We start from the raw sequence: 288,358 nt of genomic DNA on the forward strand, positions 1-288,358 counted from the left end.
AGCAACTGGAACAAACAATTCTTCCACATGCCTAATAGGGACATTCATGCTTCTCTTCCGCTTCCCGCTTGTACCTAATTGAGAGCAATTCAAACCCTAATCCAGAGCTGCCCACTCTCCGACTCAGTTTAATGAAAATGATGCCAAATGCCTGCAGAAGTGATGCACAAAAATTGTTCCAGTTTCTCCACTTTGTATTTGAATATTCATATTCATAGAAAGTGATACTATTGCTGCCTGTCCGAGTATATATGACAAACTTACTATTTTAAAATAGCTTCATGGCTGCACATTCTTTGGATCCCTTCCAATTAGTTGAAGCTTTTGTCAACGCATGCCAATTATTTGTCATAAATCAGGTTTTTACCTCATTTTAGGTGAACAAGGAGGTCTGCTCTAGCAGGTGAGAACAAAGTTTTCAAGGACATGCCAAAGAACTGCTTCTGGTTTATAAAAGGAAGGAAGGCTTTATGAAAATTAACTTTGAGATATGCTTGATAATGTATAAACCAAACCAGTTTTAATTCATGTCAGCAATTTTTGACTGATACTTCAGAACTGTTATTTTGACATTTTTGTGACATGTTAACTAGGCATATTCCGATGCATACTGAAAAAAATAACATTTTTGTTTGGCTTGTCTAGAAAGCCTAAGCAAGAATAACAACAAAAAAAGTGAACGTGATTTTTTTTAGTTGCTGAATGGAAAATGTTATGTAAATTAAAACTCTCCATAGACATTCTTTGAAATGTTTACCCTTGAGTGTTCTCAATAACTGAAAAGCTGACAGTTTAGTTAAACTTCATACACAGATAAACTCTAAATATTATCTCTAAAAAAGTTTGAATTTGGGATTAGATAGGCAAATTGCTCTTAAATCAGTGATTACATACACACCATGTCTTAAATTTGGAAAAGCAAGTAAAATCTGGTTGGCTTGTTGCAGGCCAATATTATATATTTCCAGAGATATTTCACAAACTTCTTGGGCTGAACGGGTTTTTAAACTGTTACTTTAAACACCACTAATTTTCATTCAGCAGGATTTTTTTCATATCTGAGGGCTTTATACTATCCTAACCATAAAGATGCAGCTTAAATGAATAAAAATGAATATTAACAGAAGTTTTTTTTATGCCTAAATCAACATCTAGGCTTACCTGATCATTCTGTTGAATAAATGGTACTATGAATGAAGCTGCTAAAACTGTGGTGCTTGATTTGATTTTCTTGAAGTCTAGAAGTGGGTATTTCTGGTCTGTATAAAAACTGCTATCTGTCCTGTAATAAAAAAGAACTGTGCTACGGGCTTGGGGAGGTGTGGCTGGAAAGCTGCCTGGCAGAAAGAGACCTGGGGGTTCTAATTGACAAGCGGCTGAATATGAGCCGGCAGTGTGCCCAGGTGGCCAAGAGAGCCAACGGCATCCTGGCTTGTATTAGAAATAGCGTGGCCAGCAGAAGTAGGGAGGTGATTGTGCCCCTGTACTCAGCACTGGTGAGGCCCCACCTCGAGTATTGTGTCCAGTTTTGGGCACCTCAATACAAGAGAGATCGAGGTGCTGGAGCGAGTGCAGAGGAGGGCAACGAAGCTGGTGACGGGCCTAGCAGACAAATCATATGAAGAGCGGTTGAAGGAGCTGGGACTGTTTAGTTTGAGGAGGAGGAGGCTGAGGGGAGACCTCATCACTCTCTACAACTATTTGAAAGGACACTGTAGAGAGGTTGGTGCTGGTCTCTTCTCACAGGTAATTAATGACAGAACAAGAGGGAACGGCTTCAAGCTCCAACAGGGTAGGTTTAGACTGAACTTTAGGAAAGAATTTTTCACAGAAAGAGTGGTCGGACATTGGAATAGACTGCCCAGGGAGGTGGTTGAGTCACCATCCCTGGATGTGTTTAAGAGACGTTTAGATGTGGTGTTGGGGGATATGGTGTAGGGGAGAACTTTGTAGAGTAGGGTAGATGGTTGGACTCGATGATCCCAAGGGTCTCTTCCAACCTAGACGATTCTATGATTCTATAAGGAGTGGTATAGACCTTTGATGTCTTATCACACTGAGCACAAAACTATGGTAGCATCAGAAACAGTTCAGGGGAAGGAAGAGAATAGATACCAGTATTCTGCAAGAAAAAGAAATGTATTAACATATTTTCACCCCTTAGACCAAAGACAACTACTGTCTGCATGCTACTTTTGAAGAATCTCACCTATATGCTGTGACACACAGAGCCTATCTGTGCCAGAGTAGTTGTGTCAAGGCAAAAAAAAAAAAAAAGAGCAGGAATTAAACCCAGAAATTAAAATATGAAGGGACCCTTGAACTTATAATTAAGATGGTGACACTACAGAAACAAAAAATTGACTGAGCAAAGAAAAGACTAGTTCTAAACACAACACTACCTTTCTAAAATCCAGAAAAATCTCAGTCTTAATATCGTAAGAGTTGTTTATGGAGGGAGATAGCTAGCTGACAAATCCGATAATGAAAGAAATTAGCTGCCATAGCAACAAGACTAAAATTAAATACAAATTTATTTTAATAATGGAAATTCTTTAACAATCCATCAGCGATGATTAATCTATGCTCGATTTTCCTGATATTCATTAATAAAAAAAGATTTCCTTTTTAGTCTGCCAATACTCATGTACACTGTGCTCTTTAACTTGCTGAATAAAATACCTTGTAATAAAAATAAAGTTGATTTAGCAATAAAAATAAAGTTTATCTATGTCACTTTGAAAGGTTTTGATTTGACAGTATAGCGAGACTGTCATCTCAGTGAGATAGGTTATATCAACCTTTTTTCAAATTCATTTTTACAGTTCTTTTTCTTTCTGAAAACACTGGGATGTCGTTACAGAAAACAATTTTCACTCCAGTTATCGATGACCCTTCTGCTTACCTTAAGAATCACACACAAACTTTATATCTTTTCCTGCACAGGCACTCCAGAGGCAGCCAGGGTCTGTCCAATTTTTTGAGACATCAGATCAGAAGCCTACACGTGCCTGTTCAAATCTCTGTTGAATTGGTGATAACTTTCAGGACCATGATACCATGGTGCAGAAGTGCAATTCAATGCCTGACGTTGGACAGCACATGAATCATGATGTGAGAGGGGTTAGGCACAGAATATTAAACATGAGAATTGGAAATACTGTCTTAAAATTAGATCCCTACTGAGAGAATTCAGAGGTCTTTAAATTAACACCAACCAAACCCAGCTAGTATCAACCATGCAGCACAGCAGGAATGCAGAGGTACCCACATAGGTTGCAAAACATGGCTTCTTTCAAGAAAGGTGATGCAAAAACTAAAAATTGGTGCTTTTCAGCAAAGATAATTAGCTTGAAAGCAGTAACACAACTATGTATCATCTTGATCATTTTTAGTCATCTTCAACCTGGAGATTTCTGCCCAGCTTTCTCTTGTGAAGAGTGCCCGTGAATACACAGTACACAGATTCAACATGGAGCCCATGGAGTCAGGGTGTCAGGGGAGGGGGGAAGAAAAAAAAAAAAAAGCAGTAGCTAAAGCTAATATTGAACTGTTCTGATGTCCACCTCATTACGGCTGTCTCACAACTGCAATGTCATTTAGACAGTTCAAAAGCCGGGGCCATATTTGCCTGTACAAACAGGTTATAGTGCCACTCCAAACATCTGCGCTGTGGTAAGGCAAAAGCTGCACTTTTAGCATGTCCCTCCAGCCTTCATCCTTGGCTCCACGCTCCGTTGGTGTGCTGGAGTCTAGAAGGGGTTCTCCGGGGAACAGTCTGCAGCTGTCTTGCAGAGCTCCTATGCCAAGGCAATTTTCTCTCAACGGAAGCAGGCTTTGAGAATACCTTATGCATCTTCAACCTTCTGCTTGGTAGAAAGACACTGGAGCAGAGTTGGGGATATTACTCAACCACTCTAACAGCACTGTTTCCCTTAGTGCTATAGTGAAGTGTAATATTTTAGCATTGAATTGGAAAGGTGATTGATATATATTGAACTGCCAATGCTATTTCCTCTGCAGTTTTCTCTCTAAATGTCTTTTCCAGGCATTGGCTCTTGCTATAGGTTGACAGATTGGAAGGGATTGTAGCGTTGAGTTTAGAGACCAAAGGATATCCTAGATGAATGACATCCCATATGCAGTATCCCTATATATAACAAATTACTGAAAATTGGATGTTTTTTCTTTATTTCTCCTACATCAATGGTTATATACAGAGTAATAGTTGAGAAATGACATAGTATAAATCACAGATTACTTGAACAGCTTCCCTAATATTTTTCTATTTTCTCTTCCATGTTAAGACAAAATATGGTAAATTAATTATCAAGAGGCTTAAAAGCTATCAACGATATGAATAGACCAGAGCGCAAAGCAATGGGTGTGCCCATACCACACAACAGAATATCATACAGAGACCCCTGAGTAGGGACAGCCAAGCTAGTGTGACATTTCATTACTTCATTAAAATATTAATGATCTTGCATCATAGAATATCTTTACAGGGACATATTTCTTTTAAAAAATAGACTGATTATCGTTGTTGGTTTTATCGAAAAAGCGTGAAGTGATTGGCTTGGCCTTTCCCTCTCCTTCACAACTTCAGTTCCTGTGTTTTTCCTGTGGTAGGGCCCAAGACCGTTCCCTAGTTTCTTAAGCCGCTATAGCTGCCAAATTAAAGAAAGCTTGCATCATTTGCACATACTTAACTGGGTATGTTTTATGTTATTTAGGGAGCAACAAAAGCACGGGCACATTTTTATAAAGCAAATAAACAAACAAATAAAAAAATCAAAGTACTTTTTTTTTCTAAAGCGACTGACACTGACTTACCCATTATGAATTCCTGTGAAAGAAGCATTGGAGATTGGACTTCAGCACATTTTGCCACAGTTATATTCCTCTCTTTTTATTGTGTCTCTCAAAGACTCATGTTCTGGTGTATTTTTACTGAAAACAGAATAAAATATTTCCTCCAAGTTCCAGACTGCCCAAGTATGTTTCTCCAAGGCCTTAAACTTCCTTTAGGAGATAAGGCATCTGCATACTTCCCGCAAGCAGCAGTAGCAGGGCACAGAAGAAATGTCCATATTTCATCACAGCAGCAAGTCAGCTGAATATCCCCCCACCCCTAAAGCCAGGTGTTTTCACTGATATATGAGGCATTTGATATAAAATCCAATAATTAATCTGATTACATAATAATGTTCTTGCTCCCTTTTAGTTTAATGCTTGTAAAACCCCCTATCTTGTTCTAGTTTAATATTAGTATTAGTTTCAATGAAAGATAGTTTACTAGCTATTCATGGTCTTCAAATAATAAAATTAGGAGAGATTCCGCTGCATATCCCACGGATGAGGGCTAAAAGTAACAGAAGCATTTCAATGTATATACTTTTGAAAGTAGTTTTCCACAGTTTTCGTGCTGATAATCCAAGCCAAATATCACACGGCTTTTAGGACTGATTTATTTTTTTCCCTCTGTGCCACCATTGTAGGTATTACTCAGGAAAGTAGAAGCAAAATTCTGCAGTGCGGTTCATCTTGCACCTGTCCCTGCTCTGTAGCATTTCCTTCCAAGAGGGGAAGCATTACGAGTGTCTGACTTTTGCTTTGAGTCCAGGATGAAATGTTATGATGCAGCTTTTCTGGAAATCATATTCAGGGCAGACAAGCTGGGCTAAAAAATGTTAGGAAATATGTTTTTCCTGTCTGAGGAAAAGGAACGAAACAGCATCCTCCCAAATATTACATTTGGAGGCTGGAACTAGAAGTATTGTTGAAGGGGATGCGCTGTGAGGAGCAATATTTAGGCCTTCAATTTATTTTTGGATATTGGTCACTGATAACAATAGACTGAGAGCTCAAACTCGATGCTGCAGGTTGCCAAGTAGTACTCTGCAATGCCACTAGGCTGTGATGGTTTTTGCGTTACTCTTAAAAGCACCGCTGGGAGAGATGCTGCACTGCTGGCTAGTACTGTGATTTCTGGAAACACAGGTTCAGAAATGGAGCGAGTTGCAAAATGCCTCCAAGCATGCCAGCACTATAAAGTTTTTGATTTCCCTGCCTCTTTGGCTCCCCCATTCCCCCCTGAAATCCTATTTCAACTCTAATAAGAGGAGCATACGCACTTCGCATAGGTAGCTGGATTAATTTCCTAGCGTGTGCCTTCTGTGCAACAGTCCCAGACGCCAAGACAATCTGGGGGCAGGGACATACCTACCCTTTCCCAGATCTCTTCCCTTTTCCCCATCTTCCTCCCCACAAACAAAGAAATCGCCACCCATTTTCAGGGAAGATGGCCCCTGTAGCTTTTGCGGAAAGGACTAAAGATAAAAAAAAATGCTTTGGCCACAGCAGAGAGAGATGAGTGCAGGAGCACCACGGGGTGCTGTGGCTACCCAGATTTCTCCCTGTGCTATCTTACCTCCTCTTACTCAGAACTTGTACTGGAATATCTCTGATTAGCGCAGTGCTCTCAGCACAGTCTGGGGAGAATAAATGACTCCCTCATTTTGACATGAGCCTACAGCTAGCAGGGCTTCTCACCATCTTACCCAGATAAGAAAACTATTGATTATCCCCAGCATCCCAAGCTGTTTCTTGTGGGTTTATTCTGCATGAATCCTCTGACAGATCAGCCTCTTTAAGTTCTGTGGAGATGCTGTGCAGCCTCAGAACTGGGCAGGTGTTTCCAGACTTCCAGGGCAGCTCCAGTTTTTGGTGGAAGAGCCTGGGAAAACTGTAGGGTGGCAGCGCTGCCGGCACTGGTGCTTCCCATCCAGTCCAGATGCTGGATGAAAGGCAGCAGCCTCCACGCATGGGAGCAGCTTCCCATTCTGCAGGGGTCATCATGAGGCAGCATGTCATTTTAAGACACCAGATGCTGATTTTTTGAGATGACTTATCTGACCATCATTCTCATCTACTGGTGGTTTGCTTTTTTTCTCCTTCATCTGTTTTGACCACATAATGACTCTGTTTACACAGATTTAAAACCAAGGTCAGTTGTTCTCAGTTATTCAGGCAATGAAATGATGAGATCAATTCACCAGAAAAAAAGAAGATCCCGTTCACCTCCTGCAGGCTGTGAGCAACCCTCACGCCAGGCAACAACAGCAATGGAGCTCAAATTTAGACAGTTCATTAACAAAACAACAGCATGAAGATGGCACTCACAAGCTTGGGAGGTCTTGCCTCCTTCAAAGAGCAGTGATGCACACCCAAGAGGGCAGCTCACTGGTGGCAGGGACAATGCTGTGTCCAGCTGGAGCTGCTGCTAGTGCCCCGTGCCCTGGGTCCCCTGCAGCCAGCCCCCAGCAGAGCCCTCTGCAGTAATTCCTACCAAAATCCCTGAAGTTTCAGGCTTTACCTGGTTGTAGAGGACACGCCGGTGCAGGCGGTGGCATTTGGTTTCCAAGAACAGAAAACAACTTCGAAAGTGCTGGGAACATCCCATGTAAAAGTCGGGTAAACAGCTGTAGGTTTGGGACTTATTTTATGACATGCCATAAAAGAAAATAACATCAGGGAGAGATGCTGCAATTTTATATCATGCAACGGAGAGCAATTTATGACTTTGTGAAACATAACACTGCCTTTTTATCTGACAGTGTGTTCGTTGCATCAATGGTAGGTCACTTTATAGAGCATTTAATGATGACTTGTAGAGCTCGTGCTGCTTAGGACAGACACCATTCCTGCTCTGTTCCTGCCTTTCCAGTTTTTCCAACCCTTTTATGGAGGAAATAAAGGTACAGCGAAGAGGAGAAAGACCACTTCTACCCATCCTGTCAATTCAAGCCATGTCATTTTCAAAATCTCAATCTTTCCACTGTGTTAAAACTGCTTTTCCATTTTCCTTTTTTCCCATTAGAGTTTTATCTTCGTAAATTCAGAGATATATTTTTAATCTCTGTAATTAACTTTGCATGATTTCCACCCCTGCAATTCTGCAGAGCTGAAATGCATAAATGCTTCAAGCCATAGCTTGTGTGAAAATTATTCCTCACCTGCATCTTAATTTCTGAGGAATCTGGGATTCCTCCTCCAACAGGAAGGAACCCCATCATCAAATGAGGGAGGGGAGGCACTAAGAATGGGAAAAATATTTGTCTTCCAGGAAACACTCAGCATCTCAGGTCAACACAGAAGTCCAAAAGAGGTTCTGCAAATACTGGCACCAAAGCAGAAGTGTGGAGGAATGCCACGATAAAGAATTAATTCCTCTGGGCCTCCACAATGTATGCTTGTGTAAAGCAGCAATTTTGTGTGGTGACAAGAGAGATGTAAAGAAACAGGGCAGAGATAAACATAAGACAATATTTTTATGATGAAAGAAGAGTACAAAAAAAGTTCTGTTGACTGAACCTAGGGCTCAAACTACCAGCATTTCTCCTTTCAGGAATGTATCTACCGTCATGGGAAGAAATAGAGGAGGGAGAGGGAGCAGTGTTGAAAATGACCACCAAAGCCTGGCTCGAAGACCACTGCAGTAAACAGAAAGATGAAGTGCCACGGCCTCAGCAGGTGTCTACTTAAAACAGGATCTGAAAACCCTCATTGCTTTGGGTCAGATCCATGAGGTATAAACCCAAACAGTAAATACAACTTGAAACAACCCCATCCAAACAATCACAAGGGCCTAGATATGTTACAAATTGTAGAGAAAATAAAAATGATCCAAACAAAAGGAGTGTTAGCCTCAATAATTTCTCCGTTTTAGCCTGATTTGTGGGAACTGCATACAGTCCAAACCCAAACAAAATCTTTCATTTATTTTCTATCCCAGGCTTAATATGCTTTCTTCAAAAACAAGACAAAGTAAATTATTTTAATCGCTGATCTTACAGACAACAGAAGGGTATACGTTCATTAATAAAGTCTGTCATAATTATAACCCCGTTTAAAAATTTTAATCGGAGAATAAAGCTTATAACAGGTTTTCTTGCTGGAAATCTGAGTGCTCCTGGTTATAGTGAGATCACTCACTATAGTGGTGGTATGTGGCGCACATTCCTTATAGTAAGCTCAGCGTTGTGAAAGGCTGCCAGCCCATTTTGGAAATGGTCTGGCAAACCTATTCTGCTCTTCTGGATTTAGAACAGTTTACTCCACTTTTGCTTTTTTTTTTTTTTTTTAATCGTTGTTCTGCATTGTATGAATGCCAGATATGAATGTTGTCTGAAAGGTTAATCTAACTTTACTTGATCCATGTTTTTCTTAAAATTGCCTTCCTTTCTGCCTGTTTTGGACAGCTAGCAGACATGAGTAAGCAAATGCTTCTGCTTGTGGAAAAGTTACTTTTATGGCTACTTATAACTTACAGTCTCCGATACCGTGAATCAATTATTCAAGACCTGGTAGTGCAATATAACCGATCTGGTGCATGCTGCTCTGGGATGAACTTCCCTCATTTTCCCCTGTCTGTTCTGTCTCCCATAGCAAAGAAGACATTAGGATGGACTGATAATGACTGAATGCAGCAGTGGGCTACCTTCTGCATTTAGGAATGGAGTCCCATTGAATTTTTGTCCTTTCTGTTATGAAATCTTTATTTATAAACATAAGTACAGCATCAGAAGAAAGAAGAAAGAATTTCCCAAACCACTCCCAAAACTCAAGGCCTGACATTAAGCCCCCCTACTGGGTAGTAGGAAGTGTCATTTTAAATCCCCATATTGGACAAGAATTTATGAATAGCTTAATAAGATAGCTTCAAGATGAGAGAAAACCTTTTAGTTATTTAAACCAGATGAAATTCAAAAAATTTGCTCAACTGTAGCTGCATACTTTTATGCCGGTTTTTCTTACCCACACTGACTAGGAAGGAGAAAATAATTACCAGTTGTTATTCATCATATGCCTTGAATAGCTTAGTACTTGTTTACTTGTAAGTTGTCATGGTTTAGGCCCAGCTAAGAAGCGAAGTTACTGAACAAAATTGGTTCTGTTTTACCTCAAAGCAGGACATAAGTTCAGAGCTGATCAGGATGCACGTTTGCTCTGACAGGCACGCTGCTTGCTCCTTTTGTCAGCAGAGCTACTAGAAATACCTTTTTAATTTTCCCACCTGTGCAAACCTTACCAGAGATGTAAAACAAAACTTACACAAGGACATTTCTAGTGCTTTATTAGGCCCACTGAGCCAAAAGGCTGTTCTTGGTGCGAAACAGGGGAAAGTTCAACAAGAGAGCCCCCTTGGAGCTCAGAAACATGAATAAAGAGAACAGAGAACCAATGTATGAGATCAGGGCCCAAGTCTGCAGTGGCACACTGTATTTCCTTTCAGTAATTGCTGAAAGTGGGACAACATGGACTGAGTGAATATCTACAGGTCAAATTGGTTCACTTTTGAACTCTATGAAAAACCTTAACTTGACTTGCATCCATTTACTTGCTTAATTTTGGAATATTGGGCCAGATCCAGCTGAGATCTTGGCACATCACATCATGCTGCCGGGATGTAATAAATAACGAGGATGCAAGTCCTAAGGAAAAACATTTCTCATCACGCTCTGTATATGCAAAAAAGCAGAGCTGGGGGCCAATCTTATGGAAAAAATACATCTATCTTTTTCTTCCAATCTTCTGCTTCCTTCTGCTACCCTTAGTAATGGTTGAAACTTTCAACCTCAGATAACTCTGCTAATCTGTGAAACCTTTCTGTTAGGTTTTTCCTATTTTCTAGGTATTCTTGAAGTTTTCTTTCCACATTTGCTCAGATTTGCTTCAAACAATGCCGTGGGGGAAAGGGATGTTCAAAACAAAGCTCAAGAAAGAAGAGACCATTTTATGAGAAGTGCTGGTTTTCAAAGAACTGCATCGCTTAAAATAGGTGGAAAGATTCTGAGCAGGACATGATCCCAGTACAAGTGCAAGAAATGGGATCATTTGACGTTGATAACCTGTGACTTTGCAAGTTCTATGCATAGATCAGGCCATCAAATGGTGCCATAAAATGGTTAAATGCAAAAGATTGCTGTGAGTAATACAGCATTACAGAGTATAGAATAAAAAAAAAAAGAAAAGTTTTCCAGACCAAAAAAGGAATAGCATGAAAAGTGGTGGGTTGTAGTCAGTTGGCCATAAACCTCTCAGAATTAGTTGCATGAAGCAAATAGGAATGCAAAGAGAGTGAAAGAGGAAATATTCTTCCTTTGTCAGGGAAACAGTGTTAGCTAGCCACATACATTTTAATACTGAACACTTTAATCAGCTCCAAAATACTATCCTCACTATGAAATAACAAGCTGAGATGGGCGTCTGAAAAGCAGCATGGGAAATTTAGCATGTTAGAAAATATGCTTAGGAACTTTGTGACACAAACTTGCTGGCAGATCCTTAAAAATGTTATCCGCTTTAAAAAAAAAAAAAAAAAGGTGTAAAATCTCCTCGATGACTTGCAGCATTGGGCCTGATAACAAAGCATTGCATTCATAAAGATATATGAGTCTTTAAAGAGATGTCTCAGAAGTGGTTCCAAACCATGCAGCTAACTAACCTCCCTTAATTTTAGGGCAAATAGGCATTTACTATTACTAGATTTCTTTATGGGATTTTGATTGTCTCCACAGCCCATAGCCATATTAATTCCTTCCAAACCAGAATAATTTCATTTGCCTTTCCCTCAAGGCCCTTGGGTCTTTTCTAAAGGAAACATAATTTTCTGTTTTGGCTCATCTATGGATATGTATTTATTATTTTAGGGCAGAGGTTTTATCGGAGGCATTGGAGATGGAAAGGACTTACTTAATCATTTAGGAGTGACTTAGTCACAGGCATGGTCTTGCAGTCCAGCCCATTATCAAGTGACCTCCTTGCTATATTTCCTCGTGTTGCTGTCTTGTGGTGCTCATAGTAGGGAAGTTCCCCTGAGATTTACAATGGAGTCTCCGTTTTCATCTTTTTCCTTCTGTCCTTTGACATTGACCATTTGTCCCTTACTCTCTTCTGCATGGTTTCTTTAAAAAAAAATTATTTTACATGTTCAGCTTCACTTCGGCTTTTCCTGATACATGTGCCAACGGTGTACCACTTTCTCTCTAAGGACAGATCGCTGTTTGGGAAGAAACAGAAAGTGGTTTTACAGTTGTCGTGTAGCTGCCAGAGCCTATATTATGCACTGAGAATACCTACGTCCCACAGGGAATAGGGAGGACTGAGGCCTTTGGTATTGTGTATGACAAGTTTCTCTTTACATAAACAGGCAAATTCAGAGGGCACCATTCTGAGATCTCAATGGTTTTATCTCTTTATTTCTCTTTAAGGAATGCAAAATGCCATCAAGTCCTTAAAATTTGGGTATTACAGCCTTACAACTATATAAGTCTGGAATCAGCATTGTAGAAAGAGGCTCATTAACAGGTGGTTCGCAAGAGAAGCAAGTTCCTGCTGACTGGTGTACATTTTCCAAAATGTGGGCTACAACTGGAGCTTGACCCCGACTGAGTCATCAGGATAGCATAGAAACACTCGTGCTAAAAAAGCATTATAATGTGTCAGTGAGCAGCAATACAAAACCTCTCACTGATGATGGTTAAAGACGTAAGAAGTTTTAAAGATAACTACTTACTGTGAGCAGCGCGAGGGCCTTTCAGTCTGTCTCTTTTGCCTTTTGGTTGCATGTTTTGGCAACTCCCAAAGTCTTTATTGAGAGGTCTGAGAATGAAAGTTCAAAATTAATTCGTTGAAAATTGAAATCACAGTGAACAGTAATCTATTGCCCCAGTCGCGCAAACTGTTTGCCTTTTATCGTCTATTGTTTTAGAAAAAGGCTACGGCTTTTTCAAGTGCAATTTGATTTTATCATGGCAAGCTTTGCTGATTTTAAAACATATTTCAGATACTGCATAAATGATACTGAATAAATAGCTTAATTGATTAGCTGACGTTCTCTTCAATGCTCTTCTCTTTTAACTAATTCCTAGTTTGTAACACATTTGTCAATACAAACCACCTTATTCCTTGAGCAGAAGTTAAAAATGGTATCCAAAGTAAAGACAGCAGTTCCTACCTTTCATCTTGTTAGTGACCCTACGTAGAGTATAATTTAGATTTCAGATTGAAGCGAGGGTAAGATAATGGAACTGTTTTAGTTTTCTGTTTATCAATTAATCCTTTTCCATTAGTGTGGTATGAGTTCAATTTGTTCTTCCTTTTGCACATATGTTTTAAAAATCCCTGCCATATTTTCCTTCCAAACGATATAATTACTTCAGGATGTCTTTACTTCTCTCTTGTTATTTTTTCTGGAAACAGTGAAAATATACTTAAACAGCTCCTTGGCAGCCATGTATATCACACTGACCCAATTTATAGCATCTGCCTTGCAACAGTGTCTACCATCATTTGCCAAACATTCTGTAACTGCAAAATAATAAGAAAATAATAGTGAAGTGTTCCTACCCTTTCATGCTCTCTATTCTGTATCCCACATGTCCCACAGAGCCTACATAATGAAATGTTTTATTTGATAGGTTGTTGAGTCAGCACGGAGAAACAGAGTCAAACCCATGCTGGAAGTATTCCTTGAGCAATGCTCATGGCTTCTTAGGCCAAGGTCCCTGCATCAGCTGTTCAACATACAGTGCTGTATCTGTTATTAAAGAAAGCTGTTGAAGAGTAGTGATTAACTAGCAAAATTTAATGACAGAACAGAATATCCTTCTGCAGACATGAAAACCAAAAGAGCAATAGAAAACAAATGTATAAGATGGTACTTAAGTTCTCTGAATTATGTTTTCCTTTGAGATAGGTATATGTTGCTTTCCTCTGACTTTTAGTACACTGCAATTAACACAGGGTTGGTTTTGGACTTCTAAACCTGTATTTGTGAACAGCAAGGATTCAATTCAATTTGGTATACTCAGATTACTATGTAGATGACACTTATACAACTGTCCTCTAAAGCCTTACTGTGCATTTTGGAACATTAAAATAGTCTCTTCTTAGCTCCAACTCTGGAAGATTAATGTAAAACGAATTAGTACATTTCTTTCTGACAGCTGTAGATAGAACACTTCCTTTTCTTCCTCCCCTGTTCCTCTTATACCTTCCCAGAGAGAGGTTGACAAGATTTTATTCTGAGATCTGCAGGACAGAATTGAAGAATTACACCCTATTGGTTTCTGAAAGCTGACTCCTTCATCTTCTCAGCTGTTAGATTTGTTTTGTGCCTTTTTTTTCTAGTATAGCTTCCTACTCAATGAGTTTCTGTGATTTTTCCAATACAAAATGTGTTAGCCAGATTCTCAAGATTTTCTTCATTTCCCTAGACATTCTGCAGCATGGCTATTTTTGCTGGGGCATGTTAAAAATAATGTTCTATATGGCCTCAAACAGGAATGATCTAGTTGAAGTTTCAAATTAATCCTTTGGAGGATATCACTTGTCCTTATTTTGAGTCATACTCTCGTTGCATAATTTATGAGAACCAGCTATCTGGAAGAAATAGTGAGATGTAAAAACTGTAATAAATAGGAAAACTTCAATAGCAAGAAAAGTCTTTTCAAATGGGCAAGCTACGAGGTAGGCAAGCCTAACGATACCTTAGCTTTCTTATTCAATATATATCTATTTTTTAGAGAGAGATGAGTTGCAAGAGGCAAAGCAAAGCATGACGGAAGCCCTGTAATGAGTCTACCAGTAGGAAAATTCTTCAGTTCCAGTGCCAATCTCTTGCACATGTCCCACTAATAGCCAAATCATTGAAGAAGGTGCAGAAAACATCCTTGAGGCTGAAGTAAGCCCAAGGTTGTCCCTCTTCACCATGATGGTGCGTGCTATCACTTGTGGGCTGTAGAAGCGTGGTTAGCCAAACTTTCTCATTGCTCCCCCAGATTTTGCATTCCCTCTTGAAGTGGTGCCACTGTGAAACAAGAGAGGTAAAAAAGCTTTACTGTCTCTGGCTTAGGAGGGTGTTCAACTGGTGTCTCCTTCATCCTACATCTGATTCCTCGGGCACCATGCTAAAGGCACATTGATCTCTCACCACCTCTGACCAAGCTGCTCATACCAGAAGGAATGGCTTCAGGCACAGTGCTCGATTTCCCAGATGACTTGTGTCTGGCTGCCATTTGCATATGCCTTATATAAGATCCGGGTTTTTTTTCAAGGGGGCATAGATACACCATAGCTTATACAACCATATAAGCATGAAGGTTAGACCTACAATTTTCAAATGCGTATATCAGATTCCTTACTATTTTGTTTAATAGAAAATATTTTGCCATCCAAACTGTCTCAAAGTTTCACAGCATATGTTTAGCAACTTAAACGGTCAAATAGGTCATAAAATGCTTATATAATCCTAATGGTCTTGATATCCTAAGTTAGCTGAGTCATAACAGGTGTGGAGAGGTCAGACCGGCAGGGCTATTAAGTCAACGTTAAATCATCAGGTTTCCCTGAATACACAGAAAACAACATAACATTTTAAGTCATGGACCTGGGCCTAAATAAATGTACTTTTCTTTTTTGCATGAGTTGGATCTGCAGCTGACTAGCTTGCCACAGAAGCCAAGATAGGGTGGGAGAAGTTGGCGTCTCATAGCTCTCCCACCCACACTGCATCTCATCTCTGCCCTAAAATTGTCCTCTCAGAATAGTCTGGCAACTCACACAATCAGGGATTGTGAAGCAAAGAGGGACATATATAATTCATTTTATTATCAGCGTATTTTTCCCTGTTCTTCAGGTTTTGTTTCCATGCACAGCTATGTCTTAGAAGTCCTGGCACTGCATCAGACCAACTGCTTCCATGGGTGTTGCTTTGTGTCTCCTCGGTCTTTGGAGGAATGTAAGCAGATCAGTCAAGAGTAGCTGAAAGGAGGTAAATAATTAGAGTATTCCGCACACAAATACCTGGTCGTGTCCATTCAAAGATGCAGCATCTGATAACTGCTGAGGAAATGGATTTGTCATTTTGTGACAATCAGAACAGGGAAACTAATTTCTGCAGTGCTAAGATCCTGAAGTATGTTGAAATCAGTTTTATTCCATTAAAGCAATTAAGTATTTGAAGCTGTAACAGATGACTGAAACCACCCCTTAAAATCATGGCTCTAAAATCACTGCTTACTAAGTGGAACATCATATAACTGCTTGGTGAGGATGGATAAAATATGCAGAATGCATTACATGTGTTCTCAAAAATAAAAAGAGTTAAAAAAACCCACTTTCAGTTAAGTAGAAAAATACTGGTTTAGTACTCAAGTTGAAAAACTTTCTCATTAGTTAACCCATGGAAATTTTCTGCACTGAGACTACAGAAATAATATAACATTTCTGAAAATGAACAGAACACACAAATTGCCATGAATATATCCTACAGCATACAGTAAGTATTACAAAAATCTAGTGAAAACTGCTATAAACACTGAACCATGATCTGCTATAGTTTTGCTTTGGAAGTAATGAGCATCCATAGCTATTAGTCCCTTTGCCTTTAAAGCTGCAGACTCACTACTTTCACATCACAGTTACTTCTGCTGTATACCTGTGAGGTTTGGGAAACTGCAAGAAACCCTTGGTTAACATATATGCTTTCATTCTATGGCGCACTTCAGTTGCATTTAGAGTCGGTATCAGTTGTCAAGCATTTTGACACTATACAAACAAAAAGCACATTTTTTTGATGTATTTCTGTGAATACCTCACTGAGCTGCGAGAGTTTGTTTACAGAGTTGCTCAGCAGCTTCAGTTTCCATTGACTTCAGTTGCTGGCTCTATGGGTCCTTAGTTTACAACAGGAGGAGTGATGGAAAACAGAGTATGTACACTATTTCAAGAGCTATACTGCTAGATTTTTGTAATATTTAGATCCATTCAGAACAGGTGTTTCAGTTCATTTAGAAAGGTTTCACTTAAAAAGACGCCTATATTTACTTAGTAAAAGCAAAGAAAATTATAGGCCTTTTAGGATTTTCAAAGCAGCTGAGCCAGTTCTGTGTCCAGCATCCACTGAAATTTATTGGGATTTGGCTGTCTAATTCTCCTAAACTTTACTGAAAGCACCAGTTTCATGTGCACCTATGGAAAAACTGGAGTCATTACTATTAGCCATGCCATCATCTTAACACACAATTAAAATAAAAAAGGCAGGCCAAATGCCACAAAATTGCTCAGAAAAGACGGTACCTGCGTGTGCAGGGAGCTTACATGTTTGGGAATAAAGTAAGTAAAAAAAGAAGTCAGGTCCTAAGGAAGATGAAAGTATTTTAACATCATCTGAACCACTTGCAACAGAATGAAATACAGAAAATTTTAAACAGTTTGATTTTTCAGGACTTAGCCTGTAATAGGACCTATTTTGTCATGACCGTCTATATGAACTTTTGCAACATTACCATTAATTATCTGCCACACTGATACTTTATGACCAAAATCTTATACACATGAACAGTTCCACTATTGTCAACAGGAGCATTATTCATGTATGTATCTAAAAATCTTATAATTTACTTTTGCATTTCTCTCTCAACAATTTTCATTTTTACCATAATGTCATCAAAATGATAAAAGATTTCATCCCAAATTAAACAGAAAAAAAAAAATAATAGTTACAGTAAAAAGTATTTTTTCCAATCCTTCACATTTTTCTAAACTCTGAGGTTACAGATACTGGACATCCTTGGGGTTAGAAACTTCATTTTAGAAGTGAATCTTAGACAGTTATGTGTTATTTTGAGTGCATCCTCAGCAAGTTCGCTGACAACACCAACCTGTATGGACCGGTCGACACACTAGAGGGGAGGGATGTCATCCAGAGGGACCTGGATGGGCTGGAGAGGTGGGCCTATGTCAACCTCATGAAGTTCAACCAGGCCAAGTGCAAGGTCCTGCACATGGGTCATGGAAATCCCAAGCACAAATACAGGATGGGTGGAGAAGGGATTGAGAGCAGCCCTGAGAAGGACTTGGGGGTGTTGGTGGATGTGAAGCTCAACATGAGCTGGCAATGTGCATTTGCAGCCTAGAAGGTCAACCACATCTGGGGCTGCATCAAAGGAAGTGTGGCCAGCAGATTGAGGGAGGTGATTCTGCCCCTCTACTCTGCTCCAGTGAGACCCCACCTGGAGTACTGCATCCAGCTTTGGAGTCCTCAGCACAAGAAAGACATGGACTTGTTGGAACGAGTCCGGAGGAGGTCCATGAAAATGATCAGAGGGTTAGAGCACTTCTCCTATAAAGATAGCCTGAGAGAGTCGGGGCTGTTCAGCTTGGAGAAGAGAAGGCTCTGGGAAGGCCTTATTGCAGACTTCCAGTACTTAAAGGGGGCCTACAGGAAAGAGAGGGACTAACTTTTTAGTAGGACCTGTTACGATGGGTAAGGGGTTTAATCTAAAAGAGGGTAGATTTAGCCTAGATATAAGGAAGAAATATTTTACAATGAGGATAGTGAGACACTGGCACAGGTTGCCCAGAGAGGTGGTAGAGGCACCATCCCTGGAAATATTCAAGGTCAAGTTGGATGGGGTTCTAAGCAACCTGATCTAGTTGATGATGTCCCTGCTCATTGCAGGGGGGTTGGCCTAGATGACTTTTAAAGGTCCCCTTCCAACCCAAACTATTCTATGATTATCCACCCCACCCCCAGCACTAGAACTGTCAGGAACATGTTCTACATGAGTGAGAAAGAGGCCCCAAATTATGTTGCTACTAATTTAAAGACATCCTTGTGTTCTTTTAAGCTGGCTGTCATAGTAGGGAATCTTTTGCTGCTGTTGAAACTAAGTGTATGCTAATGCAATATTTTACTGTCAGATGAGAAGATTAAATAAAATGGATACAGTAAGGTAATGGAGAGAAGCTTGGCAATATTTATGATAACCAAGCTGTACAGCCCTGATCTTTTAGACCTTACTCAGCAGAAATTCTGAACTTGTGCTTTTCGTGTGCTTCATCAGAATAATAGGTTTTGCACTTGAAGTCACTTAGAGATTTGTTTACGAACAAGAAAGCCTCCTGCTTCCCAGACTCATGCTGAATCACCTAGAATCTAAACAATCTCCAGAATTACTCCTCATTTGGTACTTAAAGCCAAGGCAGAGCAAATTATAGGTTAGGGGTTTCCCAGGGTCCATAAGCACAGGGAGGCAATTGTCTAACCCTGCCATAAAAGACTTACAGGACCTGTTACAAATATCTGCCAGGGTAGTTTGGATGAACTGTTGCTCTCTGAAGTCCCTTGAGGCCATTCAATCCAGAACATGAATGATTTTGAGTCTTAAATGCCTACTATTTCTGTATATATCTGTTCATAATATATGGTTTAAGAAATAACAAAGACAGAAAAAAAATGAGTCATTTATATACAAAACACTAATGAATTCGCTTTCACCCCTTTTTGACAATTCAACTTTTAACCTTAATGGCTATAAAATGTCCTTTTCCAAAGTGGGAAATTATAATAATTATCTAAGAGTACCTTCATCTAAATTTGACCACTCTTCATAGGGCCATTTGCAGAATTACATAAAAATTTTCTGTGGTATAAGAGAATTATTATGATTTATAGTTTCGTTCATTTGGGATAAGGACAAAATTTACATCTGAGAATTGGAAACATGTCATAGAAGAAAAGAACATCGTTTTGATGGAGTATCATAAAGATTGCTTTTGATTTGCCATCTCCTGCTTGCATTCACTTTTATCAAACCATGCAAACTTTGTGTTTGTCTGCAATTCGGTAACAAAAGTGAGGCTCTCTGTAAGGATGGGACACTCGGGTACCTTTTTTGAAAGTTCCAATTCAAAGTTTGTTCTTAGCTCCAAACGTGACGCAGAATAAATGAAACACTGTAGCTGTGATTCAACCAGGATCCATAAGATAACAACATAACAGAAAGCAGGCACTTATTAAGAAATAGAGTTCATGTGCTGGTTACCGAATCATTAATTTAAAGTAAGCACAGGCTGGTGTTGGCAGCAACCAGAAAAGCAGATCTTTTTTGGGCTAATGTCATCCCATCCATTTAAAAAAAGATAGAAAATATTCTGCATGCTAAGGCAGATTTCAAGACAGATTGCAAATTGGATCTCTTTTCACTAGTGGATTTGAAAGACTTAATGCATATGTAGTTTCAATGCAGCCTACCATCAACACTTCAGTTAACACACTTCAAAAAAAGCTGGCATGAAAGAAACCTCCCTCTCCTGACAGGTCTTGTACTGATTAGAATGGAGCAGTGTCTGTACTACTCTACTCCTGGATGCCTAAATGCCTGAGTCGCTTTTGATAAAGGCAATTTGGGCATACCATGGTATTTTTCCAAAAGCAACGTAGGCTGCGGGACAAGTACAAAGAGCTCAGAGGTCACTACTGTAGGTCTGATAATTCCTGTACTCTGGGCATTTTTCAGATAATTTTTGGATGATTTTTAGACTGTGGAGGACTGCCTTGGGCATATTCTTGTGGGAACTCATAGTCTGTTTATTGGTGCAAATTTAACTCATGAAACAAGATAACTCTGTTTATTGTGAGAAGGGATTATGGTGAGAACTCTTCTGCTGCTGCTTTTTTAAATTATGTTGTTTTTCTCTATTCCAGGAATGGGAAGAGGGTATACATCCAAACTTCTTTCTCAAAATTGCTTCCTGAGCCCATGATGCTTCTCGTATGGAAGTAAAGAGAGTACTCCATCACCCATCCGGCACAGTAATTCTAACACATCCACATAGAGAAACACAGTACCCTCACAGAGAATCTAGAAAAAAAGAAGAAAAATTTGTCCCGGGTTAACACTAGACAGTGGAAACTTGCCCCTAACACCCTGTGTTAATAGATAGCATCTACTCTTATAACATGATTTAACTCTGTAAAAGCTGTAATACTAAAGGCATAAATAATTATTTAATACCACATACATTTTTCACATAATTCTGCAACTGACCCTGGGAAGACTGGCTGTGTTTAGATAAAAACTAAAATCGCTGCTTTGTGAAAGGAAAATCGTGTACCCAAACCAGCAATATTTCTAGTGAAAACAGTAGTCACTTTCTTCTAGATTCACTGAAGAAATGATAAAAATTGGTTATGGGCATAAAATGGCAACTTTTCTAACCCAGCCCGACACGAATATGCTTTGGTCTCTCTGCACTACTCCTAAATCTCCATTTTCACTAGGACAATGTTAGCCCATTGCCTACATTAGCCCCCATCATCCCCTTTACACCAGTTGTTAGATAGATTCTGGATATCTGAGGCCAGTGTGAATCACAGAAACTCCTTCCTGCATGAACTCCCCAGTGCTAGCTCCAACATTGATTCATAAGCCCTTCTAGGCTACATGCCAGCACTACCTCTAGCCTTGAGCTTAAGATCTCTGGTCAGCCAGAAAGGACCAAAAAGAAAAGCCAAGGAGCTATGACTAAGCCTGTGTTAGGAACATCTTTTCCACCCATGCCTAACCCCATAGCATCAGCCCTTACTGACACTGCGTGTCGACCCGCATTCACTATCACTATAAAACTCATCAGCTACAACACAACGTTGCTAATTCAAAACTTAATTCTTAGTTCCCCTAGCAAGTGAAATTCTGACCCATAGCTGTTATCCCGTATTTATCCACAAAACGGTTACTCAGTTACTCTGTCATGAGTACTGGCTCAAATCCACCTCCAGTGGCTCCCCGAGTCTTTCGCAATACTTGTCAGGTCGTTGCTCTCCTGAGTCCTTAACCGTCACATTAAACACAAGCTAGAGACTGGATCCAGTCAAGAGGTCCTTGCCTGATTTATCTATGTGGAAAGCTTTTCTCTTGCATGGAGCTATAGTTCTGCAGCACTCGACATGTCTGAACCCTAATTTCAAGCCAGCAATAAACTGATTTTCCTCTAATCTGAAATTCTTGGCAACTAAAAGAACCTAATTAGGGTGTTTCTGTTGGCACTAGTCCTTTTTCTGCGAGGGTGAAACATATTTCAATTGTATGTAGTTTGAGCTCTTTAAACACCACCAGCTAAAACACAAATTTGAACCTAACCGAGCATCCTCCCCGGGCAATGCAAGTAATTTTAAGTCCAACATTTTGACACTGTTAAAACTAGGCAAGCAGCTTCATATGGAGGTGCTTATTGTCTCTTTCATGCATTAAACTTAACCCTAATGCTAATCTTAGCTTTAACCTTAATCACAGGCCAGCAACTGCTACGACTACAGACAGAATAAACTCATTGGGTCCTGAATGAAAGCTGTAATCCCATTCTGGAAAAAAAAAAATAATCTATCTTGAGGCCCCTGTCAGCCCAAGCACTGACCCCGATTTGATCAGTAGACCTAACCTGAAGCTTTTTCTTTACCAGTCCTCTACAGGACATAAGCTAGAACCGGCCCTACAGTTGTCTATTTCTAAACCTATACAATAACTTTAGTTTATAATCTCCTGTCATCTGAATCCAATACCTCCGCAAAATCTCACCTGCATTCATTGAACAATGTATGTTAAACATCTTTACTCCTGACTCCTCATTAAAGCAGCTGAATAAATTGACTCAAATCAAAAGAATTTGTTTTGAAGAATCTGCCTTTCAGACCCCAAATCATAAACAACCGAAGTAGAGGAAGCGAAAGGAAATTTGCATTTATCTTACTAGTTCCCCTTACCCTAGCAAGTTTCCACCTCTGACTGAAAGACAGGGGGTTGTCCAGCTGGAATAAAGCTCTGCACTCAGCCTGCTGATATTTTGCCATCAGTCAGCTGACAACACGCTCACCGCTTCTGCTGGCTAAGCCAGCACTGGGAAATGTTCAGATTTGCCTTTGAGCCTTCGGCAGTGCAGCCTTACAAAGAAGGAACGATACCAGTCGGTCAGGGTCAAATAGGTAACTGCTTGGCAATTTTGCTTGCTATGGTGACTTTCTGACTATAGGTGATTTCTTTCTGGATTTTTTTCTCCCACTCCTGACAATTTGGCTAGTGCCAAACAGACCAGCTGAGAGAGACGTAGCTGTATTATTATTTTTTTTTAATATAAAAACAACTTCTTCGTTCTTTATACAAAGTAAAAATCCAGGTTAAAAAAAGGTCATGTGAATCATTAAACAGGAGAACCACAAAATGTAACTATTACTGCTAAAAGTACACATCCTAGCATATGCAGTGCCATTTTGCGTGTTTAACAGCAAGCTTTCATGTATAAGTTCTTCCAGACAGTTGCGCTCACTGAAGTAGAATCAACTTCAGGCAAGTGTACAAGCACTTCGAAGCATAAGAGCACCCGACTTCAAGAAAGAAAAAATAATTTAAATAGTAACAATCAAGCCAAGTCAATTTTAAACATGGTGACTGAGGGAAGCAAAGCTGCATGGACTGGACTACTCTATTTGCCAGGGAGGGATAATGCAAGGCCTGGCAGAAACTACAACAATGTTTAGGTGTCCTTAACTACTGCTCAGCTCCCCATAATCCTAAGCGTTCCTTTGGACATATCAAGGTACAGATACATTTTGCTCTTTCTTTATTACTCTAAGAACATTTCTGGTTAGTGACCACCTCCCGGATAGTTGCGTTGTCACGGGAAGCCCTAGAACTGATGGCATTACAAGCTTCAGGGATGCCAGAACAGAAACGTCTAGAGAGGAAGGTATCAGTACCCTATTTGGTCAATACATGAGACCTCTGTATGACCTTTTCACAGGTGGGATCGTTGCTCTCTGCAGCTGATGCTCAGCTGGTTTTTTGAGGTTTGTCATGGTTTCATTTGTGGTAAGGTGAGAACTGAGTATTCGTGCCGTATTTCCTTTGCTGTAGTTTCTTTTCCTTCGCTGTAGTTTCTTTTCCTTCGTTTGTAACAACTCCAGCCACTAACCCAAAAAATAAGAATCATGTGCAAACACAGTTTTACACACACTGGATTCAGGCTGTTCTAATAAAACACGGTGAAACGGTTTATTATGAGAGCAATGCTAAGTTTACTTTGACCTAGTATCATTATTGCAAAATGCATAAAGACACATTTCTGTACTATTTCTGTCCATCCAACAGAAAGGTGGTAAACTTTCACAAACCTGAAAGTTAAGTAAGATTTGGTAGAACTTTAGGTCATTATGGACAGCCAATCTATTTAATGGGGAGTGTCTACTTTGGTACCTCTTTCATCTTGGAAGTGGAAGCAATTCCCATTGGAATTGAAGGGGCAATGTTATTGGCATTCACTGTATGTACCTAACACCAGCAGAACTTCAGGGTTTAATTAGACGAAGAATTTTGTCCGCGTGAAAAGCCAGTAGTCATCCAAACTATGGTGTGTGTCATAACTGTTTGAACTCTCTCAACGGTTTCCCGGACATTGCTGAGATCAGTAGCCAAAGCCAAATGCTCAGATAAATACCAGATGCCAGGTGCTTGGTGTCTCTGGACTTACACAGTCCAACAATATTCACTCATACAGGGCTACTTGTCAGTTTGTGGTTTCTACTCAAGAAGGTCATATTTTAGCTTGCATTAGGCAATACACGTGAGCTACTCTTAATAAATAACTCCCATTTGGAAAACTGCCATCATAAAGCTCAGTTACCTCAGTTTCTCCTTTCTATTGAAAACAAAACTTATAGGATAGGACAATCTCTATAGGTTGCCTATTAAGCCAAACCCCAAACAACGTTTTCTTTCGTGCAATAGTCAGTTCACAACAATTGTTATGACAGACTGTTACGGTTTGAGAAACCCACAACAATTTATTGTCATTGAGACAATTATTCTATCACCTGATGACCCCTCCCCACCAGGGAAGGGGAATCGAGAAGAAACAAGGAAAATCAAGGGTTGAAATATAAACAGATTTAATAGAATAAGACTAGGTAATTAACATTAATAACACTAAAGAACCAATATTGATCACAATACCAATATAAAATATACAAGGATTAGACTCAACCAATTCTATCAGCAGGAAGCTGTGCACTCCCAGCAGTGGACAGCAAATGTCAGACACTGAGAGCGCTATGGCTTCGGGAGGAAGGGAAGACCTCAAGGGTCTGGCACCGGGGGCAAGATGTTTTCAGGATTGCAGCCATCATAGAAGAATGAAAACTCCTCAGCAAACTTTCTAATTTATATTGAATGTGATGTTCACAGTATGAAATAACCCTGTTGGCCAGCTTGGGTCAAGTGCCTGGGTCTCACTCTTCCTCATCCATGCACCCTGCTAGCTCAAAAACACCGAGACCTTGAAACCCGCATACCATAGCTGGCTATAAAGTAAATATTTTCACAAATTCAGACACCAGAGTCTTCTAAAAATGCAGTTTTCCCAAGCATTAGGAGAGAAATTAGTTCTGTGTCGCTCAAACCAGGACACAGACCCCTTGGACAAAGGAAAGATCATCTCTGTATTGCATTGGAGAAAGCTATCTATCATGAATGCCACGCTCCAGTTTTAAGAGGCAAGAGATATGCTACGTCATATTATATGCCCAAGAACACATTCATAACATTGTTCCTTCTCAAAACTCACAGAGTCACTTTTGACTTATTCCAACATGTTATTAGTCACTGTTCTATTAGTGAAGATCTCAAAAGAGATTTTGCGTATAATGAATTTTTTATAAGAGAGATTATACAAAAGCACTTATGAACTAAATAGAGAACAACAGAGTGTGAGTGAGAGGGAAGAGGTAACATGGAAGACGGTAGAACAAATGATTTACAAAATATTAGAACATATTGCTTGAAATGTCTTTCGTTCCTTTTACTTCTGAGAAAACTGGATAAAGAGCTCTGTGAGGAAGAGCAGACATGACAGTCCCAGATTAGAAGGAAGATGGGGAAGGAGTTATGGAAGAGCAGTCAAGAAGGGAGGAAATCGTTCTCCTGGGAGAAGAAACAGAGAGTTACCATTAATAGAAGTAATGAAAGACACGAAGGAGAGAAAACAGTGAAAGGCAGGAATCAGCAACCCTGATATATCCTGAAAATAAGACATGGCAAATTGGCAAAAAGCTGTCCAAAGTCAAAAAAAAAAGGACTGAATACAACTCTGCTGGGAAGACCCCGAAAGACCTTTGCACTGTTAATACCACTATTGGCCCCGGAGTTTCTGACTCCTGCTAGCACCAAGTGAAGAAGTGGGAGGAAAAGGCATCTGACTGCCCCTTGGCCTGGAAGCCACCCAGCAGCACTGCGGAACCTCTACTCTTTGTTTTAAAGTTTTGCTACGGATTAAAAACCTTTCTCGCTCTGGCTTTTCTAGGAGGAAGCCTGGCGTGAACAACCTACTCTTTTTGTTCTGTAAATTCTTCCTCTTACATGGATTATGTTTTGACTTTTGCACTATCAGAAATGCTTTTGCCAATTGCGTCAACCTCTGAGGCATAAATTATTCCATCTTACTCCACTGGATTTTAGTTAGGAATTTTGTATATAGCAAACATTATAAATTACTCGTGTACAGTTTAAATCACCATCTTATACCTCCATTTTCCTTCATTATATCAAAGACTAGATTCTTTGCTGAGTCCTGAGGATGTTTTTTTCTTGTTTGTATATGACATAAATTTGTAAGTGACAAGTCTGTTCCTTCAACTATTTTTTAATAGGAGTAAAAGATGTCCTAAATCAATTCACTATCAGAGAATGTTTTCCTTCTTCCTGAGGTTTTCCAATAACTTTGCCAATCTCCAAAATTCTGCTAAAAACCTTATGTGATTTTCATGCTTTCCAGCACTCTGTAAACCACCATTTTGAGGTCCAATGCGTGGCCAGAGTAAGGATTTTCTTCTTCAAACACATCTTGGTCTGAAACTTCAGGATAATTGTAGTTTTTCCTATTACTCATTTGCAACAACAAAGCAGCTCAGCAGGTCTGTGGGAAACTGAAATAAACTGTGACAGAGGTTGAGATGGGAATATTTCAACTGAAAATCTGCTCTCAAAAAATGAAGGATCGGCTGTAACCAAGTTAGAGATATATCCGTTTGTTAGTTCTGTATGATACCTGATATTTTAAAAATCACAAATGAGATGTTCCTTAACTGAGAGACTAGGGTGTTGTTGTTTTGTTTTTTGTTTTTTTTTCCAAAATATCCTTCCCTTCCATGACAGCACAAGGTCCAGGGAAGTATCAGTTTCTACTGGTTCTTATAGTAGTCCCTCTGCCTATACCTCCTCCAGTAAACAAACTCTGCCCTGAAGTCAAGTGGGCTGGGATGGCCTCTGTAGATGTTAGACGATGGCTTTCAGTCTCCAAAAGGAGAGGTTCCAGGAGGTCTGCCTACAGGGAACGGACACCACAATCATTTAACTGCCAAACCACCAAAATGTGCCCAGGAATTGTTTGGGTACGGCATTGTTTAGAAAAGGATGAATTCACGCCAGGTAAAGTTCTGTGTACTAGTGCAGACATTCACAGCCCAGCACCTGGAAATGTTCCCAGGCATGCTTGGATTTACTCATATAGAAACAGCCCGTAGGTATAGCAGCATTTCAAGGGGGCCCATGCATTAAAGATGTGTTTTATGATCCATATTTAATGTTGATCTTCCCTTACTGGTGTCCTGGAACCTCCGTGGGAGTAATTAAAAATGTAATGGCGCTGTTCTGTCTTTGTGTAACATGGAAAGGAGGGAACAAATGTCGGGTGTTTAGGCTTTTTAATAAATCACTAGTTTGCATGAAGCATGTTCTAGCTAAGCCATACAATAGGCACATTAGAGATTTGCAAAGAAGAAACCATGATTGATAGCGGATATTAAACAGCTCTTTCCAATCATTCGAGTAATAAGATTGTTCCTGCTCACCTTCAAAGCATTCTTAAAATTTATCATCTTATACATACAAAAGTTTCCTTTTCTGGGTCGAGACAATATTGCTAAGCCACTCATGCCGCACATACGCTGACAGACACACACTCCATAAATTTTGGGAAAGCGCAAGTTCAGATCCATTCTAACTGCCAGAAAAACACACCAAAAGAAGAGCAGCAAATATAAAACAGAACAAAAATCTAAATAAAATACTTCAGAAGGTTCCCTTATCCTGTTGTATTCCAGTAAATTATGCATGCTTTCCTGTGTTTTTTTGGCACTAGAGAAAAATACAAAGCTGCCTCTTACTTCTGCAAACATGAGGGATATGCATGTCCTTTACAACAAGTTACTTCAGCTCTGCTATGAAACTTTTTTAAGCAATTCATGTCATTCTGACATCCCGTCACGTCAAGGCACGAATGTAACATTTCATCACAGGAAAACTGGTTTGTTGAATTAGGCTTTACAAGGTATAACACAAGCAAAGTGCTGCACAGCACCTTTCAGGGTTCATCCTGATTTCTGTTCAAAAGTAGAAACACTTCAGAGAAATGCTTTGGCAAATATGTCCTTTGTGCAATTCTCAGTATCTTCAAAAAGTCACGGAAATTTTCTAGTATGAATAAAGCTGTGCGTATGTATATGGTTTGCCCCTGAGTGTGGGACTTAAAGGAAATGGCTGAGGAAGAAACAGAATTTGCTTCAGATTGAAACAGATTTGCAGATCATCATATTTAAGCTCATTAACAACAAAAAAGAAATTATTTTCTACCTGCAGCCCGGTCGATTGGAATGCTCTACTAAATGCAATCATCAGAACGATTGTCTGATTTTTTAAAAACACAGGCTGTAATCAGTCTGGCTGCCATGCAAATGCATATAATTGTTTCAGAATGAGCAAAGAGCACGATGAGGCCATGTGAGGCCAGCAAGAGGAGAGAAGGGAAAGTTTGGATTAGAGGCATCCTGTATGGAAAACATCTGCACTGGAGCCGGAGACACTGCACTTTCACTGTAGTGTGGCTTAGATATTTACAGAATTACATGGCCGATGCAGCACCCGTTTCTCACCCGGCCTGCCCAGGTGTGCTCCTTTGGGTGATCCAGGGGTGCAAGACCACGTTCAGAAACATGTCCCCTTTTCCAAAGGAAGTTACCCTACTTAGCAGTGGTTACTCAAAACAAACTTTTAAAACAACTGTATTTAGTCATCAGTCTGAATGTCAGCTTCCCCCTGAAAATAAAATTTTGTAAATTATCCACTTTATATTTCATTCAGAATGGTTGGATGCTTGAGCCATGATGGTCTTTGTTTTCACAGAATGTATTTATAAGTTGAAAAGGAATTTTTTTTTTTTTTTTGGCTATAAATTGTATTCTGTCAGTTCTAGTGAACTTCTGGGGAGAATGCTGTAATTAAGTTAATGTTTTTAAGAACTTGTTGCATATACGTCTCACACCTGAAGTGGTTCAGCAAAAGTCAACTCACCTAACTTAAATGAAACAACAGCAATAGAGGCCAAAGAACAGGAGAGAGAGACACACAAATCCAGCAATCTTCCAAATTTCTCTTACAAAAATGTTAACTTATTTTAAAAGATGATAGTCCTTATGTTTTCCATTTCATAGATAACAGATTCCTTTAGTTGTATAAATATTATTTAGTGAGCATGCTTGAGAAGGACATCTTGAAAACCAAAGTGATTATACATTATACCTCATCCTGCTGACATCCTGCAGGAATCTCTCCTCCTAAAGGACCATTTTAATGTTTATCTCTCTATAAAAGCATATTTCACTCATTCGCTCACCCCCTTTCACCCCAGCACCTCCTCCCCCCTCCACTCTATACACAGGCTACCAAAGTAACATGAACAGAAGGCAACTTGTTCAAAGTTACACAGCACATAATTTCCAGAAGACTATCCTCCAATTACATAATTAAGTATCAACAGGATAGGCAAGACACTCCTATGGCTTAGGAATTACACGAGGAAAAACATGACTCAGAAAAGCTTATGGTAATAAAGTTAACAGGAACAAAGGCATAGAAGGAAATACAGAATATCAGGAGAAGCTCATTCTGTCGCTGGATATGATAGCTTCCCACTGTGATGTTACCACTCTGCATACAGTTCTGGTGTTTGTTCTACCAAAAACATCCATAAGAGAATTACAACAATGTTTCAAGGACTGGAAAACTTACCTTACAGGGTACTAATGGAGATCCCGCGAGTTGACCTATCAAAAATATGCTTAGTGGGAGATCGATCACAGTCTGTAAGACAGAAAGCAGCAAAACGTTCTTAACTTCTCAGATAAATACAAAATAAGATCAAACAAGTGACCGTTAAAGCATAAAAAATGAAAATAGAAGAAAAATTGGTAATAAGAATTAGCGATTAGAACTGTTACTCACTTCTGACCTTAGTCTATGCATAGACACTGAATCCCACATAAACAGCATGATGCAGTCTGTCCAACAGATGGACCATATGAACTGGAAGGAACCCTACACACATATGAAAGAATAAGGTCACACCATAAAGAACAGCATTAAGAGGGAGCAGGACAGGTATCGGCCATTCCTGCCTTTCTGTCTTCCCGAGGTAGTAAGAGATGTGGTATAGAATGGATGACTATTGCCGGGGGGGATAACCAAATGGTGAGAGGAAGCTAAAGAAAAGATGTAAACAAGACATTTCTCCCAAAGCCACAAGGTCACAGTGGAAGGATAGCTGGCTTCTCCTATGCAAGCAAGGTACCCGAGGGCCTCTCCACTCCTTTTTTCCCACTGCAGTCAAGTGAGGCAGAAGCCCGTTCTGAGCCAGCTTCTTCTGGCCTCATATGACCCTAGTAGGAGAAAACGATGAGAAGAAGCCTAGCGAGACATAGCTTGCCAGTGGGTGCAGTCACTGAGAAATTCCGTGTCAGACTCAGTACCTTGACTGTCTGCCAATGATCCAGCATGCCTGAACGTTGTTTTAGACACGTATATTGCTGAGTGACTTCAGTGTGTTAGGAAATAAGATTGATGCAGCAAGAGATGCTATAGTTCTCTGTATCTAATTTAATTTGCATAGAACAAATACTCTTCTGAGAACACCCCTGAATTCTTTCTAGCTGAGACAAACTATTTATATAAGTTGTGTTGTTCTGGCATAATGCAGCTACTAAAAGCTATTATATTCTATTTTATTTTATTATGTTTGACATTTACATACTATACAATTTCTGATTTCTACTATACGTCTTTACTTCCATTTGCAGTTTTGGGATCATCATTCTACAAAACTGATACACATGCTCTCAAACTGGAAGCAATTTTGTTTATATGGCTTGAAGCGTTGTTCTGAATCATAAAATCCTAGGAGGAAACCTCAATTTCTGCTATAATTGTTTCCACTTTAAAAAACAGGTCATTTCCAATATATAAATATCCACTCTGACATTGGTGTTGCTTGTAGGATGAAATAATACCTTGTGTGTTTGGTAAGAAAAACACTTCAATTTTAAATAAAGGACAGATAATCTTCCTCAAAGAATGGGTTACTGGAGACCAAACCAAAATCCCCACTAGAATTATCTTTGTATTTGAATTCAAATTTATTCTCCTTAGGAAGACACAGTAACAAAGAATGGAAACACAACATTGCATCCAATTTTTACTTTATTAAGAATCAATACGTATTAGCTTGTGTCTGGGATCTTAAGTCTTTTCTTTACAAGCCTTGGCACATTACTTCTACAAATCTAGGGACTTTTGATTGCTCTCCTTGTGCATAAATTATAACTCTTGTCTTGGATATATAACAGGAACAGACGTAACAGCATTAGAGAACTGGTTGCTGATTCGGTAAAACTTATTTGCTCTACAGCTCCTCCACTTGCAGGAAGTGTCACTGTATGATTAGATCTCTTCTGGCAGTGTCACAAATTGCAACCAAAAAGGAGCAGAAAGTTCTTTGCTACCTGCAGTCTGCAACATGTCATATGCACTGCACAGATTTGTTTTGCTCTGCCTCCCCTTGATCACATCTGTCCATCTTCTCTGGGATGAAAAACATGATCCTGGAGAAAATAGATTGGTAAAACTGGAATAAGGTATATAACTGTTTCTGAGTTTAATCATGGGGGATGACAGCTGAAACTTCTGGACACTAAGAAAGGACATTATTGCCTTGATCAGAAAGAGAAAGACTAAAGAAATAAGACTGGATAAGTTTTTATAAAAGCATATTCTTTAATTTAACTTAGCTACAGAGATGCAAATATTCTTTGGGTTTTTCTCTGATAAAAGAAGATACCCAGCTTCTTTTCTGAAGCTTTTTTATTCACCAAAGTCTCTTGTTTTCCATGACAGATGTTTCCCTGTCTATTTCTCATGGAAACACTTATGTTCTGCAGCTTGCTCTGTTTTGAATGGAAGACTGAAGTGGAATTGTCAGTGACCAGCAGACAGCAGCAGGAGGAAAACCTCTGCTTTTTCATTATGCATCTGTAAATCAGACCTGTTTATTACAGTTGCAGCCTGGGAGGGGGGGATAACGGGACTGAAGAAAATATGGATTTAGAGTTAAAACAAAATATTGTGCAATCTGGTCTCAGCTCTTAAAGAGGCAAAGTCCTTAAAAACTGGCAATTGCGATGATAAAATTCTTGCAGAGATTCTTTCTTAGGATTTGTCCTACCAAATCAATCATTAAAATGCATTGTTATCTTGGTGAACCTTTGCTACCTGAAAAAAATGCAATTTGTTAAATAAGGCATACAGAGTAATGAATAGCTGGGTAAATGCAAAAGGTTTTGTAGTAGAAGTGTTCTAACCATACTGACAAAGAGTGTATAAATCATTAGGAAGAGGCTATAGGGCCTCATATAGCAATTAGTCTATATGTGACTACATCACTTAAATAAAAACAGAGAATGAATACTGGGACACAAAACATGCAGCAAATACTTCCCACTTAATCCAGCTTGGGAAAGCAGTCTCAGCCTTCTTATAGCAAATGTTTTCATGAAGCAAAGCAATGGGCTCTCCCTGTGCTAAGAAGAGCAGACATAATCATGGAATCATAGAATACCAGGTTGGAAGGGACCTCAAAAATCCTCTTGTCCAATCTTTCCTGGCAAAGGCACGGTCTGGACAAGATGGCCCAGCACCCTGTCCACCACTTCCCTGGGGACCTTATTCCAATGGCTGATTGTTCTCATTGTGAAAAATTTTCCTTTTGTGTCCAATCAGAATCTGCCCTGGAGTAACCTGTACCCATTACCCCTCGTCTTTTCCATGTGACTCCTTGTAAAAAGGGGGTGTCCATCTTCTTTGTAGCCACCCTTTAAATACTGGAACATGGTGATAAGGTCTCCCCTAAGCCTTCCTTTCTCAAGGCTGAACAAACCCAGTTCTCTCATCCTTTCCTCCTGTGGCAGGCTTCCCAGGCTTTGATCACCTTTGTGGCCCTTCTCTGGAGCCTCTGCAGCCTGTCCACATCTTTTTTGTATAGCAGGGACCAAAACTGAACACAGTATCCCAGGCGTGGCCTGACAAGTGTTGAGTAGAGTGAGATAATGATTTCTTTATCTCTGCTGGTGATGTCCTTGTTGATGGAACCCAGCATCCTGTTGGCTTTTGTTGCCGCTGCAGCACATGGTTCACTCACACTGAGCTTGCTGTCCACCAGGATCCCCAGGTTCCTTTCTGCAGAGCTGCTCCCCAGCCAGATAGATCCCAGCCTGTGCCGCATTCCTGGATTATGTTTTCCCAGGTGCAAGACCTTACAGTTGCCCTTGTTGAACTTCATAATGAGTAAGAAGAAGCAAATGCAACAAATCAGCAAGATGTCGAAATAACCTTTTCAATGAGGAAAGAATGTGGCATAGAACAAGTTAATGTGAGTGAAGATACCTGTTGTATTTTCATTCTTGGCAGTTCAAGCTAAAAGGCTAGAAGCATCCTTGACTCAACAGTAAGTCCGATCAGCAGCAAACCCCTGGTGCATAAAAGTTGCCGAGTCCAGACAAAGCCACGCCACATGTCCCATCTGAAGCCCAGCATGAGGCAGGAGGCTCACAGCTTCTTTGGATTTAAGCTAGCACATCCAACACTACTGCACGATAAGTGTCCCAGCTCAGATCAGAAGCAGTGCAGCTTAATTCATGCAGTGTTGTGCCCAAACTCTGCCTTTTGGCTGCCTGAGAACAAAGCTGTGCTGTGTCCTTGTGCACTTCATTTACTTGTCTGGAACAACCACACAGGTCTCTGCATTCTTGCTGAAGCTTCATTCTGTCACTGAAGACCTCTGAAAAACCCGTTCATTGCAAACATGCTGGAAATACAAGCACCTGGGTAGATCTGTGTTACGTGGTGATTATTATGCTCAGAGCACTTAGAAATGTTCTTCAGCATTCATTTGGGTTGAGGTGGAAGCTTTTAAGTCCTACTACCACACAAAGGCTTGGGTGGCAGACTTCTGCATGCCATTGCCTTACTTTCCTATTTTACAGGCAGAGCATGCCTTACATACCAACATCTTTTTTCTCCCCCTGCCCCCTGAAAAAAATAAAGAAATAAGAGTGTATCCATTACAATGTCTCCATTTCATTGTAGTGTGGCTCTGCCTGGGCAGCACAGTCCCAGACTGAAAGCAGGACATTTACATTAACTGTGTGTTTCACTTTTTTCAGAAAACAAGGGCCATCAGAGTTCACATCCTCCGTAGGCTGTAGCACGGAAGGATACCATTAAGTCCAAACCAAGGTCCTATTCACAGTACAAAGAGTTATTTTGCTGGTGTTCAGCACTTTTGTGTTGATACGGATGGTTGGATCATATTAGTTACTTAATAAGATAAAGATGAGTTGGAATTTAAAGTGTCTGTAGGGATTTCTGGTTTCCAGGAAGCATCAACTCTATTCACTCTTCAAAACTGAAAAAAGAATAATGACATTCATGATCCTATTAGGATCTGCCTTATTCAACACAAACCAGTATTTTTCTAATGGCACTCCGCCTCTTTAGCTTTAATTAGTTTATTCTCTGCAGTGGTGCTTCATGCTCACTTGTCATTTTGAAGATTCTAAGTAATGTTTTAAGGTTGGAGAGAATAGAGGTGTATTGCTCAGGTTTGGGAGATACTCCAGGCTGCAGAAGGTAACCAAGCATGCTGACAGGGCAGTTGCTTGATCTGTTGAACATCATAATGTGATCTCTCTCCACTGGAAAGCACATTATGACTGTCCATGCACGAGGGTGTAATCCATCCAGACACCCCTACTGTGTGGGTTGATGGAGGCAAGACATCTTTCCTAGGCCCCAGTCATCTTACAGCTGTAACCTCTGCAGCAACACTGTGGAGAAGATGCTGTCCATACTCTGTGGCCATCCTCCACTGATTTGCTACTGTTAAGAAAAGATGAGCTGCACATAGTATAGGAAAAAAAAAAAGAGCCCACCTTCATGAGTTCGCAAGTAAATGTGTCATTAGAACAGTGGAAACAGGAAGGCACAGTAAATATCCAAATGGCTGGAAACTTAATTTAGCAAACTAGCAATGACTATCAGCCCCATGATTATCACTGGTGGTTTCCAACAAACGCATGCATTTTTTTTTCCTCAGTGAGGTACTGCGATTAATATACAAGGATTAATAAAACTGGTAACATGACTGAAGATCTTTCAAAATGGCATGTGATTTTTAAGTCACGCGTTTCAATAAATACAAAAAATTAGTTAATAAAATTTATATTCTGTAAATTACATTAGATTAATGCTGTCTTAAAGACCTATGGTATTTACATAAACTAATCTACAAATCATTGTATGTATGTGTAGGTTGTGCTGTTTTTTCATTCATAGTCCATATGAAATAGTATTAGAGAAAATAGGATAACTGTAAAATTTAAAAAGTATATTCCTAGAACATGACCCTGTTCCTTTTTACCCTAATTCCACCTCAACCAGTTGTCTCTACTCAGTCTGTCTTTTTCATGAAAATCATGGTAATAGGTAGAAAGGACTTACGTTTTCCAAAATTTAGACATATGATAGAGGATATTCTAGAGAGGAGGTGTTCCATAATTTTCTGTATTACTGCCTGAAAAATATACAGGAGCTGTATGTATACATCCAGATTTCTGACATCACCATACATTACATTTTTTTCTCATTTAAAAGAGATTTCCACAAACAAGTTAACATCTTAGATAAGTATTTAGTGCCATCTTGTATAGCTGAGACCACCAAATAAGTGATAAAAGTAGAAAGCTAACACAAAACAGTACTTTTTTTTATCTAAAGATCACACATGTCTTTCTGAAATAAAGCAAATTTCGTGCAGCTATATTTTCTCTTTGAGAAAATTGCAGCACAAGAGTGCTTATGAATTCTGAATGTTGAAAACAGAGACGTAGACATGGATTGGTTCCTACTTAATCTTCTGTTTTGCACATCTAATGGCTATACCTAATTTCCCCTGACAGTTTTCTTTCTTCTGCTCTCAGAAATGAAGACGGTGCTGCTGTCTTTTTGATAAAGGAGCTGGGAGGAACCAGCTATCATCATTTTTATCAATAAGTTTTGTAAATGTCAAGATACATTATCCAGTCCTTGTGCTGTATCTGCCTACAAATGGCAAAATATGTTCAATGTGTGATTTCATGGAAAAGTGAAAAGAGAAAAATATTTCTTCCTTGTCTGCATGCGTTTTGGGTCAAATATGCAGTGACATTTTTAATGTGCTCTCACAACTTTTATAAATAGATTTAATGGCATGATAATATTATCATCTAGGTATGGAATTTCTTCATTATCACGAGCAGTTATTTGATTCTGTAAAGGTGTTATGGAAAGGTGCTGCAAACTTCATGACCTATCATTCAACCAGGAAAATAAAACCTAGTTCTACAGTACAATAGGTAATTAATGTTACTCTTTTTTGCCCAGGTGTTCAATATCTACTCTTGCTTCCATTTGGCCATCTATTGTACGCAGTATACTCATGCCATCCACATTAATGGATTAACTTTTCATACTAACAGCTCGTTCTGTATATCTGTAACAATGGCAAGATTGTTTGGTTTTATTTTTTAAGTTTCTCTGCATGCACAAGGGTTAACATTAATAGGTGAATATCTTTGTTCTATATCTCAGACATGGTTGTACTCAATACATCGTATAAAACAAGTCAGAATTAGCGAGGGGCATTTTTACATGAGACTGCTGAGAGCATTTTCTCTTTTAAAAGGTATAGGATTGCTAGGCAATTAAAGATACTACTGCAGTGTTTTGCATACAGAATCATAGAATTGTTCCATGAACCACAGAATGGTTAGAGTTGGAAGAGACCTTAAAGATCATCTAGTTCCAACCCCCCAGCCCTGGGCAGGGACACCTCCCACTAGACCCACAAAGCCCCATCCAACCTGGCCTTGAACACCTCCAGGGATGGGACATCCACTACTTCTTTGGGCAATCTGTTCCAGTGTCTCACAACACACACAATAAACAATTTCTTCCAAATATCTAAGCTAAATCTACCCTCTCTCAGTTTAAAACCATTACCCTTCATCCTATCACTACGCTCCCTGATAAAGAGTCCCTCCCCATCTTTCCTGTAGGCCCCCTTTACAGAATCACAGAATCAGAGAATGGTAGGGGTTGGAAGGAACCTTTGGAGATCATCTAGTCCAACCATCCTGCCAAAGCAGGTTCATCTAGAGCAGGTTGGACAGGAGTGCATCCAGGCGGGTTTTTAATATCTCCAGAGAATATTTAGGGCCTATTGTAAAACATACCTGAAATAGTTGAATAGTGCTGACACCAGTTGCATATTCTCCACATTTCTTTTGCATTTTTATTTTGTTAGCTTGATGCTTTGTTCCCTGGGAAAGCCTGTTTTATCATATCGATCAGGGAACGGTTGCCTCGGTCAAATAGAGATACATGCAACGAGTCTCTCGTATTTCTCTTTTTGTAGGGCGGGAAGAAGCCAAGTAGACACAAGCATGAAGTGTGTTTTAATTTTTTCTGCCACTCTTTTTGCTAGTTAAGTTTTGTTTGCATGTATGCATAAGGCAACAGATAAGAGAATTACAGTCCTGGACCTTGCAGCACTTGACTACAGAGGGTTGGTGGAAAATATATTAAAGAAAAAAAAAAAGCTTGGAGTTGCAGGATAACTCAAATTCTTTATAAGAAATTTTAGGATGGGGAAAATAAATGAAGGACTAGTGAAAAAAATAAGACATACTTGATTTCTACAATAATAAACCACAAATATTTGAATTTATGATCTTTCAATGCATTATTCAAAAACTCTATACCAGGAATGACAAAATCTGTGCCCCATCATTCCGGGAATGCCCACAGCTATTAATTAATTCATCTGAAAAAGAAGCACTCTTTGACTTTACTTTTAAAGAATGCTGGGAAATGCATTTCATCCTTGGACCACTTTGCTGGATTAAATGAATTTAAAATGTCTGTCCTTCAAGGATTTTTTCTTAATTCAGAAGTATGAAGTATTTATACATTTTTATGTAATTAACTGAGGCAATTCTCACTGAAAGGTTCGTGCAAGGATTCCTTGTGGATATGGAATGTTGCCTGATTGTGCTTTAATGGAGGCAGCCTGGTAAAAATGCAGAAAGAGACATTCTCAGTAAAGCTGAGACACAAGGCGAGCAGTACGTGTTCAGACCTGAAATAAATTTTATGTACCATATATATTGCACTTAAAATTCTAACTTCTTAACTTGGCAATTACTTTTCAGTTGTTTAAGCATGTACTTCTCTTCTGGATTAGTGTGAAAAGCCTGGTCTACCCTTATTGCTTGCTTTTTACACTATAACCTTTTACTTTTTTATTCTGTCTTAAAATGTAGAGCTTAGGATACCCTTCCAAGCTTTTTCTTCACCACTTACTTATATTAGGATTTACCCTTCTCAAAAGCATATACACTGAGATCTCACTTATCAGCACCTCAGAATATGGCTCCTATGCCCCTACAGCAGCCCCTTTATGTGACTTATACCCGTTACCTCTGTTGGACCCATATGAATGTAGGTTCCCACCTCTACCAGTCAAAGCTGACAGATCTCACATTGTTGGGGCTTAAGTAGTTGTGTCTTTCGGGAGTAATTTGCTTGCTAAAAGCAATCCAGATTGAAAAGTATTTTTTCCCTTGTTTGCATGACTAAAACTTCCTTGTGAGTTGGAAGCTCCTGTGCTATATATAGTCTGTGAAGGTACTTAAACTATGTGCATGGTCTTGCTTCAAAAAAACAACTCAAAAAAAACCCAACCCCCAAAAACACAGATCATATCTATCTTGCCTATTTATATCCTCTTGGATGGTTTTGACAGATTGTGTCTCGACTGCCAGGCTGTGTTCATACTACTAAGACACATGTGATAAATGTTTATGGGAAGTCACGCAGGTACATAGGGAAAAGATTCATGTCCTTTAGCATTTATATTCACATCACGTTTTTCTAATTCAAAATACAGATACATCTCAACATATGAGGCAGAGTTAAGTGTTTCTTTGCCAAATCCCTGCTCCTGTGAAGCTTGCCAAAAAATCAAGTAAATGAGAACAGTCACATTGAAACAAATTAAATTTTGCTTTTCCTGTGTGGAGGGCTATCATACCGTCAGAAGCTCTGCTCAGTGCAAGCCCAGAGGTGCTTGTCCTAGCCAGAAAGATCCCCAGGGGTTGGAAGCACATGTAAGGATGTTAAGGTTAAAGGGAAGCTTATCTGATGAACTGTTCTGATTGTCCAAGAATTATTATTCATCTCACAAAATTGTGAGATAAATAAAATTGTCCATAAAAGGTAAAAATTAAGACTAACTTTAACTCAGATGACAGAAAAGAAGGAGAAAAAGTGATGTAAGCCAAGTGCCATGAATTCTGTCTTGGTACCAAACAATAGAACAACATGATTAAAAGAAACTCCTAAGATTTTTTTTTTTTTTATAGATATAGTTGATCTCTGAGAATAATCTTTGTTCTCTAAGATCTCTGTTCATTTTGAGAGGAAGTTATAGACTGGAGAACCCAATTATCTACCGCTAAAAAGCTTTGTGAAAGAATTTTCTACTGTGGTGGTAGAACAAAGGACAGAGCAAGTGTTCCCCTAACTGTGAAATGTTCACAGGGGACAAATAGATCTTGTAATCTACAGCCCATAGACTGAAACTGTTTATTCTTTAATGAGTACACATTTCATGGGATTAACAGTAGTATAGAACTGTCAACAAGGGATCCCTGGCACTGTTAGATGATGGATTTGACTGTCTCACTCTTATTCAGAAAGAATCGTATTTTAATTAAATTAGTGCTTAGTAGCAACTGGAAGTTGTCTGGAGAAACTAAAATTGCAATGAAACATTTTTTAGATGGGAAACTGCGAGAGTGATCTAACCAATTGCACTGAAAATGTAACATTTAGGCCTTTCAAATTCTCTGAAATAGGCAGATATGTTCTGTGCTGATTAGTGTTACAGATTACAGCATGATACTGATAAAACTGTCACAGATTTACCCCAGGGTGCCGAATGAAGCAATTTCGCTCATCTGATTAGATAAGCGAATAGCAAAATGTACTCGGGAAAATGACTGTCAGTGGTTGTGATGGGTGTTCCCACAGAGCGTGATCATATTCCCGGGAGAAGGAGTTCACCAACAGAAGCCGCCGTGCATTTTACCTCTAGCACTGCTGAGAGGATGCTGTGTTAGAGGTACGGGGCAGTAGGCAGCACCTTTCTGTCCCAAATAGAAAATCCAAGAACAATCAGCAACCGGTACAACCCCTACTATCTATCATGTCTAATCAGTGCTCTGCAGATGAACGGAGAAGACTCTCATCCTGAGCACTTCTCTGCTGTCTGTCCGTGGCTCCGGCCCCTATACCCAGCGGATAACTTAGCCATTGCTCACAGCTGTCTGGCACAGACCTGTTTGCCAGATGCTTTCACACCTACCTGCATGAGGCTATGTTGGCTGATTTAAACCAAGAAATTCAGGATTATGGAACTGCCTTCCAGGCGATTGTCTTGTTTTAGGGAAAGCAAGCAACTCCCAGCTTCAGGACTTGTTCAGTCATATAACAAGGCAACAGCATGTGTTGATCCATGGTCGTCTTCTCAGCCATGAGACACCTGATAGAAACACAACTGCCGTGAAAAATTCAAGGACTGTGCAGAATTTAGTCGTCCCATGCGCATCTTTGAGCAAAATATCACTCAAATGAATAATGGATTACCTTTTCAACTAGCAGCCTTGTTGTGCAAGATGTTAAAGACCTCAAATGAAAGACCGCTTTACCAACAAGGCTCTGGAATGGGATTTGTAACCATTTAATTGTTGTTAAAAGTTGATGACAGCAATTCAGTATGCAGTGGCCATTATGGAAAAGTAGCACACAGAACAAACTCAGGATCAATGCTGTAATCAGTCCATTCCATGGCACCTCAGAGGTGGCAGGGATGATACATGAGGCTAAATGGCCTTTTAAAGAATCAGTTCAAACAGAAAAACATGCACAAGTTAGTTTCATAGGTGAAAGTATGCCATCTAACTGCTAAACAAACACGAAGAACTTAAACGCGTCCTCACACTCTGCTGCAATCCAGAAAATTCTAGTATGCCATTGAATGACTAAGTGAATAAAACCAAACCATCTCTGTTGGGACCAGGAGCAGACATCTAGCACTGGGGCAGCGACAGCTCTGCTAGTCCATGCTCTCTCTCTCATGCTGGCCAAAGCCAACATCTGCACGGGGCTCCCAATTAGCACCTTTAAGGGAATGACACTTTTAAGCCTTATTTTTGTAGCCCAAACCCCCAAAATCTCCGTCACACATGACAGAGAGCTAGAAGTAGCAAAAAGCCAAATTTCCTATAAATATGCCTACTATTGTTCTTTTCTTATACTCTTATTCATTTGGGTTGGTACAGATTATCTGGGGAAGCGGATGACTTTATCATACTTTCTTTGTTACAGAGTCAGCCCTCAGCAATCTGCTCAGCGTTGCAGTCAGTCAATCGCACGTTCACCAATTCCAGGAAAGAACACTCCCTTGGGACAGCTTGGATTTCTGGCTATAAAAACTATGCCTTTCCAGATCCCCTTCTCTCCTAAAAGCTTTGGGCTAGATATAAGCTATGGAAGATTTCCTGAAAAGCAGGCCACAGATGAGTCCACAGATCCATCTTTCATAATATCTCATTCTCTCTTAAAGCTTTTTGGATTTTGCTGCTGTGTGTCACCGACCTGTGACGGGATTCGGTCTGAGACAGGGGAAGAAACATTGACCTGTTCTCTCACTGTAGTACTTGAGCAGGTCTAACAAGTGCCCTTGATGATCCGGTTAGCATTTGCTGTCTATAATACTTCTTAATCTCTTCTCTGAGTGGAAAAGTATGTGTGGCTGCTAAGTGTATTTTGTATGCATCAGTGTTTTGCAGTGCGATTTAATCACAAGCCATGCACAGGATTAACAAAATGTTATTTTTCATGACCAAAAGCAAATAAATCCTGATGTCCTGCTCTACCACAGGACTGAAGCAGTGGCTGGATTATCCATTTTACATCGTTACAGTTTGTCATTCACAGTTCCTTCCACTTTTGACAAAACAACAAACAGGAGATGAATATGTGGATTTTGTCACAAACAGAACATGAACATGTAGATTTTTTCATCACTACTGAAATCCCCTATACGTAAGTGCAGCTAACTGAAGGAGATTCTTATTTAGAGGTTTTAGCGTGTAGCCAAGACTTCTCTTAACTCTAGAACAGGATTTAAACAAAAGAAGAATCGAATTGGCTCTTACTGAACTAAAATACTTAGGTTGTATAAACAATAATAATCATGTCCCAGATGGCAGGTTTGTTTTTTGTTTTTTAAGTTAAAGAATAAAGCTGAAGTATTCAGTTAAAGAGTATTTTTATAGCTGTTGAATTCAATGCATTCACTTAAAACGTGAATTAAGTAAAGCATAAAAATGAGCATAGACGGAAAAGAAATAGATGGGATTCACTGCTTCAGGATGTTTTGTTAAAGGGGATCTGTATATATCCTAAGCTTTCAGTAGGAGTGTTTTCTAGAAGGCTGTCTGCAGTGAATTGTGACCCTTAAAGTGGTAGCTGGCATATATGTAGGGTTCTGGTGACGAGGAGGATTTTCTGCTTATCGGGAGATGTTGTATTTGGTGCCAGGAACCCCAGTTGGCACCAAGTAGCTTGTCTTTCCTGTCGCCAGGTCTGGCTTCCTACGCATTGAGAATTACAGGGTTTGTTGATTCAAATTCTTGCACATTTTCCATAGGACCTGACTGTCTTCCACGAGGCTGGAATGTTAAGGGAGGAGCTCCATCAAGAGAAACTTCTTGGATGTTTATGCATATCTACTTATAACAAAGTTTGGTTGCCAGAAAAGTGTTTTATATTTATTCCATTTGCCAGTTTTCTATAAAAAAAAAAAAAAAAAACAACAAAAGGATGTGGAATTAAATGATATGCATTCAGTACAAGGCATTAATGTATCCAAGCACTGTTGGATGTTGAAGCAGAAAATAATAGCTTTGATAATGATGTCTTTCACAAAATAGACACCATATTTTACTTAGCTGTGGTTGACAGAAATAATTGCTATTGTGAATATATTCAACCTCTCATAAAAACATCTCCTTTTATATACCTTTTTGTTTTTATCAAACTTTGAGGAAAAGATTTTCCTGACCAACAATGCTTTCTACCTCAAAGTCCTCATGTAGCTTAATAAAGTTAATTAAAGGTCTTAATAAAGTTTAATTAAAGGTCTTAATAAAGTTTAATTAAAGCTACAGACTTAAGACCATGGAATCACTATGTTCAGCACAAGGATAAAATCCACCGTTCCTTTTTGGTCACAAAATTCTGATTTACAAAAGAGAACTAGACCTTTAAAATCCTTTACTCACGCAAGTAGCATGCATGCAAGTGAACAGCCCTTTGCTTGTTCTAGTTTTCAATAGAAAACCCTCAAAACTTCGAGAATGTTTTTCCAAACTGACCCCTAAGCCAAAAATATTTGCCTCGATGCTCCAAATGGTGTTGATGTGAGTCATGCCAGTAATAAAGGCTTGGACTAAGCAGGAGACAAAGCTGTAAATTGCTACAGTTCACAACATGGAATACTCTAACCAAAGACAATAAACACTAGCCTATTTTACAAATAGGAACATATATATGCGAAAACTTTTCTGTTCCATTAACAAAGAAAGGAAATAAATCGGGCTGAAGAACTACTTTGGCTTGTGAAATGAGAAAAACATAACATAGGAAAGGAAATCAGTCTTCAAACAAAACAAAATTAAAGAATAAGACACCAAGCCAGGCTGTCAGTAAAGCTGCAGAGCTCAAAAAGCTTTTTGCATTAGAGGCTGGAAATGATACATGTGTCTTTCAAAGCGTGTGCACCGGGTCTATAAACTTGCAACTCTGCATGTGTGCTCGAGATGGCCATATCAGCTAAGGTTAAACAAAAGCATTCAAAACATATGTCTCACGAGTATTTTCCAGAAAGAGGTATAGTCGAGGGGGAAATAAAATGAATAAATAAGTAAATAAATAACCGGAACACAACTTGACTGAGAAATAAAATGGAAGAGGCTCATTACAGATTCTTCTCGATTTTTTCCTTAAATAATATCTAGATATAGGGCCACAGATTATAAACCCACAATTTCTAACACTCTTATCTGTCTACTTTTGGTAAACAATAGACTAAATATCAATGAAATAACTGAATGTATTTGTGGCTAGCATTCTTTGGACACATTACAAATTGTCTACAAACAATTTCTATATCTGCACGTGTGTCCCGAGCAGAGCCAAGATCCTATTTAGGCTTTCCATCAGCAAACAGAGACGTACTGCAACAGTCAACCTGCAGTACAAATACTCAGATTATTTGAATATTATGAATTTGAAAATGTTTTTTTTTTTTTGCTATTTCATTTTTGCCAAACTAGAGCTGTTGACCTTCCCCTCAAAACTGGCTGCTCCCCATTTGAAACGTAAGCAGGAACAGAAGCAGGTGGAATGTAATTTTGTCAGTTGAAGATAGGGGTGCTTTATTTCTGGTATTGAAGTGTAAAAATAAGACAAAGACTGACTTACCAAAAAATATGGCAAGTTTCTAAGTGATTTACTCCTCGTGCCTTCTCTCTGAACCCAGGACAACCGCAAACCTCACCCCACCTGCTGAGACATTTACCCCCTTGGGCACCAGGTGTAGCAAGGCTCGATCCCCATTTACACACTAGGGAGTATGGCACAGGCTGTGTTTAGTGAATGCTCCAGTTCACCGGGCTCCGTGATTTTCTCTACTGAATATTTCTTGGTTGGTACCTTTTGTTGGTTTCCAAATGGTACACGTCAGAACCAGAATAATTCAGGCTGGGAGCTGGGAGGTCCCCTGGAGGCCATAAGGCCCCATGAGGTGCTCAAGGTCGAATTTAGGTCAGAATGCTCAGGATTTTGTCTAATGCAGTACCAAATGCCTACAAGGATGGAGAGCCCACAAACTCTCTGGGCTACCTGCTACAGTGCTTAATCCCTTCAGCTGTGGATTCGTATCCAGCAGGGCTTCCCTAGCTACAGTTTGTGACATTTATGTCTCATCCTTTTGCTTTGCACCTCTGAGGAGAGTCTGGTTCTGTCCTCTCTGTAACATTCACCTCCCAAGGGAGCTTAAGGCAGCAATGAGATGTTCTCTGTCTTCTGCTCTCCATGCTGAACAAACCCAATTCCCTCAGCCCCTCCATACGTGACACAGTCCAATCCTAACCATCTTGGTGGACCTCTGATGTGCACCTCACCGTTTGTCATCCCTCTTGTCCTGGAATGCCCAAAACGAGACACGCTATTCCAGATGTGACTCCACAAGTGCCACACAGAAAGGAATAATCACTTCCCTCATCCTGCTGGCTATGTCTATGCTCCAAAAGTTGCCTGTTTATTTTAGGGCCCCTTGAGGATTTGAGAGTCAGCCTGGGCCACTGTCCAGCTTCTGTGCTCTCAGTCTTTCTTTCAGACTGTCTTTCAGTGTTTTGAAAACAAAAAACAGCTTAACTCTCTCTGCCTCCTGCCTTGGGGTTCCTGCAGGCTTCTTTTTTCCTCCAGCCTGACTGCTGGACCTCTCCTTTCTGGAGTCACTCCCCAACTACACTCATTTTTAGCTTTCATCTATCTGACAGGGTCCCAACCCCATCACATACTGTGTAGTCATGCTGTGTAGCCCAGAAACGATAAACTACTGATGTGCTCGCTTTCGGCCACACAGCGCATCTTTGTACTAAAGCATGGAAGAACTTGGTTCAAAATCCAGACATAATACAGAGGTTTCCAGTACAAAGAGACTGTTCGTCAACAGCTAGCACGGTCTCCCCGCATTAGGAACAGGAAACGCTGTGGTTAATCAAATATTGCCATACGAAAAACTTTTGTAAGCTCTTAAATTTTAAGACTCTTGGACAGCCACCAAGTTGCTATATTCATCCTGGCAGCAAACCACAGAAATTCCCTTAGTCTGGTACATCTGTTTTCTTGTCAATATGGAGGACCTTACAACAGACTGACAGAAAATATGTACTGTGCTCATACGTCGTGATGTTGCTTCAGAAAAGTCTTGCAACAGAAACAGATTAAATGTATTCATATATTACTATGCAAAAGTATATCTCAGTTGTCTAGTAACTGCAGAAAAATACGATCTTCTTGTTATGCATCCTTGCTATTGATACTGAGATCTGAACAAAAACCTTCCCTGCTCCACCACAAAGGTACGTTTCTCTATTAGCTAACACGTGCTGCTTCTAAATGCAGAAGCACAGCTGTGCAAGGTAATTGTAGTTTTCTTGTTAACATTAATGTAACAAAAGCAATACCTATATCTTCACCCCTGGGCTGTGGACAGAAAGGCTAGCCCAGTACCTGGTGAAGCTTCATTTTGTCCTGCATGGGATGTCCTGGGGTGCATTAAAAAGAGTGTTGCCAGCAGGTTGAGGGAGGTCATCCTCCCCCTCTACTCTGCCCTGATGAGGCCACATCTGCAGTACTGTGTTCAGCTCTGGGCTCCCCAGTTCAAGAAAGACGAGGAACTACTGGAAAGAGTCCAGCAGAGGGCTACAAAGATGATCAAGGGAATGGAGCACCTCTGTTATGAGGGCTGAGAAACCTGGGTCTGTGTAGCCTGGAGAAGAGAAGACTGAGAGGGGATCTCACCAATGAGAGGGGATCTCACCAATGCTTATAAATATCTAAAGGGTGGGTGTCAAAAGGATGGGGCCAGACTCTTCAGTGTTGCCCAGTGACAGAACAAGGGCAACGGGCACAAATTGGAACACAGGAATTTCCATCTCAACATGAGGAAAAACTTTACTTTGAGGGTGACAGAGTACTGGAACAGGCTGCCCAGAGAGGCTGCAGAGTCTCCTTCTCCGGAGATATTTCTCTCCAACCTTCTGTAGGTGAAACTGCTTTGGCAGGGGGGGTTGGACTAGATGATCCCCGAAGGTTCCTTCCAACACCTACCATTCTATGATTCTGTGGATGGACATTTTAATCATGGTTATATGGCTTTCCTTTACCAAGTTCTACAGTTATTTTGATACAATGCTGGCGTTGTAAAGTGCTGCTGACGGTATCTTAAGCTACCAGAGTTTTGTTTTATTTAGAAAACAGGCATGCTTATTTATAACTATGCTGTCGGGGTAAATTCTTGTGCAGACAATCATGCTGGCTTTCTCTAAATGATTTGATATATTAAAACTACTTTTGTCTATCAACTATGTCCTATACCTGTGCTCTAGTTTGTAAACTGAATATTCTCCTTTGTACTACCTGCTTTCATGCTGTGTAGAAACGCAGATGTTCACATTTTTTTTAAAATGCTCTTTGCTCACAGACATATGTGTGCCATCATATGGGTCCACACAAATTAGAGACGCACACACTTGAAGCAGAAGTGTTCATATTCGGGTATTTGAGATCTCTCTCCTTTGTTCACGTCTTGCCTGTTGTTTTCTAAAAGCAGCTAGTGAGTGAGAGGGACCCGGGCAATTTACTTCTTAGTAATTAAGCCCCACAAGGTCACACGACTCACGCCCTCTGCTTTCCTGCAGATGATTTCCATCAGCGGTCGGCAGGGATCTGCCTTTAGGAAGGCTCCCAAACAGATGCTCCGCAAAGACTGTTTCTGCTTCTCCGTCACGTCTTTGCCTGGAAGGGTGCTTTGGGCTACACAAGCCCAAAAGGAAAAAAGGGGGCAGGGGAGAGAGCAAGGAGAATATATCAAAGCCCCAGTAAACTACTTCTTTAAATTAACGATTAGCAGATTTTACACGGAAGGGAGAGGAAATCACAGCTTGGCTTGGAGGGACTATCAGGCTGCTGGTTAGAATCAAAACTCCAGGGATATGAAGACTCTCATGAGAAAACTTGGGAATAATGAAAGATTTCTTCATTGCATTAGTCAGAGTCAGAATGCCTGTGCTGCAAATTTTACTGTCGTTAATGCCAGGTTTGGTTTTGGCTCAGTTAGAAACAATCTCTGTTCATTACATATTTGAGGCAAGATTATATACATATAATCTTATTTTTTTAAATGTTTTTAAATTATTTTTTTTTGTTTGACCTTTGTATAAAATGAAATGATAAAATGTCAGAACTGTGCCTCAAGCTGCACGCTTTGCAACAAGCTAAACAATACAAAAGCATGGACTAGTGCAAGCTGAAGTTGCTCCTAGAAAAGCTTATATTTCTATTTTTTTTAAAGTTGGACTTCTTGCTTTTTTTGAACTTGCAACATTTACAAAGGAAGCATTTTTTCACTGTTTTATAATGAGAATAGGATGCTTCACCAATGGAATAAATAAATCTAATGCTGAAATGACCTATAATGTGAATTACTTTGCAATTCTGTATTTTAACACTTAACTATAGGCTAAGATTGCTAATTAAGTTCTGGTAGTAATAACACTTTTAATAAATATGTTACATAATATAAACACACCTATTAAAAGTAAATAATAACGTCAATGTGGCATTGGCTTTTATGTTTCCATCTCCTATTTTTTCCCCTATTTTAAGTAAGATTTGCAACTTAAATGGCACAATAGTGGATATTGCCAACACAAGTTTTTATATTAAGCAAGACGATTTCACTCAGTTTTTTCCCTCTGCTGATTTTTACTAGATTATGTTTCTATGCTACAATTGATTGGTTTAGCTTTAATCATCAGAAAACCATCACAAAGAGAAAACTGCTGCATCTAAATATAAGGCCATAAAGTCAATGGGAAAAGTGTCATTGATATGGAATGATTTAGGGTCAGCTCCATTCATACCTTCTTGCAGACATTTGACAGTTACATTTCACTGATGTTGAGTAAGAATACTTACAAATTTTGTTACCTATATGCTTTTTTTTCTTCTTTCCAGAGAGTCCAAAACTGATTCTAGCCTGAATTATTTGAAGGCACTTACTTGCTGCATTTGATTTTGACTGCAGTTCCCCTATCTGCCTCACAAAGTAAATTAGAAACTTTCTCATGTCTAATGACCTTATGTAAGGCCAGTTTACAGTGAGTTGCAATCTGCATGACACCACTGTCATAATTCAGTTTATTTGGCGATGCTGGTTTGGACAAGCCCCAGATGAACTCGTCCTTTTTATGTAAAGCAACTACTTTCTTGTAAGAGTTAAAGTTGAAATACAGGCCATTATGGTCCAGACAATCTCTGTGGTATCACGCATGTCATTAATTATGCTTCATCCTTATCTCATATGTGATACATTCATTAGTACAAAGCATGTATTGCCTAATGAGACATTTTACTTTATTATTGTTTCCCAACTGTTCAGGGAAATTTATATTTGTAAGTTTAAAGCACAGCCAAATTGACAGTGATAGACAGTTTGGCATTAGCCGCTTTTTTCCAAGATTTAGTCCAACAGTGTCTTATTGAATACAGCTGTGAAATTCAGATCTTACAGATGGTCACCACAATTCTCGGAGACTAAAAAGCCAAGACATTGGTGCCAGCTTATGTAATGACCCTTAAAGTACTGACATGTACAAGAAAATCCACGTGTCTTTACTGTGTCTTTCTTCATAAGTAGGCATGGTTGGAAAGGGAACTTTAACTGTATGACGGTCACCAAGAGGTTGGTGTTACCAGAGATGAACGTGAGGGCATATGCTTTGGTTCCCTGATTGGAAAGTAACAAAACCAAATTGTTACCGGTGCCTTTCCCGGGGTAGTGGGAAAGAAGGACAGCAGGCAATCTTTGCTAGCTTAGTTTCTCTCCAAGGCATACTGACTTTCTCACGGCAAATAATGATAATTTTTTTTTTTGCATCTGAACAGATAAACACTTCTTTTATTTTGTGTGGGCTGCTCTGCAGGGAAAGTTAAAAAAAAAAGTAGTCAAGCTGCAGTCAGTAAACCAGGATTTCCCCACCACCACCCTTTTCTGCACGCCTAGCTCCTATGGCTATGAAATGTGCTCATTTTTCATGGAAGACATAACTTAACCTATAATGGTTTGTAACAACAAGTAATAGGGGAGGTTGCTCCAAGGGTTCTCATTTTTGTTCACTACAGTTTGGAATCCATCTTCTCAGTTTTAAAGAATTGTCTAAAGCTCATAACGAGCCCTAAAAACATTACATAAAGAGAGCTCTGTCCCTGTTATTTAAATACTTGCCTTCCAGTCCTGATGGTCCCACTTCTTACTCATCAACTGATATCTTAACATCCAGCTGATTGTGGATTTTGAAGTCACAAAGGGACAGTTATGGACTGAAATAGAAAATAAGAGTTGAAAATGTATAAACTTCAGTTACAAAAAGCAGATCCTACTCTTATACAAAAATAAGAGTTGCTGAGCCTTTGAAAGGGGCAGAACTGCCTCCTGAAAAAATATAATGATATCATTTTGTTTGATACTTCTTTGAGGCATTAGCACCTCCCTGAGAAGGAGGAGGAAACTGCATGATATTTTGAAGTTTAGATGATCCAGCAGGCAGTTGCACTGGTGGCACAACCCTCTCCTACAACCCCGTATAACACTTTGTCTAGATTTTGGCTAAGCAAATTGTATGAGTGTACGATTTATTTCAACATGATAAAATTATATTCCTTTTTTTGCCCAGTTGCAGACATCACTTGTTACAAAATTCTGAGGATTGAATTTCTTGGTGTTTTGCATTAATTAATTATATGTGTTTTAAATAGGATTATTAAACAAGAGTTGAACTATTCTTAAAATGTTATATTCTATTTTAATAATTAAGAATAAAAATAAACAAAAATGACAGAATTAAAAATGAGGTGGTCTCTTTCATCTTAATCTTATTTGGTCTATCAAGTGGAAAATATACAATTACATATATGTATTTTTACAGATTAATGTTTTGATAGCAGGAAAATGGATGTAGAGGTACTAAGATCTAGACACATAGCTAGACCCTGTTCAAAACTCAGTCGAATAAAGTAAAACCATACCAATTTAAATCAGCTGCAAATCTGGCCGGTGACTATGTTGTTTTTCATTTGGACAGAGGGATGTGCAATGTATCAACTGGTCATATCCAAAAAAATGATCCAAGAATTATTCAGCCAGAGAAATCATTAAGCTGTTTGATTTTGCACTGTGTCCATGAACTTTACACACCATTGTGGGTGTACATACAATTTTTCTTCCCAGAAAGAAAAGAAGAAAATTGGCCTAAATGCTATATCCTTCTCCTCTGCCCTATTTAAAAGTGGTTAATAGCGTTAAAAAGTCACCATTGAACTAAAAGTCACTACTATGGTGCAAAGCTGAAGGCTTTGAGGAAATGATGAGTGCCTGAAGAAATGGAGATAGTTTGGGAGAGGAGAGGGAAGGTAGGTGGGAATGAGACCATTTGGGACAAAGGTTACCCAGGCAAGGGGAGAGGGACCTGAAAGCACTAAAAGACAAGAAGGGAGGGAAGGAGGTTAGATGCAGAAGCAACACACTTTGTAGATAACAAAATTAGGCCTTACGGGGACGTGCATTCAAGAAACGTTATACACATTCACATACTGACTATATTTCTTTTTTCTTTTTTCCCCGGATGAAGTTTTCCAGAAGTTTTCCAGAACCTTGAACGCTTTCTGTTGCCATTGCTCCTCCACTATCCTCCCCATTCATCACCTCTGTCTAAACCGTCTGGTTCCACCAGCAGCCACCTGCCTGGGGAAGCCTGCAACACTTTGCCACGCTCTCCCTGCACCACTTCACTGAAGATACTGAAAACAGGACGTGCTTCCACCTCGTTCTTTCCAGTGCCATTCAAAAGGCCTAGATCCCACATGCCTTCCTCCTTGTCAAACATCACCATAAATATTTGGGTTACCAGTGTACCATAGTTACCTCAGTAAACAACCTAACTGATCATACACAGACTATTAATTATGAATACTCCACAGCATGAAGTACTATCAGATGCATTTCCCACAAGACCTCCAAGCATCTTTGTTGCCAGACAGTGAGGAGCCCCTTAGCTCCGTGAGAGCCATGTGCTGTGGTCCCACCACCCCACAGCTCCCCATGCCTCAGGCTCGGCTCCAGGCAGCTCTGCAGGGCGCCTTTCCCTGCCAGCCCCAAGAGCCCTTCAGATGCGTCACCACCTCAGGGGTCCACTCCCAGTGGCAGCCCCCCAGCTGGCAGGCTAGTCCACTGGGACAAGGCACAACCACTTCCCACCGGGCTAATGCTAGCTACAACGTTCATAACACAGAAGGAGCTTCTGGATCTCAGTCTCTCGTGTTTTCTTCTGCCTGATCTGCCTCTCGCTGCTGCACTCCCTGAGGACTGTACAGAATTTTTTAATAGTGCTGGCACCGTCACTCCATACTAACCAAAATATCCACATTACCCTGCCATCATTTTTTAGGTAAGAACTTGATTATTTCAACACCTTTTTCTTATCAGCCGGTTAGACTGAAGACAAAAATACTTAGAACTTACCCCATAAAACACAGAAAACTCTTGAGGTGTTCACTGAATTATTGCCACCTGCCAGACACTCATTTAAAATAAATCTCGCAAAAGTGGATTTGATTAAATGAGATCTCACAAAAGTATTCTTACTGTCTGAGATTAAGCCAAATATTTTTTTGGGGGGTGTTTTTCCTTCCCCTAGCCTAAGCTTATCTGTAATTATTCCAAGGAGCTGATTTTTCTATTTTACTGACATGGTCTCCTTTGAGACATTTTTATAATCTTTGGCACAAGCAAAAGCCTTAACAATTTCCTTGATGTTTGCTGTTTATTTAGGGCCAATGTAAACCATCTATTATATATCCCAATCCTTAAATGACCCTCAAATGTGAATTTAAACACATTTTTCTCAGAACGAATACCGTTGATGGCAAAAAATCCATCCAGTATTGCTAAGGACTAATAATGTGCTGTAATGACCATGCTACTCAAATAAATTCAATCCATTTTACTGGGTTTTCTCCCTTACAGGAGTTCCAAAAATTGCAGATCGTACTCTTTTGGAGTCTAGATGGGTTTATATTTTTTGTATAACGTTGAAATACATAGTTTCTCACTCTTCACATCAGTGCATTTTTGCTGTACGCCTGGAACAGTGTTTCTCCAGGCATCAGACATCTCATGTGTTTGTATTCAACTTGAAATGTTCACAATTGTCACTAAAAAGCAATCTTTTCAAAAGTCATATGCCAGACTCCCATTGCTCATCATGTCCTGCCTACAGCCCCTCATCATTCTGTTCCACTGATGCGAAACCCCCCTGTATCTGATTATTTACTAATTGTTGTCCTCTTGCTTTTCACTGTTGCCTGCATGATGGACACCACTTTGGGTTGCAAGTCTCTGTTCAGTTTAAAATTAAGAAACTTTCGATTTTCTTCTGGAATGACATTCCACCACACTCTGGTGCTCTTGTGTCCGTTGATCCCTGCAGATACTCCTGTTCCAGTGATCCTGGTCCCCCCAGAGGTGAGGAGGTGGGTGCAGCCCGCTTGCCGCTTTCACTGGCCACGGGAAACCCCTGGAGCCGTGGGGAAGCATCTGAGCTGGACAGAGAGGGAGCCGCAGCTGGGGCAAGTCAGGAGACACATGGCAAAAAGCGGGATGCTGATCCATGGTGAGGCCTCAGTGGGGATAAAAAGAAGCTTTTCCCCATTGGGGACTGTGTAAAATTTCCTGCAAAGTAGAAAGCAATAGAAAATTTCGTGACTGAGAGTGAGAAAAGAGAAGACATCGTCTCTTTCAAAGACAAAGAGGGATGGCAAAGGTTATGTTCAGAACCTTTTATTTACATCTGTTTTCTTTTCACTTTTCTCTGCTTCATCAGTTACCTTCTTCCAGATATTATGCAAACAAATCTGATATTTTTAAACTTTTTTTTTTTTTTTTGGTATGTTTGCTTTGAACAAGGGTGCAGACAGACCTCAAAATCTTGGCTGACTTGAGATCCTGTCATCTTTCCTAAACTAACAGTGCTCTTGTCACCCTGTCTGCCAATGCACTGATCACTCTTCTGGCACTTTCAAACCAGTGCATGCTTCCTACAGAGGCGGACCACTGTTCTGGTTTGTATATGCTGTGACAAACATGACAGCACAATATGCTTTCTGTTGTGTACTCAAGTTTCTTCCACTGAACTTATTTTGGATTGTCTATCATCTCCTGGATGCGAGAAGATAACCTGCTTTCTACACCTTCCATCTGTATTGCACCAACTGGCCAACCTCTAATTATTTTATCAGGGTTTTGTTTTGGCCCTGCAGTAGTCTCCAATAAAATTTTGTCCTGGATCCAGTCAAACCAGGACACTGTCTTTTATTAGATTTTCAGCACCCTCTTTTCACGTGGTGTTCAGAAAGCTCTGACTCTATTTCATAACTTTCCTCTTCTTCTTTCCATTCCCTGATCAACATCGCTTAATTCTTGCACAACACACAAACCCCCAATATCAACATACTTAGGAGACAGTCTCTAAAAGTACAGGTATTTAAAAAGAAAAATGGGCCGGATTCATTCGTTAAGTAAAGAAGTCCCACTTCTGGAAGACCATTGCTTTCAGAAGGAATTAGCTTGATGATTTTCATGAACATAATTTTTAAGAGACAAGAGAAAACTGGAAGTTACTTAAATTGAATTGAACCATGAGAACCAGAAAAGAGAAACCATGACCCAGAAACTGCTGATTTTCTTTACAGCTGTGTAAAACTTGGTTCCAAGTATTTAATCTCTAAATGGAGATCTGGATGATGACAAAAGGTTATACGGGATGGCTATTATTATCTGTGGGTATATACAGTAATCTATACAGGGCTATGGAGCTTTTCTAGAATTGATCCCCTATGGGAATTTTCTGCATTTTTATTAAAAAAAAACCAATATGATTCAACAGAAAAGTTTTAAGACACTACAGAATTTAATTTAGACAGTCCTACAGGATTTCATTCTTGTATATTTTAACTGACATATTTGAAGACACAATTATGCAGAGTCCCTGTTTTAGTTAAAGGATATTACCCCGTAAAATAGATATAGCGTAACAAGAAGAGCTTTCTAGAAACACAGAAGTGTAAAGGTCCTTAGAATAACAATATGATCTCTAATTTGTGATTTTATTTACTTACTATATTTATTTACAGCACTTACAGTTGTACCTGCTTTCAACTTAAGATCACAATCATTATATTTACTTACCTACTTTTACATCACCTCTTTCTTGTTACTTTCTAGATACTGCTCATTATTGAGCATATTTTCTGTTGACGTTTCTCCCAATGTGTGTACTCTGGCCATCACAGAGTCACTCACACACGATATTGCAGTCGCAGGAACTTTAAAGTGAATTAAGTCACATCACTTATGGTTTTCAGTAGTTTTCAGACTGTAAAGGAAAACATGGTCGTGCAGCAGAGAGTTTTTAAACATTAAGGTTCATAAGAATGGACTGTATTAGCCAAGTGACTGCTAGATGGAAATGGATGAATCCACACACAACCTGATTCTTATTATTCTTTAAAAAGAAACATCAGCTGCACTGCATCAGCCTCTGCCTCATCTGTACCGTTATTCTTGCAATGGCTTCTTATGTCGGTACTTCCTCACAATTAATGAAGAAAGCTTTACATTTGAACCCAGCCAGGCTTACAGTGCAGAGTAAGCCTCGAGAGGGGAGTGAGCCCAGCGTTACATCTGACCAGTACCGCTTGGCATGATGCCTAAGAGGCTGGGAAGCAAAAAGGATGTTAATGATAGAGTCAAATGAGGTACAGGGGAAAAATTAAGATGAAGAGCTGGACGCTTCAGGTGATGTATACAGATTCAAGCCATATAGGAAACAAAATATATGGTAAATAACAAGAGAAACGGAATTTTAGTACCTGAGCAAAATTAATATTTAATGGATATGTCAGGTACTGAGAGAATAATGCATATGATTTATATATTGATATAAAATGGTATAACAAATTCATTAAGACAATACTTTACGCTGTGAGATTCACAATATATAGGGAAGACAGAATTGCTTGAAGTCTCTGAATAATAATTAATTGAGGTTAATTGAGGAAAGAAACTGGGAATTATTGTGATGTATTTTTCTTCTACAGATCTCCAAATCAAGAAATCCCTGGTTAAGGCTCTCTCAGCATAACATAAATTATTATTATTATATTGTTATATTATTATATTATATTATTATTATTAAATATTTTTACACTTTTTCCCCTTTTTTTTTTAACCCCATGAGCTGTTGTCTTTAAAAAAGATTTTAAAATACCTTGTTTATTAGCAAGGTGGTTAAATTATCTTGTTTACAGTTCTAGTGAGAGATACAGATGAGCGGGAATGCTAGTTTTTCAATTACACTTCAGTGATTTGATTTGTGGCATAATATTCCATTTCTGCCTCATGTCAGAGGGAAAATAGACTATTTTCCACAATAGATGGAAAAGGACCCTTTCCTTAGAATGAATAAAAAGCAAATACATAAATAAATAAATAATCCCTCTTTTGGTACAATCGGAAAAACTCAACACCTGGCACCATGGCACCCAGTGAGGCTGACCCACAAATATATCTCAGAAGACTCTTTATTGCAGAAGCCCGTGTTTTCTGAAGTTTTCACTCAGATTCAAAAATCTAAATGTCCAGTTTTATCTACTCTCATTTGTATTCTTTACATAGGAATTAATTTATTACTCCATTGGGAAAGCGTGCATCAGATACAGGAGGGTTTCCATCACCTCCAGCAGTTTTAGGAGAACCTATAGATCCTGAATCTTATAAAGCGACCCTCAAAGCTTTTGTACAAACCAAAGGACCATTCCCTCTGTTCAGGCATGGAGCAAGATGGCCAAATAACCTAACTGCAAGCGTTTTATCAGAAAGCCTGGCATGGGGTGTGGGCTTGCAGTCAGCACTGGAGACGAGGATGGAGGTTAAATCCACAGTGCAGAGCACTAAGGGGAAAAGCCAGAGCACAATGGAAAGCTGCTCAAGGAGGTCCTTGAGTTGGTCAGTTTAAATCCAGGGGTCAGGCGAGGGCTATTAGGGTTCAAATAGCTCAAAGTACCCAGAAGTACTCGGGTCCTTCTTGGCCGATGTTGCGTTAAAAGGAATGTAGTTTCGATATTTGTCAGTCAGAGTCCCAGGACTTTCACTGATTTGTCTATCACAGTCCCAGCAAAGGACTTTCACTGAGTCAGATTCACAAAAAATGAAATTAGTTGTCTTATTGAGAGTGACAGAACAGATTCCAGATTGCCATTGATAAATTCACTGACTACAATAGCGCTAATAATATTAATTAATTGATTAATTAATTAATATTGCTAGCAAAAACAATAATCATACTACAGCCTGGGGGTAACATTCACTTGAGGGTAAAAGATGTCCCTTACCAGAACACTTACCCAGAAAGGTGTCCCTGTCTGGGCTGGAGGAAGAGAATGCAGCCCATTGACCAGTCCAACAGGCATCGAGATTCTTCTCTCCCAATTTAACAGTCATTTTCTACGTCCTTTTATCCCCCAAATTACGAGGTTTCCCTTCCCAGGTGACGCGTAGTATGACTTGGGTAGCCATATAGGTTTAGCATGATCTCTATAATCTTCATTAGCATACTCAGGGGTGTCAACTTAAATATTCATTTCACAAGTAACGAGGCAGAGGTCAGCCATCGGGCACGGCAGCCTTGCGAAGAAACGAAGAACTACACAGGTTCCTGTTATCTTGTCTTCGCTGGAGACAAGCGGGGCTGTCCTGCCGTGACAGCCAGGTGAGTCTCTTCTCCCCTGGGCTGCACAAGAGATAGCAAGGCCAGTCCTAATTGTTCTTTGAGCACAGAGACTTCACCTCGTTATCCAAATTCCGCAGCAGAGCTCTGAATTGCACGTCTGTCTCTTCACTGCCTCTATCTAAACTTACCGTGAGTTGCTTCAGCTGGTGTTTTTGTAGAATTTGGGTACTGAATTCCCCCTAGGTCCTGAGAAAAATTGTTTAAAAATGTTGGAAAATCAATCTGCGCGTAAGTGAGGATATCTAAGAGAGGTTAGACCTACGTGGGTTATCTTTTAATGCAGTTCTGATGATGCTCAATTTTCAAATACCTCAGGTTTGTAATGCAAGGACTCTTACAAACAGAAAATTTTCAAAGTAAACCACATAATGTCAATCAGCAAGAAGAAAAGCATGTAGTTGCACTTTCTATTAACAGATGGAAACAGCAGATGAGCCCAGATAATTTAATAATCTCTGGCAACATTAATTTTATCTCTGAAACATTTTGAGAAAAAAACACGTTGGATTTTCCCCAAGGACATCAATAAAATCAAAATCAACTAATTCCCAAATAAAACAGTCTAATAAGCACATCACTAAGTTTCTTGCTAATTCTTGCTGTAATTGGGTACAGTGTCACCTTGACACAGAATGCTGTTACAGCAAAGTGAACCACACAAAGAGAGCCATCTGCATGTAATAGAAACGAAATCGACTGCACTGTGGTCAGCATTTCACCAGGCAATCATTTAGAAAGGCCGTTATGAAACATTGCAGGCTCCTGCTGGGATTCGGTTTCTAGAAATATGCGGCCTGTCTAATTGTTTAAAATCATAGCTGTGTGACATGCTTTATTGAAGAGAAGTACAGCAACGGAATTAAATGGGCGATACATCCAAAGTAATAAACAGAAACAACTGAAATGAAGATCCTTGTTCAGTTCAGGATTTGGAAAGCAATAGTGCCAACAGTCTCGTAACTACCCCTCTTTCCCTGCTGTCATTCACAACTGTACAGCCCGTTACTGAGCCTGCAATAGAGTCTCTGGGTGCAAACAAGCTGCACTCAGCTCACGTATTACACGGATTTTATACCCAGAGTTTGAAGTGGTAGGACAAAGGGGCCTATATATATATTTCAGTGTCCTCAAAGGACCGCAAAAATATACTGGACTCTTCTTATATGAGATATCTCTTACCAATTCCTATTCAATCTGTAGTAAGACAATGACAGGAAGCACAAGTGTTTTAAAACAGCATAAAATATAATACAGTGTTCTGTTAGTACAATTTTTCTCTTTTTTCTCCTTTCTTTTTATTTTTTTTTATCCATGAGCTATTGTTTTTAAAAGGATTTAAAGTCTCTTGTTTAATAGCACGGTGGTTTAAATTATCTTGTTTACAGTTCTAGTGAGAGGTATAGAGAAGTGGCAATGCTGTTTTTTCCAGAGCACTCTCCTAGCTGTCTTCTCCAACTCTCATCTTTCAACATGTCTGTCCTTCCTCCCTGTAAAGGAAACATTCCTTCCCAACCAGCCTCCCTCCAGACCGCTTCCCTTCTAATCCTATGGCAAGTACTTCTTCCTCATCTGTTAAAACAGCCAAATAAAAAAAAAAAAAAAAAGAAACAAAAAAACCCCAACCCAAACCAACCAAGCAAATGAAAAAACCCCGCAGCATTAGCAAACCTCAATGACACACAGCATCGTCACTTCCTGAGATACCACGAGGCACTCACAACAGCCGTACTGAACCATGGGACATGAAAGCCACTTCCCGGGTGACACACTCGATACTAGCGGGCAAAGGTTGGAAGTCACTAAAGCTAACATCTTTGCTCATCCCCTTTGCTTCCCCTAAATTCCCTTGGTGTTTTGACCACTATTGCCGTGCTCTTGACTAACACGAAGCTGCATGGGTACTACGTACTTGTCACGGTCAGGTCCTGGGAGGTCTTCTACGCTGGCTGAGCCTGGGAACGCCACATGGAGGTGAGATGGAACCTTTTGTGCTCGGCTTAGGCGAGGTTATTTCTGCCTCGCAGGCATTTGAAGGCACAGACGCTGTGGCACCTATGTGGTTTGGAAGGGTTTCTGTGGGCTGCTCTCTCAGATGTAGGTATCTCAGCTCTCTCTACCCTCTTGCCATCTTCATAGATAGGGTGGGACATTCTGAATGGGAACGAATCACTGCTGTTATGGTATGGCTGTAGAGTAAATGATTGCCAATTCAATACGAGCTTCTCCCTCTACCAAGCTGCTAAAAGAGGACAAATTGGGGCAGGCCTGATTTGACACCCCTGTTGTGCCAGTGACTGAAATCAATCTAAAATTTTGGTAAGTAAAATGAAGCAGATGGTTGTCAAGGTTTTCCTAGCAAAGCGGCCTGAGATTTGCAAACTGCATGTTCAGACTTAGATCAAAACCACAGAGGGTGTTGGAGTTCAGCTTGGATTTGAGCTTTTCCAGAAACAACGGAAACTTGATATCACTTCAGATCAGGGACAAAACAGAAGAAGTAAAATCTTCATTGCAGAGTTCAGCTTGTGGTCACGTCATGTGAAAGAAGGTCAGGTTACCAGTGACCGCGCTAAAAGCGTTACTCAGAAATGAGTTAAGATATGATGAGAAGTAAAATCAGCTTACTAATATTTGACCTAAAAACATTAGTATTAATGAAATTAACTTTAGTCAAAGTTTGCTAAATGGATAGCTAAAGACAGCTTAAAATTGTTAAAACATCAACTCAGAGCACAGAGTAATTCAGCTCAATGGAAAAAGCACCAAGAAACTCTTCCATTGCTTTTAATGGTTTGGGCTTTTTTGTGCCTTGGAAATGCTGGCTGTACATTCATCTACATAATTTCATCACATTTTTCTAAGTGTGATATTTTTTGGCTTAAGAAACACAATATTTCTGAAGAATAACTATGTAATTTAGACTTTTTTTTTTTATGAAATAAACAGGACTTTCTATTTCCACTTTAATGTATGCTACTATGCCATTTGTTAAACACTTAAAAACTTTCTTTATAATCTGTTCAATTTTGACGATAAACCGAAGAGCAGAAAATTGGCGAAAGGCTGCATCAAGCATTACGGAATATCCATCCTTGGAAATGTAACACATCTCTTCAAAAGCCTGCAGCCATTCCTGTGAAATGTGATTGAAGATCTAAGATAAAACCTGACTGAGTCATCATGGTGCAGCCTCTCAGCTAGCGACAGTTTTATCTAGTACAGAATGGACAACTATAGGCCGATTCAAAACTTTAGATATTAGAAAAGTTGTAATATCAGAATGTCTCTTACTATACATTGTCCTTCTTTCTTTTCTTGGGAGGAGCAACGCTCTGGGCTTTGTGGATAGACCAAAAGTATTGGTAAGCACAAAAAGGGTAAAACAGAAATTAATGTCCTTAGCTAAAAAAAAATATACATGAATCTTCTGAACAATTTTTAACCCTTTATATGGTGGCTTTGGATGACGTTGGTTTGTATATGCTTGAAGAAAGACTAACATATTAATGACGTTATTTCCCAGTTTTCGTTCCATTTCCCAGAAACACCCCTTCCTCCCCTTCCCACAACAAAGTTTGCTCTATAAGCCTGCCCTTTCAGTGGCAGCCCTGTGTGAAGGAGAAAGAAGAACCTTAGTTAAGGAGGTCTACCGCTTATAACATGGTACCTTTAGAAGCTGGTTCTGGCAGATTTAAAAGTCATTCATTGAAAGCTATTCTGGGTAAAAGTCTTCCACAGAGAAGGAGGTCTTGAACTACGGCGGATCAGCAGATGCGGGGAAGGAATAAGACTGGAGTCCTGAGGAGCCTACTCACTTCTCTCTTGCACCCCATTGTTTTACCTCGATATAGGGCTGTTGGAACATCCAACCCACAGAATTATTTGGGTGGAAGAGAAAATTAACTACGTAACTTTTTACAATGCTAACAATTTGTTTAAAAACCCCAAGTACTAGGATGTACGCATCTGAAAACACAGACCTAAAGAAGAGAGAACACATCCTACAAATAATTATAGCTATCTTGGCTTAACTTTTGAAATGAGCTAATTTTTGTTCTAACAAAACCTCTTCAAAAAGTACACTGTTTATTTTGAGGAAACTGCCCTTCCACTTTAACTCTCTGACATATTGTAATATATTTTTGTTTCTCCATAAGACTGCCTTACACATTTTAGAATAACAGCATGTCACACATATCCAGTATCACAAGAACTGTCAAATTGTAGCAAAGCAACATCTTTTTAGTTTATCAAGAACTTTCCATTCTTGATCAGTTTCTTTGAAATTCCCCTGTATTCTTCACTGAAAATGCTAGAGTAAATAAAAATATTCCTATTTTCTCCTAGTTTATATTCTTTTTTTTTAGATCTGTGAAGCAAATTTGGCATAAACTATATGTCATATAAATTGTGATTCATGAATGTAAGTTTGTAGATTGCAGTAAAAGTCTGGGTGGACAATAGCATTTCACAAGATTCATAGCAGCATTAATCTGGCAGTGATGAAGACCACAGCTCTTACATCTAATTCATCTGGTTACTTACTGTGCGATTGTATGTTCTCCCAGAAGATATTGGGGTTTATTTTTGTTTGAAGTTATGTATGTATTTATATATATATATATATGTTTGCATTTAGACACACACATATATAAGTATTTGCATGATTGAAGCCGAAAACTGGAATTTAATGTGTTTGCTGATATCCCGCTCTCGCCATATTCTTAAGCAGCAAACGGTTTGTATTCGTTTTTCCAAACTGCAGGTTGACTTTATATAAATGTAGGTAATTATATTATTACCAACTTTAATTAAACATTTTTCCTTATTCCAGAGGAGAACAAGAATTAACTAGATTCCCTAGAGACAGGATTAGAAATAAGTTATGCTAATTCTTATAGGGGAAGAACAGTGTCTGCCAGCCCTCGGGGAGATAAGTGGCTGTGTTACCTGGCAAGTATCTAAGGATGCCTATGGGACAATCACAGGGAGAACCACTATCACCTTGAAAAAATTTATTACACTTTGTCAATAATGGTTATTATGAAACAACACCAATTAAATCAAATGCATAATAAGCCATGAAAGGACCACATAAGATTGTACTCCCATGAACCAACCCTCCAAGGACCAAGGAATTCCTTGCTGTTAACAGTTAATAAGTCCCACGACTTTGAAACACACATTGAGCACAGAAGGACTGCGCTCTCCATGCGTTATCACGGGTTCCACACCCATCAGCCGTTGGGTATGAAGTCAGACAGCAAGTACTTGGGAAGCTAAAGAGGGTGCCCTAAGTGCCACAGAAGGTCTACCATAAACACTCTGTGCACATACACACTAACACAAAATGTGGTTCGTTGCTCCTCTGGCAGCTGCTAGAAAAACACTGACACAAGATGGAAAGAGTGATTGAGCAACAGAATTACACCGCTTTCTCTCTTGCCTTTCCCTGCACTGTCCTCAATGGCAAATCTTTCCTGTGCCTCTCCCTTCTAATTACAATAACGGGCTGCTAATGTGAAAGCTCGTCATTTTTGTCCCCAACCCAAACCTCTCCCACCAACCCTTGCGCTTATGCTTGTTTGTCCAGCCAGGCTGCCCAGACACCAGCTCCAGCCGCAGCTTCCAAAGGAAACTGATAAAGCTCTCAGAACCTGACCTGGCCCAGCCAGAGGCTTGGCAGTCCACAGATGGACAGACTGCATCCTACCGTTCCCACAGGCCAGGCTGCAGCACACACCGCTCTTCTCTCCACCAGAACCACCTCTGACGGAAGAGTATTCTACCTGCAGCAGAAGTCAGGAAAGCCTCTGGCGACACTGGCAAAGACCCAGAAGAAAAGCTACTTATATCTAATGAATTTGAAAAGGAAAGCAGTTTGTGGGAGGACTTCGACCACAAGAACCTTCTCAGAGCCTGTCTTTTCATTGCTGCCTGACCTGTTTCCTCCAACCGTCAAGGAAATCCTTCGCACAGGATCCTGACTGTGCCCTGGAGTTCCCAGGACGTGATATGGCCAAAGGCATTAGGGAATTAATCCATCATTCAGTGGTGGACCTGAAGCTGGAAGCTTTACAGTCTGCTTGGATGTGTGGTCTTATCCTGAGTTAATGCACAAATTTAGAGGATGCACTGCCTTTGGTCTCTTTTTTGGATTTCCTAGCAAATAGCAGACGGGCCTGCAGCAATACACAGGAGCATGAAAATATTAACAGGAATATTGGTCACGGAGAATTGCGTGGGTGGCAGAGGTTGGATAGTCAAGGCAGCCAAGCCTGTGGGGCAGCAATTCACTTCTCCATGTGCATTTAATCTGCCATAGCCACAGACGGGTCCTGAGAGAGCACTGTGGAGATCAAGAGTACATTTGGCTTGGCCTCAACCAGCATCTCCTCACCAAATGAACTGCTGAGCACCATGATGGCAGCCACACAAAGAAAGTAGTTCCAGACAGACTTTAAAGGGAAGCTGGGACTGATTCATAAGAAGTATCTAGTCTGCCTTTCATGAGGTTTAAATACTTAGGCTTCAAACAGGTTCTATAGCAGTGGTGCTTGGCAGCCTGGTGTCTCTCTCGGCAGAGACAGACGCTCCACAGGAATCAATTAAAGCTTGTGGAGAAAAAACAATTAAGGCCTATCAAGTGAGGTTCAATACAGGATTTCTTTTCAAGAGCAGGAAGGAAAGTCCTGTATAAACTAGTCAAGAGACCAGACTAATGGATGTGGCTGTAATTATGCAAGCACGATTCTGGTGCTGGCACAGGGACTGCTGGGGTGAGGAAGAGGGGAACTGGAAGAGAAAGGAGGAATCCAGAGCTGAAACATCAAAGGCTTATTTAAGTTCAGAGCATGGCACAGACACCCCATCTGTGTGTGCAAGCCATCCTGGCACATCAGGTGTTTCACAGTCAACGAGGCCAGCCAGGGCTGGCATTCCTGGGCTGCCTCGTCCTCCTGTTCCTACTCTGACAGGAATGGCTCCTCGCTGTCTTCAACGGCTCCAACTACACCAGTCACCATCTCCAGGGAGCTAGTGCAAGATGGGCCTGCTGGGGCACATGACCCCTCCTGCATATTTGGGTCTGATGAACGTCTACAGCAACAGTGAACTCTACCACGTGCCACCTTGCAGGAGGTGACCTTATCCACCTGTCTGACTTGGTCAAGGTACAGCAGGGGACAAATGGCCTTGCGAAACAGCACAGAGTTGATGGCTGTGACAGACTTGTTTGTCCCACTGCATACACGCACATCTCCGAATCGCGGGACTGGAAGCAAGAGAATTTTGCTACACGGGTGGCTGTAAAGGCTCACGCAAATAGGCTTGCCCACTGCTGGACACTGATGTGCTGAGCATCAATCAGAGGGTCACCTGAACAGGCAAGTCCAGAGGTCATACCCCACAGCTGCCTTCAAGGTGTACAGAGACAGTCGTGGTGCCAGAAGCCCAGGGTGAATCTCCTTGGCAGTGTGGCCTCCTAGAATGTGGCTCCACTGCAGAGAGTCTTTAATGCCCTTATCCTGAACTTCTGACCTTCTTTTAGTTTAAAGGAATAAGGATCACAGCAGATAAAAAGATACAGTATATACATATGATCTTCCTTATGTCTACATCTCAATATGCAGATATATATGAAGATAAAGGAATGGTCTGCCACCCAATGACACTAGGAGGTATAAAAAGAGGCAGGAGCTTTTTCCTAACTTTATCCCACCATAGTAACAATGGTAAAGAAACTGGGAATCAGCCAATACAGCAGCGCAACTGGAAGGTAAATGCACACTCGCCCTAACAAATCAGCTTTGAAAGGCTGATACATAGAAGGCAATCCCAGAGCAGCACATGAGAATCTTGGTCAGAAATTATTTTTATAAAACAAAGGTATGGCACTGTTCTCTTTTCCTGCTTTATAAACTTGGCAACGTTCTTCTACCATATATTCATTATGTGTTGTTAGGACATAAACTATAACACTAGAATAAAACTAACAGTCAACAGCTGGCTGGATAAAAACCAGACAGACTACAAGGTGCGAGCAACATCGCCCTAAGAAGCTGCCCTAAAAAGAGAATTAAGGAGACTTTAGTTGGACTACAGAAAAGGTGGGGGAACAAAAAAAAAAAAAAAAAAAAGAGAGGACTTAGCATATTCTGCAGAATTTAAAACAGTATTCAAATAGTTTCAGAGGTGCCTGCATCAAGTTGTGGGTTCGCAGTGACACCATCTGCCAGTTTTTACGGTCCTGTCCCAGTTTCCCAACTGGAAACACAGCTGTAGTCAACCTGCACAGCTGGTTTCGGCACCGGAAGTTATTGCTTCTGGTATCTTAGGTCAGAAAAAAGTGGAGCAAGGCTCTTCAAGCAGTTTGCAAGACTTCAAAACCCCTTGAATTGCCCCTGCCTCTCTGTATGCTTGCACCTAAAGAGGCACAAACTCCCCATTAGCTCCTGCTTAAAACAGTGTTCTTGGGGAAAGCAGCCACAAATACCACTTTCCAAGCGTGTAACGCTGGATCGTTTTCAAGCAACGCTCAAGCCGTGTGATGCTGTTGCATAAGGTGCGGGGAAAAGCAGCACAACCATAAGGAGACACGGATCCGTAGATTACAAACTAATCCAGCATTCCTGGCAGACAGTGTGCTTCTCGAGGCCAACCACAGTATTTTTTCCAACTTTCCTCGGTAGGCTTGCTTACCCTACGAAACATCAGCACGCAATTTGTGAATCCTAGGAAGAAGACTGGATTTTAGGTTTTAAGGAAGAAAGGTGTCTCGCCACTATTTCTAGGCAGAAACATCTGAATATTGAAATATACATAGCCCACATCACGCTTTTCCAGAAGGTTCGCTAGGAAAAATAGTGAAAAAATAGAAATTAATTCATAAAATCTAAGCAATTATAAGAAAAATAAGTAGCATTCAAACAAACAGAAGCTAGAATGCTCTATGTACAAATAACCACTCCATGTTTCAAAAGCTTGCATTTATAAAACATAGAGGTAATGCATTTTATATATATAGCATTGAACTCTCTCTTGCTTACTGTCTTTTTGCTTTTTAATTAAATATGGAGAGTCAGAACGTGTCCCTATTTAATCTGAATTCTGCTGGAATGTATCTGAAGGTACTTTTCCCCATGGGTTTACTCTCAGGCTGAGAAAAAAAGTTTTACAGTGTTCTCTGCTTTATAACACCTGAGAGAGGGGCGAGTGCCTGGAATGCCTTTGACATCTGTCTGCGCTTATTTGCATTGTGCTTGAAATCCTGACGGAGATCGACTTGACATTTCCACAACCTCTGTCAGCCCTGGCAATCTGCATTCTCATCCCGAAGTTGCGGCGGTGTACGAAGCACCTCCCCGTTTAACCACCTCAAACTCCCCTCCTGACTCCAGAGGCACATTTGGAAGCATCAGTCTCTGTAGGAGAAGCATTCAGCATACTCGTTTGCACGATACTGCCTGCATATCACAGGATGCCACGCGTACAGCTATAGAGATCAGCTTTCCCGTTCTAATGTGAATAGATCAATAAGCAAATATCACTTTAGATATTGTAAACAGTTTGCCCACATTTTTTTCTGAAAAATGAAACCTATCAGCGATACAGTAGTATTTAGGCACCTGGTAGATACCGCTCTGTAGCATTTTCTGAATCAGTTAAAAGTTCACAGATGCTTAAAAAATTATCTCTTCAGAGCAGTTAAACGTCATGTGAGGGTCTTCTGTTGTCTGTGTTGTCATGCAAATTCAGGTTTTCCTGTTGATAATCTCACTTCGATTAGCTTTCTCATTTTCACACCGCCTTTCTCATTGCTTCCCAGTCCGCTTTGCAACCGAACAGTTTATGTATGAACACACCAAGAACCAGGATCCTTCCGTGCATATCTTAAAATAAGACTGCTACAGTCATAAGAAGTCTCTTACACTTTTTCAGTGGCAAATGCCTTTTTGAAGTCATGCTATTATTTCTAAATGGTTGAACCCTCACAATACACAGTCTGCACTACTGCTTGTGACAATCATGTTTCTACTCCAACCTTGATGTAAACTTATCTACAGCAACACATTGGATCAGAGTCAAATATTGCTAAGAGTATTGTGAGAGATTCTTTTTTTCCCTTCAGCATTGAACTGTTTAACTGGGGAGGTCCGTGAGAGACTGAATCTGTGGTCCTGAGAAAACAAATCCCTGTTTGCCTCAGTTTCATGTAAATTCTTTATGGCTGTATGACTCCTGCGGCTTTAGTGGCCTTACTGGTTTATTTATTAGAGTGCCAAGAGGCAGTTTATCTTGTTTACTTAGGTCTCTAGTCACACATTTCTGCCTTTTAAATAACACTCGGTTCTTTTAAAATACCTACAATTTTAAAGGACTTTTAAATAATGGAAACTTCTACGATATTATATTGCTTCAGTTTCATACATCAATCCATTGCGATGTTATGACAGCATCCAATTGTGATGACACAGCTCACAGCCTTCTCCAGTCTTTCTACAATGTACGTTAAACATTATGGCAATATACAGGTGCTACCAAAACACACAGAGTGAACGCTAACAATCCTTAAACTCCCGGAAGGGCGGATTTTAGTGTAGACTCACAACCTTAAAGATGAGAAGACAGACACGCAACCTGTAACGCCAAGATTAAAACTTTTGATCATTAGACACTTCCGTCGATAAACTGGAAACAGCGCCAAGTATTTTTTTTTTTGTAATTTTTGTTTTTGCTTCTCAGAAGCAGTATGTCAGATCATCCGTTCAAACTACATAAATATTGCCTCGATCGGGAAGAGAGCATGGCTAAGCCCTCTCAGACAAGCAATCCTGCGCAGCATTTTCATTCTTGTGTAAAATTTCTTACTAACTCTCACTTATTTTGGAAACTCACTTACCTTTCCTTCCAAATGAAGTTGCTTGGTTTGCACCCCAGGTTCATCTGTCACAAATTACATGTGATCACGTCATTATTTTACAGGGTTGAAGTGTCTCAGAAATTCAGATCTATTCTGGCTTCTTCATCGTATTCTAATACATATAAGGCTGCAAAGAAATGGGAAACCCATTCCTGCATTGTTTAAACTGTAGGTAACTTTAATCTGCCATTATAGTAGCTCTCTTCCATTACAAAAAAAATAGCAAAGTATGTATGTTAATGATAATATTGTTCTAAAATACCCTAAAAATTTATGAAGGGAATGAAATAAACAGATTTTTACAGTCTAACAAGGCCCCTCAAATAGGTTTTGTTGGTTGGTTGGTTCTTCCCCCTCGAACTGTATCTTCTTTAGAATTTTATCCCAACACAGTACACAGGCCAAGTGTTTTCTCAGTCTTTCCACAGCATCAAGGATCACTTTACTTGAAAACAACAAAGTTCCTTTAAAAAAAAAAATAATCAAGAACACCACAGAATATATAAAATGCACAATACTTTTCTAAAGTGAACCAGATTTTCTGAGTTGCTTTTTAGTCAGAAAAGTTTGTGTGTAGGATGAAGCTGCAAAGAAAATGGAACTGATGAAAATTCTTATATATTCCAAAACTCCCACTTTGGGAAAGCGCTTATCATAAGGAGATTAGTTTATATAAACAATTTATTAATAGGCATTTAGAAAAATTAGCTATGGCACTTTTGTAAAGGTTTAGTTACAGAAGACTCTCCTTCTGGAAGCCTTCATCAGATAAACACTTAGATAGGTCTTTAATACAGTGCAAACTACTAGAAATTAGGATAAATGGATGGAAACTGGAGCTTGCAGCAAGCAGGCACCTTAGAAGAGGCTCACTGTGAGTTACGTACTCTACGTAACAAGGCTACAAGTGATAGGAAAAACATTTCTTGTTTCTAGCTAGCTGAAATAGCTCCAATAGCAGGTCTTGTGGCCTGCAAATATGGCAAATCTGCTTCTTGGCTGCCCTTGTGCAATCCTGAAGTAAGCATAAAGAGTGATGGGGTAGTTAAGTTTCACAAAAAAATGCAATGGTACTAAATTGCATGATGTAGGCACAAGATGGCATTTCCCCCCCTCTTTAATTTTCTTCTGTACTTCCTTCCTAATCTATTTCTATTCCTTCTTATTCTTTACTGCAAGGCATAAGCACTGCTGAAAAAAATAGTGGAAAATGTGGGGAAAAAGAAAAAAAAAGTAAAAAAGCTCAAATATACTGGGTTTGGTTGCTGTCATTCATATAAGCCTTGAAATAGGTCCAATCCGTTCCAGAATTCCCTGTAGGAGATTAAACTTGCAGTTTGTTGGGTTTTTTTTTTAATCCTAAACTATATATAAATTAGATTCTCGGGAAATTTCTTGAAGACAAAAGGTAAATCGCATATGAATATGTTCAGAAACCTTTACCCCATCACACACAAATATTACCATATGCAGCCCATGAAATCCACTGAGAGAGTCGTGTAGTTCCAGGAAGTGTTTTGGTCTGATGAATAAATCAATCTGCAGTTTCTTTATCTATGCACCAACACTCACTAAATATATTGCAAATGTCAGACTTTCATTTCGACAAAATGTTACCTACCATTCTGAAATAACTGACCAAAATTATATATTCGAAATCCTGTTCTCTATTTTGTTGATGAGAACTGCTATGTACTTTTCACCATCTGACAAAGCAATGTATGTTTCAGTCTCTCATTAAGAATACGTCTTAACATGGTGGAAAAACGCAGGCTGATTATGTACCAAAGCTTACTTGCTGTCTTTTAGCTGAAGCTTACAGAACACCTACTAGCAGCCATTTCGGGCTGAATTTTAAAATGTATGGCCCGTTACTCAGATTTTTTTTTCAAAGCGTGCCTTCTACATCCTCTGATGAATCCTCACCCATCCTGAGCAACAACAAAACCTCAGTGTCAAATTAAGAAAGCTGAGAGCTTGCCTGCAATTATTAACATATTTATTTGCCTTAAGAGGGTGTCCAAAGGGTGATGATGATCTCTAGTGACTGACAGGATGTAATGAAAACAGGAGCTCTGGACGTTTGACTAGAGATTTCTCAGGCAGTGGCACTCTTTTCCTTTGCAGAAGAGACTTTTTTTGTGAAGCAGAATTGCTCGGTGAGAATGAGACCGCGCTTAGTTCCACAAATTGAAAAATAATCATCATAATGAAGTCTTGGAGCCAGTCCATTCCTCGGCACATTCAGTCACCTCTGGGATTACACAACCACGCTTACTTCTGCAAGTGTAAGAATTTTTCTTTTTCCTTTCTTTCTTTCCACAAGTAAAGCCAAAATGAAATGTAATTCCTTTTACTGCATGAAGGATTTGATCCTTGCCAATTTGACCAATTTGATCAATTACAAGTCTAGCGCAAATCACATCGGTCACGTGGAAGGCCAAAATACAGCCACTCAGAAATCAATCTGAAGTCAAGACAGGGGGTTAACCTTATGAGCATCCTGCAGCGATGCTCAGTAATTTATCAAAGGTTAAAAAAACCCACACAAACTCACCATGCAGCAGCTTATTTGACTTAAGAATTCTAAGCTGAGCACCTCAACTACTCGGGCATGGTGTGATAGGCAGGTACGAAGAGGAAAAATAGCCCATATCCTACACAAAAAAGGAACAGAAAGTGAAGAATCTCGCTTCTAGGCGTTAATATAGCTTGGTATGACACGCCAGTGCAGTGGCTGAGCAGCTGACAAATAGAACTGAAATCGTGTATAACACAGCCACAAAGCAACAGTCAGAGTTAGCACGATCAGCAGTGTGTTCACAGTTTAAAGAACTTAATGAAAAAAAAAAAAAAAAAAAAAAAGAGAGAAGGAAATTAAATCCAAAAGGAAGAAAAAGGTGAGGACAAATCTGTTAGCACCCAATCGCATTGGCGTTTTATTTTTGTTGGCGGGCAAATTTACAAATCCAAAAGAAGTCTTGTTCACAACTCATTTAGCACCGTAGCTCTAACCTAGTCAATGATGTTACTCTCTTCTTACAGGCTTCTATCAAGTAAACTGCCTACGGTCACAGAATTAGCAGAATCACTTCACATTCTCAGTCCAAACCAGCTATCGAGACTTTTTTTATTCAGGTTATGGCAGAGGCTAGATGGGTTTTGAGTATTAGCTTGAAGAGCAATTTTGCAATGGAAGTAAATACCAGATGGTTTTAAGATTAGTTTTCTTCTCTCAAAAGCATCAATGCCATATGCTGCAGCCTGTCCCATTAACACACCCGATTTAAAGAGGTTGCTTTCGAGGATTCAAAAAGTCTTCAAGTACATCCTTTACTCCTTAAATAACCATTAGGGTCATCTAGTAGCGAAGTATATTGAGCAACTAAGTATGGAAGAAAAAAAAAAAGGCAATCCCCCCAGTCCATTAAATCCATAAAGCCCCATGGAGAAAGTTACTCCCTAATTATTAGTATCAGGTAGCTACATATAGAAGAAGCTTTTTCTCTGCTGATTACAGATTAGACCAAACTCAATAATAAAGGTCAAACATCGGAGTTATTCTACACTGGCTGAGATCAGATTCTTTCCAGCATATAAGGTGACTTTGACACATTTTAGCACTAAAGCATTCTTTGTGGCAGGTTCTGCCCAACATTTAAGCACACGCCCCCCCCCTCCGCCCTCCCTTCCACCGGGCATTTTACTGAATGAACATTGTGTTCTAGGATGCAATTTATTTAAAAACATTTATTTTAGGCAAAATTAAACAGACATTTGAGATTACATAGAAATACAGTTTCCAATTGGATCACATAATCTTTTCATTAAAAATGCACTGCTGTGTTGATTTTTTTTGTATGGATTGAACAGGTATGTAATATTTAACCATGCTATTTGCAGTCAACTATCATAAAAATCAGTAACGAAAAAGGGTTCTTAAAATGTGCAAATATTATCTTAGTGTTACCATTGATAATAAATGACCACTAAATAGATGCTTATTACGTAAAGCTTTTTAAAGTACAATAAAAATACAAATTCTATTTGTTAAAAAAGGCCATTACTATGGCTACTAAACATCCTCATTATACAAATTCCAAAATACTATATGACAAACAAAATTATAAAGACTTTTCTTTATGAAACATATACTATTCTATTTGTTAGTGACTTTATATATATTTTTAATATATATATATTTATATATAGTACTCTATATGAATGTTGAACTCAGAATAAGAGAGAGGAAGACTAATGTAGTGTAGAACATGAAGGTCCCCATTCAGCAAGGTACCTGAGCACATGCCAAACTCAGCAAAGGAATAAACCCATTCATTTCAGTGGACTTCAAAGGTATATGCGGAAGTACTTTGCTGAACAAGGCATAAAGACACACACGTGATGACAAATCTGCAAAATGCATTTTTGGTGTAAACTGTAACCAGTAAGGACAAAAAACTCCTCATGAAAAAGGAAAGAAAATATTTAAAAAAAAATCTGAAATTTCCTTTTTTTTTCCACATCTCTAAGTTTTGAGGGGAAAATATTAGAGTTTTTGAAGTTTTTGAATTGAACTAATGTGGAGTTTGAGCATCAAAGCACAAATGATAATAATTTTCTGAGATAGATTTATGACGGCATTTTATTGCTTATGCTAAAGGTTAATGCGAAGTATGCATAGACCGGTCAGCGTTCAACTCACTAGCAGCTGAGAATTTTGGTGTGCAGTTGTTTCTGTAACATGAACAGCCAGTGGGTCTGAAGGACTTACTAACTTATATTGAATTCTTGCAGCAAGTTTCAAAATAATAGTAAGACATATAACATTAAAGCAGACAGTGAAAAAAAATACTCAGCAGAGCCCGACCGTAAACGCTCAGGTGTTGAAAGTAACTTACAGAACTGAGCGCGGTAAACAGAGTGCCTGCTTATACACAAAATTAAGCAAATTCCTAAGTAAATGTAAGACCGTAATCTTCTTTTTAAGGTATGGTTATCATGTAATGAATTCCGAACTACATACTTTACAGTTCAGCTGTAAAGTATCAAAACAAAGGGCAGTTATTTCGCCCATTCTGCAGTTTAGCAGTTCTTCTACGCTCATTAAATGCTAATTAGCATACTAACGATTCGTTAGTTTCTAAAACATGAATTAAGGACCTAAAGATCTTCTGCATGTTATAAACTAATAACAACGTATATACAGCATGGTAACCATACACAGTAATGGAAATCAATTACACGGCATCCAGATTTGCCTTTTAAGCATATATTAATAGTTAGTAGTTTCTGCTTTTTCACTACAATTTGAACTTTTTGTACTAGATAATTATCTTTCTACTGCTTGAATATTAAATAATGGCTTAAAAGCATAATTTCAAAATGCTGCCAGGTAAAATATTACGTAAAAATCATGCTTGCATGTCTGCAAACAGAGAGAGGTATGTGTGAGCTTTTTAAAGAACTTCTCCAGGCTAATAGTCATAAAGCGTAGTAAACTTGGGCCAAAACGTGAGAGAAAGAAACACAACAGCGTAATTTAATTCATATTTCACCAACAAATACAATTTTTACATTTGTACAGGGAAAGACTGGAACTAAGTTGGATTTTTACAGAAGCAAACCTCACAAAAGTTTACAGGTTGAAGAAAGCAATTTTTGGCACGTGGATAATATCTGTGAATACGTGTGCAGAATTTAAAAAAAAAAAAAAAAAAACACTGCGTAGGAATTTCACATTTAGTTTCTTGTCATCAGCACCTGCTGTCTAGTGGATCAAGACTAAATACTGTGCCTTCAAGAGTTAATCCCATTTTGAACCCCTCCTGCAATGAAACAAGATATAGTTAATAAAAAGGAAAGTGCTTTCTGGAGGATTAAGCTCTCTTTCTAAAGACACCTAAATTTGAGCTCATCTTTAGGCAGACAAAGCATAACGAAACTTCACAGTGAATACACAGACATTTACATTACTTGGTTAGCCAATTTTTAAAAAGTCTTAGTGGTTAAGTAATAAAAGGATATATCCTGTGCAACAGAAGAAATACAGTATGCATACAAAATGAAGAAACTACTATAGAATAAAAATATTGAAAATTCATATACAAAGGTTGATAGAAAAACAAACAAGCTTGACTTGCACCATGTTGTCTCTGAGTAAAACTCAACATGATTTATAAGCAGGAAAGATTAGGGCTATATAAGCAAAAAGTTTAGTATATTTACACTTTAAAGATCCAGGTAAGTCACAGACGCTGTTACTAATACCAGGTGTCTCCTACATTCAGTAATCCCTTATCTTACTAGTAGTCCAACAAAAAGTATAGTAGTCAACCACATCTCAGAGGTTTGTTCCGAATCGCTCCCTGTGCGGCTACATTGACAGGTGTACGCTTTACAGCCTGCTGCCATCTCAGCTTCGCCAAAAAGGTAAAAAAAAAAAAATCATCCTTGCTGTATTGCAAATGAACAAACTGTGCATTTCAAAGGCGTGTAACTCAGGGAAATACAATGCAATGGTCTTCAGAAAGTGCAAAGAATTTCTTTGAAAGTTTTGACCAAAACTCCGCTTTTTACTTACATTACTTTTATTAGGAGAAACGCAAAAATGGTTATAAGCTAGACGCTACCACCCCCTCTGTTGAAAAGAAATGAATTCTACAAGTACCTGCTTTTGGTTTATAAAATGTACTTAGCTTGCACCAGCTCTAAAACAATAACAGCTCTTTCAAAACAGACAAAGTGCTCTTCTTTTCATTTCTCTTATTGCTGAATAATTGCGGCTTGACCTTCAAGAGAAAAGTCACCTTTGAGTCAAGAAAATTTCAGTCTGTTGGGTGGAAGTACTGTCAGGCTCTAAGCAATTGGAAACAAGGGCTCTCAATAGAAACGCCATGAGAACGTCAACTCCAGTGGCAGCTGTCACGATGTTCAGTTCACTGCTGTCTTAATGTATAGTTCACTTAGAGAATGCCGATTGTGTGCTATGAAATCAGTAATATGAGCTTTGATGAAGCAAACATCTTGTAAACAAATCTTTTTGTGAAGCAATCTGCATTGGGATTAGGCATAAACTCAAGCCTTTTCTCAAAATGCACAGCAGTACCTCAAGAGCGTATCTTTTGGCTTTAAAAGGTAAATCTTAAAGCAAAACAGCTTAATTTCAAACAAATTTAAGCCGCAGGCTAGAATTTTAAAAGCGTACGCATATTTCATAACCCCACCAGCTACTGCCATAAGAGTAACGCTGAGAAATAAAACAAACTTCCTGGCAAGAGTTACTAAATGATCTGAGATTTTCCAAGTAAAATTTGAATTTTCCTAAAGGCAGATCCATATTACGAGATGACGAGCCAGTAGCAGTGCTGTGGTGTAAACCTTCTGCAACTGTGGTACCCAGTTTGCCCTACCTGGGTGACGTGGCGCTGCCAAAGCTCACCGGCGTTTTTGACACCTTTTTTGTTTTCCCTCTCTGTATTTTTCGAAGGGCTAACGGGAAGAGCATTCAACGAAAAAGATATTTCAAGCAAACAGTATCTGAAGTTCCAAGTCAAACACATCCTGTTATAAACAGCCATCGTTCATTTAACCAAAGGATATGATTAATCGATGTAACTGCAGTCGAAGGAGAACCCCTTACACAGGAGCAGAATTCAGAGGATCAGCCCTACAGTCTAACCTGTTCAGTTGTAACCCCCTCAGTTACAGTGGGTCTGAAATGCTCATCTTTTAAAGTATTTAACGGCTGCTTCTGGTTTTCAGGTTGTAAAGGGCAGAGTTTGTGCTTCAACCTGCAGGTGCTTGATACAGCTGCAATAGTAGAACACCAACGGCAACCGGTTTAATTAAGGACAACCAGCTTCATTCTTAGCAATCCGGAGAGCCCTTTCAGCGAACACATACCCCATTCATGTCCTGCATGGTGTTATCTTTCTTCTATATATTTAAGCACTGTTTGTTGGTGTCTTACGTAGCTGCACTTCCAGTGCCCCTTTTCTGGCTAGCTAAGAGCAAATCAGATTATGCATTTTGGAAACGCAGACATCTCATTGCTCTTATGTTGATCACGTGCGGATTTTTAATTTTTGTTTTATTCCATACAAACGGATATTTTGTCACTTCCCACTTAGCTTGTGTTTGCTATGACTTTACTTTGAACAATTTCTACTTTCTTGAAGAACAGTGGTCTCCTTGACCTTTCCATCCGCAACTTCACTCCAGACCACTTGCCCCCCATTTAGTCCTTCCCCTCTTTTAAGCTGGGATATTTTGCATTTAAAACAATCACATTTTCACATATTTGCCATGCGATCAATGTTAATCCATTAAGAGATAGCTGCACCAGAGGGATCATAATTATTTATAAAGCCTTTTAACTTTATTAACGTAACGAACCATTGTCTGTTCTAAAAGAAAATAGTGATGTGGTTGCCAGGTGTTGTTATCAGTTGCATACCTGAAAACACAGCTTCCTTTACAGGCAGAATTGATAGGGAAGTAAAGGCTACTGCTACAGTGCCAGGAAACGCAGTGTTAACACGTGCGCGCTTCAAGACGGCTTATGAACATAGCTGTCTATAACAGGAACGTGACGTCTCAACGTTCACCTGCTAAACCCCACAAAACCTACTATCATCAAGGGTCAGACAGTACAGTTACTAGTAGGCTGAAACTTTCAAGCCCACCACAGGATCAAAAAAGGCCAACAACAAAAAGACGACATCAAGGCACTCCAGATAGCCATCTGGGCACTTTTCAGATTTTAAAAGAATGTAAAATCCAGATTGTTTTCTTCATGAATATTTAAGTGGACAACACGAAGTGTGTGGCAGTATAAATCAAAGAAAGCTGTATTGTCCTGACCAATATTCCAATTAAATTAAATGCAGCCCTCAAAAAGGAAAAGAAATCACAACATCCTCATCCAGTAGACTCTTTGGCAAAGTGATTGTGATGAAATTTCCAGAGATTAGGAAAGCACAGACTTCAGATCTCCCACAGCCATCTCCATTCCTAATCACTCAAGTTTTGAAAAATAACTCCCAATTCTCAAATAATTTTTGGAATCTCCAAAATTAGACTTTTGCAAATATATGATATAATTAAAAAAAAAAAATCCAATCAGCTGTCAGTAGTCAAGCAAGCTGTGGGAAGACAAGATTTTAAGAAAAGATTCTCCTTTACGTCCAAACACAGTTGAACTGTGATCAATGCAGATAATACAATAAGTATCCTACGCTGTACTTCTCACAGCAATGCAGAACACTTTGAGCTTTATGTCCGCTTCCAGGAATACAGTTCATATATACACCTGAGCTGACTCTCAAGTCTTATGGCTCCTACTAGAAGCTGCTGTATGATTATTATAGTATCCATCTTACAGCATATGCCTACTTTTGACTTCCCACTCAGCACTCGCAGCTGTAATAATAATGAAGTCAGTTGGAATGACCAGGCAGATCATAAATTATGAATTTTTTATCTTTTTTCTAATAAACTTGATCAATGTGTTAGGCAGAATATTTTTTCTTTAAAAATGACATATAATCAGCACTTGGTACACATTACATACTATATATATTAAAATACATCATTAATTTTAATACACAGCATTTAAAATATTTTGCCTTGTGAAATTCAGACATTTCACCTTCTAATAACATGTGTTCTTAATGTAACACGCTGCCTGTTCATTAAAAAAACTTGTGTGCTATGACTTCCTGTACTTTAAAGGTTCAGGAAACAGTAACTCCTCATGTGGTCAGGAACTCTCTCAAATCTGCTGATTTTTAGGGAATGCCGAAAAGGCCATCCCCTGGTACTGGACAGGAGTGGGAACAGGAAGGGCTATGAAGTGTGTATCTATATTGTGCCTCACTTCTATGTTCATAACCCCATGATGACAGTGTGAAGTAAGTTTTTTACTTCCAAGGTGATTTAACTCAAGGACTAAACATCTTAGTTACCCAGAAAAATGATGGTATTGTACTAAAGGATGATTGGTCTTTTAAAGAGAGGAGCAAAGCTAGTTTTCTCTAGAAAAAGTAACCTGAAAACAACTCCTCTTCCAAAACTCCCATTTTTTTTTTTGTGTCTATAATAATAAGACATGAGCTATTCTGGTTAAAAACGGCAAACAGTAAAAGCCAAAGAACTCCATATTATCAGAAGATAAATAAGCCAAAGTCAACCCGATGGATCTGAGGTTAACTCATCACTTCACAGTGACTTCGCTTCAGTCAGCACAAACCCAATGAACCAATGATAAATTTACACGTCTCTGAGAAGATAATTCAGAGGGCCGAGCATAACTTATTTCAGATGGAAAGACGACAAGCTTCAGGCCATGCAGGGAGAACGGCTTGCAGCTCCTGGAAGCTTTATGATATTAACTACCTTGAGATTTTAATAAATTATAGCAGCTGTTGCTGGTATGATTCATGATCCCGGGAAACTTCCCCTTGCTGCAAGATTTCGGGGAAAACAGACAGATTCATTTTATTAATGCCCTGGTACAGTCAAAATAGAGAGGATGAAAATATGTTTCAGCATAAGGGTGGGGGAAACGGGAGGTTGGATAGTCATCAGAGAGAGGCCTGAGCTGTAAAAGTCACATCTCGGCACATGTTTGAGTTTCGAGCTCTCCAAAAATTGATTGGACCGAGAAATGGAATAGGAAGAGCTTAAGTGTGAAACTTGGATCCTAACTAAAGTTTAAACATAAAAATGTTCCCCCGGAGGTCAAAGAACTTTATCCGATCTCATTAAGTTCAGAATATCAGATGCAAAGGAAAAGCACACGCTACTATTTAAGAGTTTATTCTCCAACGCCTCTTCTGCTTGCCGTCCTTTCCTCTGCCACTTTGCTTACACATCACCACCTTCCAACGCACGCATAAACCGGGACAGCTTTTCCGTAGACTGGGACGTGTTTGCTGAGCCATCTGACATACCTCTACACAAGGAATAGGATAAGAGTCTGGACTGAGCTCCTCCAACCAGGCTGTCACTGCCTGGCACCGAGGCAGCTTGCTTGCCACTCCGAGTGTAGGATAAACTGCATTTAATACCCTCTCCGAATAAGTCCGTATTTTGAACTACTAGATGTGTTCGTAAACGACTTACCTTTGTATATTTAATGGAATATGTATTTACTGAAACTCTGGCTGCACTTTCAGAATGCGAACACAACAGATCCCTTCACTTCACATTCCGGAGAAGGAAAGATGCCTACATTTTTCTTTCATGTTTCCCAGAGCACGTTACGTATTGTATGCTTTTATCTTTTGTAGCATCCACTTCACCTGCCTTCTTAGAGGCTGTGTATCTAACAGCCGTTAACTTCTAGCACAGCTATCTTCTGCTCTTTGCAAGCGTTTAAGAATTATTTCCAAATAAAAACGCATTCACAAATGTGATTCTACTAACACAAAAATCTATGTGTCAAAGGTTTTGCTTACAACATTTCACTGCTGACAATCTGATAATGAAAACCGGAGATTTCACTAGTTCACATGGAAAACAAACAGCAATGAAAATGAAGGCTTAGTATTATTAGCAGCTGATAAGGCAGACTAATGAAAACTAAAATCAGCTGTCCCCACCTTAAAAATGGAAGGCCCCTAAAAATTGAAATGGCCCTGACAGAGTTGTATACATAAAATATAAATCTTGAAAGTTTATAAATATATGTACACACACATACATAAAAATAAAAATAAAAACACCAGACATGAACACATACACACTTCAATTGCAAATGCTTTAAATACCATTATTAAAATATGATATACCAACCATCGCTGACGCTAGGCACCCAGGAAAGCACAAGAAGATAAAAGAGATATTAGGAAAAACATGTTTTAATCTGTATTTTGCACCAATCACCTAGCAAAATAACTGCACACAGCTCTTGCTTTGGCCAAAGTCAGAATATTATTTTCCCCCCACACACACACCCTGTCAGCTTTACACTTCTTCTCAATTGGATCGTACCTGGACAAGTTTTGTGCCTACATTAAGACCCACTAACTCATTTTCAGTGGAAATGTCGGGGTATGCTAAGACTGATATGCTAGACTCTCTGATTGTGAGACTACTTTATAAAGCATGCAAAAAAGTCGGAAAAAACAAAACATGTATGTGCATGGAGGGATACCCAACCAATGCGATATTCTTTCCAATAGGACACAGTAAAGCCCTAAGGCTTGGCAGGTTTTTTATTAGCTGTTTGTCTGCTTTTTCAGGTGAAGAGAGTACAGCGACATGAGTTTTTCATTTTACGACTTCAAGAATCTTTGATAAAGATTTCTACTGTTCCATTCACTGATGTTTTGTGAGGGGATAACACTTTTCAGCCTTAAATGGTAACAATACAAAATTTGGTCAAAAAGTTACTCTTACTGTGTGACATTTAGCTATAGTCACAGGAGTCTTCCTAGTATCCACAGATATTACAGTACACTTTTTCCTAAAATAGGCTATACACAATGGAAACATTGATATATGCGAGTTGCTAAAAGACTTGCTTTTTGTGCTAAAAGGGCTCGGTAATAACATTATAGCATTCACAAAACACAAGCATTTTTAAGGGAATTGCAAAGAAGCCAATTTTGGCTTTTACTAGCATCTGAAATTCTGTGGACCAAAGTACAGGTAAGCAAGAATCTAAACGTCTTACTTTACAGTGAGCAGAGTTTGCCAGTGGCACCATCGTAAACTGGCATGGAAAGTGAAATTTCACAAGGAAGAAGAATTCAAAAAATTTTACCTAGGTAAATTAAACAGCATTTACATCTTATTTCAGCCATTTTGAAATGTTTCTGCTGCTCTCCAGGCAGAAGAGAGGAACTGAAGACGCCTGAGAGCTAGCTCTTGAGCTCCGTGGGCTTTCGAGATACAAGAGGGCTGGAAGCCCTGGGACTGCTTTCTGCTGAGAAGCCAGGATCCTAAAGATTCAAGTTCCCAGTCTTTTCAGCCTCCCATTTTGCTGGCAGGCTGCTGAAAAATAACAGATAAGCAAGCTGGCAAGGAACTAGCAGTTTGGAAACTTTGACTGAAGAGAGTGATTTCTTCCAAAACTTGAAGACTTTCTCCTAGAATTGCTTCAAAATTGGGCCAATAACTGAACAGACACTATCGAGTGTTTCAGAAGCAGCAACCATTTTCTGATAGAAACCCATCAGTTCTGAATTCTTGAATCAATTCTCAGTCGTTTAATTGTCCCAGAGTGCTTTAGTCAAATACAGCTATTTTTAAAGCAGCAGAAAATTGCCATGTCCCCTTAAGCATGTACTTTGCCTATGCCAATGCTATGAAAAAACAGACTAATACCGCTGAGGGGAAGATCAGGGTATAGCGGGGTGGTGGTGATTGCTGGAACTGAAGAGTAACAGCACCAATGTATCTGCAGGGCTTTTGCCTCAGCTCTCTTTTTCAGCTCACTCAGTCCCTTCCCAGGCAGGAGTAGCAGTATCCATTTTAATTACACTACTGAGAAACCCTAAATTAGTGCAGGTGTCTGTATTAATACCACGGGCTAACATTTGTAAGGATCTTCAGGCAAATTTGAACTTCAACTCAAAGATGATGAGATATACTTACAAAAGGGATAGTCAGAAATAGTTTGTGAGTTTTTTTTTTTTTTCTATGTATTTGTGTGTGCAGTCTGGAATACATTTTCAGAATACTACAAACACGTATTTCAAGAATAGTCATACAGCCATAGAAAACTGCCTAATCGATAACTCAATAGTTACCTGCATCTCATCTAGTTTGGACTGAATGTCTGGAGGGAAATCTCCTGCTCCGCAGCTAAAAGGGTCAAAAGGTTCTGCTCCAAAAAGGTCTCTCTCTGGAACAACAGAAAAGTGAGTCATCGAGAGAAAAGGTATGGGCTATGACAATAGGTTTTGAAAAAGTCAGTTCACATGTCCTTATAAGCTGAATAATAGCACCTCCAGATATGCAACTGATTAACCACAACTTTTAACATCCAAATCTGAAAGCCAGGTCTTGACTCGTTTTCCAATGTTTAACATTCAAATAGCTTTCCAAGAACACCATCAACTTCTGTTTAAGCCTCCATTTAGCTTCCATTAATGCTTGTGACTTCTAGATGAATTTTAGGGATCCGATGAGAAGAAGTTCCAACTTGAAGAGGGCTTGTTCTACTGAAGCGCACTCTGGAATCGGCGTGTATAGGAGTTTCAGAAATGAGGAGGGAACAACTGGACATCAGTTGTCAAATTTCGTCTTAGCGTTATGTTAGAAACATATTCTTGCAAACTAGTTTGTCTTCATGTCCCCCGTCTGCCACTCCTCCCCATCAGGTTAAGGATGTCTTTGTAAGGACAAGAAACTACTCTTACTCGTGGAGTGAGTCACTTCATGTGATAGAGCTCCTCAATGCACAGCTGGCAGTAACTCAAACTAATTGTCACGGGTTTAAAATCTCGGATAAGATCAAGTCAAGAACGAAAGAATCAAAAAAGCATAGGACCAAGAAAGGTCGCTTACCCTAGAATTCCACTAAATCTGGATTCAAAAATTGAAAGATTGCAAATTTCCCTCTGTCAATACCACTGTTTCTCACTTTTTCCTAACTATAGTATGCTTTCTAGTGGTGAGGGTTTTTTTTTGTGTCTGTTTCTTTTCTGTCTGGACAAGAAGAAACACCTCCAATTCCTTTTTTTTTGTTCTTATTAGAACAGTGTAATGCTAGTTCTTCACATCTGACAGCCCAAATATTTTTGGGTTGGAGACTTTTGTTTGTTTTGTTGTGTTTGTTTTTTCCCTTCTCAGTAATGGCATTTTTTTTTTTTTCCCTCTATATGTAATTGTGCCATCTATACAGACTTTCTGTCCCACACTGGGTTGAACTAACCCAGTAAGGAAATAATTTTGCTAACCCAACCATACTGATTGCAAAATTTACAGAACCAAGTTAATATAGTCTTGTCACTGGTGGAGAGAAAATTAAAACTATATCCTATCTCTTGAGTTCCACGGCTGTCCAGCACGAAACCTGGTAAGCTTACTACCTACCTTAAAACAATGCTAGCTTAAGAGCAAGAGAGTAAAAGGGGCCAGTAGTATCTCTGAAATGACTAGCTAGTCTTCTCGTTAAGCACAAAATTTTACGCTAAACATCAAAGATACGGAAGCTGACAACTGACTACTTGATGCAAAATCCATGTTGCAGTGTTACCAGTCATCTTGTCAATGCTGAAGACTGTGCACATAGCTAAACAGACGTCTTTATTTTGGCCTCCTTGGAGCCGGAGTTTTAGACCTGTGCTTGTCTAGCCCCGTCAACGTTTTACTGTGCATGTCAGTCTCCATGGGTTTTGAACTAATCATTTAGCTGTTATCAGGCTGCACAATAGGCATTTTAAATAATTAGCTGTCAGCATACATCCCCATGATAAAGTGCAGAAACAAGCAGGAACTTGAATAGTTACATATTTCAAAAACCGTGGCTAAACAGCTATAAACTGTCACATGGGACCAGGAGACCGCCCAGATCAGAGCGCCTTATTCCAAAAGCCCACTTAAGCCAACAAAAAAATATAAATTCTAGTCTTTCCTGGCAGAGGCATACCACCTGCATGCAGAAGAGACTTTAACTAGGATAATCTAACATAAAAATTAGGATATACCTTGTCCCCGCCTCTTTCACAGCCAAAACGGGTCGGCTCCAGTATAAACAGTGTCCTTACTTGCTCTGATGCGCCTACCAAGTAACGTTTACATGTTTAGCAGCTTTGACTTTCAATCTAACCTCTACTGGGCAAAAAGTGAGTATGATTTCATTTTCTTTCTTCCTTTTTTTTTTTTTTTTTTTTTCTCTCCTTCTTCATAGGTTCTTTTTACCCTTAAAAGGAGCTGACAGTTTTCTGTATGGTCAGACAACTAAAAGCAGCCAGTTTCAACACCAAGCCTTAGCAAACATTCAAGGAATGTATTTAGGAAAAAACAGTAGAGAACACAACTCTTGCATTTCTAAGTACTGAAATATGACTTACCACTATTTTTGAAAGCGAGTATTTTCTACACTATTATGGATATTTTCTCATTCATGCCTTATTATTTGGCTTTTATTAATGACAGCACTTCTGAGCTCATTAGCAGAATGGCAAACGCCTGCCTTCAGCTGAAGGACTACTTAATTTGTATTGTTATTCAAAGCAGGCAGACTTTAAAATTAACCAGAGTGTAACTTAATCTAAGTTACAGAGCCTAATAAACCCTGTAGAGACTCAAATTCAAAATAGAGAAGTATTTCCTAGCTGAGTTTCTATGAAAAATTTTTATTTTTGGAACTACTATCTCTATTATAACTTGCTAACCATTTCAGTAAACCAGATGAAAAAGTCCATAGTACAACTGCTTTACTGCATTTAAAATTTGTGTGTTATATTAGAGATTGCACCGCTGAGAGTCAGAGAGGGATAAAGTTCCATGAAATATTTTCAATAGCATCATCAGTATTTCTCTTTTGAACAGAAGCTGAAGAACACGTGGAAACTGGACGAATACTAAAATTTAGTCACTGCAGAGCTGCACTATTGCATGGGATCTCCATAAGCTTATCTGCTAGCGTTCACTCCACTGTTCACAGGGGCCTCCTTTTTAGCAGAGATGGGATAAATCAGTCATTTTTTTTATTTCAGGTTAGAGTATTTGCATGAAGATTACCTATAACAAGAATATCTTGCCCGGCACACCCCCCAGCATAACTGTAGCATAGTCAGGCATTTCTTTCTCCGATACACAGCATCCAGTAAATGTTTGAAAATGATCCTTTCAAACAGCACATATAATTTCCTTTCCCTTTCCCATTCTTTCCTGGATATAAATAAATTCACGGGTTGGGAAATCAACCAACAAATTCAAAACCATGACAATGCTGATGTTTTATATCCACAACTCAAACCATAGAAACACATGAACAGGTAATAAACACTTGTTTCTGTGACCTATCTGACATTCAGGGCAAGAAACACACAATACCGGAGAGTAACAACCTGCACTCTGTAATAAACTCAAATGTAGCAATTACCAAACCAACCTACAAATATTTGGCTTTTCCGCTGCATTTTGCATCCCAATCTTCTTTACCTTAGCTATCACCCAGGCACAGAGTTATGCTGATATATGTTTTCCCCAGATGTCCTAAAGCAGCTGTGATGACAAATAAAAATTAATCACAATGAAGACAAACACCCAAGAAAATGTCTGGAATCAGCTGAGGTAATGCAGTCCAGGAAGCCTTTCCCTTGGCTGCAAGCTACTCCCTTTTTTTTTTTTTTCCTTTTGGAATTATTACATCATAAAAAATGGTTCAACCATTATTCTGACAACAGACTCTTAAATCTCTGGAAAGAGAGCATCTTGGAGCAGATTTGTACCTCTGCCAGTTGTGACCTCGGATTGTTCAAGATGCATTTGAGTGAAATAAATATTGAACAATTCGATCAAGAATGTTCCTCTCCAGGTCTTTTCTGAGATATGACAACAATGCTGTGCCAACAAGAAACACATAAATTAATTCCGCCTTTAAATAATTAAAATAAATTAATTCATTCCTTCCTTTGAGATAACTCAAAAGAAAGATTGTAATCCTTTACTCCATAAGAAAGCAGTGTATTTAACACTGCATTTTTGGTTGCACTAACTATGCATTGGTCAATTGTTCAACTAAGCAATTATTACACTGGGCTGCACTAGTTATGTTTAGCCTGCAAGTTGGTTACTGCAAACTTAGTGTTAAAAGAGGTATTTCTCAGCAACATTTTGAGTATAAATACAGTTCTGGAAAGGGCTTTTGTTCTTGAAAGAATCACTTTTTTGCAATTATTACCTAAAGACACACCAAGTATTTGTTCTATCTGCAACTTCCTATCCCAAAATCATGCAATTTTCTCCTTTAAAATAGGTAAAACCAATCTATTTGGTATCACTGGTACACCTATTAGTAAGCAGACATCTACTGAGAAGCCATATTGGTATAATGCTGAATAACAATTCAAAATTTCAAGAAACTTCTCCTTTTTATAAAGCTGAAATGCTTTGGAGATAACCACCTTCCCGAGAAAAGGTCAGTGTTGCGCTCTTCCAGTACTAGAACGCCGGGCTTTTTGAACTACATACTGTGAGCTAGTCAAAAGATATAATTTATAACCCTCCAGTTTTTGCTGGGGAAACTACCCAAAGGAGAGCTGGCAAGCAAAATTCTAACTCTCGGCATTTCTCTTTATGAAAAGCTGAACTGTCATCCTGGTGCCAATTATCAACTATCAAGCTCTTGGTCTTGGAAGAAAACAAAGCGCTCGGTGTTGTTACCAGTCTCTTGCAAACAGACCTGTCTTTCCTATGCACTGTTATTCCTGGGTGATTTGTCAAACTGGCCAGGTGATGAGTAAGATGAAATTTGGCTTTGAAAAGCTCATTTTGCTTGAGCATCCTTAGGTAACAGCCAGATGAACCTCACTTTGACAAATGGAGCAACTAAGGTTGAGACTAGCAACTAGATGGTGCATCCTTATCTTTCTTCTTGCTTACTACTGAATGTGATAAAGGTGAACATTATAAAAATGATAAAATCCGAGAAAATCAGCCTATAATTTCATCAAAAGTGATGGATAAAAAAACCCACTCAATTGCAGTGACAAAATAGAGGTAAGAACATGAAAAGACATTCACAAGACCTCAGAAAATGGGAGACTCCAAACTTTGTCTCCTCTCGGTTTCTACACATCTGACTTGTATTGGAGAAAGAAATGCCAGTTTGCTTGTTCTGACAGCAGTAACACCATATAAAACAAAGTATTATTGTACATTATTATAGTCATGTAACATTACACAGCTTGAATGAGATTCTTATGGGAGCTGAACTTTCTCATCTAAGACAGTACGTTCTTGTTTGATTATAAAATATTCCTCTTCTGTTTCAAATCACATTTTTGAATTATGCCAAAGGGTTTTAATAGCTGATGAATGCAACAATTTTCAACATATAAAGTACTATGACATAGACTGAAAAAGAAGGGATCAAAACTATAAAGAATGTGATGTATTTCTGTAATCTCTCTGTGAAGCACAGCACACTGCGGAGCACAGAGAATTAACAGACAGACTGACATGTCTCTGAACTACATCATCTTAATTTAATGTAAATGAATGAAATCCAGAAGAAAACTATTTTAAACAGTACATATCACTGAATAGGCAACTTATTTATAGTATTTTCTGTATTATAAAACTCACTGATTAAGCAATTACAAAACCCACATAGCTGGAATTCTCAAGACCATTCAACATTGAACACTGACTCCCACAAGATTTCTACCCACAATTTCAATGGAACCGAAATAGGACAAAAGATGAAAAAAGAAATCTCATCCTGTAATTCAATTCAAGTTATTATTTTTGAAGCTGGATATGCATGTTGAGATTGATTTTATGGCATTGTCTGTACTGTCAGATGAATAAATTTGAAAACAGTAAAGGAGTTCTTGGAGGGTGTGTCTTTGAATTACTTTTTTGTTCTTCTTTTACAAAGCCGTAAAATTCTCTTAATAGAACAGTTCTATTCTAATATTCTACTAGATCATTCTAATATTCTTTTAAGTTATTTAAGAATGTTTCATATTAACTATTTTTAATAGAATAGTTTTAAATTCTGTTAATATACCCTTTGAGAAACCCACAAAAATAAATCTAAATTAACTTAAAATCTTCTCTTAAAAAAGAACAAGTTTTTTTAATTGAATCAATAGCCTTGACATCTGCTTTCTCTTTAGAGGGTGACAGTCATTCTGAGCAATGGAAACAAAAGGTGTGTAGGATATGGTATTGGGGAATACACCCACTGATTTAAGTTTTACAATGCATTTTTATAATTGTGCACAGCTCTCATGCATATCTGAAAATTCTACATCCTAGCAGCATTCTCCAAAACAGGCAGAAACTCTTCAAATGTGGTCTTATATGGTGGCAGGCGGTTAACATTAATGCTCCTTATCCATACTAAAATAGGCATCAGAAATAGCAGATACTACACACGGACTGCTATTTCTACAACCTTCAACACTACTTGTGTATGCTTCGCTCTCCTTTCCCCCAAGGCGTTTCCAAAGCTTTTAAAAATACTTCGTGGACTCCTAAAAGATTTCCAGTGAAGCCAAGAACCTTAGCCTAGCTGCTTTCAAGCCTTTAGAAAATAAAATTGCTGTTGTTAATCAACTTTTGAAGATCTTTTAGGAGTGGTCCACAGATCTGGAGAGGTTCATCAACTATTACTGAAAAACAAAGCTGTAGATGATAGGAGAAGTAGTATTAAAAACAGTATTCCGAGACTGTCTACTTCTTGAGGGACTTCTTCAGGTCTCCCTTCTGCATTGTCATCACCATACTTACTCCACCTGCTGTCTTTCCCGTAAATGTAGGCTTTAGATGCTACAACTGTGGCTTGTCAAGGAAAGAACTACGAGGAAGTGAAAATAATTCTTGAAGTAAGTACAAAAGAAATACTGTAAAAGAAAAGCCAGTTAAAATCCCCAATCAAACTCCTTCAAACTGTTTATATAATGGCTTCAGCAAGTAAATAAATTTGTTTATAATATAACTTGGCAGCAACCTCAGTGACTTTGGGAAGACGGTATAAAAATGAAATGGCATTATCGAATGTGATTTACAAAAACTGTATTTGGCTTTTCATGCAAAACGTACGTAAATCCTTAAAGATGCTTTATTAAAAAAATATAATGTAAGTAAAATTAGGTCAGTTCTTACAAAACTTACTGATCTCTGTAGATCTACTGGGTACTGGAGGAGGCTGTGTACCATTGCGAGTAGGTGTTGATGACTGAGGGGATATGGGAGAAAAGGGAACCATATCAAAGATGTCAGTGGAGGGTGATTTAGGTGTCACACTGCCTGCCTACAATAAGGACAATAAATATTAGGGCAATATTTCACATGAAAAAGATCACAATACTGAGTTCTTCAGCATGCAGATAAAAGCCACATTTTTTAAAAAGTTAAAAATAACCATCAGCATGCAAAAAACAGCTCCTGACACCAAGCAAATGGCATTTGCAGTTCAGAGTCTGAGACATGCTAAAACTCTCCAATACATAAGCAGCATTGTAATTTTTCCATTTTCAGTCCATCTGGTGCAGCCAGAAATGTACCGCAGTTAAACCTGAAAAAGCCGGTGACAAGCAGTGCCAGATTGCAGACAGATGAGTACAGGTATGTTCACAAGACCCATTTAAAGTAATACTGCAACAACAATATGCTATGCTCCAGAGTGCACAGAACAAATAGCTAAAATTAAAAGACACAATCCCAATATTTCCTGTTTACTAATTCTTCCTTACATGATAACTTATTTGACAAGCTAAAAAAACTGGTGTGATCAAAGCTTCAAATGTATTTTTTTGGTAAGGAACAACCTAGACATGCAATACACTGAATATTAATATCCAAAATAAAACCCTCATCCCTGAACGTGGAACAGAAGAGATTTCATTCGTAAGGCCCAGGAATTTAGAAGGGTTCAAAAAAATACTGGATAGGCAAAGAAACCCCAAACCCAACAATTGCTATCGTTCTACAGCCATATTTATTTTCTAATGATTAATTTCTCCTGCCATCAGTTCATTACTTCAGGACACAGAAGAGCCACAGTCAAGTCAGAACAAACTGAACATTAAAGAAAGATGATGAAATAGATTAAAACTGAGATTGACAAGCCAAAGGCAAAATATATACGCAAAGCTAGTTTGCATGTTAATATTATTTAGACAATATAAAAATCCTACCTTCTGTGTATTAAAAAGACTATAGAGCCAGGCACAGGGAAAGCCTGCTACTTTTAAATAAGATTCAACTTGACCAAAATATTCCCATGAAAAATTTTAAGCACAAGTTAAATTAGTCACACAGATCCTGTTATTCAAAATACACGAATACGACAACCTGGCAAGCAGGTAGTCTTTAGCACTGCAGGTCCACGAGAATTTCATGGACCTCAAGCTTATTTTGGGAATGCTACTTTCTTTAGTGCCTCTGCTGCAGCAACTGAAGCTGCCCTCTCACAGCATATGGCACGGATTTCTAAGCCAAGTCTATAGGTAGCTCTGAACTACCTCTATTTCTCTCTGGAGGCTGCAGTGGCTGCTGAGAAGGAAAGTTCATTGATCCATGGTTTTCCACTGAATACACTGCTTAAAGAGAAAACTAGAATTCAAAGTCCTATTTTTCCTATTTCTTAGGAGATCTGACTTCATATTTTAAGTTCGGATTAGGAGAGATCTAGAACTGTTCAGTATCTCCAAAAACCTGGGATAATTTTACCTAAGTATACTGAAGTGCCAAAGCGGGGTGGGGGGAATCCACATTTAACATGCTGCTTCCCCACCCCCCCCCCCCCCCCCCATTTAAAAATATTAGTCATGTTATTCCCTGGAAAGACCACATACAGAACGCTTAGTGACCTCAACGTGAGTTAGCACAGCAATTTCAAAGATAGCCTGTTGTAAAAATATTTCCGTGCATACTGTTTAGACACAATAGGCTCTTATTACCATGTTCACGAACCTTGGATTAACCTCCTGATGCCTCTGTGCATAGTCAGAGAACTAGTATAATTCAAGTCAGGAAGACTGCCGGATGTAACATCTGTCCCACTCAAAGCAGGGCAATGGATGTGCTTGACCCAAAGCAAACACGTAACGAATCTCATATCCCTTTATTCATACAGACAAGTCTCTCTGACTGTAGACAGGTTTTGCCCGCATCAGGAAGGTGGGATCAGGTTGAATGCATAACTACGTGCCATGTATTAACCTACATTTCCCATCAACATGGATGGATAATCCTAGGATGTCTTGGAGACAGTAAATGCTAACGTAGACCCTCCTAACTTGCTAAGTGTTTATGGCTACACAGAAGTTAGATAAAAAAAACCCAAACAGTATTTATTTTGGTCTTAAGTAAGTCTTTTAGGCAAAAAAAGCAAAACCAAACTTTACACTGTCATTTCCTGCCTATACGCCATTTTGTTGAAGTTACTAGCCGTTATGATACTATCGACACAGCTAGTTTAAGTAAATCTATAATTTAGTTATTTTAAGAAATTTATATTTTTCAATACACATAAGCACAAGAAGCAGTTTTGTTTAGTGAACACATGCAGAAAGCCAGGATGTTTGCCAAATACAGCCAAATGTTACTTGCAAATGGAAAAAAAGTTGACACTATAAGCATATTGCTATGAAAAAGCAGGCAATATGCCCGTTTCTTATTTAAGAATAATTTTCAACCTTCATTTTGCACAGAGTTTTTATAAAGTATGCTAAAAGATATTTAATGGCTGATTGCCTTTCTACTAATTCACGGGGGAAGAAAAAGGCCTTGAAGTCGGACCTTTAGAATTATTTGTTTTGAGCAACTATTCTCAATACAAAGAATTTTAACAAAAGATTGACAGATAACACAGAGGTAATTAATTAATAGACTAATTTAAACATGTTGGGAAAATAAGAATTAATGGGCGGGAGAGAAAAAGCTATGTAGAAATAAATCTTCACAAACTCCACATTTTAAGAGTATGCCTAGAGAATCTAAGATACATCTGCTGTGTCCTTTAACCCCTGTACAAAATGCACATTTATAATACAAGTTAATACACAACAGAGAACAAAGGAAAGCCAAAGAAACTGAAAAAGCTTTTGCACTGCAGGATTACACGAGGTCTTGGGCAGCTGTATTCACTGGTTGGCTTTGGAAGACCACTTTTTGAAGGTGGTGGTATTAACAATCCAGATGGTAGTCTAGAGTCAGGAGAACTCCTAGGAGTAAGCGTAATGGAAGAGATATCTAAACAAGGAGGTGAATCCTCATTGTTACACCAGAAAAAAGTAGAGGGTCTTTGAAACATATGTTCATCATTATCACACTTTATGTGCAGCAGCTGAAAAGGAATCACAGAAAGAGAAAACATTCTGAGGAACAGAACGTGATAACGTCAGGGAAAGAAGAAAAAAAAAAAAAAAAGCACATTTCATACTTCACAAAAGTTTGTCAGCAACTTGCTGTTCAGTTCTATAGTTACAAGATACAAAACTTGAAAATATTTTAAAGCAAAATATAAAAATATACCACAGTAACAGGTAACCCAGTAACTGGAAGGAAGATGACTTGCTCCTTGATAATTACACCAAATAAAATGAAGACAGGCATCCTTCCAAAACTGAGTGTGTCGGATGCACTGACAAATGTCTAAATCCACCAACATATCAACAATATCTCTTATCTGCACATGTAAATTAGCAGGTAAGCATGTACTGGGGACAAGCGTTACTCTGGTGGTTAAAGCACAGGTCAGAATTTTCTTTCTCCAAACCAGGAAACACCTACCATTTATATCCAACCACTATTTAAAAGAACATTTAAGTATTTAACTAAAACCTTCTGCGAGTAGAAGCTCACAGTACACAAATTTTAAGGTTTACATTAATACTAGACTTATTTTCATTTCCCTGTGTACAGAATTTGAGAACCTAAATATTTATGGACAATAATACCCTTCTGCCATCTTTTCCGTGTGGATGAATACCTAACTGAACTTGGCATTTTCCAGTAGGTATCTCAAAAGCTGAGGCTCGTTGTTGCAAAGCAAAGGAATCCTCATGTCCCTATAACAGCAGCGCAGGATGCAGGACTCAATAAAACACTGCTGCTAGGGAAATAAAAATGTTGAGGACTGTAAGATTCCCTGGATTTCTTAACAAATCTACAGAAGAGCTTCGAACAGAGGCAAATGAGTAATATCCACGCCAGAACACAGACAGTAAGAGCATTTACCCAAGATGACAGAGTGGTAACTGCAAGGTTCTTGTCTGAATTAGGCAGAAAAGAACCTGAAGTTAGCTGCGCCTCATATGACTGGGGATTATTGAACTGTATATTCCAGCAAGATTCATTGTGTATCGAGAGAGCAGCTAAAGGGCTTTGTCTACTTTGATAAAAACAAAAAAAGCCTTAATTTTTTGCCCAAATTGGAAATATCTGCAATCCTGAAAGGTTTCAAAAGAAGTAGATCTTGTCTAGGTGAAATTAGAAACAAAGAGCCTTTAGGACTGATCCTGGAAAGAAAGAAAAGCAAAACTGGAAATGTCTTTAAAACATTTGATTTAAGAAACACGCTCAACCAATCCTACTGTTGGGGCCAAGTCGTAATTCCTACCTCAAAGTCTGAGGAAAACAGTATGGACAGTTAAAACAAGGTTTCAGAGAAGGACAGATTCATCTTTGAATCTTAACAGAAGGGATTAAACACTTGTGCAGGCAGTTCTTGGCTAGAGCAAGAGCTTTTACACTGGGAAGGCAGGAACTGGATCTGCGCTTGTAGGTACTTTGCCTAAAAAGCCTCCAACTTGTCTAGGCCGAAGCAGTGGTAAATATGTGCTTTTACCCTCTTCATACAGTGTTACACAAGTGATATGACATGATTATTTCATTAGAAGTTTGCATAACTCCAGTAAAGCAGGATTTAATCAATGATTTTAAACCATTTTTTCATAGATCTGTAGAAAACAAAACATTTCAAATCCTTTTAAACTGAGCCTTAGTGCCTTTCTTCACAGGTGAGCCAGGTTAAAGGTATAGATATCCAAATTTAGTAACAATGCCATACTAGCGAGAACACCAACAAACACCACAAAATTCTCTAATCAAAATCTGCAATTCATAAGGGGAAAAAAAAGTTTTTTTACTGCAATTGCAAAGAACTCATCTGTTGCCAAGCTGAAATTGTGAAATTTAGAGTTTGGAATGGTAATCAAGAAAAATGAAAACAAAAAAATACAAGAAATAAGACTTCTATAATTTTGATTATTATTTGAGGAGTACCACTAGACTATAGGTAGAAGATTTGCAATGCATTGTTCTCCCTCTACTGCACAATACTTGCTGCTATACATATATATATATATGGAAAAAACAGATCTCATAATAGTAAACACTGCAAGATACTAAATGTAAACAGTCAAACTGAGGAAGCAAAATATTTCCTTCAAATGCAAACCAGGAGGGGATGAGTAGTTTCCATAAAAAAACATGTATAACACATGAAAAATCATGCAGAAATGAGTAAATGCATATAGGATGAAAAGCAGCAAAACTATAAGGATGAGGAACATGTATTAAATTCAGGCAACGAAAGGTTTCAATACAAAACCGCAATATACGGTATTTGTATCATTCAAGCCCTGAACATCTGGCAGCCACATTTCCTCCTATTTATCTAACTAACAATTATCTTAGGTCATTTCACACCATATAGGGTGAGGCAAAATACGTCGAGCTTCACATGACAGTTTTGGCAACGTGTCTTGTCAATAATGACTTTTCACCAGTAGTTCTTCACTTCCACAGCTGTACAGAAAGCCACCGCTGGGCTCTTGGACCTCTGTTGGGAGCGCCGTTCTGCATGTTGGAGCCCACGACCCAGAGACCTGCGGGGCCGACAATGGCTTTCTACGTATTCAAGCAGCCCACAGACAGGACGGGTACAGCAGGGAAGTATATTCAACAATCCAAAGTAATAACTGGAAGATCACAAACAGAAGGATTGCACAGAAGGCTTTTAATAGGTAGGAAATATCCCCAGATTCAGAAAATGCAGGAGGAGAGGGGCCCAGACCCTTACTCTAAAGAATACGACCTAAAAAGTGTATAACTTCTGAAACCTAATACTCTTACTCCAAATTGTAAAGGAAGAAAATATAGTAAAAATATATTGAATTGCCATTTATACGGCAATTCTATTTTGTCTGAGCTTCCCACTGTGTAACACTGAAGCGCATTGGTCAGGCTGATAAATTACTTTCCAATTTGGGCCCTACTTCATCAACACAAGAAAACAATAGGAAATCATTCTTAAGGAAATTAACATACTAGTTCAGTGGACTTGGTCTCTATTATGATTAGATGTTATTATGAGCTTGTCAAAAGGTTTATTTTTGACTCATTCTACTTAGCATGATGCTGAAGATGCATTGTTTGGCTGCATCATACTAGAAAATGTAACATAATTGAGTTTTTGTTAATCCTGAAATAATTTCAAAGTTGTTTGCATTTACGAGGTGTCTCAAGACATTGATTGCAATCTCTGTGTCATACCCCCATAGGAATCATGTAAGTGTATTAACGAATTAGAAAATGTTTTTCTTCCTTAGAACATTCGAGTTGATAATACACAGAACAGTCACAGTGGATAACTGCAGTGAATGCTACCAGCAACTGTCAGCGACCCTGAATTGGAAATTATGCAGTTAGTTGCAAAACCACTGATTACATGCTACCTGAGATTTGGGACTACTAAGGATATATTAATTTACTAATTCATAAAATACTGTATAAGCATTAGCGGTTTCATTAATTAACTGCTACCTCTTCAGTTCCTTTAGTACTTTTTCAGTAACATGTAATCTGACATTAGCAACTTCAATTTTTTTTTTTAACATCACAAACGTAATAGAAATATAAACCCTCATGAAGTAGTCCTCAGTGAACTTAGCACAGGATATTATAGAATTGAAAGAGTAGAAGATAGGCGAAGAAAAAAAACAAGTGTTTTCCCACTTGGCAGTCTTAATGGAAACATGAATCAAGTGATATGCCTAAACACATTCCAAAACTGTTTTCTGAAATCTGCATACAGTTCCAACATCTGTCTTGGGGTTTTCTCATTGGCATATTAAACCTTTTTAATGAGGGTAATAGGTGCAGGTAGCCTATGCTTCAGAGCCACAATTAAAGAGCTTTTAAAAAGGTCTAATCAATCAGTATCTGTAATGATCCACTTAAAAATGGAGGTTTTTTTGCAACACTGCCATGATAAGAATACATATTACATACTACTTCATTGACAATACTTATGCTGAATGGAAGACGACCACCCCTTTTGGGGCTGTTTCTTCCAATGCTTTTTCCTGCTGCCTTTCGATTCTGCTTCTCTCTTATTTCTTCGTTCTCTCTTTTAAGTTCTTTTTCTGAAGATTCCTGTCGTCTTCTATCTAACTTCAGTCATGCAGTTGTCATAACGTCCTTCTCTGCCTTAAGCACGCTGCTCAAAGAGAAAACCTTAAAGGCATGCCTGAGAAACTTCAGTCAAGGCCAAAACAGATTAAAACTCTCTCTCATCTCATCAGAGGTTCCTTAGTGGCCTACAATGGTTTACTGTTCAGCCCACTATAAAATCTGAGGGTGCTAACTGGATGAAACTGCTAACCCACACGAAGGCTGTGTGTACAGCTAACCCAGGCTGCTCTAAGCAACACCGACAGTATAAATAGCCAAAAAAAAAAAAAAAAAAGATGTCATGTGAAACCGCTCCCAGGGATGCACTGATCTTTGGAGGCTGGATTTATACACAGGGGCAGCATCCAAAGTCTTATTGTGATACAAGCTTGGGCAGTGTCATCATAAACAAACAACAAAATGAAAATCAGATTGTCCTCATATAATCAAGACCAAATGCAAAAAAGACCAGTGATTAATGTATTGCCAAACCACTAAAACAGATGAAAAGTAAACAGCACAGATATAAAGTAATGGAAACTTTAGCTGTACATGCAAGGGAGCGAGACAAAAGAAACATCCCATGCCAACATTTCCCATGGCACATGTAAGCACAGCTATAAAGGCAAAGTACTCTGAGGAAACTCCAAGTTTGGTATAGTATGTCCTTGACAGATCCATTCGGGAAATGAAAAAAAAAAAGTGGCAGTCTCTATTCCATAACGCTTCTGCACTAGCAAATACAGACATTTTAGGGACTAACTTTTTAAAGTTTTAGCAAGAACACCGTACTTAAAAGCATCAACTCAAAAGTAGAAAAAAAGATCACTAACCAGTTTATTATTTACCGAATGTGCTGAAGAAACTTAAACCTAGATAGTTACAATACCCTGAGAGAAAAAGTGTGCAGAAGATTGATAATTTGATGTTCAACTTTCACAATACATTTTATGAGAAAGTATTTGATTACACTACCTACTTTTCTTTTTTTCATTTCCAACTATGATCTCATTGCTTTTAATGACTTATTTTATAGGTTCAGAAAGAAATTTTATTTTTCCCATACATTTTACGAACTGATAGAAAAAGCACCTAAATAAGATTGATGTTGATTTGGCCATTTGGCTAGATTTAGAACACTCAAAGAAAAATTTTCATAGCGATACTAATAACCAAGCAACAACACAATTTTGACAGCAAATGTATCCTTCATAAGCAGACGTCGACTACTGTCGATGCTTCGCAGCCGCTTACACGTTGCAAAAACGTAAAGGGTATGTAATTGCATTATTCATGCGTACAGTTTGCACTCATTTCAGTTTGCCAGTATTATTTTAAAATAAATCTTCAAATAAACCATTACAAGGCCTGCAAAAAATTAGCAATACAAACAAGAAGAATCAGGAAAGCAGTTTTAGATAGATTTCCCTTTGTATTTCCCAAACAAGTCTATAATTTGCACTACTTGTGAACTGGAAAAAGAAAAGTCACCTCTAATTTATTATTATTTTCAATTTTCATATGTGAGTGGATTTTTGTTAGGTAGAGCAATTGAGGGCTCACAATAACCAGCCTAATGCTCCAATTTATTATTATTGCCTAAGAAAAGAAGGTAATTAAAACAATTAGTAATGGATTTTTCAGCTGGAAAAATATTCTCTCACATGGGAAGTTATCCAATTCCCAATATGGGAAGTAAATCCAATTATTTTTAATTCTGTGCTTAAAATGAAGCTTCAGATTACAATTCACTGTTTGCATTTTCTTCTCTTAGTTAGACCACTGATGGATTTTGGGTAAGTTACCATGTGTAATATTTCTTTGGACACATTTTCATGTCAGACAACAGCAACTTAAGATGTTTTAGCCTTATGTTTTGCAAATAAAGTGTGCTATATCATCACCCATGAGTTCAATGCATGAATACATGGCCGACTCCTTTTAGAAAAGTAAATCTGTCAGTAAAGTCACACACGGCAGTCCAGCCTGGCACATCTATTTTGTTCTTGCGCATCACGGATATGAAGCACCATCTTTGATAAACTATAGACAAAATGTTTTAAAAACATTTTGGAAGTAAAAGAGTAAAATCTGAATTTTAATTCTTGATAGCATTACATTTGTGGTCTTGAGGATTAATTCCAGCAAATAGCTTTATGTATGTCTTCATATTTAGTCAGCAAGCCTATTTTAAATGACAACGGAAAGTTAGAAAAGTTCATTTTAAATGACAGTCTGGATGTATCTGCTTAGAACTGAAGCATGCCGAGACTAGATTTTATTTTTTTTTTTTAAATGTGAAATGAACAAAGTGTTTAATCCTCTATACATATTAAATTATCCATCCACGGTTTAAAGGTGCTCTCAGATGCTACTGTCTTTTTTTGATACTGAAGTGAGAAAAGGAGATGCAATCTGGTTCTGTTTATTGGAAAATGGTCTGGGAATCAGAAGACCTGGGCTTTAGCTTCACTCTCAGGAAAAGCAGCAATGGCTATTTTAAAAAAAAAATAATCAAGCAGTGTCAAGGGTCAGAGAAATAATACAAAAAGACATGAACTTGTAATTTCTGAAGGTATTTTCTACCCATTAATTTTTAATGAAATGAAGTAGGGAGACTAATGTGTCTAGAATCATTAAAGACACCAAAATTGATCAATTTCAGAAGGAAGAAGCAGCAGTAAAGAAACGGTAAGACTGGCACTGCACACAAATGATGCAATGGTTTCTCAGAAGAGAAGAGGATGTAGCACACGACGTGATTTCAGTGTTTATATTTGTCATGTTCTGTGAACTGTCATCAGAGGCCCTTGCAACATCTTCTGCCTCTTTAAGTATATACTTGTTTAATCAAGTTGCTAGTGTTGAGTTCTGAAGTGCTAAATCAATTGCTGATTACCAAGTATTTCTGTGACCATGCATTAATCACTAAAGGAAGAGCACAGTCAACAACCCATAAGGCAGGAAAGCCATTTCAGCACATCTGGCAAACGTTGAGAAAGTACAAACAGCGTGCAAAGAACCAAATAGAAAAAGCAAAGCATGAGATAAGAAAATCCAAGGTACTATTTAAGCATGAACAGAAGCAACTTTATGGCCATCTGTAGTTGGCTTGTGAAACTGAACATTTCTTTACAAATTACTGTGATGTCAGCTAATGGCACATAGAGTTTTATCATATTAGGTATGAGGGCTTAAACTTTCCATTGATTGTTAAACGATCCCTCCCTAAACCTCAGCACACAGAGTAACAGCAAACTGGACTAGCAGATAAGGAGTGATAGCCGTACCAAATTAATTAAATAAAAATAAATCAAATTAGTTACTATGTCTAAAAAACATTTCAGAAAGCTCTAGTATGGCACTGGCATCTCTTTATAATTCAATAACATAAATATGAGAGCTGTGAAAAAACCTAACTTTGTAGTTCTATAAATCTGCTTTAAATCATGAGAATGATTGTGTTATGTTCATAGCATGTAACACGAAGAATATCTGCAGGGAAGCAAATTTGGGCCCATCTAACCAAAAATGCTTAGGAAGTGACTCAGATGAGGTACTATTGCCCATGCTAGATATTCTGCTTCGTTTATGTAAGCTATTTAATTTCAGTATTTAACAAAATACTATCAGCAGATTTGAAAAGGTTACTCTGACAAAATGATCACGATAGAACTGCTATTTTTCTTTGTTAATTTTGAAGAAATAGAGCAGTAGCAGTACAGATATTTTTAACCACATGGTACTTGCAAGTTTTAAGTTTAAATTCAGGAAAAAAAAAAATCAAATCTCTAATAACAAAAAATTAAGTGTTAATTTCTGTCACAGAAATGATGTACAAATAGAGGAAAACATTCTTCACACTGTTTCTGCTTTTTTCTAACAGGAGTTGAAACTTTGCAAATTCATGCTTGAAATGATAGGCGATTCGAATTAAAAGCATATAAAAGTAATTGCAAACTATAACAAGCAATAAATTGTCTTATGAATTCTTTGTAATTTCCTTCTTTCGTACATATTTGTTGCTCCCATAGTAGACGACCAGATACGCATCATCAAATCATATCCACTGCTATTCCAGGCAGCGGATATTCATCAAACTATCTTAAAAATACTTATTCTTCCTCTTCCCTGCACTGAAATGTCACTTCACAACCTCGCTACTCCATTCCCTCATTTATTTTCAACCTGTTGCACTTATATGAACTTATGCTAGCACAATTAAGAGCTTTGATTTACAATGTACACAACCTAGTTTAAAACAGGCCTACTTGAACGACGTCTCTTGGTAAAATACAAAAGTTGATAGTGTTTGGTGGATACGGTTATACTCATAGATTTGAGAAAGACATTTCCCTGAAAATGTTTCCTTTGTATCGTTGGCTGCACAACTGATCAAAGCATCACATAAGCAGAGAGTAGCTGAATCCAAACTCCTGCTTGAAGCAGGACCCAATTAGCTGAAGCTGCTGAGGACCACGTCCAGAGAAGTTTTTATTATCTCCAAGAGTACAGATACTTCCAACCTCTCTGGGCAATCGGTTCCAATATTTAGTCAAATCATTTACCTACGGCTATTTTGTGGCAGAATCAATTTAGATATTAAACAGGCTGTTAGATGGCTCTTCAATTAAAATCACGAGGAAACTCAGAAATTTGTGACAGGAAATGTTTGTATGTGCCTTTTTAAAAATTAAGGAGTAAATAAAGCAATGAAATTATATGTGAAAAATAAGAGCTGGTGGTGATTTATTAAAATGAATTCATATTTTAATACTAATAATTATCAATAATTATTGTATCATTTTGTTGTAGCATAAGTTGTATTTAAGCAATATGCATATTCATTGTACCAATAGTGATTAACTATAAAACATCATCTAGGGAGAGAATACAAATGGCTGGCAAACTTACAAATTTAAATCTTAACTCATTAATAAGGAATTAGACACCACTGTCTTAAAAGACAAAATAAATATAAACATGCGCTACACATCCTACAGGAAATATTTTGGCCATTGCTGATACTTTTAAGTTTTTTACTAAGTGCAATTACCAAGTTATTCACTAATTTAAATAAAAGAGAAATGCATCTGTCTCTTAAGAGACTTAGGAGCCTGTTTAGTCGAATTAAAAGATACACTTAGTTATTATATTCATAAATAAAAACAAACTAGCTGCCATCCTAATTAAGGAAAATAAAAGATTAAGGAATTGACTAAATTGATTTTAAATCTAGCAATAAAGTTGATTATCTTTCACTGAATGCTTCATAAGTGAGAACACATCCATAATTTACAATTTTCACTGTGGGAGTTATGCAGTATTTATAATTTATGGGGCTCTCTCCTCTAAACAGATTTCAGTAAAATGAAATTACAGTTCCTCAAGGGAACAACCATCTAATCAATACCAAGGGAGCGCACAGACACTACTAAAAAATTGTCATCACCATTATAAACACATTTTTACATTGCCCAAATTTCTAAACGTCCATTTAAAGTGAAACGGTACACAACGAGGGCAGGAACAAGGCAGCCCAAAATGCACAGCTTAGAAGCAGCCCATCTTTTTTCTAAGATTTTGCTATATACACATTAAGAAATTTTATTTATTTTCACAGTTACCTAATGCTGTACAGATAGAACACACTTGTAAGAAGAGGGGAGTCATTAGGATCAGTCTGCAACGCAACCTGCATTTTTAGAGGTCCTGCCTAGATACAAGTAACCGTCAGTCAGTCATTTAAAAATACTTTTGTCATGATCACCTATAGGAACTGCAGAAAGCATTGGAAATTTCCAACAATAAAGAACCCATACTTGCTCCTTTTTAACCTACCCATTCTACCCATTCTACCCCTTGCTCCTTTTTAACCTACCCATTCTACCCACCCAATGTCAGTTCCTGAGACCTAATGACTCCTTTGAGACAGGCAGAATTTTTTAAAAGTAATTTAGAAAAATGTCAGTTGTAAGTGACAGTATACTTGTGACAGAAAGTTCCCAGTAAAATCCAAAGTAGCATCCCCGAACCAGATGCCTTTAAGTGCAGAACAGAGTTTTTCATCCTTAGGTAGCGTGCTTAGATGTCTACTGGAATGAGTATTTACTGTCTTTAGGCACCAACAAATAGGCAAGACAAGGTGATTAAAAAAGCACAGTTTGAGAGACTGCAATTTGCACTTTTGTTGTCTTGTCACAATCTTACTGTTACTTCAATACTGCATTTCAACAGATGTTATATGATCACCGTATGTTAATCACAATCACTGGAAACAGCATGGATGCTAATAATTATAACACAGTGATTATAAATTTAGAGTAACTTCAGATATTAGAGTTGTGTTCATGTACTTACTGGAGATGCATGTACTTGTGTTATTCTTAACTGGTTTTCCAAATCTTGAACTTTATTTTTCAGTTCTGTGTTTTCAGTTTCTAATTCTTGAATCTACAAAACAAGTGGTTATTGCAACAGCTATCGGGATATTCATTCATTTCAACAACAGTGTCCATGGAGAGTAAGTTTTATCTAAGATCTGGTGATTTAGAAGCAATATTTACCTAGTTATCCAATTACGAAATATAATTAAACTTAAATCTCCATATCTTTCGTATTTCAATCTTGCTTTTCTCTTTAATGGCTTTTACAAAGACGGCAAAAACTTAAAATACTGATTCAGTTATCAGGTCTTTTTTCAGTTTTATTTTTTCAGTATCTGTTGCAGTTCTTAGCAATCTGAGAATAATGCTGGAAATTACAGTGTCATAGAAAGCAGATAAGACAAATACAGTAGCATGTTCCTTTGTCCCTTTAAAAAACATAGATCGTAACTTACTCTCTTCTGTAAACCTGCAATTTGTTTCCTTGTTTCAACGTCTTTTCCTCCAGATTCCAGAAATTTCCTGTAAGCTAAGTCAAACGCTTGACCAATTGTTAAAGTTATCTCTTCTGCCTTTACATAAAACATAAGACTGAAATTAGCATATTAAGAATATTTTATATAATCACGTTCATTTCAGACGATCACAAAATACTTTACATCACGTATCACGTTCAAAGGGTTGCTTCATCTGTCATGAAGTCAACACTACAAAGGAGCATGGCAAACACTGTTCAGCAAAATACCTTGACGGAAAACGCTACGAAAACAACTTAAAAATACTTCAGATAGAGAAAGGAGACTAAACAGGCAGAATACAATTAGCTAATATAAATTATGCCTCTAATTTCTGTAAATACCAATAGCATGCTGCAGTATGTCTTTTTCTGACAAAGCAGGCTGAAGCAAAACCAGGCTTTTCAATCATTAAGTAAATTGTTTTAGTTTTAATGGATTAATGTTTTCATGTTAAAGGATGTTTTGAAATTGCTTTTAAATTTGGATGTCAAAACTTATTTTTACAAGTCCTATAAAATCTCAATTGGCGTACTGTAGATAAATGTATTTATGTGCGCAAGTATTTCTGATTACAACAATCCAATCAAACATAATTTGCATTTGTATACACAAAATATAATAACTTAGTAGTTCTATGCTGATTCGCATCCTGTTATGATACAGTCGATGCAGCAAATCTATCTTAAAAATAACAGGGATAAAAATAAGCACCCAAGAAGTTGATTGAGCACACCAAGGTTTCAGAAAAAAATGCTGACTTACAAGAGGCACTAATATAAGGTGAACATATGGATACGACATTTGCCTTAGAACTTTAATAGAGAAAGTAAACACAGTAAGTAATAACTTTTTCATTTTTTAAACAATTTGGCAGGGGAACAAAATAAAAATAAGAACAAAACATTAATCTGGCTAAAGCTAAACTAGAAGTTTCTTTCCTCTATTGAGACGAAAACCTGAAATTGGTTGTTTCTCATGAAAGCAGAACATTCTGCTCAATGACGAGAACATTTTTCCTTCGCTACCTGTATGAACATGAATGGCTGGATGCACAAAAAAGGTACAGAACGTGATGCTCCCAGCCTTGCATCCATCAGTGCAACAGTAAAGTCATTCAGTAGAGGTGTGTGAAGACCTGAGTTCTACAGGAATGGGGAATTACCCCTTCTACCTTTTCACTGTGGAAGAAAAAACCATTTGGCCACCGTTATTAAAAAACAAAACAAAACAAAACAAAACACGCAAGAAATTACTTTAACCAAATTAGGCTGAATTAGACCAAAAAAGCTGAACTAGGACTGCTTTAGAGACTAACCGTTTATGTTAGTAAAAGAAATGTGTAATGGACACTGCGGGCATACAGTCCTGTTTTCTTGGAAGGATGAACGTTGGCTGAAATGAAAAGTACCGACTGAGGTGGGATCCTTTGAAATCTGAGAGTACTAATAAACAAAAAGTAAAATAGAGGAAACAAGTACAATAAGTGAAATATCAGGTTAGAGAGAAGAAGAAACAGTGCATTGATCTGGAATAAAAATGGTACCAGTGCACAGAGGCTGCAAAGGCAATTTAAAGTCATGGGAATGTGTGAAAAAGAGGCGCAGGATAGAAATTTGAAGAGAAATGAACAGAAATATATAGCAATTTTGAATATATCTTCTGAAGGCACAGAAGCAATGCCAGTGAACAACAAAATAATCAGAAACACTGTGAAGTAACACATAATGCTACATAATTGCATATAAATAAAAGTGAATATGCATCTTTAAAAAAATAAAAGCTTCCTTAGTATTTCCATTGTATGATATCTCAGATACTTCAGAAAAAAGCAAAAAGAGAGAGTCCAGATTACAAAAAACTTAAACATCCATTTTTGGTGTTGATTCTGGAGTTTTTATTTGTTAATTACTTTCTGCCATGGTAAGGACATGACCCTGTTGCAGCTAGACACCATTTTCTTCATTTCCTGTCCTAAAGTATTATTTTTTTCTGCTATTGCACATTTTTGAACAGTTGCTCTGTTCTATCTCAGACACAAGAGAGTATCAGTGGTTGGTGCAATGAATTCTCTGGTAGCGCATCCCGGCATTAACAAACTTGACATGTGGTCATGGGGCGGGCAGACAAGGAGTCTTGCTGTAAAAAAAAGAAAAATTAAAAAAAAAAAAAAAAAAATCCGAGGCAGACACTTCAGCAGAAGAGGCTGCGAGGCTCAGCCACAGGGTTGCAGCAATCTCTGAAAAACAGCTGCACAAACATTTCAAGTTTGGTGGGACGCAGTTTGTTCTCTGAGGGTACTGCAGATGCCTGGCCTAGGATACCGAGCTGGGTAGTAAGAAGAATTGTCCCAGAAAACCACCTTAGATCAAGGAAGAAAAAGAATCTCCTTTAAATTCATGCATCTAAGTGACACTGTATTGGCATGAAAGATCATATCAAAGTGACCCCAATTAGCAGTCAGGGTATTTGCCATTATTAATCAATCCTGTTTTATTTCAAAGCAGACCAATCAAAGCCTGTAACAGTCTCTCAAATTTTTTTAAAGCTTTTTGCATACTTACACACTTTTCACTGTCAAATACATAGCACAGATGCTTATTTGATTCTGAGTCTTTGCATATGAAAGTAAATATTCTCTTGTCAGTTTTATCATCAGCACAAAATGATATCCTATGGAGCTGACAGTTGTGCTGGACTTCCTGGAAATAAAAAGAAAGACTATTTTCAAGCAACTACTATACTGGCTTAGGAGAAAGATGCATAAAGTAAATCTCTGGATTTCCTCACGTACAAAAGAGCAGGCAAGCTGCAGTAACATTTTTGAGTATCTCTCATTATACACGAGAGCACCCAAAAATGGACAAAGTAAAACAGAAGTTGGCAAACTCATCTCCTAACAAATGTTCCCATTTTCACTGAATTCAAGCAGGAAGTTTTTATTTGGATAGCATTTATCTGGAAGCGTTCATTTGGACAGTAATTTCTGTTCTAGAAAACTGGGTTTACTGTTGCTTTGCGTCCCTATGCAATTTATTTTACATAATCAGTCCCTAAATACTCTGTTCTTTTTCCAGGTGCACACCGTCTTCAGATTTCATCATCTCCCATGGTATTTTTAAAATGGCTTTACTGAAATAAGTCCTTACCTTTCTATCTTAAATATAGAAAACAGAAATAAAATGATCTCGTTACCCAAATACAGGGGCAGAGAGAAATAAATTAGACATCTAAACAATTGCTTACTTGAGGTGCAATATAAACAGCTTTTAAACATTATGATTTGTATATTTTAGATACTATAATTCACTTTCCATTAAAATGCATGCTACTGCTACTTAAAAAGTTGCAGTGGCAATGCTCTTCAGCTGAGCGAGCTTGACAAGACTAAAATAAGCTATTTAAACTATGTTTTTATTGTTTTTCTTCAACAAGTCTCTTGGTATTTTATTTTGCTTGGCTTATTACATGGGAAAGCAGTATTTGCTTTAAAGGAAAATATGCAGTTTAGATGTGAACTATTATCTATTAAAAAAAAAAAAAAAAAAAAAAAAGAAGAATTGTGCACCACCAGGGTTCCCAGATCGCTATAAGCTCATAAACAAGGGCATGCTCTCTCTGCACACAACTATTTATCAGAAAAACCCCACCCAAAATGTACCCTATGGGCAATCTTTTCCCCTCACCCCAACTGGGTTCCTTTTCTCAATCTTGACAGCCATTATCCTGTGTATTCTATTTCTCCCATGTCCCCACGTCTCTCTCACATTTAATGTCTTTCTGTTGTAGCTCTTTAACAGTTACATATAATAACACATGCTTGTTCTGGCTCTTTTAGGCTTATAGATCCGTGTAACTACTTATATCATTTAAGGACAGAACCACTTTTCTATAATTCCCCTTTTTTGAGTGCCAAGTATAGAATCTAGTCCCGATACGTGAGCAGGCCTCCTGTTCCTCCCACAATTAACAGTCATCACATGAATGTAAACCAATATTCCTCTGTAACAATACTGAAGTGATCTGTTTCAAAAACACACAGGAAAAAAATACTGTAATCAGTGATGGTAACACAGAATTTAAGTAATTCCCTAAAGCATCTACAAATTTTGCAAAACGAAGCAAAACTTGATTCAAATTTATACGTAACTTTAAGAAACGAAGCGGGGGAGATAAAAAGACTACTCAGAGTTGATTACCATTTGAGTTGTAATAACATTGCTAAGAGATTAAAATGTTCCTATTCCCCCAGGAAGTTCTGTCCCACAGCTTTCTGTTAATATCTGCAGGAAGAGTCAGGAAGACTAACATATTTCAGCAATTAAAACTGTTATTTTAAAACAGTTTTTTTCCCAGGATATGGGGTTTAGTACCCCCTTCTGCCCTACGGCGTAAGGAAGATGCAAAAACTGCAATTAAAGTTGACATGGATATTTCTTGCGCTCTCTGCTTATGAACTGTTGAGCTGTCGTTGTATCAAGAGTTTGAAGTGAAAATGGGTTGCAATTAGATATAGCCTTGACTGAAATCTACCTTTTCTTTAAAGGCAGCATCACTGTCCGAATGGCAGCAATTACTCCAGAATTAAGAAGTAGTAACAAACAGTTCATTCAAATCCTACGTTCAACATCTGTAGAAAAGATTTAAGAGCACTCAGATGTTAAGAATTGCTGACTATTGAATAAATATTTTTTAGCTCGATTATATTTATCTCATTATTCCTCTTTGAAGTCTGTGAGAAGGATGTTTTGCTTACTACAGAACCCCTTCCAAAATACCAGAGCAAACAAAGGAACAGAAAACCCATCCATGGGATGATTCAATGAACTGCTGAAAACGAAGGAATTGTCAAGCTGTGCCAGATGTAAAGTCTACAATAGTGCTTATGGCCTGCTACATGAAGTTTACAGAGAAATAGTAACACGCCTGAGAAACTTAAGCGTCGTAAGAGAGGGGGGGATACAATACAAAAATAATTTTAAAAAAAGGAGGGAAAAAATAAACGAACACGTTAAGGAAAGAGAGGTGCAATTCCAAACCGGCAGTATGAAGAACGAGTCACTGCAAACAAGTTGTCTCCTCATTCACCTGCAAACACCTACATGTGGGCACTTAGACAATGGTGACCATTTGGAAAGGTGGGTTTCTCATATGTGGTACTACCATTTATTTGCCACAGTGTTTTCACTTTCCTCAGAGTTTAAAAGTTCAGGTGTGAAAGGATTTAAGAAGTACCACATTAGCTACAGTCTGTGTTTGGAGTATCAAATACCTTCCTGGGAAGACGTCACCCATGTGTTACAACACATGCTAAAATACGAGAAATGGTATTTTAGAAGAATTTTCCATCAACAAAATAGCTTTCATTATAATACTTTCGTAAAATATAAACCAATAAAAACATTAAAAACAGTTAAAACAATATTTATTTACGAGTTCAGCACCATAAACATATAAGTCTCTTACCTTTGTTTTTGGATCTAGAATTTTTACACCATAGATTGAGATTTGTAATTCAACTTTGGGTGTCTTCTGGCCCTCAGATTTCTTGATATGTCTTGCAAACTATAAGATGAAAAATATAACAGCAATCACATTAATAGTAAATTTTCTTCATTTATTTTGTTTTATTACTTCTCATTTCAACTCAACTCCCTGCACCAAAAGTTGTTTCCTTCCTTCTTCAAAAAGCTCTTATGAACAATGCCAATCATTCCCAACGTCAGTTGGGCACAGTACAGCATTTCTGACTGCACACTACAGAATATCCCTATAATTCAAGAAAAAATATTTTAAAATTACTTAGCTGGTTCTCTCGAGACTTTTATCTCCTGTTTATGCACTTTATTTAAGCTTTTGCATGAGATTTCAAGAAGAGTAGAAACATGAATGCTTTCACACAGTTTGTCAACTGGTTGGTTGCTGAGCAGTGAACACCATTATGTTTTCCATATCCCACTATTTCTGCACTCACTTCTGTACACATGCACGGAAGGTACTTCCCGTATGTTCCTCTAAGGGAATCAGTTCTTTTAAACAGGTTCAGTGTGAAAGTACCACAGCTGTCAACACCTAAGAAATACTTGATCTCTTCTATCATGTTCTCAGGATTTATCTGCTACCAGCTCACTAGATGACGGCTAGACAACATTTTATATGACTGGGTCAGGTAATGTATTGAATAATACATCCTCCATCATTTTGTATTTCCTTTTCTAGCTGCTAGATCTGACTTGTCTTTCTTTCATGAACGCTGCGCATAAAATAAGCAGAATATTTAAAATTTGCTACTGTATGGCAGTTAAGAAGTGTCATGAATTTGGGTAACTTAGCAAAGATGTGGAATTGCTCTGTAGCTTGCTCTGTTACCAGCCCTTTTCCTCTCAAATCTTTGACAGTGTGGAATGGCATTTTCAAATGCATAAACAAGGACGATGACTCACGGAAGGCCAGAGGAGTTGGAGTCTCTGCTTCACAGCTACATGTTTGAACACCTCGTCCTTTAACTTGCTCCCACTCCAGTATAATTGAGCACATAATTCACCATCGGTACAAACACATGATATAAAAAGTCAGTGAGGACAGTGATTTTTAGTGGCATAGAGTCTAGGATGTCAACAAGAGTGCTAACCTATCTTAAGAAGGGTTAGACCTGGAAGACAGAAGCCTGAATTACCTTGTGATTGAGAAGTACTGGGCTGTTGCCACTGATACCTCCCCCCCCCCCCGCAAACACCTAAACCCCTGATCTTAATTAATTATTTAAGTGATAGTTGAGGGTTTAGGTTTTTGCTCTGTCCCTATTCCTGTGCCAAGTAGTACTTGGGAAATCTTTCCATGAACTCAACGGCTTTACACAGCATGACCGCCTCCATCTATTTTGTTTCATTTTGCTTGTCAGCAGCTCCATTCGTGGGAAATTCTTAAAAAGTTTTAAGATCTACCCTAAAGGCACATAATTAACCTGCTCTTCCCTTCCTTCCAATTTTATCCCTCATTTTCAAAGCACACTTATTGAAAATTTTAGTAACTAAATATTAATTTATAATTAATCTTATTAACTTCATACAGTAACATGACCTACCCGGTTTATTACTGATTAATGTATCACGCTAGCTGATAAGTATCACATGCTTCACAAGTTAGTTAAAAAAAAAAGAAACAAACAAAACCCCAATCACCAAAAAAGAAACAGAAAAACCCCACTCTATGACATTCTCAAAACAGACTCTTCAATCTAAATACCTATTTTACACTTCAACAACTAGGATTGCTAAATATTGGCTAAATATTTTATCAAGGTTTGTACATGACGACTTACTAGTGAAAACCGACTAGCCAAAAGTCAAGCAAATCTAACATAACTTCTAGTTCTGCCTCTCTTCAGTATCATGCATATAGCTCTTGCAATATACACATCCTTTCCCTGCCCTCCTGTTCAGCTTCAAACCCATTTCTCACATATTTAGAGTACACTTTTAATACAATTTAATGACTATCCCTATCCTTTTATTTTAATTAAGGTAAGTCATCTCATACACATCATTTACTTAAAAAAAAATCATTTTATAGAAAATAAAATTTAAAAAACTCTCATCACTGGTTTACAGGCATTTTGGCCAACAAAATTTCTTGACCTTCTATGACAATTTGAATTTGCTACAGGAAAAATTTTTTTCTTTAATAAAAGTCAATAATTAAACCCCCCCAAAAAATCTGACTTAAATTTTATACTGCCAATTTAACCTGATTCTTAAGTCTCTGCTTTAAAAAACAGGAAAAAAGATAGGCCAATCAATGTCTTATTAGCACAGATGATTTTTCCAAGATGAATATAAAACTTAAATTGCCTGTCAGATCATTCTCATACATTTACTTAATACCCCCATTCTGATGGCTTTCCTTTCTGATTTGTGATTTGATTACATCCGTTTATTGGATAAAACTTTGAGGGCATACGTGGTCCCTTTTCATAGCACAATGTGGCTCTACGCTTGGCTCCCTTTGCTACGCATTAAATAGAAAGACCACAAAACCCACAGGTCACCTGGACAGTTTGGGCATCTCATTTTCCAATGCACTTTACAGTGCACAGAAGCATATTTATGCAATAGATAATTCTGGGGCACACCGCGATTTGGAACAGCCTTGAACTTGAGTGAACCCTGGCTTTTTGGAAATGTCCCTTTACAAACAAGATGCACACAAGTATTTCTGTGTAGTAACGACGAGAAGGCATAAATAATATTTGACTTTATTGAGTGAAAGCCATAATGCATGCTGAGAACGATGATGAAATGCTTAATTTTCCAACTGTAATCATCTCAAGAGTCCCAAACAACAACTACAGTCCGAAAACTTTTAAAAATAAGTAGATCTGAATAACTTGCACGAATTTTAGAACAGCTGGCCAAAGCTTGCTCCAAGTAGTCAAGAAGTCTTACAACAATGAGGAAGTTCCAGAAGATAATTCTGTGCCAATACTAAAAAAAGGGGTAAACAAAATGACCTTACCACATCTCCACTCTCAAAAGGCATAAATCAAATTCAAGAACTAGAGAACCCAAGTGAGATGAAATCAATGACGATCAATATGGATTCTACAAAAAATGCAGCCTGTCAAAATAGACAAAGCATTTGACAGAGTTTTGCATGCCATTATATTTAGGAAATGAAGCAATACGAAGAAAGTATTAGTTAAGTTAGTTACATTAGTCTCCAGATGCAGTTATAAACAGGAAATTGTCATTGGGAAGATATGTTTCTAATGTATTCCAGCAGGGTTTATTTCTTAAGCATGACATTATTGAACAATGACCAGGAGGAAAATAATTACTGATAAAATTTGCAGGCAGAAAAAATAAGAGGAAAAAATAGGGAGAAAAGTAATGAATGATTTGAAAGCTAAAATCATTACAGAGGATGGCTGCCGTTCACAAAGGTTGGCAGCGGCAAATAACGCACAGAATACCTCTCCAACCAGAACACCGCAGATTGCCTGTGTGCAAACAAACCATCTGGGAACAGACTTACTTTCTTGGGAGACTAGCCTGTGACGATGGAATTAAGAAAGTCTTGATGCCATGGTAGGCCTTCCGATAACTGTGGACCTTCTCATGAAACTACACTTGGGAAGATTAATGCAATCCTTGGATATTTCAAAGAGATCCTTAAGAAGACAGTAACGGCTGCACTGCATCAGCTGCTTGTGAGAAACGACTCAAATGTTATGTTCTGAGGTTTTCAAACACGGAAGGATGTTGACAAAATGGAGGAAGATCACAGGATATTTGCAAAAGTTAGCAGAGGACTGGAAACCCACTTTATAAGAACCTTAATCAAATCAAACCCAGGCTAATGGTGAAAGAAAAATACAAAAGAATCTCTTCAACACTGACAGCCAGAGAGACAAACAAGCTTTTTAATCAAAGGTTTACTGGGATACAGTGACTGAAATGTACGTGTAGATAAATTCAGAAAATCTGGTGCAGTTACACTCTTAATACTTTTCCTGTGCACTCTCTGTTCTACATAGAACAGATAATGTACAGACACTGATCAGTAATTTCTTTCGTATCTGACCATCTCCAGAATGCCACGTTCAGCCACCTCCCAAACTTGTGCAGGGTTTGAACAGTGGATCCTAACACCTACTCAGGTATCAGCCAATTTGCTTTTTTTCTTCTGTTTTTTCTACTCACTCCTTCTACCCAAAGAGGACCCTGAGGAAACTCTGGACAGGAGAGATTTGCAAACATTATATTCTCCTTTCAGCACACATTTGAAACAAAGTAATATTTGTAGTTCTCACAGTAACAAGATTATTTAAGAGGGTAAAAATCTGTAGCCTCCCATTGGCATCAAAATGGACAATGATATAAAATTATAATGAATCACAGCGTGGCTTGGGAAGAGATACGATGGGCCAAATTCTTAAGCTGTTAGTTTATACGTATATTGTTCTCAGGCAAGACACCCCAATTTGGCCCAATAATAATATGAGCAGCTCAGTGGGACGGGCTTGCTTTTATTTAACTGCTTTGGAATTAATATCATATTTTTCTTGAATCTTCTAGGGAAAGCAACAGCTACAAATAAATCTATTTTCTATGGTTTAATTTAGCTTTAAAAATAAAAAAGGAAAACACTTCCATATATCTTGTATTTTATTACAGTAGCAGGGAATATTGCGTATTTTGAGACTCATTAACATTACATTTGTAATGCTTATGCATCAAGTATTAGCAAACTACAGTCAGAGGATTAATCAGGAAAAATGAGGGAAAAAAAATATCACGTTTTAAAAACAGCCAGGAGCTTTAGTTAAAGAAATAATGGTTAAAACAAATTCTATCAAAATCAATTTAAGCTATGCAAATCAAAGCTATGTGCTTTTATTTATTATTTACACCTCACTGCATAATTCAAGAGTTTACTAAAAACCCTCAAAACATCAGAGGTAGACTTTTCTGTGATTTGGGTACTAATTTTCAGCCCAGGGAACAGAGGTTCAATTCCTTCATTTTACACAGGCTTCCAGTGAGACATCAGATATTGTACTTCATATGGACACCTCAAAAGATGTCTCTTTGAGGACAATGTACTTGTCTACACTGAGGCACAGCTTTATACGTGGCTTTGAGAAGACACTTTTCCTCTTTTTTCATAACAACATTCAATATAAGGAATGATGCCTGAAAAAAAAAATAGGCCCTATTTTGTTTGCAGTGACCGCGTATCATCTTTTTGGTCATATTATGGTCCAAACTCTCATGCGTTTTTTATGTGGGTATATTGAAATTACGACCTCTGAAAAATAGTTGTCAAGAAGAGGAAAAGGATGAAAAGGCCACAGATATGCAAACTGGAATCTCTTGATAATCAGATGGGTAGGGAAAAAGATATTCCATAGAAATGGATTTCTGGGATATGTTGTATTTTATTTTGCAAACACACACTGGACTGAGAGGAAGTCTGTTGATCTACTAACCACAGTGTAGAAGACAATGCAGTACAGTCTTTTTTCCATCTCGCACTCCCTGAAGTTAGTTTGTTTGGTTGGGTTTTTTTTTGGTTTGGGGGGGAGGAGGTGGGGGTGTGCTGGTTTGTGGGTTTTTTTTTGGTTTTGAGTGGGTTTTTTTTGTTTATTTTGTTTGGTGGTGTGGGGTTTGGGTGTTTGTTGTGGTTTTGGTGGTGTTTTTTTCATTGGGATTTTTTGATTGTTTTTTTTGGTGGTATTTATTTGTTCGGTGTTTGGTTGTTGGTGGTTTTTTTGAGAGAGAGTAAACAGGTATTCTCTTCTTCAGCTCTTCTCATCTGATCTGCTTTGGTCTTCAGGCTGTCCCTGGCTGGTCCTGAACCACACATTCTGCTTTCTCCAGTACTTCAAAGAGAACAGGCATGGCTGTAAGGCTTGACTGGAAACCTCTTTATCCCAATACTAACAGATTTTCTGTACTCCACCCTCCTCTGTCCTTTCAACAACAAATGAAACCCAGCTTTAACACGGAAGGGAGCTCAGAAAAATATCTATTTATGATGGTCTATTAAGGGCAGCAGCAGGACACCATCACAGCATGTGTGGAGGCGTGTGAAAGAGCACTCTTCACGTTGTGTATCCTTACGGGTCAAGGAGCTGATGAAGAATATTTCAAGTGGCTTCAAAGTGATTAATTCTATTTACATTATCTCTGGTCATCTCCAGTTACAGCAGAAAAGAGGAGGAGAAAGGGAAACTGAGTTGGAAGCTGGGTAAGAGAACAGCTTTAAGTTTGGTCCACACAAAAACATCCCTTTGAAGACTATAAGAGGAACAGCCCAAAACTCAGGTGCTTAATTGTGATTCCTCCCTAACACCCCTCTCTATGCCATTTTCTTCCCAGCAGTCTGGTTATGCTGCCCTTTCCATCTGTTATGCTGTTCTTTCTGCCTGTTCTCACCTCTGGCAACCCTTCAAGTGCTTTTTAAGAAGGACCAAATTCATTCCTACAGTCTGATTTAGAAGTTATATACTTCATTAATCAAGGAAAGTAATGATTGCACTTTATAAAATAAAGTGTGATTTGACAACATTTACCCATTTGAATAATGTAGGCATATTCTGACACAACACCTTGGTACCATTTTCCTTAGTTTTTATTTCATTCTAGAAATCAGTTTGACTAGCAAACTGTTTGTAATAAATTATGAGAACAGTTCACCTTATCTTAGAAATAATAATACACAACTTTCTTCTTTCTGCTGCTGTACAGCTCCAAGAAATTTGAAAACATGACGGGTAAACCCAACTGCATAAAACCACTGGACAACTCTCTACAAAAATTAAACATAGATATTTGACAAAACTGTAAATTGCAACTTGCAACTGACCCAGCAAAATTTTTAAGTGTTTAGAAAATGCAGCAATATTTAGGATAGTAGTACTTAGGATAAAACAAGTACAATGAAGCATCAAAAAAAATTTCCTCCAAGTTACTCTATTTTACTGTAGAACATCAGCTCCACCTGCTGGTATAAGCAAGTCCATGGAATGGCGTGCTACAGTTTTCCACAAAGCTATGTTTGGCAAGCCAAGAATCTTTGTACTGTTTGAGTTAAGATCTTTTGATTTAAAGAAGTAGAGAGTTGTATATGAAATGTGTATTCTGACACAGTTTGATGGCATGATAGCTTAAGAAAAATAGTCTACAGTGACAGTATAGCATGGTCTATATATCACTGTAAGCACATGGCTTCAAAAGGTTATAGGTGCGATGCATGCCAGCTGTAAAGATAGCTCCAAATATTAAGAAAGAGACAGCTGGTTTTCCGCTACTTATTAATTTTCATTAAAAACAAATTATGATTAACATTGTGATTAAAACCAAATCCATATAATAAAAAAAAAAACCAGCATCACAAGCCATACATCTCTTAGAAACTCTCCTATTCCAAAAAACACTATACATGTTTCTTTTCAAAATAAGATATTAGTTTTCAAACTGTTTTCACTGGTTTATAATTTTTAATTAACACTTTCCAAAGCCAAGCTAGAGTTTTGTGGTTAATAATAAAATCTAGTACCTCTAGGCTTCTCTTCAAAGAATTCAGATGCACAACATAAATTGATGCTGAAATGAGTATTTAATTAATTGAGGACTGTTTCAAAAAGAAAACGTCTTTATCGCTCTCTGAACTCTGTTCCAAGATTTTTCAAGTCTTTCCAAAAGTTGTCTTCAATTATTTTGTGAGTTTTCTAATAAATTTGTGATTACATAAGATCCCATGCAATATTTGACATCTAAGCTCCAAATTGCCACGCCTGAAGAAAATAGCGTAATTTTGTCAGCAACGATTCAGACACATATCTCCAAGGCAGTTTATTTAGGGAACACGTGTAAAAAGTTAGAACAGAAACCTACATACTCCAGTGACACCACAAGTACCTAAAAAAATTTTACTCCTTTTACATTTTAGTGCTATGCTGACAAATGAAAATAGTTCTGGCTCTCCCTACACTTCAGAGAACAGCTATTTGAAATCCTTTTTGGACCTGCTTTCAGAGCAAACTATTTCACGGTACAAAATCGTACAGCCCAAGCCACCAAAACCCTCCAGTGATCAGTGAGAGCCCAACTTAGCCGGGAGTTCCACCAGTGAGAGGGAGACACCGAGCAGTTGCTTTAGTTAGGAGGAGTCTGCTAAAACATTGTTAAAATAGAATTGAAACTTTTCCGTAGCAGGCTATTATCTTGATAGTTTTCTGCACAGAATTAACTTTGCTCAGGGGAACGGAGTTTTATAAACACAAAACATCTAACACAAGAGGCTTCACTCCAGTATTAGCTATAAACTGCGCAAAGCCCCCACAAAATCAAACATTTTGTTTCCACTGGTAGCATGCCGCAATGGTTAAAAAAAGGGTCATACTTACACTAGCCTAAAACACTTGAAAACAACCAGGCAATAATGTCTCTGATGAACTGCAACAGAGTAAATCTTTTTGGCGTAAAACATTCTAAGAATTGACTGAGCGAATCTTTAAATGCAGCAGTACTGTTTTGGTAGAGTAAAAATAATGGCAAAGAACTTCTGTTTAAATACCTTAAACACAATCACTAATCAAACTTGTAAAGACGTCTTTTTCAAGGGAAACCTCAGTCTTAAAAGCTGAGCTATGAGTAGCGTTTCATGCCTTCTTTCTTCCTTTTTTATGATAGTAATAACACAGAATCAAATGTTTCAATATCGATTCCCAAAATTTTCTGTACATTTCCGAGAAACTTCTGTGTAAATGAATAATGAAACCCCTACAAAAAGTTACGGAAAGTACAATAGAAAGCAGAACAATTTTTAAATATAAATAAACTAACGCTCCAATAGCTCTAAGCAGCCCAGCAGGAAGCAGTGTGATTCCACACCACTGGGAGTTATGGGGCAAATCAAATCAGCATTCCCTACCACAACTCACAACAGCGTTTGAAGAGCTTTAAGCATATGAGCTGTCACTCAAACAGTCAAGTCAAAGCCATGCTGAGGGTTGCTAACCGATAACAAGTCTTTTCACCAGGAGACTTTCTAATTGTGTACCGAGTCCCCCTGTGCCCAAGAGGAAATTGTAAAAGTCTGATTTTCTCAGCCCATCCACGTGCACCAGCGCGCAGGTGGTGTCTGTGCACACGGACCTTTTCAAACAAAACACGGAGGCCTGGAGGACAAGGCGGTACTGCTCCTTGCCATAAACAGGCTTGGTTTGTAAGCCCTATTCTCTCATTACAGCTCCGTTTCCAGATATATCACCAATTATCACAGCTGGAGGCTGGACAGCATTCATACCAGCGTCACAAACCTTCACCTCCAGTCTAACAGTCAGTTTGTGTGGACCAGACACGTCAGCTTTAGCTGAAGAGCAGTCAGGGGCAGGCAGTACCCACAGAGCTATTACAGACCGCTTACAGCATGGTTTGATCTTCTTACTCCTGTTCTCGGGCACCAACAGTTTACCTTAAGTGGGTGGGTATTCCGTGTTTTGCAATGGGAGGCAACTCGCCTAACTGGGGCTCATAGGAGCAATGCACAGCCCAGAGAAACGCAGGACAGGCATTACTGAAGTCACAAGTTTTTGGGTCAAGGAAGAGTTTGCCTTTTTTTTTTTTTTTTTAAATACTCTGGCAACATATTTGGGGCGCCATCATTAGAGGCATTCAATAGCCATAGAGTGAGGAAGGCAGCTAAAATTGTTGCTACCTAAGTTTGTAGTAACAAAGCCCTTAAGTTTCCAAAGAACAAGCATTACGCATTAAAGTACATAAACTTTATACAATACTATAAATAATTGTACAATTTAGGAGACAACTAAATATTTGTACAGCAGAACATCTGACAATACGGACATAATAGGGAAGGGCTTACACACCTGTGAAGAGATCAGCAAAAACCGCTACTAAAACCAATGAATTTACCTAGAAACACTTTCAAAGTGTCTTACCTGTGAAAACAAGTTAAGAATACACTCCATTTTTATTTCATTAAAAATCTATTCTTACCGTTAATTCTTTCTTACCTTTAATTTTCTAACAGCATCTCTCACAACTTCTGTGCCTTTGGGCTGCTCCACTTCCGTACTGCCAAGAAACTGAAAAGATTGTAATTGTGAGAAATAAGTTATGCACTGAAAGGCCTAATTAACTCAAGTAATCTTATTTTCCCATTATTTCCAAATAACATTTTTGAAAGACAATACTTTCAATAGTTGATAAATAACAAATCTTCATACAGCTATTTCTAATCAAGAGAATAACAAGAATTAAATTCTAATTAGACAAATATAAGAGTTATCAAAAGCAGCTTTTAAAAAACATTTTATTTATCTGGATCCCATACAAGTCTGTAAATTAGAGGTTAAGTACCCTTTTCCATTAGGAAATTGTACTTTTGGTAATACCATCTCTTTTGGAAAAGAATAAAAAAAATACAAAAAAAACCTGAAATAAGATACTTCCCTTCATCAACACGAGCCAACGGTTTGGACTATGTCACTAAAACTTTCATACAGTGATGCAAGATAAATTTAAAAGGCTTGATTTTGCTCTCAGAGCTAGTTGGTACAGTAGTTTTATAGATTTAAAGGAACTAGGTTCCAACTTACATAAAAACAAGGATCATATTAAATGAATTTCTAATGAAACCAAAGATGCACCTCTTAACATACAAAGCACGATACTTTGGAACCTTACCATTTCTTTATTTGTATACTGAAATGCCCTTACATTCTTCTGTACAGTTTTGCTTGCCTTCTACTATACCGTTACGAAAGGTGGGATAACTGAGGCTGCCTGAACCGCACCTGTGTAATAATGTGAATAATCGAATTGCCTGATTTTCACTGAGGCACAGTTGATTTACGTCACACCATGTAGCTGTATATGCCAAAATAATGCTATCAAGAACGAAAAAAAAAAAACTTTTTTCTCCAAAGTACACCATTTTCCGTGTAACATGACAGAGAGGTATGTATAGTTTTTAAGTCTTAGCAGTTGCAAAAGGAACTTAAATTTGCCCAGCTACAGATGCTTTCAACATAGTAACTCTGAAGTTTTAAATGTTATTAACTTCAAAACATGTTTTCTGTAGTCAATGTGCTCAAGCTGTACTCCTGCAAAGAAACTTTGCAGCTCTACCAATAATTAAATCTCATTAGAAATCTGCTACTGACTCTGAAATATGATGTGCCATCTGGAATACAAAAGCGTGTAAATCAAACCACCATGCACATCTGCTGTCAACACTCTCTACTATAACAATTCTCCAGGTAGGAGACCAAGGCATTGTAATAACAAAGCAGAAACCTCTATTATTATTGATTTGATGTCTTTCATACAACATCTCCGATGACTTTAAATAGCGGGTATGCCCTTCCCTGAAAAGGGACAGTTGAAGAAAATGCACACAGAGAAAGAACAATGATTCTCGGACATTATGGATACTACATCTGTCAGAAAGGGAAAGGTGAGTGAATATATGTGAGCAAATGTATGTGAGTAAAAAAAAAAAAAGTAACCACAAGTGAAAATGGATAAGAAAGAAAGTAGATAAGGTCAGATGAGACTAAGAGGAATGCTGATAATACCAGGTATCTATACACAAGCGTATTTATACACTGCACACTTGGCACAACACAATAGGTAGAATTATAGTTGCTGTAAAGTTTGTGAGCAGGCCAAGGTACTTTATACACAGTACAGAATCCTGCATAAACGCAGGAAATAACAGCTGCGAGTGTGGATAAGGCTCAACGAACAGAGAACACAGGTCACTGCTGCCCACGGTGGAGTGGAAGATGGCTGCGCGTACTTCATCCACACGTGCTTCCTAATTGCAGAGTTTTGAAACTTGCAGCTCCAGAGGCATTATCAACGTAAGCAACCCGGTACTTGTTGATACGCATTTAGGGCTGGGCCTTGGGTGGAATTGTGTCGAATACACTTCTAGATGCCCTGGGGTACACTGCCTTGCCTGCAGCCACTTCTCCAGAATAGCACAGGGCTGCCCTGTGTTTCTTATTTGCTAATTTCCCCCCAGATGACCGAGATCTGAGATAGCAAAAGACAGCTCAAATGCAATAGAGCCATTTCCCTTTCCCTTCCCTCTCAGCTATCTCCCTCTGATTTGAAGTCCAGGAAAGACAAAGGTATCTCTGCTGTAATCAATAAATCCCACCAGCAGACCAAACTCTTAATGAACAATAATTTCATAAATACTGTTTTTCTGGGGGCTTATTCACATTACTGCCTTCGAAAGCATAAGCACCAAATTAAGCTTCTGCCACAGCTGGGGCACCTCTTAAACTTCCCTGAATTTGTAAGTCCATAGTAATGTCCCTCAAAACAGAAATTACCATTTCTGATCATAGAGAGGAGGGAGAAATAGGCATCTAAATAGAAATCTGCTAAATAGAAATGTGCTGAAAGCCCAGGTTTACATGACTGTCAGATCCTGAAGAAACACATGCTAATTGGGTTTGCTCAACAAGTTACAAAAGAAATAAACAACCAAGACTCAAAGTATATGGAGACATCATGAGCATTGTATCGATATTTATGGAACATAACTAACCAGAATTCTACCAGTCATTTGCAATGCACTGTCTTCCAGATGAGTATCGGTTTTGACATTAAGCATCACTACTGAAATTGTTATTGCTCTCGGCAGTTTTGAACTGGATGTGGAATTAGAGCTTTTGCTTAATAAACTATTCAGTAAAATACAGTAAGATTTAATCCATCAATACAAAGCAGATGTAGCATGTTAATATCGGAGATGATGAGACCATGCCATGGGTTGCAATGTTTGTATCTGATATATATTTTTATCTCTTAACTGGCGTTCTATTTTTTTTTTTTATTCAGTTAAGTTCAAATTTTAGTCATAACTGCTTACACATTTCACGCCTGAGCTTCATAAGCTTTCTCATTTTATTTACTTATTTATTTTTGGTAAAACAGTGATAAAGAAGAGAAGAGCAATTAAGAGCAAATATTCTGAATATTTATATTAATTAGACTGATCTATTTGGGGCAAAATATTAAAAGAATGTCAAATCAAGAAAATTTATTTACCAATTACACCAAAAGAGCGTGCAATATAGGTTTAACGTATAACTAAGATATTAACTGGAGGCATTTTATTGCTTGCTTTTCCATCTGCTCTGTACCTTTTTTGTGTGATATGCCCTATCATCGTACTTTGTTTAATATTAGGTACCAATTACTATGGTATTAGTCTTAATAGTTAAGCTGCGCAAACACATATGTATGTGCAAAACTGAGACTTCAGATGACAAGCTCAGTGTGACAAAGGCCTCTGTGCGTGTATAATCCCTAACACAGAATGGATGCACTGCCACCTCTGGGACTTCTAAAGTAAACAACTAATTCACCACCCTCATGAAACGGAGACACAGCCATTTCATTACAGTCTTTCCAGCAGATTTTTTTCAGCAAGTCTCACACAAACACAGAACACAAATATTTGTTGTATCAGGAATTCAGTACAGCTCTGGCATGAATAGTATAGATATTCACTGTTGAAGAGTGCAAAACAATTTCAAAGCGAAATCGGTCAATATGAAACTTCCTTTTGCAAGATCAGGCTCCTTCAGAAAGCAGTACCGATGCAGAATTCTAGATGGGAACCGTAAAAGTTAGCGATTGCTTTGATCACTGCAGGTTCCCTCCCACAGCTACGGCCCTTTTGCAGACCCAGCTCACAAGAAACAACAGCACCGTGAAATATAACTCTTCCTGAGAGTCACGCTAATACAACTCCCACATTTAATTGCAGAAGAGAGAAACAGAAAATAATGTAGCAGCTCTCCTTCAGATCATTCGCTATTAATCCCATATGTAAATTGATAAATGCATTAAAATCTTAAGTGTTCATTAACATCAAATATGTAATAGCGATGAAAAATGTTTACACGATCGTTACATATATTTACTGTTTGCATCTAGTAAACGGGTTATTGAAATCCGTGTACTTCATGCATAACAAGCCAATTCAAACAAAAATGCTTATTAAGTTAGGTATGCCACTAGACTCATCTTTTTAAATATTTACGTATTGTTTACTGTTAATGAGGAGTTCACCGCAATCATACTGAGTCTGACTTTAAGGATTTCAAAGCGAATGACATCTGACATTTTGTATAACATAAAACAAGCTAAGGCGATATTTTCCCATATAAATTACCACACATTTTCCATTGCAGTCTGCCATTCTTCCCCACAAAACTGATGACAGGTTATTTTTCTAATATATTACTTATTGTGATCTCACTTGCAGCTGTCTACAATCAGAAATAAGTTTTATGAGGTCAGCGGATCGTATCAGTCAAAACAGTTTAACTGTTCCTTTAAAGTATATTGAGGCTTGTTCTTCCCTCATTGATGTTTGCCATTACGAAAGTGAGCTGTTGACCAGCCCTATACAAGGCAAACACCTCAGATCAAACTGTTTATAATCTAATGTTAGCAGAAACCAGATGTCCTCACTCCACATGCAAAGATTTCCAAGATAGTGCAGCTGCAGAGAATTAACAGACGCTATTTCATCATATTAGACTCAACAGAAGTTTTACCATTGACAGCGACTTGGGAGAGTAACTCAGCCGCGTAATGGCCGCCTTACACAACAAACCAGTAATTCTTTGCGGAGAACAACTCTTCCTTCAGAATGCAGTCGCAATGAGGATTTTTCCTATGCGTTTAACTTGCGCAAGACACGTTTTGGTCCAATTCCATAGTGACATTATTAAAAATGCTTTCATAGCTGGAGAAACTGTTTTTTAATAGTTTTAACAATTTTAAAAGAAAGGTAAGTCTTTTTTACGTTTATTTTGCTGGCTTAATTAGGTCAATTCAAACATAGGGCAACTTCAGGCAGTCAGAACTCTTTACAGTTCTGACAAGTCTGTCGCAGGTATCACATGCCCAATAGCTATTAGTAAGGCCGGGCAAATTGTTAAGGTTAACAGTTCACTTTTTTCCTTGTCATTAACAACACACTCCAGAAATTCTTCCCCCTGTCGGCTTACATTTTGACCCTCATTCTACTTTTTTAACATGCAAAGTGTATCCAGGTGCTTATCGTCAAAACTTAGGGGGAATACAAAAAACCCTATCCATCCTTTGGAAAAGTCAGTTTTACAAGAGTCAAAAAAATCCTTAAACCTAAAACTTGACTAAGAAATAGTTTTAGGTGCTCTTTTGAATATTTAATGTAGACTTCCACTCTTCCAGTAGAGAGCAGTGTAGGATATTTTAATAAGAAAACAACATCTGTTTTCTTTTGTCATCACATTTCAGCCTTTAAAAAAATCCAGTCTTTCACAGTGCCACATTTCTTTATCACTCTGAAATCTCTGCATATTAAAAGTTCGCTTTTATGCAGATTTAAATGCAATTATATGAAAAAAGTACTTACCAAACTCATACAATAAGGAAAGGAAAAAGCAATGCAAAATTAATGGATACCTGCTGCCAAAATTTGACAAATTATCTCCTTCTACAGCAGAAGTTGAAGGGATGCTGATTTACTGATGAAAGGATGACAAATGTATCCACATTCTGATAACATCATAGTGACAGTATATAATATAAAATGCGAATGAAAGAGAAGCAGGATCAGTTTTGAAGCTATGCAGAAAACAGATGAAAAAAATGTCTAAGCTGTTAATCACTTCCTAGGACATGAACAGGGTTTATTCAGTCTTGCATACATGAGTCTTCTCCATCAGAAGTACAATATGGACTATAAAACACACACCTCTTTCTATTTTGTCTTCCTTCTCTTCCTCCGCCCTACAGTCCTGTTCCCCACCTGCAACAACTTCCTTAGCTCTCTACCAATACATGTTTTTGCCAGAGTACATAAAAGTTTGGGTTTTTCCCTTTTGGGGAGCACTTCTTTAAGCGACACCTTAAAAACAACTGCCTCTGGCAGGCATGACTGCTGCTTAAATGAGAGCAGAAATCAAACATGAGATTATGACAGAGAAAAGTGCTACAGACATCAGCACATTCCCTGAATATCCCCTGCTTGTCTGACATGTAATGTTCCGCATAAATGGTGACTCTGACACAGGAAAAAAAAAAATCTACGCATTTTTCTGAGGGAATGTTCGAGCACTATTTGCAAAAAAAAAAAAAGGAAGGAATGCGTGATTAAAAATATAAAGAAAAAGAAGGGTCTTCTAATGGAAATCAAATTTTACCAGGTATTTCACCCATCAGTAGAATTAAGCCAAATGCATGTGAGAAAAGAGGCGTAAATATTTAACCGTTAACAAAAGAATCTTCCAAATCCAGTGATATAAAAACAAGCTGTGCTTAATTTTAAGCAACCTATCAGCAAGCTACAATGGTTGAATTTGTACTTTATTCTCTAGAAGTGTAGTAGCTAAGAACTCTGCAATATTGAACGTCTGAGCAATCATCTCAGTCTTTTAAGTTTGGTGCAATGACTACATAATAAAGAATATAATTTGATAACTAAAGCTTAATATGCTTTTGAACAGTTGACAGACACAGACAACACAGACATCTTCTTGGAGCGATATGCCTCACGAGGCTCTGGATGTGGTTCTTGCCAGGAACCCAAATGTCTGGAAGCAGGAATATCTAGAAATATTCTGGTAAAGATGCCTAAGAAACTGAGGACATATGGCAGTCCTAATCCTGCCTACACCTGTCTTCTAACCCATGTTTAGATTTGATGAGAAGAGAAATTACATAGCTCACTGGGAAGAAACTTGACATGTGGTCCAAGTAAGCTAAATCTAGCTTGGTGCAATTTTAAAGGCAAAAGAATGAGAATAATTGCACCAGGTCATTTTTTTCCTCAAGTCCCACTGCATTTAAATCCACAGCCAGATGGGAAAAAACTAAAGGGCACAGAAATAGGAAAATACAATAGGAATACATTTATATTAACATAACCGGTTCGTTTGTAATAAGAATTTCAGAGAACTTAGGACACACTTGGTAAATGATCAAACTTAGACCTTCTCCAGAGAGACCAGTGTGGTCATACGTTAAGGTGGCTATCAAGAAGGATATATTTAAAATTAAATCTTAAATCAGATTACAACACAGCTACCAAAGCTGTTCTCTGCATAAAAACGTCTAATCCTAACGGTAAAATAACATTAGGAGATATGGCTAATACCTTCACAAGAAAGATAAGAGCAGGCTAGAATACAGAAAGAAAGCAAAAAGGTAAAAAGCTTATCTCGTCGAGACTGTCACTATAGAAAATACCAGCTGTACAAGAAGAAACATTCAGTATTTCTTCAGTCCATCAATCTACACAGCACTTCAGAAGCACATCTCAAACCGTACCATGCCCCGAAGAGCTGTCAGGCTGAATCCGAGGATCATAACGGAGCTGGTGTGGTGGTGGTGGGACGTACGCTGTTCTCCCACTGCATACACCATTATCAGCCGCCTTACAGCTACCCAGATTTTAGCCACAGGCTGAGAATAAACACAGCTACATGCAGACTTACTTCCACCTCAAACAACTGGGTGAGGAAAAAGCGGTTCTTTGGCTTTGCTCTGCAGACTTGTTAGCTGGAGCTAAGAGTTCACTTCTGGTCTAAGTGAGCTCTACCCAGCGGAGGCACGGAGGCAGCAGCAGGAAGGCCATACAAACATCCCTTAGGGAAACCAGCTTGGAGCAAAACAATGGCAAGCTCAAGTAAATTTTAGAATTTTTTTTTATAAGCTTTTGATGTATAGGAAAAGGGCTTAAAGAGGAAGATTTTAACAGTGCACAAATGACAGTGATGCTAATATTAGTAGTATATCATACTGAAGGCCTCTTTTTCTTTTAAGCCCAGGTGCACTCCCCACAGCTGATAAATAAACAAGAAATCAGAGATAATATTTGGTATGAAAGAAACAAGGGCAGAGGAAGATGGTAGTGAGAACAAATTTATCACTGGAGAAAAATAATTTATTATCCTACGTTCTCTGGTTGTGATTGGGGGACACACATTCTTTTGACAGCATTCTTTCTTCAGGCGTGCTGCACTGTCCATTACCCTTCACATGCAAGAATCCTGTGCTCAGAGATTGGAGAAAATGAAGGAGTAAATTAAAGAACAACACGCTTCCAAACTTCATCCTCTGGGTTTCAATTCAGACACACTCGGTGTTTCCAGTTTTGGCATTTACACCAGGGAACAGATTTTTTTTTTTTTTTTTTTTTTTTTTTTTTGGCAGAAGCATCTGTCAGCAACAGGAGATGTCTGTGGGTAATCCAAAGGCACGATCATCAGGTTATTATAGCTCCTTTGCTTCAATACTTAAACTATTAACACTTAACACAGAGATTCATCCAACATTAAACAGTGGCATCAAATTACTATCTTCTGTTTTTCCATTGCTATTCATCAACTCTGCAGAGCCTCTTGTAGAGTATCATTGTTACTGCCTGGAAATTTTAGAATAACTAACAAGAGATAACTCATCAAATGAGCATGCTGTTGACTAATGTGATCTAACTTGACCTTATTCATGGTCTGAGTTGCTTCTGACTTGCCTAGAAAATGACTGAGCCATCCAACTACAGATGCCGAGTAGCATTCTTGCCAGCTCCTGCAATCCTCTGTCGTTACTCTCCTATTAGTTTACATTTTATTTAGCCTGATCTCTAAGAACTGGCAACTCTAAACTCACTGTTGAAACTTAAAATGCAGTATCTCTTGGCTTCTGTAAGAGTTATCATTGTTGAACCAACACTCAGTCAAGGCATTTATTCAGACAGATTATACTTCTGATAACGCAGGCGCACAGGGAAATGTACCTGCGTATTCACTAGAACCATTCTGTATTCAGACAGGAAAACAGAACTAATTATCAAATTTGGCACTTCCTTTAGAAAGGTATATTCCAAACATGAAGCCTCTGATACTCATTCACTGAAGACACATCATACCGCTTGAATGCCTCAATTCAGAAGATTTGTATTCCTGACTGGATTGTTCCCAGTAAAACAAATATCTACTCTAATTCAAGCGAAGAGAGTCCACTTAAAAATAATTCACAGTCACTATTTTAAACATCAACTTTTCAGCTTTAGAACTGCATAGTAACAGAGTAGACAGATTTTTCAGCTTTACAAGCCCATAATTAGACAGTAGACTTAGTTCTGCACCACAGGAATTGGATTCAAGACAAGCATCATTTCTTTATGAAAACAGTAGTCAAACTAAGCCCTCAAATTTATCAAAATACTATTTTTCACCAAGTCCTAGATATTTTCAAATATCTTATGTAAGAAAGTTGACATCTTGTTGGCTTTTTTTTTCCCATAAACCAGATGCCAATACAGTGATTTAATTTATATTAATCATAAGACACTATTTCAACAATTCCTGTATTCCACTCAAACGTACTGAAGTAGTACAAACAGCTCTCCATCTACAGACTCATTTGCAAAGATGTCAAATGAACTGTTAGAAACTTTAAAACAGAGACCAGCTTTGCTTTAGTTCCCACTTAATCTCCCCAGATGCTAGTTAGCAACACTGGCAAGTCTAGATGGAACTTCACTGTATTGAAGCGTGAAAAAATGTTTTCATTATTACTACTTGTATAAACCCGCTAGTCTACCCAAATTCCGGTTACAATTAATTTCCTTTAGCATTCCAATAAAGCTAAAGGACAGATGCCCCCTGCACCCTCCCCCCCCCCCCCCCCCCCAAAAAAAAAAAAAACCCAAAAAAACCCAAACAAACCTCACCACCCCAATCTAGTAGAATGCTACAATTAAAGGAACAGCAAGATCAAGATCCCAAGCACTGGTATTCTCACAACTTTCTTAGAAGTTACCACTGTAACACCCTGCATAAGACATGCAAAAGTGCCGTCCTAGTTTTTGGCTCTGTTTCGCCCTGCTGTATCAACCCACTGGTTTTCATACTGCCACTGTTCCTTTAACTGTAGCACATACTGGTCTGCTCTGTATTAGCATTCTGCAGGCTATCTAGCTTTTTACACAAATTATAGCAAGTTAAAGCTTGAACTCAGTGTTCTCAAGCTCCATCTGTCCTGCCGACTTCTTTTTTTTCCTGTTGCAAACATTCAGCCTATCAAACAAAACCTCCCCAAGAACAATGAAAACTGAACCGAGATGACAGAACACCCTTATGAAGAAACAAGCTACGTTGTCAAGGATTCAATAACAAAACAAATCTTAGTTCATAAAACTGGCAAAACCATTCTGGCTTTAACAAGAAGATGAACCTTTCTAAAATTTGGAGCATTTTGATTAACTCAGAACTTCTTTAACAGAGTGAGGCGGCTGAATTAGGGGTACACCTCTGAGCCACATGAGTAAACAGGCCATGACGTCATTCAGAAAGTGGCTGTTCCTTCAAAGACATATTTCCCAGATGACTTCATTGTTAGGCATAAATCTGAGCACCGGCTTCCGATTCTTTCTTTCGCAATAACATGCACAAGAACAGCCAGGAGTTTCCATGTGCCGTTTCAAGGTGGGATTGTGCAATTCTGAGCATTCAACTTGCAGCAACTTTTTCAGATCGAAGCTGGACACAAAATCATTACAGCCTTCCTCTGTTCAATGTAAATAAACCTCTGCAAGTTGTGGAAGAAACGGTGATGGATTTTTATATATATATATAGTATATATATTAATGAAGACAAATGGAAAAACATTGAAGTTACTTTTTGTACTGGAAAATATTAATAATATCTTATAAAAGCAGAGATACAATTCCACAGACATTGTCAATTTTGTGAACAAAGTTTATTTTGCTCTAAACTAATTTCTACCTCCTTTGTCCTTGACTAACATGATAGTGCTGAACTTGTAGTATCACACTCTTTCACCATGGCAACATGCAATGACATTATATACACAGAAACAGGAATTCCCAGTGGGACAAAAAACAGAAGTCATCACAGTTACGAATAAAATTTTTATTCAAACACAAGTAGCCTTAATAATAAGAACAAATAACTGTTGTCTATTACTCTCAGTTTATTAAAGCCCTTTTCCAGTTTAATATGAAATCCTCTATTTTAAGGACATCGCATCTCTTCTGAATCAGGACTTCTAATACTCTGAGCTTTACTGCACCATAGATTAGAATAAATTGCTCCTGTTTTAATTCTTGATTCACAGAAACACTTGGCTGCCAAACAGAGGACAAACAGTGCAGCAGATAATAGTTATTCTGGAGAAAGAATCATGAACATGTGGAGCTAGTGCTTTAGCTTTAGCAGCCTGGAAATTTAATACCACTTTGGGTAATTTTTTCACGCCATACAAACATAATCTGAACATTTTCTTTTAAACTATCATTACCACAGAAGACCATCTGCTCTTTAAATTCTAGTATCGTAGCTACTTTAATGTGTAGCAAATGATTCATACATATGTTCTATGTGGGAGATAACAGACACCACAGGACAGATACACGTCCCGAGGTGTATTAAAGGACAGGAACATGGAGTGTGAACTACCTTTGGTTTTTTTTTGGTTTTTTTTTTTTTTTTTGTTTCCTAAACTGCAGAGTTTCTATACTGAGAACCACTACATTTGTAAAAAAAGAATGAGCCTAACATTTTCTTAGTAAACCAACCCCAGCTGGGAAATATGCTGAATCAGTATGTAAAGTGTAATCCACAATCACATGGATAACGTATAAGAATGTGCTAAAATAAACGCCACATTCAAACAAATTAATAGCACTATTTTGATACAAGTTTCCAAGAAAGTGTCTGTGGTTTTTAACTAAAAATGTACTTTTTTAATTTGCTACTTCCTACGCTCCATCTACTACTTTAAATGCATTGGTAATTTTACACAAATTATGCCTATAGGCGTCCTTCTGAGTTACTGAATTCACAGAATACCCTCAGAAATTTTCAGAGTATTAGACTGTGGTAGCCAAGTGAAAATCAGATTAGCTGCCTATCTGTGGAAGTTAGAGAGAGAAGCTCCATGCAGCAGAGAGGAAAAACACAGGGGAGAAAGCAGAGTAGTAACTGTGACCCCAGATTGCATCACGTTCGAAGTTCTGAGAAAATATCTTTAAATAAAGCGGGTATCTTGTAGGAAAAGGACAGGGAAACCAGCACTGGTTCTGGGTGCTTTGATTATTTTAACTGAAAAGGGTAAACAGCATAAAGCAAGCACACCTAGGAGGCAAGCTGAAAGAGCAAATGAAGAACAGAGGTACCAGAACATATGGAAGCTTAAGACTGAACGGGTGGCACTTAAACACAGCAGTGAGCATTTTCATCTGCTACAGGTTTGTGACCACAGTACAAGATAACCTGTTAAAGAATCTTCAGGAATCACATTTAAGATCTTTATGGTGCAAGATAAACATATTGGAAATCTTTCTTTCAAAGACTGGGAAAATAACCTTAACATACCTCTGCCTTGTTATGCATGAATGTCCTGCCTACATAAAAGTCAAATCCTACTCTGAATCCCTCTTCTTCAATTCCATCACAGATTCTGGAAGCAAGTACTACCTAGGCAGTGAGCCTTAACAAGAAAAGCACTTCTTACATTGGTTTAGCTGTACTGGATCGTTCACTTTTCCTACATTTAACTGTAGCTGTCTTCTCTGTGATTATTATTGTTTTATGAACCTGTTTATATTCTCTCTTGTTAATCTGGTTGGGGTTTTTTTTTTAAGAAATTATGTGTCTTTTCTTCACATAATCTCACATGAAAGTCAGCTATAAAACGTATGCGATCACCATAATTTCAACACTCGGCCTTTAGGCACTTCAGGAATATCGGTAACAGAGTTTTTCCAAAAGCTAGCTAGGATAAAAGTAATTTATTTTAAAATAATACTTGGAACAGAAAGAACTGCCTCTTTAAGATACCATTCTGTACATGTTTAAAAAAACTTTACAGAGCACTAATTAAACATAGGAAATATTTTCCCCTCTAAACAATACAAATCAGGGAACTGAACTTTTTTATTAGCAAACTGCAAAAATGTTTAATAGTGACTACTTCAGCCTGACAAGATCAGATATGAAATGAAACCACTGAAACTACTATTATCGTGACCTTAAGATCCATCAGCAGATGAGATGGACATCTCAGATGAACTAAGAGAACATAACTGAGTTCAGACAGTATTACAATGGCAATTAATCCAACACTAAAGTTGGCTGCCGCTTCTTACTTTATAAAAAAATGTTATGGTTTTCAATAAAAGACCTATATTCTGGTGCTAAAGTAGTAAAATTAATCTAGTGTAGATCATTACAGTGATACTTGCATCAGGTGAACATAAAATAAGAAAACAGTATATTTTAAAATCCTTCATATAAGGGTTTAGAGTCTTCTCTAATTAGCAAAATAACCATTTTTGCTGAGACAGCAGGTATTGAGAACACATTTAGTCTTGAGCTCAAGGCACTGAAGTAGAATTCAAAATTTGGGATCTGATTTGAGAACAGAGATTTAGGGCAGATTTGCAGAAAACCTCTAGTATTACTTCAGTTCCCTATCTTTAAACTGAGGATGATAATTTACCCATTTCTTGTCTGCATTATCATTTAATTATTCCAACTGAGAAGAAAGCTCATGAGAGTCAAGTCCAAGGTCTTCTGTTGCTTACTTATTCTGAACTTTGATCTGTGACTATTTGCATCAGGGTAGCACCTAAAGCCTCCGTCTCATTATTCTAGAGGCTGTACAAACATCAAAAAGAGAGCCCTTTGCTTCAAAGAATTTATCATCTACTGAATTACGATAAATTACAGTAACCTCTTGGAAATGCACAGCACAATTTCAGTTAGTACCTCTGAGTGTTACCGATAGAAATCAATACAAAACACTGAACCCCATTTTTCCTTGTATACATCGTTCTAACAGCAAACACTAAAACAAGGAAAAAGCTACAAATGAACAGAGTACTCTCCAATTTTGAAAATAAAAAACATGTGAAGAGGTCCACCTTTCCCACCTCCCTCTCTTCTGGTTACCTAAAGGCAAGAGGGGGAATATAGTAAGCCCCTGAAATACATTACTAAAGGAGTAAGGAAGATTCACTTGACCACATACCAAAGCAAGACCACTCATACTGCCACTTAAACATTTCTTAAGTGGAAAAAAAACCCACCTTGCAAAACTATAGGAATTGACTAGATTTGATTTCCCTTAAGGATTTAGAATGAAGAAAATATTACTTATGCAAAAGTGTAAAGTAGAAAAAAAAATTAAAATTTAGAGGAAAGTTACCCATCACACTCTCCCTTTTAGTGGGCAATAATTTCTAGTGAAAATGCAAAACATTTTAACAAAGCTTTACAAATTAGTTCATGTAACTACTTTTTCCTTTGCTATGTCCCAAACCAGAAATGATTGGTTCTTCTGGTAAATTACACCTAAAATTCTCCAGGTCAAAGTTCAAAATGCTTTTTAAAACAGGCCAAGGTTGACTTTACACTTTCTGAATCAGAGCAATCTGAAGGAGGCACTTCTGAGTGAAATATTCATTACAGTGCACGATCCACAACCGACTAGTGTACGCTATTAATTTATTACAGTTAATAAAGTCAGAGACTGCAGTTGGTGACTTGTCCAATGGTTTCTTGAGGATGGATCTTCATGGAGATCAGTATATGTGAAACTTTTCTGAATGGCGAACAGCCAGGCCAGGTGCCTGCAGTCTTGTTTTTGTTGGTAAAATTGTATATACTTGTAGAAGTTTCTGTTCAAAAAGTCGTGCCGTTCTCTTATTTTCTGTGATCCAGTTCCTCTTATTTTCCGTGATCCAGTTCTATTTAATTTTTCTAGTTTATTTTGGGAGAGTTTCCAAATTACTTTTGGTGAAGAGTAGATGTAGGAAGAAGGCAGTAGATCCATAAACATAGCAAAGGCTGCGCAAGCAGAAATACCCAGCTTTGTCAAAAGTAAAAAAAGGGAGATGAGAAGGAATTAATTCATCGGCAGGTCTGATTCTAATTTAAAGCAAGAAAAACCTATAAACCGCTGCGGGCCACCTAGCCCACAAGTACAATAATCTAGATGTTTGAACTCTACAGCCTGTTAGTTCCAATGTCAGACACGCAACTCACTTGACACTTGACAGTCGAGAGGCTAAAAAGCCTGCGTAAAGAAACCTCACATTCTCACAGCTGACAGCTCACATGGAAATATAACTGTGCAGAAAGAATCCCCAGAGGGCAGGCTAATGAGGCTAATTGGTAGTTTGAAGCAGACTTAAGGAGAGGCAAGGGAATAAATACCTGCAACAGAGAAGGAACAGAAAGGGACACCGAGAGTTGAGTAAATCTTTGCTGACCCTAAGGTCTTCGGAAATTCCATCCTTTTTCTTTGCACACTTTTTTTGTTTTGTTAATTCTGTTTGGACAAACCTCTGAGTTTTGTTCAGTTGTCTTGAACAGACATTCATATCACTCACTGCCTGCTAGTCATCTGGTGCCTGCTCTTGCCTGGGGCAGAGGAACTCACGACTCCAAGTATCTTTTGCAGGAAAGTGAAGACTTACACTCAAATACTAATTTCTTCTTTTTCTGAAGAATAAAAAAATGACATTATAAAAGTTGTTACAAAGCTTGCAATGATTTTGAGTCTTTTGTCTCAACAGTCTCATTGCTCAGCTCTTTGAGACAGATACTGGGGAAGGGCAGTGATGCATCTGCTTAAAACTTATTTTAAAACTTTTAGTTAACACAACACCTTTAGAACTATGCTTTAGATGCTGTACTCAATACTAAATGTCGTATTATGAAAAACTGCTGTTGAAAGAGAGTTGCTATTACTACTATAGAAAAACTTGTACTTGCCTTTTCTGTGTATCATACATACAAACAAATATATTCTCGTACTTTCAGAACTTGTTGGATTAACACTTCAACATATGGCTGTCCTACATTACAGCAAACAGCTCTTCTACACCAAGACGACTGGAAAGAGTCATAGTTTATTAAAAAATAATTAAAATCTAAAGAACGTACCTGGCACAGATAGGTCTCAGGTACCATGTTGTTAACCAGCATACCCTGTTAATCATGCCATCAACAAAAGTCTTCCTAACTGCAGAGCATGCCACGTAAATCAACACTATGGAACCCCCTACTGCAGATTTTCAAACTTAACCAAAACAATGCCCATACCTAGGAGATCAAATCTTACAGTAAAAGGCTACAAAAAGCCTTGAGCCAGAAATAAGTTTCCCATATATATATAAACTATGTGCCTCATAATCCAGAAATTATATGAATTCCAAAAGTTTCGCATTCCAGTCCTTCTGCACCTCCAATTCCAAGATGAAAGAGAGCGATGATATCCCATTCTTAAAGTGAAGCAATACATAAGGCTTAAAACTACATTTAGGTCTGATTCCTCCCCATAGCTAAAGAAACTGAAAAACCTGCGCTCCAGAAACTTCAGAATCCCAGTTCCTAATGCTAACCACAGCCCCCTACAACCAAGAGACCAACTCTGCAGTAAGTAGCAACACATAGCATTTTCCTGTATGGGCACACCAACAAGGCTAACCCTTCAGACCCTGGAGAATAAGTCAGTCCCTTGTAATTTTATTGTTTCCCTTAAGCTGCATTCACACTTTGAACCTTTAACTAAACCTAACTTGAATGTGAAAGACTGCTATGGTAGTAGTAGCCTCTTAGTAAGACAGCAACATCAACTTTCCTCTTAAAGCCACGGGTCATGCAGCAATCAGCTAGACTGGATAACTCCGGAAAGCATTCCTGCATGCCTCCACAGCTGACTGAGCAATCAGCTAGGCTGCGCAGTGCCTGGCACTACTCAGATAGAAAAGGGAGTGTATGGAAGGTGGACGTGGGGACATGCTACTTAGGAGGAATACAGAAACATCTTCCAGAGATGAACTCAGTAAAGCCAAGTCTTAGCTGGGGTTGAAACTGGTGAGGGATGTGACAGGCAACGAGATGGTTAGAAAAACAGACCACTGTGTACAGCTAAGGGAGCTGCATTTGTTCAGCCTGAAGATGACGAGGCTGGGGTATGCGTGCACACGTGTGTGTAGGGCTGAGTCACAAGTTGCAGCAAAAGAAATTACAACTAGAAATGAGGAAAAAAAACCCACTACAGTGACTGGGATTAATTACTGGAACAGGCTGCCCAGAGGCTGCGAATCTCTGCCCTTGCAGGTATAGAGCTCAATTGTATGAGGCTCTGCTGTGTCTCACCTGGAAGTCAGCCCCTTTTTCAGAGGGGAGTCAACTGGATCATCTCCAGAGGTCCTTTCCAACCTAAATTATTCTAGATTCTTACACTTCAATTCACAAAGCAGATCCTAATGCAATGTAGCAAAAGGACAACTCTAATATTCAAGGAATCATAAGGTATTCCATCATTCTAACATTGACGGTGTTTCAAAGTCTGACAATGACCTAAATAAATCTCTTGCAGTCTTGTATTTTCAATCCAGATTATAGTTGTTAGATAAATCTACTGTGCCAAATAACTGATTCTAGAACTTTCTACCAAAACTAGAGCTGTTAGCTGTTCAAAAATATTTTTTCCCTGGTAAGAGAACTGAACCTTAAGCAGCCAGGTTGCTAAAGAGAATCGATGTGAAGGCAATCTATGCGAGAGAAACAAACAGACTGGATACAAAGGAAACTTAAAACTTGCTCAGAATAGGGAATGCTCCAGGGCTGTGGTAGGCTACAGATCAGCTTCAATGTAGACTAGGGGCTCTGTCCCAATCACTGCAGAGTTTTAATATATTACTTAATAAATTGCTGAGAAAGGGACTGAAAATACTTCTCAGATCCTATGCTGCACACACTACCATTAAATGGTATGATCTATTTTTTCTGCATGCCATGAAATTAGAGCTTCCATCTCTTATTTGCATTGCAAATCTGTTTCATACTTGTAACTGAAGTATGTCATACAGTAGTTAGACATTTCAAGCAAAATGGAGCTTATGAAGAGACCAAGGGATCCTAAGCAGAACCTGAGAGAACATGAGAGCTCTGGAGAATAGATCAAAAGCTACCGTTTCGTCTTTCAATTGCAGTTTGTAATGTATTGAAAAACAGGACCAGTATTTTTTATCTCACTCCCCCAATTAAATTCACTGATTTTTTTTTTTTACTAGTATCTACCAAAAATATTTCACTAAAACACATGTGCTCTATTGATTGCTTTTCCTGAGAGAAGAAATGAAACGAAACATTATACATTAAACTGTCTTGCGTTGTTTCATAAGTTTTGGAACCCTTTTTCTTTTTATTAGCCCTGAGTGGTCAAATGATGATGCCATGCCAAGTATGGATGTAGACTGGGTGCAGCAAATAGGCTGTTTTCTGTGGTAGCAACCATGCTATTGCACAGCGTATCCATACACACGGGAAGGACTTTGCACTAGCACATTGCAATTGTGCCGGGTGGACAAAACCAAAAAGGCTATAAGCCCTTAGACTGACTGCAGTTCATGTTTGCCTAAAATGAGCTGTAATATTTGTAAACTAAAAGTTAGGCATTAGGTGAATTACCTTTATGAATCCTGTCTCTGCTTTCAGTACATATATCTATTCATCTTCATACTCATCTATTACACTCCAGAATTAGCGGTATATGTTCCTGTAGCATCCAGGTATAAATCACTTTCCACCCCTACCCCTCCTCTCTGCAAGTGTTTATCACCTTGCCAAATTTTAATTACTTGGAACCAAGCATTCTATCTCATGCCTTAAAATTATATACTTTTTTGCATTTACATATGACATTGGGAGCTTCAGTCAAACCTAAAGCTCTCTGTGCAAGCTACACGCAAATGGGCCCTTAAGAAAGAACTGGAATTGCTCATAAGCTTCATTCCTTTCTTGAATCAGATCATCTTCTGGAGAATAAGAGTGATCTGTAGAGCCTGAAGTTGTGCAGCTGGGTAGTTTACACAGACCTGGCAGAGGGCTATAGCCACCCGGAAAGAGACTGTACACATGTCAAAACTGTGCTGTTGCTATTCCACAATTTTTTTGAAACTTCTCAGCCAGTGTTCGGTCATAAAAGATACCTGTACTCCAATTATAAACAAGTCACATTTTGCAAAGCTTTCAGATAAGCAATAGTAAATGGATGTGAAAGACAAAACTCCAGGTGCAGAGGCACACAGATACCATAAGCCACACGCCTACCAAATCTTGCAAAATGCCCCCTACACGTCAGCACGTCAAGATCATTGTGGGCTACTCAAGCACATGCACCACACATTCATACAGTCTTTGAACTTGTGTGCCTTCATATGCAGATTAGATATAGAATTGTCTGCAAATACTATTCAACTTCCATTACTGTATGGTGCTACATTGTTGACGGGAAGTGAGGGGTGGGTTTGTGCTCAAAAAAATGGACCAAGACTCAGGAGGTGCAGACTTAATTCTCACCCCTTTACAAACTGGCTATGCAACCTCAGGCAAGACAGACTGACAGCTTTTCAAAAGCACTCAGTAGCCCACAGAGCTTTCTGAGGAACCAACAAATGTCCAGATTTTAAGGAAGCTGAAATATTCACCAGTTTTCACAGAGACAAGTGACAACAACTGAAACTACTTGATGCTGAACAGTTAAAATGCAACCCCCCTCCTTCAGCTACTCATATAAGATGATGTTTGTTGCTGTTGAAAGTTTAGATGCAATCCTTCTGCATGACAATCTTTTATTTTGTAGGCTATCTGTGGATATAATGCTATCCTCTCCTATCCTTCTCCTATTTTAATGATGTAATCTTGTAAGCAAGATGGAATAACTAGGTCCATTTCCAAGCAGAGAAGTCTGTTGACAGTACCCCTTGCAGATTCTAAATATTTTATGTTTTATTTACATGACCATTCATCTTTGGTATAACGAGCCCCAAGTTTAATGACTATAATGTAGCAGAAGTAATTACGAAGTTCAGATTTGCATTTCCTTGTAAAATTATAATTTTCTGCTTTCATATTTCATTTGTATATTTTCATAATACTCATTTTTCTTGTGCTTAAACATTAATTATGATTACATCCAAGACAATTTGATAATCTAATGAAAGCTAATTGGAATTAAGTTATTAATTCTAAATATAATACATTAAATATAGGAAAATGAATTATTTCTTGTAATGCCCTCTTTATTTCATTAGTTTCTAATTTTCAACATTTTCATGCTCTGTTTGGAATATCTTGCTATATCTAACTTCACCACATAAATTTAAGTATACTTTTTAATAGCATGCCTTGTATCTCTGTTTACTTGGAAAATCTATATACAATTTTCCCTTTGATATCCTTTTCTTAATTATTTTTACTGACACAACCCCCTGATCGTTCTGTAGTATACTGACTGGAAAATGCTAGTATAGCTACAGCAACAACAATTTGTAGCTGGAGTGTAGTTTATGCCATGAAAACATGGCTCTGATAATACCGTACACTAATGACAGTAATGCACAGATACTAGAATCATAGATTGGTTTAGGTTGGAAGGGACCTTGAAGATCATCTAGTTCCAAACCCCACCCCATGGGCAGGGACACCTCCCACTAGACCAGGTTGCTCAAAGCCCCATCCAGCCTGGCCTTGAACACCTCCAGCGATGGGGCATCTACAACTCCCCTGGGCAGCCTGTTCCAGTGTCTCACCACCCTCACAGTAAACAATTTCTTCCTAATAGCTAATCTAAATCTACCCTCTTCCAGTTTGAAGCCACTCCCCCTCATCCTAGCACTAGACACCCTTGTAAAGAGTTCCTCTCCAGCTTTCTTGTAGGCCCCTTTTAAGTACTGAAAGGCCACAATATGATTTCCCCAGAGCCTTCTCTTCTCCAGGCTGAATGACCCCACTCTCTCAGCCTGTCTTCATAGCAGAGGTCCTCCAGCCCTCTGATCATCTTCTGGCCCTCCTCTGGACCCACTCCAACAGGTCCATGTCCTTATGTGGGGGGCTCGAGAGCTGGACACAGCAGACCAGGTGGGGTCTCACTAGAGCACAGTAGAGGGTCAGAATCACCTCCCTTGACCTGCTGGCCACACTTCTTTTGATGTAGCCCAGGATATGGTTGGCTTTCTGGGCTGCAAGTGCACGTTGCTGCGTCATGTTGAGCTTCTCATCAACCAATACCTCCATGTCCTTCTTCTCGGGGCTGTTCTCAATCCATTCTCCACCCAGCCTGTATTTTTGCAACACCTTGCACTTGGCTTTGTTGAACTTCGTGAGGTTTGTACGGGCCCATCTTTTAAGCCTGTCCAGGTCCTTCTGGGTGGCACCCCTTCCCTCCTGTGTGTTGACCGCTCCACACAGCTTGGTGTCATCAGCAAACTTACTGAGGTTGCGGTCAGCCCCAACATCCATGTCACAAACAAAGATGGTAAACAGCACCGGTCCCAGTATTGACCCCTGACAATCACCACTTGTCACTGCTTCCCACTTGGGACACAGAGCCGTTGACCGCATATTCAAAAGACACAAGTGCACCTAGACCCCTGCTGCAGTAGTTACATCAATTAGAAGCAGCATATTTTTGACCTAAAATTCTTGTCCAGAATGCCTGTATTATCTGCCATTCCTCAATGATAAAAAAATTGAAAGAATAAGAAATTACATAAAGATGAAAACCTAACTAAACTGTTTATTGTACTACAGTGAAGATATAATACTACTAGGTACTGTCTTTTGCAGTCTGTCTTTATTACTGTCTTTATTAATGCCTTTTTTTCCTTTCTTTTCCTACAGTTGCAATATAGGTCCAAGACATATATTGAACAATTGAGAGCAAAGATCATCCATGAAACGACACAAAAATTCAGAATTGTCATCAAAACCCTGTAAGAATACAAAAAGATGTTTAACAGTCTGCTTTAGGAGAGGTTTGCTTGTTTATCTTGAAAGTTTCAAATTTAAACTTCAGCAAGAATCATAAATATATACATGCCAATACACAAAGCTTTAAAATAAGTGTGAAGTAAATATTAGGACAGTAGTTGTCTCAGCACTAGGAAGCCATTACATCTCTTGGTAAAACAAACTCCCAAGGGTTTAACATGCCATCACGCTATTATGTAAAATAGCAGCTCTTCAGCCTAGTGTAAGGTCACAACTACTGACTCCATAGTATACCAGCAGCCAACATAAACACCAGGCTTGCAAAGCTCAACCTCTAATCAGCAGAATGGAAAGATGGACATGTGGAAATCTGATATAAGCCAAAAAAACCCAGCCAAGTGACTAAAATGGGGAATATATATATATATATAATTTACTACAAAGAGACATACTAAACATTGCTGTTTTGGGCAGTGGCAACTTTTTATTAGCAGAAAGACACCCCTCAGGGTAGTATCAGTTACATGACTACAACAATGAGTCCGTATTTAAGGCTGCAATCAGATTCCACTATAAAGTCACACTTTGATCACTTTTATTTTGGAGAAAGGAAACAGGCCTAGAATCAAAAGAATTGACTTAACGGCAAAAAAGAACTTTTTTCCCCCTACAGTATGGAAAATCTGTTTTTAGTTATGGAACATTACAGAAGAAAAGATGACACAAAAGGGGAACTTTGGTTTGCCTTAGCATGTTATACCCTGGTAACATGAAAACTGCCATGCCTTTACATCTAAATGAGTCCTGTATTCCATATTTGATAATATACTGTCAAGATTCTCAATGCTTTTTTGGGGGGAGGGGAAAAAAAAAAAAAAAAGAGACCAATATGCTTAATATGCTTTCATTTGGAGTGATACATTCAAGAAAAATATAGGATCACAAACTGATGGCAAAATTCTGACTTCAGTAGGCCCAGAGTTCACCTCCAGAGCATACTGAAATGTGTGGAATCTTATTATCCGCGCCTTCAGCACGACCAAGACTGGGCACATCAGTAAGATTAAAAACAAAAAACAAAACAAAACACCCACAAAAAAAACACCAAACACAAAAAAAACCCCAAACAAAAATGAAGGTACCACCAAAAAAACACCAGCCTAAAAAAACCCCACTGAAAACAAACAAATAGCAACAACAACAAAAAAAAAAAAAAAACACCAACCCCCCATTAACTTACGCCACACACCAAACCATGCCAAAACCCAGCAAATTTCAAAATAGCAAGTACCATGAGGACTGGGCATGCTGGAAAGAAGAAAGAATATCAAGATACTTTTACATTTAAGGGCATCCTTATGAGACTCCTGCCTCCTGGATTTTACTTCCAGAAGAAACAACTCTGCTTGTATTTTCTTGCAAAGAGGATTATTGCCATAAATCATCTTGAGGGTGTATGTCCTAAGAGATACAAGACATTACTAATTCTCTATTAAAAAGTCCAATTTGTAGACTCCAATTTGTAGAAAAAAGGCCAGTTGTCTCTATTGCAGGTTTCTTTTAATTTCCAGTTAACTTTGCTAGGATTTTTTTTTAATAAGATAACAGTCAACTCATGAACTGCATTTTACCAACAAGCTCTCTGTAATTCTTAAAGATGTCTTAGGAAACAAGTAAACAAACAAATCCCTATCTTTTCCAGTCGTTCTGCATAAGTTTTCCTTTTTCTGATCACCCCAGAAGATTAGTGTCAGAGAAACGATTTTTGTGTCTTATAAAGAAGAGAAAACGCTATTTTTCATCCATGGTAATTTGCATTCAAAAAAACTATGCAGCAGAATATAGCTTACTTGCCCATGGAAAAAGAACATCTTTGGTATTGCTTTCCATCAAATTGATTTGATTTTCTGAACACGTCATTCATCACTCACATAGTTATCTTTTGAAATAAATCAGATTAAGTGTTGTATTTTCCTCCCAACAAATATACAAGTTATATGAATAGAATGTTATAGAATTGGAAGTGGAACAATATGAACATTTGAAAAAAACCAAAAAACCAATAAGTCTTTTTCAATTCCTGGTTTATGAATGCTTAATGTGTTTTTAATCATTATTTCACAATGTAGTTACAAGACATGAAATCAATGGGCTACTTTAGTTAAAAATCAAAATGTTACAACCCAATGAGGTACTAATAGATACATGCTTTCCTCTTAGAAAGCAAAATATTGCAAAACTTCATGAAAATGATACTTGAGAGTTGAGGTGGATACATCAGCTAGATTTAATAATGTTGTTATGCCTGCATATGCCAGCTAACCTCATAAAAGCTGTGCAAATTTATGCCAGGTCTTAATAAAAAAAACAATGTGGAAATCCCATACCCTTTACACTCTAGTTACAGAGCAGAGCAATCTTTTGCTTGCTTTGGGATAATGAATCAAATAACTGACAGTTCTCAATAATTTTCTACTGTGACTGAAATGAAAAAATGGGTAAACTTTAAAAAAAAAAAAAAAAAACAAAACAAAACCAAAAAAAACCCCCCAAACATATGCTGTTGTACATTGCAGCTTCCCTGCAAGTATTCTGACAGACCTTAATGGCCAACAGCACAGAGGTCGAGGAGGTCCTGTAAGATCAGAACCCACATGAAATAGCAGTAGAACTGGAGAGGACGCTTGGGCACATATTAGCCTCAATAGAAGGAAAGACTTTTTTGGACCAAGAGTCTTTCTAACAAGGCTGAGAACAGACTTCCTTTGGACAGGAATTCACCATCCCTTTTTTTCTACTCCAGAAGCTGTTGATGTTGTTGTTTCTACAGTTATCACCATCCTATCTCCGTTTTCTTTATTCTAATTTTTTTTTTTTCTGCATAGCTGTACTGACACCCATTCAGAAGATATGCTCTTACGAAAGACAATGAAACATGAAAGATGAGGAAGTTTGGGGTTTTTTTATCCTTGAAGTAAAGACCACAAAGAAACAGAAATTGTTCAGTGTATTAATAGCATTCATAGCTTCAGCTTGCTCTTAAAACAGATGGCACAGTCACCCCAGCAAGTATCCCTCCCTCTCAAAAACTGTAACATAAAACCTAAGGTGTCTGGCAAGGCTATACAGTTAAATGGTAATAAATCCTTCGGTCAAAAATTCAGTTTGAGAACACACAGAATAAAAACATGTTCACCTGGCAACTAGCAGAATGAGACTCAAATTTCCACTACAAGCACTTGCTCACTGTGTGGCAATACTAAGCAAAAGAAAATTGCAAACACAACAGCAGGGAATACCAATATAGGAAACTGAGTCCCGGCCTGTGAAATAATTTTTATTTTTATATTGAAAAATACCAATCATACGAGAACAACATGCACAACAGACCACCTTGGAATCTTATTGAATTATCCTCCCAGTTTAGGCAAGTAATAGCCAATTGCTCAGTTTACTCTGAGTTATGCTGATTACTGCGTATTCCCTCCTCCTTTTAGCAAACCATTGGCTAAGTCATTATTTTGGGAAGATGCATTTCCTGTGAACAGATGTCATTAGACTAATACTATCGTAGAACTATGTTGTAACTGGGATAAGAAAGCATGAGTAAGACTTCGGCTTTTACCGTGCAAAAATTCCATTATAACTCTACCATATTTTCAGAGTATTTGACATTTCAATATATCCAGCAGATAGGATCATTAGTCATTGTCTTTGCTATTGTTCAAAGAGTTTGTGATATTAATTTTAATTTTTACAGTCCTGTAGACATGCAGCCTGATGTTAAATTCCTTTGCGCTCAAAATTTCCATCCATTTAGCATCTATTAAAAGGAAACAGAGCATCAAGCAGAAGAGAAACAGTGGTTTGCTTTCTAGAAAACCATCAAATAATTCAGAACAAGAATCAATTGGCCATTATTTATGAAATATAAATTTTTAATCTGCAAACCAGACATTTACTAAGTTTTTCTTCCCTGTTTCATTTGGCTAATTCAAATGAAAAGCAAGATAGAACCCACTGTGTTCTAAAGGTAAGAGGACAAAATAACTTCGTATTTTCTTACCTTTGCATTATAGGGAATATAATGCTTTGATAAGGCTTCAGGAGTGTGCATCCATGTTTTGTCTACAGAAAAGCAAAATAAAAGAGGCACTGAATAGGTTATTCAATTGTTAATACAACTATTATAGTATCTATCTGGAAAACATCAACAACCCTCCTAAATATCTGTCTGAAGTAGTTATTGGGGCTGGAAGAAAATGCAGCATATCTCACAGCTTCCCAAAGATTTACATGAAAGAACCTGGTCACGTCTCTCGGTCATACTTCCAATATTAACCAACTTGATTTTCCGTAAGAATTCCAACTCCTCCCCCCAAATATCTTTATTGGTCTAAGGTTGTTGACTATTTCAGTATTTTCTGCATCCTGCTGTTGTTGTTTAAAGCAGTGACTGCATATTGCGCAATTTTTTTTTTTTATTAATTATGTGCTTTTTTGGAATAATTATCAAGACATTAAAAGGACAAAGGAAATTATTTCAGAAAAATTATCAGAGCGATAACTGATAGAAAAAAGCCCTATTCCTACAAGAAAAGAGAGGCAAGCCAGATCGTGGTAGCCAATTCAGAAGTTTAGATCTTCTTTTATCTTTCCTTACATACCCTAAATGAATTTGCATATGTTCCTTCAATGATTTTCAAATCACAAGACTGCGCTATTGTCTTACTTTTCCCACTGCATGTTTCATATGGTTCCACAATGAGGTCATTATTTGTGAAATAGATCTTCCCTCCTCCTTTTTTATGACCATTTAGAATGCTCTACATAATTTAGTTGGAATGCCAAACATTAGAAAAAACTTCTTTTTATTAGAAGTTTAGAAACCATTTTCAAAAGTTTTCTCATTTGAAAACACTTAAGAAAAAAAAAAGTTCCAAAATACTAAATTGTATTACCAACTGCATGAGAGATTCTGTAACACTGAGCAGTGTTTTACACTCCACACGTTCAATATTTAGTAGTATTTTTTAACATGAGACTACTCCTGTTTTAATAGCTAAATATTTTTAAATATACTTAAGCAAGAAAACTGTTAAACAAGATACCACAGTCACCACAGTACGAGGATCAAAACTACAAAGCTGGAGGAAATTTTTTTTCTTTAAGCAAATTTCCTTCTAAATGACAGTAACATTCAGCTCCATTACTGAAGAATGATATTATCATTTCTTAATTAAGGAAGTGTGATTTGTCCATTCAGCGGCACCCAGGAGTATGATTATGCACTGAAGTGGCTCTTCCTTTCAATTGTGGCTTGTGATTGGGAACACTGGAACAAAGAACGGCACTCGTTTCCCAGAATATTTTAAGAACTGAAACCTGATCTCCATTTAAAGCGGCTGTTACCCACAAGTAAAAACTAACAAACAGTGTGAATTAGGAATGTTAGAATAAAGCCTGACAACCCAAAAGAGAGAATCATGAAATCATAGAATAGTTTGGGTTGGAAGAGACCTTTAAAAGCCATCTAGTCCAACCCCGCTGCAATGAGCGGGGACATCTTCAACTAGATCAGGTTGCTCAGAGCGCTGTCCAGCCTGACCTTGAATGTTTCCAGGGATGGCACATCTACCACCTCTCTGGGCAACCTGTGCCAGTGTTTCACCACCCTCGTTGTAAAAAATTTCTTCCTTGTATGCAGTCCAAAACTTCCCTCTTTAAAACCATTATCCCTTGTCGTACCGCAACAGGTCCTGCATTAACCATAAGCATCGCATTTCAAGTCAGTGCACTGCTGAGGGCCAGACAAGCAGACTGGTGACTGGGCTTGACGGCAAGTCCCAGACACAAAGGAAGCTGGCACGTAAGGCAGGGCTGCTCTCTGCCCCATCACGCTTACTGCAGCAGAGTGAAGACCTGCACAGTGCGAATTTCAACTCCAAAACGTGCATTCACATTGCTAATGCGTTTTCTTTATCTAGTTCTTACACATCAACTGTTTACTAGCTTCAGCAAGGATACTGTGGTATTTATGAATGCATAAAGTAAAACCTAGTAAAAATAAAACACTGGACCTCTTAAAAAAAATAATAACAAAACCAGTCCTCCATTCATTTCATGCCTAGTACTAGCACAAACAAGCAACAGGGCTGTCACTTCTAAAGCAATTTTACAGGCAGACAGTTGACTGCACAGGTACCAGTAAAACTAACTATTCCTTGCTACTGCTTTCTCCTTCCCTTCTTCCCATCCCTGGGCAGGACAAGTTCAAATCTAAAAAAAAAAAAGTGATTTAACTTGGGAGCCAAGTTTGAAATTCTGGTCTTAAGCAAGCAGCTGATAATCTTTCCAATATTATTATTAGGTACAAAGCTTTACTTTAAATGTTTTTTCTGAAATCATCCATTTGCCTACCAACCTCAAACTCTAATGCTATATGGATTCCAGAAAGGAATAACACTGTCGGGAAAGTGTTTCTATAGTTGTTGGTACCCCTAGTTAGGGGGAAGATTAGGAAATATGGATGGGGACTCGGCTCAAAAGGAAATCAGTAAATTAGCAGGGTATGAAAAAGATGCCTGGATTCTACGAGTCTTGTACCATTGATGAAAACAGTGAGCCAGCAAGCAACATTTCCAACATCCAGATGTAGATCCACAGACATTGTGACCCAGGTTTTCCATTAATACTGGAAGCCCATTTCCTAGAGATAAGTAATAATTACAGACTGTTGGCACCCTCGAAAGAACTCACATAATCATACCATGGTCAGGGTTGGAAGGGACCTTGAAGATCTCCTAGTTCCAATCCCCCTGCCACGCACAGGGTCACCTCCCACTAGACCAGGATGCTCAAAGCCCCATCCAACCTGGCCTTGAACACCTCTAGGGATGGGACCTCCACAGTTTCCCCAGGGCAGCCTCTTTCAGTGTCTCACCACCCTCATAGTGAAAAATTTCTTCCTAACACCTTAGCTAAAGCTACCCCCTTCCAGTTTAAAACTGTTACCCCTTGTCCTATCACTACACTCCCTGATAAAGTCCCTCTCCATCTTTCCTGTGGGACCCCTTTAGGTACTGGAAGGCTGCTATAAGGTCTCCACTGTAATGTCAGCTGCCCCTGCCCCCGCTTTAACCCTGACCCATAAATTCTTGCTCTGCTCCTCATCCATCCCCACGCAGAGCTCCATGCGCTCCAGCATGCGCTCCGGCTCACTGACATAGAGGGCAACACCCCCTCCTCACCTCCCCTGCCTGTCCTTCCTGAAGAGCCCGCATCCTTCCATTCCAACACTCCAGTCACAGGAGCCATCCCACCATGTCTCCATGATGCTGATAAGATCATAGCCCTGCAGGCATGCACAGGCATTTAAGTTGGGCCCTGACACAAAGATGACTTAATGGCTGGAGTGGCTGGAATTCCTTTGTGCTGCACTCCTGGTGCTTTCCTGCTGCCTTCTGATCCTTAACGCTAAACAAATGGCTGATCTTAATGCTAAACAAAATCAACACGAGGCAAAATTCACATTGGAAGTTTGTTACCATCATTTCCTTCTGAATTGTAAGCTCTGATTTTGAACTTAGGTGACTCTCAGTGGCTTTTTTAAATACTGCTTAGATTTACTTTGATTTAACAACAGTTGAGAAATACCAAATTTCAGACATTTTGCATCCAATAAACCAGTAAAAATATGAAAAAAGAAAACCTCTAAAGCAGGTTTTCATTTAAATACATGATGTAGATGTGACTTGTGGTTTGCATGATCCCTCACTTCTTGAATTAATTCTAAATGGGTTTTCACAGCTTAGTACTTAATTATTCATTCTGAAGGAAAAAACAAAATATGAAACCCTGCAATGAAAAAAATCACAGTTCATATTATTATTTTACTAGCTTTATAGCAGCAAGAGTTCTAGCCACTTTACAGATAAATAAAACACTAAGTCCTAAAGAAAGGACCAAAAGCCTAGATAAAACCAAAACTGACAACTGTGTGCATCTAACCTAACAGTAGTAGAAAGTGAAGAGACACTCGAGCTATCACACTGGGTGAAAAATACAGTTATTTTAGATCTTGCCTGAAGCTCTTAATCTAGGTTGCCTTAGCATTTACATTAAAGTTTAAATAAGTGCTCAGTTATTTTTTGAGAATTATGAGTTTGAGACAGGCAGAGTTCACTAAAATCTAAGAAGACTTCAGCTTGAACAAGGTATGAGAGGTTCTAAGAGGTAAAAGCCTAAGTATGTGGTGGTTTTGCAAAACATAGTGGTGCTGCGTGGGAGGAAAGATGGGAAAAAGGATCACGGCTCAGAATCCAAGGGCACAGGGTAATCCACAGCCCCGCTTAGAGAGTTAGTAATCCTGTAGCTTCTACACACCACCTCTTCACGTGCATGGCATGCTAACTGTGCAGTACAGGCTTTGAGAGAGTCTCTTGAAGCAGCAGCAGCACAGCATCCCATCTAGTTTTTAAGAGAATTTGACTTGGGTGAGAGCTTCTCAGGTTTTGCTCCCTGCCAGCATACACCAGTCTGCTAAGGGCTGTCGGAAAACTGCATAAAATTAACATTCGGAAGACCTGGGGTTTGACAGACAGACTTGTAAGGATGGAGACAGGGTATTGGGCACTTTCACGGTCAGAGGATTAACTATGGTCAGAATTGAGATTTCGCTCCTTTCTAGTCCCCCCCTGAATCACGCCAGCCCCTTTCCATTACAAAGGAAAAATTCCTATACAATCTGCATTTCACATCAAATGCTTGGTCATCACACAATCTGGGAGAACTGGTGTGAGCCACTTCAGAGGCCTCAGCGGTGTTGGGAGAGCCGGGAAAGAGGAACATGCTGACAAATCACACGCTGAAGTTAACAGACTCGGGGACTTCATAAAGGATCCAGAACAATGCTGCTGCACTTAGTGGAGGATGACACCAGGTTAGACAACAGCACAGCTGACCATTTATCTACCAAAAAGGAAAACAATAACAGTGCCAAGAAATTGTTCTCCCTTCGAGATGAATTTCTTCACACATTACTGCCCACAGATATTATTGAATGGGTTTAGTAGAGAGGCATTGATGGACTATTTTCTAAATGATGAAACAATGCTCAACAGTGCAAGTTTACTTAACTGCTTCCCTAAGCCCCACTCCATCATTAATTCATGCATGCTAAAAATGGCTCTACTTAACTATGTTTCCAAAGCGTTTATCAAAGCATATGAGACCTAGCGGCCATTCCATTTAATATGATGAACAGAGAAAGACTCTGGTTTTAACTTCTTTGGTTTAGTGCCACAGTGAAAATACAGTAATTCCTAGAGGGTAAAAACTAGACACCTTTATTCTTTACTGAATCAAAGTCTCTTTGATGTCAATGGATATTTTCCATGCTAACAGAGGAGAAGAAATCTTTGAACTGTCTTTTTTTGCTGCTTTACAAAATTTGTTATGAAAAGAAAGATCTTACATGACAATGAGTCACATAAAAGCCTAATAACAGTCTCCAGAAGAAGAACAGAGCATCCCACAAGATCAGTGTTACATCTAGGTACTAATGCTTCAGGGAACAAATAGCGTATTTGCATCAGTGTGTATATAGGTATCTATATCTTTATTTTTTCCTAGATTACCTATTTTTGTATAAATAAAGAGAACCTTCACAATGGGACATAGAAGAAGTCACCCTGTTAAATCATTTCCTTTATCCTGCACTGCAACAGAAACAGGCAGGTTCTCGCACGCCTCACTTAGGCTAGTCAGAAGCCAAGGTAGAATCTATCTTCTTGACGACTGCAGGCAACAAACGAACTGGTAAGCTGTGCCACAAGACACAGTGCTTGTTACCAGAGTTTTCTTCTGAATGCAGTATCTAAACATTATTAACAAACATAAATCTAGCCATATGCTTCTATAATTTAGCTACAGTATTTGTTCCAACCACTTTCTAGAGGAATGATTGAGTACAATCTGTGTGTCCGATAACAGTAATTTATTAAAGTTACCACTGGGTTACTATGACTAAGCAATTGAAATTATGAGTCAGATTCTGTCTTAAGCACATATAGGCAAATGCCCATCTATATAAATTATTAAAAAATAATTACTTTTGTTGTTACTATTCCTTTTTTGGGCAAACATAAAATGTTCTTTGGAGGTGTATTTATTCTTTGCCAAGACAATGAAGCTCTATCTCCCTAGAACAGAGTGAGCTTTGCAGAATACTTAGCCTCTCTGTCCTTCTCTCTTAATATCTAGGACTTTACAAATGCTTTTAAAGAGCTGATAACTAAAATAGCAAAATGATATCATAGAATGCTGGGTTGGCATAGCTACAAAATGAAAAAAAAAAAGTGAAGTATTTGCATTTCCTCAAATAGTAACACTCACTTGAAAACCTACACATTTTATACAATATTATTTTTAAGATATGGATGTTAGTATCTAAGTTTTTACCAGAAAGGAAAATAGGATCAAAAAAATAATATATTAGTGCAATTAGCCAGTGATTAGCAGATCTTCGCTTTTGCACTTCTAATCTGTTGATGTTAAGAGCTTTTAACAAGTTCAGCTTCCTAACTTTAAGGGAAAAACAAGAAAAACATTCTGAGCTATTTAGCCTATACCTCTTACATCATCTTGCCACCAAGAGAGCTACACTGTGTCCTTGATAAAAGCTTCTAGTTGAAGTTGAAAAAGATATTACTGGTGTAGCATAGTTTATTTTAAGTGATCACATTTTCACAAATTTTCACTAAGACGTATGTGCAGATCAAACCTCCAACTCCACCTGTCCCTTTTGGAGTCAGAGTTCAGTCAACTATTCCAGCATAACTGTAAATAAATTTTGAAAAGTATCAATTAAGCTTGTCAAATATTGTTAAAAAGGCAAGTTTTTGAAGAATTTCAAACTGTTTAAGTAAGAAAATTCTGTGTGTGAGTTTGGTACAGCAAAACAAAGGAAAAGGAACAGAACTCAATCTCAATACAGTTAAAAGAGAATTTTATTTTTTTCTAATTCAGGAAGATTAAAATAATATAATAGAAAAAGGTTAATTGGAACTTTTTTTTCAAATGCCAACAAACTGAAAAGGGAAGAAAGGAGAGCAGCAGCAACCATTCAGAACAACTACAATATGCATATCTGTAGCTCCCTCTTGCTTATGTCCCTATGGTACATCCTTTTATGTACATAAAGGATTTTATTTCCCAAAACAGTATTTTCCTGGGTGACATATTTTGGACGTTCTTTGCAATTTTCCAACAACTTTATAGGACTATGTCCTATAAAATGAAGCAGTCATTGTGATTCCTATCAAGGTATGGTTGGTACACATCCAAATTTATTTCACACAGAATGATACATCTTGTCTTTAATTAGACATTCATCCAGTTAACTAGCAGTGTACCTATGTAACTTATAAAGCATTTAGGCTGTATCTTGGGGAAGTTACTTGTAACAGTACACTTGGACAAGAACTCTACATCATACACTAGTAACAACTGACATCAAGAATTTATTAGCTTGTAGATCTCGAAAGATATGCTTGTAAAACCGCGAATCATTTAACATTCTGTAAATTAGGCTGTATAAATTTTAATAGGGTAGAAGCCAAAAAGTTTAAGACTCCTTCAATGCTGTTCCCATTCTAAAGTCAATATTTAGTGCTTTATGGTTAAGCAGTGTGTCTATGTTCTTAAAAGGAGTTTCTTAGGTTTTGCAGAAGCAACAAATAGTTATTGTGGTAAATATCAGTGTTAACTCGCCTAGAATAATCTTTAAAGAAGGCAATAGATAAAATGATTTCTGCAATACCTTTCCAAAGATGATGCAGATAAGATAGCTAACAGGAAATTATCTTCCTATTCTCATCTTAACAAAAAGGAAAGAAAAAAATAGGCTTATCTGTGCAGACCCAACATGAATCCTATGGAGAAAGTTTCCAAAGTGTACACCTCATTTGTTGCTATGCATCGTCTAAAGACATACTGTAATAATTTCTTTTCTAAACAATTAGATCTATTCCTTCTGCTTTCAGAATATAAACAAACATATACAGTTGCATACAAATGCACGCAAACACGCACACACTGCAGGACTAGCTGCTTCCTTGTCCCATGAACAGAAGATGATTTGGTCCTTGCCAAATTAATGTAGTAACCCTTCAACTCTCCTTGTTGGCATACTTGAAAGGGTCCGTCCATAGTCTAATGAGAACAATGTAATAGCACAAATGATATTTTGAAAAACATATTCAGTCACCTATCCAAAACAGAGACTTGGTTGCTGAATATTGGTTTTCCACATGACCCCGTATTTCAAAACAGAAGGAGCAGTGTTTGGAACACAGAAAACCTCTTTTTGGAGGTATTACAAAAGTATTAAGATAACTGATTTTTGTGTCAATTGAGACTAACAAAATACAGAAATATTTGCTATACAAAAAAGCACACTTTTTCCTCCCAAACCTTTTGCTTGAAAAAATTCTTATTTAAAAAAAATCCTACAAACATCAAGCAGCAGCTTTTTGGGGGTGGGGTGGAGGAGGAGATTTAGACCTAGTTTTGTTTTTTTTTTTTCCTGGAAGATGAGTGCTTTTATGAAAGGACAAAGTGCAATCACAAGAATATCTGAAGACCACAATGAGGAAGATTATGACTACTTATACACCTCTAAAGTGTATGAGTATCTACTGATTCTTTATGTCTTTTTATCATTATCGTTAATGTGGAAGTCCAGCACACAATAGCCCATTTCTTTAAATGACTGATGTGAAATATACTCTCTGACAGAAAAAGTATTTGCTTTAGGACTATACTTATCCCCTTTACCCTTTTGGGGCTTCACCTGCTGTCTACTCATTCTACTCAAACATTTGTCATCTCTGGAATGCAGCTTAAGTTTACAATCATAATAAAGATCACACTGTAGCCAGTCCATTCATATAAAAGAGCATCCTGTAACCTTTGATTGCTTTTTTTTATGTCAGACCCTGCCTATTAAGTGCATCTGTCTACACTTTCATAAATGAGACTCATAAAGAGCCATTGCACAGAAAAGTTATTGCTTAAACTTATGATTTATGACAGACTATTACTTTAATATATTCCATTTAGCATTATGAATACCATCTACATCTCATGAACTGATAATGTGGCACCAGTTACCAACCTTACCAACCGCTATCATATGGAAAAAAATTAGAAAATTCAGATTCCTGCACACAACAGCAGCTTTGGCATTGAACTTTGTGCCATATGTAAAGTAAGGCTGACATTTATTCTGGGATGAAGGAGGACCACTGGGGTGTAATAAAGAATGAACTAAATACAACTGTGACCTGTTGCTTCCGCAACCTCAGTGAAGTCCACTGGATTTCATACGTTGTAATTCAGTACTAAATTTAGCCCAAAGTAGACATACGTACCTACATTTTTAGCACTATTTTGAGACACTCAAGAAGTTTCACTCTTTTTCTCTCAGAATGTTTAGAAATGCCTCTGTCTAGGAAGAACAGTAGTTTTCTTTCACATTTCTGATAAGGCAAAAGCCAACAAATACTAGTCAATTTTTGTTTACTTATATGCACTGGCTCTTATACTAATGGCTTTGAATGGAAGGCCACAGAATCAGTAAAATGTACCAAACTCATCTGGGAGAGGCACCTCCATTCACTAAAAAAAAAAAAAAACACACCAAAAAAACACCAAAAAACCAATAACCAAAACCAAAAAAACCCGCCTCCATAATTAAGGCTTTCTGCTTTGTGTATACACGTTATATGTACACACAATCACATATAAATTAAGGACAAATAGGTAATTCAGTTTAGATACCAATACACTAATAATGAGAAAAAATTTACATGAAAACATAGCATTTACAAAGATCTCTTACAGGAGAATTACATTAATATCCCTAAACTACTTAAAAGAGAGACTGACATTATCAAGATGCAAACATATTTCAAGATTAACACACTTCCATCAGCGCTACAGAATTTTCACACTACATTTTAAACAGAGTGTGCTACCATACCTGACTTTAAAGAAAAAAATCAAAGGAAAAATCAAGAGGACTCTTCAGAAACCATGACCCAAACCTGGGCCATATACAAAAGCAAGCTCCTGATACCGTAATAAATACATAAATGTTTTCATGAGCTTTGTCACAATAACAAAGCAGCAAGAACATATATAACTGTTCTTTAATTTGTTTTTGTGGGAGAAGGAAAGAGATCCTCAATAAAAGATAATCTATAAAATCTAATTCAATAGAGTATACTGCACTCATTGATCAAGGAATGGAAAACAGAATATATATTTTTGTGCAGTTTGTAGAGTCATATAATATTGCTACAACATATCTTCTCCATAACACATGTAATTGGTAGTCCAACCGACTTCTACTGAAGTCAACAGAAAGGCTATTTTATTTTGAACAGGTACTATGTTTTTTCACATTAAAATACGTAACTTCAGCAGGTGCTGATACCAGCTTTAAACCAATAATTATCTTTTTTTTGGTCAGTATTTTCATAAAGTTTATTTCCCTGTTACACGAGCTCATGGCTAACTGATGAGAACAGATACTACAACTTGGCCTGCAAAAAGATTCCATTCATTTAGGACTGCTTGTGCAAGTACTTCCTGAGACAAGCTGAATTTCCTTAAACTTTGCATTTTCTTATATTTTTCATTGTCATTATTATGACAATGAAAGATGAACAGCTTAATTTTATTCACACTCAATTGGGGATTTAAGCACATCAGTTAAGCCTTCAATTAAAGTTACCATCAGCCAAGTGGAAATAAATACAACTAAAATACAAATATAAAGTGTCCAGGTTAGAAGTTCTGGGTTGTGCAAAATCTCCGGGAGTCCGACAGGCAATGACTGTAACAGCAGTTTTTAAGGTCAGAGCACTCAGTACACCATGTCCGTGTGGCTCTTCCATGGCCCCGAAAAATAAACTTACACCAAGTACTTGCACGTGGAAGAAAAGCCCTTCTGTTTGAATCAGGTGATGGAGCAAGAACTGAGCTTTTGAGCGAGTACAGCACAGACCAAGACATTCTAGCCAGCTTACCTGGTTCAAGAAGATAAGGAGCTATGGCACTAGCTACTTACTACATTCTGTATATGCTTCATATTGAAAGGGTAGTATAGGCCGAGCGTGTCAACGAGGGTTAGAGGACGCTTATTCTGTAAGTCTGCACAGTTCAGATAACCTTTGGCTATTGTGAAAGTACCGCTTACTTCTGTTTAAATTTACCTCACGATCCTATATATGCGAGACTGTTCTTTATGTAGCCTCAAGGTAACAGGCTGATATAAACTTGTAATTAGCACAACCCCTACCAGCACAGCCACCAGGAGGCTAATCCGGATTTAGAGAGAACTGCTAGGGAAGTCACGGCACTCACATAGTTAACTCAGCAAAATATCCATGTTCTTGTAAACAGAAGAAACCCACAAACTACCCCACCAAACACGGACATGGAAATTGTTCTCTCTCTCAGGTCTGGGAGTAAAATCAGGAAATAAAAGAAAAGAAGTTCAGCAAATGAACCTGTTTGAACCTTCCCTTAAATGCAGTTATTAGACACAAATGCTGATACAGCCAAGCTTTTCTGAACTTCAATTGGCATGAAAAATATGCAATTTTCACTTACTTTTGACAACCACTTATCTGAAATTTGTGTTTTTCCTAGGATACGAGATTGGAAATGTTGTGTGCATTACTATGAGCAAAATAAAGGTATGATAATGTTTAATTCTTCTGGTTACTCAAGTTCTGAATCATTTTTAAGAATCCACAATAATTGCACTCCATTGTGCTTGACAGCTTCTTTTATGATACTTTTTTCTTGTTGGGATAAAGAGAATAGCACACAAAAATCAACTGGACAACACAGCAAATGCTGTTGAATACACTGAAATTGCAAGAATTTAGGTGAGGTCAGTAAGCATTTTCTTACGAAGAAGTAATGAAAACAGAAAGGAATGAATCCAAACCCCTCAAACGATCCCAGATACCTGAGGATACAACTTCACAATTTGACCATAAAGGCAAGATGGAGACACTGGCAAGGGCAATGAGAATTAGTAAAAGAGAATTTTAGAGCTCTAGGTGCAATTCAAAACACCGAGGAAAATATCCCATAAAACACAACTGATCTATTTCTGAAACACGTCAGGCTGAGTTTCAAATATTATCAGAAGTCATGAGAAAAAAGGAAAAAAAATTACATGGTCACATAGACAAAACAAAATCTAAAAACCCCAAGCTTCTTTCCCAGCTGTGATAAATAAAACCATAGTTAAAGAATATCGAACTGGTCTCTCAAAGTATTTGGAAGGCGTTAGGCAAAACTGTCAAGCAGCTGGTAGGTACAGATCTCGACAGAGGTGTTACAAGTATCTATACAAGAGAATACATCAGAGTGTGGGCTATGGATTTGAGCTTATTTCCTCAGCATCCATCACACTACTGGTTATCAAACGATCTTTCATTGGGTTTTGTAGCCTTTGTGAGTAAGTATCTTCCTTTTGCGATCAAGCTATGTCTGCTGATATTCTGGACTACTTACATTCTCTTGATTCATCTGGCTTTAACAAATAAATGTACTAGACGTGGAAGCATTCAGTGATGCTATCATTTCGTGGTGGTATAAGGTATGGCAGATTCCTTTTATTTCCAGCTTTGATATCGATACCAAAGCAGGAATTCTTGTTAGATAAACAAAAGATTTACAGTTACTCCAACTGATTTTACACCTAGTTATTAAAGCATGGGGCTCTGGCTCAATGTGTATCACACTTAAGAATCCTTAGAAGAAAACATGAAAAATAAAGAAATTAGACCTACTGAATATATTCTACATTAAAAACAAATGGGGAAAATAGAAACAAAGCTGTAAGTAAAAAAAAAAAAGCTGCATCTCTAATGATCCATCTAAAATTTATGTTTAATCATAAACAGACCATGAAAAGAGAATAAGCAAGCCAGAAGAGCAACATAGATAACTGTGAATATTTAGTGGTTTGATATTCTTTTGGAAAGCATACCATTTCAGATTGCTACGAATTCAGAATAGCTTCTTAAAGCTAAGAGACATTCTGCCGCATGAGATATTTCAAGTATATTAAATACGGTTTTCTAAAATAGCTTCTCCAAGAATAAGAACCCAATGAATATATATAATAAATACTGAAGTCAGTAACTCTTTAGAAGTTCTAAAACCCTCCAGCACATCCTTTGGTGTGTGCAGAAAATAAAAGTGTGTATTTTATATATAGCTACACACACACCCCCTCAATACAGAAAATATTACTAAATTTGACATAAGCCTTACAATCCAGAAAACTCTATAAATACCAATTGAGAATGCTTTGCTCTGTACATCTTCTAGAATGCTGCCCGTTTCTACCTAATTAGGTGCAATTATTCATAAGTACTTCCTTGTATAATTCTTGATATTCTAAAGAATTTATACAGAATATTTGTCTCCTGTGGAACATAAGCTAAATTACTTACCTTTCTTCCTGCTAAAAGCACGATTCATGTTGAAAAATCTATCCAGTCAGCAATGTTTCTGGGTTTGGTTTTTTTTCCCCCCACTTTAACCTGCAGAACAATACACATAAGAAAACAGAAAAGTCCATTATTATATTTGAAGTTAGCTCATTATCTTCATATTAAAAACAATGCAAACTATTTTAAGGATTCTGAAATAATTCAACGAAATAAAAGGGAGTTGTGCTTTGCCAAGGAAGAAATTACAGAATTGAGAAGATTTATGTTTGAATGCCCAGTGGTACATAATACAGAAAGATATTTTAAAGGTTTCTGTGGAAGTCTTCTCACTGGGTTTACAGAGACACAGAGCAGATGGTATTATATGTATACATGAAGACAAATACTACACACAAATAGGTTGGAAAGAAGGCTTCAAAATGAATGCTGACTACAGGACTCCATAAAAACATTCAGTTCACATTTGCACTGCCCTGTTTTGTGTCATTTAGGCTGTCAGATTATTTCAAGCTATGCTTTCATCTTCATGTGGACTTGACATCGGAAAAAAAAAAAATAAAATCACAATATAAAGACTCCTCGTCACCCAGGGATTCAATACCGAAAAAATAGCCGTCTATCAGAGCAACTACCTCCTTGCTCCGATTACATCAGACTGTACAGTAAATTCTGTATTTTCTTCATTTAAAAACACTGTTCAATTTTTATTTTTTGATTCACAACATTATTTTAGAATTTTATTATTTACCAACATTTTGCAGAAAAAAAAAAAATAATCCAACACTGCTCAAAACCATCCCATTTCATAATATACAGCAATTTTTATTTTTCAACCATCCTTTAAGTTATCCCTGCCACTTCTTTCCATTCTGTTCAGATCTTCCAGCCAAAAGCTGCACCACTGCCCTTCCTCTTTCTCTGCTCTCACAGCAGTCCAGTCAAAGGAGAAAAAAAGAAAGAAAAAAAAAAAAAAAATCAAAGCCCTTGGTACCACATTATCTCTGAAATCAGCTAGACTATTACCATTGCTTTGAATAAACACAAAAGTTAAGCCAATATTTCAAATGCCAGCATCAAGGTGAGTATGACAAATTTAAGATACTTTATGCAACTCGTGAGACTTCTGCGGTGCTTGCTCCTCTTTTTCAAATAATTACATTCAATAGCAATTAAAGCAATTATATCCAAATTCCATGTAGATAATTGATATTTTTCAGATTAGACTATGTGGGCAACTACAGCTAAAAACCACCTACCGATGGGGTAGGACTTCTTTTCCATACAATCCTGTGAGAATAAAGGAATAACCCGTTTACCTAAACTACAGTATAGTACCCTAGACGTGTATCCAACCAACCTTTGCTCTTTAAAGTACACGCACCAGACCATTTTGATTTATAGGTTTTACTGACTATTTAAGAAGGAGGATGCAATGAAATAAGCAAAGGCAGCAGGATGTACTTTCCATCTAGTTATTTGGATACGAAGTCAAGAAACAATGCATTTGGTACCCTACACAATAGTTCTTAACATTGAAACTATAGAAGCGGTACATACACCATTCCTGATGGCCGCCTTCACTCTCAGCGGTGCTACACAGAAAAGTGCAGACACACAGAGGTCAGTGAAGCCAGCAAACACCTGTAAAGGCTCTGAAGTCCTAGGAATTATTTCAGCAGCACCCCTGGAACAGGCAACAGCGTTACTGGGGTAAGTCCAGTAAGTAATTGCTCACCCATGAGGGTTTCACCAAAAGCTGCCAACACGCAAGTAGTTCTCTTTGCAGAGAAGGCACAGAGCAGGACTTTCAACAGTGTAAATGTGGACAATCAATTCAGTTTAAATGAAGTAACAAGCAGTGAAGAACATTAGAATTTCAGCTTTTCAAGCAACTGACAAGCGTGTTTAGCTTAGAGGTTTTCTTCAGAGGGAACACAGGCAGCCTATTCTATATTCTTAGGATATATAAGCAATGGCAGAACTTTGTTCAGGATGTTCACCTTCTTCATAAACTATTACAGGCAGTGAAGAATGCAGTTTTGAGTAAAAAAGAGTATGCTTTCACCTCTTAGGTACCCCTGGCAGTTGTCCTGCACAGCACTAGACCAAATCACTTCAGTTGTCCTCCACGATGGGATCATAACATATCCTTTTTCAGACCCCCCTCCCCCCCCCTTTTTTTTTTTTCAATTATGTATTCCTGTCCTCATCCAAGAGACTACTAAGTAACATATTTGAGATAGTTTACTAAGTAGAGGATCCCCTAAATAGCGACTATGCACGCACATCACGAGGCTGTTGGCTGGCCACATTTCTAGAGATCACCATTCAAGTATTTTGTTTAAAACACAGCGTAACTAAGTATGTGGTTTTTCCTCGTGGAGAAGGATACATTACCATTAAAGCAATCTACGCTAAAACCAGCCAAAATTTATTGACTGCTTACCTAAAAATGGACAATATTTTGCCAAAAGTGTGCTCATAATTTCAATTCCAACAAAACAGCAATAGAAGAAGATATGGAAACGGCTTAGGCAACAACTAGTATTAAAACACTTTATCAGAGCACTTCCACTTATCACAGAAAATGCTTTTAACCGGGAAAGAAACACAATTAGCTACGTGCAACTGCTTTTAAAATTCCCTGAAACTCCAATATGAACAACTTCATCAACCTCTCAAATGCAGAAAAGCAGATGGTTGAACACCCCAGAAAATTTTGCTATTTAAATAAACCAACACAAACACCGTGAGGCTAATTTCAAATTCATCAGTCAGGTTTGGGGCAAGAAGGTGATATCAGATCGGCATTAACAGCACTGTTAAGTTTTTGATCCGAAGAGCAAACTTACAGTTAGACGGATCTGTGATATCTTTGCTCACAACACTCCAACAGACAAAGAAAACTATTAGAAGCCAGCAAGCTGTTCTCTCATTGTGGATGCTAGGCAGGTTTTCTGACAAAATATGATTTCATTTCTGACAAAATATGATTTTATTTCTGACAATGCTCAACACAAAGCCACTGGAAGAAACCTAGTTGCAAAACAGTCTCTTAGGAGCTTGTAATGAAATGAAAGGGAAGGTAAATCAGATAATCCCATCATGGCACAGGGGGCCCTGTGCAGAAGGGGGAGTCCTTCCTGTGAAACCACTTTTAGGAAGGGTAAAGCAGTTGCAACAATCAGAGGCATCAGGGAATAGGAACCTGGACCAAACCATTTCATTACTCATCACTCAGGAAGACACACCTATGTAAAGAATGTTTCTCCACCTTACTCCTGGGAGTTTTCCTCAGCTTTGTCCAGAAAGCAAACACTACTAGGAAATAAAAACCTGCATGTGATTTCACAAAATGGTTAACTGACAAAATATGAAGAGTTCTAACAGGTAGAAATTAAGGAAATTTTGGGTTATAACAGGTTATTTCTTCTGTGGCAGAGAGAAAAGAGAGACAGAAAGAAAAGAGAGAGAAAGACTTAGAAAATAATTTTATCAAACTAACAATAATAAAAATATGAACAACAGTCAAACATCCTGGGCAGGGGCAGACATGACATTCTCAGTCTGACCAATGATGTGGGCACGTGGCATGGGAAGTTGAATATTTAAGCTGCCATATGAAACTTTAAACAGTAACAGGGGAAAGCAAACTCCTTCATCTCCTTTTCCCTTTGTCTTCGCTGTCGTTAACCCCTTACTTTTCACGGCGAGGTGCTTCTCACAGCGGGCAGGTAACTGCAAAATGGCAGGGGCTGCAATGAAACTAGCGGATTTGGTGACTGCGGTGTTTGCAGGCATTTGGACTGGTGAGTGCAAGGGTGGTAAGATCTGAAGCTGAAATAGTCACCTCCGTAATTACTTTCTAACACTAACAATAATGTTGGTTGCTGTCTTCTATGCTTTCTGCAGCAAAGGAAGCCAAACAAAGGAAGCGGAGTAGCAGCCTTCCAGCTTCCACCACAACCAACCCCACAGTCCTCCCTGGCTGCTGAGACAACACCGAAGCCTCCACATGGACACCTTTAAATACCTGCAGGCTCCTTCAGAAATGTTGCGTTGCGATAAGTTTTCTAAATGTAGAGCTGTCTCAGACAAGCCAAGAGAGGGGGTACTTAAGAAGGGGATGACACAAACCACCAGTGTAACTGGTCTCATTTGTCTCTTACTTCCTCTTAAAAACTGGGTATTCCTCAGAATTTATTTGGGCATCCCCATGTCCCCCTCAGTCCCTTTGAATGGCATGGGTTATAACAATTACCTGGGCTGAACTTTTAAAAAAAAAAAAAAGTTCATTCTCTTTTTCATTCCACAAATAAATCTTCCAACAAAATTTCCCTAAAACCCCCAACTTGCACTCATCCACACCCTTTAATAAAAAACAATTTAAAAAAAAAAATTGTCCAACCTGACCCTTCCCTCTCAAACGCATACACAGTTTCCATACAAAGCCAAATTTAGCTTCAGAAGACCAGAAGAATCAGACTTTTTCCCCCTCTCAGACCCCAGCCTTTCAAGCATACTGGATAACATTTCTTAAAGAACGGAGCACAAAATATCTTAAACCCTGTTTTCAAAAGGGCTGCAGCACACAGGAATGTGTGATTCATTGGCTTGCAATGAAACTTAGGCTTATAAAGTTACTTCTGAAGGTAAGATGAGAAACTGCTGGTTTCTCATGGTATGGTAACAGCTTTAAAATTCTTTTTCTGAGTTAGACCAAAACACCACAAAGATACTGTTCTGATATGGCATGTGACATAATGAAGAAAAAATTAAGATAATAAAAGACTACATTAAGTGATACACAAAACCAAACATCATCACATCATGACGCACTCCCCTTCCTTTTGTATGACAAGGTCCTGGTTTAAGGTAACACAGAACGAAGTTTCTGTTCAGTAATTTTACTTTGCAGCTAAGCCTCTTCTAACTACTGAAATTAACAGCATATTGTGCAGAAACTGTTCACTCTCAGTGTCTGCTCCCTGAATGACATGACCTGATTGCTTATGCCCAGGCATGGTATGCAGAGAGGCTCTTGCTTATGCTTATTGCTATAACACCCAAGGCCAACCAACTTTGTTATTTGCCCCGCTGGAGGGTCGGAAGCGGAAAAGCATAGTGGGGTCCCACCTGCAGGGAGGAGCGGACAGGACAGGTGACCCAAAACTGACCAACAGGGTATTCCATCCCATCTGCCTCATGCTCAGTATAAAAGCTGAGGGATCAAAGGGTCAGCCCTCTTTCTTCAATGGCCGGCGTCCAAGGATGACCCTGTCTGTTTGTCTGCCTTTGACCCTGTTCTGTGCATTCCTGAATCCAGATCCGGAATCCAGTTCCTGTCCATCACTGAGTCCAGTCTGGGACTTTCCCAGTGCCTGTCAGTGATGGGATCGTCATCCTGGGAGCTCAATATGGTTTTGTATAAATTTCATTATTTCATTTTTATTATTTTAGTATTAATATTTCATTAAAGTAGTGCATTTTTTTCCTAAACAACTAAGTCTCTTTCTCTCTCTCCACCCTCTCCTTGGAGAGAGAGGTGGGGGAGAGCATCTGTCATTCATCTCAGTGGCCAGTCTGGCCCAAACCATGCCTGACAAGTAACAAACACTAATTTGCCACAACCCCTTTCTCCTCTGAAACAGTAAAATCATAAGAAAAAAGATGTTGACACATCTTTTAATATGTTAATATTTGGGAAGCAAGCAGTTCCAATTCACAGTTATGAAAATATGTGTGTCTTTATAAATTTATAAGTGACAACAGAATAGTCTATAGGAATATAAACTACAACAGTATTTAAACAGAATTTAGCGCTATAAAAACTTGCAGGAAAAAATACCTCTTCAAGTTTCTCAAAACCAGCACAGTTCTATGGGCCTCACCAAAAGTGAACAACCTTTTGTCAGCTTAAATGCTTCGCCTGTGCTTGGGCTTTATAATTGCACAGAAGCACAAATAGAGTATAAAGGAGAACATTTAGCCACTGGAAAGCTTTACTTTTAAAGTTTTATTAATCCTCACATTTTCAAAAATATTCATTAGCCAGAATCAAGAGGCAGGCATTCTTCCTGGCTGGAGGCAAATCTGCAGAAGTCTCAGGTTAATTCTTGTCATTTTTCGCACATGCAGGGGGGGGGGAAAACCGGTCAAGAACTAGTCTTCTATCTAATACTCTCATCTCCCCACTACCAAAGTATACCTTGCTGTTGAGATGACGATATTCTCAATGGGGCAGAGCTCAAAGAACCACCCTGGTGGACCGTCAGCCTGCAGTGCTGGCCCTAGTGCCTGCAGCGAGGGCGGCAGGAGAGTGACCAGACGTGTCACCGAGGCTCAGCGAATGCGAGTGAAGAGAAGACAGAATGGTCTGGCAAATTCCACAAACAGCTGTAAAACACAGCCCCAAAATACAGCTCACCTTCCAATATGCTCACTCTCCTCTGATAAGGACGGGCAGGAACACCCTAATCTGAAGTCTGAAAACGTTCCTCTGGTCTGACAGGGATCACAGCCGCTGTTCTCCCCAAGTTCCTGTGACCAGCTGGAAGGTACAGAAGAATCCCACGTGCACTATTCTTTTTTTTCCCCCCTCTCTTAACCAGTATAAGCCTAGTACCATTGTGACAAATGTTTTTCCTGCCACAGCAAGAAGTCTTTCAGACCACAGGTAAAGCACTTCTAATAAAGTAGATCTGCCAAAGCTAGAGGAGTATTTGCAGAAACTCTGAGGACAAGCAGACAGTAGCGTTTTGCTATAAATGTCAACATCAAACAGAGATCAGGAATCAGAAAATTTATATGAAACTCATGCATTTCATACCAGTTTCCAAAAAGGTCCAGTAAGTGGCTTTTTACTCTCCCATTTCCTAAAAATAACCTACTCTTTTCAATAGGAAAAAAGAAAATACAGATGAGTAACAGGTGACAAGGGGATATCACTGAGACATCTGACAGCAAAAACAACTCCTTAGGCAAGGTTACCACTAACTTTTGTTTTACAGCAAGAAGAAATAACATCAAGAAATATAACTAGAATAAATTTCACTATTAAAGTAGAACTCTGAAGAAAATGTGTTTAAAACTGCTGCAAGCACCAATAAATAAATCCTCAGACAATTTGCTAACAGCACAATCCTAAGAAGAAACAAAGAAATACAAAATTCACTTGTTTTACAAAACCAGTTCTCTAGATCTGGCTTTTAAAGCATTAATAAAAGATATTTAATTTTTTAAAATATCACATTTTTCAGCATATTTATTTATAAGCAATTATTTTGTATCATGCTTATCAATGATTATGCTGATATGTACTAGTAGATTACTCAGAATAAACTAAGGTTTATACTGTACAAACAAAAGTAGTCATTTTAAAAACATTAATATTCTCTTCTTCCCAAACTCGCTATACTTTGCACAAAAAATTGACACTCTTATTTTGTTCATTATGATAGAATAATCATAGCAGGATGCAAGAGGAGCTTTGTTTTTCCTCAAATCCACAAGCACCAGGTCTACTGAAATGTGGTGAAGGATTTCAGTTGTGTCAGCTTAATTTTTTCTCTGCTGTACAAGAACTTACAAATGTCAGATGCTCAGAGCCAGCAGAAAGGCTTTATACATGTTCTCTCTCAAAGAAGTCCAGCACTTTCATCTGCATCCAAAAGACAGATGGCAAACGTCTTGCTCGCTTGCAGACAAGAGGGTCTGTATTTGACATCCCATTAGCCGTTTGATCATCTATATGGAATCTGAAGAAGATTTCAGCTGGGGAGCTTTATTAGTGTTTTGTTTTTCACAGCAATAGAGTGGGATTCAGAGATGGACTCCACTAGGAACAGGTAAACATAGAACAACTCTTAAAAATAAAACAGTTCTGGCAGAAGGGATACTGGGCTCTTGAGTTTTTTGACTCGCAGCATGAGGAATTCTCCAAAACTTTAGACACAGTTCCATTCCTTGCTTGAATGGATATATACCATTGAAAGGAAAGATATGTCCTGACACTGAATATGGTTACTTCTATGTTGGCACCATCATTTCTCCTGTGGAAGAGCTGATTGCTCCATACACAATCTCGAGAAGCTATTTATTTAATTAATAAAAATTCAAACCCTCCATTGCATTTTCTTTGCAGGAAAAAAAAAAAAAAAAAGAAAAAAAAAGTATTTTAAATCTTCAGGTTTCTGAACAGTAGCAAATTCTTGTTAACGTCCTGAAATTTTTAAGGTTATATTTATTATGTCCATTGCATTTTCACAATCACATTGTAAAAAGTGCCACTGACAGAAAATGCAAAGATGGAAAGACTCATTAGGTATTCTAAAGGTAATCTCCAAATAAAGCACAACAATTTTAGAAATAACTTAGTCTAGTTCTACTTACAATGAAAAGCTCATTATATTTAGCAGATCCATTGTAGACCTACAACAGTTTAGCAAAAGGTACCATTTTACTACTCTACCAAAGTATACTTGGCCAAACTTGAAAAGTGCATTAGATATACTATTGTGCACACATGATCAACAGGTCCCACAAGACCACTCTACATGCTTCCCTCAACATGCAGTAAACTTAACTGAAGTTCAAAAGCTGATTACTGATGTTCAAAAGATGATTAAGAGGAAGTGAAAAACCTAGATGTCTGTTTAGACAGTGGCAACCAGAAAACTTCTGGGTAGGTACCAGGGAACAACCAGCAAGAGAAGAATGAGGAGAACGTGCCTGCATCTCCCTACACAACTCCCTTGTATTATCTTTGTTCCTGTACAGACTTCACAGTACACACTGTATGTTTTCTCCACTGCAGTTCTCTCTCCAAGAGTTCAACAGACTTGCTCCAATTTATTAGAAACGCAAAATGAAAGAAATAATCTCACTTTCCCCAAGAGCTCTGAACTATGACACTACAAATGCTTTCGTAACTCTTTAAAGTCATAGTTTGGGGATCTTTTAACTGTAAAAGCTTTTGAGGATTTTTTTGGGGGGGGGGGGGGGGGGGGGGGCAGGTTTTTTTTTTTTAAGTATACAAGATCAATACAAAATTAACAGAGATTGTTCTCCTATGAGAAGTACATGCTAAAGTGGTATAATCATGTCAAAAGAGTGGAAAAAAACCAATGATTTAATTATTTGAATCTATTTATCTGTGGGACTTTGAGTCCATACTTTTATACCTTAATTAATTGGGGTACCCTTGTTCCACAACTGTCCCTCAAAGGAGAGCCAGAACCCTGTATAAATTCTAGGTGTACAGACTGCCACTCAGAGTGTGCGTATATATACTTGCTTTCTTATCTTTTACAGTCCAATTCCTATGATCACTTCCCTCCCAGTGCTGAAGGTCACATGCTGAAAAAAATCACTGCCATACGCATTTCTAACAAATGATTTTCTCAGAACCAATTTATTAACATAGTACATACTTATGAAACTATAACATATAAAAGTGTCATTCATTTAACAAAAGCTTAAAAAAAAGCGTCATTCACTTCATAAAGATTTTTAAGATCCATGATACTGAACACAATCCCTTACTATTAAAGTCAATAGATTTCTCATTAATGTTAATACATTCAGAATCTTTGCTTTAATTGGTTAGCCTCAAGGACAGCATTAAGTTGTATTTACACAGATAAGACAGGCTTTATTAAGTGATTGCAACAGTTTTCAAAATTGAGAAAAGTTGGCAATATCCATTTTGTCACTTCTACTAAATCAATCTCAGGGTATCGTGAAAACTAGATTATACTGGTTTTTTTGGCTTTATCATATTACATTCCTTTAGCTTATGTCCTTTAGCCCTTCTGAATACATTCCGAATAATCCCAACATTTCAACACGGACGTGATATGAAGTTAAAAGCACAGATATGAAACTGACAGAACAATACAGATGACAAACTAATCTCCTCATCTCTGTCTTGTAGATCAGGTATGTGTTCAAGTAGTCCATTATAAAGTGTATTAAGGAGAAACATTCAGGTTCTGTACACTATTACGGTTATTATGAAACTTATTTCATATAGGTAAGTGATCCACCCTAGCGTAATTTAGTGGAAATTACTGAGATATAGACAACTACATAATAGAATTTCCAAGCTAGCAAGAGAAATTTCTTCAATTTTCCTGGACAGGAGTGCTCTATATCTTTTAACACAGCTGGGACTAAGGATAACGTGTAAGGTTTTAAAAGCATGATAGATCAACAAGTTTAGACTCAAACATCCGTTGCATCACACACAGAATTGTACTGGCTACTTGGGACTTGGAAGACATGATTCTAGTCCCTCCTCCAATTAACTTCCATGTAGTTGAAACATGCTGTGAACTGTGTGTTCACAGTTTGTTCAGCTTTCCATAGAAAAACCCTCAGTGAAGCATCTCCAATATTTGGGGATGAAAGTGTCTTCTCCTGTCCTTTACAAGCGTAAGATATTTTGACAACAATCCTTAAACCACTACACATAGCAACTCACTCCCGAGGCAGTCACCATTCCGTACTGAACTCCCAGAACCAGAGAAGAGAAATAAATACAGATAATCTTCCTAAGAATGCGGAGAAAATTCAGACAACTGCTAACAGCAGATTCAGTGACTGATTCCGTAATTGAACTACAGGATATAAAAGGAGAGGAATGTGAAAAGTAGGTACCAACACCTGCCATGTTTTCAAAGAAAGTAATTTTTAGGCTTATCTCTTGAAAATTGGGGGAAAAAAACAACAACAACAAAAAAACAAAACAGAAAATAATAATAAAAAAAAAACAACCAAAAAACCAAAACCCGAAGTTCAGAAGAAGAGTGTTTAAAAACTAGAAATGGACCCTTCCCAGAAAGTTTCCTATTGAATGGCTTAAATGCCTATGCCAGACATTTATTTTCCTTTTCTTTCTATGCAGATCTCAACTACCTACTCTGATCTATGGCTTTTGGACCTCAATCCTTTCAGAAATACAAGCTTTGCTACCAAGGTTTCAAGAACTCAGTGTATGGATTCACAGTGTATCAAGTACGACACCATTTAAACCAGATTTTCAAATGCATTTGTTCAGGCAAAGACTGCAAGTTAATTGCACTTAAACTATACTCACACATCTTTAACATCTTTCCGTACCAGTCAGCACCAAGCATCTGAATATCCAATGTTGACCTCCTCAGAAAGCACAGCTCCCAGGGACTAACAGCTGTCCTCCCATATGAAAAGCAAAACTCAATCAGCGTTCACGTACTCTTTCGTGAGATCCTTGGAACACGTAGCCATAGAGAAGGTTCTACTAGATAGTTATCACCAGACTCCCTATTTCAAGAGAAGAAACTGCATCAAAACTACGGAACATAAAATGACTCTCTGCTGCACTTGAGAAAATGCTGCTTTCAAAAACCAAACCTACAAGTCAGCTGGTGAAACAAAATCAGAACCCATCAACATAAAACTGCACCCTATATTCAACTGTTACACCAAACTACGTGCTACTCTCTCCTCCTCCTTCCCCCAACAACATACATTGACACTGCCAATGAATGAATCACACATAACTATTCAGATTAATTACTTCCAGGACAATCACATACAAGTACTACTGGTAGTCACTAATGAAAATTAAATTGATGTTTTGGATTCATATGCAAACACAACTTCAAAAACACTGTTGCCATACAATCAAAGAATCAAGCACACAAGAGAGCAAGCTAAGCATCTCTACTGGTATGTATGTATTTCACATCAGTTCAGTTCAAAAGAAAAAGCTAGGAGTACTGAAAATGAACAAGCTTGTGTGAAAAAAAGTCTTGATTCTACTGCAATTTAATTTTTTGTCAAAAAATTGAGCACAAAGGTAATAATTGAGAAATGCAGCAACATATGAGAATTTCTGTAATAGGGAATAGTCATTATGGCCCAGTGCTATAAAAATCCTGCTGAAACAGACCACATCTTTAGCTAGTTTTCTACGCTTTCCAAAAACTCATTCCGTTTTAATGGAAAACTTATGCAAGAAGACTCAAGCAAAGCTCATTCTTTGGAAATTGCTCGAATATACATGCAGATGCATAGATCTGCACTCTCAACTGGCTCACTGATGGCATGTAGACAAAAAGGACTGTTACTGAATTCTTACAAACATCTTCGCCTTTAAAACCAAAAAAAAATAAGTAGCTATTGCAGAACAGCAACATTTAGATCACTTGGGAAAAACTGTACTTCTCAAAGACGTCACTATCGCAACAATGCTGATGTAAACCACAATACAAATTTCTATACATAAAGAAAAAAAAAATATGAAGAAAAAATAGTTCTGTTAGGATTGGGAGGGACAGAGATAAAAATCAAAATGACTAATTAGCAGTTACCTTGAAAACTGAAAGCATAAAGCATTATTTCAGCTAGAAAACTAAGTTACATGTGAAATTACTTATATGCCTTGATAAGCTGGAAAGGAACTGAAGAGGAAGTATAAGATGGGAGTAATGGAGACATTAAGTACTACAGTGTATTTGTGGATATAGGTTCCCGGTCACTCTGCCAAATCTCTGTGCTTCTTTTTCTTCATTATGTTTATGAGTGTGAGCATGCAAGCTCCAATTTGTTTTGTGAATTGCCTATATTTAAAACTTTTTTAACTCCACTGCACAAATGATTGCACAAAATTAATCTCACCTTTCTGTTTCATCCACAAATACGTCTCTCTGCTCACCGGATTTTCAGAAGTATACCTTGCTGGTCACAACTCAGTGATATTGTTCAAAAAAGGTTTAGCTTTGTGTGTTTAACCTTCCAGAAATTATGCTTTATTATAACTGGACTTTGACTTTTTAAAGAAAGCACAAGAACTAGTAATACCACCAATGTTTTTAAACTCCATTAAAATCAGAAGCAACAAGGTGAGAGCATAATTACTATAGGAGACAAATTAAAATATTATTCTCACTTTGTATCTCCTTCAAAAGAAGGATATTGTTGAAACTGCCAGTATAAGAATTCTTCTAAAGCGGTTAAACCTCAACATGCTGCCACTGAAACCTGAATGGCTTTAACACCTAAACTAGAGTCTATACTGGTTAGCAGCTATTAACTTTTCAAATGTCATTGGAATTAAGGGAGTGGGAAACAAAATGTATTTTGCAGTCTTTTAATTAACAATACATATACACAACCAAACAGCAGCACTTAAGCAGCCAAAAGGACAAACGTGATTTGAAAACATCATTAATCTAAAACAAATGAAGCAACACCAGAATTTCCTTCAAATTCTCTGGAGAGTTTCATAAGCCACTCCCATTCCCCTTTCCCCAGGGGAAAAAAAAAAAAAAAAGAAAAAAAAAAGTCCGAACTAATAACCTAAATGATTATTTCTTTTTTTTATGCCAAAGTAATGCTGGAACTAAAATTGGAATAACAAAGGAAGGTAGTTGCTTGTTAACACTGGGGAAGCTGTTTCCTCTCCCATAATGCACTTAGCATTTATGAAATCTTCCAACAAAGGATGCAGAAGCACCCATTGACATTAGGTAAAGTTTATAAGTACTCCTATGAGATTATTACCATTCCATCTTGTAGATGCATAAATTAAGACAGAGACACAATACATGACCCCCAAATGTCACTGAAAGACTTGACAGCTGCAGTAAAACCCAGGATGGAATTTCACATTCCTGTTTAAGGATTTCTCTAAACTGAAAGTGTTTTCTCGTAGTTATTCAGAACATTAAAATAGAGGTATTTTCTTGACAATATTTTTTACAGCAAGTTTAGATAGTTCCTCTTTAATTTACAGTTAGCATAACAGTACTACAGAAACAATATAACCGTTCAAACAGAAGATCTCACTACTATTTCATCAACTTACAGCTAAGTGGAGGTTTCAAAGCAGAAAAGGAAAAGAAAAGTGGAACTACAAACAGGACAGTGTCCCAATTTCCATTAATGTTATGGCCCCACTCCTCATATTATGACAAATAACCAAGCTAGGAACAACAAAAGGGGATGGATGACACCCCTACCTGTTCACCCCCTGCCTCATGTAAGAATTACTGTGCCCGTGGTAACATTGTGAATAGCTGAATTTGTACATATTTGAGGCACTCACCATGGATTACAGGGAAGCTCTGCAGTAAATTTGCACTCCTCACTATGCTTTTGGGATAATCCACAGAAGCAGGTATTCTGTCTTTCAAATAGTCCTAGCTGGCCATCCAAGCTTAATCAATCCTTTTGATATTGATGGCATCTCATATTCCTTGCTGGTGTTCTATGAACATAGGATAGTTCACTTGAGACAGTTCTTTGCCAAATGATACTCTTACTTTTCATTTACGAAATTTATATCCAAGGAGTTTCTCCTCCAACTGCCCGGAACAAAAGGAGGAGCAATTCATAACCGTACCTTGAATTCTGCACAACTATCCAATTACGGAAGTAATTGTACATTTACCATACAATTTTCTTCAGCTATTTGTTGATATTTGCATTCAGTATTGTGAAAATTTGGGTTAATTGTGTTTTTATTATTATTTAATGACACTAAGGGCATAGCTAATCTTCAAATACTTTGCCAGTGTATTATTTAAAATGTTAGCAGTCTTAAAATCTTGCAGGAATGATCTAAATGTGTGGTAAAAATATGGGTCTGCGCTGTTACATACCTTCCGGTCAAAAGGATGTTATTTACTTTTCCGAGTTTTCTTTTCCCTTTTTTTTTGTTAAAGCAAAAGGGAGCAAATGCACACACAAAAACCAGTAAGATGTCCCTGTGAATCCTCCCTAGGATGCTTTGCATGAGATACACATTTTTGCCCTGAATTCTCATCCATGTATCACCTTGATAACTCTATCCCGCAACTCACATTAAATAGTTAATTTTTTTTTTTTTTTTTTTTTTTTTTTTTTACACACATCAGCATTCCGGCACTGTGTCCATGGTCTCCAGCACTGAATAGATTCATTCACATGAAACCAAATCTTTGCTTTGCTCAGGGTGATGAACAACCTCATTTGTGACATTTACATCTATTGATTTGCTTGTTTTGTAAATACTCCATTACAATATGTTGATCAAAATTATACAAATTGATAGTTCATTGCATTAGAAGATCTGCACTTTTCATCCCAAAGTCAAAATGATTTTATTATTTTTTCTTCCCCATGCAAAGAATCACCCTTTGATACCTCTTTTTACTTATCTGTATTGTACCAGTTTCAAATTGGTACTTTTTCCAGACTCAAAGTCGGTAATCAGATTGTACAGAACTCCATCGGTGATAAATGGAAAGTTGCTAGCAGACACTGCTATTTCTGCCCTGTTGAAAACCTTAATGTTGAGAACGATTTTATTCAATAGACTGCTAGCCAACAGAGATCTGTGCATCTTCCTCTTCAGCAAGAGTTAATAAGCTGCATATTTGTTGCTGAATAGATGCTACCTACCCAGAAGCATCAAAATTTGCACACAAAATATCACTGTAAAGGCCAAGAACATTGCTCAAATGCTCTGTGATACCCACCACTAAACTCTATGCTGGAACAGCAAGTTTGCGAAGATACCAAGCTGTGTGGTGAGGTAGACACGCTGGAGGGGAGGGATGCCATCCAGAGGGACCTGGACAGGCTGGAGAAGTGGGCCCATGCCAACCTCATGAAGTTCTACAAGTGCAAGGTCCTACATCCGGGTCGGGACAATCCCGAGCACAACTACAGACTGGGTGGAGAATGGATTGAGAACAGCCCTGAGGAGAAGGACTTGGGGGTGTTGGTTGATGAGAAGCTCAACATGAGCCGGCAATGTGCGATCGCAGCCCAGAAGGCCAACCGTATCCTGGGTTGCATCAGAAGAAGCATGGCCAACAGGTCAAGGGAGGTGTTTCTGACCCTCTACTCTGCTCTAGTGAGACCCCACCTGGAGTACTGCATCCAGCTCTGGAGCCCCTGGCATAAGAAGGACATAGACCTGTTGGAGTAGGTTTAGAGGAGGGCCACGACGAGGATCAGAGGGCTGGAGGACCTCTGCTATGAAGACAGGCTGAGAGAGTTGGGGTTGTTCAGCCTGGAGAAAAGAAGGCTCTGGGGAGACGTTGTAGCAGCCTTCCAGTACCTAAAGGGGGCCAACAGGAAAGATGGGGAGGGACTCTATCACAGAGTGTAGCAATAGGATGAGGGGTAACAGTTTTAAACTGGAAGAGGGAAGACTTAGATTAGCTATTAGGAAGAAATTCTTTACTGTGAGGGTGGTGAGGCACTGGAACAGGTTGCCCTGAGAAGCTGTGGAAGCCCCATCCCTGGAAGTGTTCAAGACCAGGTTTTGAGCAACCTGGTCTAGTGGGAGGGGGGTTGGAACTAGGTGATCTTCAAGGTCCCTTCCAACCTAAACCACTCTATGATTCTATGTACTGCAGTTCAAGCTGTGTAACAATACAATCTTGTGATATTTCCAAGTACAAAGTCAGTTTTATCATCTTATCAATTGGGAATACTTTTAGGAGCAAAAACCTCCCCAAACTAAAGAAATAAAGAAATATAAACTTGCCTTTAAATTTTTAACAAATTACCACTTTCACTGAAGGTTAAAATACTGTATTTTACCTGGTACTTGTCATGAAGCTGTATCTTTGCAATTAACATGGTTTATCTGATTAACAGAAATTAACTAAGCTGCAGTAAATCATTTCTCTAAGCTCAACAGCAATTGAGTTACTAGAAAATCACCTGGTTAGCTATCAGTTCTTCTTAAACATCCATATAGCTGTTGTTATCATAGTATTTGACACCTTCTTTAATCACATAAGAGCTTGCCAACTTCATAGGTCAGAGTTGCATTTTGTAGATGGGAGAGCAGAGACACGAAGGCTGATGTTCAGGAGAACACATTTCTCCCAACATTTAGCAGTAAAGGATAGAACACACTGGAGAGACCATATTTAAAAGCATATATAAAGAATGCAGAGAATCAGATGCTGGGAACCAATCACCTGGAAACACGCTCTGTGTTTTGAGAGAACACTCACAAACTAAAACAATCAGAGGTGTAGAGGAATATTCAGATGCAAGTTTTGAATTTTGAACAACTCAGCGGAGGGGAGGAATAAACAAAGAGCCTTAAGACTGGCAGTTTTAGATGAACACTGTTCAGGAATCTGTTGAAACATTATGTGAATGACCATTCGCAAAACATACAGTGCCATAGTGATAAAAAAATTGCAAGCCACTGAGCCATGTCATTTATTCAAAGGTAACAGAGTGCTCTCCATAGCTCATGGTAGCACCGCACCCTCCCCTTATGGCTGTCGCCTCATCCCGGAGCTGCTGACACAACTACTGCCAAAGGCAGAGGGGCAGTCAAGCATATATGCTTTTTTAAGAGTCTTACATATTAATGTCCCAGTATGGCAGAGTAAACACACGATAACGGACGTGCCTGAGAGTTACTTTCAGATAATAAGTCTGCAAAAAGGATTCAACTCATCCAGGAAAATAAAACATACATGAAGAGGAAGGGATGAAAGCAGCATGTAGAAGAGGACCTGCGAGAGAATCCCTACTTACCACCACGCAACCAAGAACTCCAGATAAGCAGAAGTTAAAAAATGAATTTAAAATATTGTAAGTTAATTTTCATGTTTCTGATTTTTTGAAGTTTCTTTAAGAACGCTTTTATTTTAGGTTCATAGAAGGACTTCAATAATTTTTTTAAATAAAAATGTCCTAGTGTTAAAAATAGTAATAAGGCATGCCTTTATTTTCTGTTATTCTGCATCATGGAAACATGACCTATTTGGCTATCCAGGTTTGCTTTTTTTTAATCTGATTTTTTTTTCTTTTTAAATGACCAAAATTTAAGAGTTTATCTGTTAAAGCAGATTTTGGGTTAAATCTAGCAAGATTCAACTACATTTATTCAGAAATCTCCTTTGTTTGGATTTTTCATCTCCATCTTAAATTCTATAGCCACTTAAAAATGCAAAAATAAGGTGTTTTAAATGGTATACGTGTCTAGTGAGCCAATTAAGTACGGTTTTATTAACGGCTAAATCACGTATCAAGTTTTTGAGCTGTCGAAGGAGAGACATACATAAAATCCCTCAAAACGTTATGAACGAGGATGTCATTTACAGCCTAGACAATATTTAGGTGAAGCAACACATTTTGCTCACATTGTTTTTCAAAAATTTGTAAGCCTACTTGGTCTTTGTACTTCCATTCTGGGAGCAAGTGAAAGCGTCCCAATTACCAGAAAAGTTAATGAAATCATGAAATAAAGCTACAGAACTGTGGAAACATCACTTCTAATACACCTAGGACCTTGAATACACTTTAGGTAGCTCCAGCCTTCCCACTTCTGTGGTACAACACAGTTAAAGGTGAAGATGAAAAGGAAGTGGCAACGTCTTTCCAAAAGGAAGTAATCCAAATGGGGGGGGGGGGGGGGGCAGGGGCATTTTACTGCTTTTATATTCATGTTATTATCAACCTTTTGAAATTTTGTTATGGTACTTCTGTCTGTAAAAGGCCAGAATCAAACAGCCTCGTAATTCAGATTAACATGATAAAAAATATCTGTAAATTTTCCAGTTCTGGAACAGAATTACAGGCAGTGATTTATGAATATAAAACCAAATATACAAACAATAAGAAAATAAATACAACATGAATTACAATACAGTACCTTGATTCTTAACATGAATATTACATATTTTCATGCTAAATCCATAACCATTGAGATATGAAATGTAATTCTTACCCTGTCTCAAGAGCAGTCAAAAAAAATATTGCAGTTGATCTTTCAAAAAAACCCTTCATACTTGTTAGGAACGTTAACTCTTCAAGAGAGATCTTAAAAATGAAGTCATTTATAAATGAAAATAAGAGGTGGCAACACATTGCATTTAGAAGTTTACAATGAAGTCTTGTTCAATTTCACATATCATATAACAAGTGTCAGATTGAAAAAAAGAAACTACCAAATAAGTATCTGCCACACAAATCCACTGAGCTTCTTACCACAGATGGATTGACTGGTTTTTAATTTAATGCTTTACCATGAATATGGAAAGAAGAGACTTGCATTTAAAAACTGGATATTGAGGTTTAGATAGAGGGGGGCTGTGTAACTTCTCTGTATACATCTCTGCTACAGAGAATAAAACATATTACAGAGTTGTCTCTCAAAACCATTTGAGTTCACCCCTGATACTTTGATTCATCTGTTTGCTCATAGTGAAAAGTATACCTCTATAAATACAGAATGTGATAGCCATCATAAATTCCCAATAAGGCCGGATGCTGTATTTTATGTAGGCAAATAATGAAAGGAAGCAAATGGTTTTGACAAAGAATGTCAATAGTAGAACATCATTAACCCAAGTAAGCATTTAGATAGCAAAAGGGCAAACTACAGAAAAGGGCATTTCTTCCAAACACAGTTCAAGCAATATTTGTGGTTTGGGGGGTGTGTGTGTGTGTGAATGGGAAGAATCTCAAGTGCAAGAGCAAAATCCATTAAGTTTCTGTTTGTCTGCTTTTTTAAACACATATTACCTGTATTTAGGCTGTTGACAAGCCTTTTTGGAAACCACTTAAGGCACATCTATCTCCAACCCGTCACGCTGGAGAGCGAGTGGCTGGGACACCATTTCATTCCTTGTGTCATGCATACAGTCAATCAGGCTATTCTGTCAGATTACAGGAGCACTGATGCAGCAGGGCATCCAAGAACTTAATCAACTGCATCAAGTAGGTTCCCTGGCTACTGACACTTATGAATGACAGAGCAGATCCTGGTACTAATGAACCCCTTTCTTCCATAGGCGAGTCCTCAGTTCTTACGGTTATTTAAATTAACAGGGGTAAAGCAGCTAGAATTACATGTCTCAAACATACCTTAAAATAAAGGTAATTAGAGTTTGACCTTACACATTATGGCAAAAGGCACTGCAACGCACCTATTCCAATAATACTGCAAAAAGTTTGAGATAAAAACGTTTTAAAATTGTATAACTGCTTGACTTTCAGAGACGCTAAAGCCTAACGCTGAACTAAAAATAAAAATAATGCAACCTAGAAGCAGGTTAAAAAAAAAGGATAATTGCCTATAAAGTAGAATTTAATTAGAAATGTGGCACAATCTTCACCGCCTGCAAACTTTCAAAAGTTTAATGGCCCTCTAAAAAAGAGTGACTCTCTCCCAAATGGCAGGATGCCTGTAATATAGGTGATTGTAAGAAGCTCAAGGTAATACCTTGAAACAGAGCTGGAAAAAACTTTACATTTTGAATCATTTGGCTTCAGCCTTGGTTGGCTCCTTGCCAGTACCACAGGCAATAAAAGGAAGAAAGAATAAACAGTGATAAAACCAGTCTAGCTATTTGGAAGGTGAAGCAGAGATCCAGCGGCAGACAAACGGGAGATATGGTGGCAGCTTGGCAGAAATAGTAAGTGAGAGAAACGGAGCTTTAAATAAGCAGATCATGGTCAACAATACTGAGCACAAAGATTTTTCCTGGTACACCAAAACTTGTTATGTCTCTTAAAAACATCATCCATTTTTGAATCAAGAAAGTCAACATCACACAACCAAAAAAAAAAAAACTAATCAGGCAAACACCTTGCAATTAAGGCTAGATTTCACTGCTTTTCTTGTAGGCTTACAGATCAATAGGAACAATTTTCAAAATCCATATTGTGTACATAAGAACTCTGCCCTCTTATTTGAGCACCATCTTAGTACACTTTACTCACACTCAGAACACCATACAAATACATTACAAGAATACAAAAATGGTTTTAAGGGAAAAAAATATTTTTAATATATTTATCTATTAGTTATCCGTGGTTATTATTACTTATTAAAACATACAGATCCAAACCATGACCCATCAGTTTAGTTACTGCCCTATGAGATAATGCTTTGTACAGTTTTGACAATCACATTAAAGTACAGCTACTTAAACAAACAAACTAGACAGTAGCTTCTGATTCTTTTAGAAAGAAACTTTACTAATGCATTTTACGTACTCACCGTCTAGCTGGCTGAAAACCATTTCACAGACACATACCCACTCAAACACATTTAGCTCTGGCATAACTATCATTAGTCCCATAAATAGTTTTACATTTGATTTAACGCACTTTTGGAGCAATTGTGCTCCTCACCGTGTTCTGTCCCCAAACCCTTACTCCCACTTATGCTGCCCTTTTGCACTGGCACAAGCACTCCTGCATAGCCAACTCTGTCGGGGAACTGGAGGGGGGGGGGGGCGAAACCAAATTGAGTTGAAGTTTTCTCCTACCACGTGCCAATAAAAAGTAAGGGCTGAAAATAAGCACTAGAAAGTGGAAGAAGAGCAGGACCATCTCTGTCAACTTCCACACTGGCTTCCACTGTGGTACTAAACTGGAAACCACAGTGTTAATGTACATAGGAAATCTTTCAGTAAATAACGATCTTTTCTTGGGTGAAGTGACTGTCACACTTCAGTCCACAAAGGGGCCGTGCCAAAAATAGTCAGGGAAGACACGAATCCAATCCGTTTATCCTCAATCTTCCACCTCTATACAGCACTCAGACATCAGCTCAGATTGACAAAACCATTTAGATGCTAACATGGAGATAAATTCTCTGTGTCTTATTAAAATTGTTTTAGGTAACTAAACATAGCTCAGCACTTAAACTTGCAAGAAACACTCAATTATTTGAACAGGACATTAAAATATAAATCCAAATAGAGAGTCTGGGCAAACATATATAATGGCAACTGATGAAACAAAGCTTTCCCAATGAAATGTTAAATGGCAATTCTGCATTAAGTGCAACTGCTTTCTTAATCTTCCTTGAGATTTTAACTTCACATGCCTATTGGAAAAAAAAAAAAAAAAGAACACAAGGGGTATTACTTGTCCCACTGGCCCCTCCTGGAGGTCTCTAAAGAGCACTTAACATAAACACTAATTTATGATATTACACTCTTGGACTTCAAGTATCTCAAATTCCACTTCAGGGTATTAGGCCAACCGCTGTTTAAATTACGTGTAAATTAGCTGAATTATGACCCTAAACTGGAAAAATCTGCCTTATAGATCATGTCCTTAGGGAGTCGAGTGCTGTAATGACAACTTACCACTGAGCTTATCAAGAATGAGAAAATGAAGTTAAAATTAACTAAAGCAGAGGCACTGGAAAAAAAAATAAAATCAATAGTGTTATCCCGCTGAACCAGGTCATGCATGCTAGAACCTCCTATCATTTACTACTGCAGTACATTACTGCTGCAGTAAAAATAAATTTCAGTCCTCTGCAAAATCACATAGGGAAGTTGAAACATTTCTTTTAACTTCATGACAGTGAAATTAGAATACTTTCACCATTTTGGAGTTTTTAGATCCCATCACTGGTCAGCATCCAATTTTGATAATGCCAATGTTTAATCCTGGCCCTAAGGATTTCTGTGTGCGAGTCTACGCATTTTCCATGTAATTTATGCTATATCTTTGCAACGCTACATTCGTCATTTACTCAGAATAAGTGATGGATGCTAAAACTACATACACCTTTAAAAGTCCAAGGATTCAATGTTCTTAAAATAAAGGACTTCACACATAAAAACAGCTTTGTCTTTTAATTCCAGTATTCCAAATACTACACAAGCCTGCTGCAAATCAGCAAAAGAATTTCTATCTAAGCATCTTAAATAAATCCGTTTCAAGTTAAGTCTACATCTACAAAATGATTCTATGTTTCAGACTAGCAATCAGGCTTATCAACAACATTTTTTGACAATGGCTCTGGCTTCCACCCTGTAGGAGAGATCCATTAGGCAGTCTTTTTCAACTGCAGAGATAAAAGGACAATCCAGTATGTACCTGGGAGAGATTTTGAGTTGCTGTTGTCAGAAAGAAAGAATCTGTCTCCTCCCATTTGTTCTCATGCTACAAGATCCTTTCACAACCAGCATGCTTTGATTTATTTTTTTTTTTAATTATTCTTTCTCCTACCCCTCTTTTTTCTTGGTGTCAGCTCCCATCCGCCCCATAAGAAAGGTAAGAGTTTCTTGTGAAAGATCTAAGTAGTGGAAGAGTTTAAGGAAGAAAGCTACCTGTTGTTTTATTTTAGAAAGAAAGTCAAGAATGACAGCCTTTCATCCCAGCCATCCAGGAAATGAGAACCACAGGACCTGTCTGAGACAGAATTGGGAAGTAACAGCATGAAGTCATAAACATGCACATTGACTTCTGAAAACCAGCAGTAAACTGAAGTCATCCTTGGTCATCCCACAAGATGATGACACACCAGTAATTCCAAACCTAAGGAACTTTTATTCGAAACATAGGATTTGCATATCACCTATATTGAGGGCATCAAGATACACAGGGGAGGTCAGAAAGGAACTTCAAACTAATGATCTGGTTTTGAGAAGTAATGAAATCATACGAGTAGTTTGAAGAGGCTATAGTATCACAGCAATAGCAATCTTGGTGCCAGATTAAAGACAAACTTTGGGAAAACCAGCAGAATCAAGAGACTGACTCAGCCTAATCTGACTTTGGCTCTATGCTTCCTCAGAGGTACTTCCAATGAAGTTGTGGATTTATAATCAAATGAAGTGATATGCAATTGCTCTAAAGCACATTGCTGCAACTGAAATAAGCAAGCCAAGAGAAAGTTTTTGTTAACCACTAGATTGCTAAAAAAATGCTTTTGCTTACCTTCATGTCAATAAAAAAACGCTACATCGTTTCCGCTTACCTTCCTTTCACCGAGTTAAATATAACATTCAGTTTTCCAGAGGCTCCTAGTTCCCCACCCACACTTAGAAAACCTTCAGCTTTATTTAATGTTTTTGAGAAGTATATCACAACTTCCATAGATAAACTCATATCCATAACATTGTAAGTCCCCAAATTTGGCCTTTTTTCCAATAAATCAATGGAAGCTTCACAGCTGCTCCCTTTCATTTATCCAGACAAGCCTTTTTCTCTATACTACAGAGAAAAGAAATAAGGAGAATGCAGCTTCAGCCGACTACAGCAGTGTTTTCAATCTATGCACCAAGTTACCAGGCGTGGAGAAGTGAGAGACGTAAAAAAAAAAAAAAAAAAAAAAAAAAGAGGTAAAGCTGATTTGTGATAGTCATGCCAACAACCATTATGGCATACCTCTAGGACAAGAGGTAACGGGCACAAACTTGAACATAAGAAGTTCCATCTTAACATGAGGAGGAACTTCTTTAGTTTGAGGGTGGCAGAGCACTGGAACAGGCTGCCCAGAAGGGTTGAAGTCTCCCACTCTGGAGACATTCAAAACCCACCTGGACGCCATCCTGTGCAACCTGCTGTAGGTGACCCTGCTCTGGCAGGGGGGGTGGACTAGATGATCTCCAAAGGTCCCTTCCAACCCTGACCATTCTGTGATTCTGTGAATATTCTCTCACTCAACAACAGGGTTACTGAAACACAGTTACTTAGACCAGGAGAGCTTTGCGTCAACAACTTGGTCCTGTCATACACTCAGCAGTTGAATTCATGTCAAGGGTACCGTTTAATAGGGGAAATGTACAGGACCACCTCTCTAACCCCCAAAGTCTATAAACTTAGCCTTCTGGCTTTGTTACGAGCACTTTAAATAGAAAAGAAACCAGAAGTCTGACTTGTCATCCATTCCAGTCTTAAAAAAAAAACCCTCAATCAAAAAAAATTCAGTATTTACATAATCCTTTTCTGTAAAGTAGTTCATAGCAACAATTAAAACAGCTTACCCTTCTGCATTCAAATTTCCTGCCAAGATATAGAGCAGACATTAATTCTTATGTGGAATAGATCACTCATTTGTCAACATTTTTGAACCTTTGTCACTGCTGCTTTACAGTTTCTCATGTACTAGAATAAAAAGAAACAATGACAGATATTAGTTGTGAACTAGTGTATTACCAAAGCATAGAAATTCTTTTCTCATTCTAGGAAATTTGGTGTAAACAGCTTAATGGAAATATATTTCACACAATCTCTTTAATAGAATTCTGCTGCAAAGGTCCAAATCACACTAAAATGCTGCGAGCAATATAACTGTAGCTTCAAACAGGAATTCCAATTCCAAATATTTTCCCATAATTTCCTTATCCACAACTGCCCTACACCGACAAAATAACCTTTTAGCACGCAGAACAGCCTGACCATTTATTTAACTCCACTAAATATGAGACGCTCAAGGCATGCAGCATTAGACCAAAATCCTGTTCCTTTAAGGAGTATACTGCACTCCCACAGATGCTAGGAAATCTGTCTGTAGAAACGGTACCACAACTTGTTTCAACATAAGGAAGTTCAGTTCACTCTCCAGCACAACCAGGAGCCAAAGAAGTCTGTTCCTGTTCTGTTTCTGATTTTACCAGGGAGCAGCATGTGACCTTGTCCTTCCTAAGTACCTAACCCTGGCTTTCATTCCTTGATGTTCTCCATTTTAAGATATTCACAGAGGATTTTAAAATACTCTTACCAACTTCACTTCATAATGTTTGGATAAGCCATACAAATTTAAATCTTGATATGTTTGATGATTCTCTCTGAGACGTTTACTTATACTATTCCCTTCAGTCCTCTTGGATCTGTTAAATTTCAAGTATCGAGATATCAAGACCTAGAATTTTACCTAATCAGCAAGGGAATATTACTTCCCAGATCCAGGAAATTAATAAATGACCCCACATCTTCTATACATTGTTTTCATTGGTCTATCTTTTGTTGCCCTAGTGTAAAAACTCATCTTTGTGACGAATATGAACTCATGCTATTTCTTTTCCATCATTCCTCTTTATTTCTCTTTCCCTGACATGGTTGCCTTTTTTTTTTCGTTGCCTTTTTTTTTTCCTCTCCTTCACTTTACGAAAAAAAGCCCACCTGAACAACAAACATTATATTATGCAGTCCCTTCCCACCTTGTATCATTTGATCTATTAATTGTCACAGTATTATCATTAGTTCTCAACTGAGTTTCACCTAAACCAATCCAATTCATTATGATTTCCCTTTTTCTTAAGTCATTAGCCAAGGTGACAAGTAAAAACAGATGACAGCAATGCCTCTAGCACCTTATTTGACAGCTCCCTCTGAATTGTTTGGGTTTTTTTTTTTTGGGCGTTTTTTTTGGGTTTTTTTGGTTTGGTTTTTGGTTTGTTTTTTTTTTTTTTTTTTTTTTTTTTTTACAGTCAAGAACCACAAAGCTCTTGCATTCAAGGATTTTAAAATAATTTTCAATTACAAATTGGAGAAGCATAAATGTCAAAGGCTTTTCAGGTACAGCACAGAGCCCACCAAAAATAATTACAGCCCAATACTTACTCCACTACAATGAATAAATAGGCGATACAATTAAAAAAAAAACAACCAACAAAAAAAAAACATTCTTTCATCATATAGCTCAACAGGATAGCATCATCCAGTTTCACTGGTGACCTTTTCTCAACTTACCCTTTCTTGAAGGACCTTATTAACACCTACAAAGTACCAGCCATAGCTAGACCAATTTATTTTGGCACCACATCAGAACTAGAAACCTACTCACAAGGTACTCAGAAGAGGTTTACATTGGTTATTACACTGCTATTACATCTCTGCAGCCTGCTGGAGATAACATACCTAAATTGTCCTAGGCTGCATAAAGTCTGTTTGGATTGTTTGCTTCCAAAGAAACAACACACTTTGCGCTTGTTGCCATTACCTCAGTTACTGAAGATACTAGAGGTATCCTCTAGGGAAATGTAAAGAAAAATATATAGCAAATAAGGGTTGTATTCTTCAAGGTGAAATTGTAAATTAAGGTGCAAAAGTGAAAATAAGTCAACAAAAGAAGTTCTTGACTACGCTGAACTTTTAGGTTTTCAGCTTTTTCAGTGATTCAGCTAATTTACAAGGATGGCAACCTTCACCTCCCCCCACAAAATCTGAGTAGCTTTCTTGCTAGTTCTCTCCCTTTTATTCAAAATAAAGTTATCTGGGTTTTGGTTTGGTTTGGCTTTTCAACCATACTTGTCAATCAGTTTTCATATAGTCTGTGTCTCTATTTCATTGAAGTCAAATTTCAGTAACTGGTGCAGAACCTATTGCAACGGGAATAGGTTTGTCAGGGTTACTCAGCTGAGGGGCTGTTATTTTCAAGACTATACAATATTATGTTATGTTTCAAATGATGATTTTTAAGTATTCCATTCCTTATCAAACACCTATTTCTTACCACTAGATCACCCTTGTATCTTCACAGAAGCCCAAGAGCGAGCAATAAAACAGATTACAAACTTGATATTGAGTGATTGTCTGAACTATCTTTTTTTATTTTTCCCATCTCTGAGACTTTATGTCATCACACATGCACTTGATAATTATGGAAGTGTAATTCTGAAGTTTTTACAGTGGTCTCAATTCAATAAATTAAGCTCGTATTAAACCTTAACCTCTGACGGTCTCTACTGACAGCTAGCCACGTGATCAAATATTACTCAAATCTAGACCCAGATTCTTAACTAAAGTTTATTTTAGGTAAAGGCACTTTTTGTTGATTTTGTTTTCCTAGTCAAGAAGCAGAATAGCATTGGAGGCAAGCAGGCTCCAGGACCTCCTTGCACCAGGTGCTTATTTATTCCATTTATGCCTCTAGGGACTAAAGTCAGACCTACCAAATAAAACTTACTATCTTCAAATACTAACATTCCAAATAATTTCATCTAGCAAGTTGATGATAGTATCAGTTATCTATGTACTTCAAAATAATTATCAGTGGTTCAGGAAGTTCATTAACTAAATCCTTTAACACTCAATAGGGTATGTCCTTCAGACATTCTAATTTGTACTGTTTGTGTATACCACACATTCAATACTGGCTTTTTATCAACAAGTTAGTAGAAAAAATTCATGACTTTCTCCCTCATTTGTCTTATAAACCTCTAGTTAAGAAACAATTGATGTCCTCTAAAAAAATCAACCCTTGACAAAAAAACCTTGAAAAAGAAAATCCAAAAGTGATTCTCATTTGTTAGTTTGCCTCTCTTTCTATAATTAGCAAGAATGCATTCTGCCTTTCATGCTCTTCCTGTAACTTGGTAAGCTAAGTCCAAAAAAGACCCAAAAAGTATGACTACTGAAATAGCATACAAAGTAGAATAAAAGCCAAGCACTAGAAACATTTAGAAACATTTTCTAAAAGACTGTATACTGCACCACAACATTATAATTTCACTGCCTTGTTATTCTGCCAAACAAAATGTGTGTCAATTTTATTAATTATGCAATAAATCATGGTCACCTATTTCACTTCCTTTTATCATGCCTTTATAGGAATACCAAGATAGTAAACGCTGAAGGTCATTTGTATAAGAAAGTATGTTCTGGAGTTACAAAACACAAGGATTGTTTCCCTTGATCTAATGTGAAATGTATCCTGTACCATTTCATCATCATGACAGTACTGAACTCAAAAAGCAAATGCTATACCCTCATATCGACACTATTTCTTAAATTTTTCTTAAAAAAAAAGAATAAATGCAAAAGGTAGAGAAGTGGTAATTGCAGTTTTTGCAACAAGGTATTTTTGTTTCTACTCCAAATCTGTAATATTTAAGTTTGATATTCCAGACAGAAGATAAAACCATTAACCTATTCGCCATGTAATGACTTTGTGACTTAATTAGGGCATAAAAAAAGTTTAAACACTTTTTTCTTGCCTCTCCATACTTTTTGTTGTACCTATACAATAATAGTATTCCAACCGTACTTCCCACAGTAAAAGCAGAACAAGAGAAAAGGTCATAGGACACTTTGGAAGGCAACACATTAATGCAGCGTTCAAGGCTGGATCAGAAGAAGCAATGGAACTGGGAATCACTAACCCAATGGTTCTACTCTTTTTTACTTCTTTGCAGTTCATCCTCCAGTGCCTGAAGCCATTGACACAGCTGCCCGCCAGCAAGCTGTTATTCAAAAACTCATTCATATTGCATTGTTCAAAGGTACTGTAAGCAGTATTTCAAGAATTACATTTATAGAGCAGCTCTCAGTAGAGGGACTCAGATGTGTAGCGGAAACTTAAGGCAATTCACCAGCTGTATTCAAGGCACAGACATTTCAGAAATCATGCAGAGAGGTTCTTAAACTGGAATGATCAGAGAAAGACATGGAAGTCCTTTTGCTGTGATCTGCTCTTGTGCAGAAGCTAACAATCTGTCTCAGAGTACAGCAGCAGCTCTTCAGCTTTAAGTAGTTGGTAAAACAGTATTTGTGACATTGAATAGCGCTACTTCTCATTTATACCTTCTGATTATCATAATAACAATAAAAATATTTTTAAGTACACTACATACAAAAATGGTAAAGAATTTTTTTCACTTACACACGTCAAAAGATTTGGCAATCATGCACAGGTCAGTACTACCCACATCGTACAATAAAACAGGGGAAGGAAGCACGTTTAAGAAACTCAGCTATCGGAACGCATTTCAAATTATACAAGTCCCAGTATGTAGTTGAAGTTCTTCCTAAATATTCTGGTTTTACTCTGCCTCCAAGAGAGGGAAGATGCCTCTTTATAATTATAGCTTGATGGAAGCTATACCAATTTTAGAAGACACCAAATAGCATTTAGCCAAGGCGATAAAGTCGGCACAAGGTACAATATGCTTGACATCATCTTTGAGCAAAATGCTGCAAACCATTTAAACTTTGCTCTTAACTCTTCAATGAATAGTCACACTTATCCTAGAGGACACATACAGCACATCCAGTACAAATACACTTATCTTGATTGTAGTATTTTAAAAAAATTTCCAAACCTTAAATCCACATGAAACAAAACAGACTCCACAGCCCCCAATAGTCTCAACTAAACTCCCCTTCACAACTTTGGTTACATCCATCCCTGTCGACCTATCTTCTTCACTTCATAGATGCATCCGCTATTGCATTTTTACATAAGTTCAATGTGATTAATACTCTTTCTTTTGCAAAATATTTTATGTTCTTCTTCTTTCGCAGTGTCATGAAAATAATTTTTATAGATATTCTGGTCCAGTAGATGTTAAAAAGAACCTGCTATTCTATAGATAGGATTAGAAGTCTTCTATTACTTTGGTATTTATGTACTTCATATTACAATCAGCTTACTTACCCCTAAACTAATGCTAACAGTATAGGGTATTTTTAAATCTTGGATCTGTGGTGTAACATGATGAGATCTTGACTAAATCGTAATGTTAATATGTAAAGGCCTAAAGTAAATTCTACAGTGGGTGATAAAAGAAAGAAAGCAAAGCTAAAGCAGTCAAAAGAATTAAAGCCACCCGGCAATATAAATGTTACCGTAGTACCATAAAATAATGAGCTATGGCAGATTAAGGAAGGAAGCAGCTTGAACATGGATTAGGTAACAGCAACTGCTTTTAAGTTGAAAAGAAACCTCTTGAGAAGTCCTATGGTTGTCTAAACAACCTGTTTACAATACAATTTTTAAAAAAGGTTGTGGAGGAGCTTTCAAAACTTTGATGTGGGGATAAGAGTTTCAAGGAAATATGACTGAGCAAAACAATGAGTACAAAAATCAAAACCCACTAAGCCAAGTTCTTCTCTTAAGGATCATTTAGGGAGCAGGGCTTTAAGGTGCTTCTCAGGGGAAGAGAGCTCTGACTTTTTACAGTTCAAAATCACATTCTGCTCTATACAAGGAAAAGACTAGCCAAAAAAAACAAAAAAAAAAAAAAGAAAGGATTAAGTAAACTTCCAGATTAGACATAGGCATTTCTCACACTTTAAATAAGAATGTATTTGCAAAAATGAAACTAAAGATGCAAGCATTCCTAAGCAGGGAAGAAACATCAAAGTAGAATATCACTTAATACCTCTGTATGAGTGACATTTATCCCAGGGTTATTTTGAAGACCTCTACGACTAGAGAAATGAACAATATATACAGCCCTAATCACAGGATGCAACAAGTATTTTATTCTTACATTTTAATTTATGCCCAAATAACAGTTAGAATATCTCTGACCAGAGCAAGGAAAATCTTACAATTGCAGAAAAGTCCCAAAATCTGACCACACCCTAAAGAACCAAAGGCAAACTGAAGAAATGCGATCTGTCTAAAATCCTACTTATCCTACAGCTTCTTGACAGGCAGCAGGTCCAGTTAAGAGTACGCACAAATCATTTTAACACCTTAATATGGGATGCTTAAAACTGATTCAGAGCACAACGTCTTTAGGGCATACACTTTCATTTATCTCACCAGGTATTCAGGCAGTGCATCACCACTGACAGGTCAGCAGCTGTGGGACTCAGCAGAGATCATTCCTTCACACTCCCCTACAGATACTGGGACGGAGCACAGGGGCATTTCAGTCAGCTAGCAAAAATCACTGGCTAATCTGAATTACTCTGCTCAGCACAGACAAACCAACCGTGACTGACTGGCTCGCCTTCACTGACCTGATGATGGTTGATCTAACTGCCAGAATCAACAAAATAGTCAATGAACCCATTTTATTTTCAGACAATGCATTTCATATTTTGTTTTTCTTGATAATGTCATGAATTTGTTTTCTGCTTGTTCTATTATTATTCTCACCAAAAATCAATAATGTAGAAAACATGACTATTTACATGCTGCAGGAGTGCTGGACAACGGAAATTTTCAAAAAAAAAAAAACCACAAAAGAACAATGAAGTATAAAAATGAGACAGGCTAGTAATCTGAGAGTTAAGACACAGTTCTATGCTCATTTCTTATCTGACCATTAAATGTCACCTAACTGTGAGTCGATTACTGACCTGGAAAATGGACACAGTATGAGCACACCAAACTGAATGAGTAAACAAAACACTCCTGGAAAAATTAGAAAGAGACTCACAGGAGTTTTCAGCTGTTGGTAGCTGGTATTTGTTTTGGAGGGCAAATTAAGTAGGGGAAGCTGACAGAAATTAAAATATATTCTGCTGTATGATAAGTAAGTACTGTGTATGAATACAAACCTTTTACTACGATATCTCATTTATTAATTTTAACCTCCAAAATCATTATAAGAAACTGAATCAAAATAGTTATCAAACAAGAACTCTGTACAGTTCTACTGTGACAACTAATACCCCACTTCTTGCCTTACAATGGACAACGTCAGCCTGGAGTTCGATACAGGTTTTTCTTCAATAGACAGTCTTTACACACATATAAACCCCATATTGTCGTACAAACTGATTTGCAGATATACATACATATGAGCTAGTTATTTACAAACATAAACACAAAAGCTTGTCACGATACACTTTAACGCTTATTATACAAAATGCCACAGAAACAAGAAAAATCCACTGACCAGCTAATAATTATATTCTGCTAGAAAAGTGCAGGAATAGAAATCTTTAACTGTGTACAATGTTGATGAAAAAATCCAAAACAAAATATTTGGCTGTCAGAGTATTTTAATTCATGTGGAGGTTTTAAAAAAGCTTTTCTGAGCTATACCCACATGCTAACTCCAAAACACCTATGAGATTAAATAGTTTCAAGCATATCATGAAGTCTCATGAGCTCAAAAGAACAGTGATAAATTAGCACACTAATTCACTTAAAAAAAAAAAAGATGCATAAGGCAGTGAATTACTTTTCCTTATGTCTTTGAGGAATTAATAGGAGTATATATAAATGCAAGCACATACATTGGTGTGGGTGCATATACACCCATAGAGCACCAATATACAGTTTCTCTGCATTTTATGCTTCAGTTACTGATCTTATCAGTACTGTTCCCAAGAGAGACTCAAAAGCAGGCAAGCAATCTTTCCCTCAGCTTCCCCTTTAAGTTTGAGTGGGGATGAGACAGGGAGAACAATGCAAAGCTCGGAACCTGTTTTGCAATCAAGAAGCACAAATTTCTTGATTTAGGAGTTGGGATTCAGAACTCTTTCCTCTGTACACTTTATAATGTAATTATAGTATTGCTTCTTGCTCAACATGATTCACGCAACACCACTTTGTTTTCTGTGGACTCAAAAGCATGTGAGGACGCCAAGAGTCACGAGTTCCTCACTGACAGTAAAAATACCTCTGCCTTCAAAAGCAGCTTTGCCCTCTGAAGCTGTTCTGCACCGCGCCGAGTTTATTCCCACAGGATCCCTCTTCATTGTAAAAAAAGGTTTATACCGTAACCCTGTGTAGCATGGTGTTTACCATTAGGTAAGGATGGTTTCCTCACATGGCTGCTATAAGTTGGCACGTTCAAAGTATGGCTCGCATTATCCAGAAATACTGCCCGTGCACACCCACTGTGGAATTAACAGAGGCGGATAAAATCAGCCCAGAACGTATCACACTCACTGTGCAGCAAAAAGCAGTCTCTACATCAAGAAACACCATTGATGCCTTGAGGACATACTTCAAACACATCTCTCTGACTAGGAAATTTTGTGTAAAGATAGGAAAGTAATGTATCACTGTAAAATCATGAGTCAAACATTCAAGAAGAGCTGTTAAATATTTAATGGGAAGCCTCATGAAACACCACTAACAAATGGAGATGAAAATAAACAAACAGACTTTAGTTGCACTAAACCACATTGCAGTATGTACTCCAGACATTATTTGTCACCACAGTAAGAAAACAAGATAGTAATTATAAACATTGTCTAAAGAGAGATATAAAGCTGGGATGGGAGCTAGAGACAGGAAAGGTGGAAAGTGGGCACAAGCAAGTTAAATTTCATTGCTGGAAAAGGGAAGAAAAAAAAAAATCTATAGCAGACAACTGTACTAAATTGATTCCTCCACCTCACAAAGCCTTGGAAAAGACTCCTTTTACATTTCAAAAAGGACAATCTTGCGCTTAGTATGTAGAGCAAACAAAGCTGAGAGTTGAGTGAAGAATGCCAGGAAATTTTTCCAGTTTGCTAAGATGACACACCAACAGAAGCATAAGGCTGTGGTTAGGTTCAACTAGCTATCACACTAACTACTCACTCCTGTAAAAGCTGCGTTCTTGAGGCTTTACTGAAGTCCAAATTGCAATACATAAATTATTTCAAAATAACCACCACATAAGCCTCATTCCATGTCCTAACTTCTCTTTTAAATGGGATTTCAAAACACCTGCACATCCAAGGCAATCGTATATCCAACCTCACAGCCCTCCTCAGCCACAGGAACAGATTTAAAGTTTGAGACACTGAGGTGCGTCATAGAAATTAAGCCTGAACTTTTCAGCAAGCACCAAACTTCTTTCTGAAACTTACAACAGTTTCATCACCTAAAAACCATGAAAACCCAGAGAATCGATTGAGACCTTCAATGGAGTCCTGCTCCTCGACCCCAGGGTCAGACATGAACATAGTCACGTCACTATATTTAAGCACCTGGATACACTAATTTCTCAGCGCAGATTCTCTATACCTAGTAGTCTATAAAAAACACAAGCAAAATTAGAACTCAAACCTTTCTCTGTAAGCCTGCATTCTACCTTTCTCAAGCTGATTTAAGGAAGTATATACTCTGTTTTCTTCCTCCTGTTTGGATAGCAATTTTGATACAAATACTCTTCAAAGTTAGTCATTTGGGGCCAGTTTTAAAGAAAAGAATTGTTTTTATCTGGTGATAAAAGTTTGATTGGTCTTGTGATTCATAAGAAATTATTTAAATAAGGCCAGTTTACAGATGACAGCTTCCCTAAATCCATGCATCCCAGAGCTGCATAAAACAGAATAACTTGAGCATCACAGCCTTTGAAAACATGATTTATGATGATTTAACCTTTCCGCAAATGGGTATAGAAAGAGAACAGAACTGTTACACCCAGAAAATAAAATTGCCAACACAAATACTGCAGCCTGAGTAGTTTTCTAAATGGCCATATTACTTCCCAACAATAAAATACATTTGCTCTGTATCCAGATAGAAAGCAGTGAGCAAACGCATTGAACATCAAAATATAATTTAGTTTAATACTTCAATCCCGGGTTTATTTAGGAAGAGAACCCACACAATTTGAAGTCTTCCAAACACTAAAGAAAAACAGATTAAGAGCTCCAGATCATAAAATACTCAATCGCAACTGACTGATAGCTCTCTTTACATAATGTAGATAGCAGCCACATACTGGTATACAGGCACATTTCAAGCAACAAACAGTAACATCACTTCATATGAGAAAACGTCCTCAGTACAGAAATTATCCAAAAGATAAAATCTATATCTTATGACATATTAGATGTAGCTACTTTAATTGCTGCTGTTATCCAAACTCATGAATAAAAGTGATGTCAACATCTATTGAGTCAATAACATTCAGGATTGTTTATCAAATATGCCATCATTAATGCTAGAGAGTTTTGTACATTGACGCTCAACCAACAGCTAAGGACTGGCAAGGTTCAGAGATGAGTCCCCGCCATCTGCACATGAATATGTATCAAGTGTTCATTTGATTAGTAGAAAAGTTATAGCGATTACAACTAAAACATACACAGCACCATTTAAAGAAAGACTAAGGAAGTGATTTCAGCCCACAGGATTCCCGTATCAGATATAATGACACAGTCAGAACATAAACTGACTCTCCAGATATTCTGCAGCACATCACTTCTAATCAAGGCTTCAATCAAGTATTATCAAATCAGGATGGACAAGCTGAGACACTGCCAGTTGCCAAGATGAAAGACTAACATTAGTGAATCTGTCTGAAGTCAGAAGCCCCATCCAGCTCCCAGGAAAAGTTGTAATCTGACCCACTATCTTTGCCTAAAAATCTGAACTTACATGATTTGAACTGGGGAATGATTCCCTCCCTTAGTATTTTGAGATCATATTGTGAACGCTGCTGCCACATACGCCTCATAAAACATCTTCACCTAAGCTTTCAGATGGTCTCACACATTAAGTTCCCATGACTAAGTCTCTGCTGGGCTGTAAAACTGCATTCCCTTAGGTTTTCCTGAAAATTTTCTTGTTTATTACTATTTCACAGACTTACACTTGGAAGCATTGTTGATTACATCACTTTTGCCACCCTGTAATGGCATAAGCACACCCTTGCACAGTCCTTCAGCCCCAGCCTGGATTTTCCTGCTACTTTAGAGTACCTCAGTTGAGATTAGAACCACCTGGAACACATGAGATCCTCCTCCCATAACTGAACTTCTCCTGCGGATCAAAGTATAGTGGACAAAATCTAAATCAAAGCCCTTTCCCCTGCATGCTACATCCAGCACTCTTTCCGTGTGCACAACTCAGTGGCTTAAGAAAAAAAAAAACCCAAGATAATTTCTAATTTCTTTTTCGCTGTTATTTTATATTATGAAAATTGATACATAAGAGAAAAAAAAGAAGGGGGGGAAGAAAAAAGAAATAAAGCCAGGCAGGTTAGTGGAATCATTAAGAAAATTAAGCTTAAGAAAATGGGGGGGGGGGGGGGGGGGGGGGGGGGGGAGATAAGAGGAGTGTCAGGTATCCAATAAATAAGACATTGCTTTGGAAATTTTAATAATATTTCTCTACAGTGATAAAGACTTTTAAAGATTCTCACTGTTACTCTGGTTTTGGCTAAACCTGACGCATTGGACAAAATATTATAACCTACCCTTGGCTGTATCCACTTTGTCCTTAATGACAGACATGGAGCATCCAACCAAAGGCATGACATGAACCGTGACTGCGCTTGTGGATGGAAGCAATGAAAGGAACGAGGATCACAAGCTTCACTGAAAATACCAGGATCATACCAATATTGCAGCAGTATCACATAGGGATACACCCACCTTAAAGAAAATTGGCTTGGTCCATGCAAGACACAGACTTTAGAAGCATCACCCAGCTTCATCCTGGATATTTCATCCTGTTTCTCAGAAGTAATCCAGGAAAGAAAAGAAAAAATAAAAGTGCAAAACTAAAAGTTGCACAGAAAAATGCATGGAGCATGGGAGTTGCAAAATATTTAGCATCCACGGCAACTTCCTTGGCATTATCTCAAATTGTCCAGGCCATAGAGATAGTCTTTCTTTTAAGAAAAATCCTAGTTGACACTAGACACATGTGGTGACTAACAGTTGAAATTACTAACTATGTAGGCAATCTACTGTTTAAGAAACATTTCAGCATTTATTTATATGATGTAAGATGGTAGGGGTTATATACAGCAAGTCAATTGAAGCTTCTATTTTCAAATAGGTTCTAAATGTAAGTAAGTAGACTGTATCCAGGAAAAGGTGATGGGGGCAATAAAAAAAAAAAAACTGCCAAACTGCAAACCTACATTTAATTATCAATCACTAAAATACACTATGTGGAAATAATTTGTTATTCACTGCCTATTTTAATGTAAAATAGAGATATTGTATATGTACTTACACAACAGAAAAGCTCCTTTAGCAAGAAGTAAAACAATTCCCTTTTTTTAAAGTATTTTAGTTGGATTTCTCAACCATATCATGAGATAAAAGTATTAGGGTTTCATATATCTACACGATGTTTTTTTTCAATTTTCATCTGAATTTTTAAAAGCTCTCACAGGTTATTTGCTAAACACATTCCACTACAAAAGTCTGTCTAGCAGTAATCAATCACCTAAAGCCAGATATACCCCAACTTTGTTTTGCAAATCACGTTATATAAAGCAAGGATAAGCCTAAGTCATAGTGAAAAAATATTAGATTGATAAAACACTTTTAGATAAGAAGCTCAAAATTATCCCTGAACCAAAGCTATTAATAGGATTAAATTTAAATATCTCTGACAAGTTTCAAGGAAAGTAAATTCCAGATGCTACCTACAAGAAACACAACACTGTATAACACTCTTTCAACATTGTATATGTTTAATTAAGGATCCTATGGTCAACCTGAATGCAGATATTCAGCAACACAAAGACTAAAAGACAGTTTTACTAGATGCCATACATTACCTTTCCCCAAGTTCTCATCACTAAAGTACGCAACACCCATGAGTTCCCACAAAATAAGAGGCATCCTGTAATATTTAGGAGGCTCTGGAAGGCTGTTTTCAGATTCCACTTACACTAGATAAAAATGCTTCCCTCCTCATCTTCTACTCCATTGCAATAATGACCTCTAGGAAATCAGCAAGCGTCACTTCTCCTTCCACCACAGCTGTGTTTCATACAGGTATTCTCCACAATTTTAAGCAAACTCACTCGCACCGGATTGAAGTGCGACATTCCCGGTCAGGTACAGGCAATGCACTTTATCTTACTCTGGCTATCTAACATCTTCCCCTACGACACAGTATTTGACTTTTTCATAGCTTGGATGTGGTCACCCCTGCAATGGATGAACAGGCCAATGTCTTAGCGAGGTCAGTTATCATTGTAGACACATTCAGTCTGGCCTGTCATAGAAGCAGGAGGATATGCAGTAAGTTAATTAGGAGAGAAGATAAGGTACAGACTCCTCCTTCCACTACGGCTTGTTTTGATCCCTCTAAAGCTTCTTTTGATCTTTTACAATGGGTGAAAATTATCTTTACAGAAATTCTAAACTAGTTAGACTTCTTACTGTTTGTATTCTCTGGTGAAATTATCTTCCTGAAATATCATCATGATTCTAGTGCTCATTTTTTCAGTTAGTAACTGGTCTTCTCCCCTCTCCCTATCTGGAACCACTTTTCAGTTCATACTTGTGGCCAGTAGGTCGAAGGAGGTCCTTCTCCCCCTCTACTCTGCACTGGTGAGGCCACAACTGTCCAGTTTTGGGCTCCCCAGTTCAAGAGGGACAGGGAACTGCTGGAGCGAGTCCAGTGAAGGGCAACTAAGATGATTAAGGGCTTGGATCATCTGCCTTATGAGGAAAGGTTGAGAGAGCTGGGACTCTTTAGCCTGGAGAAGAGAAGGCTGAGGGGAGACCTTATTATGGTATCTAAAGGGTGGGTTGAAGGAGGATGGAGCCAGGCTCTTTTCAATGGTTCCAAGTAACAGGACGAGGGGCAATGGGCACAAGTTAGAACATAGGAAGTTCTATTCAAATACACGGAAACACTTCTTTACGGTGAGGGTGACAGAGCACTGGCACAGGCTGCCCAGGGAGGTTGTGGAGTCCCCTTCTCTGGGATTTTCAAGACCCACCTGGATGCAGTCCTGAGTAATGTGCTCTGGGCAATCCTGCTTTGGCAGGGGAGTTGGACTAGATGATCTCTAGAGGTCCCTTCCAACTCTGAAATGCCATGATTCCGTGATATGTGTTCCACCTTTAATTTTTTCGCTCCTTTCCTTTCTTGGTCAAAACCTCTCTCTGTTGAGATGACAGAAATCACAACTTCTACTGACGGATGATGGGAGGTCAATACCCACAGGAATCCACAATTTCTGGATGGGACTGCTGCAAGGACCTTGCATTTTGTGCTCTACAACAGACTGCTATTGCTGGCTTTGGACAGCATACTATTCCACTTAAACACAACTATGATGGAGTTCTGGCGATACCATGCTTGCCAAACACTTGACTAAATAAAGAAAGATATTGCTTATAAATGATTTCTAAACACAATTCTACTGTAAAAAGGTCCAAATGTGGTACTGGCTGTATAAAGAGGCAACCATTATATACTCAAAACTTGCATTGCTACTTCATAGCCTTCGATGCAGTAATTTTTATAATATCATTACTGCAGCCCATCAGCATCTTCTTGCCAGGTTAGGATTTGAATCAATCCCTTCTTTCCAAATGAGATGAAAACTCTATCAGGTATTCTTTCATTTGGTAACCTTTATGATTATTAAGCGTCTATACTTAGCAAAAAGAGATAAAGAAAAGGTCATCCCTTCTTATTTCCATATTATAGGTGTGCCTACTTCAAACACGGGTTCAAGCCCGTAACTATTCACTTTCCCATCAAGTGCTATAGAGGGTAAAAGCCCGATGGTCTCATTTGGATGGTTCAATTTTGCTTTTCTTAGGACTGTTGCTAGACATTCTATCATATTCTTTAAGATGTGTCTTGCCTTTTCATCCCTAGAAGCACATTGTAATAGTACCCAAAAAAACCCCACCTAAAATTGTATGAATAAAATTCAGGTTGTACTACAGAATTAGTCTTGCTACTGTTTCCTGAATTTTTGTAAGACACAATATTGTATTCACTTTCACAATGACTAATATTTCATTATAACAAATTATATCTGGACAATTTATGTGCACATGTAATGATCAAAAGCACAACTGCCAAATGGGAAAAAAAAATCTTGCGGTTTTGGAATTCTATAAAGCATATATATGCAAAGTAAAATACTACAAACCGGTAGCAAATAGAGGTCCTCTATTCAGACGTATATTTTAAGCCCAAGATCCAGCTCTACCAACCACACCCAGTAGAATCACTTCTGAGGGTTTCCACAAGAGCGAGGTGGGAATGCTGGTGATGTGACTGTACAGCCACTAGACCTAGACACAGTGAAGCCTCATACAAGCCCAGCTCCAAGGAGATAACAAGGGAAACAACTCCTGGCCTCGGTGCAAGCTCCTGCCAACATCTGCAGGACTTCCATCTGATCTGAGTTCTGCTTTCTCTGGCTATATTCACTTCTCTAGGAAATAATTACTTAAAAAAAAACCAAACAATCTCTGTATTTTTCCATTTCAGATTAGAAGCAGCCTAAATCTGCAGTGGACAGCCAGGTATAAAACCGTAACTCATTTTTGTCATATAAAGGAAAAACATGGATAACATTTCAAAATATATTATGAAGAGTTCATATGCATTTGCATAGTCCAACAGTAAACAAACATTTCTTCACAGAGGCCTGGCCTACTATTATACTAACTATATTTAACTGCAAAAATGTAGTTGACCTCCTGTCAAGGCACAGTAATGACCATACAATCAAAGCCAAAAGAAATGTAGCCCAACTGGACATACGCTCAGGAAAATCCAGGGTAGAGACTAGCAAAATACGGAATCAGCGTTTTATAACAGTGAAGTCTTTGGTCAAGTAAACTTCAGAGTCTTATAGTAGATTTTTCATTTATTTTACATACTTTACTGGCTACTGAGTTAAGTCAAACTTCCCTCAGTGGGGAAGAGGGTAGTCCAGCAAAGAAAGAACTGCAAGTATCGATGTTAATGATACCAATATGGGATGCTAAATAAGGGAAAGATACCTCACCCTCATTTCACCTGAATATTTTCTATAATAACACACTAACTGTAGCTCTTCAAACTCAAGAGCATGCACACACCCATACCCAAGCTTCTTATTACCAAGACAACAGAGAAGATTTTTCATCACTTCCTACAGAACTCCTAACAGAGTACTAACCCTAAGCAAGACTGCTGGGTGAACAAAGAAAAGACTCTCTGATTTATCACAGTAAGGTGGAATGAGACATGAAAACCTCTTGCCAGCTTATATCAAAGGCCCTGCAGGTTGTCAGTTTCCCTAATCGAGAAACGCCTTGGATGTCATCTGAAATCATTAAAACCCCTGGTTAATACTTAAGCTCCCCTGACAGGTAGCTGGGACGTGGGGGGAAGCTGATACGAGCTTTTCCTTCTAGCTAAGTATAACTTGAATCAGACTCGAGAAGCCCTAGAAATTACTTTTTAAACTACCAACATGATTATTAACAAATCTTTAAGTGATTAACATATACATTTTGATAATCACTAATAAAGTTATGTTTATTTGAAAAGTACTTTTCATTTGATATATCTGTAGAATTAAATTATCACAACTTTACCAATTACTGGCTATGTGTCAAAACGGGTTTTCTACAACCAGAATTGTAAGCAGATCAGAATCCCTAGGACACCCTCGTGTATCTATACCACTACCACAAATAACCTCGCTAAAGCAGGATATTCTTTGTGGATGAAAACATAAACTAAACTGTGAACAACAGATTTAGTGCAAGAAACATCAACTTTGTGATCATATAAAAAGACAGACAAATGTCAGAACTGCCACTGCGAAAATTCAACTCACATAAGCAATAACAGTTAAAATACTGAAGTGACTTGTATTGTACTGGAAAAGCTGGAATTACAGCATAAAAAAAAATTCTGCATGGTAAGCTTCTGAAGGCATTCTTCCAGTATTATACATGAAGTCATCTCTTTTGGTACAACCATTCTGAGCAAGATTTCCAAGATCAAGGGATTTTTAGTCAGCTACTTTCACATACTGCCTGTTATCCAACTCCCTCTTCCCCCAAGGCTACTACATCAACTCTGAAAGATGTATCAATAACACACACTTCCTAAATATTTTTTTGTCTTCTTTTTGGATGCTTGCCAGCAGCACAACGTCTAATCTTAGCATTTGCTATAAATTCTATTCAAACCTTCCTTTTTTGTAAGGAATTTGCTACCTAAGACTTTTTGATATCCCTGCTCACATATCAAACATCTTCAAAAACTGTGCTGCAAGCCCATTTCCCTCCTCCCCCATTTTTGCAAAAATCTCCCCATACAAATGAGAAAACATAAGTTTTACACTTTTTCCTGGAGCGCATATACTTCATTTTTACAGCGTTAGAATTTTTGGGGCTTCATTTGTAGGATAACTAAATTTACTGAAAAGAGCAAGCCAAGTGGTACATCTTGGATAATTACATAATTCTAATATTCCAAAAGCCAAGTAAGGTACAACCTACTTGAGTTTATACAAGCAAAGCCTCTGAATTCAGAAAAGTCTAGTTCAAACTTATATTTACTATAATATGAGAGATTGAGAGATATCAAAAATGATTTCTAGTTATCATTTATTTCAAAAGACACAACCAAAAAGTTCATGAGTTCTATAAGATGTTGCATGCCTCCCACAGCATTCTCCTACAAAGACATGGTATATATTTTTACAAAATTTAGTACAACTGTTCATTTTTTAAAGGTGCACAGAACTGGAAAAAATATAGCACTGCTTTGATTTTTAATTAAAAGCTGAACAGCTACTACAATACCTCTATTGTCTCACAATAAAGTTATTAACTAGATTTCCTATCCAGTGGAACGACATTCAGTTTACATTATTGTACTCAATTTCCTTTTGAGAAGTTCCTTCAAAGGCATTCCTGCATCAGCCTCTCATTTTTCTGGAAGCAACGCAGCATTTAACTATGCATGTAACTAGTGAGATTTCTGAACCTCTTCCCCTGCCCCACATCAATTATTTAACAGGAACATGGTTTAGTATAAAAAAAAAAAATTAAGCAGTATTTTTCAAAGTAAGCTCTAAAGAACATAAAGCTAGGACCATCTATTAACTAATTATTTCAACTGGTATGCTAAAATATTGAACAGATGTCCACTAATCAGGTAGTTGGCTCCTGAGAAATCACCAAAATATACTCAAAACCCCTTAAGCAGTCAATTTAAATCCACATACTGAAACAAACAGGCCAGTACTGATGTTTGGCAACTGTATCAACACCATTATAATAACAAGTTCCCCCTGCGTATTCAATACAAACACACACAGAGCTTCTAACTTGGACACTAATAGAAGCTTATGCTTCTTGCACGCTCCAAATTTCAAGTATTCAAAAAATATCTGGACAAAGCTATGGGGCTAAAATGTCCATCAGGTTCCCTGAAGCACAAAATAAGTCATATTCAATCCTAGTTGTTCTTGATTTACAGATCACTACAAAAGTGTCTCTGTGTACTACTTTATTGTTATACACTTCCCCGATAAACGATAAGGAAGAAAATTAGGATAGCACAAAGATAGGGTATTAGTCTGATTCCACACCGCCATTCTTAAAATTACTTCTAACTCCTGTCATAGGTATATTCCACAGCAATTACATACACAGCCTTTGTTGTCCAAATCATCCAATACTGAAGTCCATTGCTCCTACTTAACTGCTATATGATGCTCTCCTTGGACTCCAAGCTGGCCTGAGATAGAGTTAATTTGTCCGGTGAATTTGTCCTACAACAAGCTACTGAGAACAATCCAGGAGTTTTTAAAACTGAAAAGACAAGTCTTATCAAAACATCTGTGATAACAAATCAGTTCGAAAAAAAGAAAAATCAACATGATTGGTCCAACAAAAGACAGAGCTTTTCCACTCCCCATTGGTCCCCCACCAATGAATCCTCCTTCTGGGTTCAGGTTGAGCCAAGTCAGTAGGTTTGTGAGCCTGTAAACCAGCTTAGCTGCTTCTAGTCCTTACAGAGTACTTGCCATAGTCTCCAGGACCTTGGTAGCTCTCTCTGCTTCTCATTGCAGCTTCTGACACTTCATGTGAGCTGTGACTTTCTGCAGCACTTGGCAGGTGTCACACTGTCTCTGGAAATTCCTCTCCCATAAGCAGACTTATTTGCCCGAAGGAAAGAAGTTGCCTCCCTTCCTCCAGTTGGTATCTCTGATCCACACACTCTTAAAAAGGAAAGCATGCATACAACAAAAAGTAAAATGGAAAGAAAACGGAAACAGCCTTTCAAGGACAATTCAGTATTATCACAGGGGGTTTTCCACATCAAGGAACGACAAAACCCAAAAAGGCACCCGATCACAGCTATCATGCCTACCTTGTCGGTTCTTCTGTTAAAGCTAAACCACTAATTTATTTAAACAACATACTTCAGAATTTTTTAGATCAACATTTTCCTACAACCAAATACACACCGTGGGGAATGAAATGGACCCACTATGCAAAAAACGATGAGTAAGATGTTCCATCCCCTGCATTTCCTAGGTCCTGTGTAAAGATCCTAGTTGTAGTTTCAGCCCCAGAAGAATAAGAGCCCACAATAATACTAAGAAAACAATGCTACAGAGCGCTCTACTAGAGGTTCATCCCAATGAATTGGTGAAGGCACCAAAATATTTCTGAGTACATCCTGAAACCATAAATAATAAAAAGGCAAAATACCAGTAAGTTAAAGATCAAACCTTTCTTTAATATGGCTTATTACAATAAGAGAAAGAACAAAGTGAATTTGTACCTGTCACTATCCTAAGAAATAGCTCTTTTCTCAAATACCAACACAGGAAGTTATTGAGTTTTGAACAATATGACAAAAACAAACAGCACAAATCAAAGAGAAGCTTCTTAAATACATTCACTAAGATGGCAGAAGCTTCTACAATGTCAATAGGTAAGCAGTTAAAAAAAGTGTTTGGGGAGCTTATATCTGGGCCCTAAGATCACATCATATTTTAGCAAAAAAACAGTAAGCAAAGCAGACTGTTCCATATGCAGCAGCCAACAACACATCAGAATGCAAAGCTAGGAAGCAAGAGCATTCCTAAATTTAAGGACCAAGATTACCTGTTGTACCTGTCACAGGCCATTAAATTTCATCTAGTAAAGATTTCCACCTCCGAAAAGCTAAAGCAAAAACTTCCAGTTTCAATTTAAACATTTCAAGGATGGCTACAGTGTTGTTCCCAAATGTTAGTTTGTTCAAAAGATTAATCATCTTCATTGTCAAAACATATGCCTCACCTCCCAAGTGAGTTATCCAGCATCTGGTTTAGTGATTGATTCCTGTTATGTGTCTCCCTCCAAATGAACACATGCATTACTACCTGCTGTTTTCCAATATAGCAAAGGTATTTCTCATTTCTGTTTCTGATAAGCATTAAGTTTCTAATTGCCAATCTTTTACTCATTTTTATGGATCTTTTCTACAGTCACCCAGTTTCTCAACAACTTTGTCTGCAAGCAGACATGATGGTCATGGCTGTATTTTAGAATCATTAAGATATATTTTAGAAGCATTAGATATAGATAAAACAAAAATCACCTACTCCATCATTTACGTTTCACTTCATTCTCTCTACCAGCGCTATATCCTTCACCATTTCTCACTAATATGCGAGAAAAACAATGCGCACACAATCCAGACTCATAGGTATCACAGAAGGCAGCCTCTTTACAGATCCATTATTTCAGACATCAGTGATTGGTAAGACCTCAAAACTATAATTCAGATAAATGCTAATACAACCAGACACATCAGAATATCTCACAGTCACCTATATGGGCCTGAAAAAGTTCCAGAAGCATCTGGAGGACACTAAACAACAACAAAGCAGCTCACAAACATAGTTGAAGAAGTAGCTGGCCCAGCTGGGACTTCTAGAGCAGGAACACGTACCTTCTGAATGTCAGCACAGTCAGGGGTACCATCTGCATAGCTCACCTGTTTCATTTAACACCTCTTACATAAGGATGACAGAAACAGAAACTGGATTTTGAGAGAAACAGGCAGCACATTACATGTAATTCCAATTCCCTGTTTTCCAACATTGTCACGTAAGCCATAATATACACATCAGAAACAAAACTGTTGCAATACTCTGCATACCAGAAGATTACCACAGAGAAAATCTGCCATTCCATTATACCATAAAACCACTACCAATTCTCTGCTTAAAAAAAAAAAAGAGAAATACTTTGGAATATGTACTTCACTTTTTTTTTTTTTTGGCAGAACACAAAGATCTTGCAGCTAAACAGCATGAAACACAGGCCACCGAGGAGACTTCAAATAAAAATTCCCTCACAGAAGCAGCTGCCAGGATTCATTTCACCTTGACAATACTGGACCCTAATAAACTTCATTCAAGCAAATCACAGAAGATGCATATATCTTTTACAAAAATGGAAACAAACATACCGTGACTGCAAACTTCAGGCCGCTGCTTACTTTTAACAAAGGGATCTTGCTAATGCTAGAGAGGTATGAAAGTTCACTAAGCCTTTATGGCTGTAGTAGTTCTCCATTGCTTCCCCTCTCCTCCCGCTATTCCCCGATCTTTTTCAGAACAGTCTTGGAAGAGATAAAAGCTACTCGGTCTGGAAGCAAGATGTTTCTCAGACTGTGAAAATCTCAGAAGAGTTGTTCCATGATTGTTATTGAAGTCTTAGTGTATATTAAGGGGAAGAATAACTGATGAGTCAAAATAATTGCTAGTACAGCAAGCTTCTAAATAGCCGAGTCACATACAGCTGTTCCACTTTGTATTAACACTTAATCAATTTTCACCTCCAATTTATCCCCAGGCGATTCTAATCACACAAGCACAGACCTTTAACCTGTAAAGAAATTCCAAAAGAGGTGCCAAACTGGAATGGCAGCCTACTGCTTTTTTCTGTTGTTTCGTTAACAACCCTAGAATTTCGTGTTTCATAATGTATGCAGTTCTGTTATTACACTGAGTGGGCAGCCTTGAGAAAGAGAGTAACTGTTTTACATGCGTCCTCTAAACTGCAGCTGAGAGCTGTATTTCCCAATACAGCAGCACAGGGTTTCTAAGAACACAGCATGATTGGCAAGCCCTGTTTGGACACTGAAGTACATGCCAATCCATATCTACAAAATTTGGGTAATAAAGTACTCTTGAAGTTACAATTCTAAGTCTTCTCTCTACAAAAAGTAAAAAGAAAATTCCACCAAAAAAAAAAATCTTTTATTTCCATGAAGGCCCAGCATCTCCAGCAGTGAAATAAAACAACTTTACATGTCAAAAGGAAGGCAAGAAGTTTGGGAGACTCAAGCGCCAAATTTAAGCGACCTTACCTAGTGAAGTTAGAGTAACAGTTATTTAGTAATTACTCTGACAAGAGAAGACCAGTAAAATAAACAGATTTTTTTTTCGGGTTCCTGCTATTATTTCTACTGCTACATGAGGGGAGATCTACGATAAGCAGCAGAAATACAGCACTAAGTGGTGTCTTCTCGGTGTGGCCAAAAACCATACAATATGTCAGTATACAAAAAAATAGAATGTAGATACCACGTTAGCAAGTTTATTTAGAAGACAAATATAATTTTGTAGCTTCTTCTGATTCTTCTTTATACACATGGAAAGAAAACAAAATGAGCTACTTTTTTTTTCCTCTGTCCTTAACAAATGGTTTCAGGCATCATTGTGATTTGGTGAACAGGGTCAACGTTGTATAGTAGTAGCCTTCTGTAATCTTGCCTTGCAAAACTCTGCACCTTTGCTGCCTGGGATACATTTATCCCAGACAATATTTCAAGCCATCCACCACCCCTTCGCTGTAGGCCAGTCCAGTAAAGCTGGCCACAGGTGTCCTACCCAGTAGTTTTCCAGTGCTCTCAAGCTCTCCGCCAGGCTGAACACTGCATGCGGTCCTTTTACTAAGGAGTCCAGTTAACCTAGAATTAGCACTCTAATTTCAGGTAGTTGAAAACATCAGTAAAAGGAAATCCCCCCACACTTAGCACCTTACGTAGATACTCTATGGGAATCAGCTTTAATTTCAGGCTCCTTTTGCCAAAATCATGCCTACCTCCTCAGCTATCTAACAGATTTTCAGCCACTGCTACCACTACAGAGCTCCTTACTGTATTAACAGCAATGAAAAGAAAAACTAGCAGGCAGTCTAACAAACGAAACAGCTTGTCATTTATATCTACCTACGACACAACATCACCAGGTAACTGTATAAAGCATAGCACAGATGACATTGAGCTTAAAAAAAAGACTATAATAATTACTATAATATCAAGTACGTTCTTTGCATTCAACACAAAAAAAAACCCAAAACAACCAAATACATCACAACCCAGGAACAGTCATCTTCCAGAATTAAATAATAATGACCTACTTCATGGGCATAACCAAGAATACCCATTAAGATATTGTGAGCTGATTACAGAGTTTCAAATGGGGGAAAGTAATGTCTCCTTCAACTCCAAACAGCTTATACCTCTGAAAGGTTCTGTGCAATGAAATATTTTGGCTTGTGCCAAGCATTTTGATTTGAAGAAATCCAGTTTCTTTATGCTTTAGAGAAATACTTTGGTCAATAAAAACTTTCTTTTTTTTGCCTCTCAAAGACAGCTATTAGATTATACTACTAACACAAAGTAATAGTGGCAGTCTAGGTTAATTTTTTGTTTTCATCCTTATTGAGATCTCATAAAGTAGCTTCTTATAAATATGCTGTTGCTTCACTGCAGGCCTACTAACTTAAAGATTTCTGTTCATCTGAACTCTAATAGAGATTAACTTTTTCCCATTGAAGTAGGCACGCCTGTTAAAAAAAAAAATCTTTCCCCTCTTCTGTGGTGGTGAATGGAGCTAAATCCAGTTGGCGGATGGTCACAAGTGGTGTTCCCCAGGGCTTGGTACTGAGGCCAGTTCTCTTTAATAGCTTTATCAATGACCTGGATGAGGGGATCAAGTGCACCCTCAGTAAATTTGTAGAGGACGCTAAGTTAGGCGGGACTGGCAATCTACTTGAGGGTAGGATAGCTCTACAGAGGGATCTGGATAGGCTGGATCAATGGGCCTAGGCCAATTCTATGAATTTCAGCAAGGCCACGTGCCAGGTCCTGCACTTAGGTCATAACAACCCCATGCAGCACTACAGGCTTGGGGAGGAATGGCTGGAAAGCTGCCTGGCGGAGAAGGACCTGGGGTTGCTGGTCGACAGCCGGCTAAATATGAGCCACCATCGTGCCCAGGTGGCCAAGAAGGCCAATATCATCCTGGCCTGTATCAGGAATAGTGTGGCCAACAGGACTAGGGAAGTGACTGTTTCCCTGTACTCAGCACTGGTGAGGCCACACCTTGAGGACCGTGTTCAGTTTTGGGCCCCTCACTACAAGAAAGACATTGAGGTGTTGGAGCATGTCCAGAGAAGGGCAATGAAGCTGGTGAGAAGGCTGGAGAACAAGTGTTAATGAGGAGCAGCTGAGGGAACTGGGGTGGTTTAGCCTGCAGCAAAGGAGGCTGAGGGGAGACCTTAGTGCTTAGAAGGTTGTAGAGAGGTGGGGATCAACCTCTTCTCACTAGTAACAAGCAAAAGGACAAGAGGAAATGGCCTCAAGTTACACCAGGGTAGGTTTAGGATGGATTTTAGGAAAGAGTTCTTCACAGAAAGGGTTGTTAAACATTGGAACGGGCTGCCCAGGGAAGTGGTTGAATTGCATCCCTGGAGGTATTTAAAAGATGTGCAGATGTGGTGCTTAGGGACATAGTTTAGTGGTGGTTTTGGCAGTGTTAGGTTGATGGTTGGACTTGATGATTTTCCAACCTAGACAATTCTATGATTCTATGATTCTGCTATTAGTATGTTTATCCCATATGCCGTACCACACAGCAGGACAAGTGCCCCTCTTCCACAAGAGGCACTGGATGACCAATTACCCATGCCACTGTCTGTAAGTAGGGCAGCTTTTGAAAGTCTCAGGAAAGAATTTGTTAAAAGCCATCTTATTCCTTCCTCATAACTTTCCAGGAAGATTCACAACTAAGGGTAGTGAAAAAATAGGGGCTTTATGATGAAAAACACTTCTAGATCTTGCAGGAAAAATGGCTTGGGACTGCCAAATTCAGAAGGCAGGCACACAGAGCCTCATCCAGGAAGAATACCAGCCATACTGAGACATTGCAGAAGAAAAATGAAGAATATTTCCAAACAATATCCATGCTCATATAGCTTCTTACCTGATTCATATCTAAGATCTGAAACAACATTAAACCACTGTAAAAAGCACCAGGTACAAACAAATGCAAAACAAAACAGTTATTTTCATAATCCTTAGCTAGTATTTAGTAAGTCATTACTTGGCAGAAGTTGGTAGCCAGTATCCTTTTAATTTATAAAAAGAAGGCAGCATTGGTAAACCAAATCACACTGCGTAATGCTATGGCAATGCCAAGTGCGCTGATGGTAGAAAACTACATGCCTTATTCCACTTTATTGCTTCATCAGATAATAAAGTTTTGCATTAACTGCCTGATGAGAAAACGTATCACAGTATTAGCACAAAGTCAGTCAAAGTCTGGAGCATCAATTTACCAAAAGGTATAATTCTGAAAATGCAGTAGAAACATTTCATATTCCTTTCTCCTTGTACTGGGTTTGTTATCTGTCTAAAGAAAACGGGGTAATTTCTAATGAATATTGTAAACTTGAATCAAGCAGAAATTACATATAGCATCATCCATCTGTTGTTCTAGTTCTTGCTTAAAACTATGTAGTATCACTATGCCTTTCTTTCACATTTAGAAAGAAAGAAGATTTTGCCACGAGTCACCCTGAACTGGGTATATATGTTTCAGATTTCTATTTTTAAAAATTTTAAGACAGAACACAATATTTTGCATATAAAACAGGAATATATTAATTATTTCTCAATCCTGAGGAGAATGACATTCAGGTTGTAAACAACATACTGTCTGTTTAACAATTTATTTCCCATAAATCAATTAAAAGTTTTCAGAATTGACAACTTCCCATCACAGGCATATCAGATCTACACAAAGGTATTCGTACCCACATTTTCTTTCTGATCTTTCCTATAGAGATCAGTTATTTAGTTACTTTTTAATGTCTAATGTGTCCATATATTCAACATATTTCTAATGATAAGAATGACCAAGGCCTCAATAAATAAGGTCGCCAGTCCCCTGATTAGGGGGACGAAGTTTTAGCATTAATTCTATTAAATCACACCAGCATATTCAATCACTAACTGGATGTTCTGAATAACTGTGCAGTCAACACCTCACACTATATCTGGCATTAAGTTAAATAGGCCCTTTGAGGCTAAGTAATGTGAGCTACTGTTCTCCAACTTTTGCTGAACATAAATATCTGATGAAAAAAAAAAAAATCCTGCTTCTGTATGCAGACACTCTAGTATTATCACATAATTTTATAAGATCACAAGTACCACAGGATACAAATGCCTTGCAATATTTTCTTAGTTGTCCTCGTAACATCCAGATATGGTAAAAAGAAAGGCAGAAAGACATTTTGTAAATTCAGAATTAAGATCCAGAAAAAAAACTACTTCCCAGAACCACAGAAGTACTTAACTCCTGTTGGGACTTTGGGAACTAACCAATGTCACACAAAAAGTAGAATGAAGAATTTGAAACAAATTCTTGCCCTGTACTGAATTAACGTGCTGACTAGTAAACATCATATTCTGGTTTTATTGAATCAAAACTGTAATATGAGTTCATTCTACAAGAAAACAATGGAATTTCCTGGGTAGTACGGAAGTCTAAAAAGTTTAGGTTTCTACTTCACCCAAATGCTATATTAAGGCCAACTGCTAATCTGAAACATTCTTAAGAAAACTGCATAAAGTGCACATGTGTATTGAGATATGAACACGTGTCCAGAAAAATATTTTTTAAAATACTGACTATTAAAACTTTCATTATAATAAAGATGAAAAAGTTGCATTCATAATTATTGTGTCAATACACGCTTGTAAAACCTAGCTCTAACTTTGTGATTAACAAATCAAGTGGCACAAGATGATAATTGGTAAACACAGGTGTTTCAGACATACTAAAATAAATATATGTATTGTCAAGATGCTGCTGCTAAAAGAATCTAATCTCACAAAACCTATTTGTGCAGTCAATATGTTTTGAATAATACATTACACTATCCTAGTGAGAAGAGTTACCAAAACCTAATCCTTTTAACAGTCCCAAGTACAGCGCTTTACATTATCCCAAGCAATTTAAAGACTAGAATTTCCTGTATTTACAGAGCAGTAGGTAACGTGGGCTAGTGACTGCGTCTCATAGGTTTGTCTCCTAGCAGAAAAATCCAAATTTTATAATGGCTTTGAACTTTCTTGTTTACATAGATACTTTATCACTTATTGGATATTCTATATAAAAAAAGAAACTTCTTCATTCATCTTAATTCTCAAACTTCAACCCCAACTAAAAGCAGCTGTTCAAAGTTTAGATCTCTTCAAGAGACAGCTCTGAAACTCATGGGATAAACTAGGTATTTGGATATTTGCCAGGATGCCTTTCCTTAAGCAGTATTCCAAACAGTATTCTTTTACCAAATCAGAGGTAAATATGACAATATAAACTCTTCAAGAGCTAAAAGTGTTGCCGATCAAATAAATTAGAGTAGAAGTACCTCTTACAATAGGTGATTTTATATCAATGTAGCTTTATTCCACTATAGATTTTCCTGTCAAATCTCACTGTCACTACTCTGTGACCATTTCTTTGAAACTAATACACAAAGATGCGCTGTCCCAGGTAGTTGTCAATTTGCTCCACAGAAAAATGAGCAGCCAATATTTTAACACCTGCTCAGCTGTGGTAATAAGATGAAATGTTTTTATCCTGTATTCTTAACAGCACGCGCAGCAGTTAAATAGAATCACTCTTTATATATAAGAGCAATTTACTATATTTAGGAACAAAAATATATTTCCTTATTAACTCTTTAAGGTATTTCTGAACTTAGAAAAAAATCATCATGCAATTAGAAAAATATTAAAATTGCTAGATGTTACGATCCACACTAATAAAAAAAAAAAAACAACGAAACCCATCAACCCACACACTTCCACAGGAACTAAAATCGAATCACTTGCCGCTTGTCGGGCATAACCTGCCGAGCTATTAACTTGCACTTTGAAGGCTTGCATTTGCTCAATGGCTGACCTGCAGTCTTAGCATGAGAAATGGCTTTCAAGCTCAGCTGCCTTCTAAGTGCCATCCATCATCAGAAGAAACAGATTATTCCCTTTACAGTCGGCGACTTTGCCAAATTCTTCTGGCTCTGTTCCATCGGTCACACCCACACCACCCCGGGGAATAGCAAACCCTAGCTCTGTACCTCGCTCCTTCTGAAGCACAGAATGAAAAGCAATTACCGTTTGATGCCATTTATAAGGAAACTGAGGCGGAAAGACAGCTCTATCATTTACCAGCCTTCTGCTCCCTGCAGTCAGTAGTTCACAGGGGGCAGATAAAGGCAGTCTGTGAACTTAAAACAGGAGGCAAGTTGAGCTGGGAATATACAATGCTTTGCATAACAGAACCATAAGCAAACCAACACACAGCAGGCTGCCCTTTGGAAGCCCTTCTAAAAATACATGTACACACACACTTGTCACTGATACAAAACACCAAAAGAGCTGTAACTTGCTGTCCCAGGACTCAGTCTCACAAGATGGTCTAATAACGCCGTTTTGGTTTCCAACAAGGCTTCCTCCCCACAGTTTGTTTATATTCAAGAATTATAAATAAGATTCCCTTTTCAAATCAAAACATCCGCTCTTTCATCCACAGTACAATGAATAAATTGTGGAGAAAGTTTATTTGCAACTAGAAAACAAAACCAAAATGCCTCCAAACGTGGTCTTTGTCTACGCGTTACTGCCCGCAGACCCTATGAAAGGGTCTGCCAGGTTAAACCTTCACCCACAGTGTCCTGTGAGCAGAGTTCATACCACTGTAGGATGCTGCTACAAAACAAACCACAAACACAGCGGGATTCTGCACCACAATCAGCAAGCATTAGAATCTAGATGCATCCCAAAGATGCTAGCTCCTTCCCCTCCAAGGAAAAGGGAGAATAAGAGACAAAGGATTATCAGCTCAGTGTTCAAATCCAGCTCAGAAAATGAGCGATGTTGGGAAGAGCCTTTATTGCCTTTTCTAACAAGACATGTAAGAGGCTAAGGAGGAAAATTACGGTCACTGCTTCCCTGTTTGTGGTCTGTGTTCAGAACAGTGCAGCCACTTTCTGAGGAGAAACACAGCCAGCTGGGCTCCGTTCTTCTCACATTCCCTTTACACTTCAACTCAATTCTTGTAGCCACCAGCATGCAAAGCGTTTCATAATAAGTTAAGCATGAATAGATCTCTTTGGGTCCATTTGCTGTTTTGCTACAATCTGGCTGAGTGACACACACCATTAACCTGCTTAGTGAAAACCTGGCAAGAGAAATTTGAAAAGATTATCCAGAAACTGAAGATTTTTTTTTTTTTTTAAATAGTCTACCACTGGAAACACATGCATCTGAACTTGTGGTGCTCCTTTTAAAATATATGCCCAAACCATATTCCACAGGCATATCTGACTACATCTTAAAATGTTATTACTCTTCACTGCCAAACGCGAACTTACTGTGCCAGCAGAAAACAGAGAAGTCCCACATGTTCAAGGGATTCTTGAGGCCTCGACACAAAAACGTGCTTTGAAACCTAAAGCAACCACTAAGGATACAATGCACTATACTAAATGGTTAAATAGCCAAAAGCAACTACAGCAGCACGGGTGTTTTTTTGTCGAGGGAGAAAGAACTACACTTAATCCCTGCTCACCCCAAAACAAGGTGTTTTCAGCATCCAATTTCTTATTGGAAATAAGGCAATGGACAAGGAACCAGCTGGTATACATGCTAACACGGTCCTTCAGCCTCCCCTCATCACTGATAAATCAGAGAGAGAACACTGCACTCTGTCCACCAGCCCCACGCCTACAGCAGCTGCAGCAGCAACCACTGCTGACATTTTACTCATTTGTGTAGGAGGAGCATGAGGCACTGAAGAACTCATACACGGCTGCTCTAGAGAACATTTCCCTAAACAGCACGTACAGACATTAACAAAAGAGCTGCAGCCAGGGCAAATGGGCAGCATTGGACTGGCCCTTTCTCACCAAAGTCCCGTGATGAAGATTTGATCCCAGCCCTCACATTGTCTACAACAAGCACCACTTTTGGACCAACAATGTCCTCTTTTTTTCCACTGCAGAAAGTATGATAGTACCAGACCACTAAGTCATAGGTTCCTCCATTTCCATCCTTTAAAAAAAAAAAAAAAAAAAAAAAAAAAGATTAAAACTGAGAAGCTATTCTTTATTCTTTAACAATCTGAGTCTCCAGTTGCCTGGCAGGTCTACTGAATGAACCCTTCTATCATGGTAATATGGTCACAGCAGATAATTCAAGGCTAAGTCAGTCCTGCTTTTCCTGCATTTGTTCTGTATTTTGTATGTTATTCTAATTGAGGGTGTTAGCTAATGGCTTCAGTACATGGAGTTACAGTAGAGTTATTTGGGTTTTTCCTTTGTGAAAACTAAACTACATCTTCCCTAAATCTAAAGGAAGAATATACAGTAACATGTAGATGGATATTAGTTTCTAAACACAGGTGTACCAACACTCATATGCTCATTGTATCAAGGAGTATTGCCTACTCCAGAATTTTGTACAATAAAAAATCATCAGGTGATTGCATTTATTAAGCTAGTCAGACATTTATCACCTCGTCCTTAAGCATGCTATAGTACATAAAGACATCCCAAAGGATGAACATAACTCACGTAAAACTAAATCCGGTACAGTGAAGGCTTCTCTTGTGGTAAAAGCATCTGGATCTGTAGCAGGGACAGGGAAATTATTTCCTTTTTCATTCCATACAGGTTCTGCTATTTTTGCTTCTCACCTTAGATAAATGCTACCACCAATGTGTAAAAATAAAAAATAAAGAGTTTGGCTTTATTACACCCTTAAGTACCAGGATATTTTCTTTCCAATTTGAACATCATAAGCACCCAGTATTCCTGTGTAAATTAATACTAAAGGCAGAAGGGAAGAAGTGAAGCAAACAAACCCCTGCATTAATCCCACAGGTGTTGTTAAAGATACCAAGACAGAGCTTCAGATTAATGCCACTTATAGTATATTAGTCTAGCACTATGGAACCATAAGATCACATCAGCAGACCAGGCATTGTTCAATAAATAAATAAATAAACAAACAAACAACTCACAAGGCAGTTTTTCATTAGATATTTGGCATGCTAATGAGAGTAATAAGGGAATATAGATATAAACAACAGTTTTCTATTCATCCCCTCTCGTCTTTCCCAATAAACAAGACACGAAAAGTACTCACTGTAACTAAACAAATCTAACAATTTTCATAATTAAAGTACTAAATTTTGGGGGTTTATTCTTAGGCAGAAAGGCAAAGGAAAAAAATTGACAAATAAGCAAAGCTCATACAGACTGTTTTACACAAAGGCTGACTGTCCCATGTGACAAGCACAAGCAGAAAGGGCCCATTTATATTTCTCTGTCACTAATAATCACAGCTGAAATGTATCTTTAGGAGCCTGATCTGAAGTTCAGAAGACTTTCAATACACTGCTTATTCTGCAGAACTCATGTTTCTGGGTTCTTTTTTATGTCTCCCAGTTTATTCAATAGACCAACTTAATCTGATGCAAGAGAACGCCAGAGTGAGAGCTGAAGACACACTGAATGCTACGCTGAAACACCACATCTTTATAGACAAGAATTAACTTTATATTAAAAAAAAAACCCAACAACAACAAAAAAACCCAAACCCTACACAACTTGTATAAACAGGAGTTGCTGGGATTGCACAAGACTTCCATTAAGCTAAGAGGCCAAACCTTTCAATTTGTGGCGTATCAGAGCATTGCCTAGCTATTTTTGCTTTACTTCTCAGAAATATTTTAATCAAGGAACTTCGGCATCAGCCATGATACTTAACACATGGCAGAGCGTCATTTATTACACAGTGTAACTCCCCGCTTAGACTCTGATAGCAAGGCACATGCTGTTTAATACTGCTCATGAACAGGTCCTCCTACCCCACACTCCTTTCTTTAATCACAAGCCTCATATCTGAAACGCAACTATATTCTTACAACATAAACCCTACAGATTAAAATTCATTTCATCTTGAGAGAGAATGATTAAAGGGGTTTGTATGCAAGTCAGCTAATCAAAAATATTATGGTACTTTGTTTCATGGCTAACTCTTCTTCCTATGTCTTCATCAGGAATAAATCCATTCTTACCTACTTGTGTATCTTCAGCACATAAAGTGCTTGTCAGGCACTAAAAGGGTTTTTCCCTCCCTAAAGCCCTGTACCACAGCCTGAATTTAAACCAGTAACTCAAATCATACAGCAGATCTTAACCACAGAGTCCTACCAATTTCAAAATGCATCTGACCAGGCCACTAATACTGGCTCCTTATACCAGCGAGTGACAACTTGAATAGAAATGAAACAAACTGAACAAGTACAACGAAAGTTCAGAAGTGTAAGTTTGTAAGCACTACAGTTTCCTAAGAAACTGCCACAGTAAAATAGCTAGATTTCAGTGCTCTCTCAAAGCACTAATGATAATGTCACTCTTAATAGACATATCATCTAAAGCACCGACAACTGCTCAGTTGAGCACTGAAATAAAAGTGAAGCAACAGATAAAATAAGCAGCATATGAAAGGGAGACAAAGAATATCCAAGAAGAACAGTCACAGCGAGGAATCATGAATTAGTAATAAAAGTTGACATGAGTCTGAAGACACGTACTAGTTAGAAAAATCTTAAAATGCACTGGTCTAGGACAAAGGTTAGCTTCCTCTTTTCCACAATTATTATGGTTTCATTTGCCCTGAAGTGACAACAGAAAGCATTCAGATGGCAAAAGGACTATCAGTGTTTATAGACTTCCTCCTGTGTAAATAGCACACTAAAACCTCATGTCATATTTCTGATCCAGCAACAAATGCAAATTAACTCTATCTATATCAGATAACCAATATAACTGATTACCTGTTAGTGGTAATAAGTGCATTTATATGATCAGGTGTAAATATTCAGTAAATCAAATATAGATGACACCAAAAATTATTACTGAACCTGGTCTAACGGTTCCCTCCTCTCCACCTGTCTCACCTCAAAGGTACCTGTCAAAAAGCTCAGCAACCACAATTGTGGATCAAACTCCTCATAATTCACAAAATGACTTCAAAATCTTCAATCCGTGCTTGCATATATTAGTAATACTTTTGACATCAAATTTATCTGTCCTAGTATTTGATCAAACATGAACCAAGAGATTATTCGTAGGACACCTGGTCCTTTGCATTTAAACCTCCAGAGGAAAAATTTGCCAGTCCCAAGGACTGACTGGCTCCCAAAGGTTGAATGCATGTAAGAATTTTGTTGAGGTATGTGCTCTCCGGAACACAAATCCATTACAACTCTCCCAAGAATTTAACAGGCTCTTACTGTAAAAGAGCTGTTACTACAAATCGCTGAAATGCCTTCTTTGGGCAATTTAAACGTGTCTAGTATAAGGTCTTTGCATACATCTACCACCTGAACAATGTGGTGAATAATCTCATCAAATGCATTACTAATCTATTTTCCCAAATGCTACAAATTAAAAAAAATATGGTTTAATAAGCAGAGGTGTGTCCTCTGAATATATCAAATGTGGAGAAATAAAACAGAAAAGAATTTTCAGTGGCCTGAAGAGGTCCATATTGAAAAAAAAAAAATGTATCAGCATCCACTGACATGTGAAACTAAATGCTTTCCAATCCAAAAAGTGGCTTGTTCACCACAAAACTCTGGACACAAAACAGCTCAGCAGTCCTTGCCCTACAGGTTTACACACCTGGGATGAGGTCCACAGGTCATTTTTCAGACTTGTCACCAGTATTTGTAGACGCTGCCACCTGAACTCGACATCCAACCACTGAAGTCATGCAAAGACATAATACTGACAACTAATTATTTGCTAGTCATCCCTTGGTTTCAGAATGAATAGCACCAGAAATACCTCATTTATTCTTTTAAGTCACATTAGACATTCATTGTTACAATTACAAAAATTGCAGACAATTCCAGAAGGCTGTCTCTAACTGGCAAAGATATTAAAGCAAGCTCCATTTTGTATCTGCAACTTAAACAGATCATTCCACAAGCACCATGCTATTCAGAGCTGATCTGCAAATGAGAAAGAAGTTTTGAGTTTGAGAGAAGCCATATGGCAAAATTTAACTATTTTAATGTCTAAATACCCATCATAGCTTAATTCAAACTTATCGCATTCTTCCCATTTTAGAGAAGTTAGATCCAGAGACCATTCATAACTGTAGAATTCTTCCACTGATTTTTATGGACAATGATCAGTCCAACATTTCAAAACTGCCTTTCACCACAGAGCTGCTTGCATTTTCAGAACAGACAAGAGACTGTATATTTCATTTATACATGTACTCAGGCAATCAGAAAACATTCCAAAATATTTCTGAATGAATAAGACAAGTTTAACGTAAGCATCAGTATCATTTTATTTCCAGGCTTGCTTAAGCTTAAAGTTCTAAAACTTCAATATGCTAAATATAAACAGTTAAACATTTACATCCCAGTTGACAATGACCTTTTGTTAAATTATTAAAGAACAATGGAATAGTTAGTGTTCCTATCAGCATGGGTTAGGACTGGATATGCTACCAAATACACGTAGCTAGTGTTTTACTCGGCCATAACTAATGATCGCTGCCACACACTGTACTTTATGTCTCCATAACACTGGCTGTCATAAACATCTATTAGTAGAAAGTTGCAATATAAACATTTATAAAGCAGACACAATACACCATCTTAACCACTAATGCATGTAATTGCTACTACAAAGCCATATGCTGAAATTTCCTCTCTCTTTACACTTAACTTTTACAACCTAGGCAAATCAGACAATGGCATAGCCCACAGTCTTCCAAAATGGCTTACTGAACAGAAAACTGGAATCAGCTGCCAGTGCAATTGTTTTTACAACATTCTAAATAAAACAAAGGAGGTCTATTGCCCTGACTTGTGAAAGAGCTCTAACGAATGCCAATTATAAGAGCAATTAGGGGATCAAATCTAACATCAGAGGTTTCTCTGTAAGATATCAGCTCAATGACTTTTTTTATAAGCTAATTAGTCATGGATGTTGAACAAGAAACAGATGATCCAGAAACAATGATTCTGCAAAAACCTTTGCTGTCAAATGCCATAAATAATTTAATCCCTATAAACTATTAAAAAAAAAAAACACCAAAATAAGGGCAATAACCCTAGATTTCCAAGAAGAATTCTGTGTAACTGTCAAATCCTTCAACTGTTTTAACAGTAAAAACTTATGAACAAGAACATATGAAGTATTCCAAGCAAGACAGATTTCTGCATAGTTCTTACACATCCAGTATTTACCAATATTCCCTCTGGCAGAAGCTATGTTGTTAATCAAATACAAGATAAATCTGCAGGGATTGAACATCAGGAAGACAGAAGGAATTCCTCCATAAGACAGTGAAGTTGCCTTTTCCTAAAAGAGCAGAAGACACAGCTCTCGGAAGAGGATGCTTCAGACAACAAATTCCCTTTTCAAACGAGGCAAGCCTGGCCACCAGCACAGCCCAGAAGAAAAACACTTTCAATATTTCTGAAAACTCACTCAGAAGTCCTCTATCACACCAGTCCAGTTTAAGACCCTATCCTCTTAAAAATCTGAACGACTGGTTCAGAGAGGCTAGCCTCTCACACTGTAGATGAAGTACTCAATCACTCAAAAGTTGTAAAATGGCAGAATAATGTTGTCTCTGTGATCCTAATCAGGATCCCTTACATGCAGGCGAAATGACAGTATATGACTGTGTAACGAAGGACATTTTCTACAGGCTATTGCCTTGTTCAGTACACATAACTGATGCTGTTCACTGAATGGGCAACTTGTTCGATGGCCCACTGTAAAGCCTGGTGCATTATTTACTGCAAATTCCTCAAAGCAGAGTCTGAAGACAAAGGATGCTCACAAGAGAAAGCTCTATGGCAGCTCTCACCAGAGCACTTTATGACCCACAATCTTCAATGTATTCCAAAACTCCATTTTACATATTACCAAAGAATTGGAGGTCCCAATCTGAAACTATTATCATCATCAAACGTTTAGCTGCCTACTCTAGTTACAGGTAGGTTAAACTTGGCTACACCGAAATACTCCATTTAACTGATTTGCTGTGGGTGCAGTAAACCCTGGCAGAAACTACAGAAACTATCTGCCAAGGAAATGTGTGTCTAAGCCCTCAGGTGTCGTTTCCTAAAGAGCTGTAAAATGTGGAGAACTTTACGTTCAAAGCAAGCTGCCCTTCATTTCAGGTATGACAGTCAGCACTTCCTCAAATCAGAGCCAAGAGCTAAAGTCAAGTGTTCCTAACATCAGTGAAAAGCTTACTACAGCATTTTGACCAGTATCAAGCAGGAAAAACGGGGAGAAAAATCACATTCTCCAGAATAATGTTTGATTGGCGAAGTTCCATTTCAGGCTCCAGAGAGGGAAATAAGTTCTCAAGGACAAAGTTCTGTCTTCCCATCATATGAAAGACTAACCCTTTCTCTCTAAATCCCTTTCAGCATCTTTTGTGCTTTTTCTGTCTGCCTGCATAAATTCCTTTCCTCTTATACCCCATGATTATCCTGAGTCCCAGTCCCTCCTTGCTTATAGAAAATCCATGGAAAAGCTCCTTGGCCATTTTTAATATTGTCTCAGTTCACAGTCTCTGCCTTTTTATCCAAGAAGTCTAAATTTTGCCCCAAAAATTTCCCTCAAAATTACTATCTGATCTAGTACTGGCACCTAGTTTAAACTCTCTCTTCCTCCCAGCCTTAAAATCTTAATCCAAGTTATCCTCAATCTCTTTCTGACTACAGGTCCAGTTTCTCCACTTCAGTATGGAAGAGAGAGGCAAACAGGTGATCTCTAGCAGCCTCTTCCAAATTATATTGTGTGATTACTCCAGATCAGAACCTGAAGAAAATATTGGTATATACAAATTGATTCTGCAAATTTCCTAAAATCCAAAGTAGTAGAAAGCATATTTCCCATAAAGAATTGCTAAGAGAAAAATGGTATTACATGTCACTAATTCATTACAAGTTTTCAGATAAGACATTTTGAAAATTTTAGAACTGGGACCAAACTATTTTAAATTAAAGTTTTACAGAGTTCTACTTTTTTTTTTTTTTTACTTTTCTGAATATATTTTTTCCCTTCAGTAATGTAACTCAAGTGACAGACCAGAAAAGTTAGAAGTTTAGTAAAACGTCGTGTTAAAAGTAGCATTCTATACTGGAAAGTGTATGGCAATCTTAGTAAGTAAAATTCTATCATCTGTATTGATGATGTGTACACGCATACCACTGCTAGCAGAGAGAATTCATAATTAAAATTATTATCTAGTCTCAGTTTATTTTGTAGATCAGCTATGATTCACTGCAAGATGCTTCTAGAATAACAAGTATATATTCAATCACGAAAACCAGTCATACAGTTCAAAGAAAAAGCAGTTTTTGAAAGCTGCAAACAAAGAGATAGAGAATGAAAATTCATTTTTGAGAAGCCATAGCATTAGATAATTAATGCTGTGATCATACATTACTATTCCATCAGTAATGGATCTGATTTAGTTTGCCACTCCTTCCAAGGCACTCCAGTCACTACTTTCTGTCACTGTAGGTTATCAGTTGACCCTTCAGGTACATAAATTCCAATGATTTTATAGCCATATTCTTATCCAGCTTTTAAAAAAATATCAAAAATACAGAAGTGCAGTGCAACAATTTGACCATTTTCCCAAGGCAAACAAGAGGCCAACTTGCACAGTTTTCAAGTGGGTTTTTTAATATCTAGTTTGAAGTAGTTAAAAAAAACCCACACCATTGTTTGCTTCCTGTTACAAAGTAAATTATTTAAGTAAATATTTTCTCTTTACCACTTTCACATATTTGAAGGATACTGTGTTTCTGCTTTGTAGAAGTATCTATTCTTCAGTACAACTGTGTCTGCAAATCGCAACCCAACTACCTGAAACACACCAGTACTCATGGCTAGACATCCCACACAACTCTGTTCTCCCATCTCCAGATTGACATTTTCCTTCCATTCAGCACACACAGTAAGTTCAAACTATTCAGTTTAATTCATCTATTTAATTCAAACAGTCTGGGAGCACATTTACTTACACACATACACAGACCTTTAAAAAAAAAAAAAAAAAACAACCACCACAAAACACAACATAGAGAAGCCACATCAAATCCTTAGGCTACTACTTATACAGAGGGAGTCCAAAGCAAGCATCAGGCAATACAGATAGAAGTTTTTAATAGAAGTTTTTACACAAACCCACAGCTTTCCTCAGCCTAACACACAAATTTTTTCCTCATTAAAATTACAACTTAGTAGAAAATATGAAAATCAACCTAAAGGCTTCTCTCAACATGTTACTCTAAATAGCTTATGACTGAGTAAGTTACTCCAAATAACTTATGACACAGGTGCTAGAAAATCTAACACAACTTTAACAGTAATACCAACCCGTCAAGAAGTTACAAGAAGATTCTGATTGTGCTCTTCTACTAAGAACAAGTGATGTAGAGACAGTGAGACATTACACCAAGAAATATAAAAATAAACTGAGAGGGGCAGTAATAGACAGGTACAACATGGAAATTAGAGAGATTTCCACAGGTTCCACAGATTTCAACATCCCTTTTGGGGCTGATGCCATGAATCTTTGCATCTTAATCAACCTGTGTGACCTCTGAAACTTCACACTGTTTATGACCACCTTATGTCAAACTCTCTCCCACTCCTGAATTTTCTTAGAGTGTATTAAAGCATGATAACATGACTATGGAGATATACACACAGTATTTCTGGAATGGAGCTCTCTCCCATATAGTTTGCTTAAACCAGAAGTTGATGTGCTCAGATTTGTATGTACTCATCGGTGTGTATGATCCGCAAGCAAGTTCATAACCTCAAGCACATGACTGTACAATTTTTCTTAATTTAAACTATTCTTAATAGAATCACAAAAATTGTCAGTATGTGTATTTCTGGTTTTTTCCTGCTTCTTAATTCCTATTAAGCCTCTGCTATCCATCTTATACTGCTGCAATGAATGTCAGGGTTCAACAAATAGAAATGAAAAAAGGCACATGAAACAATGCACCACAGGCACTATTAAAATCCCTTGCAGCAATTTAAAAATATTAATTTCAGCAAAAATCTGTTGGAGAACATATATTTACACTATACAAAAAAAACTTAGGTCTATGGCCATGAACAAACAATTCAAGAAGCAGTAAAAGAAGTCAACAAAACAAAGTTATATTGGCTTTGCTACTTTGCAAATCAAAATCTTCCTAAAATACACCCCACAAACAGCCATCCACCTTCATGAAACTGCAAATTACTCAGATTTATCTTAACAAAAGCAACTCCTTAAATGAATCACAACCACTTAAGAATTACGTTAGCCTGTTTGTTATTGTGGACTGTACACAATAATGTCCTTGCTATCTAGCATGAACTTCTGTTACTCCTGGATTATATATAGAATAGGACTGCAAACTCCAGATTTATAAAAACCAAGCATTCTCCTTTTTGGGACTGGCTTCAGTATTTTACTAAAGATTACAAATACGACAAACCACTTTGGGTCTGTACCAAAATTAACCTCTCTAATATTCAGTGACAGGAGTTCTCAGTGGTCTTTGGAATCGGGCTCCTTTGGGCTGGTTCAAATTAAGTGAGTGAAACAGACAGGCATAAATACCAAGTAATTTTTAAAAGTAGCCAAGATCAAGATGATCAAGTATTAAGTCAACATCAAGTTGAAATACTGAAATGTAAGTAAGAATAGACACTTCACATAACTTTAAAGGTATATACATTTTAATTGAAATGTTTTTGACAGTAATATGCAGTTCAGCTAGTCATACTGATAAAACATATCTAGAACCCTTCATTTAAGCTAGTTAAAGAGTTAACCCCCTTTGTGAGAGTTGAAACACCAAGAGAGCACAAATACATGCCATTACACTGAAGAGGTGGGGAGATGCTGTGCTAGATAAAAACATGGTAGTAGCTAGAGTAAAAAACATGGTAGCTAGAGTAAAACATGGTAGTCCTGTTTCATGGCAAGCGTCCCTGAGGTGCTACATAGATTTGGATCCCATGCTGAGAAAGTAGCAACTCTGTCCTCTGAAATAAAGATAATTTTGGAATGTAAAAAAAGCTCTGGTTATATATCAATGGTAAGCACTACCTTGTGTCATCTGACCATCTGGGATCTAATATGCAAACAAACTTTTAAAATATTTTGTTTCCAAGCAATAAATATAAACTCAAGCTTTGTCAACAGCTTAACATATGGACTAAATGGATGCAGGTGCAGGAACCTCAAAGGAAAAAAAAAATATATTTCTCTGCCACCAATTTCCCAGTTTGCCACATCAAAACACCTAATTTGTTCACTAGTGCAGTTTAAGCTAGGGGCTGATTTTAAACCCTTCTTGCACCATAAGGAGATCTTTCATCATGTTCTTTACATTTTCTATCCAAAGCTCTGTACAACCACATGTATTCTCCATTCACAGATATCACCACACTCATAATGTGTATTTTAGGACTAGAAAAGCAGGAGGACACTGAACTGCCAGTTGTAACACTAGTGGTATGATGCTATTATTTCAAAGTCCAGGACATCAAGTAGTAATGTAGTGCATTCACAAAAAAAAATAGGATTATTGCTATGACAGAAGCCTACACCACAGATTTATCTTTACTTGAATAGTTGTTCTCTCTTTGAACTTGAAAACTGGAAAAAACATACTTTAAGCATATTGGCCCTAATAGTTACCATAAATTTCCAGAAAAGCTTGCTGAAACATGATATTATCACACTTGCACCTTGGAGTCCTACTCGTTACTTAGATCAGCAGTGTATTCCAGCTAAAATTATACATAGTGTTTTCTTCAGGACATTTGTATTTCTCATCACAGAAGACAAGAGAACAATAATAGGAAAAGCCTCCTTTGTAAAACATATTAAGTATTAAAAAAAAAAAAAATCACAGGAGGCTAAAAATGTCCTGTTACATGACATCATTGCAATGCAGCAGATGAAGGGAAAACAACTCTGAATAGTATTCATCTTATGATCCCGAGGAGAGCATCAGATCATATTTAACCTAAGAGGTTTTGGTATATTTTTATTTTTATCACCTACAATCTGCATCATACCTTAAAAACCAGTTTAGAAACATTGGAACGTGGAGAGTGGTCACAGGAAAAGAGTAAGAAACATGGTAGAGATTGAAATTGCATCCTTGGTTAAAATTGCAGAGTCAGACCTGCAATGGCAATGCAGTAGCATTTCTATCAAGAAAGCCATAAAAGAGAGAGACATGAAAGTAACCCAGTGTTTATGAGTCTTACCTATTCTTGTTCTCTCCTGAGGAATCACAGTTAGGGTACAATGGCAAAGTGTGGCTGATATTCCTTCAAATTTTGAATTCTTTTGCATCAACTAAGTTATCACTAACTTCTGTAAATGAACTGGGAGATGCAGAAAGACATATGCATACAGTTTCAATGCAAGAAGAAAAGCACTAAAGTGATACTGAATTGTAGAAATTAGCAAATGGGACTGTAAAAATCTGTGACCACGTCCTGCATTTGCAAGGTTAACAAAAATGTGGTGGTGAAATAAAGGTATAAAGGGAATAATGGAGGATATTAAAAAAAAAAATAAAATCAGCAGCTGAAACAGGTAACTGAAGAAAACACATGAAAACAAAATTTAATGTTTTAAAATTTTATCCAATAAAGGATAACAGGATGGAAAAAAATCCCTCCAACCATAGATTAAAAAAAAAAAAAAAAAAAACAACAACAAGTAGCAAACAATAAACAACAGAAGTAATGTATAGAAAAGCTACTAAATGAACAAGCACAGTTGATGAAGCAACCCTGGGAAGCTTCCCAGTAAAAGACAGAAGATCCTAAAATTCTTTCAAGTACTAATAACCTTCAAAGCCTCTAGAAAGACATTGCTACATAGCTGCTTGCAAGGGGAGAACATACCGCAGAGATAATGGACAAAATTTCCAATGTCATTAGTTTTTGTTTGAATTTATAAAGCAAACTAAAAATCATACCAAGCTATAAAAACCCACAAATGTAAATACAAAAAAAAAAAAAAGACTGGCAAGACTGAATTTTGTGCACAGAGAAAAGGGTCATTTAGAACACTGCTGAGCAAAGAATATTGAAATGACATCTGAAAAATAACAAGCCCAACCGGGATCATAAGCTCTTCCTCTTAAAAAAAAAAAAAAAAAAATACACAGAACACAACCAAACATGCTATCCAGTTTTAAAGCCATCCAGGTTTCTGAAGGAATTCGCAAGAAAAAAAATTAACTGCAAATTTTGGGAGCACATGGAATGTGTAGAAGTTCTTCAAAGCCAGTAGAACACATCCACAGCAAACTGAGAATTCCCACAGAAAACCAGGCAAGCTATTGGATTTACACCCCAGCCCCAAAAATCTGGAACATTGACGAGACTTTGGCAAAAAAGGAAACCCAGATATACTGTACATATATTGGATGTGTCATGCCAATTCTGCTAAAGCACAATTAACTGAGTAAAAGATTGCGTCTACTGAAAAAGCAGACTGAAGAGGGCTAAAATGAAAGTTACAAGAAAACAGAATGTGATAAAATGTGATAAAAGTAGAAAAGAAATAATAAATAATAGAGATGATTGACTGAACTGCATGAGCATGATAAAGAATGACATTAAATTTCACAATGTTATGCACCTGTAAGGCCACTCCAAAATAAAGTGCTAGAATGGTTTCATCCATTATGACAGGGCTTAATGGATAAGTTTTTAAGAGCAAGAAAAAAATCTTTTTGTCAGGGGTTTCATTACAGGTAACTGTCACTGAAAATCAGCAGACTTCAGGTGATGAGCAAGAATCCATTGTTTCTGCCACATCATTCTCCAGTCAGCTACACATCTTCTACAGGAACACTAATGTCAATCTCTCTTTTCTACCCATCCATCAGATTTTGTGAAATGTGTAAAAATTTCATTGGAGCAAGCCAGCAAGTTCCAAAATCACTGCCAGGGAGAGAGGCAAGAGGAAAAATGGGATTAATCTGCTGTAGCCCAACTCCACTAGAGAAAAAATAATAAAAAATAATTCCACTAGAGTTGAAAATAATCAGTTTAAATGGTTTGCCTTCAGTTTCAAGACCAGTCCCTTAAGAACCAGAATCCTTCTCTATTCCAGTAGCATCAACACCAGCAATTGTTAAAAGATCATCCAAAAGACAATGAAGTACTGGCATGTTCTGTTCTGCGTTATGATAAAACTTACAATAGTGGAGACCCAAGGTCAGAACTGTATCTTTAGCTACAACATATTTCAGTTGGGGGTGAGGGAGGGAGTCACCACAACAGTCACTGGACAAGCCAGAACCAATACATTGTTTGCTCTGGCCTGAAAAGCTATCAGCCTGGTCTACAGCCTATTAATCTATTCTACATAGTAATAGTCTACATAATGATATTCACCCTCAACTGATCTATTAAACAGTGATAATAAGAATATAAGTTCCCATTCTACAGACATCAGTATTCATCTAATTCCGATGTACTAGCATAAAACAGTAGTATTAAATAAGAAACGTTCCTAATCTCTTATAAACACAAGAAATCTGGGACCAAAATTCTGCAAATTAACTTCAGACACTTCCAAGTAGTTCTGATGAAGGAGGACAGGCATAAGCACACAGAGAATGGAAATAACACTACAGCTATTATTGCAGTGCTACAGAAATACACATTTTTTTTGCCACAAAATTCAATCTACAAAATGGGCAGTCAGCCTGATGGTTAACATGATGCAATGTACAACATCATAAAGGTTAGATTAAGACATAATTGCTTATTTGCCATGGAAAGAGTGCTGAAGCCAAAGTACTTATTTTCTATCAGTGATAAAAGATTATTATGTTAGTAACAATAATGTGGAAAGAAAACCACCAGCCTCAATTCTTCAAGTGGTTACCAGGGCCAATCAAGGAAGTCCACATTTAAAAAAGAGCAAGAAAACACAACAAAAACAAAATTAGAAGATTCTTCATTTCTTCATTCACCATCCTGGCCTGCATCAGGAATAGTGTGGTGAGCCGGACTAGGGAAGTAATCATCCCCCTGTACTCGGCACTGGTGAGGCCTCACCTCGAGTACTGTGTTCAGTTTTGGGCCCCTCACTACAAGAAGGACATTGAGGTGTTGGAGCGTGTCCAGAGAAGGGCTACAAAGCTGGTGAAGGGTCTGGAGGACAAACCTTATGAGGAACGACTGAGGGATCTGGGGTTGTTTAGCCTGGAGAAAAGGAGGCTGAGGGGAGACCTTATCACCCTCTACAACTACCTGAAAGGAGGTTTTAGAGAGATGGGAGCTGACCTCTTCTCCCTGGTGACAAGTGATAGGATGAGAGGAAACGGGTTAGGGTTATGTCAGGGCAGGTTTAGATTGGATATTAGGAAGCATTTTTTCACGGAAAGGGTTATTAAACATTGGAATAGGCTTCCCAGAGAGGTGGTGGATTCACCATCCCTGGAGGTGTTTAAGAAAAGGGTAGATGAGGTGCTTAGGGACATGGTTTAGGAGTGGTGGTGTTTTTATCAGGGTAGGTTAATGGTTGGACTTGATGATCTTAAAGGTCCCTTCCAACCTCACTAATTCTATGATTCTATGATTTTTTCTTCAATTTCTGTTTCTTTTCTATTATTATTTAATGGAGAAAGTAAGTGTTCTGTTGTATTCAAAAGTCAAACCTTTCTTTAGAAATGGAGAATGCAAAGAGCCAAGAAAGAAAACCTTTTGTGTTTCTTCTGATAGAGCTCAGCAGGAAAACAAAACAAACCTCCCTAATACACATGCCTAGGAACCTGAATTTATTACAAAGCTAAATAAACTGGATACAGTAACAACAAGCTTCATGTTTTTCCACGATGCAGCACTGTTTATCCTCACTTGTTAAAGCAGTTGTGCCTCGGAGAGTACAAAACGACATCAATGAAGGCCAGACAGAGACTATGTTTATACGGATGAATCTGTTCTGGTCAGGTCAGTGATGAACTACACTGCAAGCAGTGAGAAAAACCGCGTACGTTGAACCAAGGCTTATAGCTTAGCTTCTATCTACTTCAAAAAGCAACTTTATTGCATCTTACACTGTTCCAGAATCAGGCTGAACACGTATAAATGGATCTATTCTTCCCACTTCCTTGGTCATGCCCAATCCAGTTCCCAATGCCATACCATAAATATCTGAGCCAGTACCCAAAGACAGGCGCATCAGGCAGCAATGGGCAGAGAAAGGCTCCAACCACCATTTCATCAGCAACAGTGCTGTCTTACGACGTACAGAACTACAGTGTGAATGTCTAAACCAAGCATACTCTGAGAAATCAAAGCACAGACACGAGCAGAATTCATACATCCACAACAAAACAGAACTATTAACCACATAATTGCAGTCATTCACAATGCAGTTTTTCCACATATCAGCTGTCGCACTAGCCAATTCTTTGCCATATATGCCTATAGGTTTTCTCAATATACACATGCCAGGGCAGATTCAAATGAGTAACTGACACATTTCCAGATAAGTGACAAGGTAGGAGAGAGCAGAGAGCGCTCTCTCTACCATACACCCCTCCACAGTGTAAGAGGCTGAGAGTACGCTTAATAAGTCACCTTCTCCAGACATGTTACAAATATGTCTTTGAGCTGCAACATCTCTTTAAAGATCTTACCTTGTAAAATGTTCCTAGGTACATAGTACAATGCAAGTTTCAGAAATCTGTCAAGATACATCAAGATTCAAAAGAAGTTTGCTAGCTAAGAAGAAATACCTTATGCAAACACCGCCTGGAACTTGCATTTGTATCACATCTTCTAAAAAGCAGCTGAACCTAATACACAATTGAATACTGCTGGGGGCAGGGGGAGGGAGGGAGGGAAGTATTTATACCATAAACAAACAGGATCAAATTACCCAGAAGTACATATGCCTCGCAGCAAGCCCAAGAAACACTACAGTAAATAACAGACACAAATATTCTTCCAGAGCATCTGGCAAAATTCACCACAATGAACTCAAAATATTCAAAGCAATTACTTCCAGGCAACCACTTTTTTTTCTTTCAGAACTAAGATCTTTAGCATTTTATTATGTTCTTTACTGTTGAGGCATATTTCTTCAGTGGTTTGACTCCTCCCCCCACCCATCCAAATTTGGCTAAGCAACTAAGAACTTTATTCAGCAAAAGTAACTTCCAGATGACCTAGCAAATGGAATTGATTTGGATTAAATAGCAACAGATTATTTCAGTGTTTAAGCAGCCATGAGTATGCCAGTAAGATAACATAACATATCTCAAATATATTCCACTGATCTTATTAAGTATGCTTTTATTTATCTTTCACTAAACATCTATTTTATGGTCCATTTCTTCATATCTTTTAATCACTGCACAGTTACAACATCAAAAAAACTTGAAATCCCAAATTGAAAAGCCCATAAAATCACAACATAGGTAATTCTCCAAGTAAGAACTACATGAGGGACTGCTGTGGAATCGTTAGGGTTTATGACTATATGCATATTTACCATTTTGCATATTTTACACAACAGATTTGTTACAGTTGAAAGCTTTCCCTTCAGGCTTTTTTAAAGAAGCACATACAAGCATATCCCACAAAGTTGTCTGAGGAAGGCATAACAGAACTGTCCTCCATGATTTTTTGAGGGTGCAAGGGCAAGAGAAGGAAAGGGACAAGGAAAAAGGAAAAGGTGTGTGTGCAGTGGAGGGAAACTATGCCTCTAGTTTAGAGCTGAAAGGATTTAAACTACACTTAAACCAAAAATCTCTTCCATTCCTCAGCTTTTGCTTGCTCAGCTTTTGTTTATTTTTCTGACTGGCTACTCAAAAAGTTCCTAGATCCTAATCAAGCCTAACAATGCTACAGAGGAAACACAACTCCAAAATGGGAAGAGAGAGAAAAACCCTTCATAAGCCATAAAATTATAAAAACTCAGGATATCCTCCAAGAACAGTAAGAAAAATGCTACATAATAAAGTACAATATCCTCAAGTTATCAAAATATGACCTGGCTCTGTATTCTGGATGTCAAGAGCTAAGATGCTGACTGTTCGTGCTAATATTGAACTTCTGTTTGAGGTATGCCAGATTCCTCCAAGAGCGGGGGTTTGCAAAGAAATTAAGTTTCAGGCAACAAGTATCACAGACGAGGAAATTCTTAAAAATATCAGAGAATCAGTGACCAGCAAAGATACCTGGATGCACGGACTGTGTGAAACTCAGAGTCTTCCCAAAATTCTCTGTTGTCAGAGAGCCTCCTTAGGAAGAAGCTTTCTACTCCATTTTAAATTATCACCTTGGCCAGCAAAAGGAGCTACGCATTCCACCTCATCAAAAGTCTCATCTATTAGCACTTAAAAATTATTCACCTTGCCCAGACAATACCATCTCTCATCTGTATTAGCTCTCTGTCATTTTCATCATCTGGCTTTGAATAAAATATGTAAACAAATGATGTTGCAACTATTTTTACCAGTTTTAGTGACTACATTTCTTTAGAGATGTAAAAGTAAAGACTACATTGCTGCTTTATTTATGAAATTCAGGAATGTAAAAGTTAAAAAAAAAAAAACTAAGATGGGAGTAAAATTCACATAAAGACAGACATTTTGTAAATCATAGAATGGTATAGGTCGGAAGAGACCTTGAAGATCACCTAGTTCCAACCCCCCTGCCATGAGCAGGGACACCTCCCACTAGACCAGGTTGCTCAAAGCCCCATCCAGCCTGGCCTTGAACAACTCCAGGGATGATACATCCACAACTTCTCTGGGCAACCTGTGCCAGTGTCTCACCACCCTCACAGTAAACAATTTCTTCCTAATAGCTAATCTAAATCTACCCTCTTCCAGTTTAAAACCATTACCCCTCATCCTATTGCTACACTCTGTGATAAAGAGTCCTTCCCCGTCTTTCCTGTTGGCCCCCTTTAGGTACTGGAAGGCTGCTAACAAGATCTCCTCAGAGCCTTTTCTTCTCCAGCCTGAACAACCTCAACTCTCTCAGCCTGTCTTCATAGCAGAGGTCCTCCAGCCCTCTGATCCTCCTCGTGGCCCTCCTCTGAACCTACTCCAACAGGTCTGTGTCCTTCTTATGTTGGGGGCCCCAGAGCTGGACGCAGTACTCCAGGTGGGGTCTCACCAGAGTAGAGTAGAGGGGCAGAATCACCTCCCTTGACCTGCTGGCCACACTTCTTTTGATGCAGCCCAGGACATGGTTGGCTATCTAGGCTGCAAGTGCACACTGCCTGCTCATGTTGAGTTTCTCATCAATCAACACCCCCAAGTCCTTCTCCTCAGGGCTGTTCTCAATCCATTCTCCACCTAGCCTGTATTTGTGCTTGGGATTGCCCCAACTGACGTGCAGGACCTTGCGCTTGGTCTTGCTGAACTACATGATGTTCACACAGGCCCACTTCCCAAGCCTGTCAAGGTCCCTCTGGATGGCATCCGCTTCTTCCACCATGTCAACCGCTCCACACAGCTTGGTGTCATCAGCAAACTTGCTGAGGGTGCACTCGATCCCACTGTCCATGTCGCCAACAAAGATGTTAAATAGTACCGGTCCTAGTGTCAACCCCTAAAGGAACTCACCTAGTCTCCACTTGGACATCGAGCTGTTGACCACAACTCTCTGAGTGCAGCCATCTGTCCATCTCCTTATCCACCCAGTGGTCCATTGATCAAATCCATGTGTCTCCAATTTAGAGACCAGGATGTCATGTGGGACAGTATCAAATGCCTTGCACAAGTCCAGGTAGATTATGTCAGTTGCTCTTCCCTTATTCACCAATGCTGTAATGCCATTGTAGAAGGTCACCAAATTTGTCAGTTCAACAAAATAACATTTTCTCTTAGAATAGCCTTTATCCTATTAGGTTCAAGGTTGGGACAAACAGAAACTTAAACCTTTAAGAAAGCCTTTGCAAACTGTTCACTAAAGCATGTCAATCTCTTCTGAATCCGAGACTGGGTTTATAATTCATGGCGCAAATTATTCTACGTTTTGAAGACAGATAAGATTGAAAGCCATCAGTTATACGGGGAGCAAGTTGAAGTACATATATTAGTGAGTACATATTAAGCTTGATATCAAATACAAAATGTTCCTATAGAATAGTCTATATAATATACACTGCCTTATTTCTTAATTATCTATTTTAAATGAGTAACTACATGAAGCATGGTACAATGCATCATATTATTGCTAAATAGTCACCCCCTCCTTCTATCCCTCAGAAAACCCAACAACAAAAGAGAAAATCTAAACAGCATGACAATTTTACATCGACTGCTGTGGATAACAACCAGCCATTCCCTGAAGCATTTATGGCAAGACTGCAAAGTAAACATACATAATGCAGAACGCTGTTCATTTAAGTAGTTACTCAAAAGTATAGCGCAGTATCCTTGCCTACTGTGATATAGATATCCTCCTTCCTTTCAGCAGCAATGTCACTTGTGCAGTAAAGTCATTTTTGCTTTCCAAAACGGTACAAAAGCAAAGCAAATACTAGCACTTTTCTAAGAGAAACCATCAACAGCGCTGTCAACTGCACTTCAGTTTCCTGACAGATTACTACGATACCTATGTAGACTGTGCTTGCCCTGTGAATTTTCCACGCTGGCAGATTTGCCATGTCTGTAGCCATCAGCTGTTTCAAGTCATCCTAGTCAAAACCAGTAAAAAAGAGCCAATGACCACAGCCAACGTAACTATACTGACAGCTGTGGATATTACCAATGCAAGCACATCATTCAGTACTACATGGCTGAAATGCCAGCTAATGATTTGGATTCAAGAGTTACTTATCATATTGGAGAAAATTACTAATACAAAATCAGTCTAGCAGTTTAATAGCTACATTCAGTATCCTCAGCCTTAAAAAGGGGAATGAAACTGAGACCTCTGGGAGAAGTATTTAATTTTGAAAGACAAAACAATAAATAGCTCATATGCTCTTCTAGTTTACATTTGCTGTTAATGACAGACTACTTGTGACAAACCTATGAGACTGCAAGTCAGTATGGCCAGGTTAAAACACAGCTTGCAGTTTCTGCTATCTTTCAGTGCAGAAACAATAGTCTTTGTGAGAACTGAAGCAAGAGTCTTTGAGAGAAGTGAAGCTGGGAACTATAAAGCTCCCAAGTGCCCTCTCCCAGACTGGCTGGTTTCTTAAGAAGTATGATTTCAAACCTGTGGGGACTAAGCCAGAAATAGCGCTCACATCACAGCATGGGATGGGAGGGTAGGTTGTAGAATCATTTATACGAGTCAAATGCTTCTAGGTGAGTTGTTTTGGTCTCCAAAACAAAACTAATATGCTTTTTTAAAAAAAAAAAGTTGATTCAACTTTGAAGAGCTGCACTAAATTTTACAGATAGCAAGCAATTTAATGAAAATCCCAACTTTTTTAAGTGGCTGTGTAAGATAATGTTATTTTCCTTACAACCCGCTCTCCGACCTATGGACGTCAGCCCAGCCCCATTTCATTTGTTGCCTTTTAGCTTACCAGTACAACACACTACACAAAACCAACTGTGAAGACAAAACAAACCTGTTACTGAGAAAAAAAAAAACTACTAACTTTCATTACAAGAAAATGTATAAAGCACTGCATTGGTAGTTACATATGAGCTGTTTCATCCAGTTAGGTGAAATCTGGAAATTATCTCTTTCAAAAACATTAGCATTATACACACGAATGTTGCAGTTTAGCAATGTTGACATACTGCATTTCACACCACAAAACACAGCAGAAGCAAACAATTAAGTGCAATTACTGTATGGCACAGAAAGATAAGAGAATTAGTAATAGCTCCAGCTGCAAAATTTGTTGCAAAAGTATTTCTTCCATTCTAAGCCTATTTGCACAACAGGATAAATTGAATATTAATACAACATATAACTTACAAAATTAGTAATGCAATTTTTAGGCTGCTTGAATCAAGAAAAAGATTGTACTAATCTCAGATGTTAAAGACCTTTGTGTTTACAAATCCACAGTATGCTCTGCTTTAAAGCTTACACATGTGAAACAGATTAAGGGGCACAATGGTGGGGGTTAGTCTCTCAAACTACTTTCTGCTGGCTACATAGTCCCCTGCTATTTTCTGTCCCAAGGAACAACTCGGCATCGTATTATACCATATACACTTCTCCTCTCACTGTTACTTATTACTTTAAGATGTTTTCTCATGTTATTTTAACCACACTTACTCTAAAATAGGTATGACTTGTGCATACCATACCCCACAAAATGAAACCACCATTTAGCTGTAACCCCAACTGTCCAACAGAAGTGATGGTTCTTTTACCATATCAATTGGGAAGCAGAAGAAAAAGATACACTATCAGCTAGTATTTTCAGCTCTAGCATTGAACCTCCTTTGACTGCAGCACATGAACAGGCTGTAGAACCATCAGTAGATGCCTCTGTTACATTTGAATACAAACACAGATGAAAATGAAACCTTTTGACTAATATTTATCTCATTTAAGACTGAAGTGTGTATCAGCAGACACTCAGACACAGTGGTGCCATCATTCATTATTTTAGGGCAACCCTCACAAGATCTGTTTTTCTTGAAGACCCAAGTCCTGAAATTTTAAGCTTGTGTTAAAAAAAAAAAAAAAAATCATCTGTTTTCAATATAAAATAAGTTTCAGATCTACGTAGTTGCAAGAAAAAGCTATAAAGAAGGAAAACAATACTTAATGTTCAAAAAAGGCAAAGCCCATATTATTTTTAATCTCATTATTTAATGATTTTTTTGCTAGGGAACCTGACTCATGATCTTTGAATGCATACAGCTGCCAACACAGCATGCAGGAAGAAAGCATTAGAGACAGCACATATCTGCACAGCAAGGCATTTGGAAAGATGGTCTGGACAAACATTAAGAAAATAGGTTTGAGGACACACCAAACTTTTTTAAACAGCTCCTAATGTAATTGGCATGCAAAGATGACTGCTGCTCCAAACAACATTTTGAGATGTGATTACAGGAAAATTCATTTTTTTATTGGGAACACAGTCCTTTTATCTAGGCTGATTACCTCACTTCTGTTACACTTTCCAGAAGATTTCACAACAGATTAAGAAAAAATTGCTGTTGTTTCAAGACATACCTTCTTTAAAAGATGTACACACAAAAAAAAGTTCTCAATCTGACAAGGAAAAAAATGTATTGATTACTATTAGGAGTACCTTTATGCATACGAAGAACAATAGTTACACAGGGCAGCAGATAGAAATTGCCAGCACTAGCAAAATAGCTACTTGCCAAAGCCCAGATGGCACAGACTGTAGCTGTGCAGAGACCAGCTCTCCCTGTGGTCTCCCTGCCACAAGGAGAGTTGCAAAACTGAGGTGTGAACGGTCAACGACCTCCCTTCCAGCCACTTTTCCTCACTGCAGCAGCTGCCCTACCCCTAGTGAAAAAGTTTGATTTTTGCATAGGCTGCTGAGAACGCTGAAAAAACTTTTAAGGGCTACAAGATTTAGAGTGTCCTAGATTACTTAGAAAGTTTAAGCACAATGTTTAAGTTCCTAATGGCCCATCCTGCCTAGAAGGAACTGAAGATCTAACATCTGCATTTAAAAGGACAAAAATGAAAATAGACTAGACTATTAAATGTCACAGCAGGCAGTAGCCAGAATTCTGTTTTCCACGTCGTGTTACTACTGCATTTTGCCTCTGTCCAAGATTGCCCCCATTAAAACTAAGGGGACAGAGAGAGCAGAGGAAGAATGGGGGAAAAAAAAAAAAAAGAAGAAAAAACCCACACATTAAAGATCTTGAATAGTTTCAGAGAATCCAGCAGCCCTCAAAAAGCGATTTCATATTATCTAAAAATAGTTAAGTAGGAATTTGACTGCAGTTTTAAAGTTTTCATGTTATTTTAGGGAATATGAGAAGATGGAAGCACCTTGGAGATTAGGCTCCTCTATCCATATCTATTCCCAAGTACTGGAGTACCCACATACCTGGTTTCACTAAAGCAATACAGCATCATAGAAACAGCCATTAGACACATTTGAATGCCAAAAGATTTGCCTTAAAATTCATACATTTTTCAAAATAAAAGTATTATTTACTTGCACTGGTCAGGATCTCTCTACAGCATAGGACTAACCAGAATGTCTAAGGAATTTTCACAGATTATGGTTCTACTTTCTGGTGACAAAAAACCCCAAGTGTTAATAACTTCTTAGTTCCATAGAGCTAAAAAAAGTAAGATTGAGCCAGCTGCAGCCTCTGCTCCAACCAGTGCATTATTAAGAAAATTGTTTACCAAGTTACACTTGTGCAAACTCATGCAAGGCAATCGTGTTGATCAGGTATCACTGACAGAATAAACTGAAAACCATTTGGCTGCACAGATGTTTCTGAATCTTTAAAACAGCAAGTGAGATAGAAAATGAAGAAAACACAGCTCAATTCTCAGAATAAAACCTGAATATGCAAGCTCATATTTAGACATAAAATATATGCAGTACTAACAAACTGAGTAGAATATACAGTATATACTAATTAGCTGAGAGTAGGTCAGACAGGAGAATTAAAAGAATAAACAGAATTTCTCAATGCCTGCCCTTCAAAATAGAAAAGAATTTTGCAGAAGTTAAAGAAATCCAGTATCTTAATCTAAGGGGTCTTCTGGTACTTCTTTGCCACGTTATCAAGTAGCCTGTGTGAAACCGTAGGTGTTACAAACCCTGAATTCTGCTCCTTGCTCCAGTGAAAGCTTACTACTTACATGGCTGTTAGAAACTCATGTCTTGTCTCTTCTACAGAAATGTTTGTTTCATTCTCTCTTTTTTTGGGTGTAATTACATATTAGGCAAAGAAAGCCATTACAACCTGAGGAAATGATAATATTTTAATCCAGAGCACCCTTCTAGCTCAGTGATTAGAACATCTGCTTAAGCTGGCAGAGGAGAGGAAGAATGAAAGTGTAAATTCTTTGCCGAGAATTCACGATGAGTTTCCAGCTGGACAAATTCTCTATTGAAATCCTGGATAAAAATCTATGTGGTAACATCACTTCCTTCTCTCAATGTTCAGTTTAGCATAACTAACATGCTTCGAGACTGTACAGCAAGATAAGGCATTTCAGATGACCCTTCTGCTTACTAGATGGGGTGCAGCTGCAGCCTAGGTAGAACGCATTTTTAAGACAAGATCTACTATTGACCATTTGCAGAGTTCTTTCAGTGCCCCTGAGCAAATGAAATGACACAGACAAGGTCTACACTTGCATATCTAAGACTTTTAGATATGGGCAATAACTCACTGTAATGCCACTACTGCATTCTGCCATTCCTGTTAGGACACAGATGCCTTGAAGATAGACCACAAAATGACAAGTAAGAGTAAATGCAATACCTCCTTCCTCTCACCCCTACCCACCACCAACACAGGCCACGAGTGTAAACTCAGATTAAGGCTACATACCAAACAGTAATGGTGGCTATTCCACAAAAGCAAATCCACAAAATAGTTTGATGTAGCATTTAAGTCATGGGATTTCTTCAGTGAAGCATTAACAGTGGGGGAGTGAGACTAACTGCATGAAAAATGCCAGTGTTCTGATATCAGGGATTAAGGAGATACTAGGAAGGAACTGACTTCCATCAGGAAAAGGGTTATCAACAAATATTTCTAGATGAAAACTTATACATTGAGAGTAGGAGAACCGAAGAGAACGTTCTTAGGTAGCTATGCAGAGGCACTATGTGTTCTAACAGCGACGGTATTGTTTGTTCTTTTCTGGGATACAACCTGATTCTTTAAAGGCGCTTAACCCTTCAAAAATCAGATTGGGCACTTAGTGCACAGATTTGCACTAAGGCAAAAAACGGTATGGGGAAAACATTTATTTGTGCCTAATTAGCATATTCTTATGTAACAACTCCATTAAGTCATTAATTCAATATTTTTTGTGTCAAGAGCCGATTTACCTGAAACACAGCCTCAATCTCTGCCACTCATTTCACCATCAACAGTAACTGAAAATTCTGAGGGAGCAGTGATTTTTGTGAAGTGAACCTGGTGGACTTTTCAGCTCTCAGTGCTCTACTCCATCTCTTTAAAAAACTAACAGAATTGGAATCCTGCTATAAGTCGTATTAGATGTGTCCACAATTCAAGGATAAGGTAGTTCATTTTTTTGTTCTCTTTCAAGCTACATTAGTCCCCCAGTTCAAGCTGAAGTTGGATTTTAATTATTTCATGTGGTAATTCTAATTATTTTCTTGTGACACATGAAATACGCTATTGAGGGATTATCTCAAGAGAAAAAATAATTCTATAATCATAATATAAATGCCAGTTTATCCTATTTGACCTCTCAAGTTCTTCATATAAGTCTTTTATGATTTTTAGAGCATGCAGTAACATTTACAAATGTTGTAAGAACACACCCATGCAGACACACTGCTATTGAACCACGAGATGTATCCTTGTCTACAGGCAAAAGACTAACAAATTATTTTAATGAGCTTATAAAGGAAATTCTGAAACATCACATCAGGTAAATATTTTGCTGAGCAGTAGATGTACAATCTTTGAACTCTAAAAAGACCTCAAAAAGATTACAAAGTTGTCGCCAAAGACTAAGAAGGCAGTACCAAGTGTGAGTTTGTGTAACAACCATTCTTATTATCCACTCATTAAATAGACCTTCCTCCTTCTCGGTCCTCTAGTATCAGGCTTTGTCTCAAGACATTTTCTGATGTGATTTAAAATGCTTTACACAGAACATCATACTAGTAGCTCATTGCTGCAATCTAGCATTTTCTTCTTTTTTTCTGGCATCAAAGTCATTTTAATTTCTGCACTCATCACTCACAAGACATGCCCAATGCTAGCCAGATCACATTTAAGACTTTCATCCTTTCTTGAAGTGATTTGTACTTGCTTCTGCTTATTTCCAGTCTCTTTTCACTGATATCCTTGCCACTGTAACTCAGTTAAAAGCACAAACGGAACTGCTCCCTAGCATCCTTCAACATTGTGCCATAATTCCTAGGCTCTTAATCCATAAATCACTCACTCTATTCAACCTCTTCATGTAAATATACGGTTTTAAGGAGGCCTATAATCACTAACGCATCCGTACATTTAAAAATAAAATGTGTACCAAAAAAGCATAAGGCTAATAATCAGGAAATTATTGCCCCTCCCCCCCCCCCCATGTTGTTTTTCCCTTCCCCGAGAGCATGTGGATAATCTCCAAATCAGAGGTTGTTCCTGACACACTACTACACAACAAATCAATCAAGCAAATCTATAATTATGAGGCAAACTTTTCTGTTCATTTTGAAATTGCCACGAAAATAGAAGTTTGACCTTCAAAACTATTTTTTCCCCCTCAGGTGAATTATTTTGTCATACTTTGATTATCATCATAAGTGGCAGAGGTTTGAAACTTTGAAGCATTGCTTATCACTACAACAACTGAAAGGTACAACTAAAGTTATAAGTTAGTCTAACATGCAGGGGAAGAAAATCACAGACAAAAATATTTTTAAAGAAACAGGTTCAGTTATTTACATAAAATGTAAAAATGAATGCTTATTTACACTGAGCAGACCAAATATATTGCTAAAACATTTTATATGTATTTACACACATTCAAAGCACTTTCATAATCACCATCATGTATGGCTTGGTTTCCAGTTTATTAGGGATTTTTAACATCTTTTTAGTTACGTCTACATAAAGCTGACTTTTTAAAAACTTGCAACTGCTATACAACTGTAGGAACCGAAAATTTAAAAAGTGAGAGTTGCAGGGTACTTAAGTTAGAAATGTAATGAATGTCTTAAATTCAGAAAAGACCCCAGAAATTTAGTTCTTTGGAAGGGGGCAAATTCCTTTGTATGATGAATACAATTAACCTTTATGGGCCTTTGACTGATTCTCGGTGCCTTTCAATAAATGACAAGGATGGCGAAATTAAATGAGCAACGTACGTTTCCATATTCCTCCAGAAAACTATCATACAACTTTCAAACCCTCTTAAACTGAGAATTTCTCCCTGAATCTCCCTCGCCCAACTTGAAGCCAGCGGCTGCAGTCCTTGCTCAGATTTCAGTTTTCTATTGACATGACGATCCGACGAACCACTCCAGTACTCCGCCCTCCCAACACCCGGGTGCTCCACGGAGTTAAAATTAACTTAGTGGTTTGGGTCTGTCTACGAGCAGAAGATCCTCCCTCGTAAAACAATTGTGCGTTCATGAGGCTCAGCGGCGAGCTCGGCTCGCCTCCCAACACTGCCGAGCAGCCACGACTAAGCCCTCAGAAGAAAAACAAAACCTTCTCTCGGATAATGGGTTTACTGTACTTACTAGGGGGAAAAAAAAAAATGAAAAAAAAAAAAAAAAAAAAACAAACGAAAACACCACCATAATGAAAGGCATTTTCAGTTACTTGGAATTCAAAACACCCCTAAACCGCGGCACATCGCGTGTCTAAAATCCCTAAGTCCTGGCGGTTTTGAAGTTCGAGGAGAAAACCGCGGCAAGCTGCGCCCACCGCAAGTTTCGCACCGCGCCGTCGCTCGAACGCGGAGGCGATGGCCAGGTACGCCCCGCCGAACCCACCGGCGCTGCCGCTTCCCGCAGGTGAGACCTGCCAAACCGGCACGCCTCGACAGGCGGGAGAGGGCTGCCCCGCCGCCAGCACCGCTCATCCCCGGCAACAAGCCCCGTTACTCACGCCCGCCCCCGCCCCCCCCCCCCGTCCGCGGTGCCGGCCCCGGCCCGCCCGCCTCGCCTCACCGGCTCGCTGCCCGGCGGGGCTGCGAAGTTTCCAGCCAAGGGCAGCGGCCGGGCGGCTGAGCCCGGGGCAGCGGCTGCCGCCGCGGCGATCAACAGGCGCCCAGACCGCCCTCCCCGCTGCCGCTCGCCAACCGCACCTCGGGACCCGTGGGGAACGGGCGGCTGCGCCCGACCCCGGCTGCTCTCGCCCCCGGGAGGGACGGCGAGGAGCCCGCCCCACCCGCCTCAGAATCCCGCCGGGAGCGCCGGGGCTCCGCGCCGCCCCTCCGAGCGCAGCGTCGCGTACCTGGCGAGGTGATGGAGGCCGTCCCGCTGCCTCGCCGCGCCGGCAACACGGCGACCGCTCCGGCCCGCTCCCGCCTCAGCCGCCGAGAAAGTTTCCTGACGTCAGCGCAGGCGGGCGGGCGGGGGACCCCGCCTGCCTGCCGGGCTCGCTGCCCGCCGGGCCGGGCCGCCGCCGCTGCTCCCGGGCTCCCCCTGCCTCCCGCCGCCAACCGGCCGGCCGGCAGGGAGGGAGGGAGGACAGAGGCGGCGCCGCCCGCGCCGGAGCCCCGGGGCGGCGGAAGGGGCGCGCCCCGCCGCGCTCGGCAGGGGGCGCCGTCGCGGCCGCTTGCGAGGGGACGGCCCTTGGGGCGGTTGGGGAGGGGGTGCGGCTTGCGCGCGCCCCCGCCCCCGGGGGTCTGTGGCATGGGGTGGATGGTACCGCAGGCGCTGGGGGAGGCGCAGCCGTGAAGTCACAGAGTGGCCGTCGGTGACGCCATTGCTGGCTGCAGCGTCATACTCAGGAGGGGCTGCCCCGACTTGGGTCCCGGCCGCAGCTGCCGCCCGGCGCCCCGGGGCTGTCGGAGCTGAGTCAGGCCCAGGCCTGCGAGGGGCGGGATGCGCCGGGATCCCGGCGCGGGGTCTGGAATGTGAGGCTGCCCCGGGGCCGGTCCAGGAAGGGAGAGCGCTGGTTCAGCCTCCCGTTCCTTCGAGGATGGGTGACAGGGAGTAAGGGGGCGACTGGGAGCGTGGGTGGCTCCTCACTCAGCCTAGAGAGGAGCTCAAGGTCGGCGGGAGCCTTCTCCGAGCAGAGGGGGAACAGGCCCCTCGGGGCGGTACTAAAGTCTATAGATGTGGACGCCTCACCTGGCATCGTAGCTTATCTTACTTAAGCTCCGCCTTGAGGAAAGCCTGATGAAGCGAGGAAATGGGAGGGGGGAAAAAAAGCGGGAAGAGTAGGCAGTAGTTGAGGAAGTGGGAAATGCAAGTTAGTAGCTCAGCATTCCTCAAGGAAACATTGCTTGAGGGGGAAAAAAAAAAATAACGGGGATGCTTCCCCAGGTCTTGGGTAAATCTACAATGAGGAACAGAAGTATTTTGGTAGGCTACAGATAAGTAACATTGTTCTGACTTGGAAGATACTGTCTGTGGTGTACAATCCCAATTAAAATGTGTTTTGGAAACACCAGAACAGTGTAGATAAATGTATTTTTACGACAGTCATGGGAAATGCAAGTTAGAGACAACATATTTCCTGTAGAAAGGCAAGAAACTCACGTCTGCCATATTTCTTTTATTCCTGGTGGCCTTCTGCCATTATATTGCCAGTAAGGGGCATGTAGTGTCTTTGGAAAGGGAGGAAACTCATCTGTCATTACTCTGCCTGATTTGTTTCACAGCACAGTGAAAGATGCCTTTCATTTTTCATTAATCAATAGACAAACCTCAAGAATGGCCATTTAGAGAGCAGAACAAAACATGTCACTGAAATCAAAGCAAAGGTGTTTTGTCTGCAGTAGGCGTTTTCTTCTTTTTTTAAAGGCAAGATGGAAAACAGTTCAAGGTGGCGATTTACAGTTAGGAGTGGAAAGATCAAGAGAGAAAAAAACATGAAGGGTCGAAGTCAAGAGCAGGCAGCTTTTTAAATCAGTAAGTCCTAGATAATTACATTCATAGATGTGAATTATATAAAAAGTTAATTGGCGCTGCTGCCTTTTCCGTTCACTACTAAACTAAAAAACCCTTCCAAAATACGTACACAAAACCAAAGCAAATTAATAGTAAATTTGCCTGCTCTAGAGATTGTTACAAGGCTTCTGTAATTTTCTGTCAGTTCATTCTCTCCTGCAAAGGACACAAATGCTAACTTCTTACATGGTTTCAGAGTTATTTGTAAACTTTACTAGCAAGCTAACAGGCTATGAAGCAGTTGCAAAGGATCACTATGTGGAAAGTTGTGACTGTGGTAGAATTATACCATCTGAATTCCAAAAGATAAACAGAAGTGAAATTCTGAGAAGAAAGGAAAACGGAAAACACTTTGGGGGAAGTTGTATGGGAATTATATTCTAAATAATGACACAGCCAGGAATTGTTTTCAGCATCCAGAAAACAAATCTTAAATGTTTTTCTGAAAAAAAAAAAAAAAAAAAAAAAAAAACCCCAAACCCCACGCCCTAATAAACCTCTTTTTACTGCACTATTAAGACAGTTAAAGGAATATGTAATCAATTTGAGCAAAACACTCCTATTTCATTCACAGCTGATCCATGACTGGTCAATACACAAATAAACTTTCTTTTTCCCTGTTGCTGTTACTGACAGCTATTCCTGTACCCATTTCCACAGCACCTTGTTGGAGCTGACAACTGCATTGCAAGCATCTCCTTAGCCATTTGTGCCTGTCAAAAACAATGACAGGAAGGATGAGAAGAGAGATAATCTCTAAATTCTATGCAATCATGGGGAAAAAATAAAAGTAAATTGCTACCAAGGACCTTGGTTTTTAGTAGTTTCTCAGAAAAAAAAAAAAAACACAGACTAATCTAGTCTATCAGAAGTTTGAATTGTTAATTGCATTAAACGTTTAGACTTTGATTACCTGTTTTTCATGTTTGTGCGATTGGTTTTTCAAGCAACAAGGCAGTTCGTGCAGTGATTTCTTAGGCAAAACTACAGTATATTTCAGTGTCAGGAAGAATCTTTATGTACTTGACATTTCATAACATACATCCAAAGTTGGCCTTTGTTGTATGTCATAAACAAGTACTCAAACTTGTTCAGTAAGGGTACTGTTTTTATTTTGATTAGACAAGCTCAGCTGCAGTCTGGTTACTAGATGGAGTCTCAAAATTTTGATCTACCTACTAAAAGTTTATAAATTTATTTGTAAAGTTGTGGACTCCCTTGCATGTTTTATGTTTCCCAAAACTAAGCTTTGGTAGAATTTTACTAAAACTAATAAAGATGGTAGCTCAGTCACAGCAGCAAAGCAGAGCACGCACTGCTGAAACACGTGCTATCTTCAGTTTTTCAAAGGCGATTCAGAAAGCAACTAAAATTAAGGGCACTTTAAAATACTTTTGTGGTACCGTAGCAGATTCTTCACCAGAGAAAGTTAAGAATAAAATACGATACATGGGTGTTTTTTTAGTTATCAGGTTTTTCTGAAGTCAAGTATGCTTGATGAAGCCAGGGTAGATTTTGTCCAAATTTAAGTTATACCATTTTAAATGCAATAAAAATATAAGTATAGAATATATTACCTCAGGAAAAGACATTTTTCAAAATCCCTTCTGCATGCAAATTTTTGCTTAAAGATGGGAGACTTTTTATAATACAAAAAAAAAATAAAACTCAGTACATAAGAAGCTTCATATTTCTTCTGAGAGATATTTTTGACATAATCTGTATTGCAATGCCTAAATAAAAGGAATGTAGAGCAGACCTATTTTTTACTTAAATTTGATGCATATTATTTGAAGGGAATAGAAGAAAATGTGATTTCTTTCTTTTGCTGTCATTTTTTTCCATCAACGGTGGCAACCTAGGGATGGAATGAAAATAGTATTTGAGAGGAAAAGTAGAGCAAAAACATATGAACTCTAGCATTAGTACCTCTTCATCTTAATTGTCAATTGGCGTGGTCCAGGAGCAAAACCAATAAAGCAGTGACTTTGTAGTCTAGGTCCACCAAAACCTGAAGTGGACAGTCAGGTCGTTAGTTACTGGGGCTGTCATTCTCGAGTGTTGCGGAGAAGTTGATCAAAGAACCAGGCACTCAAGAAATGAAAGGAGTATACTCAAGAGAGAACAAAATCACATTCAGAAAGGCATGCTTGCACCTTGGCTTCTTAGAGGAATGCATTGGGTTTATTGTTCTCATGAGGTTGTAAATGTCAGTTGTGTAAACAGATAGCAAAGACTGAGTGGAGATGATAGAGGATGAGCAAAAGCAATAGAATCAGTATTCATTTAGATCTGGAGCTATGCCAAGATCAAAGAGTAATTATTAATCACTTGGGCTGATTTACCAGAAAATAGTTACTAGAAGGAACAAAGATCAAAGGGTTGCACCAATTGCAAAACCTGAGAAGTTTCACCTCCCTACTGAGCGCTGTCTCACCTCTCACATAGACCAAAAGCTACCTACCATTACTCTGCCAGGACGTTAAAGAAGAAACCAAAGCAACCCCCCTTCAGTCTTTCTTATGAAGATACACTGCCAGGGAAAATTTCACTCCCAATCTCATATTTAACTCCCAGGCCTTTTCATATTGTCATGGTGGTGTAACGTATGCCCCCATTTTAAGTTTTCCTTACTTTGCCAGAGAACTATAAATGGCCACGTTGTAAGCAAAAGTCACACCCCCACGTTGATCTTAATGATCTTAGGAGGATGTAAAAAAAGCGCCGTATTTCAATCAAGGGAAGGATCATTAGAATCATTAGCAGTATGATCAGTTTCCATATCAGAGATGGCAAAGGCCAAGAGGGCCTGGGTACCCAGACAACTAGTTGCCTTATCTTCTTTAAACTTAACCAGCCAGGAAGCAGGGTAACTGTTGGTCAGATCATCACAGCAGATGTTGGTCTCTTGAAGGCAACTATATAAGATCATCTTACCTGAATTTTCTTTTTTTTTGACGGTTAACCAAAAAATCTTTTGAGACAGGATTTACTGAGAACACATGACAGAGTATTGTATACATTCGAAGACCTGATATGGAGGGGGTTGGGAGAGAGGGAAGAACATGAGAAAAAGATATCTTTTCTAACTTGATTAACTGGGAATGCAGTCGTGTTTCAAAAATGTGAAGGGTTATTGACTCAAAATCACAATACTTCTTGTGTTCCTCTTATGTTCCCATTTATGAAAGGATTCTTGCTGGATATTTGATAATGTTTTTCCTCATTATTATGTTATTGTAGGGTTTTTTCCTTATTATAAAAATGGAAGTGCAGAAAGAACTGTTCCGTTTCTTTGATTCGGTAGGTGTCATAGGCTATTCAGTTTTACCCAGGTGTCTTAATTATTGTGGTGTTAAACTCCATTCAGGGCCTGAGAAAAATCGTGTCAGACAGATGAGAAAAACAGGGCGTTGACAATGCTCAAGTGTGTGTGTGTGTGGGGGGTGGGTGGAGGTGACTGATTTACTGTCAATTATTATAAATCTGAGCACGAGATCAGTATCAACTAGCGATATACCTAAAGAGGAAGGTCCTCTATGCCATACCTTGTAGAATTTCCATCCCAAAGGGGGTCAGTCTCTGTATCCTGAAGTTTTTTGTGGAAGTATGTAACATTAAAAGTACTCTAGCCAGTATTACAAAATATTTCCAAAATAGAAAAGCAATTTTTCATGCAGAACTTCTCACAGACTAAAGCTGATTATATACCTTGCATCTACAAAGCCCAGAGAAAGAAACAGACTTTGGGCATTTCACTCTGAAGTTTTGAGAAAAGGAAGAAGAAATAGAGAATTTTCATTAAAAACAAAAGGCTAATATGTAGTAGTCTTTGCAGAGAACAAGAGTGCAAAAATGGTTAATATCATTGTGGTTTTCTTCTGAGCCAGTTATCCTTAGAAGTGTGGCAGAATGTCTGCCTCTGAAATTACTTGAAACAGTCTAAGTTGCTTACTCCATGACAAAAAGCTAGAACAGTAAGACAACCTAAAAGCTAACCATGCCATTAGCTTAAGACAGAAATAATAGAAGAAATCATTACTCTTATCATCTACACTACACACAGACATCAGTTTTTAAAACTGTCTAGTATTTGAAAACAGTACAACAAAAATGTACTCAAGGGGGCCTAAACCAAAGTAAAATTTCAAGTCGGCTCTTATTGAACCCACAAGGATTTTTCCTGCGGATTTCAGGGATTAATATTGTAATTTTTTCATAAAATATTTATACAAGAATAAAGCCTCTAAATAGAAAAAAAAAAATCTGCTTAAAGCCTTTTCTTTTAGGGCTTCTCTTAGATGACATGTTAGGAAGGAGATTGAGCTCTGGAAGAATCTCTGTTCCCTTGACTTAAACACTACAGCATCTATCAACAGGTAAATTGGAAACTAAAATCTTATTTAGTAAAATAGCCTGGGCAAGGTCTCACAAAAGCCAAGAATTATTTGAGGCCTTTAATCAAGGCCAAATCAATATTTTATATGCATCTGTCATAACCCAGACTTTCTTCTATTTTCCTTTGCTTCTTTTCCATATGTAATACTTCATTCTACTTTATGCAAGATTGGATGTAGATGCATGAGCAACTAAGGATGAGTTTTACTTATTCACATTAGATACATCTCACCAAGACGATGATTTATATCTTTAAGAGAATATAAGTGATGCATGCATTTAATATGCATGTCAAAACCCTTTGGATTATTTTCCACATATAATGTAAAATGGAAAAGTTACAAAAGAGAAGAAATTGGGTAATACCAGTAGAAGGCTAGAGGAAGGATATGAATGCTGAAGACAGCACAGGGTTAATATTGAAGCAAAGAACCTGGTACTGGAAAAGAAATAAAGCCCTGTTATACAGTATGTATTTGTGATCTGTAGGAGAGGGAATAAACATCCAATTACAACTACAATGTAGTTGAAAGTCTGGAGTGTAATTAATTATCTACATTACTTATGCAGAAATGAACTCTCTTTTCTTGTAGTCAGCTGAACCATCATTTTTAAAACCACTTGTCTCCATCATGGGTCATTAATACTACCAGAATCATGACACATTTCTTGCTTATTCATTTTTCATAGAAAAAAACGTATTTTTTTTACAGAAGTTCAACACTGTAAATATTTTTATATACACCCTCTTTGCTGGAATATACATGTCTGGGAAAGCAGAAAGTGACATTAATCTCTTCCAGTGGCTATTCCATTTAAGACTAAGAATCCTCAGTAAAATCCGGACAATGAATTTATTGTTTTAGGTAAAACAATAGGAGTAAGCATCACTTTGGTGTTTGGGATTGGTGGTTGCCAGATTCTGGCGCAGACTTCTTCAGAGCTAGCCTAAAGAGGTACCTTCATGCAAGGAGAACAGACCACCACCTTTTAATTGAAAAACAGCCCCCGAGTTGGCATCTGCAAATAGAGACTTTGAACAGACTTGTTCAGATATTTGAATTAACTTCCATGTTTTCCTCTAAGCTTCTTCAGTACTCTTCTTGAATTACAGGAGTGAGAAATGAACTATAGAATTATTTCTTAGTTGGCAATTGATATATGTGATTTATGAACATATTCAGAAGTCTGATGTGCTTTCACCGGACACAAGTTCACACATTTCCATAGCTACCAGACCATGAGATTTTTTTTCTGTTATACTCTGCCAAACAGTTCAAACTCAGACCTTTTTTTTTTTTCTTTCCCCATTTTCTTGGTAGATATTTCACATCATTATTACTGGGTTTGTCCTTTCATAGTAATCCTTTTTTATGCTTTAGGATGAAAAACAGCTCAGCCTGTAGACAGCTTGTAAATGGACTTTGATGTTGCAGGTAAAATTCAGTTCTTGTCTAAAAGGTAACAGTGCATGATATAAAATAAAGTAACAAGTACAAGGAACTTGTACAATGAAGATATGTCTAAAAATCCAGCTATGACTGACATCATACTGAACTCTCTCAAGTAAACATATTGTCTGTCTTGGAATTGTAACCCTTAGAAAACTAAACTCTGGTCTTTCATGCCCATGTCTTCAGCAGTCCCACGGATCTGCCTTTAGTTACAGACAAGGCAGTCTCTTGGTCAGTCCTGTCTGTCTGCCACAGGTTGAGGTTAAAAACTGGCTTCCCCTTACCAGATGGAGTTAGCATTACTGTTAAAATTCTGTTCGTGGCGGTGATCTTCAGATGTTTTTCATGAAAACAAAGAACGGTAAGTAAAAGGAGTAAACATTTCGCAGAATTTAGACCATATGTAGGACTATGTGAAACAGCTATTACTTAAAACTAACCTGAAGCTGGTCAGGCAAAAAGCCCATCTGAGCTTTCAAAAGAAAAGCCACAGAAAGGGCATTTTAAGTTTATATATAATTACATGGAGTACAATACTTTATATACAGTTCAAAAATTGCTATTGATGAAGCAGCATTTACTGTGATAAAAATGTTTTCAAGATGAACCCTAACTCTATCCAGAACTCGCACATCCCCCTAGTGACTATTTAACATTCAGCACGTCTCAAAATGGAGCCTAAGCATCCCTTTGAAAGTAATAGCTGTTTAATTTGTGATGGTTTATATTATTTTATTACTCTCAAAAAAGTCATGGGTGCTTATCCATTGAATAAAGAGCAACCAGTTCTCAGAACTACACTAGTGCAACACATTGCTGGTCAAAACACAGAAGTTTATTATAGCCGTACCAAAGACAACAGGTATTTGTTTTTCTGGGTGCTCAACCTTGTAGCCTCCCTTCATATGAGGATGTGAAGGGAGAAAATGTGACTTTGTTTAACTTTACTAATGCCATTATCAAAATCAATGTCTAATCAGTCGTCAGCCTTCTGTAATTATAAGGTATTTCTCCAACCAAGTGTTTCTTCCTAGTTAATACCTAGCAAGTAAATTTATTTTTGCATGCTAATACTTCCTGATATCAGCTCACAAATTGATCCTTACAGCTGAGTAACAAACACACACTTTCACACTCCGACACATATGGGTAGAGTGAATTTCTGGTATTCACCGCTTATTAGGATACCTACCTCTGGGTAGCCCATCCTATCCATGTCAATAAACAAGAAAGAAAACATCAAATTTGTTCTAGCAAACACAAGATAGTCTCAATTACAATACTGGGAACAAAGTTACTAAAGAAAACATCAAAACAATAAAATGCCCATCTGTTCTCAATCTCTTTTCCTGCCTGCCACTTAAAATTTCCAAGGCATGTCTTAGCTGTGGAAACAAATCAAACAATTCAGCACTATGATTTCCTTCCTTTATTCCCCACTTAATAGTCAGGATCACCCTCAAAATTAGTGTGAGAAAAAGTGAAACTACAACTAATGCCGAGTTAAGATAGTGACGATACTCTCCAAATAAAAATACTTTTTGTAAGAATCATGCATACTCTTTTTCAGTTGTGCATACTTCTGAGCAATCTCAAAGTCATCGTGAAGTTTTCACAGAGACCATACACAAAATACACAAAGATGACTGAAGTCTGGCATTTAAAATGTTTTTTCTAAATTGCTTTTTTCTACTTTACTACTGTCTTCCCATTTCCCAAAAGAAATGCCAAATTGTTTTCCTTACTTAATATATTTGTCCTTTCCTTGGACAGATTTTATTCTACTGACTTATTCTCTTTCTGGAGTAGAGATGTCCCACTTTCTACTTTGCACTCACTGCTGTGTTTTCTTCCCTAATTTTTGGATGCAATGTAGCAGTTGTGTGGCTTCAGGTGAATCTCCCCTTTCCTCCCTACTCTGATGGTTCAGGTTTTAGTAACAGAAGTGTACACCCTAGGGGTGTCCCTACCAATTGAGATGGATGCAATATGAGACCACAGTCCTAAAGACATAATATTTTTCATTTACTGCTGAATCTTTCCTATTTTTTATCTCTTCTCTTTAAAAATGTCAGCTCCGAAGCTAGTCTTGCTACTAGAGGAAAGTGTGAGCAAATATGTCCTCATATTTCCAAACAGTCTACAAATAAACTTGTATGTTGCTATTGCCGCATCTTGCATTAACCAGCAACTCCTTATGTCATGGTAACCCAGCCATGCTATATTCATAACAATCCTCTTGAAGCCAAATGTGTTACTATATGAGCTTTCTGCTCTAATTGCCCATTTCACCCTAAAATTTCTTACATACTCCCTACAGGTGAACAACTCCCTGCTCTTCTTCCCATCTTCTTCCTCCTTCCACGAATCATCTAGAACTTCCTACTCCATTTACCGTAAGCTCTCTAGTCCTTCCCTACTTAAAAATATTCTTCCAAAAGTCATTTTTCACATTGTGCCTAAGAGAACATGAAGAACCTTAACTAATCTTCCTAAACGTAATAATTTTTCTTCCTGTTATATTGTAAACTCCTTAGTTCCCCCTGAAGGAAGACATCCTTTCAGAGCCTTTCAGAGCCTTTCAGCTTTTGACACTGAGAATGGCAAAGCATTTGATATTCAGGAAAAACTAATGTACCAATAAGTCCAGTAATTTTACATTAGTATATGGCCAATATTAACAATACAAAGCAATAATGCCCCTGGGAAAACGTCCTACCATCCCACTGCAATTTCTTTTCTCTAGCTTAATGAAGCTAAAGGATGTCTGCTAGGGCAATACAATCATACTCACCAATGTCAGCAGATAAAATTAACTTCCCTAAAAGTGTATTTTCTTAATATTTGCTCCTAGAGTATTTTTCTCTAATAATTTATCTCTCTGCTTCTGCCTCTAACTTAAAATAATTCTGAATCATTCCTTTTGTGTCAATGACATAAATTGTCTTTTGTTCATTAAATAACTTAATTTTGCTAATTGTTCATCTGAGAAGAGTTCTGTATCTTTTCCCTTTAGTTTATTGTGGCTCACTTTTCTAAATGAGCAGAAAATCTTTTATTCTTACTTTACTCTATATTCTTCTATTAGATATCATTAAATATTGATCCTTTTGTTACTCCTTTCTGATATCTTGTTTGTTTGGGGTTTCCACCCCCCATCTTGTGCTTGCACATCACAACACCATTCCAACTTCTAAGCATCCAATATTGCATAGAGCTAATCTCTGGGTGAAGATCATGGCCCCCAACCATCTCATACATGGTCAGATGACACGAAGTAGTAGAGACAAAAAGACAACTGTCACTCAGTACCTATTTATTCCAAACAGCAGCACATGTACCCATTTCTCCATTTGCTGTAGAAGACTAGCACATGCTCAACATCATGCCCAAGTTAAAACAGCAGAGAGCTGGGTTGGAACTTTTGCTGTGCAAATGTTGCAATGGAAGAGCTCAACTGGTTCTGAAGTTAAACTTGTCAGTTCAGTTCCTCAGTTTTACAAGTATCGTGGTTTTGTCCAAAATCGAATTCCTGTTAATTTGCAACCTCAAGTAGCTTCTGGACAATCAGACTTCCTTGTGTTCACTGCTCGTGCATGAAACACTGGTGAACACTACCAGTTTCCATTTTCTATATGTCTGATGGGCACAAGATGGAGGCCTCTTTTTCTTTTTTTTTTAATTTAAACTACAACAGAAGAGAACTACAACTACCTGACAACGAACAGAGCAAAGAAGTAAACATACAGCACAGATTAAACATGTTGCTATGAGATGAATGCCAGCTTCATGGTTACAGCAAACACCTGCCTTTAATCTATATTGCTCATTAGCTGGAAGTATTGCACGCTTGGGATTAGTTATAGTAAATAATGCTGAAATGGATACCACATGGATACATTTTTCCTGTATTAATGTGAGAAATGAAAGGAAACAAAACAAAGTGAAACTCCCCCAGTAAAGGCTGCTTGGCTGTAACTTTAAGTTATGCATAAAGGGTCAGAGAAAATTATATGATTCCTATGATAATTTCTGATTGCAAAAACATTTTAAAGGATTACTGCCCTTCTTCACCCTTGAACACTTGCTCCCCCACCTTTGGTTATGCTGAGCTGGTTGTGTTGCCTCTTTACAAGGTTATATGCAGATTTTCTGTGTTGAAGAGAAAAACCTAGAAATACAGGGTTCATTTTTGCTTTTTCACTTACTTATTTGAGAGGGAGGGTCTTAAAAATGACCAATTAGGTCAATTGAAGAGAGCAAACTGCAACAGGGAGAGACTGAGGGACACACAAGAAACAGACTGAGATTGCAGGAGCTGCTTACATCAGCTGTAGGTTAACAGAAATCATAGGGTGGAATCACATTGTACAGTGGGATATTTATTTACCTCTTTCACAAAAAGGAAATTACTCCAGTTTTGGAATTATCCTTGGTCTAACTGATACCACCCTTTGGTCAACAGTTGCCTAAGGAACACAGGACTGGCTTTTCTACGTGAAATACAAATGAACAATTTTATTAGTATTAGCTTCAATGTCAATGATGTAATTGTTCTATTGAAACGAGTGGGACTTAGAAGATTACTTTTAGGTTTAGAACCATAAATTGAGGTATGAAGAGCTTGCTTTCTAACAACTCCTGCCTTTGTTCTTTTCAGCCAAAAATATCTTCTAATCATTAATATGACATTTTTGAGAATTTAATTAATTCCTGTCTCCTTAGAATTACTGTTTCTCAGTGTATGCCCCAAATTAGTTGTTTATTTTAGAGAACTCATAGCATATAAATTTTACTTTTAAAGCAAATTTTAATTCTTTATAAATTTAATTCTTTATAAACTTCTAAAAAACTCCAGCAAGCATATACTGTTCCTTCAAAAGAACTATTCAGCATCTCCAAAGAGATAGATTTTCAAAGAAAAGTTTGGGACTTAAGTCTTGAACTCCTTTATCATGTCAAATACATATCAATAGAAGAATTGGAAGCATTTTACTTATGTAATTTTCCAGTTCTGTGGAAATACGGCAAGAGTTAACTACCAGATTAACTCAAGAATTAACTCATGTAGGTATTTGAAAATTAATTACTTTTTGAGTTTAAAAATCCCAAAGACATAAAGAACAAAACTGCAAAATACACCGAGATCTGGGGAACCAATAAGGAAAAAGTAACAAAAACGAAAATCCTTGCTCTTGGTGAAATAGGAGCAGAAAGTAAATCAAAATAATTTTATTTCAGCCACTTATTGCTGTGTTTGGTTACACTCTTGTAGTTTGAAATCTGTTTATGCTATATACCAGCAAATAGAATAAAGAAAGCCTCTTGCCATTATTCGTAGCTAATGAGGATAAAAATGAAAGCAATAGATCAAAACAATGCAGCCAGCAATAAATGGATTCTAGCAAGCCCACATACCCACAAGCTTAGGGTGGATAGAAAGGAATTTTTATGAAAGTATGTATATAAAAAAACCCAAACAGACAGAGTGGAGAGTACTGAAAAAAAGGAAACTGGTAGGAAAAGGAAGAGAAAATAATGACAACTGGGGTAACAGATGACCCAAAGAAGGGAGGAGACAATAAAACCAACTGAATTTACAAGCTCTGAGACATACTTTGCCTATGGTTTATGCATTGACTGTTTACTGTCAGAGTTTACTACAGGAAATATCTCTACTTCAGCAGCAAAATGAACTGATGTTTCCCTCCCTGACAATTATTAATCCATCTCATTAAAAAAAAAAAAAAGTGTTTGAGATGAGAACATTAACCTACCACAGTTAAGTGACATACCTGTTCTTAATAGTTTTACGTGTACTAATCTTGCTTTTTATGCTGTACCCAAACATAGTTGTGATGTTACAACGTTGTTGTAAGCTGGGTTCTGGAATCAGATCCTGAAAAGACCCAAAAGATGACTTAGCATGTACCCTGCTATTTAATTTTTGTTTCCCACAGTTGTTTCTCACACTTCATCTAGTCCAAATTTTTGAAATTGTGACCTTACAAAATAATTTAAAAAGGAGAGCAAGAGAGAAGAAACGTTATAGGTTAGTATGACTTCCACGAGAAAAAAATTATACTAGCGTATGTGAAGCCAAATCTTCTTTTTATATCTCTACTTTTATATGAGAGCTTTTTATCAGCATGCATCACATATCACTGCATGTCTCTTCATCATGAATCTTTCTATGCTAGACAATGCCAAAGAACATTCAATTGTTAAAAGTTTATGCATTTAAAAAATGCATTCATAAAGGCACAGCTATTTTTGCCATCTTATTACAGTTTCATTTTTTTTGAGACATCTTCAGTGTCAATACAATTGGGAGCGTTCTTTTGCCATTATATTGAAGAGGAAGGATGGTTGATTAATGTCTCCTTATTGAAATCAACACCAGCTGGATTTTATGTCCCAGTCATAATGCATAAAGACCGTATGTGTTCAGCATATGAGCAGCAGAACAGAGAGGTTCTGTTGCCTGTTTATTTTTCTTCTATGGCAAAGAGAAAAAAGCATTATAAAAATAATAATAGGGAAAAAGGGAACATGAGAAGCAGAGCGGCTTTAAAGATTCAAGTTTGAAGAAAGTTAACATCAATAGCAGTCAAAAATACTGCTTAGGTCTGTGTATTCATTTCCAAAAGAAACTTTTGACATTTAACTAAAGTATAGCAAAACAGACACAAAGTGCGAAGAATCACAAGTTTAAACAGCTGTTTTCAGAAAGAGATTTACTTTGCTGCAAAAATATTTTTGTTAAAAAAAAAGTAAAAATTCCAGAATAAAGAAGACCACAGTTGCAAGTCAGCTGTTTAAGTTAGAGGTGCTTTGATGTCCTGGGTTAGGAAACATTAATTAAAACATATAGAAAGAAATAAGTAGCCTGGACTGATCCCCATGGATGGATAAGACCTTTCAAAGTAGTTTGTTGTATCAAACAAATACAGTCTTCCAGTCAGTTCTGTTAAGGAACATCTGATAATGAACATAAGTGGGAGCATTCTGCTAAAAAACAAAACAAAACACAACACAACACTTAGACTGTTAGAAACATGAGTCTGAAAAAATATGTATTCCATCCTCGAAGTGTAGAGTGTACGTTTAGAAAAGAAAGTAGGATTAAATTATTTTATCAAAACAGATGATCATTATTTTATTTTCTCCCTATATAAATCGGTTTGCATTAAAAAACAGAAATAGCAAGGTGTTTGATAATCTGTGCAAGGATACTGCCGCTCAAAGAAAAAAAATGGCAAGAGCACATAATTTTCCTCTTTTTTAAATTCATAGCACATAAAAATTCATAGGAAAGGAAGAAGTAAGAGAGGTAGGAAAAAGTCCAGCTTTCATATTTAAAATTATCTGAAGTGTTTGAAAGTTGACAGACTCAGTTGCAGTGGATTTTTAATTGACTTTTCTGTATAATACTGGTTACTTCTAAGAGCTAGGAAAGTTAGCTGCTGTAGGAAGCTGACCTTTAATACCAAATCTGATTTAAGACTACAGCTTACAGTGAGTTGACTAGTAGTATTCTATCACATTATCTTAGCATTTGTTACTACCTGGGACAAAATTTATTGCTGGACATGTATTCCATTATAACTCTGAGTTTGATTTTGTGTCCTGCAACACACTTGAAATAATGAGGATGTCATTCAGATTGGCGTTCAATTGTGGGGTTACAGAGGAACCAAGAGAAGAAGCCTTAGGATGATAAAATGTGAACACGGTAAGGATTAAAGGTCTTTGGATCTTCAGTTGAATGTATTGAAAGCATTACAGATTAGATAAGGGTGTGCTAGAAACATCTGGCAATTCTCTCTAAACACGTGTATGACTGCCCAAATGCAAGTTGCTCTGTACCTTTTTGCATTGGGTTTAGGATTAGAACTGAAAAAAAGTCCAGTGAAGTTCTAATTATTTAAAAAACAGGGCATTGTTGGAATAAAATTATTAATTTTACCTTTTGATAAAACTTGGTGGTCAACATATGCTAATAGAAAAGTCTTTCTCTGCATTAAAAAAAATAATCAAGAAAACAGCAGTCAGAAAATTGCATGCATTGTTCACAGTTCAAATACTGTAAGATTAGGTTAATACAAAAGAACTTTGGCCCTTAATTTTGTTGGCAGCAGCACCGAATACTAGAAGTAATATTTTTTAGACGGAAACTCATTGGACTTTATTCCTCATTTCAGATGTGCTTGCAGACTGAAAAGAAAACATTTCTCCCCTTCCCAGTCTGATGTGAGGTAAAGAATATAAACCACACTATTTAAAAACCTTTAAGAGCTGATTAAAAATAATCTTGAATAAACAAGAAAATCAGAAAGTTTTGTGTGTGGACCATTTGCATAGGGGTTTAACCATTTTCTATTAAAGCAAATTATTTGTGAAAAATAAAATAATCTAAGAAATATTAATACACTATTTGTACAACTCATCCGATCATTTGGTTATATTCTATAACTAACGATTCTGTAACTTCAAAATGCACCTTTCTTTTTACATGATTATATTTGAATGTCCTGACTATCAAAACAGATACAAAACGTTGTTTTTCCCATGTTACAGAATGGAAACCAGGTAAAAAGTTGCATTAAGAGAGGCCCTAGGGGAAAAAATGCCTGCAGAAATAGGTCTCTCCTCTCCAGCTTGGCAACAGGAGAAAGTCAGTGCGTTTAATGGTATTAGAATCTACTACTTCACCTCAGAGTGCAAAACATCTTAAAATACATCAGAAGGTTCAAAGCACAGATGAGGTCATGGCCCTTTTCATTACATGATTGCAGAATAGACTGGATTTTCCTTGAAAGCCAACTGCACCAATGCATAAACTCTAATTTGAATGATACTTCCATCACTGTGAAACTGATTAAAGCCACACTTAACTTCAACAGAGACATGTGTTGTAAATTTGCATACAAAATGCATTCACTATTATGCATTTCTTAAAGTATGTCTTCCTTTTTTCCCTAAATTTCATGTAAATAGAAGGCTATGTGTTAATTTTATATATTTTGCAGCCTGTGCAAGGATAATCTGTCTTAATACTTTATCTCTCATTCTATTTAAGTGATTCACTTCCTAGTGTCCTGGTCTTAAAATAGCTTTTATGTTTTCTACCGCTCAAATTACATTCACCAGTTGCAGTATTAGCACAACTTCCACAGATCAAGAAATGGGAGAAAGTTTACAAATTATGATATACACTGTTAAAGGGTTGAATATATTTCTAAAATGCAGACTTACAGACTATCTTTACAATGCAAAAATATGTCCCATATTAATCTTACTATGATGATGCCCAGCTAATGTGATTTCTAATCATTTCTTTCACTAAAAACTGTCTATCAAACAAGAGAACTCCAAAAAGTCAAAATCCTATTGCAAGTCATTTCCAAAACAAACACAGCAAATGTTATCATGAGTAAAAATACTGACTCCTCTCTTACCTGAACTCCTTTTCAAGACTATGTCGCTTATTTTTAAGTCTCTGCAGTTGATACAGCCCTTCTGCTTCTGCTATAGGAAGCCCTCAGAGAAACTAAGTACAGCAAAGTGCAGGTGAATTCTCAAGAAGCAGTTCAGCGGGGTGACAGGGTGGTACAAAGAGAGCAGAAGACAAGCAAATTGGATTATCTGCTCAGTGAACCTGCCTGCAGGAATACTTCACAGCCTTTTCTGACTTGTTTGATGAGCCTTTACCAGGGAAGGTTTCATATTCCATATGATGTTGGTAATCTACTGAAAGCCTGAAGGATGACAGTTGCTCTGGATAATTGCTTGCTTGCTTTCTGTTTCCACAAGAGAACTGAAGCAAGCAGTCTACACGGTGTCAAAGAAGTGAAAATCCTGCATACAAAATGGCTGTCATTAACTTAATTAATACACGGAAACAAAACTCATTCATCTGTTTATTCTAGGAGGTACCATCTCCCAACTGCTAATCAATTTGTGTACAAATTGTTTACCTGTCTCTGGGAGTTGGCAGATTACTTTCATTACAAATTCAGAGCAAAGAGGTAGCAAGCCTTTTTAAAGATAATTGCTAAGCTACTGTTGCACCTTGCTGTGAATTAACCTCATTAGCCTCTCAAGGGTAGTCTTAGTAGGCACATGGCACCAAAACAAGAGAGTTCCCATGCCTCTCCTAAATTTATCTCACCTCATCTCTAAGCTGATGGTAGTAAAATAAAACCCATCAATCAGGCACGATACGACGATAAGTAACTGGTGTCTGGATAGCATGATTTTTCTATATCACTAAGTTCTTAATGGGAAAAAAAAAATCTTATTCTTCCACCTACTTACACACTGGAGAAAAGACTGGATATTGCAGTTCAACTTGTGGACTGCCTTTGCTCGTATTGCGAATAAACAAAGGCAAGTTATCTATTGATGTATATTGTGCTGTCATGCAGTAATCTAAATTATGTTTGTTACTCATGGTGGGAACTGTTGCTTGTAATACTGCATCCTGTTGTTGCAAACAAGATTTAGAACCAGTAAAATGCTTCTTTCTTCAGATCAGACCTGTCTCCTTTGGAACAAGCATTAGACTTGTTCAAATCTCTATCCCAGTAGAAAGAGAAAGCCATGTCCAATAGCAGAGGAAAAGAAAGCAAAGAAACAACCTCTGCTTTGAAGGACATTGCTGGAAAAGACAACACAACATTGTATTGACTTTTCTTAATAAATTCCAAGGAAAATATTCATGCCTCTGTACGGTATCTAATATTCCCTGAGATACCAAGTTGTGGTTTGGATATTTTTTTCCCCATTGCTTGATGTATGTTATTATACTGGACTCTGAAAAGTAAAGGTTACTGTAGAACAGAGGTGGAATAGCTCTGCTTCAGTGCAAAACTGAACTAAATAAAGACAATTGTTTCTGGGTATGGGCATGATCCCTGCTTAGATTTCTGAAATTGGTTCTGTATAACTTGAAACAAATGGACATGGGATTATTTTTTTTTTAGGTTGTTAAATGAGTGATGTGAACTAGCTGGGAGACATGCCAAGATATTTTTTCTTTAAACCTGAAACAAACCAACCCCATACTCCTCCCTGCTCTCCAGGTGATTTTTTTGACAGCTATAATCCCAAGCAAGAGCCCAAGGGAAAAATCCTAGGGGAATTTGAGAAGATTGCATAAACTGTCATTGTGTTGTAGTTCCAAAAGGAATCCTGAGATTTTTCAGAGTACATCAAGATATCATGTAAACAACACCCAAATCATGAGTATCTAATGGACTGGAGGGAAGGAAAAAAAGTACAACTAACTATAGAAAGAAATAAGTATCTTTCCTAGGGCAGATTTTTCTTACAGAAATAGCCATTTTTCCTTTTGTCCCGTGAAAAAATTCATACACATAATATGAAGAAATAAAGGGCAGCTGTCTTTGATAATTCTTCTGTGGAAGGAAATGATAGAATTTAAATAAGAAAACAGATCTGCTAGCTGCATCGTAATGGATACAGAAATGCCTAAACTGACTTTACTCAAAATTTTTCAGCCAATGAAAGATGCTAGCTAATCCAGTCAAAATACAGATATTGTTTAGTTGCATGTAGTACTCTCAGGGCATTTTATTGCATGGGTTTTTGGTTTTTTTGGCTTTTTTTTTTTTAATAGAAGGGAAAGGGGTGAGGTATTTTTGCAATTGGTATTGTCCTTCCTGAAGCAAAACTCCTAGAAGAGTTTATAAAAACCACATGGTCAAGGAAGGCAGGCAGGGGGAATGTATTTCTCACTTGACATCTTTTATAGACTCTGTCAAGGAGACCTTGATACCTACTATATTCAGTCTTGAAAAGAAGGAAGAAAACACAGACTGAAAAGCAGAGTTGCTCGCAGGACTGTGACTGGACACTCATATTGCAACACAGTTATTGTGTCCTCTAAGCAAGACAGCTCTTTTTCAAAATGTAATATTTTTGCTGAAGGAAAAGTATTCATCACTGCCCACATGCCTCATTTAGCATTTATGCTAGAGGAACCTCATCTATGCTCTCTTTCCTTTTGTACATTTTCAGCCACTCACATTTCTGCTTTGGTCTAAATTATGATTAGTTTAGATAAAATGCAGTGTGAGCATTTTGACACCTGACATACCATATGGATATCATATGCCATCTCCTTACTGCATTTTCTTGCATTGTGGTTAAACACATAGATTTTCCTATACCTGAGGTTTCTTCCATCTGTCTCCTCAGATGTTTGTTTTGGTGAAGCTTATAACACCTAAAAAGTATTTTCAATTCTTGTCAAATTTGGTTAGAACTGGCCCAAGGTTGAAGTAAAAAGGAAAGGAAAAGGTGGGAGAACTGGAAAAGGTCAAAAGATGAAGATTCCTTAGATAACTAGCCTAAAATATTCAATCCAACTGAAACTACAACCATCTTAACTCGATTCAGATTGTAAACCATTTCACTTGCTTGTGAGAAATCATTCTTTTCAAAACAGTATGAAAAATAACTTAGTAGTGGTATACCTTTTTCCAGGAAAAAACTTTCCTTGGGTCAAATCATGACCCCAACAGGATTAAGTGAACCAAGTGCTGAGAAGTTGGATAGGGAATAAGTATGGAAGACCCTCCTTTGCTGCATGACAATAGCCATTAATTGTATCAATTCATACAAAGATAAATTTTGACTCAACCAAATTCTGTAATACTTCTGGGTTTGCCTCAAAATTATAACTAACACAGACTCAACTGCTTAAGAACACTTCCTCAAATCCTTCCTAACCCAGTCAGCCTGCCCCAGCTATTATACTGTCCATCATGTGCTGGGTAGTAAACAGTATTTATCCACTCACCAGTATTCCTCTTCCTCTGGGAGGCTCTGAACTGTTCCCCCTATTTTATTTTTTCCTTTGTGATTGCTGGGAGGCAGGATTTTTCTCTCCCTATTTCGTAAGAACTGTTCTTATAGGGTATCATGCTCTCTGCTTAATAACTTGGCTTTATGGCTGGCTACCTGCTGTCATGTTGAAAAGAGCCTCTAGCTGCAGGTTATTTCTTCTCCTTTAAGAATCCAGATGATAAACATCACTTTTATGTTTGCTATTCTGAACTATTCCCTATCATCAGCTTTTTGTTATCACTGGAAGACTTCTCAAACACATTAACAAAGTTTTCATTAAGTCTGTGCATGCAGACACTGAAAACATCTCTAGAAACTTGAAGAAACGCAGAAGGTAGCTCTATAGCAATTTATTTCTAGTCTATTAATTTAAACACTGTATTGTAGAAAGCAGTGATATTTTACAGTGATAACTATCAATTCAAGATACAAGGTAAGGCCTTATTGGGACTGACATTTTTATTTACACAGGGAGAAAAGTCATATCCATTCTCTCATGCCAAATAAATACTTTCCAAGTATTTTATATTAATTTGAGTATATTAGCCCCAGAATGAATTCTAGAAACCAAACTTTTTAGCTTCATTTTTCAGGCTGTCATTGCAATTTGTGAGAGTATATGTCATGGGCCAGGGGTTTTATTGTTTTAGAAAACTGAAAAATCCACAAAGTTTAATTTTGTTACATATATTCAGAAAGAGTACTTGACGTAACCAAATAACAGAAACTTTGAATCATTTTGGGGGTTGTTTTGTGATGGTACTCCTATTCTGAAAGTGAAAATATTATTGTAGTTTTAGTTTTAGAATAATGTATACTTCCAAAATGTTGCAGAGTTTTAAAGAATCTGCTAAAGAAACCTAAAAGACAGATTAACAATAAGTATCAGCTCTTCTGGCCGGTGTGGACGACAATCCTTTGTCCTCATACATTGTTAAATTACAGAGATTCTGACTGACGCCAGAAGAAAGTGAACCATCTTTCTGCTTCACAATATCAGCTTACTATAATAGGCAGTAGGCGTTACAGAGGATAGTCACATTAAATGCATTTCTTGCTAGCTCAACATACATTAGAAGAATTATTCATCAGTAACAATCAGAATGGGACAAATACTACAGAATTAAGGAAGCTGAAGTGGAAAGCTTCCGTCCATTGGCCTTGCATTCAGACAGCAGGGTGATGTATGAAAACTCAAACATCTACGGACTAGAACAATTTGTAAACTAGTTAAACTTTCTGACTTTTTCACCTTTCTTTACAGAAATGTTGTTTTTTAGACCTACAACAGAATCTGCAAAAAATGTTTTCCTCCACTGAAGTTCAATTAATGGACATACTAGCTTGAATAGGAATGAGCACTGTTGGAAGACAAAACATAAGAAATCAAGAGCACAGTGTTTTTCCACAATGCAATGTGAAATAAAATGTTTTTCACACACCAGAAGTACATCCAGTTCACAAAGCACTAACTACTATGCCCTCTGCTCCATTATTTTTCACCTGTGTGTACAGCTCTTACATGGAAGTAAAAATACAAAGCTCTTTCCTACATTTGTTTTGTTCCTATGAAAGTGAAAAATCCCTCTTTTTCCTTCTTAAGATGTTACCATATTGTGTTTCAGGGTAAAAGTACAGATTTTCAACTTTATCATAGTTGAAACATGAGTTTAAGACATGATAGATTTCCACCAAAACTGAGGAAAAAATTGGAACATGTTTTAATACTTTCATACAGTGTTTAAATCTATACAATTTTAAATGCAAAATATTAACTGCATAACAGCTTCTCTAGGCTCGGGTTGTAAATTTATTTTTGTTAATAGCTTACTACAAGGTTGTATTACAATTATGTTACAAAAGTACAATCCTTTTCCACTTTGATTTGTTGACTGCTACAGGACATTGCAAGGAAGCCAAGTAATGCAAAGGCATTAAACTGTTTATTTTTTCTGTTTAAAATAGCTTAAGAAAACAGTTTTGAACATAATTACCTTGTTCTTTTGCTTTCATTTTCTAAGACATGCAAAGGAACATACTCTAGTCTTTGCAAGAAGGTAAATACTGCCAACAATAGTGTTTAAATAGTATTCAGAATGACATACATCACAAAGTCAAGGAAATTTAAATGGAAATCTTCGAATTCTTAAACCATGGCATATGAACATCCAATGAAAATATTACAGTAGGCTTTATACAAGGACAGTGATCATCTCCAGAGATCCCCAAACTACAAGTTAGCATTGCATGTAAAATATTCCCCTACACGGAGGTAATTAGGAAGACACATCTGTCCTGCGTTTCTTGCTCTTCTGAGTTCAGCGTAACATTCATGGCATTTTGTGTCATTACTGTTATTCATGTTGGATGAAATGGCCATCAGAATAATGGATATTCATAACATACAACTACAGTAGACTAACTGAGGTAACATTTGTTACATGCCAAATTGCCTCAGACATTGTGAAGGCCAGGCTTCAGATACCTACTCTCCTCTTCTAAATTAAAAGTTTTATTGTGTTTAGAATATATGGGAAGTTACACAATGCTTCTTTCTCAGTGAGAGGGAATCGCTTTATTTTTATTCCTTGTATTTGGTCAATTTTACATAGCAGAGATAGTGAAGATTCAGCAAATAATTCTGATTAGCTGAAAAGAACAATCAGAAAGATAGATAATTCAATATTTAGAACCTCTGCTGACAGGGAATCTAAATGCAGTCCCTTCATACACTTCTTATACACAGTTGCTCCTTCCGTACCTGTCTTTATGGTTGCTAATATCCTATTGAGTGAGTTGACTGCCTTATTTACAGGTATCTGGTTTTGGTCTGTTTAGCTACACATGTTGTTGGTACACGGGCAACATGCTGTGCTGGTCCAGACCATCCACTCCAGTGACCACCTGGCTGTAGGAAAGGTGTGCTTAGCACTGCACACACCTCACAATCCAAGGCCTTGGATCATCCAGAGCAGGGGCCTTGCTGGCACAGATCAGTCTTCTGTGTGCCTGCTCACAGGGCATCCATTGGAAGGAAGCCCGACTCTTGCACTGGGCACTGGTGGGTAAGGATTTAACCTTTGTGATAGCAGCAGCACCGGTAGATGTGCTGCTTAGAGACATGGTTTAGTAGTGGTGTTAGCAGTGTTAGGTTGATGGTTGGACTCTATGATCTTAAAGGTTCCTTCCAATCTAGACAATTCTATGATTCTATAATTGAACCCAGTTTGGCCAGCCCTTTGAAATGAATCTGCCAAGATGGTCACCGGTTGCAACCTAATCAAGATCAAAAGACTTTGAATATCTAAAAGGCTGGACTATATTTCTGTATAGTCTGGGATAATTAACTTATTAAACAGAAAACCATTGAATTAACTATGGAAGGCAGCACAGAAATAAAAGTGTTAACAAGGAACTCTTTTCCAGCCATTGTCTTCAAGTGTAGCTCCTTGCTTCCAGTGTTTGTTTCAATTAACTGACTGAGCTGCAGCAAATTCCACCTAAGTGCCCTTGGGTCTCTAGGTGGTTCTTTCCGTTCTTTAGAGTCCTGTCCAACTGCCTATCTTCTCCATGAGCTGCAGCTCCTAGCTCAGAGCTGCAGCTCACCAGCCTAAAGCTCTTCCAGCCTCTGCACCTTTCTTCCTCAAACCTGCCTCGGGGTCTCTCTTCTACCACACTTGACCCCTCCTGCCACAGGTTATATACCTGGCATATAGCTGAGAGCACACAAAACTATTTCAGTCTATCACAACAGCGTAGAAACAACTGTTAGAGACATCAAGTTCTTGGCCTGGGGGAAGAGGGGTGCTAGAGGGAAGAGTATTGTTGCTACTGTCAGCACTGCAGAAGTTATCGAGCGTATTATAATAACTTCTTGCTGATAAAAGCTTTGAAAAGCAAATACGTGAGGTGTCATTTGGCAAAGAAATAGCAACAAAATTTTAATTTACATTCCTGTTGTAATACCTGACTGAACTGAAAATGGGGTAGTAGAATCCAGACAGGGGTATGCCTGATGGAGACTACGCAATTCCTGAACTCCCCGGTGCAGGCAGCCTGCAGGGGAACTGGAGAGGGGCTGCAGGCTCAAGGTAGAAAGATACAGGGCTTTCAGAATGAGTCACCCTACAAGACATCACATCAGCAAAACAGACTCTTTGTCATTAATTTCTATATGAAGATACTTAATTTGTCACTTTGTCATACTACCTTTATGCTGTCTTTACCCAGGCCTTTCAATATCCTTTCAATTTTTGCATTTCTGGAAAGAGAAGGGTCCTATTAAGGCCTTAAAGTCAGAAGCAAAAAAAAAAACTTCCTAGAACAAATTTGCCAAACCAAAGCCAGAATTAAAACAAAAGAAAACGTACATAAAAATGGATATTGCTTTATTTTAACAAGCACTTTCAAAAAAACACCATTTACCATAATGTGCCAACTTTTACATGAAATCAATATTTGAAGGTGGAGACGTGAACATTAAAGCATCAGTTATTGTCTAATGCACTATTGGACCAAAATGATCCATTTTTCATGTTTCCAACCTAAAAAGCTTCCTTCATGTACAATTAAAAGCATCTCTAATCTGAGGCTTAGATTTTACAGTCAATAACCAACAACTTGTACTCTGTCCAAGTTTGTTTACACACAGAAAAGCAGTTTCCCTGCTCCACCTATGAGTGAATGGGCATGACGTGCTTTAAGTTTAACAGAGTGCTTTAAGTTTAACAGAGTAGAAGAAATGATTTCCAATATGAGATGCACACAGATGTACACAAGGTTTCTGTGAAAAATAACTCATAGCCATCCTCCTGTTATCATTTAACACTTGAGAATACTTGAAGTTTCTAGAATAGCATACCTTTTTCACAGAGGTTGGCTTGATCCAGTAACTGTGGAAATCAAGATAGCAATCATATATTTCAGATCTGAGCTGTGGGACTGAAATAAGTTTTCATCTTTTTCTTCTTTCCCCTGAGAGGCTATTAGATAAGAATTAGGTTTATCAAAGTTATCTTTCTTTATTGTAACCTATCCTTCAATGAATATAAGCTTTAGTATATATCAGATAAGACTATTTTAATTTTAACACTATAAATAGCATAAGAAAACCTTTTAATATCTTGTAAAGGAAATATAAGTAGTATTGAGACACTGACAATATCTCCCATCATCCCAGAAAAAGTTAGTTTAGTCCTTGGAAGTAGAGCAAAACCTGCTTCTTTGATCTGCTCATTTGCACACTCTTTTGTGCCTAATAGCCCACAACAAGTAACTGTAAAATTTCTCCTGCATAAATTACATTAAACTTTATAGCAACTATTGCTATCTTTTCTGATCCACACCAAGTTTTTCCACTCCTTCCAGACAATATGTGAAGAAGCACATTCCAGCCTTGACTTCCTGATGGAGACCTGTTATCGCCTCTGTTGCTACCTCTACATTTTACAGAGGGAAACTAACCTACTAAAGAACAGGCAACCATTACTTTTACCATACAGCTTCTAGAATCTTTATACACTGGGTGAAGTCACACCCTCAGATACTGGGCCTCATATACATTTAAAAAAAAAAAAAAAAAACCAAACAAACCACCAAGGCTAGAGCACTGTTTATACACAAGGGAGCAGCAATAGGAGGGCTGTTACCTCAGAGAAAAATGGAAAGCAAGCTGGGAGATGAACCACAAGCCAGGCCTGTGGCCTCACCAATGTGGTACCATCCCACAGCACCAGCCTTGGGCAAGCAGAGCAGGCAGGTGAGAGCCATAGTCTGGTGACCACCTGGGCTACGGTCCACCCAGGGAAACCACACAACCCCTCAGGAACAGGGTTACATCAGGGCCCTGCCTGAGTTTATATGGAGTCCCTGTTCAGAGGAGGCCCCAGCTGAGGCTGCTTAGGGCAGTTAAGGCCTATTAGTGCACTTGGGGGTTTGACATTATTTACCAAAAACCTTTTTTCTTTAAGGTGCTGTATTTTTGTTGGATTGCCACTCTGCATGCAAGTATTTTGCTGTAAATGAAACAGGTATGTAATGCCCCAGTTCTTTTCAGAGTCACTCATGGCTTTTCAAATGTGGTTTGGTATAATCTTTACTATAAGCTGCTTTATTGTACAGTCATTCTTTAAGTGTATTTTTGGGACATTTCTGAGGTGTGTTATCATTGTGAGTGTCCTTTTGTCATGTCAGTGCATGTGTCTGTGGGTATGTGGGTCAGAAAAGTACTTGTAAACGTATCATTTTAAATTTCCTTCTGCAGCAGCTTAAACTGTAGTATCTTCTTCCACACAAGGTGCTACATTAATTCTCACAAGTAAGGTCATGTAGCTGACATTGTGCAAACATTGTGGCAGTTGAAATACAAGGCCCCTGTAGTTTTCCTGCATTTTGAAAAACTTCAGGTTGATGTTTTGGATTTGCATTTATTTTAAACAAAAGCTTAGCAATGTTCCTCTTCGAAAATCAGATGGGTTTGTTTGAAAACTGTTCCTTTCCCCACACTTTCTGCAGAGGAATTTGGTGTATGGCAACATATTGTTTCACTTCTGATGAGATCACTGCTATTATTGGAAAGTTGGCAGTCGATTATAAATAAAACGCAAAAAATCTCTTTCTAGTCCATACATACTCTCAAAAAGTCACCAGCAGTTAATATATAATATCATATATATCATCCTTCAAATATAATATTATTACTTAATAAATATATCCAACAGCTCTAATAGATAAACAGTACATGCTTTCCTCCTAATGGCTTTGAAAGCCCAGATTAACACTGAATTAACAAAAATGTTGAAACAGCAATGACAGAGACTTTTATGCTTTTGTGCCTCCAGAAGGAAAGTCACATGGAGATCCCAGCAGCTCTAAGGGACCCCAGGTTTAATTCCTAATTAAGGTTCAGAAACAGATTGGAGACATGCTAAAAAGCTTTGAACACATTAATCAGAGACAAGCACGTGCAGAAAGTATTTATGCTATATCTAAGTAACAACATGACATAACGGTATGGTTTCTCTCTGGTATGCTTGTGCTGCTAGCTGTGAACTGGCCAGCATCTATAACCACAGCTGTGACTACAGACCTTGAGCTGGATTAGCAGCTAAAATATTTATCAGGTGATTTACTGGATCCTCAGCAGAAGTATCCTCCTGCAATATCTGGGGTTTTACTTCTAGATTAATATTAGTGCAAATGTGCTCACGTGTGCTACAGTCACACTTCATTTGGCTGTGCAGAGACATTCCTATACAGGGATGTGCTATTCTCAGAGGGGGAAGAAAAGACAGAGATGTTCCCATTGTGTTAATTAGAGATGGGGCATTGTTAAAAACACCTGCCCAATATGGCTTCTTTTGATTTTGTCAAATGAGCTTTACATCAAATTAAGACCTCGCTAACACAGTCCTATTTGGAAAGAATGATGTGTGCGCGTAAACATAGTCCACAGCTCTCTGCCACAAGCCCTGCAAATTCATACCTAAGGTGATTTACACAGGCCTAAAACTAATCTTGTTCTGAACAGACACAGAGACAGCCTGGCTTCTCTCAGACTCTCAACTTAAGCTACATAGTGCTTGCTTTGAGGAGCTCTCTGATTTCTCTGAAAAAAAATGGATTTATCAAATACAGTGGGAAATACCAGTGCAGAAGGCATAAAATATGTCACCAGCCTTGACAAATCTCTCCCAGTTTATCCACAGAAGATTTTGTTGAAATCCCTTGGAGAAAGCCTTGCAAAATGTACCTATGTTACTGCTAGCTAGAGAAAATCTAGTAATAGCTGTGATAACCCAAGTATAGTAGGAGTAATTAGTGCCATCATTAGGGAACATGTTATTCAGCTATGTCAAAACATGCAGGCTAGCTAATTATTCTCAGCTTCAAGGAATCATGTCAACTTCAACTAACTAGTTTTTAGTGCCGTGGGTGCACCAATAGGCCTTAATTGCCCAGATCAGCTTCTCCTGGGATCTCTACCCATGCACCCTCTGCATAAAGCTATTTAAGATCCATCTTTGAAGCTAGTGCTGTCTTTTTGCCTGTTGTTGGTGATTTTGTTTGGCCTGCCTTCCCTCTTGCTTTCTATTGTGGTCTCAGACCTGACCTAGTGCTTGCCTCATAATTGCTGGTCTAGTGATGTTTACAGGATCACGGAATGGTCAGGGTTGGAAGGGACCTCTGGAGATCATCTAGTCCAACCTCCCTGCCAGAGCAGGTTCACCTACAGCAGGTTGCACAGGATGGCGTCTAGGTGGGTTTTGAATATCTCTAGAGTTGGAGACTGCACCACTTCTCTGGTTGCAGTGAATATTCCTGCTGTGGTCTATAGGACTACATCCTTATTGGTGAGGACACTGCTCCTGTTTGTAGTGTACTTAGTCTTGTCTCCTTGTTTGCTTTCCCTATAGGCTAGCTCTGTTCTTGTTACTTTCTGACACTAGTCTAGATGTCCTCTGAACTTAGTGCAAAAAAAGTAAGTTACTCCATGCTTTATTTGATGTTCTGTGTCATCCTCTGTTTCTCTGATTCTAAGGGAAGGCTTCTGAGAAAATGTTATGCTCAGATAGGAGGAATCATTCCAGTCACTGGTGTTCTGTTTCTTGGTCCCTTTGTTGTTCATAAATAAATTTTGCTTAGGAGAAACACTTCTTACTAGATTGCCTTATTTTGGAAGTCCTACCAGACTCTGTAGTCTCACTTCTTTACTTAGCTTTATCAGGAAGCCGAGAGAAATGAATGTGCTCAATAGAGTACTAGTAACACTTACTTCATTTGATTTAACAGAAAGAACTTATGAAGTTAAGCACTCTGGAAGATGAATGAAGATGGTTATGCAGTAATCCAGGAATGCCTGAGATGATGCTCTTAAACACATGGAAAGACAGGTAAAAAGGAGATAGACTTTGCACTATATACTATGGTATGTTTTTCTGCTTGTCATGTTGTTAACAGGAAAGCTGCATATCCTCATTATAAATACTGCTGTAAGTTTTTGACAAGGAGGAAAACTAAATGTTTCTTATAATTAAAGATTCAGCTAGGGAAAAGCACATTCTGTAGTGTTATATGACCTAACAAACTCCCTGAGGATGAAGTTGTAGTTGTGAGCGGCTCACTTCCAAGGAGATAAAGTGGGGGGAGGGAAATATGAGAATGTAATAGTATTCGCTTCATTACTGGATTTATGGCAGATTTTTAGACCTCTCAAACCTTAAATTTGTGCTGCTTAAATAATTATCCTCACTGCCTAAATATCATAAAGGTATATAGTGCAGGAAGGGTTCTAGCTAGGCTAGTAATTCTTCAACTTCCTTAATCTTATGTGAACATGAGTAGAATATTCATCAGTTGTTCCGTATCTTTATGTATAAGCTGAAAAGATTTGTTCAAAAATATATGACCTTTTTTCCCCAAAAAACTATGTAAAGTATTACTCTGTTCAAAATCAGATAAACTAGAGCTACAGGATGTAGCTCTACTGATTATTACAGGAGTATTAAAGATATGGCCAGAAACACTATCCTTCTCATGATCAAGAAAGCCTGCCTACTGTGAAATATTTATCTAGTGTTTCAGAAACTGTATAAACTGCTGGAATTTCTTCATCTTCTAAGATGAATGCAGATAAGGACCCAGTGAGCAGACTAGCATATAACTTTGTTGATTTGCCTCATTAAGGAGACCTTAAACTATTTGGAGATTCACCAGCCATGTAAAAACTAACCGGCATATCTTGGATATTAATATCTGAATTAAGACTACTTAAACTTTGCTGTGCTAATAGTACAAACCAGAAGACTTGAAATCCTAAAAGCTCGTGTAGAGTTGCGTCAAATTTGACTTCTTTTTAGCTTGTACATCTAACATTGTAGCGGAAAAGTCAAATAATTATAAGATTAAGAAAAATCAGAGCTTGTTTTCCATGTCAACAAAGAATTCATGTTACTACTGGGGAGTAATAACTTCTTGTCATTACACTCTTCAAAGTAACCAGAATAGAATAGTGTGCTTTGTCAGTCTTTCTTAGTCTTCTCTCATGCTCAGTGGAAGGTCTTGTCTTATGCGTTTCTTATTAGAAAATTGGTCTCTTTCTGTTATTGCTGTACTCTGAGTTGCTGCTAATGCTGCTGACCCAACACATTTTATGAACTCCTACATTATCTATAATACTATAATTTTACCTTTTTGTAGCTTTAAACTTCCTGATCCCAAGGAATTCTGTTTATTCTTTATTTATCTGTTCATATAACTTTCATAAATATCTGTGGAATGCTGAAGTATTAGCCTTGATGGGGATAGAGTGGGTTCTATGAGGCTGTGTGCAGGGAAGAAGAGAATTTGCGTGATGAGCTGTCGTGTATGTATTTGTATGACACAGTTGTGAATTTCTGAATTTCAGTGGACTGTGCTGTAGTAGATACTGATTTGTGCATTAAGGAAAAACGTTCTGGTTGCTTTCATCTCGCTGTTTATTCTGCAGGTTTTATTTTGCAAAGGTTTTTGAATTGTCTGAATAAATTATTAAAGCAAGTGTAGGTTTTGGAAGTTGTCGCTTTGCAGCTAGGAAAACACTTCAGCAATTGCATTCCCACTGCTTTGCAAACACAGAACAAAACATGTTCTAATCATAAGTATTTGTAAACTAAGATTTCACTATACTGAATGTAAATGGTTATAATGACTTTTATTGGATTCTCCCATAAATAGGCTTGTGTGCAGCAACAAGCTAATGGAGGGCTAAAATATAAATATTCACTACATCTCCCTTTAAAATCAAGGAGTGTGTTTACTTCTGTGGTTGTGGGTTCATGGTGATGGGTCTATTTATTTGATTTTCCAGAACTGTAAGATGAGACTTTTATATACCTGGTAGCATCTGAAATCAGTATTTGGGAAGAAAGGTTTCATTTTCTTTGCACTAAGGAGGTAGCACAATCAAAAAGATTTGAGTTATTGAGTTGATAAGTTACAGGCAACAGGGACTGGAAAGGAAGTCCGTTTCTTAAATTATATGTTCTCATATATGATCTAAAATTGTCTTTCTGAAGGATCGTATCTTTACTAAATCTCAGCCTTAAGAGAAATTTATCTTAAACTGAACTTAAAAACAACCATTTCTTAAAAGGATTAAAACCAGCATTGCAGCCTTACTGTGGAATTAACAGATAAGAATAAAAATAAAAGTATTATAAAGAGTTAAAATCAGGAACTTTAAGCACACTTTAAAGTGGACTTTTCAAATACTAAACTGTTGAAAACAAAACTTCTCAGAAGAATGTGTCAGGTTTTATGGGTTGTCTCTACCTTCCCACCCTGACTTCCCTCAGGAATTGCTGGGAAGAATCCAGGGGTGATGAAATCTTTCCTGAGGAGACAAAGATGATGTGGGAAGCTTTTTCTGCTCCAGACTGAGACTAGCAAGCCTCATACAAATATCCCCATGTTGTGAAAAAGAACAGTCTATTCTCAGAAAAATAGTGACTTTTTAGTTATATCTCTCATTGAACAGGAAACTTGTTTTCTCCTGAGAAACACTGGAGTGAAAAGCAATAAAGTGAGGACAGCAAAACAAGCTAATGACTTGAGTATGGACTGGCTACAAAAATATTTTTGTTAATATTTCTCATGTCAGAGGAGGTCTAGCTCATGAGGTACTTGGGGTTTAGTCATGAAGCTTAGGTTGTAGCAAAGAAGGAACAGTCTAAGATTTTTAGTGTATTTTGGTGATTTATAAGCCTCGTTTTTGTCTATACTTTCAGACTTAGCTGTAAGTCATAGTTCCCTTATCCATTTTATTTTAAAATGCTGTATAAATAAAAGTGGAGAAATGAGAGTCCTGTGAGTATATACCTCTAGATTTTGTTTGGAAGCATCCTGGAGCAAACTGTGTTCCAAAAGACATAAATTGTAAAAGAAGAAAATTATAATTCTGATTGATCCTGGGCCATTTGTGTAATGTGCAGAATGTTTCCATTCCTTTGTTACTTCTGGATTATGGCATAATTTGTGAAGGCACAACTGGCTGAAGAAAGCAGTCAAAAAAGGACATGAAGGATAAGACAATAGGCTAAAAAGCACTTTTGCATGTAGACATTGGTTATATAGGGTAATCCAAAGAAAAAAGTTTTCATTGGTCTAATTCTCTCTGTTATTTTGTATTATATTTTTGTATTTTCAGAAGTAACTGTGTCTGGTTTTATATACATCTGGTACCAGTTATTAATCTTACTTAGGGGGTTGAGAAAGTAAAGGATGGGGGAGGCAAATTGTTGTATAAACCTGGGCATATATATAGATATTTCTAGGAACAAGGCCTAGCTTTTGACAGTAAGATTTAATTCAAATTATTAAAGGGAGAAAGTTCAGCCTATGAAATGTGAAAAATGAAAGACTCCAGAAGAGTTCAAAATAAAAAGTATATAAATTGAAGATGTCTGTGATTGGGAGGCCTGGATCTTAAATGACACATTTATCTTCATCTTTATTATCTAAATTATGTTACTGAATCTGTTTTTCCATCTCAACTGGTAAAACTGAGCAAAATCAGAGCTTCCACACTCTATGGTTTTATACTGAAGAGTCAGCATAAAAGGAAATTGTGATGAATCTGAAACAAAAGGGGCTGATAGAAGACTCTCTGGATATAATTGCTGTTAACTACAGTAGTATATAATTGCACTTAACTACAGTAAAGAGTTTTTTACAATATCATACAAAAGACTAATCTATGAGGTCAGTCAGTATTGTACAGGGAGCAATGAATAAAGCATTAGTTTGAACACCAAAGACAAATGATATTTATGTGAAACAGAAAGAATTTAAGAAAGGAATGTTGAACTTTAATACTTGAGTTGTCAGTATTGGAGATGAAAACCCATATATTGACACACTTATTATTTGGGTTCTGTCATTAAGACTTTACTATTAAAATAACACTTATCTGCAAGGTAAATGATGTTTTTTAAAATTATCAGGGTCTTATACATGAAAATATATTTGGTAAGGGGGGAAGGGATTGTCATTCTTGGTTAATTTTGGTTTGGGACAAGGTTACAGCTGTATCCTAGTGGTGTTCACAGTGAACGTTTGTTACTACTGCAGAAGAAATCTGAAAATAACTCAATTTTTTAGGAAAATGTCTTCTAGTTTAAAGATTATTTTTTTTTTTTTGCCATTACTTTTTGTACTACTTCAGTGTAACAATCTAGGTGCTTTTTTTTGACATGTAACCTTCTTCAGTGAAGGTTAAAGTGGGAAGAAAGATGGTAAGAAGTGGAACTTATTGGAGTGACCAAAGTAGTTGCTATTTCTGGTGTGCAGTGTCCAAATTAAGTGAAGATTAATCAGATGACTCATAGGGAACATCTGTTTTGAGATTCCTGGTTGTCTGTCTGTTTTAATAATAAAGTATTATCTAGCTCACACAGGCAATGAATGTGAGGTATTGTCAGGTAAAATTGAGTTCACCCCTCTGAGGGGAAATTTTCTCAGTCTGTATATAGGTTTTATTTAGCACTGTATGTTTTGCAGGAAAATGTAACATGCTTTAAGTTAGAAACATTGATGTCCATTGTGGTGGGCAGTCCATGTATGTTCCTAGTCCATAGGCAGCATCATCAAGCAAGTAAGAGTTTGTAGATTGCTTAATGCTTTATTCTTCCAAATGGAAGTCAAAATAGATTATGAAGAGCCTCTGGTTTAATAACATTCCATGGGTTCAGTGCATGTAGATAGTGTTTTCCTCTGAGGGAACACAATTAAAAGTATGAGTGGAGTACTTGGTAAATTTTGAAATATTCAAAGCTGCATGTCTAGCTCAAAAAAAAAAAAAAAAAAAAAAAAAAAAAAAAAAAAAAGCCTTAGGTTTTGACAGACTAAATGTGGGAGAGCTAGATGCTGCAGCTGTGTTATCAAACATTTGATAACAATGTCTTGGAAGCAAAATAGAACTAAATATTATTCAAATGAAATTTACATATGCAAAAGGTTTGTCTTAATGTCTGATCTGTGATGACTAGAAAGAAATCTATTTAGGCTTTCTAGAGTGGTATTGATAGCGAGTTTAAACACACCAAAAGGATTAACTATCTGTCGTGTTGAATAATCTGATCAGGTTTGAAAGTACATTTGATCAGTAGCAGAAACACAAGTTCTGACACACTTGCTGATCACAGGGAAGGGAATGGTGGTGGTAGATGACAAAATTTAAGCCTTGTAAATAATGGTCCATGTCTTTTATTAAAAAAACAAACAAACAAAAAAAACCACCCAAACAACACCAATTTGGTAACAAACCTGTTATACAGAAACCTCAAAACTCCTTTCTTTGATTTTTGCGGTTTTTCTTGCTTCCCTGAAATTGCTTTACTAGAAGGTGTTCTAATTAAAGCAGGTGCAATTCCTTTTGTACTAAATGGTATACTGCTTGACAGGAAAAAGGTTTAGGGGCATGAACTTGTGAAGTGGGGGTGTATATTGCTACTAATATTCAATGTTGCCATATCCTAATTCAGGGGAAAAAAGATGTCCAAATAATAAGTGCTTATTGAAAAGGCACACTCATTTGTTCATGATTAAAAGGTGGCATGGTTTAGCTGCAGAATAGCATTGGGAAAACAGGACAGCTGTTGGGGTAAATAAACAAAAAACTGAACACATGAATGGTAACACACTTTGGAAGTGGACTTCTGTCACAGCTAATGGAGGTTGTGTCTGTGTGTATTTCCAATAAAAACTTGATATTAAGCCTTTGAAGTTGCTGACAATGGATCTGTCTCCAGGGGTAGGGAAGTAGTTGCAAGCAGGCGAGCTATGTCCTTGTTTAAGCAGAATTACCAACTCAGCTGGCCTGGAAAAGTAGGTACTGTCTTGTCAGTGGTGGCTAGTCCTCCTTCCAGAAAAGAAGCAGAATATACAGCTGAGCCCTGGAGTGTCATTGCATGGTCTCAAATTTTGTGCTTGTTGAGACTGGTTTTGTGTTTGGCTGAAACAAGATGTACCTTTAAGTAGTACTCACTGGAGACAACTGGAGTTTACTGTCACATAAAGGCTGAGTGACACATCAGCACTGCAGGAAACACTATCCAGTCCTTTTACCTTTTATGTGCAATAAAGTCTGTAATGGCTAAGAGGAGGTCTATATAATAGCTCAGGCATGCAGGGCAGTGGGGTCACCCTCTGGAGCTGAGCCTGCAGTAGGTGACTCATTAGGGTAACTCATGAGTTAGCTCATTAGGGCCAAAGGGTGCACTGGAGGAATGTCCACAGCTGAGGAAGTGACTCGGTGCAGACAGATTGGGGAGCAGGGGCTTGACTCCTCTTACAGAGGAAGAAGGCAACTGCTGATAACCGAAGGTAAGATACTATGTAGATGAAGGTGGCCAAGTAAAAACACAGACTCTGAATGGACTTGAGCAAAAGAAATTAAGCCAAGAAAAAAATACCGCTTGGAAGGCAGTAACAGAACAGTTCTTGTACATCAAGCTCCAGGAGCAGCAAGGAAAGTGTATACAACCTGTTAAGAGAGTTTAGCTCTATGTTGATGTTATGTTGAGCTTTTAAAACAAAGCTACTTAATGCTTATTTTGCTTCAACTGAAATCAGAGGGAAGACCTGTGGAGTAGGGTCTGTGTGGCTCACAGGCATTCGTAGACCTTTCAGCTTGAAGTTTAGTCACAATAAAATGTTAAGGGTAGTGTTAACTACTGTAACCTGTGCTAGCTGGCAGCAGAGGTTGAATGCTTTTAAGAAAGCTAGGGATTGTTATGCAAAGTGAAAACTCTGAGACTTTCGAAGAAAACAAGCAATTTGGTGTGTCTGAAAGCTTAATCACTGGATTTAATGTATCATGCTTCAAAACTATTACAGTGAACTGCCTAATCAGTTTTGAAGAAATATATTCTTGTAGAGCTGTAAATGAAGGGTTGTCTTAATCTTCCAGTCAGATTGAGTAGAGCAGATGAGCAAAAGTGTTCTTTTGAACTTTCCAATTAATTATTATGCTGCATGATAGATAAGAGATTCACTACGGGATGTAGACTCCTGCCAGTTCCAGGTTTGTGTAAGTTGAAACTCAATGACTCAAGAATTGAGTTTTAAGTGATATGTATTAAGCTCATTAACTTTCCCCGTGCACACAAAAAACTGTAATGAGACATATCCTTGCCTCCAAAATCAAGGCTGCAAGCCTAGAAAGTATTTATGCCTGTACTCTACCACAAATATGGCAATAATATTAAGGTTTGTGAGCTGTTAATGCAGAAATGGGATGTAGCTTCTTACTGGACAAATGGCCATATTTAATTTGTGTTAGGACCTATATTGGGATCATGTCACTGAAATGTTGAGTATGTGGGACTGTGGTATGCAAACATCGAGACCCACCCTTTACTCCTGTGGGTTAAGTTAGCTGCATAAAGGGCTTTGGTGAATTTGTGCCTTGAAGGGTCTTCAAGTGCTTCATAAATGGTGTAATTCTACTGAAGACAGTACAGGTAAGAATTAGTTGACATCTGTCTTTTAGAAGTAAGTTTGTACTTATATTCTTCCAGACAGGGACATACAACCAAGAACAGGAAGAACATGAAATGTGGCTCTTAAAAAACATAAACCAGCTCCAAAGTTAAGTCTGCTTACAGGCTCTGTTATTTTGAGAGAATAATCAAATGATATAGAAACTAAGAGCAAGGTGTGCTTCTATTGTATATGTAAATTTTAAGCTTCAGGGTAAGTCTGTCTTCTGCAGGTTATCTTCAGAAGCCAATTTAGGCTGAAATTTATTCCACCTCTTCCAAAGTAATTCTGCACAATTTCTTTCTCTGTGCATTTTATGCAACAGAGGAATGGGATATAAACTAGACAAGTGTTCTTGTTATTTCTATAGACTTATTTTTTTCTCCTCCTTATACCTGCTGCTTTGTCCTTGGAAATTAGGAATTAGTTCTGCATAGCAGAGGAAAGTAAATTCTAAAGAGACTATCTGGTTTTGTATGGACTGCTACAGTGTTTTATAAGTTCAGATATATTGGCAAGACTTTCAGTGATCCTTAAGTTTACATGCTTAATTTTTCTAACCTTATTATTGGGCTAAATTCCTCTTCTAAAACATTATTTCTTTGTTTTCAGCATTAAAACCTTTCTTTCATGCTAGACCTGAATTAGGAAACAGAGCAATCTGATTTTGCCTGTTCTTTACCTCTAGACTTGCTGGATAGGACAGTTCAGAACAGATGTTTTGGTATCAGCAACATCATAGCGGTTAGTCTGGTGTGGTAGTAGAGCTTTCTGAAGTTGTTAAAAATCTCATGGTGTAACTGTTAAGTCAGTTCCCGTAGCTGATCAGTTTTCTTGCCTGCTTACTGATGAATTACACTTTTAGAGCTTGTACATCAAGAGTTAAGAACTATGGGAACTCCAGTATAGGACTAGGCATCATCAGTCTGTCTTTCTCTTTCCGCCCTCCAAGGAAGGGGGAGGGAAACTTTCTGGCATTCAGGTTTTCTCTCTGTAGCAGACTTGGCACATCGTTTATTTGCACTCAGTTGATGTTTGAAAGGTTTCCTTTGCAGAATGTGTCTGGAAGCTTTTCTTCCCTTCAAAGCTTAGACTTTGTAAATGCTAATGATTCTCATGTGAGAGAAGGGGTTGATATGTCTTTTCCCTTCTCCTTCCCAATCTGCCAGTGAGAAAGCTAGCCAGTTAATGTTCTTTAAGTTTTCTCCTGAAGATTTGCTTGATAAGGATTTTACCATTTTAACTCATTTGGTTAGCTCCAATAAGCTCAGCTACTTGTGTGTTTTTTTTTTTTTTTTTTCCTTTCCTGGAGCAGCCACAGAAGAATACAAGCTGTGTACTGTGGAAAAAGTACTTTTTTTTTTTTTTTGGTCCTCTTAAAAAAAAAAATCAAATTTACCTTATGTGATTAGGGAAACTCCATTCTTAGCTCATTTACTGCACTGATTGACATGAATGCTTCACAAAAGATTTATGCATGGTCAAGACTAATACAATAAATTTAGCATTCTAAAGCACGCAAAACAACCAAAGGTCTGCAACGATCCTGAAAATTCAGGAAAGAATAGTAGAGTTCAAACAATTCCTGCTTTTTGAATAAAATGCACTTGAATAGTACTCCATTTGAATGATACTTTTGGGAAGGCTTATAATATAGCGTAGTTGACAGTTCACACTTCTAGTTCAGACTGTACTTTTGCTATACTAAAAGATTCATTCCTTTTATTTTTCACTTAATTTACAAAATTAAAGAGACTTTAGTCTATTGCATAGGATGTTGGTTAAAAGCTCTACAGAGACAATGCAAATATTAGGAGAGGTATGATAAAACAGATTAAAAATGTTCATTTCCTCAAAAGAAACAAGCTGAAAATAGAAATGATTAAAAATGCTTTGAAGTTGATGCTCAATAATTTTTTTCTCAATGATATTAAAAACAATAACATACAAAATATGGATGACTTTTAAAAGTAATGAGTGCAAAGTGACAAAAACTTTCAAGTAATGAATTTGGTTCTACAAATATTTGTAAGTGGCCTCTGATCAGTTCCACATCACTAAGATGCCAGGTGAGCAGCTGAGATTATGAGAATTTTTGAGTGTTTCCAAAGAATTACTCTAGCTGTGGGTTTGAGATGAGAAGGCTCTGTTAGGGACTTTGGAGAAGGGGATTTCAAACCTAGTATACTTCATGTTGTATTTTTTAACATAAGACAAATTGAAGGTGAAAAGTAATATGTAGATCAGTATAAAATCCTGGTTCAGCCCTTTGTACACTTCATAACCCGAGGAACTAAAATACTGATTCCAATGAGTGCCAACACATTAAGTGTTGGTAAGTGAAGCAATGGTTTAAGCTATGCATTGTTCTTCCCTTTTTAAAGGGATTGAGAAAAGAAACCAAGGTTCCCTATTAGTGTATTCCCCATAGAAATGAAGAATGCATAGTAAATGTGAAGCTAGAGGTTTAGTCAAACTTAATGAGATCTGAACTCAGCTCAATCTGTTTGATTTCAGATTTCTGAACTGATTTACAAAGTAATGAGATGGGGTGTATTAGAATTTTGGTTTGCTGGATTGGTATGTTCATTGCACAGTTGTTAAAGTGCAGAAGTATCATGCAGATCCTTCTATTACCCATTCCACATTTTAAGCCAACACTTGACATGTACTAAGTAATTAATTGTAAAATGAGGGGGTGTTTTTATGATCCAGTGCAAACATCTAGTGTAATAATTTCAATCCTACCTTCATGTGTGTTTGTATACAAGCTTTGATGTTTTGGACAACCAGTCCTGTTGGCAGAGTCACTTGCTACTATGTTCATGAAAATCAAGTGAAGAGCTATGAGAAAATAATAATACCAGGCTTACACAAGAATACTCTAAAATGAGGCAGAATTTGCTAGTATTAAGTAGTTGAAATAAACCTAGTTTATAGTGTATTTGTAAACTTATTTCATGCTATTTATTTACTCTTCTAAGAAACAGGATATTAAATCATACCCTTATCAGAAATGGGTGAAATCAACTCAAAACAGACAGAACACAACTTACATTTGTTGGTGAAGCTTATTGCTATATCTGAAATGAAGCACTGGAGAAGAGTTCTTGAGGTGTAAAGAATAGGTTGATATGCTAGAGAGGGCAAAGTACTTCAGACATTACTCATCTTCAAACAATGCCTGCTGTAAAAATGATTGGTATGCAATGTATGGCTTAAACTGTTGTTTACCAACATGCTAAATGTCAGTGCTTATTGCACACTGCTTAAGCTGAGGAACTGAAATACTGATTCCAAAGGGCTGGACTAGAATTTTATGCTGATGTACTGACCTGCTTTTCAACATCAGTGTCTGTTGTGCTGAAGTTCATGTAACTGCATGCAGATGGAAGTGCATAATTTTCTGCTTCTGGACCAGTGATGGCATGTCTGAAATGAGGAAAGCAAATGCCTTCCCTGTTCTTGTCGATGATCTTAAGTGGAATAGGCTTGTGCTGTAACTAGTCATGTGGCAAGTAAAATGTGTATTCAAAATAAAATTTCTGTAACAGTGCAGTAACTGTGACCACTTGCTAGTTGCTTCCTGACTGAAAATTTGAAAGCAAAAGTCTCAAAATAGTAGGGAGCAAATTTTTTTTTTTTAAACATCAGGATGTTATAGAATCTCTGAAAATAACTTTTGTAAAAGTAGAAGCGGCAATGGATGAGCACTTAATTCTTTATGCAAGTGCATATCCCAAGAATAGGTATAAATTTGAAAACATGGTTTCTGTGTGGAGGCACTGATTTGTGGGGCATTGCTTTGTTTTCAATTCCCTGGTGGTAAATGGAAGAACAATGGTGTTTAGTCTTCTGCTGTTTTTTTTTGTAATGGATTGTCTGATCTGGAAAAATATGTCTGAACATCTGATGTCACTTAATCCCCTATTTTTAAGTTATGCACTCTTCCCTCTGGACAGCTGTCACTTTTCTTTTGGATTGTAGGAATTGCTTACCTATATATAGTGCATGTTGAATACTAACTTTGGAAGTAGTAATTGTCTTAGCAGTATGAAGGAACCCTTTGTTTATGGTAGACTCGCTATAGAGCTCATCTTCAGAGGTTAGCTACAATACACCTGTGGATTAAAATTTTCCATATTAATATTTGAGAGGAATTTTACTAATAAATTGTCTTTCTTCCAAGTCTTTCTCTTGATTTGGTATGTCTAATAAGCCTTATGAGGAAATATGACATTTTTCCCTTGAGGAATTATTTGATGTGCATAAGTAACTCTTCTTCTAGCAGTGTTTTGTGAGAAGGTACCTTTTCCTCTTTTATGGAAAACAATCCTTAGGATCAAATAAAAAGGCTAGTAAGTCTGTTACTATTTCAGAAAAAACAAATGTATTTGCAGAACTTAAAGACTAATTGAGTAGTTTATATCTTTTGCTTCTAGTAGAGGAGGATTGCAAAGTGGAGACATTTGAGAGAATATTTGTAAAAAGTGTGTCAATCAGATGACACTAATACTTGGGTTACAGCTTCTGCATTTGCCAGAAAGATGCGTCTTCCTTGCTGTCAAAAACCCTTAATTCTTTAGTGATGAACATAACAGTTCATGATAATTGCTTGAAGTATTTAAAGAGTTTAATAAGACTTATCAAACAGATCTGGGGAAATAATTGTCTCCTATCCTTTCAACATTGCCCTTCTCAAGGGTTGGTTTGAATAAGTTTCTTGCTGTGCTTCTCACACAGTTTAATATCTTTCTTTAGGGTTTCTAAAGTATATAAGAGGGGTTTCTTTAAGTATATAGGAGACAAAAGGAAAAGTAGGGAAAATGTGGGCCCGCTGTTGAATGAGACGGGTGCTGTGGTGACAGATGATGCAGAGAAGGCAGAGTTGCTGAATGCCTTCTTTGCTTCTGTCTTCACTTCTCGGGCCAGTCCTCAGGAGACCCAGAGTTTGCAGAGAAACAGGTTTGCAGGTAACAGAAAGTCTGGAGGAAGCAAGACTTTCCCTTGATCGATGAGGAACAAGTTAGAGATCAGTTAGATAAACTGGATATCCACAAGTCCATGGGGCCTGATGGGATGCACCCTCGAGTGCTGAGGGAGCTGGCGAAAGGCATTGCTGGGCTGCTCTCCATCATCTTTGAAAGGTCCTGGAGAACAGGTGAGGTGCCTGAGGACTGGAGGAAAGCCAATGTCACTCCAGTTTTCAAAAAGGGCAACAAGGATGACCTGGAAAACTACAAGCCGGTCAGCCTCACCTCCATCCCTGGAAAGATGATGGAACAGCTTGTTCTGGGTGTCATCTTGAAGCACCTGGAAGAAAAGAAGGTTATCAGAAGTAGTCAACATGGATTCACCAAGGGGAAGTCATGCCTGACTAATCAGATGGCCTTCTACGATGGCGTGACTGGATGGGTGGATGAGGAGAGGGAAGTGGATGTTCTCTACCTTGATTTCGGCAAGGCTTTTGACGCTGTCTCCCACATCATCCTCACAGGCAAGCTTAAGGAAGTGTGGGTTAGATGAATGGACAGTGCGATGGATTGAGAACTGGTTGACAGAGCTCAGAGGGTTGTGGTTAGTGGTGCAGAGTCTAGTTGGGGGTCAGTAACAAGTGGTGTCCCTCAGGGGTCAGTACTGGGTCCAGTCCTGTTCAATATATTCATCAATGACCTGGATGAAGGGATAGAGTGTACCATCAGCGAGTTTGCTGATGACCCAAAACTGGGAGGAGTGGCTGACATGCCTGAAGGCTGTGCTGCCTTACAGCGTGACCTGGACAGGCTGGAGAGTTGGGCAGAGAGAAACCTTATGAAATTCAACAAGGGTAAGTGTAGGGTACTGCACCTGGGGAGGAATAACCCCATGCATCAGTACAGGTTGTGGGCTGACCGCCTGGAGAGCAGCTCTGTGGAAAGGGACCTGGGAGTCCTGGTGGACAACAGGATGACCATGAGACAGCAATGTGCCCTGGTGGCCAAGAAGGCAAATGGCATCCTGGGGCGCATCAAGAAGAGCGTGGCCAGTAGGTCGAGGGAGGTCATCCTCCCCCTCTACTCTGCCCTGGTGAGGTCGCATCTGCAGTACTGTGTCCAGTTCTGGGCTCCCCAGTTCAAGAAAGACAGGAAACTGTTGGAGAGGGTCCAGCAAAGGGCTACAAAGATGATTAGGGGATTAGAATTTCTCTCTTATGAGATAAATCTGAAGGTCTTGCGTCTTTTTAGTCTAGAGAAAAGAAGATTGAGGGGGGACCTTATTAATGCTTATAAATACTCAAAGAGAGTGTGCCAGGGGGATGGGAACAGTCTTTTTTCAGTGGTGCCCAGTGATAGGACAAGAGGTAATGGGCACAAAATTGAACATAGGAAGTTCCATCTAAACATGAGGAGGAACTTCTTTACCTTGAGGGTGGCAGAGCACTGGCACAGGCTGCCCAGAGAAGTTGTGGAGTCTTCCACTCTGGAGACATTCAAAACCTGCCTGGACGCTGTCCTGTGCAACTTGCTGTAGGTGACCCTGCTCTGGCGAGGGGGTTGGACTAGATGATCTCCAGAGGTCCCTTCCAACACTGACCATTCTGTGATTCTGTGATCTTTCTTGGACATATTTCTAAAATTGTACGGGATTCTGAAACTGATAAAATTAGGAAAAACAAATTCAGTCTGGGGAACAGAGCCTGATGAGCAGCAACAGTCTTACTATTGAGTGGAATTACCTTTTATTTGCTTAACCCATGTTTTAGTTCTTTATAATTCAACAAGTGATGGAATATTCTTGTGATGTCAATGAAAATGGAATTCGGTATTGTAATATTTGTGATATCTTGAACTTTTTCAAAGGCACCACTTCTAGAAGACTTCTAGTTAGTTTGCTTTTCCCAAAATTAAAAGAACAGCTTTTAGACATAAATCTTGAAGCTCTTCAGCAGTAGCTTTTTAGTGTTACATATCCATCAGTGTTTATAATGAAGTCTTACTAATGGGTGGCTTCCTGACTAAATGAATTTGAATTCAGTCTAGATTTATTAAACTATTTAGCTACTGAAGAAAGACCCATTACAGTCTGAATCGAGGTTTGGACTGCCTTATTACGCAAGGTATGTTTTAGAAATCTCCTAGACTACTTTAAATGGAACAATGATCCTGTGGCAGAGATTTGTTTGGAAAAAGACCCAATTCCTGTGTCAATTTCAACCAGTAGCTAAGTTTCTTTGTTCCCGTTGCCTGGCTGTACAGAGAGTTTAATGCTTCCTCTCTTCTTCCTTTTCTAGAATTAGCTGTTTGAAAACAGAACAGGAAAGCATTATGTGGAGGAAATAGCATATTAGATTCTTTAAGAGTTTGTAATATGAGTAATACAAATGCTGTGAAAATTTAGCTTGTAGTGTACTTTTACATAATAATAACTTAAATTCACTTGATGTGCAAAAGAGTAAACCTTGTAAGATTAAAGAAAAAGAATTGCAATATTGTGCTTTCTCTCAGTCCAAAACTTATTTTATGGCAATGTTCTGGAGGCTTACCTTAAAGATCACACATTGCAACAGATTAGTCATTTAAATACTATGTAGAAAATAGTTATTTAAGACTCAGCGCTCTGCAGTAAAATATTTTAGTTTTTTTATCAATCAGTCAAAACTTCAATTGTGGCTTATAGATGCTTGAGTAACTTGTTCTCATCTCATTAAAATGAACATGAAGTACAAAAGAAGGGCTCTAGGAAGAAAATAGTCGTGATTTTAAATGGATGTGTTGAATGAAAATTACTTGCTAGCTTCAAAGGTAGAAACCAGAGAGTCTGAAATTGCTTTCCAGTATAAATCTCTTGTAAATACAACTAAAATGTATGTTCAGTCTGTTAGGACTGAACAAATGGTGATCCTGCTGAAAACTTGAATACAGTTATGGTATCTAGAATTACCAGTAGAAGTACTTTTACAATGTGTATGGGAAAATGTTTTTTCTCTCTTTTTGAGAGCTGGTGATGTGCACCTGTGATGCTGGCCCATATTTATGACATGTAACATATGGTCTAGTCACTATCTGTTAGTTGATGAGGATGGAGGGATGCCAATCTACTAGCTTGAGTTGGGTACAAAGCACAGGTGAGGTAACAAATGGAACCATTTTTCAAAAGAGAACTAGAAAGGTTACTGTTTTCGCCTCCTTCCTCTCCAGTTGAATTGTTCAACAGATAGAATAACTGCCTCAAGTCAAAAAAACCAACCCCAAAACAAACCCCTTGTCATCAGTGGTAATTCATTATTCCTATCTTTAAATACAGCCTGTAAAATAAATTTCTGTTTGGACTTTCTAAAAGCTGTAATCTCTTAACAGTAGCTGTGTGTGCAGTACCTTTACTACTTTGCCAATAAGGTACACTATAGAAATAAACCTGCTTCTGCTGCTGAGGTAGAACAGGAAGTCTGTTTGCTTATTTCTTGAACCATCTCAGTTCTGGAGAGACCTTGACACTTTGCTGTCTTTGTTCTAACCCCTGACTTAATGACTTTATCCACAACAGAGAGGCTAGTTGCTTGATGGTTTAGTACGTCACATTACATATTCAGTCTTTAGCTTCTGTGGTTGTATCAAAAACCTTAGCTTGATTTTTGGTAGAGAGGAATAGTTGAAAACTTCAGCAGAATCTGGTGCTTTATGTAGGAAATGCATGGTCCCTTACAAACTCTGTAGCTCTCTTTTAAAAAATTAATAAGCCTTTAGTTTTTCTGGATTGGTTATCAATATAAATAAGCACTGCTTATTTTGAGCTTGATTCTTCACAAGTTATCATAACTGACTTTGACAT

General features: G+C 38.1%; 1 protein-coding gene across 2 annotated transcripts; it reads right to left on the minus strand.

Moving 5' to 3' along the window:
- Positions 1–74,573: 74,573 nt before the first annotated feature.
- Positions 74,574–242,730, minus strand: GULP1 (GULP PTB domain containing engulfment adaptor 1). 2 transcript variants are annotated; one of them, XM_082484455.1, is made up of 12 exons: positions 242,641–242,730; positions 158,969–159,058; positions 145,489–145,550; positions 119,600–119,671; positions 109,525–109,623; positions 106,623–106,760; positions 103,999–104,115; positions 103,518–103,610; positions 92,821–93,045; positions 89,868–90,006; positions 82,820–82,914; positions 74,574–74,887 (listed from the first exon to the last, which is right to left on the minus strand). In XM_082484455.1, the coding sequence occupies exons 2-12, from the start codon at positions 158,994–158,996 to the stop codon at positions 74,816–74,818; spliced, it is 1,140 nt and encodes a 379-aa protein (XP_082340581.1). In that variant the 5' UTR covers positions 158,997–159,058; positions 242,641–242,730; the 3' UTR covers positions 74,574–74,815. The 2 variants fall into 2 exon arrangements, with proteins under 2 accessions (XP_082340581.1, XP_082340582.1); XM_082484456.1 differs by lacking the exon at positions 92,821–93,045.
- Positions 242,731–288,358: the final 45,628 nt, after the last annotated feature.

Source organism: Vanellus vanellus (assembly GCF_965231255.1).
Source record: "Vanellus vanellus genome assembly, chromosome: 5".
Taxonomy (NCBI): domain Eukaryota; kingdom Metazoa; phylum Chordata; class Aves; order Charadriiformes; family Charadriidae; genus Vanellus; species Vanellus vanellus.

What these genes read in the sequence shown, in the direction of transcription:
- GULP1 (XM_082484455.1), bottom strand. Translation starts at nt 158,996, where the DNA reads ATGAATCGTGCTTTTAGCAGGAAGAAAG. An exon ending in ATGCTGTTAGAAAATTAAAG is followed by an intron (nt 109,624 to 119,599) that starts GTAAGAAAGAAT and finishes TTCATCTTATAG; the next exon opens with TTTGCAAGACATATCAAGAA. An exon ending in CACAAGTACATGCATCTCCA is followed by an intron (nt 93,046 to 103,517) that starts GTAAGTACATGA and finishes ATTCCTTTTCAG; the next exon opens with CTGCTGCACATAAAGTGTGA.